Source organism: Cygnus atratus, chromosome 14 (assembly GCF_013377495.2).
Source record: "Cygnus atratus isolate AKBS03 ecotype Queensland, Australia chromosome 14, CAtr_DNAZoo_HiC_assembly, whole genome shotgun sequence".
Classification (NCBI taxonomy): Eukaryota; Metazoa; Chordata; class Aves; order Anseriformes; family Anatidae; genus Cygnus; species Cygnus atratus.
In genome coordinates, this window is record NC_066375.1 from 2,404,710 (window position 1) to 2,693,067 (window position 288,358).

Genomic DNA, 288,358 nt, shown 5'->3' on the forward strand with positions numbered 1-288,358 from the left:
TGATTTCAGTGCAGCCGAGTGCCAGCTTTCATTGTACGAGCAGGAGGACCATGGCCCTGGGGCCAGCTGCATGGAGCCGTGCATGGCATCACACACGTGTGGCTGCGGGAGAAACCTTTGCTAATCTGGGAATTTGATTTTCACTTCTGGAAATGCCAGTGCTCTGACCTTTGTGTGTTGGGATGGGCGTCTTGTTTGATTTAGTGCTTGTCTTGTTTACCGGGTGCAGCTGGCTGGCTGCTCGCTGCTGTGCTCACTGCCTTTATCTGACGGCTTTGGACAAGTGTCAAAGGCACCACGGACTGCCAAGGGTGAGATGCTGAAGTGCTTAATTAAACAAGCCTCTAGGCAGTGGCAATTTGCATGGTGGAGGCACTGCAGCAGGGCTTTTTCTTTTTTGAAGTTAATATTGGGAAATGTTTAACAAAAATAATGTTGTTTTTTTTTTTTTTTTTCTGGTCTTGCTTTTTGTCTTGCAACTACAAGCATTTAGAAAATATGACCCATACTCCCCTGCATTTCCCAAACTGTAAGACGTAAGAAGAGAGCTGCAAGAGCCTTGTTTACCTTTGATTTTCGTGCCACTTGCATGAGTTTTCATCCCTTTTCAAGATGCTTCCTTTTTGTTACAATCAAGGACAAATAAAATTACTGAAAAGAAGGAAAATGAAGGAAAGCAGAGCTTCTCTGCAAGCCTGTCATGTCTGTGAGGAATAGCTTCACCCGGGCACATTTCCCCAGCATTTCCATACAAACACGCCACTGCTACAGAGTTCTGGGCAGCAATTTGGCTGGTGCCGCAGCTGGGCTCGTCCTGCTCCAACCATCCTCCCCTGCACAGGCTGTAAGTCCTGTCTACCTGTACTTAGGTGGCCAGGGACTTGGGCAACCAGCGTATTTTGACAAATAAATCAAGCTGCACTGGCCAGCTGTCATTGCATGAGGACTGAGGTATTCAAATAAATAAATAAATAAATAAAAATAATAAAATAAAAAGAGTTGTGGCTCTGTGTTTGTCCCTTAGCGGCACGTGATGCAGCTCTGTCCCAGGCTGCAGCTCAGTCCCACCTCTCTGGCACCAGTCCCGAGTCAGTGCCTTTGCATTTTTGGGGCATCCTGGCTTTTTCCACATGTAAGCAGCAGTGAAATACGTCTGCCTGTCTTTCTGTCTTCTCTTTTCAGGGTCATGTGCAACATCCTTCCTATTTTTTTATTTTCAGAGATCAGTATTAGAAAAGAACCAATCCTCTTGTTGCTGCTGTTTGAAAAAGGTTGGCATTGCAGGTGTCTGGGTCTTCCTCGAGCAATCTGCAGGTCATCATCAGTGCTTGCAGCCCCAGCGTGCTGTGCTTGGCTGGGAGCTCATCCCACGCTCAGCACCAGAGAGAGAGGGTGGGCAGGGGAATGAGCTCCAGGAGCAAGTAGGTAAATATAAATTCGATCTCTGCTGTGTTTTCCATAACCTAACTGCATTGCAATTTTTTTTGGGGTGCATTCAAGAAAAAATGTGCAAAGCAGCGATTCAGGCAAATAAGTGTAGTGTCAGATGTAATGCAGCACAGAAACCAGGTGCTGGCTGCTTGCCTTGCAGCATGCACTTTGTTTGAATGAGCAGGATTTACCCTGGATTTTCTAAGGGACAAATTATCCAAGCGTGAGTTGTAGGATACACAGTAAGACGGGGAAATCCCTGGGGCCAAGTGGTCCAGTCCCAGTCCCAGTCCCAGGGGTTCAACAAAGACCAAGAACAGCTATGAAAGTCCCCCTTTAAATGTTTGCTTAAAATAACGCCCTGAATGGGGGAGAGACCAAAGGGTGCTTAGAAAAAATATGCAGGCATCATGCCATGTCTGCGTTGTTGATTAACAACCAGGTTGTACACTCACATCAACTCTTTAATCTCCCCCAGCCCCAGTTCCTCCTTTTCCATCACTTCATTGACCTGCTGTAAGGTCAGATGGGGAATTAGCTCTTATCTCCTTACAGAGCAGAGAGCTTGGCCTCCTGATCTGTTTCACACAGCACCTAGCACGCTGCAGGGCACTGCAGTAATTAAGACATAATCATGGTATAAATCAAGTAAATAAGTACTTGTCAACAGGTCATCAGGACTCCTGTGTCTCTCGGGCAAAGCTGTGTTCATGGGGGTCAACACAGCCCGACAGCCAAATCCTTTCCATGGGGGGGAAATGTCTTTCGGCAGCCCTAATGGCCAAGTCCCTTTTGGCAGGGGCAGCTGAGCAGTCTGCCACCGATCCCAGGGGTGTGCCTACCTCTGCCTTTAGGAGCCTTTAGGAAATTGTGTTACTTTTGGTAGTGGTTAAAAAAAAATAAGTGATGTATTAATTGATAAGAACAGGTTGTCGCAGATTCCAACGCAAGGCACTTGTGACTTTTCTCTCCAATTAAAAAAAAAAACACACAAGGACAGTTTCAAAATAGTCAAGGGGCTGTATAGTGAGGTTAAGTAAAAACACTCGATTTAGACAATGGAAATATTAAGGGAAATACTAAGAGCAAACACTATTTGCATTACACTGCTATTTAGCCCCAACATTGAATGGAAAACGCATCTGATCTTGGGACCAGTCTTATTGTCAGCCAGGAATTATTTTCTTCTGTGACCCGAGTGTCAGAATACCCAACGGATATGGAATAACTAAATGGTCATTACTTCACTTTAATTTCATTTCAATTAATCACTGTGATTAATTAATCAATTTATTAGGTAGGAATTAATTGTTAATTGGTGGAGAACACCAAGAGAGTGGGAAAGAAACTGCAAATAAGGCAATGCACCCTGCTTTTGACAGAGCTGGAAGGCAAAAATGACTTTTGGTTGACATTTTTTGAGTATATATAAAATCTCCATGTCATAACAAAAAATAAAATCAGAGTAACAAATGTGCAGCACTTTAATGTCAGAATTGACCATCATTGGAACTGTTCACAAGTAGTGTGGACAATCTAAGTTGTACTTCATTTTCTAAGTATGATATATAGCCGTTAGGATAATTTAGAAAACACATCACCAGAACTTGGGCTGAAGGGGAAGAAAGGGAACATCTTTGAAAGGTCCAAGTGGGAGTTTTCAAGTGAACGCTATTCCAATAGTTTGCAACAAACAGGAAGAAGTGAGGTCTGTTACACATCTTTCACAGCCTATATATAAACCAGCCTCAAGAATATTTACCTGAACAGATATTTACATTTTTTTTAAATATTCTTAAAAAAGTAATATTTGATCTATGACACAATGAACGTCTCTACAGGGAAACATAGGCATAATAAAATATTCAAGAAGTCATAAAAGATAACACGAGAGCAGTGTTTGGCCTTAGTAAAACACATTTAGGATGACCGCAATGTATGGATACAGCTTCAATCAAGAAAGGAGTTGTGCATATTTAAAGGTACTTACAAAGCTGGTCTCCTCCTTTTCTTGACATGGGTATGTTTCCTAACCAGATGAGTACAAAATCATGGACACCATGCATTGCTAAAGGAAGGCTATGCCAATCTCTTTTATATGCCTGTGTTGCAATGATGGGATAGTCTCTTCTAACCCCTATGGCTCATAAGTGAAAATACATGTAGGTTTAAGCCTATGGGTGTTGAAGGGCAATTTAAAGGACTCCATGTTTAATGAATTCATAGGATTCATCTCCTGTTCTCGTCTGTCTGAACAGATTTTTATATATTCTCTATAGAACCGAAATGGTTTAAAATACTTCAGGTCTACAGCCATGCTAAAATGCTTCTCTTTTGGTTAAAGTTGAACATTTAAAGCAAAGATTACCACCGCTAATCTGCATCCTTCTCATGTAAAAATCCCTCTGTGTGCATCGTGAAATGGGTGACTTCAAGCATCTGTGTTGGAAAATAATTACTGTGCCACTAAATATCACTGGATGTGTGCAGCACTTGCTTCGTACAAACTCTGGGCAACAAGGTCATTCTCAAAAGGAGCTGGGTCTTTCAAAAGGCCAATGTGTGGCTCTGATGCAACAGATGTTTACCTTCAGAGAGAGCTTTCACCAACATCAAGCCCACATTTTCAAAGCAGCATGTGGGATCCAACTGCTTGCAGACATCTGTTCGCAGTGGCAGTGGTGCTCCCATGGCTTGCACCACTTTGCGAGCCATAGCTGCTCTTGCCCTGATTACTTCATGGTGACGAACACAGAAAGTTACAAAAAAAACAACTAGAAAAGTTTTTATGTCTTTCCAAATGTGCAAAAATGGATCTATACTTTTATGGGAACTGAACTTAAATTTTTCAATGCCAGCTGTTGCATTCTAGGGTAATTCAGCTGGTTTTACAAGAATCTCTTTGCTCATAACTAAAAGATAATTGACTACAAACAAGTGTACTAGAAATGGGGAGAAAAAAATACAAAGAAAAATTGTTTCCCAGAATGCCTGAAAATTAAGGCTACAACTAGAAAGTGAGTGAGTTTCCTATTTAAAATACCCTATGCCATTGTAGCCAGTATTTTGTGAAGAACCCAGTGACTTCAGTACTACTAAATATTCAATGAGAGAAACCAACAGTTTCTAGAAGCGTTGCTGCCTCCTGTGGGAACAACCCTAGCTAATTCTCTGCCCACTGAAGAGCAGATTCTGCATCCTGTGCCCAAGCTGACCGGACTCGCAAGCTACTTAAGGACTAATGCCCCCCTTCTCAATAAATATTTGTATACAAACTCTGACCCCCCAGTGCTTTCTGGCTTTTATCCACTCTAATGGCCTGGATATTTCATGCCAAATTTCTCACATGCAATCATACACATATGCATTAGAAGAGGCAGGACTCATAACATTGCTTTCAGTAGTACCAGGAGCAAAATTAAGCACAGAAGAAAGCGAGCTGACAGTTACTATTTCTGTTATGCCTCCTTCTGAAATCACATCCGTGAACCCTCCCAAAGCCATCCTGCAGAGAAAACTGATCAGTTTTCATTAAATTGCTCTCCTAGGTTTCTGCGGTTTGAAAACTGCTCTCTGATGCTTATTTTCCCTTGTCATCCAAAGGTGAATTTTAACTGCAGTCATCAGGTGGGGCAACCAGCACAGCGAGCGGGCAAGGTGTACGGAAAGAAAACGGATGGCTTGAACATAACATAAAAGCCCCTCAATACGGAAACTCAAAATCTGTTTTGTTCTACAGATTCACTAGGTTTTGTGGCTTATGTGATATCTCAGTGGAGATATTATTTGCTTCCCAGCATTTTTCTCATAACCACAAATCATACCCCTAAATAAAAAATAACCCTTCAAAACCACTTCCTATTAGCAGAGCATACCTTATAAAACTTGCAAGTAGACCAGTGTTGTACCATGAAGCCTATACAGGGGGTTTTTGTTTTTTCTTTTTTTTTTCTTTACCAGTGTAAAAATATACAATGCTACTGCTCATTTGTTGCAGTGTAAAGGTCCAACTGGTACTTGCCTGCCTAAGGCTCTACTGCTATTGCTCTTTCATACTTCTCCAACCCAGACCACTGTGTTACCCCTCCTTATACCTGAAACCTCGCAACGTAACGTATTTTGCTTCCCATTTATAACAAACAATGAATCTTTAGCTGGTGTAATGAGATACTGTCCAAATAATCCACTGTCTTTCATAATTCTGTTGTGGCTGCTCCAGGGCCAGTCTTTGGATGTGATAGGGTCCTTTAAATTCTTCAATACATTCATTTGCCCCGTTGACAGCTCTACAAAAAGCACATCTGTTTGCAAATGTGAAGCAGCATATATATAGTACTGATTGCCTTCAGTGAAAGAGGGCTGAAATGTCAGATCAGATACGTGTATGTTTGTTTGTAAGTCATAAATCAACTTGATTTCCCCCTGGACAGTTACAGCCTGGACTTTGATCCTGCCACTGTCTTCATCCGCGCTGACCAAGTAGCGTCCGTCCGGGGAGACGTGAGGAGTGCCCGACACGTCGCTGTTGGTGCCGATGACAGCGTCGGTAACGCTGTCGATAAGGAGCTGTGGCGAGGCAGCCCTCAGCCTGTTCCTCCTACACTGCACCAAGAAGTAGCCGCCCAGGTGGGTGTAGGCCATGGTCTGCGGCACGCAGCTGTAGTTCCTGAAGCTGATGGTCTTGACGTGGGTCACGGTTTCCAGGTCAATTTTGTGGACTGCAGATTTTGATTTGTTAAAGATGAAGCCAAATCTGAAATAGAAAACAGGACACTGAGAAGACATGACTCCAGAGACTTGATGGTGTGCTTGAAAAACGAGGGGAGTCGTCAGAACTGGGACACTGTCCTCTTAATTTTGTGTGCAATAAGGCTGTGTGGTTTCTGCAAGAAACCTCTGTCGTTTTAGTGCTTCTAACATGCACTAAAAGGAGGAATACATTTCAGTGCAAGTTAGCAACTGATCCTGGAAGCCTGAATAGGTACTTGGGTATTTGATTCCAAGTCTTCTGTTAGGAAGACCAATTTATCATAGGAATATTCAGGCTTTTTTTTTCTTCTTTTTTCGTTTTATTCTTTTCTTTGGCAGGTAAAGCACATTGACCAATTATGTATTTAATCTGTTTCAGTTCTAGATAGAAGTAATTCATTATATACTCGAGACTTCCTGGAAACCTGACAGTGTTCAACAGAGAGCATCTCCCTGTCAGGCTGGGGGCAGAGAGCACCTTTGAACTACGCTTGTAACCGCGGAGAGAACACCAACGTGCCCAAATTAGAGCATCTGAGGGCAGCTCTGACGCGTACTTTGTACCTGCAGTGCCTGGGGACCACTGCAGGAGCTGCGAGGCCAAGGTGTGGAGCAGGCTGTGTCAGGCACCGTCCCGCCAGCCCAGGAAAGGTGGAAAACATTTCTCAGGGCAGATAATGAGCAAGGGTGCGCTGAAGAAAAGTGGTCTTTGTTTTTGTGCTCCAGAGAGGGCAGACAACAGTGAGCAGAGGAATAAATGCTCTCTAAAAGATATATGCTGCAGCACACCTGACCTTTGCTGGAGACAAAAAAGGTCAAGAATAGCCAGGAAAGGTTTCTGCTTAATTTGAGAGGGAGCCCATAGAAGCAGCCTGTTTGTGTTCCCCTGGATTCACAGGTCACTGGCACTGACTTACAAAAACTAATTTTACATCTTTTCATCCATTCAATGCAGAGAGAAGGAAATGAAGTGAGTGCTTAGTTTTGTATTCCTTCCCTGAAAGATGTAAAATTGCTTTTTGGAACATGGAGGACTGTGCTTGTGTGCAGATAATAGATATTTTGCTTAAAACACTGGGTTTATTTTTTTATTCTTAATCCATCTGTCAATGAGACACTCAGCAATGATTTCACTTCTAAAGAACGAGCCAATGTAGTGTATGATTCCATGAAAATCACTGGACTAAGCCTTTCATTTTCCCATTACACTCACATCCATTAGAGACTTCACAAAATATCTGCAGTTGAGATTCGTAGTGCACTGTGTGTGGGGAAATTGGATATGACACTTGTATTTCTCCTGGATGAACGCATTTTAAGTACACTTCAAAACATGCTTTCCTTTACAGCATTTTTTTGAGACTTCCTTAATACTTGACCAAATGCCTGAAGAAGTTAAAAATGGTTCTTATCATAAACTTTAATTTAAAAAAGTGGGTCAGAATGTGTTTTATGTGCACACAGCTGCAGAAGAGGCACAGTGCTTGCATGAAATCTGTGATCTGAAATCTCAACGAGAGCCTTGCACTTAAGAGAGTTTTTAATAGACAGCAATCTACCCTGGGAACTAATAAAAATGGATACATTTCTAGATATCCATCTGAAATAACAGGCAGCTGAAATACATATGCAGGAACATTTGCATACAAATATTTTTTGGCTCTCAGGAGAGATTGCTTAAATATTCACCTTCCTGGGAAATGCTGGAATCACCATTTATTGTTTCTGAGTGGAGAATTTAGAACATGATCCCAGTAAGTCTCATTAGACTGTGAGCAATTATTTTTTTGTGCTGAAGGTGAGAGAGAACTGACAAAGATCTGGCCCTGACCAAATGAAATAGGAAATTAGGCACGGCATTCTCTGCTTTGCACATGGAAAACTATAGGCAGTTGTCTACATTTAATATTTTTCCTGGAAGATCATCTGTATGCAGCTGATTAATCACACTGAAACAAACAAACAAACAAACAAATCCACACGAAAACAAACAAAAAAATTGTTCCATTTTCCTGTCTTCGAACCCAGACTGTACCTCCTCATCCCAATCTTTAACATTCAGCAGTCGTCTACCTCCTGACACTACTCTTACTCATACCATTACTTTGAAAGCAAACTGGAAAAGCGAGGTAGGGAAAAATTAAGAATGAAAACCATGAAGTATGTCTTATTTTGTGCTTCAGGAAGCAAAGTTATTTATTTTGGATCAGATTCAACACATAATAATTTAAGTGTGACCTTACTGTTCCTTGCAGGGAATCTAAGCTTACTGTAAGGAGCTACATTATGATTTTTGGAGTGTTTAAGTTAGTTAAACTATATTGGTGACAGGAGATGATTAAGCAGTTGTTATGTTATAACATGGTAAGAACAGTATAAATTGCTTTGTAGTTACCATCAGTTTTGATAACTTTAATGGGAGTCTTCCTGTTCCTGCTGGGAAGCAGTCAGTATTACTCCAAGTTATTAGTATGTAACTTATGCAATCTCATTAACCACTACATCACATTAACATTCAAAACTGATGGTTTGTAGAGGTGGTTTGTTTTTTTCTTTCTTCTTCTTCTTTCTAATGTGCAGTGCATATCATTTTTCTGCTCAAATCTTACACCTCACACACGGATCTAATAACAGATTTGGAACAGGTAAGTAGCTGGAAACATGTGGAAGGCCCATGCTTTATGCTTCGAGCAGCATAAACTTTTACCACTTCCGGCAATAAATCCTTGATCCAACAAGTGGTTTTGAGACGAGGAAGCCAGCTTTCTGGCCATCAAATTCCCAGCACAAACAAGCCAGGACAGCATGTTGTGCTTTGCTGCACAGAGGCCCGGCTGACCAAGCCGAGGTGTGAATGCCCATGCAAGGGCTAAGGGAAGCTGAGGTTTGTTTCTCACCGTTTCATTGATTTGATGAATAACTGTAAATAATTTGCTCAAGCATTTCTCCATTTCTTGTGTGAAATGGAAACAAGAATATTTAGCTCAATTACAAATTCATTCATTAACATTTGTAAAGTGCTGTAAGATTATTAGACAAATCCTCACTAGAAGTGAGCAGTATGGTCACTGTCAATATTCATTACGAGAATTTCTTACCTGACATGATTAATAATAAGATTTGTAGGTGGTATAAAAAAATCATCCACTCCTTCAAATGGCGTGCGGATAACATGCTGATACTCCCCTGCACTCGCCTCTGGTATTACCTGCAATAAACACACACAAGGTTGTGTGCAAGAAAAGCAGAAAGGTAAATACAGATTACACAGTCATACACGGTGCCGAGTGGCTTTTCCCAAGGATGTAGTAGACTCAAATTGATTAACGACTTCAAAATACTGTTTGGTGTAGCTGCCTTGAAAAAGGTGTGCTAATAAATAGTATTTGAGGCTTGACATTTGTAAGGTAAGTACACAGCTCTACTTTCATAAGACGTTTATATTGCAAGAAAGAGCAGTCATGCAGGAGCTGAAATAGTATGACAACACTAAGACCACAATAATTTATTCCTTGCTGTCTAAAATAAACAGTTATTTCACGGTCATATTTATTAATCTCACTTAGGTGCACAGTGATAATTTACCAGCTCGAAGGCTCAAACACTAACTCACAGCAGTTAATTATCACTTTGAAGGAGAAGACCTGTTCATCCACCTACTGCACCATACAAGACTCATGGGGGAGCAGAGCAAGTCCTTTTTGCTGTTCCCCCCGTGCCATCCCCCAGCACAGCCCACGCCCCTGCTGCCACAGAAACTCTGCTCCCCGACTGCTCCAGACATGGAGAGGCAGAAGTTTTCAGTAATGAAGATGTTAAATACTCAGATTATTTGCTTGGTTCAAGATGACTTTAGTCTATTCACTGGGATACTCTGCTCATGTAATGTGCAACAGTAGTTGCTTTGAGCTTATAGCTACACAATTCATTGCAGGAAATGCTAAAACCCTACAAGGTTCAGTTCAGACGGCCGTTCTGACCATGCCATTTAGATTTCTTCCAATTAAATTGCTCAAGAAAGATGCCTGTTCCTGCACAGTGCTTTCACGAGGCCAGTAATGGCTGAACAACAGCATCCCATTAGTCGGCTGCACGGGCTGTTTGATAAATCTCCGACTTCCACAGAACTAGTGGAAATTTAGATCTACTTGCACAGTAGCATTTTTATTAAAAAAGATATTTTATTGCATGACGGCAGCTAACAACGCCGGGTTTGAAGAACAAACTTCACCAGATTAGTTGCTGCCCACCTTTTGGGAAAAGACGGTTGGAAAAAAAAGAAAAGATCTGCTAATGCTGGTGCTAATCCCACTCTCCACATGTGTAACTGCACTATATAAAGCTAACGGAAAGGACTATCTGAGAGCTGGAGCCTCATAACAAGTTTCCAGCTGTGCAGACGGTGTGTTCTTTTTAATAATCACATGCTTGAGCCATCTCTCCTTTAATTACAGAAACCTCTCACAGCTGGGTGGAGGAAATTGAGCTAGAAAAGGTAAAGAGAGCCCATTTTGTCTCCCTATACCCTGTTCAGGAAACTGTGCTAGTGCCTCGGTGAGGCTAGCTGGTGGCACTGCCTCAGAAAACTTTGTTGCTTTGCCCCCATTCTGTTTCTGCTGAAAATGCCTGTGTTGAACTGCCGGTCGCTTCCTCATTCTAACTGAAAGCCTGCAGGTTGTGGATACGACCTTGCACAGACTGTGCTCGTCCCACACTCATGGGGCATTGCCTCCAGCAAAGCCTTGGGCAGCCCCACGACTGGTGTAGCCTACAGATTTGCAGGTATTCAGGTCAGAAAGCAAAGCCCCTCTTCTCTGCTTCCTCACTCTGTTGGCGAATGCTCTGATGTAGCTCCAGAAGCAAATTTTCCGGTAAAAAGATATTCATGAGTCTTCCATGGGTCCAGAAAGGTTGGGCAGCAGGTGCCAGAAAATACTACAGAGGGGAACGTCTGGATGGATCAAATCAGGTTTGGTGTCCACTTTGTTATATGACATACAGCAGCAGCAAAATGCCCAATTAGATGCCTACACGAGAAAAACTAATTCCCCAGGGCAATCCAGAAAAGGAAGCTCATTTCGATGTCCAAGCCTATGCATGTTCCTGTGCCCCGTCAGCACCGTGCTGGTCGGAGTCGTGCTGAGCATGAGCAGCTGCAGGGAGCTCACTGGCTTTGCTCCAGTGCAGTCACTGACACCCAACAGCAGAACATGTCCCCGAGGTTTTATTTTTGCTGATCATGCTTCTTTCATACCCTTGAGATTATTTTTATCTTTTATTTAAATAATAATACACGGTTTTCAGAAGCACTGAACAAACCCACCACCTCCTCTGTTAAAGATTTGCATTTTACTGTGATAAAAATTCTGCTGCATTATGCTCTATCATCATTGAAAAAGAAAGCTTAAGGCTTGAGAGAAAGAAGTGAAAAAATAGGTAAAGTTTAAGGAAAATAAGTAGCAATTTAGTGCATTGGCAGAAAACCTGGACTTCCACGTGAAAGACAAGAAGAGGTAAATGTCTTTACCAAAGCAGAGAATAGGGTGGTTTTGCTCTAACCTTAATGAGAGCGATAGGCTAGCAATCCCGAAATGAGTTACAAATCTTGAGGCACAGTGCAATGCATTCACCTTTCAATGTTCCTTTTCACACACAATGCACCCAAATTGTTTGCAGACAGAAAAAATTGCAGGTCTTCGTAATGTCTGAGAAGGGTGCACTGCACTTAGTCCTTACCCTATGCTTTCCCTGAATGTGTGTTGCTCAACCTGACTTGCACCTCTGCTGAAATACTACCAATAGGCTAGAGAGTGACAGATTTCTGTACAGAAAGTACACTCTTTCAGGCTTCTTGGTACCCACTGCTTTTAGACCTCAATCAAGCTAAAAAGAAGCTGCACTCATGCTGGCTGCACAAATGACTCGGAGCATCGCATGCTCGTGCTGGTCGCAGTCAGCTGCCAGCCCATGCTGGATGACTTTATGGCACTTGGCTCTGTCATCAGCCTTAAAACAAAATAGACCTTGGCAACAAAGCCATCCTGCTGCCAGCCCATGGCACAGTCATTGCTCAAAAACAAATTAAACAGCAGGAAAAATATGTGAGGATGGACAGAGGAGGGATGAATAAAACACACTAGATATGCAAATGAAAAGGCAGCTTTACATCCAGACCATTAAAGGCTGTTAATTACCTGCAAGCAGCCAGTCAGCAGCTTGCTACTAAGGATGTCAAGCAAAGGAAGGGCAAAGGCTCGGGTGCAGAAGGGCCTACCTGCAGCGTTGGCGAGGATTTCCGCATGTCACCCCAGCTAAGCACCCACACTTGATCGTGGGATTTGTCATAATGCAACTTGGTTGGTAACGGGTCAACGTCCAAGGACTTGGAAAAAAAAAAGAGAGATACATATTTACATAGTGATATGAATTTCATTATGCACACAACACACATTACATTAGTTTACTGTAGACATTCCCAGGTACCACTGTTTATGCTCATGTGTACAGCTTTGTACAATTACCTTCTCATCAGCTGAGAGATCAGCAGAAGTACCAGCAATAGAAAATCTGGCTGCTCATCTCCATTTTCTGGCAAGACATCCCTCCAACTTCTGTCACTTACAGCAGATCAGGATCCATTTTCTGCCTGAACTATACCTGTGTCAGTTCATTCTTCCTAACCTACCTATAACCAACGTCAGGCAGCAGCTCAGTAAGCATATGTCAGAAATGAGTTCTAGCATCATTTTACCACGTTAGCTGCAAGCCCAGCTGCAGACACAGCCCTGAGACAATGATAACCACCCCATAAAGGAACTTCTTCCTGCCAGTGAGGTTTTGGAACAGTGAATGACAGAGTGTGACCACACGGGTGAAAACAACACGGGCCAAACTTTTTAGTGATGTCAGCAGATCCACTGGGCAAAAATCTATGTTTATTTTCCTGTATCAAAGTCTTTTTGAACTTTTGCCATCCTTGAATAAAGATTTCCTCTTGTTAGTACCTGTATGGCTTTCTGAGTCTGGATATCAATTATCATTACTCTGTGCTGCTTAGGCTGTGTCACATAAATATATTTGTCTCTGACGTTGACTGCTGAAGCCCAGAGGCAGGATTGAGTGCCTTCACCTTCCGCTTTAGGACAGATCTCTTCCTGTGGGAAAAAAAAAAAAAAGAAGAAAAGGATTGATTTCTACAAGTTCAGGGTCTGAAGCTGTAAGAAGGTTAGCTTTGAAAGCCACAGAAAACAATTCCATGGGGATTCCATTAGGATGAGGATTTTTTTCTTTTCTTTTCTTTTCCTGGAAAACATGAAGTAATTATTTTATTTGGTACCACACTGCAGCCTGGCCCTACCCAGTGACATCAAACAGCTGGACCTCCTGCAAACTCTGAATTTAAATAACTACATAGTCTATGGATCTACCTTTTGAAGCACACCTTGGTTTAGCAAGACTTGCAGTGCTGTCAGTACTTAACAAAAATAGAAATATCACTGTGTGCTTTGAAAAACAGGGATTTACATTAATTACATTGTCTGAATATCAGCTTTATATTTTTCATACATTCTTCATTTTCAGTTCAGGAGAGCGTGCTCTATGGTGGTTGTGCTCAAGGGAACAGAGCAGAATAGGCAGGGTCCTACCATCTGTTGCTCCAGCATAGAAACTTCCGTTCAAAAGGAACCAAATCCTGATACTTTGGACAAACCTTGTTCTCAACTGCCTTCTGCCATATTTTGTTGCAGATCTTCCACTCACCGAGTCCTGTACAAAACAGGTATTAGCTTCAGTGGGAGCTCACTGTCACCCTAAGTTTGAAGAGTCACACGTGATCTCACGAGAAAGCCTCTGCATGTTGGCTGCTCTACAAAGTCGTGTTGCTTAACGTGAATGGGCATTTATGTTGGACCAGGCTGTGGTGCAGAAAGGAGGATAAACCAAAGTGAACACGTATATATTTCAGTGAGCACAACTGTTGGTTTTAAATCTTGTCAATGCAACAGCTGGGTCACTGTAAATAATGGCACAACCCCCCATGGGGGAAGCAATCAGGGCAGCAGAGCTTATTGAGGGCAAGGGGATGCACAAACAAAAGCAATGCCAGCACCGAGTCTGTATCAGAGCAATGATCAGGGATGAAAAGATTTCACCTCTAAGCAGCAGAGCCCTGCCAGCTCAGTACCTCAATGGAGACCCGTGTAAGGGCTGAAGATACAAGACTCAACAGCTTGGCTGAGTTTTGCTTTCTGGCCCTCCAGCTGGGCTGGAGATTGTTGCTACAGCAAGCTAAAACAAGCTACAAAAGCCAGCCTTGTGCTCCCAGCAGCCATCCACGCAGCTGAGCACCGGACAGGCTCCAGATACACTCCAGACTGCCCTCCTCATCCTCAGCAGCACACCTGGCAGTGGCACAGAGCAGACCCTTGGCCTGGGCTCTGGCAGCACAGCGTCCACCCAAACCAAGGGGAGCAGGGAGGATCACCCACCCTTCAGTTACACTGCTCAGCTACGCCTCTAACAGCAAATAAGGACACTTTTGTTGTAGGAATACCCTGATAAATCATAGGCTGGTATCACTGTCTGCATGGCAAACACTCAGGATGCTAAAAGAGAAAAGGGAGGAAAAAAAGTCAAACCTCCCAATACCACGACAAAGGGCACTATGATATCCACAGGAAACCTTCAGAGGTCTCTCTGAAAGGCAGCCAAATAATAACGATAAAAGTCCCTTTTATGCCCACCACTGTGCTGACATTATTTCTTTAAGGGCCTGCTCTCTGTGCTTTTCAAGCTGTTTCTCCAGAACCACCTCTTCAATATTTACAGCTCTTTGGAAAAGAAACACAAGATGTCTTTCTTTAAGCAGTAACAGCTGAAGTGTGGCTTAATATTATTAAGTACACACCAAGTAAGTTTTGTTAAAGTATTCCAGTAGACAAAAAAACACTATCAACCACATATGTATGAGTTTTAGAAAACAAAGAATACAGACTCACGGAAAGATCACGGCCCATGGTAGTAGTGCCTAACCCAGCCTGCAAGGCTATGATCATGTTCTGTTTACCCTGTAAATCGAACTTTTCATAAAACTAAACGAAGGAGTGATTAACAAAGCATTTCTGGATGTATTTCAGCACCTGTCTTTTAGGCGATGTGATAGCTTCCTGTGTGTGTACATGATGTGTGCTATTGTAGAGGAGTACATGACACAGGTCACAGAAAACATTGGCCTCTCAGAGCCTCCAGGCACACATTATCCCACCTGCCACATTGAGCTCCCGTGTACGAGCCAGTGCTTGAAATTCACTGACATTGCAACAAATTTCCCTTGTAATTTCCTACAGCAAGGATTAGGTAAACTTGGTGCTGGCAGAAAATGTCAGACAGCAAGCAAGGATGGTGTGGGTCTCTGCTTCAGCAGCAGAAGATGCGGAGGACCAGCACGGGACAACAAACCTCACCGCATCCTCACTTACCTCCCAGCTGCGATTCAGTCTGAGAAATGTATCCAAGGTTTATCCCATACGTAGTTCCCTTAATTTTCAAGTGGAGATGATTAACCTCAAGGATGTCAAATGAAGCCCACCAAGTCACAACGTAACTGTCAACCTTTGGTAGTAACAACCTTTGAAGAGATTAAGAGAAAGTTTCCCAGCTGTCAGCTACAGCTGCTGGGTTCAGGACTTACATAACTCGTGAAAATTCTCTCTTCGGGCCTGATGTGCCTGCGGATTTCACATTCATTTGGCTGAAGGACTGTGATCCCGTCATCAGAAAAGACATAGAACATATTCCCAACACTCAGGCCTTGAAGGGGGATAAAGCAAAAGGAGAAGCATTTTTTTTCTGTACGTATCCATAGCTGTTAGGACTATAAGAACTCACCCACTTCCCCCAACAAACAAAATCTGCCTTACATAAAGGTTGGTCATTTGGATGCAGTCAGTGCATTCACAAAATCAAATTTCATGTCACAACGAGGGCTTCAAGGAGTGAAGAGGTACAGACACATTCAAAAATGCATTGCCTTGGTGGCGGCAGTGGTACACCAGTATTGGTGTTCAGGTCTTGTGCTAACGTACAAAGCAGGACTTGAGTTAAATAAGCCTCTGTGTGATTATTATTGTACCTTCTCAGACTATGGCTTTGGTTTGTTATGATTTCATTAAAAATAGTTTGCTAATAATTTGAGAACCGAGCGAGAAGCTTTAGTTTAAATTAATCTCCAAGCTGTCCTATTACAGTAAACTTCACTTCTTGCAACTGTGACGCAAAATGAATGTGCTTAACAGCTGTCCATGAATGAAAATATATCCTCTATTTTCTTTAACTATCTGAATGAACTATAGCCACCAAAACAAATACATTTTTGAAATCTTGCAAACTGTAATTCACAAATGTGGAGTACTTCAGCATTGCAATAGCACTCATTTATCCACAACTGGGGCATTCCGGGAGATTTGGAAAACTAGCTGTCTGTCACTGCTTTGCTGTTAGAGCATATTTTCTCATTTCTGTCATGCAGAAATGCCTTAAAACACTGATAATTTAGTTCCTCAGCTACATGCAGTTGCAGGAATAAGCATCTTTGAGAAATGTTCGGGATCTTTTCAAACACTCCAATTAGAAAGATCCAAGCATCATTTCATTTTTTGTTTTTTGTTTTTGTACCACCACCAGTAAATGTTTGCAATGACTACTGTCACCCCCAGTAATGCTGATGTGTACCCATCTGCCAATGATATGGTGATGTGATAATTTGTAATTTCTTATTAATTATATTTTAACTATGGAGAAATAAGTTCCCAGTTCTACAGATCTGAACAATGTTCAGCATTACAATTCCTTTGGCTGCTCCTGCGGTGGCAGCTTTAAACCCTGCTCATGTCTATAAAGTTTTCACATCTCAACTGTTTGCATGATTGAGGCAAATTATCACAGGAAAACTTCATGATACAAACGTGTAATTTGGATAAATGTATTTTTTTGGAGAATTTAATTGAGTATACAGTTTAGTAAGGTTAGGAGGGTTTTTTGGAGCTAAAAAACCCTCTTCTTGTGCCAAATAAGTGGCTTTGGAGGACAAGTTCTCAGAATCAGGTGCTTGCTGTACTGACAATGTTGAAGTTAAATCTCTCTAAAAAACAGAAATACCCCAGTCAGGGCATCAGGCGGGTACAGGAGCTGGGATCCTTAAATGTGATGCCATGGTAAGGGTTCATGCATGTAGAAAAAAAGCTACTGAACTCCCATTGACAACTAGGTTACCTTTATTGACTACGGGCTATTTATTTTAAGAGTATGTTAAAGCATTTCATTTGGGCGTTTTGGGCCAAAACCTGCGCTCACAGCATGCACACAGCTCCCACCTGCTTCGATGGGATTTGAGTGAATACACAGAGGGCAGAACTTGGCCCTGTCTGGAATGAGTGCACAGTCATGAGGTAAGTAATCCTAACATGTGGAGACAGGCAGGCAACAAACTACAACCATTGTGAAGATGCTTATCATTATTTTCATGCACAATAGTAGTGTGATTTTATCTAAAACTCCAAATACAATGAGTGTGTATTTCAGAATTAAGGCCTTAATTTGTCACAAAAATACTTTTCTAATCATTTCACCTCAGTAGACTTAGAGCAAGTGACTTGGCAAGTCCTACCACTTATTTTATAGTAAAATGATTGCAAGTTTTACTGCTGACTGGTTAAAATATGACACAATTTACTAACAACATTCAGGTACACTGAAGGCATGCTCTTTTCAGAGTTTATGAAATGAAATTAAAATGCTGTTGCAGTCAGTAATCTTCACACTGATTTTTAAACGAAGCAGGTGTTTTACAAGTCAGACTAGGCATTTTACTGTGACTTACAAAGTATTTGCCAGGTCTTGATTGGGGTACATATATAAACAAGCTCAGGGGAATTGGTAAAACAGATTCCAGGCTGGATTGCACTGCTGCCACAGTTTGGTCTGGGGAATTATTTCAATACACAGGCGGGCAATGGAGAACTTTGCTCAGCTGTAAGATTGATACTAGTGAGGCTGGTAATAGATTTAGAGCTAGAGGACTAATGACCAGGGTTGTTGCTGGTTTTTGCCCCCCTTTTTAACTGAAGACAGGTTGGATGACACAACTAGTTCAAAATCTAAAGCCAACATACCTCATCTGTATGACAAAAAACTATTACAACAAAAAGACCAACAAATGGAGAGGGCGTTCTAAATGTAACCCGTCTCATCTGAACCGTTCCAGATGATGCTGGCTCTAACATCCTTATTATTTTTTCATCGGCTGAAGAAATAAAGCATGGACACTTGTTGACTCAAGACTGAAATTCAGGAGGGCAGCAGACGACAAGAGTTTTCTTTATTTGAGGAATATAGTCTCCACTGAGATGTACACCTGCATTGCTCCCCTTGGAGATCAAAGGGCAAATCCGTCACAGGGCAATACTCTTTGAACCAATACGTGAATAATTTTCCTCAGTTTAACCTAAATGTTTGAAAGTATTTAAGAACTTACATAAGGTAACAAAAAGGCTTTCAACTTTTTAAGTGCATGCCTTTATATAACTGATGATTGCCTGCTGGCAAGATATGTTCCCTTTATCCAGGAATAAAGAAAGCAGCACGCACTCTGAAAATGAACACTGGCATGAAAACAAATCTCTACTTTTGGGCTACTCATCATTTTCTCTGTACAAAGACTAAAAACTAGATTGCACGCTGAGTAAATATTGCACATGCTTCCAGTCCTGTGTTTACCTGGCAGGTCATGCTATGTGCATTCATTTCTGGAGGTTTTCCTTATGTGTGGTCTGTGAAAGGTTTTGAGGGAGGACTGGTAGACTAACTTTCAAAATGATCAACTACTTGTGTTAAAACTGTGACTCACAGCAAAAGGTTGTTCTGTGCAATATTCTGAATAAGATCTTACAAATAGCTTTAGTTGACATAGGGCTGGCGAGCACGAGGATGTGATCATTTTAAAGGAGCGCAGTCCAGTTGTTAATATTTCTACTTACACTTAAGTTTTCATTCTAACAGAATTGAGAGTTGATATTAGAATGTAAAAACAAAAACACCATTCCTCTCTACGAGCCTTCTCTGTGCCAAGATTTCACGTGTTAAGGTATGTTCAGTGGATTCTTTGTCTAGAATGAATGTGCTGAACAAATACTACAGAATGTAGACAAGGGAATAAACCTACTCTAAAGATACTGAATTGCTTAGGAACATCAATAGTAAATCTGCTTTTACTGCCTATGCTTTCCCTGTAAATTGCTCATACGTTTATTTAAAATGTGCAAGGTTGATAAGCAGTAAGTCCATATTGTTTAGCAGAATTACAATAAGACTTTCTGCAACCAACTTCTTAGTTGTTCTTTAAGTATTTCTATACATCTGGTAGTGTTATCCAAATACTTTCTTTAAAAAGAAGTGTAAGAGATGCAGTATTAAATCACGTAGCATTATGCAGATGATGCTGGACTGAGAGATTTCATTTCTAAGCAGAAGGGAAATAGCAATTCTTAGTGCCTGTAATGCCATTTACAGGTACATTGGCAGTACAGAGATGCTCTTCAAAGCCATGCACTTGGCACTTGTGGGTGGTGTACAAACTCTGCAGAATTGTCATAGGTGGTCGTGCCACATCTCATGACCTCCAACCGGCTGCCTTTGGTGTGAGTACGTACCTGCAGCCAGCAGCGGGACCTCAGCTATAGACCTAGGCAGCGCCAGTTACTATGGGCTGGCACTTTCCTTCTGCCCCCCAAAATCTTTTAGGCTAAGCCATAGCAAAAGCTCCAAGCCAAGGGCACAAAGCACAACTCTTGTTGTGGGTACCTGGGGGCACGACTTACGAAACAGTCTTTGCACAGAGACCTCCACGAGGTTGGAAGGGCAGCAAAGTCCCAGCTTCCTCACATGCAAGTGGCAGACTCAAGAACTGTCATGCTTGGACTTCTTGGACAATCCAAGAACCTTCTCCCAGTGAATAGGATGCCCTGCTCTGGCAGGCTGAAGTGCCCAAAGGCAGGAGGCTCCCCACTGATGCTTCTGGGCACCGTACTTCAGGTGGCATATGGGTGAGCTGCTTGAGAGCTTCTCACTGTGTGTTTTGGAAACAATTACAGCACCAGTGCATACAAAATCAAATCAATCTTGACTTCAAGTGCCTCCATAATATATTTGAGTCAATTAGCTGTTTAAGGATCCTTTTCTTCTAATTTGGCTTCCAAGATACGCAGATGTTGACCTTGTGCAGGGCATACTATAAATTTGATCAAACTAGAGATCTTAACTGCCAATTAAAACAAGGAGAAATGGGGTAACCTTTACCCTGCATTGATTTAAAGGATAGAGGGAAGTAAAACTTGAGGGTGTTTTTTGCTTAACAGACAAGAACACGATTTTTGTTGCTCACCTAGTAAACATCAATACATGCTACTAAGGAGGAAGAGTTTACATTGCTTGCTTAAAAATGCAGTGTATTGAATTTATGCCTTACATGTTCAATTATGGTAATTTGGGAGCACTTCTGACACTTGTGTAATTGTTAATGTAGCTTGGGAATCTCAGGCTACTTGCATTGGTGGCAGTTCATATAAAATTCCCATTTTTCTGTACTTTATGGTCACTTATTATTCCATCATGGGAAAATGTAAGAAGTTATCAGTAGGATTTATTTCACTGGAGTGACACCTCTCATTTGAATACTTTAGCTTTTAAACTCCTGGTCTGTACTTAATCTGATAACTGCAAAAGTTGACAGAGTTAGTTGCAAGTCAGTGCAGAATGGCCCATCATGAAATTACTAAAGCAGACAAGCACATTATCACTACAACAAAAGAACTTTACTGCAGTACCTTCCTCTCGCCACAGTATGTTTGCAACTGCAGCATCAGAAAATTGGGAAAGCCAGAAAATAATCAAGAAAAGAAAAAAAAAAAACAATGTCAAAATTTTCATTGTAGCAAGTAACCGAATTAACATGCATGTTTAAATGAACTGTTTAACTTGTGAAAACTGTAACATTCATCCTAGTAAAGTAAAAATAAGAACAGATACATATTTCTAAATACATTTACTCCTTTTAGAGACAATTCTGAAGCTATGACATGGGAAAAATCCTCACTGAAATGAGGACAACTTTAGCCTGTGCAAAGATCACAGTCTTACAAAACAGAAGATGCTATCTTCAAATGTAGTTGTAGGTATGGTACAGGCTGTGGCTTTCTGTACAATTTCAACTAGCAAACATGACATCTTTCAGAAGCCTGAGACTGGCAGTTAGAGCGGCTATGCACTTAGCAGATTTTCTTCTTGGAATTTCATGCAAGAACTACATTTTCTTTTAGTATTCAAACCCTCCTGAAAAGTACAGCTATATTTGAATTTCTGTTTAAGATACATCCAATTATTTATCAACACACTGTAATTTTCCTTGCTTAAGTATTCTTGGGGAAAAGACTGATATTAATAAGAGTACATAAATCCATTTAATGAGGAAAAGAATATATTTTTTTCCAAAGAATTGCCATGAGAATGCATATTTATGGCCAACTTCTATATTAACAGCCAGAAAACAGCAAGATCACATTTGCACCTAGACTTTTAGTATCACCGTGAACCCAGGCAATCTCCCAGGTAGTTAAGGCAGAAGGATTAGGAAGGATCAGGCTCTGTGAGCTTTTCCACAGACGAAAATCATTAATTGTGTTTCGGGGACAGTATGGACAAGGTAACACAGCCACATTCCTATGGGAAATACACAACTGAGAGTTCCTGGGAAAACTTTTCTTTGAAGTGGAAGATAATTTCACGCCAAAGGAAACCTATTTTACTAGTCAGCAATGTAATTACAGATAAAATAATTAAATCAGAACATTTTCCAAACATCTAAGTATTTGAGAACTTTGATTCGTAACTGTCTCTAACAAAAAAGCCTTGTACAGAAATCAATGAAATGTTTTTTTCTGAAATCATAAATAATTCAACAAAAAATTAAGTTTTGGATTCTCGGATATCTGAAAAAATTGCAAATTCATTACTTTAGTAAAGGTGTTACCTATACCACACCCCAGCATGATTCTGGCACATGAAAGGCCTCATCATTCTAGATGAACAGGTTTTATCTTCCCCACACAGTTCCAATCCTCTGATCAATGCACAGACAAAGTTGTCATTACCTTATGAGCAAAAGTCCCATATAATGCATGCAATGGCCTAAACTATTAAATTGCATGTATGCCATCTCATTTTAAATATGCTTTAAAGAAACAAATTATGTAAAAAATTCAGCTTACGGGTCTTTCTTGCTGAATCTTCTATGAAAAGTGAAGATATGTCCTCATCCACTCCCACTTCATTTTTAGCAATGCAGGTGTAGGCACCAGTGTCTTCATAGCGAACACTACTGATGTGAAGTTCGCTTCCATTTGCTGCAAGAAAGACATCCACCCGTGAGCGGGGTTCCCCACTGCTGCTAACTGCTCCCCACTGCCATGGCCGCGACGTGGGGGATTCCCACTGCACAGCGCTTCCCTGTACATAAATGGAGGTATTTGGGCAATTCTCATGAGAGCTGATGTTTTGTTTCTTTCCATTAGCACAAACAAACTCTGTGCCAGAAACGAACAAAGAGCAATCCCAAGTGCAAAGAATAAATGAAATTTCATTTATGTCCCCTTGTTAATAAAAAGAATGCTTTGGCTTTAGCAGAGAAAAATTCACATTGATTTTGGAAACAGTTTTTCATCAGATCACAAGAAGCTTGGGAGATGTCTCTCTACAGTTCCTCCTATCATTTTGTTTTCTGAAGTGGGGCTATTGTCTAAAACCTTTGGAAGATTTTGAGACTTTGCACCCAGCCACGCAGGGGTGTCTGTGCTACCAGTGCTGGAGGAGGTCTGCAATGCACCACAGAACGACTGGGATGGTAGTGGGAAGGTTCTTAATATTATTACACAGAAATTTGCAGAGAAATATTGTCGTCTTTCATTGCATGTTACATCCTTATTTGAAACATAAGGACCAACAAGAGTGAAGAGCCCAGTTCCCACTGCAGAGGTGGGTGTGAGAAGACACGGGAACCACAGGCTGATTCCCAGCGGACTTGCAGATTTGCACCCTGTGAAGTCCTTACACCTGAGAACAGATTTAATGCATTTCTCTTCTGATTTGCACAGATGTACACAAGAGGCAAGGCAGTGGAGAATCACAAACACCGTCTTTTACCAGAACACTGTTACCACTTATATCAATCGATACTGTATTACCCGAGAAATTCACTGGAGGAAAAGATAAAAAGGAGGAACAGGGGTTTTCTAACACGATTTTCAACAACCATGGCTTAGTGAAAGTACAAGAACTTCTAGTTTAAAGTACAAAATAATCCTCCTTAATCCCCGTCTACAATACTTTAATTAATCAAAATTCTGTTCTTACCTAGGAGCGTTAGCTGTTTGGATAATTTTGGCATGATATCAACACCGTTCTTTAGCCAGGTAATTCGGGGATTAGGGATGCCTTCGGCGTGACATTTGAGGCTTGCTGACACGCCAGGCTCCTGTGCCTGCGTTTCAGGGTAGACGCGAATCACCGGCGGCACTGCGGGGAACAAGGAATTGGCGACGTTGAGCTCACCTGCCCGCTGCCAGCCCGCGCTGCAGAGAAGGTCTGATCCCAGAGCCGAGGGAATGAGCTGTGGCCTGGTTTTCAGCACAAGCTACAGCGAAGATTTTTCTACAGCCCAACTTCGGGGCAGAAAACAGAAAATAGTAATAGAAAAGAGTAAACTAATATGCCAATGCCAGGGAGCAACCTGGAGATGGGATTTGGTACTTAGACCATTCCTGCTTTCTTTCATTAAGCGACTGATTGAACTTCAGGGAAGATGGATTAAAACTTAAGGAAGACACTCACATACTTAAAAATTAAAGTATAAATTCAACTGAATCTAGTAAGGGAGGAATTGAGTCCTTGCACAGCATTTTCCTATTAGATGTACCACGTTATTCAACATTTTAATCAAATATACATAAGGAAATGGCCTATACATTTATTACCTGTTATTCTAAACAAATAAAATGTGTTTTCGTTTTGTTTTTTTCCTAAGAGGCTTTTAAAATGTGACTTACCTTGTTTCAGAAGATGCCTCTGAACTCTTTAATATACTAAATTGACAGAACAACTAATTATATTACCATTTTAGACAAGTTCATTGATTTTCAATCATGCTGCCTTCATTGCTCAAATCAACCAGACTTAATACTACCCACTAACTATTTCTTAACAATATTCTCACATACTTTAAAGGGGATTTGCAACATTGCTCATGTGGAGGAAAAACACCAGCATCCCTCCTTCCTTTCACCTCAAAGGACTTAATAAAAGGAAATGTGAAGATATGCTTCACATCCAGACCAGCAATCCCATCTTGAAAACGAAGGGACATGTCATCTTCTTATATATGGGTGGGCTTTAGAATGCCTGAATGAGTCAATAACAAACTTCCACTGGAAATCACTGGCTTAAGGTATCTAACTCCCTACTGTGTTTTTATATAGTCCATCACCAGGCTCCAGGACTGGCAAAAGTAAATGCACTCAACAGTTGCTTTCGAATAAAATGAAATCTGTATTTGTAGCTTGCTATATATCTATATATCCATATGGGGATAGTTTGAATAATTACAGTCACTAGCATACACTTTACATCTTTCTATTTCTATTTTTTTATGAGCCTTACCAGAGAGAGATGTATTTTACTTCTGTCTAACCTACCAGCTGTTTAAAAAAACACTGAGTCATCAGCTCTGGTTAATACTTGGAACGAAATCAGCCATGACGGAAAGCCCTCAAGTCTACTTGTTTTTATAGCTTTAAAAGAGAGAGATTGTTCAAGTGTAATCTGAGAGGAAATGCCTAGGGGCAACTGGAAAGCAAAAAAAAAGTGGATGTAAAGGCATGTCTTTAAATTCCACTTCTACACTGGACATGTGAACTTATTTCTTCTTCTTCCACTTCCTTTACTTGTGAAGAAAAGTAAGTGCGTTGTAAGAAGCATGGCAGTGAGTAAAACACCACATAAGAGCTTTTTAATCAGAAGGATACCAAAAAGACAAGGTTTGTTTTATTAAATTGAGTTTGCAATTTCTAAATAAAAGCACTTACTGGTTTTTTATCTTCTCTTCCTGCCATTACTGTCAGGGTTGATGCTCCTCCTGACTTCAGGAGGTGCCAGATCAAGTGGAAGAAGAGCAAAGGAAGCGATCTGCTGTTGAAAGCAGCCAGCAGCTGTCAGAGCCATTCCCTGCATTTAAGAGACAGTGTCCATGCAATTTGGGTGAATAAGACCGTGAGTCAGGAGCTTCTGATTCCTTCTGTACCTTGGAAAATTAATTTCCATTTCTCTGAGTCAGTATCTCCAGGCACAGTAAGGTAAAGGCAGTCATTTTTGTTCACTTTGATAGAATTTTATGAAGGTCCTGCACTCGGTGCTTGTTGCACATAAGATTTGTTTGCTACTAGTAACAGTTTTAAATGAAACAATTTAGGAACTGAGGTCTGTTGAAAGCCTACGTGATTTATTCAGATCCATAGACAAGAGTAAGTAAGTAAGTAAGTGCACAGAAAACAATCTCACAAGACCCAAGCAGGTTAGACGTCCAAACCCTGTGAAGTCAACTGGCAGTGAGTATTCAGTGCTCCTGAGTACTTTTGTAAATCTCCAGAAGGCAAATACCTGCTTCTCCCAGTTCACAAGCAGCACTGAGCTGCTCCGCCTGCCTGGCTCCAGACCAGAGGTGGGTCCCTGGATCAGGATCAGGCCTTTCTCCAGTGCATCGCAAACGGTCAAAGGCACAGAGCAATTCTGCTCCAAGCCCAGCAGTGCCTCCTTACCCAGTGACTCTGAACAAATACAGCCCTTCCCAGGCACCTACCACTTAATGCTCTCAAAATCAGCACTGGTTGATTGGGTTTTCTTAGAACAGTTTGTTGAAGGCTTTCCTGTTTGCACGGACACGCATGGCAGCACTCCCAGTGCCTGCCGCAATGAAGGACCACCCCTCCTAGAAGCACGGTCGTCCTTCACAAAGCAGGTTACATGCATCTCTCAATTTTTTTGCCCAATATCTGCATCTAAGAAATGCACATATTTTTCCTGCAGAGCTGAAAATACAACAGATTGATTATGCAAAAGGTAGCTCACTGCATCAATATTCTGCTTGAAAATTGGCTGAACTTGAAATTACAGCAAGGTGCACATATTTTCAGCAGTAATTAAGGAGGAAACTGTTTATTTTCACCTATAAAAATATGTGTTGCACCTCTGTTCTTGCCCTATTTTCATTTTCCTGGTCCTTCCACTTGAAAACTTTTCATTTCTTCTCCCTTGTCTTACATAATTCATTGCACAGGTAAATTATTGCATGCAAATGCCTTGTGATAACAGCAAACTGCAGAATGCATTTTTATTGTCCTTGCTACAAATTAATACATTCCAAGTAAGCACATTTTACTTTAAACTTGCAAAGATTTTAGCTCCAGACTTTGGAATATATGGATTACCTTTTGCTATTTCCCTTGGTGAATATATATCATTACTAACCATTACTGTGCCTGCAGCCAAAGGCAATATAAAAAGGCTATTATCTTAAGCAAAGTTGAAAAAATAGAGGCATTCAAACAAGTAGGAGATTAGGTAGATTGCCTACTACTGCATACTGAATAGTATCTTACTTGTGAGTAGACCAATTCATTACAGTAAAACAGCTCAGGTGATAAAGCACACGATGCGTACGGATGGCAGTATCAAGCCCTAAAGACATACACTGCTGCTACAGGACCTATATACTCCAGCAGTTATTTGAATTAATACATTAATCATTTACTTCAGATGGTTTAATCTTCCCATTTATGATTTGAAAGGAGTTTGCAGCCTTGTATGTTTTCTCTTGAAATGCCGCATTAACAAAACTTCTGTTTAAAACACCCCTCTGTTACTGGACACCTTGTCCTATCGGACCTTTACCATTAGGATGACGATCAAATAGCTTTGTAAAACTCTTTACAAGAAATACGATATTCTGATTTATGCCGATGTTTTCCAGAGTGCAAGGACCAAGGCAAAGGATGCCCTACATTGAGCAGGCTCTTGATTTGCAAACTATCAGTTTTCATAGTTGATTACAATTTTATGAGATTTTTTATTCTCAGAAATTCTTTTTTCCTCTTGAAAATGATAAATGTCCTTTCTTCCCTACAGTTAGTGCATGCTGTACACATTTCCCAAGCAATATCATACATAGGAGAGAACATAATTTTCCTATTGTTCTTTGCTCCTCTTGATCAAAGACATAGCACAAAACATGAATTTTTCATTCCTAAACTTTGTGCTGCCTTTCAATACGTCCTTTTCTTCCAAAGGCATTAAGGGCCATGTGTATAAATACACTGACTTAAATTTTAATACTGCTGGGAATCATAAGGTTGATCAACCCAACCTAACGATAACACACCATGTCACATGTAGGCAGCATGTCACATTTGTTTTATGCTTCTTGTCCAGAAGACATGTCCCAGTGGTTTGGGGCATTCATGTGGTGGTCTTCACATTTTCTGCCTAACAGCACTCTCATTTCTGCTTGTCAATAAGAGCATCTGGACCCACCCATGTTATCTGTGACACTGGGAAACAGCTGAGCAAGTTCTAGCAAACCCTGATGAACACTGCACGTGTAGGACTTCTTCCTGAAAACCCCTAGAGGTTCACAGAGCCATGTGTTCTAAGGCTGAAGCTCACTCCAGCACTGCAAGTGAAAACACAATTAGCTGATCCGATGAAGTAAAACCCAATCAGGTAACTCAAAAGCAGGTATAGGAAAAATGCATGTTTTAGCTGATTCTGCGTGTGTTGATTTTCACACAAAGGTAAGTGCTACATAGTGTTCAGCAGCTGAGCAGAACAAACCTTTTTTCCCCTTCAACTAAACAAAGGAAAAAAAAATGCAAAGAGGGTGGACATGACCAGGATCAGATCATTTTAAGGAGAAAAAGGCAATAAAATGTTTTGTAAGGTAGACTGAGGGAACTCAGTGGGAGCAATGAGTCAGGCCCCAGATGGCATGAAAAGGAACAGAGAACACTGGAAGACTGACTGCAGCTTCCAAAAGTACTGAATTAACTGAAACCCTTCCCAAAAGTAGGGACATGCCCATACAGACAGAGAGCTTGGGAAGGATCAGGGATAAACCCTACTGCTTCCATCTGGTTCTTTCCCTACTTGTTCCCAATAGAGAGACTTGGGGTCTTCACTATTACAAAGAAAATAATATTCTTGTGTGTGTGTGTAGAATAATAAAAAAAACAAACAAACCAAAACTGTCTTCAATATTAAAAAGAAAAGAAAAAAAATCTACTTTTTTTTTGTAGAATAATAAAATGAAACGAAGCAAAACTGTCTTTTTGATGCTAAAAGCGTATTATCCCCTCCCTGGAGGAGGCAGGCAAGCAGATACATCCCAGTTCTGGCTCACTTATTTCTGTCACATTCCCTTACAGTTTGAGTCTAATACAGAACAGCAACAGCAAAAAGCCCAGGTTGAAGATGGAGTTTTTAGTCTGATTCAGACAGACACAGACAATCCCCAGCACTGAACAGAGCCAATGAACTGTACTTAGGCTCTCTGCATCTCCGCTCAGCTCAGCTCAGCTTCTTCCCTATACTCCTGTCAGGAGAAATTCCTCAATTTGTCCTTTACGGTTCTAAAAAGCAAGAAGGATTTCTGAGACATGCTCTGCCTTTGGAAACCCAGGGTATGTCTGAGGGTAAGCAGCGTTGTCCTGTCATCGCTCTCGTAGCCCCAACATCAGTTGCTGAGGGAAGCAATGACACAGGCAGAACAGGAGAGAATTTAATGATGTGGGCAGCCAGCCACATTAACAATTGCAAAACCCTGGTTTTGCAAAGCCTAATGGCTCATACAGGAACATTAGATGCTGTAAGACAAAGATTTCCAGACCCTACAGTGTTTTCTAGCAAGTCCAGGCTGATATCAGAATGCATGGCATTTTGCCGTATTTAAAGACTATATACCAATTTTAAAAAGACAACATGGTTATATATTTTTTTCTTTTGTATTAATTAGAAATATCACATACAGCTGCGGTATGAAACTTCTATTTAAAATGTGATCTTCTCAAGAAGTTAAAGCTAAGAGGCAGGCACATGTACGCTCCAGCTTTGCAGCTTGAATCCAGCCCTCCCCACACTCCAGCTAGCTTTCGTCTCATTCCAGTTTTAGTTTCAAAGCCTTTGGGCCTTAAATTCTCAGTGATGATACAGTCTACATTGTCGCCTGCCAACTAAACTCCATTCAGCTCTCAGAATATATCACATAATATACACGGTATTAAGTTGTTAGCTTGCTTTTCTTTCAACTGCCGTTCATCAAACAAATGGCACTTTGAGGAAGGAAACCTATTTTCCCAGCTGCAGCATGCACAATCTAGTTATCCATATTGCTGAGACTTTGCAGTTTACTATCTCAAAAGATGACAAATTGTTATGTAGAAACATTAAGTTGGTTTTCATTCAAATCAACTGGATGCTCTGTGCTCTCCCCTGTGCACTCGCTGGGGGTGGGGGGCACTTAGGCACATCCCAGGGACCTGAGCTGCCGTCAAACCTGAGCCCCACGTCCACTGTGGTGCTCCTTAAAGTGCATAATTATCCCTTTTTACTGTTTGTCTACGTGTCAGCCTCTCTCTGTTAGCCTGGGTAGAGCTGTGTGCTCTTACCAGCAGATAAGCTCTCCTTGGCAGAGGTCTGTGCACATCTACAGGGAGAACTAAATAATAATTTTCCTTATAATGCATCTCCAGTAATAAAGTTGTTGAATTTTCTTGTAAAACTCAGTATGTTCAGACCAGAATATTACAATATCTATTCATAAGGGTTACCCTGTCCCCTGTTCCAGAGGTACTGCTGGTCGTGTCAGCACACCGGATTCAAAGGGACCTTCAGCGCAGGGGGATGGGGAGCACAGCTGGTACAGAGGGAATCAGACAGGAAGCAGTATCGATTTGGAAAAGGATTTACATTTTTTTTCAAGTGCCTGAAGTAAAGATAGATTTGGATGTGCCGCGGAGTTGGATTCTCCACGGGCTTGTCCCTCAAGCTCTCGTTCTCACCCCAGCAAAGAGGCGTGAGCTCGCTGCCATTTGGTGTCCGGTTCGCACAGGAGGAATTGACAGTGCCGGATACAAAGTGGGAAAATCAATCATGTCCAGAGGGCTGGGATTATCTGCTCTTTATATGACGTGGGCAACAAGGTGTCTTCCGAGATGCACACGTCTATCTCCTCAGCCCCTCTGATGCTCCTGGCTCAGAGCCCCCAGTGCTCCATATGGCACGGAACGCCAGTTTAAGCTAAGGTCATTTTCAACTAAATCTGACTGACTGAGTTTGAGGTCAAAAGAAAGATAGTGAAGGCCAGAATGTAAGTTCCACCAGGCTCAAATGTGGTCCAGGGACGCAGGTGAATGAGGATGCTGGAATATGGCCCGGGTGATTCTCTCACTCGTAAAACAGTTTGCCCTCATTTTGCAAGCCAGTGGGCCATATCTGCAAGCTGATGTAAATAGCCCTCAGTCGAACCAAGCTGTCTAGAGCCAGGTAATAATCTGGTATATAGCTACAAGTTGGATAGCTAGTTTTGGAAACACAGCGCTGTATTTAAATATCCTGGGCTGTTTCATGCAACAGAAATTATTTTCTGGAAGATGAAATTATTGAAGCAACAATTCTGTTGACAAAAGTAGTCATTAGTTTAAGAGAGGCTCTGAAACACTGCTCGTCACTCTCTGGAAACTGTAAAACAAGCTGTCAGTATCTGCTAAAGCCCAGGTAATTATACATATGGCCCCCCGTGCTACCTATCTTTTTGATCGCCTGTGTGATGGCATGAGTGAGAAACCACTAGCTGCGTTTGCTCTCACACAAAGCCAATTTGGTGCGTAGCTTTTCATGTCTTTGTGCGAATGAGATTAACAGGCAACTTTGCTTACAGGAACATTTTCAGTGGATTGTCATATATGCCATTTACTAACCATTCACCTGAAGGATGTGGGTCTGATACAGCTCTTCATAGCCGTAGGCATGACAGGTGTAATTGCCCATGTGAATAGTCGTTACCTTGGTGATGTAGAGGGAATCGTCTTCTCCAAAATCCTGCATGTAACAAAAGACAGGAAAGGAGCCTTATTATTTAGTAAAAATATTTTAAACACCACATGAAGGGAGGTCACCTGTTCGGTGGTTTTGACAGTATCACAGCTTGGGAACACAGCTTGAATTTTGAACAGCGAGTTTTGAAGTTCATAAATCAACACACAGGAGAAAATGAGCGGCAATTTCAGAGTAAGGCAAAGTAACTCATCTGAGAATACGAACTTTTGTGCTGGTTGTTAACAAGGTGCTCTTTGCACATAAAAAGATGGCAATCTCCAGCTGTTTAATTTACAGGGAAATTTAATATCTACCCATTAACCTCAGATGCCTACAACATTAACTTCTGGGTGGGTTAGTTTCCTTTATCTATGCTGGTTCTTAGAAAACGCACTGTAACCTTGAGACTTGACAAGAAAGAACTGAAACTGTTCGTCAGCTAAGACAATATCCTCGGCAGGAGACAGGAAAGAAGACAAAAAGCTTTCTTTTAAGGAAATTTACTTCAAATCAGCCTGCTTTGATCTGTAACTGGTTGACAAGGATCTTTCTTTTTCCCCCCTTCATTTATTTACCCACATCTGCTCCTGCATTACACTTTCTGATTATAGGCGGGGAGAATATAAGTTGTTAGCGAGGTTTTGGCACTGAATATTTTGCACAACTGCTCTGTTTAGAAATATATTTCAAATTCTAGTTAACAGAAGCACAGCACTGGTGGGTATACAAAGCAGCTTTTCTTGTTACCCCATTAACATTCAGACTTCTGCAGCTCCAAAATGTTTATACTTCTATGCAAACCCAGAAGGATACATTTAAAAAACAGTTAATGAGCTTAAAGTATATTTTTTCCTTAATTAGCTCCATGTGTGAAGCATGTTAAATTAAACTCTTTGCAGAATTTCACTGCAAAAAATATGGTAAAAATCAATTTACAATCAGGGTGGCAGGAAGCCAGTGCAACAGGGTGAGTGTTGGAGATGTAGAAAGGCAAAGTTGTGCTGCTCGTGAAAGCTGAAAACTCCCAGCCAACATCTCCCACTGTGACGTGACCGAACCGATCAGGAAGGACAGCATGAAACAGGAATGCAAACCTACTCTGCTGGCTGGGACACAACACCTTGGGTCCCCATTTCTGTGTGACGGAGAAAGGGAACCTGTGCCCAGGTTTGCAGATTACAAACAAGACTTGTTTGATCATTGGAAAGGTTTTTTTCTAAAACAAAACCGTTTGGGGCTCCTTATACCTCACGCTTTCTGTCTCTTCAGGGTGCACCTGCTTCGCAGTTTGAAGCTCTCCTTTCCAACCAGGACACTTAGGACATTTCTGAGGGAAGCTGTGATCCTGCCGCAGACTTGCAAAGCCAGCTGGCAGCCCCGAAGGAAAAGTACAAAGCGGCCCATCTTTTGCAGGATGGGATTGATCTGGCACTGCTGCTGCTGGCTCTTGAATCTTCTCCAATAACTTGTGTCTGGCACCAGAGGAACCTCTTCATGCCTCTCTTCTCCTTGACAGGCCTGCACTGGCAGGACAACGAGAAGTTTGGGGACTTTCCTATTTTTAGACACGTTACAAGGCAGATTGAGAGTAAGCCCTGAAAAATAGAGTTTACAGGCAGGACAACAGGCTCACTCTTCCCAAAGCACAAACTTTGACCTGAGAGGGACAGAAATAACCACTCTGTATCCGCTATCTGCTACCCTGTCGCTCTGACAGCACGACAAAGCACAAATGTGTGTACAATTACGAACGAGAGTAAATCCATAGATGTTCCTGAAATTCATTATCTGTCATCAAAAGCATCTCAGTGTCAGGCGGACCGGGCATCTAGACTATGGGATGAGTTGGTTAAACTAAACAATCCATTATTACAAATATCTACTCAAAAATTCCCATTCAAGCATTTGCCTTATCTTCTGGTCAGCTAGATCTTTCCTGCTGGAAAGCAAAGATGTGTGAATGACTGCAAATAGCAGAGAGATCCTGTTCAAATGATATTTACATGACATAGAGAAAGCGCTTGCAGTGGAGGGGACTTAATAACAGTTTTTAAAGTTAATCCCAAAGCAACTCAAATTGAGTTTAGATCAATAAAAGCAGGATGGCTACTTTTATGGAATGATTTATAAGGAGATGTGGAAAAACAGGACAATAAAATCTTTTCTGTTTTAAGTGTGTTGCTTCCTTTAAGTTATCTCAGAAAAATATTATGAATGCTTGGTTTGTGCTCTGTAATTGTCTTTTTATGGACAATCTGTTTTTTCCAATGCATACAAATGTATTAATATAAGTAAAGACCCTTGCAAAAACAAACTGATGCAAGATTACAGTATTATTCTCTTCCTCTCCAAATGCATTTTTCTTGTAAAGAGAAGCTTTTATTGGCAAAAGCATGGTTTATGACTTTTAAAAACTATTTTCTGACTTCCAGCACTTAAAAAAAGGTTATCAAATGTGATTTAGGCAACGTTATCATTTACATCAGGCACAGAAGGAAAATATCTGCTCCGTATTAGCACTTGCACACACACAGCAAATTCACATGGAGTACAACATTATTAAGAATCACCAGCATTAGAGGTGGGAAGGAAAAAGTGGTTATTAAATTCAGGTTCAATACTTATCCCTTTGTTGCTACAAAAAGAATACTGAATTCTGTAACAAATTGATGACTCTTCCTGCGTGTTTATTTATTGCAGCTTACAGTTTCTCTTTGTGTTTCCCTGTGGATATAATTAGTGCATTAGGGTTTCACGGCTACATTTTATATATATGCATGCATTCTTATGCACAAACACCTCCCGTATATATCTTATAAAGGCACACCGGGGAGTGTTGTAACACCCCAAGCCCTAAAGCATTAGGACAGGGGAGCCGTCGGTTCCCCAGGAGCCTCCCTCGATCCTTTGGCTCTCACCTCCGGGGGTCCCACAGTGGCCAGGGGCCACCCCACGCGGGCAGTGGGCACCCTGGTGCTCTCTGGGGATATTTGGGTGCATCTCCTGCTGCCGTGCAAGCTTGTGGTGCCAGCTAGCACTGGTAGGGCATCCAGCGGCTGTCTCAGCATGCAGGGAAGAAGTCCTCAACCAGGAGTACCTCAACCAGGAGTAGAGCTGCAGACAATTTTACCAAGCTGAGAAGGAAGAGCAGGTCTGTGAGGACTTTTCTCCCCTCAAAAACACGCACTGTGCGAGTGAGAGCTCTTTGAATAAAAGTTCTCAGAAACTGCTTAGCACAAAAGATTTTTAGAGTCATGTTATGAACTTGCTTCATCCATCCATCCATCCATCCATCCATCCAAACACACTCACGTAAACTTTCCTGGGGAGAACTGGCAGGGAAGAGGATGGGCAGGCTATAGGGAATGGGAAGAATTCATATTAAACAAGGACAATGGAAACATTTCCGTGTGCTTCGACATTTTCAGATGGCTTTTGCTTGCAAAGGCAGGTTTCCAAGTCACTACAAGCCTGAAAACAGTCAAAAGGAATCATGAACATCTATAAAAATGATGTATCACACAATTTTTCTCTCCCTAAAGCTACCACACCTTTCAAGCAGAGTATCTCAGGGCTGCCCAGGAGTCGCAGTGCTATGCACCCTTGGGAGCTGGGACTGCCCTACACCTACCCCCAACAAGCAAAACGATGAACTGTAGAGAGATCTTTATGAATAATACCACGGCAAAGGATTGGGAACCAGGAGAAAGGCAAAAAAGTCACTTCTGGGGCATGTTTTCCCTCCTTTACTGCTGAAGGTGAATTTTCTTGTGAAGGGGAAGAAAAAGAAATGATGAAAATGTATGAACAAGAGGCAGATACCCTTCTACCAGCTACAACCAGCCGAGCCTTGCTTCAAAGCAGCCAGATAAGGATAAGGTGTTCATCACCTCTCTTTTATGAATTTCATTATAAAATAACACTACAAGTTCTGGTAAAAAAAAAAAAATCAAAAAAAAAATCAGCAAGCTGTGCTTATAATTTCTCATAATTGATAAGGTCAACTAGTGACAGATGACAAATTGACTTCTCCAGCAGTTTGTCTCATGTTTTCTCTCCTTTTTTGGAATAAAAAGTTCTCTGCCCTTCATGAGCTTCTTTTATGTCTTGCAGCTACCCTTCAAATAAAGGACTGATTAAGTGATCTCAGGATATGTATGAACTTTTTGAGATTAAAAAAAAACACCACCCTGCATTTTAAATTGATAACCGCTCAGTAATCTAACAAAAAAAAAAGTCGCTACTGCACACACTCAATTTCAAAAAATAACAAAGCAGATCCTAGAAAATGGATATGTACTTTTTTGTATTGCATTTCCTTTCCATCACTACTGATTACCCAAGGCATCGGTCTCTCCAAACACAAGATTTTTCTTATTTATTTATCCCATTCCTCCCTTCTAATGCATTCCCTGGTCATGCAATCTGCTGCAGCTCGGAGACACCGTGCTTAGAAATGTGTAAAACATTGCATATTGCTTGTAAATCTAGTTCCCATTCTGTCTCAAGTGAAATCCAATATGCAACTATAACGCCACAAATCTCCTGCCCTGACACCCGGGGACGCGGCCAGCAAAGAGGGAGCGAACATGGAGCCGGGCCTGCCGAGCCCCGCGGCCGCCTGGGGAGCACGGGTGGTGCTGGAGGGAGCTGCCACTGGCACCTGCATTTTTGCCCTTTTCTGACTCTTTTTCATGAGTCTTTCTAACAGGTCTTGGGGTTGTTCTTACACAGAGGGGAAACTTATATAAAACACTTTAAAATTTTGGCGAAGAGTAACTGTTGTTTTCCAGGAAATCTTAGTTTAAAGAGGAATTGGTATATAGTAGATTCGGGTTTCTTATTTTTTAGGGTAACTTCTGCTTATTTGAGGGAAAAAACCAAACCAAACCAACCAAACAAACAAAAACTTGCCTTACAGCTATACATGGTCAGAAGGACCAAAACCAGACGAGCTCCCCTGCTCTCCAGCTGTCCCCATGCCCTGACACACGGCAGGCTGCAGCATGGCACTACAGGGTGCATATGCCCTGCAGAGCAACCGCTGCCCAGCCCATGGGGTTTTACACATACACAGTGTCCAACCACCCCAAGCACACGCCAAATGCTCCCAATAAATTTGAAACTGGACAGCACCTTACAGACATTGAACACCTTCAACCATTTTCCCCATCGACTCTCCTGGGAGAGTCCCAAAGACGGTTGATATCCCCTCACCACATCGACTTCTAAGTATTTATGTTGGAAATAAAGGCAGAAGAAACAGCTCGCTGACTGATCTATCCTCTTAGGAGAATCCCACCATTTGCTTATTTCTTCTTAAATAATTTGTACTTTTCCGTCACCTTTAAACACCTCTCTCCCAGCACTTTCCACTCAGCCCAAGGAAGCCAGGAGCCTTCCCCGTGCACTTTTGGTGCATACTTCAGCCAAAACCAGTTCCTGGTACTGGGGCACACTGGTGGCACTGGTTTTCCACTAGAGTGAAATCAACGCCGTCACAATTTCATAACAGACAACACAGTGATGAAAATTTGTTAACCAGTTCACATTAAAAAAGCCTGCCTGATCCTCAGAGTCTCGCTCTGACAATGTTTACAGGACTTCAAAACAAAATGTACCCAAGCATTTAATGAGATGATTATTATGCAAAATCTAAAACAATGGCTATCACTTTGAAAGTGATTTCTCCACACTAATCAAACGTCTCTGATCTTTTTTACAATAGATTCATGAGTGATTCATATAAAAATAATAAAAACTAAATTAGTCATAGGCTCTTAAATCACTTTATTTGGTGCTCTTAATAATTCATTTCCAGAGACAAGCTGAGAACTTATGCTTCATTAATATTATTTGTTCTTGGTTTTACACATGCTATCTTATACTTTAGTAATCTACATGGAGAAAAATTCGGCCTTAAGCAAATTCCAGAAAAGTATTGCAAACACAGCCTGATGGGATACTAATTTATCTGTTCTTGTTTTTCTGCTCAAATAATTTAGAACATAAGACTTTGCTGGAGAGCCAAAGAAATTTTTGGCGTGAATATATGGAAATGGTCTTTTAAAATAGTTGTACAATTACAGTACAGATAAAAATGAATGTATTTTATATCCTGAGAAACTCATGAGTCAGTATGATGAGGAAAATCCACAGTAGGTCTTCCTGCTGGAGCTGTTGGTGGAAGGGAGGAACGAGCATCCCAGGGATTCAGTGAAATGTTTCTATTAATTGGATCCACTGGACATTTCAGAGAAAAGCAAAGATTATGACTGAACAGGTAAGTAACAATCTTGGGAGAAAATTATATTCATAAACTCCAACTTTCTCCCTACAGTACCAAGGCAGGGATTCATGGATTTTGGTCAGTGATTCCACCAGTCAGGGCAAGTACTGGGGAGTACAACAGATGCCGAAGAGCCCTAATTCTTCTCATTCTCAAACTTCTTCTAAAGCATGTTTGTAAGCATGCCAGCCTAGTTACCTCAATACTTCACAGCAGATGGTTTTAATAGGTTCAATCCTTTCTTCCTTCTCATTTTTAGAAGATTCACACTGTATTTATAGTTCTCCTTTTCTGTTATAACACCCAGACTGAGTGTATGCAACGCATCTAGAGGAGAATCAGATCTAACATCTCACATTTCTCAAAAATTTCACAGGGTTTGTGACCTACACGCCTGTAAAAAATGCAAGCAAAACAAAACCACCCCAGGCTGTTAAGAGTAATGTCTTCTTCCACAAAAATATGAAGTTTAGGAAGACGAAGCCTTATACTCTACTGGGTATTTAGGACCAGGTGAACAGCCGTATTGTCTCCATTGAAGTATTGATGCATTTGCAGAAATAACCTACAAACTTTGGACTGTGACCCAGAAATAAGCTATTCCACTGAAGGCACCAGGTGCATACAAGTTCTGTGGTCTTTACTATGCAAAAGTGAGAGATTACATATTCCGAAAATACCGTCAGCATTAATTTTCCACTTAACCTCTATTTTAGAGCCTGCAAAGACCTAAGATACTATAAACACTGAGCAATTTCTTAAACTTTGATTTGAAAGAGAAAAACTTGGCTTTAAATATGCAACTTCCTGCAATTTACTCACATCACTGTATTAGTGCAGCATCTAGGATGACACGGGTTTTGATCATTTTAATAGCCTCATTTCTATTAGCAGGAAATTAAATGGGGTTATTCACACGTGATCTTTTTGTGACCTTTTTATTATTTAACAATAGAACTACATTAAAAGCACCAACAGGAATTTAGCTCCTTCATGCAGCCTGTTCTAATGAGAAATCTAATCCAGGTGACTCGTACTTTTAAGGTTGGCCATTTGCCTTGGTCTCCAAATATTACACACAGAAAATGGACGTTAACATGAATATGGAGTTGGACTCAATGATCCTTATGTGTCCCTTCCAACTTGGGATATTCTATGATTCTATGTATGAAAGGTGCATCAAAGCAGCTAGGCACAGATCTTGCATGAGCCATGAGATACACAAGGAGATAAATCTTGCTGGGCATGCAGGTAAACGTGGATTATGAGCAACAAACGATTTAGAGAGGTCTATGCCCCCATGGGTTGACTTGTGCGAGCTCCATATGCTTAGCGCACCATGGACCTGACAGCCCACTGCTGCAGAGGTTTGCAGCAGGGCGATGGAGGCAGGCTAGGATTCAGCCGGGGCAAAGCACGCAGATTTGTATGAGGAGGAGGAGAAGAACCTGTTCTGAAAAGAGACTCACTGCTTTTTCTCCAAGCAGCAACATATGTCTCTGAGCTAAGCCTATGTATCTCAGGTGTCTCTGGGGTCCTGGGTGATGACAGGAACTCCAGCAGCAAAATCCACACTGTTTTCATGCTGCATTAACAGAGGCTGGATGGCTGAAGGTGAGAGCAAAGGTCTCTCTAATATTCTCCACTCATGATCTTCTAGATCCCTGTTATATCCCACATTATCTACCTATTTTTCAGCTGGAGTCCTGCTTTATTTAACCTCTCTCTGTTCAGAGCTGCTTCTGTATCTGCCTCATCTTTGTTCCCCTTCTTTGCTTCTATTATAACCTTGTTGAGATGGGACGACTGGGACTGCACATACTGTTCACCACGAGGCATATCAGGGATATCCTCTGGCATAATAGTGTTGTCTGCTTTGTACTCTGCTACTTTCCTAAAAAGTCCAACCGTTTTATTTGTTAGAGATATTTTATCAGCCAGCACGGTCCTCCCCAGGCTGAGTCATGCCCCCATACCCATGTTTTTTCATAGATGATTAATAAAAATAATAGACTCTGTAATAGAATACTGAATATGCATGAAGTTGATACAAGGGAGGAGCATTCAAGACGTACTCGAGAATTTGGCACAGGGATTTCTTACTGGGCTCTTCTCACTGCACTTCCTGCAAGATGAGCTAACCGAGGCACACAACTGGCAGTAGTACAGTAAATAATAAAGCAAATGATATGCTGCATTTTGTTAGCCCCTGGGAGTATGTTTTTTACGCACAATTACTATTTTTCATCAAACAAAGAGAAAGACAAGCGACAAACTAGCTGCAAAGCACTCTCACTTCCCTACCTTATTCGCTAGTGTGCTTTCCGCAGGGTGGGAGCTGGCTCTGAAGTCTTGCATTTGCTCCTAGATGAGTTTGTAATTTATTTTTTTTTTGGAGAGCAAGAGCATATTATCCTAACTGGCATCCGCAGAAATGAAGAAAACTATACTTTAATGACGTGTAATGAAAAGCGTATTTTTGAATTAACGATCTAATGCAGATTTGAGTTACACTGTACAGATTACTATGAAAGGAATAATGAAAAATACTCATGAATGTATGTTATAGCTACCTGTATTATACTTGGTAATTCACCAAATTCTTATCTACCTAAATTCTGTAACATTTGTTTTTGTATGATAATATTCTCTTCTCTGTTGTTTATGTTTTCATCATGCTTCTGTAGGATAAGCTTTTGTTTACAAATTTTGTTTATAAATCTATGTATTTTTGTCTAAAGATGATGTCAAATCATGTGAAACAATACTCTATAAATACTGTATAAACACATTTGACTCCGTGAAGAGTGTTTTATATTTTCAAATTGAGGAATGCTTTCATAATCACAGATTTGGTTAAACATACTGCTTGTTCCTAGGAGGCAGAAGTATATTATTTTGAAAGATGACATATTTTAACCACTTTGCTACTTGTAGTCAAACATCAGTTTATAGTTACAATTGTAGTACAATCTCACCAGTTTCAGCTACATTGCAGTTATTTTCTTCATGAGAAATGTTGATATGACTTTTTAAAAGTATAGCTCCAAAGGCACTTAAAAGGGATAAATAACCTGGATAGGTAATATATGGATAAAAAATATCTTTATGCTAAAAGCAATCTTAAATGTTTGCAACAAAAATCATTTAATTACATGTAACATTAAGATGGCTCTTTTGTAATAGCTACGTGACAACTCATTAACACATTTCTTCACAGACAAGACATCACAGACAAGACAAATTATTAATATGTTGCTTATGAAAGCTTCTGATTAAAAGAGCAATGGAAAGTTAATAATATTTTGTTGCCAATCAAGATATCTCATAAAATTGATTTAAGTAAAGCACATAAACAACCAGGCTTTATAGTAATCTTCAGCCTCTCAGCTCTGTGTAAATTTAGGATTATCTAGGTTTTTGCTGACTTTGTCACTTCTAGTATTAATTTGGAATACTGTCAACCTTCTCATAGCACTTTTGTCAAGAATCTGGAGAGAATAAAGCCACAAAGGACTTCTCAGTGGTTCCTTTCCTCTGCTGCACTCACACCTTCTTAGAAGAATTCTGGTTTTTTTTTTTTTTCAGAGTTGGGTTTATATTTTCATCTGATTTCCTGAATTAGCATTTAGGAGAGAAGTAGTTTAACTGAAATATAATACAAGGATTTTTCCAAGTGTGTGAATATCCTGTAGGTTTGTATGTGATTACCACTGTGCCAGGAGCAGGGAGGATTTTCTTGAAGTTAAAAAGGTACAATTAATCTCCTGTTGCACTTCCAATTAGCCAAATTGCTAAGCTTATTGTAAAAAGCAGAAATGCAATTGCGTTTCTGCTTGAGGCATACTAAAAGAAAACTGAGGTAATTTAATTAACCAACTTCAAGTATATTAAGGAGCACACTGCCTTTACTTTCCTGCTGTCAGCGCCTTTAAGTAGATTATTGTTTAATGCGAGTTTCTGCACCCACAAGAGGCTGGCACCCACCCTGACCCGTGCCATCGAAGTGTGCATGGCTGCACTTACTTTCACATCACAAACCTCAGAGCAAATGTTGTGGCTCCATCATTGCTGCACACAAGAATCAACCCCGAACAGAGGCGTGTTCCCACTTTGAAGGCTCCTAACAAGTGCTGCAGATGTGCAGGTGCCCCTCCCTGGTAGCCAGAAAGGGGACACACCTGAGCTTGAGTCCTACAGGGAAATAAAGGACCACAATCCCCAAATTGCATCACCTCAAATAACTCGACCAGCATACAGATGGCGGTGATATATAAGGAACATAAAAAGCTTTACAGTTTAATTAAAGATGGAAAAGGTGCTGAGGTGTTTATTAGATAAAAAAAGTGTTGATGTGCAATAGCACCAGGTGTTATATGACAAGGTGAAAGAGATCATAAACTGACACATGAAACATTAAAATTGAGGCATGAATCCCGTTTTTCCTCTTTGTGAGTCTCAAAGTGCTCTTCTGATAAAGTATCAGTGAAACTAGTTCAAACAGACCAAAAAGCGATGGGATACATATATATATATATATTTACTGCTGAGTTTCGTGGGACTGTCCAAGGTGTGAGTAATCATTCAGGATGCAGTTATGTACAAGGACATAACTCTTTCTCTTAACATTTAATAACAAATGCAAAAGAGAATTACTTGTACGTAAACCAGAAAACCACTTGGGCTAGCGCTAAATTAGGGAGGAACTAGGACCTGAGCCCGAAAATCTACCGCTCACAATCCTAACTAAAACAGCTGGAGTTACAAACGAAGCCTCAGAGCCACGTGCTGCCCTTCAGGGATGTGTTTGTGCTCCGATTCCCAGATTGTCATTTTGCGTCCCATTCACATATCGACTTCCAATGCTCCTTTAAGATCAATGTGGTCATAAACAGAATTTCATAAAGATGATACAAATGCGTGAAATTTTCATTACTTTTTTTTGGTTAAAGAATTCTGTGACTGCTCTTTCAGAAAATTTCAGAACAGCTGACTCGCTGCAACTCCAGCCCTAACTTGGACCCAGGGACAAACCTGAGCCTATAAATACGGTGTCTCAGACCGACCTAGTGAAAAACATTGCTGAAAGAAAAGGCTTTTTCTAGACTCTGATCACACAAAGCTGTTGAATTTACTTATTATAGATGAAACTAAGCACGGTGGCAGCATGTGTAATCTTTACTCAGCTTAATCTGTGTCGAAGAATAGATCTGTTTTGAAGAATGCTTGAACAGGACAGTAAGCTGTCAGGTCGCCCATCTGCATGTTTCCCTCTGCCACTCTCCCACTACAGCAGGGAACGCCTGATTTTGCGCATCGTATCTTGGCTGGTTTCCATGTATTTAGAGTGACCTAAAAGTCATTATTCTAACCCTGGCACTGACGGATAGCTATAAGAAATCTGGTCAGGTACACAAGCTGTGGGCTGGTTGGGCAATCCTGTGCATCCTTGTTACTGCTCCTCTATAGACCTGTACCAATTCTGTAGCAGCTCATTTACTGGTTTCATGTTGGATTTCAATGTCATGCTCCAAATGGCAACATAAACTGCATTTGAAAAAGGTAATCCCTGCTCTGATGAAAAAAAAATAATGTTTAGATGGCTACAGTTACTGAATTTGTGTGTACAGTAGTCACCTACACAGAGTGTGCACTATTTTCCTACTAAGGCAGAGTTAAATAATGCACTAAGTTGCAGTGCATATTTCTGTCCTGTATGCTGTAATTTTCATGTATTAATGCAGAAGAGTAAAACATAGACTTTTCACATTTCAGCAATCCTGAATACACAACAATTTAGGGAGCTACAGTATTGACTGTAACAACTCCAAACTGAGTGGTTATCAAATTAACAAGAGCTGAACAAAAATATAAATCAACTCTTTCTGTAGTGTAATTAAAATAAAAACTGATTTACTGTGTACTTTAATGCAAAGAGAAATGAAATACAGACCATATTTTTTACACTACTTTCCACTCTCCCCATAATTAAATGTTATTAAATAAATGAGTAAGTTTATATGATTATTCAGGTATTCTCTTTACTGCAAACTATGACTCATACATCAGACCAGTGCTGCAAATTAAAAAAGAGATTCATCTCCCTTCCCACGAAGGTACCACCACACCCTGCTGAATTATCCCATATTTTAAACTGCTCATCAGAAATACTAGCTGGTAAGTGAGAGATGAGAACAGACTGAAAGGCAAGTGGAAGAGGAGGACAGAGATTTATTTGATTTAGATAGAGGAGAGATTTCATTGCCAGCAGTAAATGTGTTGTTTCATGCTCTTGATGAGCCTGGTTCTTTGTACTAGGAATGAGGCACCTGAGAAGTTAATGGTTTGGAGAGCTCCTTCCCCCAGTTTTCGGGGCTACTGCTTGTGGACTTTTGATTGCACCAAACCGAACAAGCAACAAAGGATGAAGCATCAGTGCTAAGCAAATGCTGGGTTATTGCAGTACTGAGTTTTAATTTCGCAATAACATATTCCAAGCACCCAAGCTCTCAGCTGTTTTGCTTTTATTCCTTCGACATTCACATAAAAACAAAATATCATGCCAGCTTCCAGTTTTCCATAATAATAATAATGAGATAAAACTTGTTCCCTTAAAACTATCATCTGTTAAATGAAGTCGTACTCAAGCCCTAAAACCAGTAATGGAGGACTTACGTTGATATCCTCTAAGTCAAGGAAGTTGAGGATGATGCCGTTGCGTTTCCAGATGATGGGGGGCCGCAGCACCCCACGGATGCCGCACGTCAGAATGGTGCTCAGGCCAACCGTGATGGTGGTAACGCTGACTTTCTGGTCCTCCGGCAGGCTAAGCCGAACCACCTCTGCAAAGGCAACGAAACAGGAATAATACAAAATAGTACCATTTTTATCATTTCAAGTCACAGCTCAGGACGTGATTTTGCCTTAAGAGTTAACAGCTTTGGTGGGAAAATCCTGCACTCTGTGCGGTCTCCACTACGTAAATGCACCGAATAAAAATAAAAACCAACATCCACTTTTGAAAAGATCGCTTTCCATCCTTTTATACGCTCTACTTGAAAAATCGCTTTAACAACTCTTGAGTAGCAATTCTGTTAAATTTGCTCACTAAAATATTTGCTCCCTTTCAGGAGCCTTGGGCAGCCCAGTAGGACTCGCTTCAAGGCACCTATCTATCAAGTGCCTGTGGACACCTCGTGCAAAACTGGCTCGCACAGCAGTACCCAAACAGCTCTGCATCCTTTCTCCTCCAGCTTCCACCCAAGCGAGAAGTTAATGCAATGTGCCACAACCCGTATTCACTTCTGTAGGTCTGAGGCTGACTTCAGGCTGCAAAGATCAATACAACATCGCACGTCATGTCTGCCAGCCGTTAGCTGTTCTCCTACTTAATATTCCCAGCGCTACTTTAGAAACAGCACAAGGTGTTGAAAATAAACGGTCGCTATAGTATTGGAAAACGGTTGATCGAAAATAAGCATGTTCAACCAACTTAGGGCTATTATTTGGGTTGCGGTGGTTCCTTGCATGGAACAAGAAGAGGGCCTGACACAGGCCATCAAATAATTTCTGCCCCTGAAATCTTAAAATCTAAAAGGAGTAATAGAGGAGGACTGGGAAGAGGAGAACATCACCTGCCCAAGAGAGACACCTCATTAAGCATCGCCCCGGGGACCTGCTGGAGGAGGAGGCCCCAGACTGCGGCCAGGGGGGTTATAATGCCCCGCCACCTTCATCCACCTGCCTGCAGCACGTAAAAGCATATAGGTACTAATAACACAGCTATTTCCTGCATAAAAGAAAGCTCCTTTTTTATGAACAAAATATTTGGAGTACACTTGACAGGATAAAAAACTGATAATTACAGTAATATGTAGCATAGAGTAGGGCTAATGAGGACCATCTTTTCTCGAGAAGAAATGAAATAGAGGGTCATTCATTTACGAGAATTGTTTTTTCATCTTACTGCTGTTTTCTTCAATTCCCTGTGCTGTTTCTCACACTGCCTGGCACATGCTGGGCTCCCATCAGCTCCCTCTTCAGCAACTTTTTCGAGTGTTTTGTTACAGGAGAATTTAAGGCTTCCTCCATGCTCCAAATGATAACTAAGAGGCTTTGATTTTTCATTTAAAAAGCACAGTAATGAAAAATGTATTTACTTTTACTTAAGAAGACACCTTGTGTAGTTGCCATTCTTCGATGAACTGCATCAGGACAAGAGGTGACTTTTTAGGCTAAACCATGTATTTAGTATAGATTACTTTAATAAAAACACACTCCTCTCCTGAATATTTCTATGGATTATGTTTGAAGGCATCTTATGACTAGCACATTAACTTCCAAAAGTCTTTCTATTAACAGAGGATTATTTTGTGTTGTTTTAGTCAAAGCTTTACTGCTACACTAGAAAAGATTCATTTACACAACCTACACAAGCCTTGGGATGGAAACAGAGATGCCCTGGGAGGGTAGGAGGGCTGTGCTCTTCTGTTTAAAAACACAAATCTTATTAAAAAATCAGAATCTTGTACTTAAGCTATAGACCTCAAACACACTGATGCTAATTGGACCGTGTGTACAAATTATTCAAGTCACCATAATGATTTTGTGTAGAATCCTCTAGATTACATATTGAGCTGTGCATTTTAGTTTTTAAAAATCTTTACGAGATAAAAGGATTTTTACTACACACATAAAACTGAACAGAACAAATGGGTAATATTCACAAAGCGTGCTCACTTGCAGAACACAGGCTGGAATGGAATTTGCTCCTAAAACTGAGCAATTTCGAGTTCATTTGGATATTCTGCAGGATGATGCATGCACAATACTTTTGTATGTATTCAGTAGATTCAACCAGTATCAGTCCTAGCTTATCATATTTATCAAGTCATGTCACAGCCGGTATTCTTCTTTGGGATTTCAGTTGAAGTAAATTCTCAGCCTAGTCCAATGACAAAGACAAAAGGGGTGTCGCCAACCAATCTGCCACCAACAGGAAAATGGGATGCTATCACTTTTGACTTGATTTTTAACAGTTCGAGACAGCAGTAAAGCCTTTGTAATAATCACCTTTAAGAAGAAACGGATGTAACTGTGTTTCTGTGCATCGGAGGTCCTGACATAATCTTTCATCTGGTATTTTGCAAAATACAGAACTAAATCGAGGTCAACAAAAGGCAGCCAGGACACTGCAAACTCTTTGGTGATGGCAGCAGCCCAGCTCCTGAATGAAACCTGTGTACCTCCAGAGACAAGGCAGTGCCGTTGTCAATCCAGCCTCCCCTGCCCAGGGGGCTGCGTGCCCTGGCTGGGGACAGAAGGCGATGCAGGGGAAGGATCACCCCATCCTGCTTCTCACACCTCGTCTCTCTGCTGTTAAATTCAGCCCCAGAGAGGCCACGAAGCAGCACAGACTTTGGTCTGCCCCAGGTGCTGCTATTCTGATGTTCTTACGTTAAATCTCTTGCAATACCACGTCCCGCAGTGACATATGTAAGATTGTGAAGTCTTACTAATTCCTTTTCTTGTTAAAAATGTCAAGATATTGTCGAACATTTTCTTCTGCTCCTCCTCCTCCTCTCCAATTTTGCTTCTTAAGGTGCTAAGGCAGGAGTTGCACTGCACCTTTGCACGCTCTGCATACTAATGCGAGCAGGTATTACTTGTTGTGCTGTTTTATCATGGAAATCTTTTCTCTGCTGTCATTTGCAGCCCGCCAAAGGCAATCATAATTTCACAATGAAGACATGTATAATTGAGGTCATTATAGGGAGCAACCTGGAATGAGCATCTATGGAGAAAAACTCATTGATTTAGCGTGGCGTAGAGATAATTTACATAGTAAATGTCGGTTGCCTGCCTTTGCTCTTGCTATACTATACAGAAAAAGATTTCTTTTTTTTTTTTAAAGTGCTTCATATCATTAATTAGATCTTTTCACTTAAATCTAAAGAAAATATATTTTTAATACACTGTTACCACCTTTAATCGTTGTTACATTTGTTTACAGATGTCTTGTCCTGCTAAAACAGGATATGGAACAAATGACTTTATTGCTTAGATTTTGCTGAGGGGACAAGGAAATAATTTTTTTAATGCTATAACTAGCTGTTAGGTGGTATACAAAGCACCGAAAAATAGCACTGTTTGAAGCAATGAATGAGAGAACTTACTCCAAAGAAAGGCTCAATCACAGATTCTCACCCCCAGATTTACTCTCCTGAGCAGAGACCTTTTGCTTGTGAACTGAAGCACGGACAGTGCAGCCCTAAACACATCGTGTTTCTCCAGCAGTGGTACAAGTCAGGATTGAATTAATGGCATGCAAACTTTTGCCTCCCCTCAATTCCCCAAGTCCTGCAGCTGTGTTTAGGCATTGCATTGCATTAGTAATTCTGTTTATTGTCTTGTGGCCCAATATTGCAGCACAAAGGTCAATGGTGATTTTAGCATTTGTTTCAATAGGTAGAAGTCTTCTCTGTCTGAATACATTCTCAGGTGAGGAGCTGACTGAATCAAGAAAATCAAAACAATTAATGGATAAGAGGATAAAACACGATAAACCTTTAATAATTATTTTTTCCTCCAACAACTTTGATGAGAAGTGTTTGACTTTGCATAGAGAAGGGAGATCAGTTTTAGACTTTCCTAAAACTGAGCTAATTGCAGCTAATGGATTTTAAAATGTGTTGCATGGGAGATGCATTATAAACACTCAGCTGTACACGAGATTTATCCAGCCAAGAAAGACTCCATCTCGTGGTGATGCTGTTTGGGGTGGGATGTGGTCATCTAATTAGTCACTGCAGAAATTAAGGGCAGTTCACAGTGGGGCTGAATCTGGAAAGCACTGCATAACACACTTATAAATTACTCATATTAGCATTAGTGATTTAGTTTCTACGCCAGTCCATAGACTGAAGAAACGAATTAATAAAACCGTCACCACACAAATCACCCTGGGTTCGCGTGCCTGTGCAAACCCATCACACCGGCTGTTCTCAGGACTAGCTCCAGAAGAAATGTTGCCATGTTAACACAGTTTGCTGGTTATTAAGGTTTGACAAGCCAGTCTTCTCCAGCAGTATTTACGGTCTTCTCACCAGTCCACAGTCAGTGAAGAATTATCCATCACTCAACCCCAGAAGAGAACTCCATTTTCTGAACACCAGCCTTGAATTACAGGAAAGCCAGTCATGCTACTAAAATGTTTATGTTATTAATTAACAACATTAGGGCTGTTAATGAACACGATTAAAGTTGTTCACAATTAATTAACCCAGAGAATTCCTACAGCTCCCACATTAGTTCAGAGCAGGTGATGGGGATGAGTCTTGGCTTTATAACCTGTGGGAAGCAGCCCTGTGAGCTGGCTCTGCCTCTGGTGTGAGCCCTGCTCTGGGATGCTTCAAGAGTTTGGTTTCCCAGGAAAAGAGGTACCACAACGCAGCATTCCTCTAAGGCTTGTAAGCTTAATTAATGTGAATGATAAAATGATTTCCAAAGCTAAGTAGAAATGTTCATACCTCAGCTTTGTTTTGTAAGTGTAATAATTCAAGTTCTTAATGTAATTTATAAATCCTCAGGACCTTGGGCATGCTACTTCAGGAAGTATTTTATTGTACATTCTCCACTAAATTAGTAATGCTGTTTTCTAAGTCATAAAAAGGCATAATTATATTGCTTGCAGTATGAAAGAATTCAGTACTTTGAGCCCTCTTCTGTCATTACTCATGAAGGCCACAGGCTAGGACTCCCTGAGGCAGGTCCCAACCTGGCAGTGAAAGCCTAAAACCTGTCTTGTTACAGAACTCAGCATAAATACATGCAAATCTTCAGCTGCCTCCACCCCTGGTGCTGGAGGACGAGACCCTGTCGCACATCCCTGTCAAGGCTGGACAACTCTTCTAGCCTGTGTGAGTGCGAACCAGTGAAGGGTGAGCTGTGTTCCCAGTTGTTGCAGTCCAGAGATAGCAAGGGTGTTTCTTGCCCAGCCATGTAAGGAGGAATTCAGACCATTCCTTCAAACCACCATGCATATTTAAAAAATAAAAATAAAAGCCCAGTTTTGAGATACGAATTTGTATCAAGCACATTCGCAGAGCTAGTAAGCTTGCAAAAAATCCTTCTTATTGACTTTGAACCAAACACAGTTTCTTCGTGTGCTGTACTCAAAAGATCAAATTCTTTTCTTTCTAAAGAAAAGAAACAACACACTTCCCACTGTAAAATCCCATCCCTGCCCTCCTGTTACTAATCAGAGAACATTCAGTTTGTGCAGGAAGGGATAATTCATTCATTCTTGAAAGTACATGAATAAATATAAGTTGTTCAGTGCTTAATTATCTAATCTCCTGAGGGTGATAAGTGATAGATTCATTATGTAAATAGGCATAAGTAGTCTATTTTAGAGAATAGTTTACATAAATGCATTTGTTTTTATTTTAAATTCCTATTTCCCACAGATTGAGAGCAATGTTGATATGATTAATTTTTGATAAAATATTCCCGTGTTGTGTCAACAATGTCCTGCCTACACTGTAACAGCCGTGCATTTTCCTAGTCAATTTATTAATTTGAAAAGCAAAATTGCTAATGGTCTAATAGGCTCTCATAATTACCTCTGGTAGTCATGGCTGTTAAACACTTGACTCAAAAGATTTGCTTATCTTTTTAAGAAGAGTCAAAAATACACAAGAGTTTCCTGCTCTACCTCTCTCCAAATAACTACTGGGGAGAAGTATTAAAACTTTCCACTGAACGCACAGGAAAAAAGAGCATTATGGTTCGGGGACGGGGAGGAGTTTCAGCTGCTCTCTGCAGTTTTGCACTCTCTACTCTACCTTTCTGGAATTGAAAGAAATAATTACTAGCATCAGTGGTTTCACCACCATGGAAGCAATAGCTGTTTTTTTATTTTTTCTTTTAAAGTATCAGCATTTTTAGGAGCTTAAAAGTTTTCTTCCAGTTCTTGATAGATTTCTTAGACTCAAAATGGGGAATTTTTTAAAATGGGCATGTTCTTTCAAACCAATGAAGCTTTTTAGAGCAGCCACTATCTGTATTTAAAGTATAGTGTTAAAGAGGACCAAAAACATATGAAACTACTAAACTTTCTTTTTTTGAACTTCTATAAGTTACGGTAGCTGAACTGATTTATACCTGATTTAAGGCAGAAAAAGATAGCTTCTGGTAGAGGATATGGCATGCCAAGTTTCTCCCTGGAGTGAATTTTTATGGCTGCTCTATAAACCCCCAGGGTTTATCATGGAAATGCTGTCAGACCATTAAGTACAGCATGACTTGTGGGAACCACTGTAATGTGTACGTAAATTACTTTGAAAATAGAGACGAGTCAGGCCACAGGGTATTTGGGGTTCAAGAAGCATTCACATGTAGTTTAAAACCACCAAGACATCAGAAATGGCTGCAGTGAGCAGCTCCAATCTTGTACTCTCCATTCATTTCACTTTGAGTTTGGGGCCAGCAATATGCAATGAATGTGATAAACTGAAAAATGCATGAACCAGGAAACAAGGAGCCCAGAAAAAAGGCTCATACTTCTTCTAAGCCCTAGATTAAGGGTTTCTAAAAAAAATCCCAAGCATTTAAAATGAGGTGTATTTATTTCTTTCATATTCCCATATTTACTGCGTTCATAAACAACCAAATCAGCGATACCACACATCTCAAGTTGTAAATAAGCATTAGTAATATTTTTCATGGTGCTTTCATTGCTCTTTGTATGGATAACTGCAAATTTAGCTGTGGTGATTATATGGATTTTGTATCTTTTCTGACTGCAGCTACGCTCAGGATACTTAAGAAATGCAAGGACTCTGCTCTTCCAGGCTCACGCCATCCCAACTTGAGCTATTTCATCCCTCTTCAGCTTCCACCCCAGCCATTGCCCTTTTGGGTTCTGCCTCATTAAAGTCAGAGTTCAGTCTCTCCCCAGGGCTTCTGGTGATTTTCCTCGCAAACATCTTCCTGGCTCCCAGGCCAGCAGTATAAAACCTGAGCACATTTCATTCCTAAATTAGGGTTACATAAGTAGGGGGAAAACAACGCAATCAAAAGTGAGTGATGAGAAGGCAGAGCCAGCTATTTCTGCCACGCGCTCCAGGTGGACGAGGGACTTGCCTCATGATATATGGAAATGCCACCTCCCAGGCTGCAGAGCAGAATCAGTGACATGGAGACTCAGCTGCTCCGGGTCTGAGCTGAATGTGGGTCTTGAGGAAGCATTTCTCCATGTTGCAGTGTTGGTGTTGCCAGTCCCAACTTGGAGGGTGAGGCTCCAGACTGATTTGATGTGTACTGCAGCGATATATAGCTCTGGAGCTGGCAGGAATGGTGCAAATGTGGCTGTGAGGATCTTCCACCATCTCCCTGCCCATCTTTCCAGGGACATGGTAATTCCCCCTGGGGCTCGGGTGTTTTCACCAGAACCCTTGCTGAGCCTTCGCGCACAAAACCAGCTTCTGCCTTCCTCCTGCATCCTGCACTCTCCTTCGGCCCTGCAGAAAGCTGCTTGGCGGCCACGAAAGCAGCCGGCAGCGCTGTGTAGAAAGGCAGGCTGGGGGAACGGGGCCCTTCCAGTTCTGAATATCTACTTTGGCTGAGCTAGTTCCTTATTTCTGTGTTAAGGAGGTATTTTCCTTACGTGCTAAATGCGATTGGGGAGCTCCTTGCTGCTGCAAGGCTCCTTGTTGGCTCTGCAGCTCTGGTAAAATGGTTGCAGAGCACTGGGAGGGCTCAGCCTGGCCAAGCAAGGGTACGGCAAGGTTGTGCTGCAGCAGCGCTCACCCAGATAGCATCTTGTGTTTTAAAAATACATCAGTTGATAAAAACTTCTGCATCAGCGCTCTCATAAATGTCCTTCCCATATTACAAACACAAAGTTTAGGAGAAAGTCAGAAATGTGAAGACAGAACAGCAGTAATTTGGAAAGAAGCAGGTAATTAAATAACATTCCCTTCTGGTGAGGAGGGTGAATGAAACCAAAGAGCAAAGACCAGCACCTGAAGAAAATCCCCTGATTCATGTTATCAGTACATCTTCTGTTGTGGGCAGGTTTTCTCTCGGTTAAGCCTTTCCAAGCCAAATCCCCTGCAGTTCAGAGGCTTTTAACAACCGTGTGGAAAACGCTGGGCCATTCACCAGCACACTCCTGCATGAGGCCCGGCGGGCAGCGGGGACTTTCTACACAATTTTGAATCAGTATTTCAAAGCTCGGCGTTTCGGTGGGTTTAGTCTCCACAGGGAATTGCAGGACGGACAACAAAAGGCCGAGAAGGGACCAGCAGGGAAGTGGTAAGTACAGGCTTCCCGCGGCTTCTGTGGCTGAGTGGAAACCTCTGCAGAGAGCTTCAGAGATGGGGACGAGAGCGGAAAAGCAGAGTCCTTGCCCAGAAAGAGAGTGGCCCCTGCTCTGCCTCAGTTTCCCCCATGGAACAACCCTCTCCAGGCCACCCTACAACTAACCCGTTTGAAAAGGCTTCTCCATGACGACAGAAGCCATACAAACACCCGCAAGCATGTCGTGTCTGTGGATTTCTCATTAAAAATCCTCAGAGGTTCACGGATAAAATCCACACATTAGACTGAAATTTAATTACACAAAAGTACTTTGAAGCGGAGATTTGCAGCAACTGCTGTGAGAAACTTAAATTCCAGTAACACAAGAATGATAAACGCTGTATCATTGAAAGTAACAGGAAAAACAAATCATCTAAGCTATCATATTAAAAGGCATATTGAAAAGCAAGATATGCGCGCAAAACCCAGTGTGGCCAGTCATTCTTTGCGTACCGACCAACATTAGCATCTCAAAACTTTTAAATCTTCAAAGCAAGATGATTTATGGCAGCTGTTCCTTATCACTCAGGCTTGTAAGTGCTGTGGCACCAGAGCAGCCGGGCTGCAAGGGGAACGTGGACGGGCGGCATCGCTGGGGCTGCGCCGTAGGGCCGGGCCCTTCTCAGCCCTGTCAGCGCACGCTGTTTTAGAGCGGATGGGGCTTATTTAGAAAACAGCTATTCAATATTTTGTTATCTTATATCCCCTACCTTATTTTCAACTGTTCATCCTTTGCTCTGACAGCTGAAACGATTCGTTTCTCCATGGATTTTTCCATAACACCCTTCACTGTCAAATCTGCTTCAGAAACGCTCGTGAGCACCTCTGGTGTGTTTGCTTCCAGTGGGCTGTGGTCTCAGAGGGGGCTCACTTGGCACTAGCTGCTCCTCAGCCCCACTGCCCCTGAGCTCCACCTGCTCCCAGCTCCTGTCCGGGCCTCCTGGTGGTGCCCCCAGCGAGCCACCAGGCCTGCTCCTGTCCCCTTCCCCACTTTTCATGCCAGCAGTTTTAATAAATGCAGTTTTAATAATCTGTTCCAGACCAACGGTATATAAAAGAATGGACACGTTTCCATTCCTCCTTCCTATTTTTGAGTTGTTCCCTTCTCAGCTTCTACCGTGTCTCACGGTCTCTGCACATGCTGTGAAGTGGCTCTGTGCTACCAAATGCCTCCTCCCTGTGCAGGTGGGACCACCACACAGAGGCTTCCCTTGTAGTCACTGAATACCATCTTGGATATCACCATTTTGGTGCCAGTTGTTAAATACTGACCTTTTAGGCTGCTTGCAGCAGGTACGTGCCTTCTTTACATATAATGGTCACAAACTTGAATCGGCTTGATAAACATTTGAGGAATGCACGTTGCATTATATATAATGAATTACTTCTAGTTAAGTCTCTAACATAAATACAAACACAATCATTAAAAATATATATCATTTACAGCAGCTCAGAAGAAACTGAGTGGACCAAGTGAAAGCTTGTTTAATGCTAAATTATTTGCCAGCGTAGCAGCCATATGCCAAGTGCCACAAATAACAATATTCATCACATCAAGTGTCTGGGGATACTTTCTTTTAAGATCTTTAGCACAGCGCTCATCACGAATATTATCAACCAGATGCTCTGTTTTTCCAAGACACAATTCACTCCTAATGAGAACAAAAAACAAAACCGCTTGGAGTGTGTTTTGTCCCTGAAAGATGGCAGCACAACTGCGACGGGCTCAGCCAGTGCCCGTTGCTTGAAAGGCTAGGTTGTACTCATTTCTAGGGAACAAATCTTACCAACGTAGTGACTTGAACTATTAATACGGAGTTACTGACTGAATTGGGATGGTTTGTTTGCACTTGGCCTGTCCGGGAAGGACTCATCCTGACACTCAGATTGCAAACCCATGTGCTGCTGCTTACAAAACATATAAACACCATCTTTTCCATCACACTGTGCACACAGGTACACACAGAGCTTGACCTCTCTGCACAGTGGCTAGGTTGCCATGTTAGAGCCTTGAAGTAAGCAACAGAAAACCCTTAGAGGGAATGAGGTCTTGGCCTGGCAGTGGGGAAACGCAATCACAGAAGTGGGTAAAGCAGCGTCCTTCTTTTAGTTGTTTTTTCCCTGAGCAGTAGCCTGCCTTGCCAGTTCTAGCCAGAGCTTTCTGCCCCCCTATTTTATGTAGCTATGCAGAGACACGGAAACAACATGTGAAATACGTTCATTCACTCACCAAAGACCAGATACAAATAAGTACATCATAAAAATCCACTATCTCGTGCAGAACATCAGCACTGATTGCTCAATTGCTTTTGCTAGTATCTTATCTAAATAATAGTTCCTTAATAGGAAAATCTCAGAATACAATGTTTAAGTGTAGCTATTGCTCACGATGGTAAAGTAAAAATTAAAAATTTCCAACATAAAACTTGCAGCCAGTATGAGTATTAACAAGCTCTGTGGTTGGTTTGTACATGTCAGTATATATTATCTGTTGTGTACACTATGGCTTTGATAATGAAATGATTTTCACAAACATAACATGACATTCATTCACTAAGATATAACACATACCTGCAGGGCATTTGGTGAAAAGCTTTCTGCAGTACTTTAATTGATGTATAGTCCTTTGTGGCTTATATTCATTCAAAGCCATCTCAATCCTACATTGTTAATTGGCTCTTCTATGTTATTATTAGTTTGGGTAAACAATTAATGTTAATTTACAGAGCTATCAGTCAGTTAGTCCTAATGCTTTTGCAGCAGTAGACTTGATGTCTGACACGGTTTGGTTTGGATTTGACACATACTAGTGAGACACAGCATACCGAAAGGGCCTAGCCACGATCAGGAATTCCTGGTGCAAAGCTTTGTTCAAACATAAACTAAAAACAGCTTATGCCCTGGAGAGCTGCAATGGAAATAAGCAATAATGACAGGAGACAGCACGGGAAACCAAGGCATGGTTAAACAAAATGACTCGTGTCAAGCACTGCCAGACATGTCTCCACACTTGTGGGCAATACTGCCCAAACCCCCCAAAACATCGTAAATTACTGATGTGAAGGATTGTTTCTCTCTTATCCCTGAATTCTGGTGTCTGACGCTTGCACTATGGTGCCTAACTCCACTACAAGCACTTGGGATTTCTCTGGCTCTGGCAAGTCCCCAGCTCCATGAGTGAGTGTTTCCGGCAGTCATTAATCCTAGGTGGAAGGGATTTAACAAGCATTAGCTAAATTATCCTATTTGAGCCAGGTGACATGAATGCTCTTTCATTTGTCTTACAGTTATGCTTTGGTCTTTTGCCAAACCTCTAATTTCTGTCTTTTCTACAATTTTTCCTTTCCCTTCACTAAGGCTACATCAAGCAATGCAGCAAAATGCCAACACTGGTGGAACTGTGAGGATTGGCACTGATACTATAAAAAGGGCATCCCGCAACTGAAAATCAGGGCATCATAGAATGATGTGTTGGAAGGGACCGTTAAAGATTATCTAGTCCAATACCCCTGACATGGGCGGGGACATCTTTCACTAGATCAGGTTGCTCAAAATGCCTCCAGCTAGTGCCAAAGCCAGAAGATGCTCTTCTTTTAGTCCAGGTCAGATGAAGGAGGACAGCAATTGTCCACCCCCTTTTTAAGATGCCACAAGCAAGGCAAACCTCATCTCTCAGCACCGTCAACATGAACTTTTCAGTAAAACCTCTTCAGACCCTGTGCAGAGCAGTGGTTGGTCGTCCCACTGCGAGGGCTGTGGGCAATACTGGATGAACCAGGCTGGATAGGTGGGAGCAGAGGTACAGGTCAGGCCCTCTGAAATGATCCCTGCTCTTCTGCCTTTGGCTGTCCTCCTGCTGCAAGCCTCTAACTGTCCCAGGGTGCGAACCAAGGACTGACTTGCACAAGCACCCTCGTTCTTTGCCCCAAATTAAAGCGCGTCTATGCCTGTAATTTTAACCCACACCCTCCGAAGCCATAGCAATTTCATTATACTTCATGCACTGCAAATCATTAACGCTCAGTATAAATCAAGAACCATGCTTATTTAAGAAACGTCAAGGATGAAGTACTGAAGTCAGGGACATATTGTGAAAAAAGGCTCTTAATGATTCAGAGTAATATATTTCAGATGTTAGAGCAAACAAAGCATTCATAAACCACTGCAGAACTGCTCCTTTCAAACTGAATGGAGCCTTTATTCCCAAGCTACAGATAATAGTGATTGAAGGAAGGAGAAAAGCCAAGGACATTAAACCAGGTAAATCAGTGCTCCCCAATATTTCCAAGCAAGGCAGCACAGAAATATTTCATGTTGATCTCCTCTAATACATTCCACTGCCTACTGCAGTGTGGAAACTTGCTTAAACTATTTTTTTCTAGCTTCTTCACTTAGCAGTACCTGAGGGTAGGAAGTGCTCATCAAAATTTATACCACACATTTAAGGAAAAGGCATGCATATCTCCTGTAGGGTTACAAAGGTTGGGAGGTAAAAGTCGTGAGATCCCTTCTTCCTAGTGTCCCATTAATATAGGGCTCACGGGCTCCGCACAGCAGCCGTGTACGTCCTTGTCTTTGCATGTCCCTGAACACCACCCCGGGGAGGACCTCGGCTCTCACTCCTGCCAGAGCACTGCTAGTGCACCAGAGGAACATCTGGCATGGGATGGTCTCTTGTGAGCACAGTCTCAGGAAGATTTTAGGTCTGAAGTGTCCTCCCACCAGGACTACGAGGACCATATTACCGAGGCTTACAGTTTGCTGCAGCTTGCGGTGGGAGATCCAAACCTGCACTTATTCTTGAGGCATGAAATGGAGCAAACGTCCGAGATCTCAAAAGGGTATTAACGACTGAAGAGGATGTGAGCGGTTTATGTAGGATGACTAATACAGAATGGGAGACATCGGCATTTGTCCAGGGAGTCAAGGTTGACAACAACCCTTCTATTACAAAAAAAAATGTTATGGGTGAATCTGAAATGACTACAGATGGTCAGGTGTTGATTTTGCATGTCCTTTGAAAGACAGTACTGTCAGCAAAACAGTGCCTTCTAACCAAATTTTGAAGTGCAATACTCTGTCAGCAGGAAGAGTGTTGGCTCTTTAACTGACTCATCAAAACAATGTTCTTTTAGTTTCCTCTAGTGACTTTCCATTCAAGTACTGCTCTGCTGCTGGTTCTCCAGGACAAGAATATCTGCACAATTCAAGATCTTTTTTTTTTTTTGCTTTTTTTTTTCTCCCCAACAATATTCCTCTACGGAAAGAATGTAAAAAAAAATCTTTGCCTTACAGATGGTGAGCTGAAGCAGAGGTTATTTAGCTGCAGTTACACAGCCTATCTGAACCAGAACCAGACACACGCCTTATTTCCCAAGGTTACTCCTCCAGCCTCTCCGAGATTACTTTATAATCCCATTATGGGTGGAATTGCTACGTACACACAGCTCCCTTCTTGGAGTGCTCTTCTTAAAATGTGAGCAAGGTTTGAGTCTGCAGTGGATGTTATGTCCTGTTTTAACCTTGGCTTATGCAAAAGTTTTCAGAAGGGCGGAAGGGGGACAGTTGCCATCGCACCTGAAGAAACAGCCTCAGAGGCAACTGGGGGCTGGACTTAAATATGTGACCACTGAACTAATAGCCTGGCACCACAAGAAATGTCCTCAAAAGACTTTCTGCGTCCTCATGCTGTTATTTCGCACTGTAAGTCAGCATTGCTGGAGTATTTTGATCTTTGCTTGGCCTTCACATGTGCTCTGAAGTCCCATGCCACCTACCTTCCCAAGAGCAAGGCAGGGTGTGCTACCCCGTGGCAATGGGGAAAAGAACTCTCCTCCTCAGCTCTGCTGGCACCTTCCTTGCCTATCTTATCCTCTTCAGCCAAAGCTTTTCTTCACCCCCCGTTTGTGATGGAGATGACACAGGGCCCTACAGGCCAGGCGTTTCCTGCTCCGCTCCTCCCAGGCTCCCCCAGCCTCATCAGCCCGATGTCACTGTCACATTTATCCCGGGGAGACACACGCAAACAGAAAACACAATGGGCTAACTCATTTATTTCCACTTGTTATTGATAACCTTTCATGACTTTCATAACTCTGCCTCGCTCCAGCACTCATGAGTTATGAGGTCATCTGTAACTCAGGGAAATAAATGAAGTTTCCCATCAGTCTATTGTATATGCCCATTTATTACCTTTTTATTACCAACCTTTAAAGTTTTATCCCCTAGTATCTTGTTTTACAGTGGCATAACATTCAGATGCAGGCATGTATATGAATCAGGCCAAAACAGTTCACTTCGGCTGGGTTTCACCAGAGGTAGAGTTATGCTGATCCACAGGCACCAGCACCGTTTTTTTCTGAGCCATCAGACCCTGTTCGAGCCTCCACAACCAAACTGCGCCCGTGCTCAGGATCATCTGTTTGTATTAACCGAGGCTCAGTGTTTTCTTCTGCCTAATTCATGCTAAGATTATTTCTGGAACGAGGTTTGCCATAGAGATGAGAAGACATATCACACAAATCGTTAGTTTGAAGGTTTAGAGAAGGTGTTTGAGGGCTAGCTGCTGAAGGATAGGATGGCTGCACAGAGCTGCGTGCAACAGGCTGAATAACGGTCCTTTAAAAAGCTCCAGCATTTCTGTGTGAGCGCAGAGCTTCTTAACAGAATCATTTTTGTCTTTGACCTGTCAGTAAAATGCCAGAAGAATAAGTCAGACGGTACAGTAATCCTCAAGGTAATGCCTAGTTTCTTTGGCCGTATTTGCCTCAGGAGCTCCTGCGCACCCGATGCTTTAATGACCGCTTTTGCAGGACACAGCAGCCTATTCGTACGCCTTCACGGCCACGTCACGACTCCCCTGGGGTCCTCGGCTTCACAAACCACGAAACGAACCACAGCCAGTGCTGGCTGTCACACCCCCTCCTCGGGAGCAGGAGGGAGGAAGGAGGGGAATGCATTTGCCAGCTAAGGGCAAGCTCCTTTGAAAATTCTGGGCTACAAATTCCCGAATGGGAGTATTTTGAAGTCGGGGCAAGCGCAGGAAATCCCTTCTTTGTGCAACAGAAAATCACTAAGGTCAAGCTTCCCTAAGTCTAGTAGCAAAGTAAACCACGAGGAAGGTTAGAGCTGTTTTCCAGAAGTTTTGCATGACACAAGAGATCACAGTTGCAGAAATCAGCTGCTGATCAGTGTAGACAAACACGAAATAATTAGCCCATGAACACAGCACCTACCGAGGGAGCAGCTGCTAATTGCTACAGTCATGTGCAACGCTTAATGGGACATCAACATTGATTTACTAATTTATTTATTTTGACCTGAAACTTTTGAGGCCGTCATTTTCAGTAAGAAAATCAAAGCAAAGCTATTACTGCATGAGAAAACAAACCAAGTGTTGTGACTTCTCTTCTTCCTTACTGTTCCTAGGTGGCTTTTACGAGGAGCAAAGTGTCAGTGCCCTCTGAGACTGATTCTGCAGCCCCAGAACTGGCCCAAGACCTGAGATGTTCAGGGTAGGGCCTAAATAAAGTCCTCACTAACGTAAGAGTGACAATATCAGGATCACCCATGGAAGCTTTCATGATGTCAAAGGACTGGAGACCTGATAACACTGATATATTGCCGTACTTATAAAGAGTAAGAGAGTGCTATAATAAGGAAATATGGGCAGACTGGAGAACTCGGAGCAACTTCATAATAGAAAACGAAGAGATCTTCCAAAATGTTTTTTCAGGCACTTAAGTGAAGTCAAGAATATGGAGGGAGCACTGGCTGGTTGCTGAAGAGAAAGCTAGAAAATAAATTGAACGGACATGGAAATTGTTTTCTCTGTGGGAATCTGGGCTGAATTCCACAGCTCATGGCACCATTTCCATTGACTTTGTAGAAAGTTAGTTTGCTCTAAAAATACAAATGTTAATGTCCTTCTCTGGAACCAGAGGAAGGTTCCCCCTCCCTGGATGGCAGGGAGGTCCAGGAACAGCAGTTAATGCTGACGGACTCCTTACATGCAGCTCAGGAGAGGGGACTGGGGACTGTCGGGTCTGGAGATGTGAAGTACATTCAGAATTCAAACCTGGAGGATTTTGTGCTAAACAAGCCACTGCAACAAAGTTATGCTTCACCAACTCATCCGTATGTAATAAATAAAAAATGCACTTATATGGTGCATCTGAAAGAATGCTATATGTTACCTGTAAGACTCCGTGCAGTTCATTCCCTGTTGAACAGATTAGATAAATTAAGGGAAACGCAGCGCTTGTGCCAACCTTGACCCAAGGCTGGGAGCAGATCCTAGAAAAAGAGCAGCAGACCCACACGCCCCTTCCTGAGAGGATGCTCAAGCTCCCCTAAATCCGTCCTGGAGAAGGGATACCATGTGCTTAAATACCCACTGCCCCTGGAGCAGAAATGAGGAATGTGACCCTCTGCTCTTCACGTAACATTTTCCCATTGAAAACTGGGCTTGGTTTTATTTGTAACAGGAAAAGCCTTTACTTAAGTATCCTTTTTTTTCCGTAATTCTGCCTTGTTTTGTGAACCAGTTTTGCAACCCTTCTCCAGTAACATTTCCCTGCAAGCCCTGCTAAGAAGCTGGGTCTACGGCAGCTGAGCTGCAGAGTGTACAGCCTGCAGAAGACTTTATTGGCAGGAGGGTAGAAGACTTTTACAATCCTTTACAGGTGAATGGGGAAAACTCAATAATGTTCACTACCGTTATTGAGTATAGTTATTAGCTTTGAACATTTCCTAAAATAAGCCTGTCATTAAGACAAACGTCTTGTTAATGGTAGGAATTTCCCAGCTGAAGCATTAAAAAAACTGCAGTGCCTGCATCATTAGCTGCCTCAGAAAACTTCTCGGCTGTCTTCTGCTCCACGTCACAACGGCCAGTGCCACCTTCTGCTCCTCCTTCTGAGCCACCTCCACCCCGGAGCCTTTCACACAGCGCTTCCTGCTCTCTGCAAAGCCCCTCGGGGCTCCGTCAGGCGCTGGTCCGTCCTTTCTGCATTGCAGAGGAAGGGAGCAGCTACACTAACTTGGAGTGGAGAAGAGTGTGACAAGGCCAGAGGAAAGGCAACCGCGTCATATTCTACAGCATGTGGCATAGAGGACGGCTACCCACTGTGACATACTTGCATCACCTTTCTGAAACTAAAAGCATGTTTTCCGTTACAAAATGCAATGAAAGAAAATAAATATTGTATAAGCCTAAGGGATCCTGACAGTTTTTTTCTCTCCCTCAGTAGAATGAAAGCAGCTTTAGCTCCGTTTCAGAAGTTAATATTGTCAGTATGAGTACACACTGTCCACAGACCCGGTTTCATACCAAGTGGTTCCCAGTACCACTTGTACTGTGGGAACAGTCAATTTTAGGGATAGACTACAATGATTTTAGTATTTAACATTTTATGTTCATAAGTCCTGATTCCTGTCTTCCAAGGTCTGATTTTTAACCTTACCTCGATAATCAAGCTTTTGATCATAACAGAGGTGTCTCTGAGACTCTGCGCTGTTAATAGCATCTGACACCAGCAAAAATCATCTTGCACTTGAACTGACCTTGGCAAAGGGACTTCTATTGACATAAGTGAGTTTCCAAGGTTCTTCTCAAAATAATAGAAATACATCTTCCGTAATGTAATTTGAGAACTAGCTACTGGGCTGAGGGCAGTTTTGATTTTATTGATATTAGTTTAGTGAACACTGTATATTGTAAAACTGATAGAGTGGGAAAATGGCTTCAGTAGATATCAAATTTGATGGAGCTGGTAGCTGACTGCAAATGTAAGTATGGGAACTATCACCTAAGGAGGTACTCAGTATTTCATTGGGGATATTTTAATGTTTCATATTCAGAATAACCTAAAACAGTGGCCCTGAAGACAATAAAATATGCTTGTATAAAACTGCCATTTATGTGCAGTTACACTTCATTATCCCTGTAATCTAACATGGTGGCTCAAAAAGGAGAACATGAGCATTTTCTGAGTGATTTAGCAGGATGCTTTAATGATGTATTGAAAATGAACATTGACCCTATGTAATAGGTGCTAAACTGACACTCTTAAAGCACTCCATCCATTTCACTTAGACTGACTATCCTTCTTAAATCATCAGTGTGTCATTTTTATGATGCAGATCCATCTATTGAGACTATAGGACTGTGAAATGTCATAAAAAAAAGCAATAAGAAAAAAAAAAATTAAGTTGCAGGTGGCGAGTATTAGCATTTCAAAAATGTTCTGTTGCATTACCCTATTATTCCATCTCTGTCAAGGGGCAACAAGATTCGATTCTCACCTTAAAGAGTCGGTGCTGCTGAATGCATTAGCTCAGTGTGCGAGGAAGGCTTGTGCCAGCTGAAGGGCATTTCACAATAACAGCAAAATATATTTAGGACTAAATTTGATAGGACACGAGGGTCAGCCTCCTCCTCAGATGACAAAGCCATGATTGCTTCTTTTCTTCTCTGTTGCGTTCCTTGGCTCCCAGGCTTTTCACAAATTAAAGTGTTGAAACTTTCTGCCCACCAGAGAAGCTGAAATAAAAAGGACGGTGGCAAGGGAGTTAATTGTAACCCTAAAAGGTCAGGGTCTCTGCTTCTCTGCTTGGCAGGGTTCATCTGAATGTTTATGCAATGCAGGCTGAGGACGTTTTGTTATGGAAAGCAGCACCAAAGTGGTTCCCTTCAGCTTATTTCCAACCCTTGAGCTTTACACTGAAGTGAAATTATAAACCAAGTTAAAACCCCTGAAATCACCGCAGGGCAGAGAAACTTCCTGTGCATGATGTCAAGGATTTTTAGTACTGTTTAAGGGCGTATGTGAGGCTCTAAGTGGAGCTATAATTAAAAATTGTAATTATTCATAATGATTTCCTAGAGAGGAGCAGGCTGGCACTTCAATGGTACGATGCCATCAGATGTTCAGATTTTTGGGGCCTCAAGGATTCATCCTGGCTCCCACTGAAACCTGCTGCCACCAATGGATTTTTCTACTAAAACATACTTTGGGAGACCAAAGGGACTGATTTGATTATGTAGTGAAATAGCTCAGGAAATCTGAACCTGTAGCATCCATTTCTTAGACCCTGGGAAGAAGAGGGAAGACGATCTTAGCAGCAAGCCTAACCTGCCTGGGTCTGTAGAGGAACAGAAATTCCCCCACAGGACCCCAAAGCCTGATTAAACCACAATATTATTGTTTTAGGGAGTGCAACGACCCAAACGTTTTTAAAGACCCCTAACAGATTTTGATTCTCAGCTCCTAGAGAAAATAAAAACTAAATCTTTTGAACTCTTTGCAGGTGGTGTAGAAATAATCTCTATGCAGTTTTAAATCCCAGCATGGGACATGGACACATGGACACGACAATGGACATATTTCGAATCTTGTTACTGAAAGCACCTGAGCAATTCTAACCACAGTTTCCAGAAAGCAAATAAAATGGGCCAACTCATTTCAGCAGCTCCTGGCATGGAGCATCGCAGCTCCAATGGTTCAGTTTGGCAAAGGCAGAGGAAGTGGACACAAAATCTCTCTCGGCGCCTGAGACCCGCTGCTGTCCCCACAGCACAACCAGCCTCCTGCTGCCCCTTCCAGCTTGGCCCCGCAGTTTAAACACCAGCAGCCTGTCTTCAGGGATTTAAATGTAGGGTTCAAAGCCTGCTGGAGATCAGGGGGTTGTTATTACTGCTTGCAAGGCAATTTATTTTAATTCTTCCTAACTGGTATATGATGATTTTCAAGTTCTCAAATTGGCAGCCTCTGCAGTAGTCTTTCAGATGTCCAAGCGTATGAATGTGTGAACTCGTGTATACACAGATGCACACACAGTTATACATCCCCAAAGCACACTTCAGTATATGCACTTCTACAGACATCCTCCCAAACCCATTTCATTTCCAAATGGAAATGCATAGGAAATACTTTTTCTTTGACAAGCCTGATATTTGTGCGGCAAGTGAATTGGGAATGATTCACCCCTACGGTAAGGAATTTGCAAAACATATTCTAACTGCTTACTATAGCAAACAGGTTAAATTACGGCTGCATTTTATCTTTCCGTTCACAGAAAGCTGGCTTTTTCTTCAGAGGCATTCATCGAACGGGATTCTGTCTGTACCATTTTCCCCTGTGACTGGTAGCAGGAGCCTTCAGTCAGCACTTTCCTTCCTGGAATAGGTTTTTATTTCAGTGGCTTCTAGAGTGTGTTACTCAGTAATAAATAAGCACTAACCAAGCTGGGATGATTAAAGATCAATTAAGGCATAATAAATTTTATAACAGATAGTGGCAATAGAAGGTGGTTGTGCTGCTCAGCCTGGGGCTGCACCTCTTGGCACTGGCAAAAGCTGAAAGATGGACAATTCCACTGGTTTTCCTGGGTCACTCGGCAGAGGCTGATCTGTTCAGATACAGGGTGGAAGGAAAAAGGAAAGGAGGAAGGTGTAGCCTGGGAAGGGGCTGCGATTCATGGTGCTGTGTTAACGGCAGGGTGCTGGTCATGAGTTTCCAAAGGGATGCAGTTGTGCTCTGTATTCCTGTTGAAGCCAGGCAGGAAGGTCCATTTAAGGACTGAGATATAAAACATCATATATTTTACATTCATTTGACTTTGCAGACTGTTGCACTTCTGCTAACAAACAACCTGCCGAGTTACCTAAGCCAACCCAGGCGCTGCGGGCTGGGCTGCTGCTTTTCCTACCTGTAGCTCTCGCAGCAAGTGCTTCGCCTGCCAGCAATTAACGTGATGGGTGATGGAGCTGTGCGAGTTAGACGGAAGCGTAGGATGGGTCTAATTAAGTGATTCATCAAATCTCCAGGGCAAACAAAAGACATTTCCATCATACTGTTCTAGCATGAGCAGTATTTTGAGTCAAGCCACTCCCTGTCTACGCGTCCTGCGCTGGTCTTCCCGGCGCTTCGGCAGCACGCTGAGGACACGTCATATTGAGTACAAACTAACAGGCTGAACGAAGCCACCAGCACCAGCAGAAAGCCCCTCACTTGCTCCAATACCAAGTACCCAGTCCCATCCCGGAGGAAATGGGGAATGAACGAAGGTTTTTCCACTCAATCATTACCTATATATTCTGCTGAATGTATGCAAAGTATTTTAGAGCTTATGCTTGCACTTAAGGTAGCCCCCGCCGCTGCTGTTGTGGAAAAAAAACATTTAAAGCTGACACAAACAGCCTTCAAGCACACATCAGAGAGGAACTTTATGGCACCGCAGAGCCAAACAACATCGAATTACCTGCCCCTTTTTGAGAATCAATGAGACACATATACATTATTTGCCTTTTACCCAGCACTTAGCATTTCCATTGGCTCAGGTTTTAAATATCTTTTAATCATCCTAATATTCTTATTATTGTAATATATTACTGGGATATTAGATTGCGATTCAATTAAAAAATGTCATCTGCAGGTAATTTATTCCATGCTCATTATTAATGGAATACTGTAGCCTGGTTGGCATTTTCATATAGTAATACAACTCACTGTACTCCAGAAAAATATAAATTATATTTTATCCCTTATCAGCCATTGGAAGGCCTGCTTTTGCAAAGACCTCACTTTGCATTTTCTCGATCCCCTGCTGGGGGGAGAACTAAACATCCTTTTTTTGTCTGTTCTTGTGAAATGCCCATCGGCATTGCTGCGTTGGGTGATGTTCCCCGGCCTCCATCAGTGCGGAAGCAGCGTGACTTGTGGGTGATCCCTCCTTGGTCCACTTGCGTCCGTAAAGACCCCAGAGAATGGCAGCGTGTGTAGGCGATAAGAAGAATATTAGGATGATTAAAAGGTATTTAAATATTAAATGCTTAAAACTAGTGCTGGATAGAAGGCCTTCAGCAAGTTATTCCAAGATTTTCAAAAGCATTCTGGGGACACGCTGAGCTCAGGGGCAAAGTCTAAACTGAAGATTGGTGCTTGCTAGGGCAAGTCTGCTGATCTGGCCCTGCAATGACAAGCTGCACCAGCAAATCTGCCGTGTCCACATGCCATTTATAGGGGTGTAAAATGAGCTTTGCTGCTACAGCTTATACCAGCCCTCGCTGAAATACCTATCCCGGCAAAACACTGATTTGCTGAGCCCAACGCATCTGCAGCAGGGTTATTCCAGGTAAAAACCATGTCAGAAAGCCTTCGCCCCCCGCCCCGACTGACATCGCTCTGGTAACGTTTGCAGGGCAGCAGGGCTGGGCAGTGCCCGCAGCGGCTCTGCTCTTCAGGGCTGCAAACCAAAGCCCAGCGAGCGCCCATCCCATCGGGGAAGCTGTAAACCTGGTGCTGTGCCCAGGCACGCATCGCAAGTCCAGGTGCCCCCGAGCAAGGTAGGAGGCTCTCGAGGGGGTGAGGAAAGCGGTGTTTGCAGGCCTGTTTTTGGTGGCGTGTCCCAAACCATGCCACCCCCGGCACAGGATGCCTGGCGGAGCGATGCCCTGCCTCTCCTCCATCAGCGAGGGGCACCGAGACAAAGCGCAGGCCTGGCTCCCCGCCCGCCCCACCGATCACTTCAGCGCAGCCGAGGTTCAATTCGTTAAAGCACGGTCTCGGCTATTTTGTTTGCCTCTGGTTATTTAGGCTGAAATAAATCAACAAACAAATCAAACTCTGCTCCATAAATCTCTGGAAATATTTAAACCGTACTTGCTCCTGTGACTCTTTCCCAGCTGAGCATCACTCAAGTGCTCTGCTCCCTCCCGCGTTCTCCCTCTGGATCCAGAGAGAGACGCAGGGGTGCCACGTCGCGAGGCTGCCTTCTGATCCCAGGTAAATGCTCAGCCGGGTGCTGAACACGGAAGGATTTAAAGCATGCATTTTAATGTCCTTCTGAATTGAGGCCAGAAGCTTTTTCCCTGGGTTGTCCCCAAAATAAACGGCTGATCAAACTCCTGCTTTGAACTTACACGCGGCTCCCCGACAGCACTGCTGCTCTTTTGAGAAGAGAAAGCTGCGTGCTTCCTTCTGTGCAGGGGCAGCACGGCGAGACACGGCACGGCACAGCACGGCGAGCCTCGCTGCGTGCACGCAGACACAGAGGGACACCACGGGGCACACCCGCGATGACACGCGGCACGGGGCTGCAGCGAGGCGCACGCCCTTGCTGGTGCTCTCACTCACCAGAACAAAAAATAATGAAGCACAGTTCCTGTGCCCAAATAACGGCACGACCGCCTTGTGCATGGAGGCAACGCACTGGTCCCGGACTGTCCCTCACCCCCGTGGGGACGCACGGCTCCGTCCCACGCTCTCCGGGCAGGGGGGTGCCGCTCGCACAGCCTGAGCGACGAGAGGCACGCGCTTACCATTTTGAACTGCTGAAGCACACTTCATGGCAATTTGCATCAGAAATTAAAAAATGCATTTTAATGAGTTTCTTTTAGCTGGCATCTTGCAGGTGTCAAGAGAGAGCCACATGGATTGATCACAAAAGCACTACTTCTGCTGGTGGGGTTTAGATGCGAGGTTAACTAGCTCCCCCCCCATTGCTGTGGGGACTGAGGGCTGATAGATTTCTCTGCTCTTTCCTAATTAGAGGCAGATAATCACTGTGACAGTGATAAATGTCATTGCGCACAGTAAGTTTAATATTACAAATATTATTGTGTGGTTTTTACTGCTGTGTCAAAGCCCTTTGAAACAAATTCAAGACTTAGATTACGAAGGAAGGTTTTAAAAAAATTTCTTGTAAAAACCTATACAAAACCCAGACAAGGTCACTTCAAGGCTCAGAGATCTAATTAGCAGACTGCTGCTCAAGCAGAGCATTTCTCTAACTTTCTGGTTACGGCTCCTGCATAGTGTTTAAATCCCAGCAATATATGTAAAGCAGCAATTCAGCATTAACGCCCTGCTGGATATTACAGCTTTGTTTTCATTGAGTTTTGCACAAGTGCTGAGAAACCCCAAATCCAGGAATGAATGTTTCAAATTACTTGGTAGGTAAATGAAAGATTTTGGACTTCTTTCTAATTGCACAGCCTAGAAGAAAACGGTACTATAATAAAAAGGGACCCAAGATCCTATAGCATGTGAGAATAACGCCGACGCTGCACCACTGTGCTGGCATTTCACGCCTCAGGGGAAGGATGCGGACACCTCCAGACCCTCAACTGACATCAGAGAAAGAAAAACCCTCTCTATATATACCCTAGGGCACAAAAAGCCAGTCGTAGACTTGTGCAGCCCAAGAAAGACCGGCCAATGTGCAAACCAGGGCAAAACGGAGCAAACTCCAAACTAACAGCAAGGGAATTATCACCCAGGTGAGGCACAGAGTGGATGGGAAAGGTCGCTGCAGGCAACCCATGATGGTCAAGTAAAGACGACATCTCAAAATCCTTTCTAGCACATGGAAGACACAGCAGAAAGCGTGGATATTCTACAGCAGTAAGCTGGGTCCCTACAAGCACACACCCAAACTGACATGGCAGTGACCTGTAACATTTGTTAACTATCCAGCACTAGAACCCCCAAATTATTAAAATTAAGGTTTGCCTCTAAATTTGGGCAATGTCACTCCTGCAGGAGTACAAAACCTCTCACCGTTTGATGTTCCCAGGTCAGACACTCACACTTAATTGTCCTAAGCGTTCACTTTTCTAGCAAAATCATTAAATAACAGCCGAGTACCAAGGATTTACCTCTCCCTGCAATCTAGTGCCATGCCTTAGACCACTGGGAACAGAGAGGGAAGCTTGCTCAGAATCTCCTCAGACTTTGCAAATGCTAAACGCGATTTTGATTTCATAGACCTCGAACAGCTCATTTCCTGTGCCCGCGACGTCCTCCTGTGTCAGCAGGAGATCCTTGAAGACATCTAATGAAGGATCAATAGGAAAACCACATAAAATCTTAATGCTAATTTCCTTTCTCACTGTAGTTACATTATTAGTGTCACACTTTTCGGAAATGACCATACATGATGCTCGAATGGACAAGCAATATGGTAATGAAAATAAATTAACAGCTTCGTGTGTGGCTCTAATAGATTAGAACAGCCTCATTTGGGGTTATGACAACTTCATCTAGATAACAACCAAGCAGTCTTGTGTAAGTGCAGACCATGCACTAGGCCAAGGCAAGGACCACGTCTATCTTTCTTAGGGCTCTTCTCTTTTCAGTTGTGGTGCATCATCGTTCCCCACCGCTAGGTTTCCACCCCAGCTTGCCAGAGGACACACGTGATTATTAGAGTTACAGTTTGCATTTAAAGGTCTAACGAATTTCCCAGATAAATTTTGCACATATAAAACCTACCAAAACGTACGGTTCCACTTTTGGAATGGCTGACAGCACTGCAAACAAATCTGCACATCTTTAACTCAGGCATACATTTGCAGGGTAATTACGTGGCAGGAACTCTAATGTAATTAAAAATAATGCAATATAAATTGTTGTGGAAATTTAATGCAGGCCTTATTCCTTACTCCACTGGAAGTGGGATTATTTTGATTCAGATCGAGGTGGCAGGAGGTTTGCAAATAAGCCCAAATACTCAGCACTGGAATTTCACTAAATAGCATGATACAGAAATACTACTTTGGGACTATTAATAGTGTTGAAACAATCACGTTAATGTTGGTATTGCGTTAAAATTTTCTCGATTACATCAACAACTTCAAGGTTGTCTGTGGGTTTATCTTACTTCTTTTTTTTTTTTTTTTAGATCTACAGCTGTCACAAGGCAGACAACACACATGTGACTCTGCTACATCAATGCCAAGCGCAGAAAAACGCTGCAAAGGTCATCTCGGATTGAGCTTCCCTGCAAAAGCAGCAGGATGGCACAGGACCAGCCTGAGCCTGCTCTGGACTTCTCAGCGTGGGGGGTGATTTTCTGTCCAGTCACCTATACTGGCAAAAGCTGTCTCACGCTTACACCATCCATACTGGTTTAAAGATGATTGATACTGCTCCAGCTTGCTTCTTCTCAAACTTTGCTAACTCGCATCAACATGATTCTTCTATCCCTGTGTAACTCCATCATTCATTTCAAATATGCCCGTACACACGAAGCAGCAAAACCTTCTAGCACACACAGACAACGTACAAAGTCTATCAGTTCTGTCTGTAGGCAAAATTCAAAATCTTATTATTTATTTCCTTTCTGTTCAGAAGTACGAAAATGAGTCCTTTGTGCGCATTCCCCTCCAGTGACCTGACAGGTCATCCTGTCTGTCTCTGGAATAATTTGACGATGTCCTTCAGACACACGTGTCCCTCCCAGCCTGATGTCTGTGAATGAAATTCCAGTTGGAAGTGCGACTGCTGTATTTCAAGAATTTCCCCCTTGTTTTGTTATGTTGGAGGCATTTATAGTGTCTCCCATTCCGCCTAATGAAAATGCCGAAAAGCTTGCCTGATCCCATCCTGGGTTAATGACAAATTTCAACAAATGTCTCCTGTTCTATTACACTACCATCAAACATTTCACGCTTATGCCCTAAACACTACTGGTACTAAGAAGTAGTATTAGTGAAGGTCTAGAGAAAGCTTTCCAGGGAAACTGCAAGGCTTCCAGAGACTTCCTCCCAGTGGTCCCCCCAGAGACGCTCACCACAGACAGCAGAAGGAGCACGGCCGGACAGACCAGGCTATGAATTACCAACACGACTTCCATCACAAAGACGCATCGGGGCACGGCGTAAATAGCAAGAGAAAAAATAACATGCCAAGATGTAATTTGAAAAAGTTCAGCTGCCGTGAGCCCTATTTTACCAATGACCCAAGGGAGGGGACTGGAAGAGCTTTTACGAACTTCACGGAGGGACCTCATCGGGCTGGAAGAGTGGGCTGGCAGGAACCCTGTGAAGTCTGACAAAGAGAAATGCCCACGATGGGCAAAAAGATGTTCGTTCCTGCAGGATGGCAAGCTCCAACTTCCTCAGACCACGGTCCATGCTATCTTTTGATAGCCTCAGGAAAGTATGGCTCAGGTACAGAGTCCGGGCAGCTGCTGGCCGGCTCCAAGACCTCACACTGCCCGTCCCACAAGCATCCCGCCTGTGCCACCACTTCATCCAAAGAGCTGTGCTTTTGTCTGAACTTCTAGCGAGCTGATTTGGCAAAAAACGAGAGGATGTCTATCTGACTGTCTGCATGCGTTTCAGATGCGCATTAAATTTCCCATCAGTGACTCCATCCATCTTTCACTCGCTGTGGAGCTGTGTGGATTGTTTACAGATAAACGAGAATGAAATGTAAACTCCCTTCAGATGAGTAAGATATACAGGCCGTGTCACTGGGGCTCCACAACACACATTTATATAAAACAATAGCCCATGCATGCATGGAAGAGTAGCTATTTCTATTTTGTGGTGACACTTATTCCTGCCTGATATAGAAGTATCATTACAGCAGGCCCCAGCTGGAATTGTTCATAAAGTGCAGGATTTTATTTCAAGTGCACCAGCCTAATTTCAGAGATGTACACACGAGTATATGAATTTCTGCAGAGATACAACGTTAGTCTGATGATAGTGTATTTTATTAAAGAGAGCCTCTAAAATAGCAATTTCATTATTTCCATTTCTGCAGGAGCGGTAACAAATTTTATCCATTTGGCTCGAATCCGCCAGTTGATCTGGAGGTTTCTGCCAGCTGAAGAACCGGGGGAAAAATGAAGATGTGCATCGTGGCCTCACCTGCTGCCCTGCGAGCTCTGCACCTGCCCCAGCCCCGTGCACAGGGGCGCGGGCAGCTGTGGGCGCTCTGGGTTTCGGGGTTTAGTGCCGGGAACTCCTAAAAACTGGCAGAGCCCAGGCTAGGGGAGGTGCACGCTAACTTTCCTGCACGGGGATTGCCAGAGATACAACCTCTACGCTGGCAAATGGTCTCTTCTTCTTCTGGTGGGGAAAGCTGGGGATGTCAATTTTTTTTCCTCCTACACTTCTCAGATAAAATGATTCCGTTCAGCAAAACAGGTATGAGCAGCAAAAGTGGGGCTTTTCCAGCACATTTTCTCTGGTCACAGAGAATAAATAATAAAATTTAACGATGAGGCACTGCTTTACAGGCCCACTCGATGTGCCCAAGTCCTGTCCTTTGCCTTTCCTGCTGTCGCAAAGCTTTGGCCAGTGCTGCCGCTCCCTTCAGGTAAGAAGATTTTTAGGCTTCCCGGTAAAGGTCAATGCACCGAGCACAGCCGAAATCATCAGCAGCCACGTTCTTCTCAGAACTTCAGAAGAAAGATAGGCAGGGTGCTAAATAACCAAACTGCCGTCTTTCCGCTCTCACTGTTGCAAATTGAGAGCTTTCCAAAGACAGCCCCATTATTAATGCCATAAATCTGTTACACTTTTTATTCAAACATGCAGACAGGGATCCACGACCCCTGTGACAGGTAATTTACTATAAGGGACTTGCAGAAGAAACCTTGTAAATCAGTTTGTCATTTTTTAGAAGGTAAAACTCTCAGCTCGAGATGAAATAATTTAAATTATCTTTCTTTCTATGTATCTGAGACTGGGAAGGAACCATGGGTTTAAAAAGCGCATTAAGATTTTATTAGTACCTGAAAAACTGGGAGAGTCAGCTGCTGGGTCTTACTCGACTGCTTCCTGTGCTTTGTGAAAAAGATCTCTGAAATAATTTATCACCTGTAAAGCTTCCACCAAGCATTTGTTCTCATTGATCCTTTCCATGCACAAATGAAAAACAAAGATGTGAAAGCATTTTTCTGACACACGCATTTTTTCTTTGTGATCACTGAACAAAGAACTCTAATTTCTCTTTTCAGTCTGCAGAACAAAACCTCCAAATGCCTGGATTTCACGTTCAAAGGCAGCACTGCCCCTTATTATGTACCGGGACCAGCTGCATCACCTCTGCCAGTCTCCAGGTTTGTACTCCCAGGACGTACATATGATTTGCAAATTCAGTCAGAGAATGGCATTGGTACACGCACATCTTTCGGGTCTGTCTGCAAGTGTAATGCAGCAGCAGATCGGTGTATTAAGTCACGGAGCCTCTACCTGCACGGGAGACGTGTAATCGGGCTGCCTTGAAAAAATTAAAAAAAAGCTCACGTGCTTCCATTCAGAATTTTAAACCAGCCTGGTCTAATCTTGCTTTTGTTCTAGATTTGGTTATTTATTCTCTGACTGTCTTTTTTGAGCATGGATTTTTAAAGATTTGGACAAACACCTCAAAGAGACCCCAAAATTAAACTCAGACTTCCTGGAAAGTGAGAGTAGAGGGCACAGCTGGTCAGGAACAGTACAACGGGTATTTTTGTCCAGAGCAGAAACATACCCAGGATGCAGTAACTCTTGGTAATCTTTGGTAATGCTTTTCCTTTAACTGAATTGTCTAGCACAAGCAGCAGTGCTGAGCCTAATTTGAGTAGAAAAGTAACAATATAAGCTAATTTGTGAAAGACTTGTTTCTAATACCACAGGTTTAACATATGTACTACGATACAAACTGTCAGAGTCCATAAACTGCCTTGGGCTTTGTGGAGTCTCCATATGCTCCATCAGTAATTATTTCCATCCTAAAATATTCATTGTGCCAGACTCTTACACTGGCCGAACAACAGAAAGCATCAGCTAGCAGGAGCCAAATTCTCGGCCTGCCGCTCTGCTCGGGGCTCCCCTTGACGGTGGAAGCTGTCCCCAGGCCACTTGTGCCCGGCGGCTGGCAGGGGGCTGCAGCCCGGCCCCTCGCCTCCCACCCCGCTTGGAGCATGCCAACGGCTCGTGGCAGCGAAATGCCGAGCTGCACGCACAGCAGATGCCTTTTACAAAGAGGTTTATTAAAGCAGATTTTGCAAAAGGTGAGAACAGACTCGAATACAGATGGGAAATCTCCGGTCTGCACTAAGCATGCAGGAGGGAGCCGGGGAGGTGAGCGAAATTATGCCAAGGAAGGTCATAACAGATCAGACTTTCTCCCTTTCGGTTGACTTACATGAAAACTATACTGCAGATTGCACTGTAGAAGCCACCAAAGTGCTCAACAGCTAGAAATCCACCTTTTCCACCTTTACGCAACCCTGCCTCAGGCCTCCAACACCAAATAGCCCACAGGAGTGGAGACCCATCGCCGACCACCAGACAGAGATGCCTGGACTGGTGATGAATGTTTAATGATAGCGAGGACGAGGGCTCAGCACTTCCCTGACATTCAGATGCTAAAGCTGGAAAGAAAAACTTCCCCGTGGCTACCACGAGAGGGGATGCCAAAGGAACAGGCACCAGAGGAAGGCGGCCGCGCGCCCGCCCTCTCGCAGCACACCCCAGGTAGGTGCAGGGGGCAGAGGTCCCAGCTCAGCACCACCTGCGTGGCAGGGGGCAGCTCTAACACACAGAGCACGCCGGATACCTGCAGTGACTACACAGTTCCCCAAATGGGGATGCAACACGCTATGTTCCTCAGCAGCTCCCAAGCACACCACCGGCCGTTGCCCAAGTTCAGTGCAAAGCCTCTTGGAAAAGGTCGTGACGGACCATCATTTTTTTTGTGGTACACCTGGACCTTACCCAGAGAAACGCACGGCACCTCACAGTAAACAAGAACAACTTTCTTTTCATTAATTAATTTTTGCATGTTCAAATTCAAAACGCAGAAGTGAAACTTCTCCTAACTCGGCGCATGCCAGCTACCGACTTTGCTCTCTGCAGTGTCATTTCGCATTCATGAAATAAATGAAATATGTAATTGGAAAACTTGAAATGAATTTTAAGCCCATTAGCAACAGAATAATATTTACCCCAAATGGCAATGTTTCTCATGAGATAAGAAAAATACACAGAGTCCTACAGCAGTCGTACTGGCCTAGAATGAATTAGGAGTGAGAAAACAGCTGTGGGTTACGTCGCAGCATCTCAGCATCAGGGCTTGCATGAGAAGGAGAAAAGAGCTTGCAATCCATATCGAACACATAATTCTTACCAAGTAAAACAATTTTTGCTACAATTTTTACAGCAGTGAATTTACGAAATGATAATGCGACGGGGCAGCCAGGGAGCAGTTCAGAGCAGCAGTTTCACTTGCACGGCTCCTGCTCCTACACCACCACGCGTTTTTAGTGGAGTGCATGTTCTATAGACACTGCAAAGTAAACACGCCCCCGTTTGTGTGGAAGGTTTCAACACAACATCTTGGAATAACATGGAAAATCACTGTATTAATGTTATGAATGCTTCAAAAACGCAACTATACATTATACGTGCGTATACATGTGTGAGGCGTAGATACTTATTTGCTGCAGCTGGCTGTAAAGAATCCTAGGTGTTAACTCAGGCCCCCAGGAACCCACCACTCACCACTTCTGTTGCTGAGCACTCAGCACAATGCCGTGAATCTGTTTGCTGATTCAACGGAAAAGAGCCTTAAACCATTTTTTTTCCCATCCCAGGAATTTAACCTAATCTCTTTGGGATTATATTTTCCTCATCCCTTGCTCAGCACTGCACCAGATATTACTGTATAATACGACAAAAAAAAAACAAAACACTGACATTTACACAAACGGATGAAATACAGCCCTATGATCATTCACCAATTATAGGCCGCTCTCAGCACCGTGTACAAAATCTGGTGATGTTTCTCCCCAGAGCGGAGGATCTCTGCATGCTACCTATTACAGGATGTCAGGCAACACCTCTTCTAAGACCTCAGTCCTGTGTTCAATCTCCTACTGAAAGCCACAGGCTGCAGTTCTCCGAAAGCAACCGAAGTGCCACTGTATAAATATCCTCATTTGCCAACAAAGAAGTCTTCTACAAATGTACTGTAAAGCACTACGTGGCTCCCTTTGCAGGTCCCAGCGACACGCGCAGATGTACTGCTGAGTCCTTTAATTGGTGCACAGAGCATCCCACTTTGCTCCTTCCCCTCGTCCTCGTAAATCCCTCTTCAATTTGTGAAGAATATGTTCCTGCTGGGACCTCCGCTAACCACCTTTTCTTATTCTTACAAGATTTCTCATGCTATGGAAGCTACTGCCACAGCATTTATCTTTCACAATCATTAAAGAGTAAAAAAGGATTGTGTCATGTTGAATGAGCTCGGATTTGAATCTTTATCTGATTTTCAGGCCTGATGTATGAATCCTTCTAAGTTTCCTTTCCTGTAGCTTCACAGTCAGGTTCTTTCATGTAAAATATTTGCAAAAGAACCCCACATGTTGCTCACAAAATATTATCTTCCACTGAATCAAGGCATTATAATAAGCTTAGCAGCGTGTATTGTGCAGTAGATGTGATCACCCAACTCTGAAATAGTTTCCATTGATGTCGTACTCAGCGGGACCTAACAATCCCACTGCAAATCAGGTAATTTGTTTTAAAATATTACCAGTTAAGTACTGAGATGTTTTCTTTAATGGTCCAGAGTCTGACCTAAGCTGGGAAGAGAGTGAATATCTTTGCACTTACCGGGAAAACCGGCACCATCTGACTTGCGCTGGGAGTAAAGCAGGGCACGTTTTTAGCGTCTGCCTGCTGATCTGCCTGTGAGCATATCCCTACTCACACAGCGAAGGGGACAGTCCTTGCACAAGTATCTAAAACTTACGTGGAAGGGTAAGTCAGATGCAGCAAATTCAAATAAATGTGAATTATGCTGCAGATCCAAGCGACACGAGCTCCTCCGAGGGATGCTCAGCATCTCAGAAGTAGCCCCGCAGTACCGCAAACAGCACCCACGCACGGAGCCGACGGGGACCCTTCCCTCTGCCCAGGAGAATTAATGGGGGGACTTGATACCCACATACAAACTTGTCCTGTATACATTAAGTCTCATCTAACTCTACCGTTGGCTTTCCAGATTGACAAGAAGTTTGCTTGTTTGGGATGAGGCATACAAATGAGGAGACGTGAATTATGTTTGGATTAAGAGGAATGGGTAGCAGGAGAGAAAAAGGCAAAGATTAATGCAAGACATTCATAAAAAGAAAGGGTTCCTTTTAATTAAAAATATATTTTCAACTTTTAAATTACGTCTACGTTTTATGGGTGATAGGCAATGATGTGTGCTCATCTTAATACACTTTCTGCAATAAAATGGAAGGGAGGAACACACACGCTCTAGGACTGTATCTGGATTTCCAAAATTTGAGACTGAGTTATATGATTAGAGCAATCAGCTCTTTCCTGGAGGGACAGAAGCGTTTTGGTAAACTACAGCTGACACGTATAATGAACAATTCAATTTTGTGAAGATTCAATAAACGATAATCTGAAGGGCAAAGTTCCCTGTTGCTGACAGCTGCCAGGTGAGGAAGGGGATTTGTTTTTATTAAAGACAGAGAAAGAACCAAGAGGTTTGTATTCACAGGGATCTAAGCAAATACATGCTGACAAATTCAACATTCCGGGTGGTTTTTGATAATCTCTGAGTATAATTTCGGCCATTTTTTTCCTGAAAGTTTATAAAACAACTCTGCTGTTGACAGCAATGAGTTGCTGTGCACAACAGATCTCATGGCTTTGGGTATGGAGGATGGCTTGGACCAGTTGTATTTAGCGACGTCCTAAAATGAAACTGTTGGCATTTCCACACTGGTAATTCCATTCCTAGCCTACCAGATCTTAAGGATGACTTTTAAACAACCAGGAAATACGTGCTCGCAGTGGTCATCCCTCCACTGCCTTGATGCAGTCCTCCTGTCCTCTCCTTACAACCCCAGAGCACCCAAAGGCGCCGAGCGCACACCTGCAGCGGGGAGCCACGGACCTCCGAGCTCTGCTGCTGCCAATCCGCAGCAACAAAGTAAAATACCGTGTGATGGGCAACTCTGAACTGTATTATGCCGTTATTCATGCAAGTCTGTGACAGATCTGTTAACTCCAGCAAAGATCCATCAATAACTTGCTGCGCCATGCTGTAAGCACAGAGCATGCTCCAAATACCTACCTTGTCTGCTAATTTATACTCCTGTATAACAGATTTGCTTTGTTTCAGTGTTAAGTCCACAGCTAGAATGATTTAAAACTGCATTAGAAAATACACTGACTTCTTCCTGTTTAAAAACTCTTAAAAAATATAGGAGTTATTCTAACAGTTCTCCAGCAAATATTGCTTTTGCACCAAACATAAAGTAAGCAAAACAAACAAACAAACGAAAAACACACACAAAAAAACCATCGCTTTGAAACTAATAACGTATAATGCTTGGAAACTGGCACTTTACCCTTTTACTCAAAATATTGCTGGACACCTGGAAGTTATTAGATACAGTAATCATTTCTACTTTGCCTCCAGTCTACGTTTTTCCTCTGGGTCACTCATGAAACATTTTTAATCCTATAAAAAAAAGAAATCTAATTCAAAAAGTATTGATTCCAGTTATCTTTTTATCTTTCTGACTTCAAACTCCCTCTTGGCTGGCTTCGTTGCCTGCATTACTCCAGTGTACGTGCAGGTGCACAGCATGATCTCATATGCACAAAACTTTGCCATTACCTTTTTTTATTTTTACAACCATAAGAAATAAACCTGGCTGAAACGTCACCCCCTCAGACAAACGTGTAGGTGACATTTCACAGCCACAGCAACGTTTGAAAGAAGGTGGGAGGCGCAATGAAGTCCTAGGTCACTTCTACCACGTCAACAAAGACCACGAGCGATGACGTTGACCTGGCGTCAGCCGTGGCTGCCCTCAGAGGTGTTGATTCAGGTTTCTCCCACTGACACCAGTTTTTCTTTAATGGTGACAATGTTCCTAGTCCATACGATTGAATGCAAGGCGAGGCAATAGATTGTCTTCGGGATGAATGGAAAGTTCAGGTAGTTCCTGACCGACTGCAAATATTACAAGTCTCATACATCTCTTCACAGTCCAGGTATAAATTATGGCTACTTGGCCACATTCCAGCTTAGTTAATTACAATCTTACATAAAATAATATCCTGTCTAATTTAATTGGAGGATGACATAATAGGGGATTTATATTAATCAGAAAATTCCTGAATAACAATTCATTTAAGAAGCAATTTCATTATGGATTTCTATGTATTAGTGGAAATTTTCATTAGAAATATAAGCTATAACCCTCACCTCATTATATTTTTGCAGTGATCTGTCTAAGGGTTTTATATGATTGGCATCACTGTGGTATCTGAGTATCTTCTATGTGAAATCAATAGCAATATCAAAGCCCATAACTTGATAATGAAGTTTCCAAAATGAGAATAGAGCTGAAATCCCTTCTCTTACACCTTTATTCTCTTATGTTTTCATTTTAATTTCAGGGTTTTGCTTGTGTAGAGGTTTGGTGGTTTTTTTGTTGCCGTTGGCCTTTACAACCATGCAAACACTTGCAGAAGAACTTGCAGAATCTGAGGCCAGATCTGACACCTGGAATGAGGCAGGACTTCGGTCACAGAAGTTTTTTACAAGCAGATCAAATCCTTCAACAGCACCCAAATCACTGCCAGAAGCACCAAGCCCGAAGGAGGAGGACAAGTATTGATGACACAACGCTGAGAAATAGTTCAGAGCAGCAAAGAATAAATCCTGGAACAGGCTGCATGGCCTCACTGCCTGCAACAGCTGCTTGGTGGCTGTGGGTGCTTTCCCTTTTTTATTTATTTTTTATTTTAAAGGAAACTCAGGGCACTGCAGCCCTACACATCAGAAGAGTCCCACTGACGTTACTCCTAGTTTACAGGGATCTACTCAGGGGCCCCATGATTTCAGGGACAATAAACGCACTCCCCTTCCCCACGTCACTTCGCATTTAAACACCTCGAAGGTAGCACTGCCAGGTGAAAGCCAATGCCCTTTGCTCTCGAGGGGGCAGGGATGGATGTCAGCCTCCCACCTGAGGGGGACGTGGGCCAGGACATCAGGGCTGAGCCCTGACCTCGCTCCTCTGGGAGGCTGCAGCCTCCACCGCCTCCTCCCAGCACGGCAGTAACTGGTGCCAGCACCCGAGCTCTTGCCTTCCACCCTGCTGCTGGACTGCGTTTACTGCATTTCATGCTTTTAACACCCAAAACCAAGCTACAATCTTAATGTCCTTGAGGGCATTGTAATTCAACACTGCAGGTTAAGAGGCACCCGGCGGTCCGGGGCAGTTCGGTTCCCTGCTGTGCCTGGCACTGCGTGTGGCGTCCAGCCTGAACTGTGTGCGAGCCGCAAGCTGGGCAATAAAACCCCAGGATTTGTGCGGCTCATATAAATAAATACAACCCAGAAGAAGTTGCTGCCCCAGACAGTAACGTAACCGCTATGAAAAGTTTACAGCTGGAGCGAAAGCTGGGTGACAGCGGTAGCAAGGCAGAGCGTGCTGGGAGTGGCACGTCTCCCAGCCCGGACACACGTCCTCCCTTTTTATTTAATGCGGGGAAAATAAATTTCATTGTAGCAAGAAGCTTGGATAATTTCCTCACTGAGGTTAGATGCTTCTTTGACTACGCTGACTGCTACTTCCAGCAATAATGCCTTAAATCTCCCTGGGCAGGGTTTGATGGCACAGCAATAAAAGTGTCTGCGCCCTGTTTATACCCCAGCTTCTGCTCCTGCGGCGGTGATGAACACCGCGGCTGATCCTCCTAGCACGGAAACACCCTTGCTGTCATCGCTGCCGGCTGGCGGTTTCTCGCCTCCTGCTTATTACTCTCGCTTGTTGGAAAATCAGACTCTGGGTCCGGCTGCCGTCCTCCTGAGGGTGCACAGCCGCTAACAGCACTGCAGTCACTGGTGCTCCTCTGCCGTGGATCTGCCATGGAAGCGATGGCCGAGGTCCTCCTCGCCCACCCTGCTGCTCACCTCCCTTCCTCCCGGCCTCCATCCAGCTTGGAGCAAACCTCGCTGCAACGCGGCGGCTCCAATCGTGATGGCAACTCCCACTGCTGGCTCTGGCTTTTTTTACCCGCCTTGAAGGGAGCAATTTTGTCACCTGCTCAATATTCACATCATCAAGAACCATTTGTCCCGCTGTGCGCACAACGGGTGCACTCAGCCTCTAAGTGGAAAGCCAGCCTAGGGGACAGCTGTTGTGAAGAGGAAATTTTGAACGTGAATTTATTTTTGGGTTCCTTTTAAGCCTCAATAATGCTGGGAAAGTCAGAATTTCAGGGTTCAAACTGCCATGGGTGCCTCGGTGCCAGACTTTGTGGAAGCTGAGGACCAGAGGCGAGGAGGATGAAGAAGGATGCTCTAACACTGAAGGATGCTCCTCCCTTTCCACAGAGTGCTTTTCCAAAAGGTCAAAGCCATTGGAAAACTTGTTTGAGTGATTGGCATGAAACAACATTTCCCCTTGCACTGATCGCAATAAATACGGAGATGAGAGATCTGCTGCCAAGGACCTGGGACTAGTAGCTAAACCTCAACATCCAGGCAATGCTGTAAAACAACAAAGAGTAGGATGAAAAAGGCAAAATCACTGCTGATCCCTGCTTAATCATCCCTAATCACTGCTTAGTCTAGGATGAGGCCATATATCCTAGCTGCTGCTCTCAGACAACCCCATCAGATGAACCATCCCAGCACAGAGGGAAAGGTGTTGGGTGCTGCGGGAGGTCTGGGGTTGCGTTTGCTTTCAGCCTGTGTGTGCAGTGCACGCTTTGCATTTAAAACACGTGCAAGAGAGCGGGACACAACAGCCCCCCTGAAACCAGGCAGCGTGTCCCCGAGGGTCACGGGTTTTGCACTGAGCAGCCCATGCACCCCCAGGGGCATTCAGACCACGGCTCTCCAGCAAAGACTCCCGAACATCGTTTCCCCATCTTGATTACACAGCTCAAATGCACATCTCATTTACGTCGAGTGAGATAAGGGGATTCTGGCCCACAGGGAGTGCAGAGCCCTAATTTCATTTCATTTAGCCCCCAGGCACAAGACTTCTCTTTCTGTTGAATTATTACTGGATAGCATTAAGATGTATGGCCTGCCAAATATGTTTAAATGACTTTTTGGTCTCCATCATCACCATGAGAAAGCTAACAAGACTAACAAGATCTGTCCAATCTATCTGAATAGAGACGGGAAGGAGGTGGGAGGCGATGGCAGTAGTTAATGAAGCAGTAAAGAACCAAGCCTTTTAAAAGAGAGGAGAGATACTAAATAAGTAAATAAAAAACGGTAACAATGGTGTCACTGCCTAACCATATTTTCAGAGTATACATGTTCAAAACAGCTCCATGCATTTCTTCTCCATGCTTTCCGGGCAGGGGGAGCAACCTCTAGTGGAGCAGTGCGCTGAAGCACCAGCAAAAACTAATTCCAAGAAATAAAAATCCCCCAAGAAAACTGCGCAGACCCATAGGTTCATTTCGGACATGTGACGGATAGCCTGGCAAAACAAATCCTGCCTCAGGACACAGCGTGTCCACAACACACCCGAGAGGCTTTCATCACCGTGTTGGCTCCTTAATGCAGGCCGCCCAAGCACAACCAACAGGTGTATGTTTTACTGCTGATAAAATTTATTTCTTACGTAATGAGTAAGTACCACAAGTTCTAGATGGGAAAGCTGCTACATTTTTAAAAGTGATAATGGGCAAAGGCAAACAAGTGAGAGGAAAGATAAATTTCTTAAAATCTACTATTGCTGGAAGTCCTGCAAGTAATATAATTAAGTAATAGAGAAATCACTGTCTTATTTCAGCATGGGACTGAGTTTCAGGCACTTTACACACCCACTGTGTGCAATCTTTGCCAAAGCACTGGCAGAGACCCAATCTTTAGAAAAGTAAGCATATGTAAAACACACATAAAAGTGGAAAACCACAGAGAGGTGTTGTACCCGGAACGATGGGGGATGGTGGTGGGGAATACCTGACTTCAAGCTGCCGAAATACCCCCCACACTCTAACCAAAGTGTCATATTAAGCTAGAAACAGGAAACATGAACTGTATTATCACCATTTCAATTACTTATGGCAGCCAGAATAAATCTGAACGGTTCAGGGAACCACCCAGATCTCCAACTTCCCTTTCTTTTCTGCTTGAGAAAACGCAGACAATGCGAGAATTGTGACTGCATTGTTGCACAGCGGTAGCAGCGAACAAACTGAAATTACTCAAAACTTTGTTAGCTTTCAAGAATACATGAGAGTATCTAATTGCAATGTATATTGTTTCTTAAAACAGCAAGTCAACTTTTTTTCCCAGGTCCAAGTATTGTGCATCTGCATGAACTTACCAGGACACAGTCCTTGCCCGCAGCAGCAAGAACTACGGTGGGACAGACCTCGCCATGTTATGAGGGGCACCAGTGTGACATAACTCTGTTTTGATTACTCTCCTGCTATCTTTGAGGGGAGGAAAAATATGGAAAACATCTCTGGAAAAAGAAAATAGTCTGAATTACATTTTTATGCAAATGAAGTGAAGATAAATTCTGCGTCTCCTCAATATATTTCTACTTGCCCATAGATGCAAGAAAAAGAAGCCTATTGAAAGCTTTTCATCCCTCCGAGAAAGAAAGAGTCTACAAGAAAAATGAGTACTCCGCACAAATCTAAGCAGTCAATTTGTTAAGCAACCATGGTAGCTCCCTCCACTTGGAGCACCGGAGCAATACCACCAAGAGCTGCGTACTGCTGCGTGAGCTGCATTAGGATTAATTGTTTTGTGTTGTGATGTCTGGATGGAAGGACGGCAAACAAATGGAATGGCAGTTTCTCCGGTGTTGGCCAGCAAGGAAGCTGCTTAGGCTATTGGCTTCTGCAAGCGAGCAGGCAGCTTAAAGGCAGATCGGTCGAGCTGCCTGTCGTCGTGCCATGCGCTGATTTAACCTCTTTGAACCCGAATGCTCAAAGATTAGCAAGGCAGAGACGAAAGGTTTGGAACGGCCATGGTGAGACATGTTTACACCGGCCGGGTGAATTGCTCGAACTGTTATTTTTTAAAATCTTTCATGAAATGAAAACCGACGAGCAGTAGATGTTCTCTGATTAACCAGTCTGTCCTACCAGGGCAAGTAAAACACCATTCACGGCTCTGTCACTGCTGTTACTGGGATTTATTACAAATGAACATAATAAGGCAGTAACTTTTTACCAGGCACCAGCCGAAGAAGTGTTGATTGACTTCAGTGTCTAAGGTGACATGAGGAGCTCCCAAGGATGCTCACTACCTGTGGGAAGCTTAGCAGGGCCTTTCTCCCTTGTGCTCCCCTATGGCTCCAGGCAGTGAGCTCGTTCTCCAGTCCTTCCCTCAGCTGAGACACAAAGAGGGTTTTATTATTATTTTTTATTTTATTTTTAAAATAAAATCTGGTATATCTAAAACTTTTGCCTCTCATCAACGAGTAGATACATCCAACAATTCTGGGGGAGGTGGGAAGGGGAGATACGCAAACAGATACCTGCCAGGTGCATACAAACGATTAAAATTGAAATATTGCCATCAGATCCCAGACTGAATCCTTCCAGACAGCCTGGCGAGTTCGAGATGTGGGCTCCTCCCTGCCCTCCTGGAGGACAGCTTGCTCACAAAAACATCTTTTCATATACTCTTATTTACTGTTTTCAGCCCGGTAATATGATGGGAGAAGACCCGTTGTTTTTACTGCTGTGACAAGGTTAGTGATTTAAAGGAACATCACTGCTTTTAAAAAAATCCCCTACAAGGGAACTGACAGGTGGTTCACTTCTATAAATTCAGGTTCACTGATTTAAGGACATAGCCTCGGAGCACAGATGGCACTGCATTCCCTTTCTTATTGTTTCCTGCGAGACACGTTATTTTTCTGGGAGGCAGGCAGGCTGGACATCCCATGCTCCGCAGGGCAGAGTTACAGAGTGCAGCCACAGAGATTGGTTTTTTAAAGAATCTTTTCTTGCCAATTTCTTCATCTTCTCCTGCCACCATTAGAGCAGATTTAGCTACAGAAGAGCCTAATACAAATGTTTCCACACAGACACAAATATTACTTTGCAACGGCCTGGGGGGAACCAGTTCACTTTTCAATGGCTTCAGCCAAGCAGCAGAAGAGCTCAGACCAGGTCCCTGCAGCAGAGCGCTGAACAGTTCAGCTCTGGCCCGAGCTGGTCCTGCCCAGCGGTGGAAACCAGGATCTGCCCCTTTGCTGCCCCCCATGTGGCCCTTCCCTCGCCTCTCCCATCCCTTCCCTCGCCTCTCCCATCCCTTCCCGTGTGCCCAAACACTCCTCTTCCTGCACGCTCAGGAAGATGACAATTAACTGCACCTCTCCGACACAGCACCAGGGCCTCCTGCATGCTCAGTGTATGGTGAACGGCTTACCCACCCTTTTTTTTTTCTATAGCAATGAAATTACACCTTCTTTTGGCAAAACTTTTCATGGTCCAGGGTACACAAGCCTCTAAATTTTATTGCCACAGTTAGGTTATGTTTAAATATTACAGTTAGGTTATGTTTAAATATTGCCATGAAGTGATGGCATTTAAACCATAGCAAAATTTGGCACCTTGGTGCTATGGTTCCTTTCTCCTTCTGGCAAAAGGGGGGCTGCGAGAGACACCGCTTACAGCTACACATCGGTTTTAAAAATCCACAGCGTGATCCTGTACCCTCCCTGTAAATCACCCCTCGCTATCACAGTCATCTCAGCTTTCATCTTACCACGCTCCCTGTGTGCGATGCAGCAGGGTGACCGTCCCAGGCTGCGCTCCTTACACTGCAGACAAAGATAAATAGCGGCTGGTGACAGCGAGCCCCCTGCAGCCCCGGCTCAAACAGGCACCGCATCAGGTGGTGACAAGAGAGCAGCAACGGCAAGGTCACACTCTGGGGAAAAGTCACTCGGAGGTATGCTGAAAATGAAGGAAAGTTTTCTTCAAAAGTTTCCGTTTGAACTAGAAGGCACTTGGGCTTTTTTTAAGAGGAAAAAAAAGGAGTGTACAGCACGGAGACCTTTGCAGCAGCAAGAAATGGTGTTATTGTAACAGAATTTGTGCATTTCCAAGGGCTGTGGTTGGCACTGAGGATCTGTCATCGTGGAAGGAGCACCCGGACCAAGGCAGGCTCCGTGCACAGCTATCGGAGCCCTTCGGGCACCAGCTGATGGGTGAGACCTCACCAGCCAATTTTCAAAACCAATGTGTGTGCTGTAGGTGGCTTCTCTCAATGTAATTGCCAAGAGCCAAGCACCTTTGCAGGGTGGAAAAAAGAAAACAAAAATAAAAGGAAAAAAAAAGCCAAACCATATTAGAAAACAAAACAAAACCAACTTCCATTAGGCCTACACACCACGCAGAACCCTTTCCTCCAAACAGTACCTGATATGCAATGCAAAACAAAACAAGAAAGGCAGAGGCAAAGCCAGAGGAAGACCCAAATTCCAGTTAATTTGCTCTCACTCTGCAGAATCTAGCTATTCATTTCTATTTGATCCATAATTTTATCAATAATTCTTTGTTGCATTGCATTTCTTAGAGCTATATAGCAGAAACAGTTTCTTCACCTGTAATTGACTAAACAAGTGAAATGAAAACCTGTTCAAATTACAGCCACTTGGACGTTTTAAATATTCACGTCACAGACAACATACCAAGACCCAGGAAGACCCAAAACCTCAGGAATTTGCCTGTTTCCCCACATGCCTGGGGACTGGCAACACTGGCAGCAAACCAGAGGGGTCTGCACCCATTCCTGAGTCCCGCTCATGGGGTATCACAAATGCAACACAAGAGAAGCAGGACTTGAGAGTCATCAGCAATGTCCCCACCAAAAGAAACTCCATCTACTCACAATTTAAGGCAACCATTTTTTACTCCCGTGAAACGCAAACCTCCTGTAAGGAGCTATGACAGAGAGGTCATCAGGCCTTTGGCTGCGTGTTGTAAAAAACATGTTGGAAAAGTGTAAACAGAAGGACGAAGACCAACAATTTTCTTGGGCAGTGCAATAAAAAATTCCCAGTCATAATTTGCAGGCAATTTTAAAAATTAAGTCTTAATAACTGAAAGAAATTGCTGGAAAGCTACTATGTATGTCTTACTACTTCCAGCACTTCTTTAAACTCATTTTGATGTGTTTGCTCTACAAACTCAGACTCTAACCAATTTCTTCAGATGGCAGATAAAATCCAAGGAAATTTCCTGTCATTTTGATTTAACTAAAGCCCTGTGATCTGACGAGACTGTGATGTTGACACAGTAGCACTGTTTGAGCATACGAAATTGTGAATACGTTTTCTAAAATACGGATGAATCTCCCCGTCGCCTCGTAGAGGCCTGTGCCAGGAGACGCCTCTCCTGCAGTGGCTGTCCCCCTGGGAGACGGCTCGGCCGTTTTATGGAGAGGGCAGGAGAAATGGATCAATAGGAGGCTTTTCAGCACCTGAGACTGTGAATATTTATAGATGGGTGTGCTCTAACACACCAGCAATTCAATTTCTTTAAAGAAATGATTAAAGTTACAGGTGTGTGCTAGGGGAATTAGATAGCCAGAGGTCATGCCAGCTTAAACCCAGAATAGACAAAGTGCGTTCATGTGTGTAGAATTTGCATTTCAGATATAAACTTGGTATAACAAATAACAGATTCACAAGAAATAACATACTTTAAAGTCCACCACTGCTGGGCGTGCAAGAGACCGAGCTGAGTGCTCGGGGCGTCAGCTGGAGGGAGCGGCGCAGACTTCGGGTAACCGGGGGCTCACCTGGGCTCCCAACCCTGCCGACTAATTAAATAACACTTCATCATGGCCAAACCATCTCCCTTCCTTTGCCTGGCTATTAGGTAATACTTCACAAGGTAGTTTTAAGAGAAACTACTATCTGGCTACTTGCAGAGCCCAGCACCAGCTATCTCCACCGCGCTGAACCAAATCTGTTGTTTCAAGAGACTTAGCACTGTTATCATCTGACAGCTGCTGAACCAACGTGAAATTGGCTGGGCCTCTCAATCCAGTTCCTATGGGGCATCACCCACAAAAACTAATAACAACAGTAGTAATAACAGAAGGAAACCCAAAGTCCTGACAAGAAGCATGACTGCTTCATCAGATATTTCAACCTCTTCTATGAGTAACTTGTATTTAGCCCTCGAAGTAAATTATACAGTGCACTGACAGACACATAATGAAATTGCTTTGCCAGCAGCCCTTTCGGTTGCTTCAAAGTTTCTTTTATTATAGGAAATTAGTGGATCAATTAACACTTATTGACGCACTTATTATTTCATATTTCATCTGATGCAAGATCTGCAACTTAGCTACCACCTGGGAGGATTAAAGCAATAGTTCGGTACGATGCAGTGCCAAGTCCCTCAGCTCTCCCGCCGCCCTTCCCTATTGCTTTCTCCTTAAAGGAAATTACAGCTGCCAAGTCTTCCCTTGCCTGATGTTTAACGAAAGGAAAGTTGATCAACGATCGCTTGGAGCCGCCCGTCTTCTCCCATGAGTCAAAAGAAGGAAGCTAACCTGCCACTCTTTCTTATTTTTTAAAGCTCTTGTATGCATGATGCCTATTGCAGGGAAAATCTTTTATTCCCCAATGTCCTCTGTTAAAGACCTCTTACAGAAAAGGAATCCAACAGTTCATTACTTCTATCTGCTCAACATACTTTTGACATAATTGTATTAGTGCCTAGTTGCAGAGCTTGAAAAGTGAAATCTGAAAAGCGGCTTTTTGCCATCGGTTTATTTATTTGCGGAAGCCCTGTTCGTGCAGTAGAATACAAACCATGTTATTTGCAGTTCATATAATTTGTTTAATGCACGATGTTCAAGAGGCCACCCGTGCTAATGCATCAAAGGAATAAGCGAGTTACTCTCTCCCTGCATTTAAGGAGAAAACTACTGTCTGAGCCAAATCCCTCCTGTCCATGCGCTTGGCTTTCACCTAACTCAAGTCAGCGAGGGGGCACGGAAAGGGAAATGCTGGAGGGGAGAGGCTGGGGGCTGCGAGGGGCCCCCCAGTAAAGTTGCTCTGCTGATGCCGACTGCATTTCTATTCTCACCAAAAGCTATTTGGCTTGGTAGGTGTCCATGCATCACTGCAAGATGAATGCGTGTTATGTCCATTATAAGTCGCTTTCATCTTCCGTTCAGCTGCAGTAGTTGGACGTCAATGCATTAAATACAATCCACGGGGCCTGTTCATCACATTACACTGAAGTATTCAATAAATACAAATTAACATACTGGAGCCTTTCCATGAACATATCTTGCCTGACTTGGAGTGAATGGATTCATAAAAATACATCTTAAAGCATAATAAGGAGGAAAATAGCAATTCTGTAACAAATTTAGACTAATATACATCTTATATTTTAGCAGATGATTGGTTAGTAAATTGCGTTAAAAGCAAAACAACTCTATTAGCCGTGCCAGAAGATGCATTACACATCCCAGCAGGCTCCAAACTGTTCCACCTAGGAGAGACACACGTGTGTTTGGTAGTTTATATTGCACTGTCAGACTAACGGTGAAACAAAACCAATAATAATTAGTGCTAAAGTGGAGATGTGCTCTCTAAAACAGTCACATGCCCATTTTATATCTTCTTAAGCCCATAAATTACCACGTGGGCTTATCTCTGAGGCTGGAGATGATTTAGGTGGCTACCACAGTGTTACACGAATTAAAGGCGTACAGTGCAGACTTCTACTACAGGAGAATCCGGCACAGAGCTCTTTCTTGCTAAAATAAAGTACAACAGCCTCTGACACCAGTAATGACCAAACGCAACCAGGTACCATCACAGCTTCTGAAACAATTTTGCCTTCAGGGCCTAGAGGAGTATAAATCCAACCTAGCGATGCCCACAGATCAGCTACAGGTGTCAGGATTGCCATGTTCTCGTTCGGGGCTTTAGGGCAGGAAAAGCACTTTTCACCTTTTGGGTGGGACGGGAAGGTCCACGCACCCCACCCCAATCAAGGGGTCTTCAGCATGCAACCCCAATCTTTCTGTGCAGGGCTCGCAAGCTAAAGAAAAACACGTTAGCCTTCCCTAGGACAGTACAGAAATGAGATGTGTTATTTTTGATGCAGCAGGACCTCCTGGTGTAAGTTAGGAGAGGATGAAAAAGTTGGCAGACATCGGCCTGGGAAGGCTGCCTCCTGTCCTACTAACCAGGCCCTGCGGGTGGCTCATTTTCAACCTAATTGCTATGAACAGCAGGAAATGATAATTTTACACGTGGACTGACACCCACAAACAAGTCGATCCATCCTCAAGAGGAACCCTCCCCGGGCATGTAAAACAGCAGCTTCTGGGGACACAGCATGGCGTTCACCAGTCTCATCATACAAGCACTAGCAAATGTTTTTCCTTCGGCCACTGATTTTATTAAGAGCATTCGAGAGGTCTGTGCTAATGGAGATAGATTAGATAACCGGAGCAATATTAAGACTGGACAGGCAGTAGCAGTGCCGGTTTTCCTCTCATCAGATTGCTACAGGCTCAGTACACAGCTCCTGAATTTTCATGGCAGAAATGATTTTTTTTTTTCCCACCAGGCACAGGGCGCCTCAGATCAATGGCCTTAGGGAGGTGAGTGGAATATAAAAGGGAGACATTCGTGCAGCAATATTTTTAGGATTCTAACTGCAAGAGCTATCAAATAATAGCCGCCTGACTGTATATTCCAAATATGCACATGACACCTTTTGCTGTAAAATGAAACACTGCAGTGGCATTGCCTGAACTCAGCCAATGCTATGTCAGGACTAGTAATGACTCCTGGGTTTTCACAGACCAGGGTCAAACTAATATGCCCTTTTTTTTTTTTTTTTTAAATGGTTGCATGAAGAGCAGTAAGGCAAGCAGGCTGCATGCACAGTTTCAGCCAAGGGGGGTTTGATGGACGACTCCGCAGTAGCATCAAACACTGTGCAAATATGTATTTTCTCCACAATTAAAATGAAGCATGAATGACATGGAGAATCAGGTCACAGAGCCAGACAGGAGAACAAAAACACAGGAACAGACACTTTGGGCAGCGTCTTGCAGGAAAACTTCAAAATCAGCCTCTACCTGAGAGCAATTCCAGCAGCAGCTCTATCAGACTGGAGCCCTGCACTCAAACTACAGAAAATCAGGCTGTGGGAAAACCTTGTGAAATACAGTTCATGTTAAAATACATCCTGAAAGTGTATTTAGAAAGTTACCTCAGTCTTTCAAGCTCTCCTGTGTTCCATTTAATTTCATATTTAAAAAGTACCTATAGATTTTGTAATCACAGGGTGAGGATATTTTTACTCTCCCTTTTCACCCTGCTCCTTTTCTGGTGCTTTGCTTTGAAATTAATGTCATTCCCACTCCCGTATGTGCTCCCTTCTGTCCCCCTCCATACTCCATCACAACTCCAGCAGTTTGCTGGGGCTGTGATAAACAGCACTGCAAAACTGATGCTGTGTGTTTCTGGTCACAGAGCAGGCAATTGCTCCAAATGCCCTTCAGTGTGCAGTGGGGTATCTGTGACCTTTTTCTAACACTTGAGTCAGGTTTTATGATGAACAGAATGACAAATACAAAGAAATAAGCCACAGACTGGCATATACTTAGCACATTTTTTTTTTTCTTGGTAGATCACAGCCACGGATTCCTTCCACAAGCAGCAAGTTTCTAATAATACAGCTGGGATGCCTGTGCTCTGGTGAAGGATGCACAATCCGAGTGTGGCTCAAAGCATGAGTTCAGTGGGGCTGTACTTACTGGTCTGCAGAAACGGAAACAAAAACGCTGCAGATGTACCTTGTACACTGCAGAGGGGAAAATCTTAGGGCAGAGCGGTGCTTTGGGGGCCTGAGCTCCATCGTTTATTTCTACTGATAACTCCTGATGTTCTTCCTGAAGTTGTGACCATCCAAAAACTTGAGAATGAGCTTTTTATGATGGTGCTAAAGACAGACGTTGGCAACAGCTGAGCCTCACCTCAAATCTTGATGTCACTGAAGCATCTTCAAAGCTTTTTTACTTTTTTCTATAGGTTAGTGCCTTTAGAAAAAAAGAAAAAAGAAAGAAAGAAAAAGAAAACACCTCTTTTTGGAAGTATTAAAGCAGAACCATCCTTTGAGTTCAGCTCATTCAATTTCCTACTGCTATTTTTTTTCAGTTTCTATCTGGACATCCTGGATTTGTCAAGGAGATTTTCTCCTGTGAAGAACATGAAATAAAAACATCTCAGCTGTGGCTCCAGATAAATTGTATCATTGCACCAGGGATATGTACTGCACTTGGTAATTTTCTGATGGCTGCTCTGGCATTTTGATTAAAAAATTAGCACTGTAGCTCTGTAGTGCTATACAGTGTCAATAAAGTATGTGCTAAATGAACTAGGAACTGGCTGATGGACGATCTCAAAAAGCAGTTCTCACTGGGGAGCTCTCTAACAGGGCTGCTTCTAGCGGCACTGCACGGGGAGTCGTCCACAGCCCAAATCTGTCCAACGTCTCCGTGAGGTCTGGAATGAGCACAGGCATCCCAGCTGACATTACGGACACCACGCACTGATAAGAGAGGCCAGCAGAAGACAGGACTGATGCACTGGGCTTCCAGGGTTCGCTGGCAAGCTGGGCCCATGCACAATAATTAAAACCACATATACAGTTATATGACCACAGGTCCAAGAGCAAGGAATGCAGGACACAACTGTAACGTGAAAACCAGATGATATAACTAACCCCTTAGCAGGGAGAAGTGCAAGAAAGTGACACACAACAGTGGCCAAGGACCAGCGTGATCCCTGCCTGGACAGGAGATGTCACCCTCAGCATCGACGTCGGTGGTACTCAACCTAAACGCACCACGAGCTGCCTGAAACAAATACGTGAGCCAAGGTGTGGCAGTTGCAGCCTACACATCTGAGGCAGATGGCAGATACACTTCTTCTGATATATTGAGGACCATTTTTGGGCTTCAAAGCTATGAATCTGATAAACAAGTTGGGGAAGAGAAGATGAAGAGCGTGTAGATGGAGAAGCAATTCAAAGCATCCATGAGATGCCTGGAAGGGAAAACAGAACATACGCAGTAGTGTTTCTTAGATGAAGGAAGATTTCAGAAGATAAATATAGCTTTAGCAATTACTGATTACAATTTCCCTCATATTTAGTTAAAAAAACAAACAAAAAAAACAACAGATTTTTGCTTCATGACTTTGCTTCATTTGCTTCCCAAATTCCTTGGAAAGACATTTACTGAAAAAAAATAAATAAAAGGAACTACAATGCAGAAAGTTTAGGTCTGATTTTCAGAAATCAGCTCTGCTTTTGCCAGAACAGAACAAAGCCATAGGAAAGCCTGCAATTCTACACTCTCTGCTAATTGAAAATGCAAATTATAATTTATAGATCCCTACCCACGTGATCTGAAGGTGCGTATGTCAGTCTGAAGGACTGCCAGTCATTTTATGATCTCACCGACATTTCTATTTGCTGTTCACTGACGTAGTTTTGTGTCTGCAAGCAACTGAGAACACTATTATTTGTGTATGTGAGATTGCTTCAGTGAACATTGCTGGTATGGATCAAATAATTTTTTGAGAAATGGTATTTGCCTGCTTTTATGCACCAGTGAGTCACTCATAAATACTTATAAATATTTAGATATTCTGCTCCTGCAAGAGTGTGTGCAGACATTTGATATGGTTTGTACTACATCACCTCAGAAGCACTACTCCACATTGCAAAGTCTTGCATTTGGAACCAAGATTAACAAATCAATGCACCCTGAAGAGCATGTTAGAATCACCATTGTATTCCAGTGTTTTCTTTGCAATTCGTAGAGAATAGGTTTCCAATAACAACTTGTAATTAGTTCATTTTCTCTTATTCAGTCGTTATATATCAAGCCCATTGACATTTTCCAGATGGTATCTTTCAGAATAACAGGTATTTGAAAAACTACTAGAGTTCGGCAATTCACATTTGAGTGCACTGCTACCTGTGTGCAACCGAGACATACGTCTGCGCAGAAGGAAACAGCAAAACAGGCATCAGATCTCTCTGCATTTTCATGAAAGAAACTGGATAGCAATTCTTGACCAACAAACACAAAATCATTTCAACCACCTATCTTTGCCATTAATCCTATCAAAATTTTAACTCGGGACACTCTGTTAACTCAAATCCTAAAGTAAAAATACATGGACTAAGCAGACTACAAAACTGAACAGCAAACACATTTGGATGAATTAATCTGTGGTCTCGGCATGGAAACGTTCCCCTTCTTGGACCAGAGGCAAAACCATGTCCCTCTTTCCAATGGTAAACATGCATCCACGTGGAACGGATTTTTTCTTGATCTGAGCGCTCTTAGTGTTTTTCCCCAGGACCGTATTTTAGCTAAGGAAGCATTCTTGCTTAGACTAACTTTGTCTTTATTTTTAACACATTATTTTTTTTTCCTTTGAGGTAAGCCTTTTACTTGGTTTAAAATGAAGCAAAAGCATTGAGAACACACAAAATGCTACAGAAAGACCCAACTCTTAGAGCTGTTTTTGGAACCACAATCACTGCAGGACACTGTGCTGGAGCCCAGTGATATATTTTAGACTTGGAGCTCAGAGCTGAAGGCTTTCACAACGGGGAGAGCTTTAAAAAGAAAAAGAAATGACCTTTTTTTTTTTTCCTGAATGTTTCTGATATCAAGGAAAACAACAGGACTGAAAATCAAAGCAAAAAAGGTTTCTTCATTCAAAAATTACCTTCCCGCTAAAATCGAGTGAGGATGAACTCAGAGTCCCGAGCTGAGAGTCCCAGCAGTCAAAATATCATTTCCAGGTGCAACAGGACCGTGTCTATCGCTAAAGTCAGGCATCTCACACTCCGCTTAGGAGCAAGGCAAGGAGTTTGGTGCTTCTGAAGAAGATCTAAAAGTCCACGAAGACCCCTGAGAGCTCAAGCGCTTGCCCGCAGCTTAGCCCTGGGCTGGAACACTGGCGTCGGAGCACACACAGCCCCCAGTGCTGATTCCCATAGGTCCACGTTATGAAGTGGCTGCGTCTCCCTACAACCCAATGCTGCCGGTTCGGTCCTAATAAAGCCTAAAAAACCAGTGCAGGATCCCAGCTCGGCTGCAGAAACACAGTTACTAAATGATGCTGCAGTGACTTTAATGCCTGCTGGTGTTTCCCATCATCTCTGCTCAGCCACTCTGCATCTGCTACAGAAATCTAGCTAAACAGTTTGGAATTTCTGCTTTTTGCTTGATTTTTAACTTTTAGTTTAGTTTTTGCTATAAGAATGCGCTATTGAATTCATTATTCCAGAAAACACCCAAAAAGTTGCCTTTATGCGCAGCAACACAGCTGCACGTGACTCCCCAAGGCAGGCTGGAACCGCTTGCTTTGGCCAGCTGAAGGAAACCTCATTTCTTTCCCGAGCACTTCACATCACCTCTAACATTGCCTCAAACCGAAAGCAGAGGCCAGCGCTCCCCTGCCTGCTGAGGCGTGTTTGAAGTTTGGGTATCACATAGCTCACAGGAGAAACAAATCAATGCCGGTAAGCTAATGAATTATTTCCAACTTTGTACCAATATCTGCAGCAACATGAAAGAAAAATTACATAGCAAGGAGATTCCAGCTGGAGAGGCTGAGCATGGTGCACAGACTGTCAATATTTCAGGAGTGTGATTTGATCCTGTAGATAACTGTTGCTACAACATTGCTAAAGAGAAGACCTCAAGCAAAACATTTTATCTCACAATATAGTTGTCCGATATAATTAACGAAGCTTGACCAATCTGGCTGGAAGGTAGCAGCAACAAAAGCCCAACCCTACGTGCCGCACCAACGGGGAGACCACGTCTGTAAAACACGCAAGTAAATGTTTCATCTGGAAATGGAATTTACGGATGCAATTTCAGCCGAACACCTGGGTTTCCAGTCGTACGTGGAATACATATATTATGGACATTTTTCCAAATGTGTGCATTCTTTTTCCTCAAATGCAATTTATTTATATCTTTCCTTAAGATGAGATTTCTATCACGAATAGCAACGCTCCTGAATGTTTCCTTTGTGACTCCACCAGCTCCCTCGCCCCCGTGCCCCAGCAGCCCCCGGTTAGGCCCTGCTGCCCTTCCCCGTGGCAGAGCTCTGCAAGCATCGATCTCGGTGCTTGGGTGACGATTACAAAGCTCGATCGACGAGTAGTTTCCAGCGAAACGGAAATATCAGAAATATAGCCCGCAAAAATAAATCTGCTTTATACTCTGCACTTCTGACGAGGCTCGGGAGGATGCCTGGAGGAGTCGGGAGCGAACGGCTCCTCTCACCGCGCAGTCTTATTGCCTGACGGGGAATAGAGCTATGGGAGGTTTTAGGATCTACGGGAGGTTTTAGGATCTACGGGAGGTTTTAGGACCTGCGGGAGGTTTTAGGACCACTGCGCTAAGTCTGGAGCCAGGCTCACTGCTGCTTCTCTGCAGCACCGGCAATGATTTATCCAACAACCATGCCCAGCCCAGGCTCCCAACTCATTTCTTTGTTCAAATTCACCCATAGTGCATTTTTTGATAAATTTCAAGGACAGTTAAAAAAGGAAAACCTGAACTAAATGAGAATCAGGGAAGAACACAAACTTCTTGTAAAGAGTTTAACAGCACGATAATGGTCAACATGAGAAAATTTAAGAGTGAGAAGAGCACATAGCTCCTGCAACCTCTTCTGCATTCCTTCCTGCACAAAATTCTCCTCTTCTAAACTCCGTTTGTGTTTGTTAGATAACGACATATCCCATCGATAACAACATATCCCCCCTTCTTAGAGAAACATCAGTTTTCTCTCTACACATGACGGATGTGCATAACTGGTTGGAAAATATCACAGGACTGAAAAATAGTGATTTAGTATTTTTCTTTCAAACTGTCTTTTTTTTTTTTTTGGTCCAGACAGGACATCTAAGATCTCAAAATGTCACTGCAGAGCCACTGGAAAGTGTGTGATGCAGCACAAGAACTGCACTCTGAAAATGTGCAAGGCGACCTCAGCAAACTGTGACTGCTTGGGGATATGGGAATTATCTTCTGTTATAATTTCTAGTCTGACCCAGTGAAATACCCCTGATCTTCTACACAACCTCAGTCAAAAACCTTTCTAAACCCAGCATGACCTACTGGAAACAGCTGCCACACGGTACGGCAAGGGTGCTTGCAAAAGGCCTTTTTTTATGCTTTCTGAAGTACGGTGAATTGTAAAGGCAGGCTGTCAGAAGTGGATGTTGGTCAGGAGAGTGCTCTAATTGGCAATGAGCTAGAATTTAAGGGGATTTTATCATAGGCTTAATAACTTATTAGCTAAACAATGTTGACAAGATAAAGCCATTTTGATGGAATGCATGCTTTCCCTCTCTTCGACATATTTGTGTTACAAATGGACCTGTCCACATCGATGATAATATAGATCGAGAAGATTACACTGATTTTATTTTTTTTTTCAGCTAGGCTTTCATATCTGCCAACCTGCTACTTTCCCATTAGGGAAGACAACAGGAAAGCCAAAAGTGACATGCCTAATTCTAATGACCTCCAGTCAGATACGGTTCCAGAAGTTATATCTAAAAATCACTCATCTGAGCATATTTAAAACAGGACTCAGCTGGGTGATGTGCTTGCCAATTTACTCGACTATCTCCATGCTGATTAATTAGATGCATACTCTGCGTTAGTACTTAGGAAAACTAAGCTGCTTATTTATTATTCATTTATTGAATCTTTTTTGACAATATAAAGGAAAGACAACAGACAAGTACACTTACTAGTACTCTCTCTGGTTTTGAAAATCTTGACATCATCATCGTAAAAATTAATTACTTTTCATTATGGCCCTAAGTCTTCTTATCTAATAAAATTTACTAATGAAAAATTAGAAGACACCTAAAGTTTGTTCTTTCCAGAGCTGCCAGGAGAATATTTGAACTGTCTCAGATGTTACTCATGCGTGATTAATATGATTTGAAAAGCGATACTTTAATCCTGGGCTAATAGATATTTCTATTCATCCCCATACACAAAAGCAAATTCCTAAATATTGTATTCTTGGGATTCGTGGATAAAAGAACTTTCAGAAAAAAACAAAAGAAAGACGATGCATTAGATAGGGTTTGGAGGAGGGCCACTACTTCTGGCCATAATCTGAAGCTGTGCATTAAGATGCATATACAATTGGCTAGCATGATTAGAAATTATAATTAAAAATAGCATCTATTAGAAGTAGTACTTGTAATGGTGAAACCAGGTATTGAAAAAAGTAAGAGACTGGATTTTTCTCATCCGCACGGTTTTCATGCCCTTACAGCTGATTAACAAGGCTGGGGATCCAACTCACCCTTTGGACCTGCTCGGATAGAGGATGTGTTGAAAGAAAGCAACAGAGAGACACGGAGTGAGAAATTACAATTTTGTGGCTCTTTAAGTTACAGAAAGGCCATGAGTCTCTTTAAAATGAAATGCAACGTCCAAAGTATCACAAGAATGACAAATTGGAAAGCTCTTTACATTATCAAGGTCATCTTCAAACCTTTCAAACGCTGCAACGCTACACCGGAGCATGGTATGCTGAAACACGTAACAGAGTTTTCGAGAGGATAAATTAGATTGAGACTTTCTAATGTCACTGAATTCTTGTAGTTAGGTTCCTCGGCTTGCTGAGCAGCAATCCCCACAGCCTGCTGCTGGCGTGCAAAAATGAGTGACTTGGGTGACTTTCAAGCAACAAAAGGATGACCCTAACGGGCAACAAATATGAAAAATGTGTGGTATATTGTACTTCTAAACTACTGTCGCAAGCTAAAGTCTGGCTTATAACGAAGCACAAAGTTAATACACATATTTTAAAGATGTTTTTCCTAGATAGTGTAATCAAGTAAAAGAAAAAAATACACTTTTATCAGACATAGAAGTTCACTTACAGAGTCTGCAAAGTTTCTAAAGTTACAAGCAATGCACTTTGCTTTTAAATTAAGAGCTGATGACCATTAACTGCTCTGGGTAAAAACATGGATTCTAGGAACTGAAAATGAAGTCCAATTTTCAGCTTCTTTTTATATACAAAATCCGTTTGGTAGACATTCATTCCACCTTTTTTTGTTACAATATTTTTGCAGTTTATTGATCGCTGTCTCTGTTCATTGGCTAATATTTTGCACCTGTCTTATTTTCATTGCCTACTTAAAATTCACTGAACCAAAAACACATACAGATGACTACTCCTGGAGTTTAGTTACGAGTTGCTGTGACTTTGAGAACCCATTGATCCAAATATGCTCCAAAATAACTGCATGTCAGGCCTTCATAGTTGGGTTAATTCACTTCATAGCCTTCTTAATGTATGAGGTTTTATGTTTTACTGTATATCTGCTGGTTTGAGTATGCCGTGTTGAATTAAATGCATATGCGGTTCAAACAGGTCCAAGGTGACAACTGGGGCTAATTTTAAAGCACTTTACACATTATTATCCAAAGTTTTTTTTTTTTTCTTAATGAAAAGCCAGAAGCCAAGAAAACAGAAACCATTCTCTTTAGAAAAGAGGATATTCGGCAAAAACAGAGGTTGTGCATTAGCATCACAGCTTGCCAAAAAGCACCAACGAGGAACGTGCTGGTGTGGTGCACGTGGGATTCCTGCACACACTGAGCTGCCTCCACTGAGCATGAACCAGTGCAGGGTGCTCTGGTTTAGAAAATGAAATTAAGAGGTACTGAAATTAATTTGTCTTTAAAACGTCATACACAGAGTTTTGAGAACCCAACTTAAATGGTAATGAGCTTACTATCAGCCTTTTGCCCACACTGAACAGTTCAATGGTTGAATCCTGTTTCCATTTAAAGAGCATTAATAATACCTTTGATAAACCATGCACAAGTACTCTGTAGCTCACTAGTCTGATTGGCGCAAAACAAACAAAAACTACATGTTTTTTTCCTTCTTTTTAGTATTTCAAAGTGAAAAATGTCAATAAAATTTCACCTGTCATCCAGGTGAAGGAGACAATGGGGGACTTTTCCAGGGAAGAGGGAAGGACTTCAAGGAATGAGTAATTTAAAGCACGAATGTAATGTTATGAAGATAAATGGGATAACACAAGCACTTATTGTTTAACACTGTTTAAGTAGCTCAGTGATCTAGGGATGTTTGCAAACGGTGCTGAGATATCTACTGAGATCGCACACGGTCCTTCACTTACTAACATGGAAACAAAACACAGAAAGATAATATTCAGTTAAATACCTTCCCCACAGCAAACTAACACACTACCACAAGACATTTGCAAGGTTTCAAGAAGAGAAAGAAGAAAGTAATTTCCCGTGTGTATTCTTTCCTCAGGATTAATTCGGAACCACATATTCAGGTCTACAGACCTAGCCTCTTCGCTGACATCCCTCCGTTGCCACTGACAGGAAGCCAACACCAGGAAGCACAACAAAAACCACAAGATAAAAGTAAGTCCCACACACTTTTACCAACCTCCTAGTTCATGCACGTCCTTTGGAGCACAATAACCTTTAGAAACAAGCCTTCCAAAGTAATTTCCATGTCATTAAATACAAAAAGGGACTATTTTTGCTGACCACATCTGGGCAGACAACACTGCCACCACAGATATTCACATGCTTTCAATACCAAGGACAGACAAAAGCGTCAGGACTTACGGAAGGCTGTATAGAGCTCCTGCAGGGTTAAGCGCCCGTCATTGTTATAATCATCAAACCGGAGGAGGTCTTCTAGCGTACAATCCAATAAATCATCGTCCAGATCCTCCTTCTCCATGAGCTGTGGCAAAGAAAACATGAAATCTTCATGTGAAGTAAAGCTGCAGAGTGGGGGCCTGGCTCACCCAGCAGATTTTGCATTAAATGACCCATGGATACGTATCTCCCCTCAGAGGGAGGCTGAGACCTGCTCTTTCTTAGAGGATGGTAATAACTTGGGTCCCAACACCATAAAACCCTCCAACTTGGAGCTCGGACTTGGCACAAACTTGGCTTTGGCCGCCAGCTGCTGGCACTGGCTCACGAGTCCTCTGAAGGCCTCTAAGCATCAGAGGCTTTGGAAACCAGCCCTGTTCATAAGCCATCAGATTAGGACAAGGTTTATAGGGCAAAGAGAAAAAAGAAACTTAACAAGTGCTATTGAATATTCATACTGTCACCTCCCAACACAGTAATAACAGGCAACCAGTGGAAAGAAGTTACGTATTTGCTTTGTGTCAGGATACACCTGCTAAGAGCCTCGTCCTGCAGCAGCACAGGAACACGTTTCCACTTTGCCAATGCACTGGAACATGAATATTTAACAGGGAAAAATCTGTATCTGATCTTCCTCTCTCCTCTGTAGGTAAGGACAACATTGTACTCCTTGCCTTTAGGACTAGGACAGGCAAGAGTTGATGATATATTCAAAATAATGCGTTTTTTCAGCCCCTGACAGTTTGTTTCTTGTGCATTCTAAACATTTCATACATTCCACGTGAAAAATGAAGAGAGCTTTAAAAGTCATACATCCGAGTTAGCAAATTGCTAAACTCAGACCTAAGCATAATGAAAATGACGGCTTCTCTGAATTTATGGTGGAACATGAAGAAAACACCTGAAATATTGCATCTTCCATGCAGGAAGGCTTTTGCTGTAGTCCAGAGACTCTTTTATTTACTATTCTAGTCTTGGCCTATTATATTGAAGCAATTTAAAGTAATAATGCTAAAAAAATGACCCTTCACCTAGGCAGTAAAAATGTTCAATGAAAGTGAGATCAACCATAACTTCCAAGATCAATCTTCTAAAGATGAAAATTTCCCTTTGTCTACCTTTGTATTGAAAATTGATTAACTTTTCATAAGACTGACAAGTTTTTTTACTAGTCCTTTTGATTTAACATCGATGGACAAAAAAAAAACAAGACACTTCAGCTGCAACATATTCATTAGATTTTATGAATCTGACTTTAAAAGGCATTAAAAGTTTTAAATGGAAATAACATTCCCATTACCACCGCTGTTAATAGCCCTGCATACCAACGGCTGCAGGACTACGTGGGCATTTCACACTGCTGGGTCCTGAGGGAAATGGCTCAATAGGGTCTGCTGGCAGAAAGGAGGCAAATCAGGCTCTAAATAGAAGGAACGGACCATCTGCTGTCACCTTTTTGCTCAAAGAAATTATGTCATGGAAAATAAACAAATGGGCAAAGATCCTCACCATGTCTTGGTGCTAGAGGCTGCCCTGGTACCAGACTGTCCTTGCCGCGGGGGCTCTGCCTCCAGTTTCTCCCCTGGGACAAATCCCTCTGCACTGAGCCGCCTAAAGATCCCCTTTCAGGCTTTAAAAATGACTCAATTTTTTTTTCTGCAGCAGTGCAGGTTACCTGCCTCAGGTTTTTCCTTGCAGACAAGGTTATGGTGCTCAAGAGACTATTTTTCTTTTAAATAAAACAAAGAAAATGCACGGCAGCAGCTCATCCAGCAGCCAGGGAAAATGAGATCACAGTGGCTCCCTCTGCACCACGTCCATTTTACCTGCCTCTATCCATGGGCAATAAAAACCCCATCCTTGGAGGAACTTCAAAGTCGCAGAGAGGCTCAGATTAAAAGAGCCAACACAAATCACTCACAAATCTACCTGACAAGGCAAGACATTTTCTGTTGAGATGGTAACATGGAAAATTAAAAATCGCTCATTACCCAAAAAAATCTCTTGGAAACTGAGTGAATAAACTGGTCAGGTAAGAGCACATGGAAATCATCTTGACATTAGAGGTAACGAGAAGAAACACAGAATGACATGCTGCATGCAAACTGTGAATATCGCCGGCACAAGGGCTCCAGAGCTGCCCGCAGACGAGTCCTGAGCCTGCTCTGGACCTGGCCACGCTCCAGCAGAAGGGCTCGAGATCAGTGCAGCTCAGCTCGGGATTAAGAGCTTCCACGGCTTGTCTGTGCTTTGCATTGCCTGGCATTATTTTGGCTTTTGAGAGGTGATTACACAGGCGTGAGCCATTGTGTACACACGGAAGACGTGCGGCTGAGAGGGCTCCTAGCTGAGGGCTGGACTTGGTTTAGTCCATTAAATTGCAGCAGGCTACAGAGGTGCAAACACATTTACTGATTCTGATGACATAGTTAGAAGAGAGGAATAAAAAGAAAAAAAGAAAAGTAGCCAAGGCCTACACTTGCTCTTTTGAGAGGGACCTGGGCTCCAAGCACATCTGCAAGTGAAACCCGCAATAACTTTGCGGTAGACCTTGAATCGCTGAATTCTCCTCCTTTAAAATGCAGGTCATTCTTTCTTCCTAATGGCAACGGCTTGCAGGCTGCCAAACCTCTATTTCCATGCAAGCTGAGTTTAATATCCTGACAGAATAAGTTTCTTGTAAAAAGGGGAAAAAATTGGAGAGTAGAACAGACACTTAGATGTAGCTATGCAAAAGCTGGCTTTGAATTCAGATAGAAGTGTTTTCTTACACCTACCATGTCTTTATAAAAAATCACTGAATACAGATGAAGTATTGTATATATTCATAGCTCAGATCTAAGGGAATTTACGCTGACACTTTGCATTGTGCAGACAGGATTGTGCATCATGTCAACAGCATCAGGATTAAAATTCAGTGCAAACTGTTCTCGGAGAGAAGCGGGCTTACTTCTGCCCTGCTTGCTCACAGCTCGCATCTGCATGCTGGAGCTGCAGCGCACTTCACGTTTGCTGCGAGGAGCAGGTGCAGGTGGGATGCTCCTGCAGAGGGTGAAGGGCTGCCCTGCGACCTGGAGCAGGTCCTTGTTTCCAAATGACTCTGGAAAGGTGCTTGCTTCTCATGGAAGACAATTAAGTGGTAAATACATTCAGGTAATAACATTCTCATTGGGGATTTTTTTTCCTGATTTTGAGGTTGGTGGTTTTTAACTGAGCCAAGCTGATGGACTTCCCAAGGCCCACAGAACTGCCATTCATCAACCCTGATCTTCCCATGGCTCCTCCAAGTTTTGTCATGTCCAGTGCTACCAAGACTGACCCAACAACCTGCAGGCGACCACACGCAGCTTCACACCCGTTGCTTCTCCTCAAGAAAACATTCACGTGGGGTGCATTGGAGCACTCAGGTGGGCAGTGAACACAAGCTCACGCCGTGTCCCGCTGCCCTGGCTGCCCATGCCCGCAGTTTGCACGAGAGCTGTGCGCTCAGGCCAAGCTCACAGTGTGGTCTGAAGAAGCTGAAGCCAGGGGACAGGACAGGTCCTGCGCTGCTGCCTTATGTGTTGAGGCATAGAAGCAGTGAGAAACCAACAGAACGCAGAACCAAGATGCCAATATGCGTATTTTCCCACTTCTGGCATTGTGCTTTTTCTCTTATTTATAGGACTCTTTTCTCATGTTTTCGCATGAAAAAAAAGTAAAGTTGAGGACACACAGTGATCGGTTCAAGTGCTTGTGCTGGTTCACTAACAGTTAGATGAATTCCAACAGCACAGCAGGCCCATGATTAGAAATAACAGTCTCTTCAAGCTCTCACCTTTTCAAATGTTATTAGGATCAGCTAATCGACATTTCAGTGTCTGCCTTGGCATCCTGGGAAAATAAACCTGTTAAAAACATTCTGAAGACACTGTCGTGTTACTACATGCTAATACACAGCCCAGAAGGCAAGAAGAAGAAGGAAGGGATTTCTTCCTAACTTACATCCAAAAATCCAAATTAATTCTTGCCAAGCCAGCTACCTGGAAATACTTCAGAAGATGACTGTTAGCAGTGAGGATTATTATCTATTTTCAGGAGCCAGGATGGGGCTGGAAAGCTGCCATGTTTTTGTTTGTAGAGGAGCTTTAAGTGTTTGAGACACCACCATCTCCCCAGAGATGTGCAAAGACTCGCAGGCTGCAGCAGGTTTTCCTCCCCTACCTGCTGCTGGACAGACAGATACAAATGACCGCTCTCACAAGAGCTCCTCTGCGCTACGCTCAATTCACATTTTGAATGAAAAACACAATCCGCTTCATAACTCTGTTTTCATCGAACAACAAACCCACCTGAGCCAGCTCGGAGCTGCTGAGATGCCTGTCACCGTTTACATCCAAGTGCTTGAACAGATCTTCAACTAAGAAGCGCTTCTGGGCTGCTCTGTCCGCGGCCAGGCTGCTCGGGGGGCTCCGGCGACGAGCCTGCAGGTCGAGGAGGATGCTTTTGAGCCGGCTGTAGTTCGCCATTGTACACGTGTCACCTAAAAGATAAGACTGCGTTATAGGACCGCGTACATTCACCTTCATCTTTTTAAAGAACTGAACTTCTAAAGGGAAAAATAAGACACGGTCAAAGACAGGCTGTCTGCATATATGGCACCGCTCAGATGTGTGATTTAGCAGCTCCTGTAGTCATCACCTTTTGTAATAGCTGACAGTTTTTCTAAATCCTGCTGTCAGAGAAGCTCTCCAGCATGTTACCTTCCAGGTTATAAGGCTTTGGTTACAGACGTCCATATTTGGCTTTGAAATTCCCACCCATATTACATCTGCTCTGCATTTTTCTAAAGATTAATTAAATTAATCTATTCTGTGATTAAAAAGTAAATAAAATAAAAATACAAAATTCTGAGAAGCAAATGGCACACAAGTGTAACCCCATGCAAAATACGGGACCAACCTATGAAAACCAGGATATGGGGTTAATGAGGCACAAAACCCATAGCGACACTAAATACTTCATCTCACTCTCAAGGTTTAAGAAGAGGAATTCTCAAACCCAGCACAAGGTGGTAAGCTGGCCGGAGGGAGGGCAGCAAGGAGTGCAGAGCTGCAGGGAGCCCCAGCAGCTGGGCTGTCACCGCTGCCTGCAGCACCACAAAGCGCACACGCTGCCCCGCTGCAGGCTGACATAAATGCCTTCCTCGGCCTCTGACCATGGAAAATATCATTATCGGTGAAAAGCCCTCAAGTCACTCACTCTGAAGCGACACCAGCTTGGCTGGAGGAATCAGACTGAACCTTTGTGACCCTGAAAGCCGCTCCTGCTGTGCTTGCAGCCGCCAGCTCTTCGGTGGCTCTTATCTGGGGAATGCCTCACTCTGATTTACAGGCCTCCTCCTAGAGAAGAAACATATCCACGTGCCTGACGTGGTGTAAGATGTGGCTGCCCTTTTCTGCTCAACTGCTGTCTAGCAAAGCTCAGCAGAAGGAAGCACGGGCACTTTCTGGTGCAATTGTTTTAGTGTAAACCACACCAGCTAGTGCCTGGCAGGATCCTGGCGGACTCTGGGACCTGGGAGCAGCACCCCCATGGTCCAGCTGCCCCCGTGCTGTGCTGGCAACAGCTATCACCCACCAGCAGTGCCCACACATCCACTGCTCCCGCTAGATGCCCTTTTCTCCGGGCGCTTACCCTCTGCAGTGGTGCTTTCGAAACAACTTTTACATTTAAACTCCCATCTCTGACCCTGTTGGATTAAATCTGAGGGATCTCTCCTCAGTTTAAGGGACAATGCTCTTGAAGATCAGTTCCCCAAAGACTTCAAACGTTATTCCTCTGAAAAATAACAGCAGACCGTGACACTAATTGCTAGTTTTCCTGTCCTTTCATTGCTGGGCTGCATCATTTTTGGTCCTCTGGTCCCGCTCCAACTGAAACCCAATTAAAATTCCAGGTGGGAGGCATTTCTCTGACCGCAAACCCATCCAGTGTCAAGATTTTTTGCGCCTTTCCTATTTTGTGCTCACGACTTCAAAACCACCGTGACTGGAGAAGGTGAGGGAGGTCACAGGGGCTGGGCACGCATGCCCCGCTCGGGTCAGTGCCCCACTGCTACGAGCAGCGGCTGAGACCAGGCTCATTTTCCATCCTGAGCTCAGGCCCTTCTAGCGCAGAGAGCTCCTCGCTGCTCAGGGATATGAGCAGCCCCAATTCTTTTCCTTCTCTCTTAAACAACCTCTGAGGAGCTTTTGGTTCCAGGAACGTGGGACCAGTCTCACCTCATGGAAAAAAGTGAGGTTACTCGGCTACCCAGCTGCTATTAGTCTTGTTTATTACTTCTGTTCCCTCCCCGCCCCCAACATCAGGCCATTTGATGGCTACTCTGAAAGTAGCACGAAGAAATTTCGTTCTTCCAATCACGTTTTATTTAAGAGAAAAATTGATTGCTTCTTCCCGTGTAATGATGCAATTTTGCAATCCTGTCATAAATACAGATTTAGCTACTTCAGTAAGAGAGGCTTTTTTCTGAGATGGAGTTTTCCTTTCTCTCTAGTCAAATCTTAATCCCAGAGATGTATGTAAGGCTAATGAAGACAGGGAAATCATTCAATTTGCCTCCCCCTCTGTTTCTGCTTTGCGATTTCCCTCCGTGAGCGCAGGCACAGCTACAGGCAGCCCCCCGGTGACACCCGGGCACGCTGACCCATGGCCTTCGTCCCCCCTCAGCGCAGGCATCGCAGCTGCCAGAGCCACCCGGCCCTGACACCTCCCTTTGCATTTCTCGTTTCTTCTTCCTAACAAATTTTGCCAGTAGCATATGACAAAGCAGTTCTTCCTTTCTTTATAGCCTTCAGACCTTTGATTTTCTGCATATTTTTTTTTTCCCCTAACCGTGGCCTGGGCAGCACTTGCCCATCCAGACAGCCTTTCTCCCCTGCTGGCCTCCCGACTCACCTCCACCCTGACCCTCTTTCTGACCACAAAAGGCAGAACTGGGAGAGGACCCAAGTACTTCTGAAGCCCCTTCATCTCTTCTAACACCCCTTCTTCTCACCTTATTAAGTTTATACTTGGAAACTCCCCAGCTAACCGCAGCAGACGCGGAATCTGCAAGGAGCAGAACACAAACTCCGCAGCTCCCAGCACGTGTGGGGCCTGACCAGAGCCCACCAGTAGTATGACGGATGCACACCGTGGTGTGAGCCGGGAGACAGCGATCTCCTTCGCCTCCTTACAACCCTCCATAGTTTTCCATGCTCTGAAAACAAAGCCACCACAGAACTGTTCCCCTCAGGAACGCATGGGCTCGGCTCCCCTGGCTGCAGGACAGCCCAAGGCAGGCGTGCCCAGCTGGGGACTTCCAGGCCGCTCCGCAGCCTCCAGGAGAATAAGATGCGAAAAGTGAGATAAGGGAAACTGGTGGAGGAGGACAGAGCTGCACAGAGGACAGGAGGACAGAGCAGCACATCCCAAATCCTGCTCTACGCTCACTCAAAAGACTTTTTTACCTACTACCCCCACGTCCACTGTCATGGCCCAGCCACCCAGCGCAGCCCCATCCCAAGGGGCAGGGTAACGCCACACCACCGCATACACAGCAAGGGAAACCAGCAGTAAAACAAATATGATTTTTTTTCTATTTAAAAAATCAGTTCAGTTTCCCATTTTGTTAGCACAGGCCACAGTCGGGAGGTCAGAAGATGTGTGCCGCCCCTGTTCAGGCTGCTCCGAAACCTCATTACCTCCCCTTTCCTCTGGAGAAAACGACTCTCCTCAGCTCCGCTGGAAGCAGGTCCCTCGGCATCTCTTAACAGCACGAACGTGACAGACTCAACGGGTCTCACACCTCTGACAATTTTCCCCTGACACCCGTGACATCTGAGGCTTGCAGTGACGCACAAGCAGCCGCTCCAGAACAAGGCAGGCACGGCCACTCGGCAATGGGCAAATAATGAGAAACAGCAACAGAGGTCTGGCCTAGAGGTGTGAGAGCAATAACTGGCGCTTGTTTGGGGAACTAAAAGATTGATAAGAAAACGCACTCAAATTGTTATATTAAAGTGCGTGTGCATATAAATATATATGTATAATTTATATATTTAATCTCATTGCAGTAAAAAAACACAGTGGGGAAAAACGCTCCTGGAGGCAGGAAAAGACTTGAAGAGTCTTGAAAGACTTGAAAAACTTTGCCTGCCCCTCCTCTCCACCAGGGAAGGGAGGAGAGGCATTTAGGCAACTCGAACCATTTGGCAAGCCAATGCCAAGGCCGGCTAGGCCCTCCTGTTGTGTCCTTCCCCTCCTTTACTAGACATTATTCTTTCATCTTTTAACCTAGCTACCTTCCCTATGGAGACTGCTTCCAGCCCTTTGCAGCTGGGTGCACAGGTCCTGCACAGGATGGCTCTGTGTTTTCACTCCTTCCCACCCTCCATCTCCTGCTGTCAGTGACACTTGTAGTCTTCTTACACTGTGCCTGGGATTCACCAGCTTTATCAACTAAATACTCTCTCTCTAGGTTTCTGGCAGCACTGCTGTCTCTCGTATGTTTGCTGTTCTTTCAGGTATTATAGCCACAGCTGTTAAACAAAAAAATCACAGAAAAATCATCTTTATGCCCTCTCACTTATTCCCATTCTTGTATCCGCTTCGCTAAGTGCCCCCAGCAGTTTCCCTTACAACATGAGCTCATCATTAGCAGTTTATCTCATCTCAGACTGCCCTCATTGCTAGGTGTTGTTGACGGATGCCTCTCGGTGAGGTTTCCTTGTTAGCGCATCCCAGGGACTCGGGTTCTGCTCGCAGCTGTAGCCACACAGACGCCAGACAAGCGAGCTTTGTGCTTCCAGAGCTGGCTTGGTCGGAGCTGGGACTCTTGGACTGCACACCGCTCTTCTGAGAAGGGTTTCCAAGGGCTTCGTCCCTGCTCGATTTCTGAGCACTGGAGATGCTGCTGTGTGCGTTTCAAGCACCCGTGTTGTACCACTGCCAGCTGCAGCCTTGTCCAAGCTGACTTGCACCACCTCCACCTCCCAGCTGGGAACCAAGGCACAGAGAGCCAAAAACTCAGATTTGGGACAGGCTGAGAAATGCCCTTCTGTACTTCATGTCCTACACAAGGTCTCTACGTACTTGGTCATATTTCTCCACTACTTTATATCAGGACTGGTTAGAAAAAGAAGTCACACGTTGCTTGTCTGTGTTAGCCACGACCCCACTATGATTTATTCTGCTGACTCCAGGAGAAGAGGAGAGCTAAGGGCATACTGCAGACACTTGACATCAAAATTAAAAAGCTGATCTGCTAGCACAGGTTTATATATTTTTTTAATTAACTTTTTTAACAGCATGTAATACCAGTGTCTTTGCATTCCAGCTTATTAATTTATTTTAAATTAAAAGAATAAAAAGGCCACCTTCCCCATTCCAAGAGATTCTGTATCACTTCTATCACTGGCTACTCCACTTTTTGAACAAGAACCTAATTTGACAGCAACGCTTTGTACAACGCACATAAGCCTTCCCCAGGAAAAGCTGCATGCCTTTCGTCCAGAGGTACGATGCCCTGGGCAGGGATGCCTTTGTTCCCAGCACACTGCTGGAGGTCAGCCCGTATCCCTCCTGTGAGCCTGACATCCTGCTTTGTAGCCCTGAAAAGAAAACGCTGGTGACTTTCAAACAAACCTCACGCAAGGTGCAGCTCCCTCCTGTGCTCTTGGGATGAAACTTCAACATACTTGCCAAGCTCAAAGGACGAGGGTTTCTGGCAAATTTTTATAGAAATAGACCATTAAATACATCGTCCAGAAGCAGTCCACAGTGGCTCTCCATCCCCTGAGAGGGAGCCGAAAGTGAGGGACCGCAGGGCAATGCCTGTGGGCAGGGAAGTCAGCGATTCCCCCATCCATGCCTGGGAGCCCTCTGAAGAAACAAGTGCTTTTTATCTGTTTACAGCACTTTCAAAACCAGTGAAGCCTGGCACTGTTTGTACTGAAAAAGGAAGGAATGACAGGCAAAGAAAAACAGTACAACGGAAGAAAAGTAAAAGAAAAATCCAGTGCATTAGGGTCTGATTGCTAAAGTGTGGCCAATAACTGTCACATTTACATGCTCTGCTCACTCTGAGCAATTCTGTGTCTTGCTCTGTTTTGCAGCAGCTACGTAATTCATCCTGTTTAGCACTTCTGCATGCTTTGGCAGATAAAATATTGATCAGCCTGCCAAGAAACACCGAGTGCCATTCTGTTTTCATGTCAGAACTTGGTAATGAACTACATTTATCAAGACCATCCTCTCTGTGAAAGGTCAGTGGTGAATGTGGCTAAACTGTGATGACAGATCATTAATCCAGCTCCCTCAATAATTGCCCTCTTTAAGAATTTTACTCCTGGTTTCTGTGAATTGCAGCAGGTTTTACAGTAGGATCCCTGACCAATCTTCAATCCGCTCCTGAGCCAAGGCAGATAACAGAGAAGCAGCAAGGCTGGGGATTAACCATCCTTTGAAAGAACGCAGTTAAAATAAAAATGAAACTCAGGTAAGGAAACGCAGAGCTTTCTCCGATGGGTAAACTCCTCTTGCTGTAAAATAGTATTTCGCAAGGTGCCTTACAATGCAATGATTGCAAGAAGCATCGATGCTTCTTTAAATATCAAAAATGAAACGGTAACACCTTATGGAGCACCAACCTCGTAGTCCCTGGTACGCAGCTAACCTAACAGCAGGGGTGAACCTAAACGCCTACAGTAGTCTTTGGAGGATTTGAGCCCCACAGGTAAGTGGAGCTGGTTTTGAGGACAACCACAAACAGCAGCTGGGACCTGCAGCTTTCCATAAAACCCAAGACAGAAGCGGAGCAGCTGATCCAGGCTAAGCACAGAAGCATGTGGCTACCCACACAAAAAGCTATACCTGGCGATTCAGACTTCTGTCCCTCCGAAGCCCCCAAGGGACGTTCCCTCCAGGCCTGGGCAGGAGCAGCCCAGGGAGTACAACAATAACCCAGTAGAAAATCCCAGCACCCAAAGTGACCTCCAGCGGCACTAATTTTCAAGGCAACCCTTTGCCAGCACCAATGCGGTAATAAAGAGCAGCTTGGAGCAGGCCGAAGAGTGTCATTTCTAAGGCAGGAGGCACCGGGGGTGTCATTTTATTTGACAGTTCCTCTTCGACCGTGCTAGCTATTTTCAGCTGTTCCTATGGCACTTTGCTAGCACTAAGAAGAAATTCAGCGCGGGATACAGGAGCACCAAGCTTTGTTTTCTCAGCTGTTTCCATGGGGCAAAAGAGATATGGTTACCAAAAATAACATTCCTGGGCAAAATTAAAGGAATTTGAGAAAGGTTTTTGTTGTTGTCATTGTTTTTTTTCTCCAAACAGCCCGTCCTTTTGTATGCTTTATTCAGGCTTTATGTGGCATTGTTAGAAGCATCAGAGAAGGACTGAACCAAAGTGCTGTGGGATACAAATTTATTTATGAGCATAGCTCCTTAATTCTTGTGCCGTTTACAGCTAAATTGCCTATCAGCAACGGCCCATTTTCATGCATACAAAATGAAAGCGTTTGCATGCCTAAACTGAGAAAATGTGGTCCCAAAACCTCAGGCTGGCAAATCTGAGGAAGATGATTACGTGAACTCTCTACACCCCTAATCCGCAGCCTTGTGGCATGTCTGACCTGACAGAGCAGATACATACAGGGACAGGAAAATTAAAGATGACTTCAGTTCTTCAGGGGTCTCCTTACAAATCCCCACTCCTCCATGCAAATTTTCTGTCTGTCTCTTTCTATCCATCTTCCTCTTCCTTTAATTGCTCTTTTTTTTTTTTTGCACAGGCATGGTGATACTGGATGGACTTCCCTCCTGCTTTTCGTGCATGGTTAGAAAGAAGGAAAAAACTTTGCTCTTCTCACCAAGGCACACGGACAGATCCCCCTTCTGAGTGCTCTGCCTGCAAGCACAGCAGCTCCCTGTGGTTAAGGAGCACATCAGGAAAGCTCTGTGAAATTCAGAGACTGCCTGCAATGTAGAGACATCTGCGAGCTCTGAACCCTCCCCTGCTCTGACTTCCATAGGCTGGAAGTCCTAGGTTTGAGTACTGCAATTTAGGATGAATAAAAATTAACCCGAATTTTAATCTCTCAGAAGTCCTATCACCCATTTGACTTTCCATCATTCAGAGAACGCTTTCCATAAAGCACCAGGCAGGGCCCTGCAGCCATTAGACCGCAGGTGACTACACGGCGACATTCCTGTGACATCTGATGACACCCAACGAGCATCCTGCTGCCTCCAGACAGTGCCAGCGACCACGACCTGTACTATCACCACGCACAGAGCTAGCTGAATGCCGTGGATGTGACTTTTTGGCAGAGCTGGTGAATCGCACCGTGCTCCTGTCGCAGTGCTACCTGCCCGTCTGCTCTACACACTCCTGAACCCTCCAAGCCTGCGTACCTGTTTTACTCCTGACTTGAATTTACAAGTTAAGTGAAACTCTACTAAAGTTCCCACGAAGAGGAGCAGATGTTCAACATCATGCAAATTCATGAACATTAGCAATCCTTCAGCTGCTACTGCTGAAAAAATTCAATTAACAATAAAAGCCCAAGCTAACTTGCTTATCTTAGGGATATGTTTCAGTTAATAAGATGTACATTTATCAGATATCCATATACAATTTAGCAGCAACCGGGAGCTCATTGAATATATCACAGAAATGGAATGGGATATATACTACAAAGTAGATACTGTTAAAAAGCAGACATTTACAACCTGGAAGAGTTAAAACTTGCCTCTGCATATATTTATTTCAATATTTCATTTTACAACAAGAAAAAGCACCCATCTATTTCTCCGTGAGCTTTTAAACCATATTAAAAACTTCCAGCATCAGGACATAAACTCGCTATAACCAAAATAAACAACAACTCAGCTCCTACCTGAAACCATTACCTTCCACACCGCGTAAGCCGAAACGAGCACACACCCCACTCCCAGACACAAGAAGAGATGGACGGATTTGCAGCCTTCTTGGGAAGTCCAAGAGTCATGGCCTGGTGTACCAGGCCCAAAGGCACGTCCCCGATTTGTGGGCAAACTTATTTTATTTTTAATTTGTTAGCTTCGATTTCCACCCGCTGCATTTCGCTGTGCATTTATCTGGTAGATCAAACCAAAAGTCTTCGGTCTTACACATCACCATTCCGGTACCAGTGCGTGGCTCTGCTCACACCTTGCCCAAGGCACCCTTTATATTTCTCTTCACCAGGACGTCACTCCCGAAGACGCACTCAGACAGCAATCCCAAAGCCTCCCTTAGCACACAGATGTAACTAACAGCGATGCCCGGACTGGGAAAGTTTTCTATGTGCCACCACAAAACAAGCAAGGCTACTCCTACTGCCGTTCATTAGTCACCTCCTGCTGAGCATTGACTGTTATTTTCTTGTTAAAAAATTAAAGATGTTTGTCAAACCACACGGAAGGAACGATGCTGTGAGTATCAAAGCACACGAACCGGGAACGCAGTCAAGGCAAACAGCTCGCAAGTAACCCCAGTGCTGCTCATCCAAACTATTTGGTGAACACAAACACAGAAACAGGAATCAGGAGTGCATTATACATGATTCACAAACAGAAAACAGGCTTTGTCCAATGATTAATTCATCCACAACGCAGCCTGCTCTGCTATAAATCCATCACTGCACAGAGACGTGATCTTACCCACACGCACCCAGCCCTGGGTTTGCTGAGCTCTCTCTCCAAATCACGATGCCTCCAGACTCTGTAGTTTTCCTTTATGAAAACTATTAAGCTAAATTAGACATGCTGCATCCTAAGCTGCAGGTGGGGCGGGGGGGGTGGGAGAGGCAGAGATGCCACACACAGCTGTTTTACACAGGAAAATGAGCTGAAAGAATGCCTCCTTAAGATCCCAACCGAAACAAACTCACGGCGTAATGAATTGATGCAATTATTGAGAAGCGCTGTATTGAAGTAGCCTGGGAAGGCAGCAAGTTTTTTGTAAAGGCTGAGGGAAAAAAACGAAGAACATAAGTCAGGAGAGGTGCCTGGGCTGATGCCACGCAGGTGCTGGGGCTGGCACCCCAGGCACTATGAGGGAGCTGCATCTCCCCCCTGGGGGCCCGGGACTCTCGTGGTCTGACAAACGAGAGATCTGTCCCGTTATCACACTTCACAATACGAAAACCCAAACCCGAACAGCCTACAGTAACAACAAATGTCCTCGTGCTTTTGCTGTAAGCATGGCTGGGCCGAAAAGAGGTTTCTTCCCATGGGACAAACCCTTCTGCGAAGGCTCCCATCAGCATTTCTGCCCCGTCCCGTCTGTCCAGAGGCTGAGATAAGGCTCTCGCCAAGCATTCAGAGGGCTCCTGGAACACTGCGAGAGCCTCCAAGTGCTACCGAAACACAAACTATGCAAATAAACGTGGCCAAACAGATCTGCTGGGGCCCTGCTAACTACAGACGCAGCAACATCAGATGTTGTTGTCAGCAGAGGATTACGGCTTCAAGCACAGAAGAAAGCAAAGCGGGAGCTGGACAAAAAGAGCTATCATCCTTGGTTTGATGAACATGGTCTGGAAACAAGAAACGAGGGAAAAAAACAACAGCAGGGAAAGAAGAGGAAGACTTGTTTTAAAGCCAACAAAATCTTTTGCAATGCATCTGCTTGTAAACACCGGCGTACACCTGCTGCTGTGCTTCGGCTTCAATTCTTGCACCTGAAAATGCTGGGTTTTAAATGAAGGGAATTGACCTGGTCAAACGGTAATAATTGGGGAGAAGTACTTTATTTATGTGGAAGCACTATGAAAAAATAAAAATAAAGATAAAAAAAAATTCTCCAGCCATTTGAAGCACCTGAAGACAAAAATCTACAAGACATCCACTTGCCACGTTGAGCTAGACCAGGTTAATTTTCGTACAGCCGTGATCAGGACGGTTAGCTACGGTCACTCTGCACTTCAGTGGAGTTCCACAAGGAAGAACTTGGTCCATGGGCCTGAGTGAGCAGAAAGCCGTGGCCACCTTCTTACTGCAGCCAGCGAGCAATCCTGAATTTCCATAAGGAAAATCTCCACACAACTGTACCCCAGACACCCTGTAACTCCTACTAACCAAACCAAACAGGCTTTTGTTAAATAAATGTTACGTCTGCTCTGCGTCTCTTCTTCGGCTGATGATGCTACACAACCTGCCGCTTGACATTTTCCAGCCCTCTGCCTTACTCCTATTAGAGGAAGCAAAATCGGCTGGATCCCTCTGGGATGTAACCAATGCTCACTTTTTTATGGCTGACTGACACATCTATCAAATTCTTCAAGACAGAAAAGGTATTATTTGGAAGCTTTAATAAACCTTAAAACCCTCTGGCACTAATGTAAATTTTACTGATGCTGTTGTGCTATGAAACATTTACCTTTCTAAACAATTCACTGGCTTCCACTGTCAGAAGGAGCACTTCCCCATCACTCTGCATTAGGGATCCCACGGATCTGTCACCCTGGCTACGGTATTTTGCTTCCTACAGCCTGGTTTCTTATCTGTACCACGATGTGTGCATGGAAAAGTGGCCAGAGATGAAGGCTACTGCAGGCCACGTTTTATGGAGTCAGGAACTTGGGAAGATTTATTAATTTTTTTTCTTGGATATTTGTTCCCCCCATCCCTTCTAGGGGAGACTCTTGTTTCTGTCATGAGACTGCAGGATCTGACCGCTCATCCTCCATCACACCGACTTTTTGACCAATTCTGAACCGGTCACTGCCTGTGGTTACCTCGTTTCTCTCACCGATGTCCGCACGTAGACATCGAGTGCTGCCCCTGCAGGCAGGGAGAGCAGAGGGTATGCACACATGCTGGCAACCAGCTCTCACGGCACCCTCAGTTTGAGTGCAATAAAGAAACACCGTAACCGTCCCCAGAATGTGTGTCCCTGCAGAGTCTCATAACCAAGAGCATTCAGAGAAACCTGCCACAAAACCGCTGCTCATCTTATGCGTTTCCCCACCTTGCACTTCCCCACATGAACTGCAAAGTCTCTGAGATCCTCTCGCTAAGCACTGAAGGACATTACGATTACAGGAAGCACAACTATTTATTATTGTTACAAATGTGTGCAATGGGCTGATAATAACTTGCCGTGACTGTTGTTCAGCATGTCATTAGGAGACCTCCAAGGCATCTCATTAGTAGATCGTAACGTACATCCTAAAGGGCATTATGGCAATTATAAAATGTTAACTTCTGAAGAGGAAAACATGCACAAGGAGGGAAAAAGTATTTCTAATGGAAAAAATAAAAATAAAAAAGAGTAAGAAATTTCACATAAAACTCTTAAATTGGCCCAGCAACAACAGATTAAAGGGTAACCATTACAGTACATATATGTATGCGTGAGAGCCCGCTTCCTCCTTCAGAATTTTATGAGGTCAAAACTACGCCACTGCAGTAGTTATAAGGGTTTCCAAAATCAAGTTGGATTCCAAAAGCTGGATTTTTGTTATCATAACCATGCTGCTCCCTACATGCCACCCCAGAAATCAAGAATGCAATAGAGCCTCCTGCGATGGATAGTCAGAATTTTACACTCAATTATGGAAGTTCCTGAATCGGTAAAGTGTTAAATCGGATCCTTTCTGTGTGACAAAGGGTGCAAACGAGGAGTCCGCTAGCACACCAATTTGGCCAACTGACCAGAATGATCAGCCCAGCTCCACACAAGCACGCCGGGACCTGCCCATACCAAGGCAGCCCTACAGCTCTCGCTAACCGTGTATTAACTTACCGTAACGACACGGCACCACGCTGCTCCTCCTGCCCTCTTCTCCCACTGGAGCCCAGACAACAGAAACAATTTAATTTTTATTTCTAGTTTAAATTTGGGCACGAGGAGTAAATAGATCAAGAAACAGAATGAATAAGTAAAAGTTCACAAATGCACCGAGCTGAATTTTGGGGATAAATTTTCTCCTGTTTCTATGTGGGACTTCTTTTTTCCTCCTCTTAAGCACTATAATGATGGATGATGAATGGGACAGTCGTTTAAGCACTGGAAGTGCTTTGCTGCTGACAAGGCAAATAACCCTTCTATGGTTCAGGGTAACAATTCTGGAGTAGATCTGCTGGAGGCCTGTCAAGATAACGACATCCCTACACCGAACGGTCGGCAGTGGGATTTTTCATTACGTATGTCGCTAAAGTACAGAGGGAAGCTTCTTACGGTAAAAATAAGGGGATGAAAACATGTTTTTCCTGAAGATTTTCAGCCTCAAGAGTGACAGCTATTCCAGGGTAAAGCATGAATGACAAATCGCTAAGTTGTGATCTGCAAAAGCACTGCACCGAGCCTCTGCTGGGAGGGAATTAACACGACTTAAGGGCTGGGACGCCAGGAGCGATGGCCCCGAGGGAGCTGCCTGCAGCAGTTTCATGCTGGTGTTTCTGTCCCCATCCCGCAAAGCTTCAGCTTGTGCTCTGCCTAAACAGGCTCTTCAGCCCCAAAGAAAGGGGCTCCCCAAGTTTCCCTATGGAATTTGGACGAGGATTTCTGCCAGGTCTGCCTCAGCTGCAGCTGGAACCCCAGATTACGGCCATGCTGCAGAGGATGGAGGCACCAAGGCCCTGCCCTCGGTGCCTGCTGCGTCCCGACAGCCACCGGGAAAGGGAGGAAAGCACGTCACCAGGCTCTGCCAAAAGAGGTCAGGCCATTTACAGGATAGTCTTCCAAATGTAATTGCTTCCAAATAGATCGCCTTCCTAACACCTCCCTGCCCAAAGGGCACTACAGCCAATACATCTGGCTATGGCGGTGAACTTGTTTCATACACCAAGAAACTTTTTAATTTCAATCTCTGTTCCCTATTTATAGCTCTCAGTATTTATTTCAAGTGCTTTAAATAGAACACGAGTGACAGGTACAAGTGACATACCCCTTAGCTCCCCGGGGAGCTGCTGTCTGACGGACTGACACACCTACAGGTCCTTACGCACGGCAACTGCACAGCACCACGGGGGCTTGGGTTTATTCCCAGACAGCCTTCATTCCCACAGAGATCTACATCCCACCTCGCTGTGTCCAGACAGCACAGGTCACAAATGAACTTCAAACCCCTGAAAAGGTTAAAACTGTGAGGTTTCGTACAGTGGGGTGAATAAAATTCAATATCGCAGTGGAGAAGGATGCTACAACGTCATACATATTTAGTGGCAGTAAGATCCCAGCTCAAGTTTCTCCAAGCAAGTAAAATGTCCTCGAGCTTTGATCTTTTTTTCCTCTTTTTTTTTTTTTAATGTAATAGCAGCCAAACATCTGAAAACTTTTAGAACTAATATTCTAAATTTTTATGCTTCGCATGCTAGGATTTGTGATAGTCACAAAATGTTTTGAGTTGCAGTCAGTCAAGCAGAAAATATGTCGACGGCTGTCAAATAAATTTACTTTGAGCTGTGGGGAAAAAAAAGAAAAAGATATTGCTATCTAATGTAAGGTAGCATCCTGCCATCCCACAGATACCAGCCAGAAGTCCACTGGCCTAACCTCAGCGATCTAGCAAGTTGAACCATATAGAAAATGCGACAGTTGCATTCATGAGTAGATTTGTAGCAACAATATAACCCTGACACACTTCTAAAAAAAAATGAAATCTAAAAAGATTGCATATCTGGATCTCTGTTAAAGGGGACTGAAGGGCAGCAGCCACTCAGCCTGTGCAGCCTGAAATGTCTGTATTGCACAGGCATATAGAGAAACTAAGGAAATGAGTTTTAACACAGTTGTTTCTTTGGAAATCACTGTGCCCAGCATTTCTAATCTCCTACATCTTCACGAAAAACACAATGTATGACCAGACCCTGAACAAAGCAGCAAACATCAGCAGAGCAACACTTTTTATGGTACTCATTAAATTTTGATCAACCTGTCCTACCACACACGAAGACTCTTCTCTGGCTAACTTCACCACTCCCTAGGTCACCATTTTTTCATGTTTTTAAGATCTGTTATTTAGTGCCTTTGTCTTCCAGTTCATTCACTGCAACTTATGTGCAAGTAATCACAATTAGAAATCACAGCCAAACAGTTCGAGTTCATCCAGACACCATCATTTAATTGCAACCATTTACGTAAAGAAGAATGATTCACCCCACTACAGAGAAAAATTCTGTGGTCCATACTGAACAGAAGGTCAAGTACGACAGCCATGGGTGGCCATTTCAGCCTCGCAAACCATGAGATTATGGACGCGTGTAAAATACAACAGGAGAGTGGGGCTGGCCCCAGAGCTGTCTGTGCTCATGGGGCACCCCAATGCTCCTTGCTTGGGTCTCACCAGGTAAGAGGAGGCGGCCCAGACAGCAGGACGAGTGGCTTGCTGAAGGTACCTCCCTCAGTCCTGCGGGATAGAGAAAGCCCAGACAGCTTGTAGGGATTAGACCTCTAGCTTCAACACTTATCACCAGGCAAAATGAATCTTATCCTTTAGATCAGAGCAGGTCTGTTCTGCACTCAAGTCAGGGAGGAACCATTAGGCAATGCTGGTCCCCACGGCTGCTTTATGAAAAATGTTAATGACCTCGTTGATGCAGGTCCACAAGAACCTTTTCCTTAACCCCATGTTCCTTCCAGCAGACTCTTTTCCCCTTCCCTCCATACATTCAGATTGTAGGAAGCCGTTATAGGAAGCCTCGAGCCGTTGACACCAGCCCAGGTTTATGAAACGTGCCTTTGCCCAGGAAAGCAGCACACAGCCCGGTGCTGCTACGCACAGCCTCTCTGCAACGCGTTGCCAGCACCTGCTGCCTTGGGAGCCTTGTGGCATCCTGTCATAACTGCTTTCTTAGAGGCATTCAAATGTCAAAACAGTTCCTCTGCTTCTATTCATGAAGTTTTACCAAAAAATTAAATTTTCATGTCAGGTAGATCTCTATGGTCTTTTAGGTTAAAAGACATTTTAAGAAAGCTAAGGGTGAACTTTACAGGAACAGTACTAGAAGCCAAAGAGGCTCTGAAATCATTTAATTTTCTCGGGTTTAATTTATTAACTCCTCAAAGGACCTTGACAAAAGCCTTGTCAGAGAGGGGCATGCTCCCAAAGCATGTATTTTCCATGGATACATATTTGGGAAGTGAAGAAAGAAAAACATTAATAAGAGGCCATTTGGCTAATGCCATATTCCCAGGTAATTTACTTCCCATATGCTCACCTCGCCGTTACGCTGCGAGGAAAGGATGCCATGAAGACCAGGGAGGAACCCTAGACAAGAGCAGAGCAGCTCAAGGTGATGGCAACAGCGTGTTTAAAACCACACCTGGCAGAACTATTTGCAGATGGGACAGCTTTAAGTCATAAAAGGAATGACTGCAGCTATAGTATTTCCTTCAAAGGCTGAAATGCTGAAAACCTACAGCTACAGAAGCCTCGGAGATAAGAATGGTGACAGATTACAGCCACTGCTAAGGAAGGATGACACCAGCACCCTCCTCCATCATCCTGCCTTGATGGCACTGCTGTAACAGTGCCAAAGCTTGCAGAGATTGCACTAAAATACAAAATGGGAACTGTTCACAACATCACGGCCAAATTCCTAACACTACTGTCCTTTTCGTGTTTATGTTGATATTATCATGAGATGTTATTAATGAAGCCAATGTCTGCGCTTCAACTTCAGCAGCTATTGCGTATCTCCACCCCAGCTTTTCTAACAGCCACTGACCACCTCTGAGCTTGGAAATATCTAAAATTCACACCAAGGGCTTTTGGGAGGCGGAAGGGGGAGGAGGGGCTGGGGCCAACTTTTAATTGCGCTTTTTACAAGCTGCTGCTAAAATCTCTTCCTAATTACACGATCATGGCCATGAATATCACTACTCAAAAACCCCACTGCCTGCATCTGTAGGAGAGGAAAGTCACTCCTCCCCTGGGGAGCAGACGTTACCAGCACGTCCTCATCTGCATACAAAATCCTCAAATGGCCTCAAATTACGCAGATTGGAAAACGCTAAGAACTGCCTTTACGAGACTTTAGTTAAAGGTTTTGATGACTACTAAACGTATGAAAATGAAATGAAGAGCTGCATCTGTTGTGAACCTGGAAACAGACTGATCTGTATAGGTGGGATTGCTTTTACTCCTTACAACTTCAGGCGTGGAGATTACTTAAAAGGTACTCAAACACATACTGTGGTTAAGGCTATGAGGACATTAGGTCACAGAATTCTTCCTGCCCATTAAGGGCCAGAAGTAGTTTAGGGAGCATCAATTTGTGACCTACAAACTTGGAAACGGTTTAGTCTAAACTCTCCTGAACATGGTGGCAGCATCTCTCAAAACTCAGCCAGCTCAGCAGGGCACGCGTATCGTGTTAATACGTTTATACCACCAAACACACACAAGGCTATGGTGCAGCACCAATGTGCGCCAGCCTCTCAGTGGGCCTGAGATATGAGGGCACAGAGGAGCTGTTTGGTGGCTAATTCAGTGCTGGCATCCTCATCGCCGTAAATTGTGCTCTAAACTGCACTAGCTGGCTGCTGTGTCCCTACCAGGTCTGAAGCTCTGGATGTACATCTGCTGCTGCAGTGAACGTCCCCTGCATGTGGAACTTTAAACTCTCAGAAAAATAAATTTTGAAGTAAAAGAAATAAAAATCCTAGGAATGGAGCTGCAGCGCAAGTTGTTTAGTTTGTCCTCCCTTAATTATACAATCACAGAATGGTTTGGGTTGGAAAGGACCTTAAAGATCACCTAATTCCAACTGCCCTGCCATGGGCACAGACACCTCCCACTAGACCAGTTAAATCAAAGCCCCACCCTACCCAGCTTTGCTATTTTGTCAGTCTGCAAAGGAAATATTAGTATTTGCTGTAGCAAAAAAAAGAGGCACTTAAGGAGTCAAAGACATCAGCTTTCAAATCATCCCTTGCACCTGTGTTGGACTTGCTTCTTTTCCTTTCCCTGCGATCTATAGATGGTGCTCTTCCATGGGGACCCGTCCCTTCTCAGCTCACCCACGCAGGTAGCTGCAGTCAGGCCATGGAGAGCTGGTCCAGCCCCACCCTGCTGCCCTTGAAGCCATCGTAACACGAGTGCCTGCAACACCTGGCTGCGACTGCACCTTGGCACAAGGACCGTTTACACGTGACCCTCGTTATACTAACGCAGAGCAGAAAGAACTTTCCTTTCATTAAAATATGTAATTAGGCGTTCTTTCTAAACTTCGGAAAAAATCCTATCTTCTTTCAGATGGAGAGTTTTGGTTTCCTTGACTTGGATCATAAATTATCTCTTCTGGCAACTTCCCATGACATTCATACACCAGTTTTTAAAAATACCTTGAAAAACACAAAATGAAATGAATCACATCTGGAACCAATTTGGACATGCATTTGTTTTCTAAACAGTATTAAATTCAAACCTGGATCTTGAATGATAATATAAGCACATTAAATTTGACAGAAATAATGAGAAGTGGTCTTATTCATACCATGCGTACTGCCTATGTATTCTTACCAAAACAATCGTGATTAGAACTCCTAAATAACTTAATGGAACTAACATCACAAACTCAAACCTAAACTAAAACCACACAAAAAGGCAAAGTACTCCACTGACTAGCTACCCAGCCTGCCAGACAGCAATGCCAGGAGGCGTCCTTCAGTACCCACCCAAGTGATGGTTACTTGGGCCAGACAGGCAACGTACTGCATTTCTGTAAAATCTAGAGGTTATTGATTCTGCTTTAGTGCAATTATTCAGACATAAACACTCTGGCCTGTAAAATCTACCCAATGCTTGCCGTTCATAAGCTGTACCTGTTATCGAAGCCTATGCTCTATTTATGTCGTCCTCAAGCTTCACAAGTGAAATACTCATTTATTTCATCCTGAGGGCAACACAAAGGTTCTAGCCCAGGGGAGCGACCCCTGTCAGCTTTACCATTCCCTTTTCTGATGCTCAAGTGAGCAAGAACTCCGTAACAGCCTAACTCTCCCTCACCACCCTACCCAGCACCGCACAAACCAGGCTCAGGCACTGCAGAGGACAACGCGACCGGTACCATGATGTGGCACTGGGACCCACCACCACCTTCACGCCTGGGTCACAGCCACTGCTGCCCTCCTCTTCAGCCTCTGGGTACCTCCGATTTACCAGGATCTTCTCAGGAAGCCACCTGTGGGTTCAGGTGATCTAAACATGATTTTCTGGGGTGCCAAAGGATGCCACTCATCAGCTGAGCCAACCCTCGTTGCTCAGGAGAAAGGCACGATGTTGTTAGATGTTTTTTTCAGGTACTGGAGATGTGGGAAGCCTAAAACAAGTCAAAGTACCACCCACATAAAAACAAAACAAAACAAACAAGAAAAACGAACACCACCACCAACTGAAAAACACGCCACGAGCTCTCTGTGGCTCTCAACAACAGCTTCAAAGCCAAGCTGGGTGCCAACCACCTACAGGTCCAGCCTTCTCCATCCTCCTCCCCTGACTGCACTGGGCTGAATGAGAGGTAAATCAAAGTGACTCAGAAATTTGCAATTTCGTCTGCAAAAAAACAACAAGCATAGATAAATCAACAATATCCTCCAGAAAGGTACGTTGCAGATGAGACAACAAGGTTTTGGGAAAGTTGGTAAAAATCACGGTGAGTTGGTGAAGTTTTCTGTACGACCCCATACCTCGAATACCCACGGAGGCAGCCCAAACACAGCCTGGTTACAGCTGAACTGCAAACCTGGGCACCTCTGAATGAAATCACCGGGACTGCTCATCTGCCAGCGGAGGTCTGCACCTCACACAGCACAGGAGTGGCAGACTAAAATGTAAAACAATCCCACAAACACGACAAAGCGGCAATGAAACACACCAGAAGACACCGCTGCGCTCTGCACAAAGTGCCCTGTGAAGCCGCGTGTAGCCTAACGTGCTTCCAGAAGCAAACACACGGCTTTCTGCACTAATGAGCCCAAGTAACGAGTGATTAGGCATTTCCTATTAATGCCAGCCGGCTCTTTCTGTCACTTCATGATACGCCTGGCTTCCCAGTGTGACTGCAGCTCCACGCATCCACTCCGAGTGGTTCATTTTGGGCTGAGACTAAGGGAAGAAACACGACAGAAGTAGCTGATGTCAGCAGCACTCTGAGTCGGCTGGACACCACCCTCAGAGCTTTATCCCATTGCTCACAAATAAAAAACTAAATTATTTTCTAAATAAATAACTAAAATGGGATGAAATAAACATTTCTCTGGGGCTCACGCTTTTCAAACCTGATGATATCTTCGATAAGGGCAAATGATTTTTTCATTAAAAAGAAAGCGAAGATAACATCTTCATTTCCAGAGACAGTGACATCCTCAATGTCATTAATAACCAGAAATTAAAACCAAGGTAACTCAGGTACTTGTAGCGCTGTGCTGAATAAAGGACAGACATGCTATTTCAAGTGCCTGTGCATTTTATAGAACGATTTTAAGAACATTGCCTTCGTCTCTCCCTCCTCCTTCCCCCCATGTTTTGGGAGCAGTCTCCTCACACCCTGGTTCTCGCTGCTCTTTGGCATTTTCCCATGACACGGAGGGCAATTTTTGGAAATCTGTTACCACCAGCCGTGGTCAGCCTGGCCACTGGTGAGCACTGGTGGTTTCCCCTTGGCCGAGTTTTCTGATCCTGCAGAATTCATCAGGGCACCTGCAGGGACGGGCACTGGCTCCAGCAGGGCTTTGAGGCTGTGGCAGGGAAGAGGAAGACCTGCTGGTAAGAATAATCCCCTAAAACATGGCAAGATTCCAAAGCGACAGGGGAAATCATGTAGCTGGAAGAGAGGCCACATGCGATTACCCACATTAATAACTGCTGACAATCTGTCTCGCTAAATTTCAGCGGTGAAACCAAGTTTTCCATGCTACAGGAACAGCAACAAACTCTTCTTCTGGCAACATAGTTAATTGGAGAATGAATAATATTAACAAGTAGTAAAAATAATGGGTCTGCCTTCCTGGCTGAATGAAAACAGTGCCTCGTTGAAGCCCATGCTCGCTCTGAAATGCATTTCTGGGGTGACAGCTCGTGTCGAGACGGGACATGAGACCCATCCGTTCCCAAGCCATTCCAATCCCCGAAGGCCAGCAGTGGCTGATAAAAAGTGTTGCCAAGGAAAGGCAGCAGAGAATTAGATAGGATCAGAAATTTCAGAACAAATGTCTGAAGGCCTGCAACAACAGACAAGGCAGAGAAGATAATGCTCTGCAGGGTCTGGTCCAGCAGCAGAATGCCAAGAAACCCAACCCAACCAAGCCACTTTGGAGGAGCACCTAGAGGGAAAATGGGAACTGGGGACAGCATATCCTGAATGGTGCCCTTCCCTGGGGACTTAAAGAGAAGCAGAGCCCCTCCATCCCTGTCTTTCTGAGCCCTGGCACAAAAGCAGGGTGGCTCCTCCTGTACAACTGCAAAGGCAAGAGGTTGTTCCTGGGGCACTGGGAGGTACTGAGCTCATTTCCAAGTGTTTTTGCACATAATGGCTCCCTCTTGTGTCAATTCTTCGGTGTCTCTCACCACGTTACACCGCAGCCTTGGCCTCCTGTGGACACCTGCTACAAGTTCTTGAATTTCATGAAAAAAGCTGTAGCTATGGTGTCTGCACCTCCACTGTTAAATTTGGCTACAATCGGTCATAAAAATGTGTTGCAGAGGACAGGCAACTACCACAGAGCACCCTACATCAGGGTCCAGTTTTTGCAAGCCAGGTTTAAATGTCCTGCAGTATTAGGAAGATGTTTAGAACTACCCTAACCTCTGACCATTGAGAAACCAGCCCGAGGTCACAGCAGTCCCCGTCCCACCTAAGCCAACACGGAGGCTCTACTGCTGCAAGGCTGTGGATTGAGCTGGTATCGCCCCTGGCAAACCAGCGAGATGAGAAACCCGCTTGTATTTAGTTTCTGTACTGGTGTGCGCATTACCCTGTGTCTGCAAGGAGCCAGCTATTGCTTTGTTTTTCATTTAATCCAGAGATACCATCAACAGCCTCATCTATTCGTGGCACCAGAAGGCAGCGGAGGGTCGGCCAGGGCCAGCGCCGAGCCTTTTTCATTGATTATCTATTCATGGGATTTGAAAGAGGAAGTCACGCAGGTGGAAAAGAAAACACGCGCCTGTGGCTTCGGTTAGAAAGCTGCTGGTTTCAAAATGGCCACAAACCCAAGAGGCAAGAGCGAATCTCGCTTGATCAAAGAAGCAAGCAGCGGAGCAGCTCCCCGTGCAGCTGGGAAAGCAACCTCCACGGACAGCTCGTGCTCAGAGCCCGCTGCGTGCTGAAACGCAAGAAAAGCCTCACTTTGCAGAGGCGAACTGGGTTGTTTTAAGTGGTACCCCCGGGCCAGCATACCTTCAAGCATGTGGAGCCTCCAGAAAGCTGCCGGCTCCCCCGGCTCGGAAGCGCACACAACGCTGCGGGCGAAGCTGCCTTAAATCTGTGCTCCTCAGAAGAGGCATCGCATGCCTCTAATTTTGCTCAACTTCAGCACTCGCATTCAAGGAATTGAAGAGCCCAAGTCTCTTCAATAAAACTAGCTTAGTGCAAAACGGGCGATATTTACTTGAGGGGTATTTCCCCTTTTTCTGAATGCTAATTTTTGGGTTGTTTGTTTAAAGATGTCAGGCAGCTCTAAGGCAGAGCGCAGCCAGAGATAAGGAGGCATTCGGAGCACACTCTGAATTTTCAATGTAGTCTTGTAATTAATCCATGAATAGTAATTCTGTTCAAAGTTTTAAAAACTAAAACGATAGCTTTTTATTAACAACATTATTACGTTCTTTTTTCCTCTTGATAGTGAAAGGCACCTCCGAGTTACCTTTCTGTCTGGATTCACATAACCAACCACAGCCAGCCCATCTTCCCCAGGTACAGGTCCACCCCTAAGAGGCACAAACACTTCTGGGCCCCCTTGATCCTTCAACCCGAAATACTGTGAGACTCACAAACATACTGAGATATATCTTAGCAGGATTCTTTTTGGAGGCAATGAATAAAAGCCATGTCTTAAATCCAGCTAAATAAAATCAAGGATGTTAAAAAAAAAAGCGCGATAACAGTCTGGATGTTGTTAAAAAGACCACAACGGAGACAGATGATGGTGATGATCCTGCTCAGAAAGGCAGAATCCTCTGCTGCCAGCCCAGCCCCACACACGGTAGCTGCTTTGAGTGTGGCTGGGGAGAGGCACAAAGCAGAGCTGCCCGAAGCAGGGAGGTGCCCCTCCAACCTGCCCAACCTGGAACCAACACGCTGCAGGCACTGCGAGCTGCCTCTCCAATCCTGTCACTTCTGGGTTACCATACTTTAAAGACAGATGACAAAACTAAAATGGCCTGCATGCACTGCCCACAAATATAACTGCCTTTAACTTAAAGACGTGGTTTGTATCGATTCCGCAGCAACTTTCTCCCTGACATTAACAGGAGCTCTGTATGCCCATCTCGCAGGGACCAGAGGATCATCTGTGCCCTTTTCATTTGGATAGGTCTTTATTCAATTAGACCTACGAGCCTGGGAACAACCTTTTTCATTTGGTAATACGCCGAAAACAGAATATTTGATCTGACGTAGATTTTGAACGTTCTTCTAAGCAGAGCAGCAGGCAGGAATTACGTCTTAATTGCAGCATCTCTTAGATGCGCTGCAAGACAAATCTTTGTTACTAAAAGGTTTATTTTCGCTGGCTGTCTTGAGAGGACTCATTACAAGTGATCACCAGATGTCACCAATTCTACATAAACATGCAACAGAAAAAAAATGTTTTTCCAGCAAAAAAACAACCTACAACCATCAGCCGTAATGCAGCAAGAGATGTAAATACACCATTCCTGAGGCTTTTCAGTTGCAGTAGAGCTTCCCTGTCTCTGTTTATCTAAAACAACACCCACTGAAATATGAATGTTGTATTCTAACCGTGTCAGCACTAATGACAAGGACTTACGAATAGAAACCATATTTCAGCCCAGCCTCCGCGAAGACCAACGGCTGTACAGCACAAAACAGAGCCGGCTGCCAGCACACGGCTCAAGCCCCCGGCAGCCAAAGCCGAGCCTCCGTCCGCTGCACCAACACGGTCCAAGTCAGCCAGGCAGGATGGCAGCTGGAACGGGGCCACACGCCTTCAGCCCTCTTTAAAGAAAACGTCTAAGAGTAGGGTCAAAAAACGACGGCAAACAAGCTTGTCACACAGAGCTGTGCGTTTAACCAGGGGATTCCCTGGGATGAAGGTATGTCGTGCTGGTGCAAGCTACAGGCAATGTTTTCTGCCCTGCAAACTCTCCCGCGTGTGCTCAGCTCTGCAGCCCCAGCGAAATCTGCGGCTCTCACATCACCGGACGCTGGACTCCTCTCTGCCAGGCTGAAGACCGGGGGGTATTTGCTATTGCCAATTTTCACAGAGAAATTCAATCAAGGAGACTTCCTAAGGTAAACGATACACTAAAGTTGCCATAACGCTTTCCACGTTTTCAGTAGAATCTCTCTCAAATCATATTTGGTCACTTTGTTTTCATTATTAACCCGCAAAAGCGTTTGAATGACTGCCATCCAGAACGTATCGGGACGCATCTCACCCATCCTTCGCACGCAGGGACGCTGCGGGGATGCAATCTGGTGCTCCGAGCATCTGATCTGCTTCCACCTCTGGGCTGCTTTGGAAGAAAAATATTCTGCGCACAACCTGTGCATTGCTGCTTGCAGATCTGTCAGTTATATTTATTTTGCAAGCAGTTTAGGCCGTGAACTGAATCGTTGGGAAGATTTTACTACAAGCGATCTTACAGTGCTGTAAGAAGCGCACAGCACCTTTGCCTTCCTCGCCGTCCCCGATCAGGCTGCCAGTGCCCACGGTGAGAACCCCAATCACCACTGGGATCCTGAAGCGTGCTGTTCCAACACGTGGCACCTTTTCCCTCGGGCATGCCTGCACTGCCCATTGGAAGGGTAAAAGATACGCCAGTCTGAGCTGAGAAAGCATTAATGCATCTGCAAGTGTTTGGGAACTGCCATTAGGACCATTGGTGTATTTGAAAACTGCCCCGTGACCAACCTCCTCCCAGATAATTACATTTTAACAGAGGCTGACTTGGGGTAAGCCTATATAGCCAACTGGCAAAGTGTTGTTACCCCGAGGCTTACAGGGATATCAGGAGTTACCACCGCTCCACCTGAGCTCGCGATGCGAACGATGCCGAGCACGCCGCAGGTGCCGTGCCGCAGCCCCAGCATCACTGCCAGCCTCAGCAGCTCTGCTCCTATCCCGACACAGGGAAACACACGGCAAATTGTTTTAGCTTAGCCTATGACCCACGGACAATATTTTTTGGTAACAACTGGTTCTCAGAAGAATGAGGAAAAAAATGCTTTCAGCTGGGGGATATGAGCAATTAAAGCGGAATCCATTAAAATGACAAGGCGTTAGATGGAGTGCACGACCTCGTAAAGTCGCTTTGTATTAAGAATGTATTTGGCTATTTCTACACGGGATCCCGGTCTGAAGATAAAGATTTATCTATTTAATATTAAGGGATTTCTGCAGACACAATGGTTAAAAGCAGCTACTTAAAAATGTAAATTTGAGTACAAGATCCAAACATGCTCTACACAAATGCACATATTTGCATTTCACTCTCTACGTTATATTTACATCCACTCTTTCATGTACTTATTGCAGTGCAATTTGTGAAAGCCTCGACAATTAAGGCTTAATCCAACCATAATAAAATGCAATAGCATTTATATAAAAAGCAAAAATTAAATCCCGACTTCAACAGAAGTCGTACTAGGCCCCCAAAGCCTAAGCACAATGAAAAATCTGCACCATTACAGTACATAAAAACATATTTATTCACATCGCCTCACTCCCCTCTTACTCCATGGTACATTTAAAATTCGCGATCACAACCAGCACCTGTGATTCCTACAAGGGTTATATATAAAATTTGGGGTGCTATCCGTTTATGCGAGCAATAGATGATAGGCAAAGACAAGCCAGCTCTGCTCCGCACAGCACCGCTCCAACGAATTTTGCTGCAGTGAGCCTGGCAAGGAGCTTTGCTTCCAGCCAAGAAGTCTTCAGCTATTCTTTAAATCACAGATTGGATTTCCTTTTGGCTCAGGAGTCTACCCAGGTCTATTGTTAAGCTTCCTCAGAAGAAGCAAAAAAAAAGCACACACCAAAACACTAGCGTCTTGAGTTGAAGAAAAAAGAAAGGAAAAAAAAAACCATCTTAACTTCCCCAAAGCATCCTGCTGGCTGCACGCTGTGCTTTCTAAAGACTCACCAGAGGTATATCAGACAGCCTCTGCCCCTCCAAAGCCACTCCACAGGCACCTTCCTGTCCGCTGAGCTGTGTACACAAGAGACAGGCACTCACTCTGCCCTTCGCCTCCTCTGCAAGCTCCTACAACAAAAATGAGCCCCTCGTGCACTAATGAAGCTGCTTGAGGCCGTGCTAATTATAACCGGGTGGGACCATTTCTTTTGGGATGGCAGCTTCCCTGGCAAATGCCCGCGATAAAGTGGCAACAACGCTCCGCATCAGCTGCTCCTTCTGGCAGATGAAGTGTTGCCTGTGTAATGTTTCTGAAAATCATCGGGATGTGCAAGCAGGCCCTGCAGGACCAACGTGCTCACACTGAGACACTCGTGCACGCTCCCAGGGGCTCTCTGGCCAAGCTGCCCGTGGGTTTCACCAACTGCAAGTTCTCAGGAAGGAGCTGCACGTAACGCACCTTGCACGCCTTGTCTGCACTGCCACGCTTTCCGACCTGAAAAGTTTGTGAGAGTGGGTGCAAGGCTACTGTGCTTAAGGATGTCCCCAGCAGATGGTGGAAATTTGGGAAAACTGCCAGGATTTTGTTTTCGAAAGCTGGAGGCTAAAGCTTCAGAAGATAGCTATTAGCATCTTAATTTGCAACTGTTGCGTAAAGGAATTACACAAAAGGTACATGAAAGGCGGCTATTCAAGCGAGCAAGCTTTTTAACTCATGAAGCAAGGTGTTTGCTCTTTGAAATAATAAAGAAGACGTTTTGAGCAGCAAGTTTTGCAGGGTTAAGTTGCAGCGAGCACTGCTGCCTTGAGAAGTTTCTCCATTGGCATAAAAGGAGCTTGCCCACCTCTCCCCCTCCCCTGGCCCACCAAACAGGGAAATTTCACATTTTGCCCCAAGCACAGCCTCAATGCCAGAGGTGCCCTGAAGCTCCCCCTCAGCTGGGGACGTCAGAGCTCCTCCAGCAACGAACAAGACGCCGAGAGCTGACCAGTGGCAAGACAGGCAGAAAAAGGTGGGGATGGGGAAAAGCGGGCGAGGAGGGAGCAGGAAAAGCGCGAGTTTTGCATAGTGAGCAGCACTCGCAGCATCCCACCTGCCTGCCAAGCTGCTCAATACTTGCCACCTGTCCACTTATGCAAAGCTCTTCCAGGTTCACAACAGCTTGAGAACGAGGATGGAATGCCCAGCTCTAAATCAGCGCTTCGCACCGCCACACCATATGCTGGCCTGCACTGAGGTAGTCACCAGAAGTGTTAACAGATTATTTAAAAATGATTACACTTTATTCATGCTGAGAATCCCTTTTTGCACCAAGACTCAAAACACCTATGCAAAGATTTTTTTTTATAAACTGCATTTTCCCACAAATTCTCATTTTTCTGTTACGCTCCTTAAATATTTTAATTTTTATTTTGTTTTAAAATGACAGACTTGATTACTGAGGTATTAATTTACAGTGATGTTTTGAGGGGGAAATTACTTCAGGAAAATAAAATTAGAAGGCATGAGTTACTCTCCTTCATAAAATTTTTCATTTTTTTATAGCTTGAAAGGGATTTAATACTTTATTGAAATTCTGAACATCAGTACTTCACCTGAACAGTCTCCCAGCAGTAAATTCCCCTAAATGTTCCCCATTTAGTTAAGGATTAAAACCTTCTCTTGCAGCAATAAGTAACTACAGCGTGCCGATGAAGACCCTGTATCAGCTCTTATCGATCTGTGCTGGACTACTTTAATAATTCGTATGCTAATGCACAACACTCAAAGAGTTCAGCATTTTCATTAAAAAAATATTAAAAAGTGAGGAAGACAATCTGGAAAGATAGACTGAGCAGCTCCAAAAAAAGCCAAGATGCAATCCCCAGCAGTAAAAGGAGGCAGGGGAGACTTACGGAGGTGGCCAGGGACCTGGGACGAGGACGATGCCCCAGGCGGGGACCATCTCCTTCCAGACTGCCCCAGGACATGCAGCAGGGAGATGCGGGAGGAAATCAGAGCTGGAGCTCTGGGCACATCAACAGAGACAGCACCACCTTCTTGGAGAGAATTTCGTCACATGCGTGCAGAAGAGTCTGCCAAACACAACGACAAGCAGCGCTCACAGAGGTCTCCAGCAAGGAGCAGCTTTCCCTGGGGTAAAGAGGGACAGGGACACATTCCTGCCGTGCACAGCGGGACCTCACCTGGTTCATCCTTGTGCCCTGCACTGTAGGGCAACAGCAACGCAGGGGACAGTATGTGAAAGTGTTAGAGGGAAGCTAAAGCTTTTTGTTGTTGTTGTTATTACTGCAGATTTAATCACATATTGCTGAACTTTGTAATATCTGAAGCCATAAAACTTATTGAAGAGAGTTCAGCTGAAGGACTATAAATACCTAAATTAATTTTTCATACTCAGAAGATATCCAGACAAGCTTCATAATCCTAGAACTCCCTATTCGAGAGCTCTCTGTAGACTTTTTTCCTACCCCCTGCACGGTAATATTAACACCCAGATGCGTGCAGTTAACTGACTTTGCCCCGTGGGAGGCTGCAGGTGCAACCACAGCTGCTCCCGGCACGCCACCGGGGGGGCTGCCACTCTCTGCCCCCCTCTCTTCCCTCCAGCCCCACGCTGGACATCCCTGCCTGGCTCAGCATCAGCTGCTGGGCTGGGACACTGCCTGGGCTGAGGAGGCCACAGGACAAGGTGTGGTGACACCACGCTGCTGGGACCACACCGTTCGGTGGCAGTTTGCTCAAAGACCTCAGGCTCACGAGCCACCCCTGCGACAACCCTCATGCCAGCCTCCAAAAATCCTCGACTCACCATCCCCTGTTTCACACAGACTTTCTGTGGGATCAGCAAAACTCCCGTGGGGGGTTCAAGGCCTTTCTAAAACCCAGAATAGCTCTGAAGGCTGACTCTGTGCTGGGATGGAAACCTCTCTCCCCTGCAGACCACAAAGCCTGCAGAAAGATCCTTTTGCAGAAGAAGACTCCTGAGTCTGATGGGAAAGAGGACTACTGGGAGCCCACGAGGAGCCATGGGTTTTGCCCATGCAGGGGCTGCTGAGAAGAGCCCTTACCGCATGAACAGAAGAACATAAATCACCCTTTAAGGGAAGAAAAAAAAAAAGCATGTCAATTCTCCTCCCTGTTTAACACCAACAAAATCTATTTTTCCATTTATCCGCACCTTTTGTTGTATTGATCAGCAGCACAAAGTGAAGACGGTGGCAAAGTGTCTCTTTATAGAGCGCGGGTGCAGGGAGGTACAACGTGGTGTCACCGCGTTGGCAAAAGCCTGTGCAGGTCCCCTGTCACTCTCACCACTCCCCAGTGCTGTTAGATTTAGGGAGACTTCGTGTTACTATCAAAGACGAAAAGGGATTTCAGGTTCTACTGGTTACAGCTGCTACATTCCCAGGTACAGTTTCTCACGTTGATTATAAACAATTTTCATTATTGAACTCGTGCTTTCCTGATCAAAGATAACTGCAAGCTGTCAGCAGAAATATAACTGCAATAAACCACTGGCTAATATCTTACTTAGGTGCTTTTTGTTATGGAGCATTCAGGTTTTTTTTACCCCTACTGTAACAAACATTAAACCAAATGCAATAATAAAAGCAAAATTAAGACCAGCATTTTCTGAAGTACTCAGGTGTTTCTTCTCTCCGTATTATTTACCATCGATCTCGGAGTAGAAGATCTGTGTCAATGTTAAGCGCTTTTTAAAACCTTTAAACATCAAAGATTAATGCAGGTGCTAACAGGTACCTTAGAAATACGCATAACTTCATATGGCAAGTCCTGCCTTTATATGCTATAAAAGCTATTTCATATAAAACTCTTTCTTGCTTGCCTGATATTTCAAGTATCTCAGTAGGGATAAAGCTCATGTTGGCTCTGCTTTAGACAATACCTACTCACTCAGCATCTAATTCAGCCTAAGTCAGAACATTATTTCTACAACAGTTTAAAGTATTTTCTTTGACACACTAAGCTAGATGTTTTTTGCCTTCCTCAGAGCAATATTTTTTTTTAGATTTTCCAACTCTATCATTCAGAAGTCACAGCAGTCTACAAACATTACCCAAAAAAAAACATACAAGTATATATTAAAAAAAAAAATTTTATGCTCCCAGATCAAAACATTTCTTGAAGCACTTTGGCAGGTGCAGCTTTAGGCTGCTTTGTGATCAAATGAACATTATGAGATGAAGTTAACAAAATGTCAGTAAATAGGTTAAAGATCTATCTAGAGATACAGTAATTCCACCTGATTACTTTGAAATGTCAGAGGTCTTCCCGCTCCTTGTGAGGGATGATGGCTTTTTCTGGAGTCATTCTTAGGAGTACGGAGACAAGACTTGAGGGTTCGAGGCAGCTGGGTTTCCTCTGGGACATGCACTTTTGGGACAACTGTTAGTATTTTATGTATGTTATTGTCAGGAAAAATAAGTTATTCTACTCCATTCCTAGAGCTTAGGTTACCAAAGATAAGACAGCACAGATCAGATGCCATTACAAACCCACTCCACTCTCATGACCCTACCAGCTTCAAACAGGGTAAGGAGCATTTCTTAAACACTTCTTCAATTCTTGATCTGTTTTGAAGCCTCCAAAACAGCAAGACTGAAAGGAAAAAAAATCTGAGCTGTGTACCTGTTTGTGTAACATGAGGAAAAACACCTTTGCCCAATGCAAAAAAAATTGCTGTCAATCTAAGAAAGTGCCAAAAGCTAATGGGAGCTGCCCAAACTCCCACCAGGGCAGAAGGGGGCTGTAGAAGTGTTGCCCCTGCGAACAGAAAGGAAGCTGTTCAGTTTGGCTTTAACAGAGCCCAAGGAATTGGCTGTAACTGATGAGCCCCAAGCTGCAACCTGTCCACCTTCCTTAAGTGATCTCAAAGAACCTGTGCTCCGATTTGCGCCGACTCATTATGTAAAATAAAACCTAGCTGAAAGCCAGCGTGGGGCCACAAAATGCCTGCAATTATCTCTCAGTTCTGTTCCAGCACGAGTGCAGCAAAATCTCATGGGTTCGGAGGAGCTGGGATTTTTGTCTTAATAGTGCTTTACTTCCTCGACACTGCACTGCTTCAGCAAGATTTTCTGCAGGTCTGTTCGGCTCTAACAAGCTCTTTTACCATTAAAACAAAACCAAATGTGTCTGGGAGTACTAAACATGTTCCACGAGGCCCTGTTTTACTGTGACGCCAAGAATGACAATGCCACATTACGAGCCCAAGACAGATGTGTCCAGATGTGTGGGGCATCTCACACACACGCTGGGCACGGCGCTCCGGCCCGGCGCTACCTGAGGGGTCCCTGCTGCGCTTAGGTAGCCTGGTCCCCAGAGTTTCCACTTCTGGGAAACCATTCTTACGAATAATTTCCTCGGGAAAACAGCCACATCTCCCACAGGCAGGGTGAAGGATGAATTCTGATGAAAACCACAGTGTGGAACAAATGGGAAAGTAACGGGAAGTCGGGGACGGAGAGGTGCCGGGCTGTGACCGCAGGCCCAGCTGAGCTGTATCTCCATGCAAGGCTCCAGCTCCCTGCAGCGCGTCAGAAACCCACAGATGATCAATGGCTTCAGCACCCTGATGCTTTGGTAGCCTCCACTGCCGTATTCTTGGGAATCAGGGACAGCTGGACAGGCATTCATGGCACGGGTTTCGCCCCTCAAGTACAAATACTTCAACATTGGCCACATTAAAACAGCGCCGTGGCAGCTTTCTTTTAGACCGTTCTACGGCTCTGGACAGAGGAACGCAGCAGAAGACAGAGCCCAGCAAAACCCACCACACGGCAAGGGACACCCAAAACAAAGATATTTTACTTCTGAATCTTTCCCCCACTAGATCCCCAGCACAGCTCTGATCCAAACCAGGCAAACTATCCGAGGTTCCTGCGGGCCCACAGGTGACTTGGCTTGTGCAGCCAGTTCCCCTGCAAGGCACCCAGGTGCTGTGCTGAGGGACCACTACGGGCAGCTGGTGCTGCTGTCTGTCAGTCTTTAGTAAAGTTTACTCATGGGCAGGCTCTGAGAATCACATTTCCTAATGAGTCTTGCTTTAATTGGCTATGCTGGTCCTCCCAGAGGAGCACCAAGACAGGGCTTCTGCAGCAAGGAACCGCACAAACCAAGTTAAACCCCACTTTGTACAAATAGGCAGGAACATTTGCTTACTGCCAACACTCCTGTTAGTAAACCAATTTGCTAGAATATTCATGAATAGCAAACTAAAGGGCCACAGATAGAGCCAAAGTACCTACATACAAAAATAAAATATTCGCAGCAAATGTTTTTGTGGTATTTACTCTACATTTACTAGGGGAAATCAACAAAACCGTAAAAATGCCAAAAACCTCTGTGGAGGGAGCTGCTGTGCCAGGCCGGTAAAGAGGCAATGATGCTGCTAAGCCAAAGTGTTGTCCCAGCTCTAATGGCAAAGCAAAAGCTCTGTGTATGTTTTGGATGCGCTCAGGTTCCTTCCCTTGAGCCTTTCTGAGCAGGATAAATAAATAAAGTCCCGCTAACACCTCAGTTAGTCCTCTGAAATCATTTCAAAAATAAAATTCCTCGCGTTATTCCTGGACGACAGCTGCATTCGCTAAATTCTCCTCAGCTGAACTGCCAGTGGGGCAGAAGCAAAGCATGTAGGAAACAGGACCCGGAAACAAGACTGCAGTCAGTATGGGAAGAGAGAAGACACCATGCGTTTTACAGGCTGAACCTCTTGCAGGTGAACCTTTGTTTAGCCCACCAGGCTATTCGGAGTGAAAACAACCCGCACTCGAAAACACAGATCTTCCTTTCGTTTGGACTCTCCATGCCAACAGGCTTTCTACTATGAAGGTTACATTTAAACACAAGTGTGAGCGAGCAAGTTTCTCGCTCCACATTGTACAGTTCTTCCCACCTCTGAATTTTTACCTGAAAGAGGAAAAAAACAATGAGCTGTGTTTTTCTCCATCTCACACTTTTACGATGGCAAGGATTTTTTTGTTCAGCAAGAGTGTTACAAGACGAGGATGTTGCAAGTGCTTTTGCAAAACTGCAGTATTCCCTTTCGTGTCCCACACCCCAACACGGAGCAACATTTCATGCAAGTACAGCAGCTTAAAACTTGGGTTTAAACCTGCCGCTCTGAGCACCATGGACAGTGCAACTCCATGCTTACAGACATCGTGGACCACAGCCACATCTCTGCTGACCGGTGCTCGTTGCATCCCTGCTCGGGCACAGCAATTCGGTAGCCCCCGACAGCCCGTGCCTCTCCTTCACCCCTGCAAACCTATAGGAAAAAACTGCACACACCTTGGGATTTTTAAGGGATTCTTGGAGAGATTGGGATGATTTAACAAGAGCTCTGATAGCCGCTTCTATGACCTTGAGGAAGTTACTGGTTGGTCCTCTTCTGGACTGCATTTTCTCCTCTATAACACGAGGATTACTATTTTCCTGGCACGAGAGACTGTTGCAAGTTCTGATTCACTAATCTTTGTCAAGCATTCTCTTCCCGCCCCCCCCCCCCCCCCCCCAAAAATAGGAGAAAAAAGTTTCTTCTCAAAGAGTCGCTAGCAGAGTCCGAATCTGCAGACCATTAGCTCAGCACGTCGAGTCTTAGCATCCATGGGAACAGGTCCTTCTCACAACAAGGAGGGAAGGCAGATAACCTTGCCACAAGCACCTTGTGTGCCTCCTACTCGAAGACAGTCCCTCTACAATATGCAAAAAAGCAACCCGAGAATTACAAAGGGCTTTATTAGTGCCTCCTGCTGAGCAGCTCCGGCAGGGTGCTCATTTGAAGTAGCATTGCTCTGACTTCACGACACCTCCTGTAGGATTCCTCCCTCTTGAGCATATTAGCAAAAAGTGTTTGTTAAATCATGGAGCTGAGGCAGGAAGGGGAGCAAACTCCGACAGAAGCTGTATGGGTTTTTTCCTTGCAGTCACTTATTGAATCCACGGCATTGGGTCTGTCAGGATCCCCCAGCATTCGAAATTCCAATTTGTTCCAAAGATTTTTATATTGAGCACCCAGTAAAAATTTGCATTTGTGCTGAATACCTTTTAATCAACTATTCTGAAATGCCAGTCCTTTTTCTCTTTAAAGCACTTCTACATCTCCTCTCCTGAGTCTCCCCTAATTCTAAAATTCATTTTACATATTCATTTTCCTTGAGTCAGTTTCCAGCAGCCTTTATTGCAACCTAATCGTCTTAAGTTTTAACGCTCGTCTCTACCTTTCAACCTTTTCAGATTTCTTTTCAAAGCGATCTCTTGGTCTCTCTCTCTCTTTCTATTAAGGCTTCACCTGGCCTCCGTTTCAGCACAGAGCCTGGCCCAGAAGTGCACCAGCAGTGGCCTGGCCACTTCCACCACACTCCTCGGGGGGAACTTCAGCAAGAGGAGTAACAAAATGAGCCAGAGCAACGACCAGGGCCCAGCAGAGGTTTATAGAATAAAAGTCCATTCCAGGGAGGACTCACACACACACGTCAGCCTTGCACTCCAATGATGCTCTGCGGAAACGCGACCTTTGTCAGGAATCGCTGCTCATTGCAACTCTGCCTCCGGATTAACATCAGTTTTCCACACAATGAACATGATCATTTACATGATCAATTTGTGTTAAGAAGCATCTTAACACAAAAGCCAGCAGCAGTCATCCTAGACCTCTTCCAACGAAGCAGGACAACCGCCCGGCTGGCTGTGAGCATCCCTCAGGCTGTTCATTGTTGCTCTGTCAGCAGCAGTGAACTCTACATGGCGTGTTCACCATCGTTAACTGATTTTACTTGTTTCAGTAAGAGGAATAATTTAAAATTCACCTGCCACCGCTTCGCTGAAAATTAATAGGTGCTTGTCACAACAACAGGTACACGAAGAAATCTCAGCAAGCTGTTTGATCAGAAATTCAAGTGAATAAAACTTCAATCTAAATATCCCTTAATCTAAATATCCCTTCCTTAGGAGAGGACTTGAATAGGACTCCAGATGCAAAACTGAGTGGCCACGGAGCACCCAGAATTAGGTTGGATCCACACCCGCAGTGCCACCCCAGTGACGGGCAGCCCTCCCTGCCAGCACCCCTTGGGAAACGACACTCTGAAGTTTGCAGCTAGACACAGCTCTATTTTCTTAGCATTTGACACGTGAGCAATTCTACAAATTACCGAGGAAGCAACATGGGAGTCAAAACTAGAACTATAAAGGGAGAAAAAATGCTATTGCTGTAGAAGGATTGGTGCAACCGTGATGGTCTAAGAGCTAAAATGTGCACAGGGTTTACAGGGAAAGGCAGTATCTTTTAACAGATGAACTTAACATTTGGCACAAAAGGCAGGTGAAATTTTGAGTGTACAACTTCTTTTCAGGAGTACAGGAGATTCAGCAATCCAGAGGCTCAGTAAACGCATCACTTTTTAATCCTTTCTTCATCCTACCATGCCCCGCTTTTCCAGCGTTCCTCCATTTTCTCACTCCCCAGAAACGAGCAGTTTGGAAAATCGCCAATAGAATGGTGAGAGCTAATGGTAAAGTCCAACAAAAGTAAGAAAGCAAAGATTTTCTCTAATGTTTCCTACATAGGGCTCTTTAATATTTAATTATGCTTTAAGCTCCCGAATTCACGGAAAACAGGTTAACATTAACCTGGTTTGTAGAGAAGAAAACTGAGGTGGACGCAGTCCAGAATGCCGTCGCATCACCAGAAGCGTGCGTCAGACAGTCCTGTGTCCGCAGGACTCCAACGGGTAAGTGCAAGCCACATCCCTGGGTCTCCTCCCACATCCTTTACTTCGATTCTCCATCCTCTTCCTCCCCCCTCTGCTTTCAGTTCCCATCTGAGCTGCTAAGGCTATGCACTGATCAAGCATCTTTTAAAGTGAAAACGTATGGAAAATAATCTTAAAAAAACTTAGATATCTTCCTACGAGATTACTCTTACCAAAGCCAGGAGCAAACTGCCTCATATTCGCATCCTCACATCAATCAATAGAACTTCCACGAGTTACCCCAAAGATGGATGCGGTCTGTTTGTAAGGAATTAAGCTGTCAGTCACATTTAGAAGGATTCAACCTGACAAGCCAGGTAAAATTGATCATTCCTCAAAAGTCTCGGTGGAGAGAGCTGAAAAACCAGCATGGGAATAACAAGAAATCCTTTTGGTGTAGGGAATTCTGAAGTATTCAGTCAGAACTGTATCAGCTCTAGTGAGAGCAAACACCTCTATGATATATAGCACTTATCTTTCTTTACAACGCTTGAAACCCCAAATATGTTTGCATTGGACGCTGAAAAGCTCATCGCAGGCCGGTCCTGCACGTTGGAGACCCCAGCCTCCCGCCACAGGCATCAATTTTACACCTCCCGATAGCTCTGCATCAACCTCGCTGCCACCAAAGCAGCCTGTCAGCAGTGCTGCAGGTTTAAATCGGCAAATATTAATTGTCAGCTGGGAAATCTGCCATTAGTTCCCACAGACTTTTCCAGCTGGAAAGCCACAGAGCGCTAAATGGAGCGGACTTCTCTGCAGCCTGCAGTCCTGCCTGCAATCCTGTTTGCCTGCTTTACGACCGCTAAATGAGAAAAACCTTCAACACCTTCTCCGAGATGTTTTGAAATGCTATTTTCTCAAACAAATTACTTCGGCAAGTAACAAAGCACAGAACAAACACATGGACAATAAATAAAGCACCAAAGAAATGAACCACCACCACCCGAGGCTGCATTCATAACTGCTCGAGATCGCTGCGCTGATACTTTGCATGAGGTATCAGCCTGGGTTTTTTTTCCCCCTCCAAGTTTGTCATTACCTGTTTTTAAAAAAACATCTAAGCATTGAAAGTTTCCTGTCAACGTGCAGAAGATGATCATTTTCTGTAATTGGAAAAACTTGTTGAGAATTGGACGAAAGACATATGAGGAGATGAAAGTGGAAGATGCCACGTGCACAACGTAATCGTACGACCGTGGGATGGTCCACGCTGGAAGGGGCCTCGCCACCGAGCCCCTCAGGGTCACCTCCTGCTCAGTCAGGCTCCGACGGAGGTCGCACAGCCTCCTGGGGCCACCCATCCCTCTGGCTTCGGGGAAAAACCCTCTCCACACACCCAGACTGAACGTCCCCTTTCAGCTGGTCCCCTGGATTCGCGTCCACTCTCCGTGCACGCCTGCACACAGCCTGGCTCTGCCCTCTCTGCTACACGTGCACAAATGTCAGGGGAGAACGATGTACTTGCAGTGAGTATGCACACCTGCACACGCGTGCACAAATGTGCAGACGTAGGCACACACGCTTTGGAAGAATATGTACAGGCTTTGGGGTATGAAACGTTCCCGTGAGCAGCCACAGAAAGCTCACAGCCAGCAGCGTGACTGCACGCTAACGGAGGGAAGGCAGGCAGCTGGTTTTCCACGCCGATTTCTTTCCATTTTCCACCCCAAACCTGTACAAAAATATGATATATTATGGGGCATAAACTGACATGGTGTGAGAAGGAAAATTACAAATGTTTGCCTAAAGAAAAAAGGTATGTATTTTAAATAATAGGACACCAGATTATTGAAAAAATTACTACTGACATTCTGGGAGAGCTAGGAGGAAGAAAGAACAGGACTAGAATACCAGAGCACGGTCGTGGTTTTATAATGCCGCATCTTTCCACATAAATCTCTCTCAGGTCTCATAAAATTTGAGATTTAGTAGAAGTTGGACTGAATAAAAAAATAAATAAAATGAATAAGGTAATCAGCACAGGTACAGGGCATTTCCATGATGTAAAGTTCAAGAATTTGGTCAACTGCTCTGCGCAGAATTCACGCCAGAGCTCCAACTAAATCTGAGCAGCTGCAGTACAAAGCCACTCGAAATCCCAGCCAGCAAAGCAGAGCCTTTTATAAAAAACACAAAACACCTGGATAAAGAGAGTTTGTCAGAACCGGAGAAAATAAGGAATGGGCTTGGGCAATAATGCAGCTGCCCTTCCTCTAACGGGGGCTCGACTGACAGCAAGGCACATCAGGACTGCTGATCTAGAAGACAGGGAGGAGGGAAAAAGAGAGAGAGAGGGGAGAAAAATACTACTAAATCCTGAAAATGGAAAAACATAGCACTAAACAGAGGTTTTGTTTTTTTTCCAGTGTATTTACGCTGCTAGAGAAGTAAATTGTTCCTGCATTTCTGGAGAAAGAGAAGAGGGAAGGGAAGAAAATCTGTACTGAGTGGTGTGTGTGCAGCTTTCGCTGGCCAAAAATAATGAGAGAAATGAGTGAAGAGACTGAGCGGGTGTAAAAAGTCAAAAGGAGAGAAAAATGAATAGAAGTGGAAATAATGGAACTGCTGCTATAGAAAAGCGAAGCGTAGTCCAAATCACTGCGCTAAAATGATATAGCAGCATTATGCAAGGCATTTATTCAAATAGGAACATATCCAGGCCAACTGCTCATTTTGGACATCTGTGGGACAATTGTCATCATGAGCACAGATATCCTTCTGGCTTTCAGTTACTGGAGTGCTCTTGGGGAAGAGGAACTTCTTTCTTCTCCTCTTCGGCAAAGAGCAAAAGATTTTTATCCTTCTGCATTTTGCTACCCGGTCGAAACCTCCAAGCACTTAAACCAACCACAGAAACTCCAGACTACAGAAACTCCAAAAACAGTAAAAACAAACAAACACGAACATATCACAACAACAAGTGTGAAGTAGAGAAGTCTCAAACAGAACCTTTTCCTACAGGAAAACCAAGCTATGTTTCATCCTGGTGAAGCCGACCAGGTCAAGGAGGGTTTCACCAGCTCTGTGTAGGAGTGACATTTCTCCTGAGACCTCTGGATGCAGGATTTCTGCTTTCCAATATTTTCCTTTGGGCTCCAGACTCCTAAGGAAGTTTTTCTACCTATTTATCAGTTGCTTTGTTGACTGAGAAAAAGGGAGAACATTTGTATTTTCATTTTTAACTACCGGGCAGCACCAGGCAACTGTGCTGCACTGGAGGGTGCAGGATGAGGCCCGTGGAGATGGGGCCGGCTGGGACCATCCCAGCTGCCCCAGGCTTCCACATGTCTTTGCCACCGTGCCCATCTGTCTGCCCAGCCTCACCCGGCAGGACCAGCTCCAGGTCTGCAAACTGAGCACTGCTGCCCTCCGAGAACCCTGGCAAGGACCGGGGCGATCTGCCCCCGTCTGCTAACGCCAATGGTGCCCACACACGGTCCACGCTCACCGAGCAGGAGAGCGCTTTTCCAGGTTGCTCTCAAAACCACACGTATTTATGCCAGATAATGCTACGGACGCATCTGATGAACATGCACTTCACATATGATGAATATGTTGAAAGACCCACACAATCCTTTCCCAAATTACCCATCACAAACAAAACCAAGCTCTTTGCTGTTCCCTTCGTTATCAGCTTACTGTGGATAGACCTCGCTCGGTCACAAGAAGGGAATCGGGGTCACTTCATCTCTGCTGTACTTGAAGGCCATCCACTTTGTCACCGATAACTGGGCAAACTGGCAGAGCACACAGACGCTATCTGCAGTGTCACTCGGATACTTCTAGGCTTTAAATCTTAACGGAAGAAGGTGACTGGGACAATAAAACAGGAGGGAGTCCACTCATCAGCCTAATTACGCTCAAATAATTAAACTGTCTACTTGACTAAAAACATTTACAAAACACGTGCCTACTGATATACACCCAATCGCTAGGTGAAACAATACTTTTTGCACCTTTAAGATTTTTCTCCAGTTGCAAAGTCTTACACCTTACGTTATATTCACAGTGCTACTGTATAAATCTCTAGATTAATAGCTTAATATAAATTTCTGTATAAAACAAACAAACATTTTAATTCTTGATTTACAAACAGGAGACTGAGGTACAGTGAAATGAGAGGACACACAGAAGGTTACCTGGGAACCACGTCAGAAACCAGAGCTGAAGCCAAATATTCCTCAGTCCCACTCTGTCTGATTATTCCCCCCTTAAACTCTTTTTTTTTCCCCTACATTTTATCTCTAGAGACAGTGGTGAAAAGTACTTTACTTGCTCATGCAGGAAGAGAAGAGAGTTCGCTTCTTTCTTCCCTTCCATAAAGCTTTTATTTTGCTGAAAAGCAGATTTAGGCAGTGCCCCATTGCAAGAGTTTAAGGGTTACTTTAAAGTGGGACACGAAACCACTGCTTTCTGACATCATTTCATGGTGTGTTCAGGAAAGTATTCAAGCGTGACATTGTATCATTAGGCATAATACAGCCATTCCAGAGGCACTGATTACTGCAATGAGAACTCATTTTCTTTAACGGTGTATGTGATAAGGAATGAATAAAAACGCAGGCCAGAAACATCCCTGTAAAAAGGTAGGCTACGTACAAGAATGAAAAAACTGTCTGTGGCCCCTTTTTGGGAGGCAGGGAAAGGAAACCTGTGGCACCACGTGGGATCTGGGGGGGCTGGTGAGCAGCTGTGAGGTTAAGATCTGAATTTCCCCTCCCCAACCTCTCCAGGACATTTCCCGTGCTGCAGCCCCACCTGCCTCCTACTCAGGGACGGAGGCAGCTCCCAGCCAGATCCGTGCCCGGATCCGACTCCATACCCAGAGGCAGAAATGCCAGCAGCAGGAGCAAGGAACACGCAACCTTTGTAGATGCTCCTTTTTAAAGCAAACCCTACAACAAAACCCAAACTCTTCACCTGGACCTGCTCACATTCTGTCCCTGCAAACATGCCTTTAAGTGATCCATTTCCACGATTAACATCGTACCGGGTCTTCAAGGCCCAAGACCAGTAACGCGCTCCTAGCTACAAAGGGTATCACGAGGGTATGTTTAAAAGACTCTCTAAAAGGACCCCTCTGTCTTAAACAGGCTCCTCTAGCACCATGCACTTGCAAGCGTTAGTAAATGAGTGCCTGTGATGGATAGCTGTGCATACAGCCTAACTCCTCAGGGGCTGAAGTGCCCATTGAGCTGGAGATAAAGGAATTATTTTCATATTTGATCACGTAAATGTCACTGAAGATATTTGCAACAACCCGCTCTAATCTTCCTGTAGGTATATGGGGTTATATTTGACAATGGGTTTTCAAGATATGCTCTAGTGAAGCCTTTGTAAGACCTCTCATTAGAAATAAAATAATTTAACGACTTCTTCCACTCCCTGGCATTCTATCGCATGCTCCTGTTACTGCAGCCCCACCTGATTAGTGACAGGATGGTACACAGCCTACAAGATCTGAATGGAAAAGACACAGGACTCTGTCCCAACAGTGATTTGGTGCAATGATGATAATGAAATTTACTGTTGTACCCATCACGCAGCTGACGATGTGTGCATCCTACTGGTAACCAGAACTGCCTTTAACATCGTCACAGCTGAGCCACCACCACACCTGAGTGCCCATCAGACTCGGGCCTCACTGCACAAGAGGAGAAGCAATACAGGAATATGAGGCTTCCCCTGCCCCAAGAAGCCCAAGTCCATCCCCTCCTGCACGTGGCCTCCACGCACACTAACAACCACACTGCTTCCCACGATGGGCATAACAGAACCAGCAAATCCAAAGCACGGTTTGAAGTTTGAGATAGAAACACCCAATTTATTCTTCGCAGGAGCCCATATTGCTGTGAGCTAAATCTCAGCAGGAAGCCAATGCATTTGGCAGAGTAAAGGAATACCTATTTTTACCTATACATTGCATACACATTTATGTGGCTATAAAGTTTATCCGAAGATTGCAGAAGTTCTTCTGGAAAAGATGTTGCCAAAATAACAAGCATTTTGGAACAGCTGCATGATAAGCGTTGTTCAGAGCACTGCTCCCTTCTGTGCAAGAACCCAGCCTCAGAATGGCATTTCATGCGTGTCACTTCTGGACACAGGCATTTTTGCAATGAACTGACTCGCTCCTTATTTTCTGCAGTAATACTTCTCCAGCACCCTTATCATTTCTTTGCCTCTCGCTGTTCTTCTGTTCTGATCGCACACTTTCCAGTCATCTTTGTCTCAACAGCTTTTTTCCTTTGCCTGTGTCATTTGCCTAAGCAGGCCGAAATGCAATTATCAGCTGTGGTGCCTTTTAGGAAATGCTGACCCCATGGAGCTGATGGCTCCCGAAACGTCCCCAGCATGTCCACCTACCAAATCTGTTGCGAACCCCACTACCAGAGCTCGTAAAGCAGCTGGTGAACCGCACTGCTGAACTAACTGAGACCGAGCTTCCACATTCAGTTTTAGGAGAGAATTATGATTTTTTTTCTCATTTGCGCAACAAACTTTTTAAATACCACGTACTTTTTTCATAATGTCTTGGTCTTGTTCAGAGCCTTACCAAATGAATCAACTCGTAAAAAGTTATTACACTGGAAGCTGTAAGTACTGAACAGCATAACTACAGCGCACACAATACATACAGTGCTGTTAATTATTTACCGGATTGCAGTTCAACTACATTTTGGGTGATGACACCCAGGGACTTAAGAGCTGCATAAAACATTGTTATGTTCTACAGAGTCCCAGAATAAACCATCCTTTAAAAATTAATCTCTTAGAAATAAAGCATATTATTCAGCCATTTATCAGGATTACAATAAGATGAGTGATGGAAGTTCTGCAGAAGTACTCATTTTTAATGACGCCCTACCTTTGAAGAAACAGTCCTTGCTGTGGATAATGTAGATTTTCTTCCTCTGCAGACACGAGGCTCGATGCAGTTGACAGTGATTTTCATAAAACTTGCCATCAGATCCACACACGGGCATGTAGCTGGACTTGCAGTCTTCCACGCACCTGCACTCGGGCTGATTGGTGTCCTTGTTCACAACGCACTTGCTCCCCCGGCCGCAGTACTTCTTCTCGCATGACGCATGCAGGCCATCCTCACCGTAAAGCACTGGCAAGAACACAAAAAGTCGGTGTTAGCAGTATTTACCTAACAGACCAGGTTCGTCTGCTGTAGTGAGTGGCACAGCAATTCCAAGAGCAGGAGCTAAAAGGTTTCCAAGGCTAAAAGCACATCTCTCTGAACAGCAGCACAACGGCAATCTGGAGAGTGTCTTCACATCTCCCAGCCCTGAGTCATGGAAGTATCAACCACGTGCTGAAAGTGCTTTCCTGACAAGTGGTGGGCACGGGGCCACTTGTTCTTTCAGGCTTCTGCAAAACCAGACCCTAGAATAAAACCCGAAGAGGGTATTTCAGTGCCCAACGTTTGGGCATGACTTGCATCCAGAAAGCAATGCTGAAGTCAACATTCTGGCAGACTCAAAACCCACGAGGAGCTTCTTTCCACGCAGCAAGTGCCCCAAGTCCTAGCACTCCAGCTTCTGTAGACATAGCTGTACTGGGAGTCTAAGTACCAAATGGTGAGCCAGGAGCAGAACGTCCCTGAGGCCAAAATTCGCAGGGATTTCAGTGTTAGTTAAGACAGACAGTTATGGAGAAACAAACCCCAAGAAGCAAGGAAAGCAAAAGAGCCCCCCAGGAAAGAATGTCACCGAAGTGAAGGGAATATTACAGGAAAACACTTCTCAATGTAAAAGTGACCATAAATATTTATCCCTACACTCTGAAAACTGACATATAAAGAGATAACATTTTAAAAATGCATTGGATAAAACATTGAGTATTCCTGTACTATCTGTTTTTTGATACTATTGAAAGGCTGACGGAAGTGCCCTGGCACTCCAACAATTTCTGCTTCTGAAGTTTCCTCACTTACTGGCTTACAACAGAGCATCACCATAACTCATACAGGACAGAGTACTTCCAGACAAGCCACTGCTCAGAGAGATGATTAGCATTATACTCAATGAAGAGAGTTTCAGGAAATTAGATTATTCTATGCTAACTGGAGTACACAAAGTTGAGAATTACAAAGGGATGCTGCAGAAGGCGTAATTAAAGCAGGAATAAACATTCAGCTGCGCACAGTGCGCTGCCAGCTTCGCGCAGCCTGCCCCCAGCAGCAGCCTCCGGCTGTGCCCACACCAGTGGCTCGGTCCGGACCAGCAAGGCAGTTGTGAAGCAAACCCATCGCCTGTATTTACCACTTGCAGCCTTGGCTATCGGGGACATTTTATTGTGTGCTGTGTGTCCTGTGTTTCACAGGAAGCTCAGGTGGGAGCAGTGCTCCAGACGTGCTGCAGCGGCCAACGGGACAAGTCCTGCAGAGATCACAGCACCACAGCATCCTCCAAAACACACCCAGTGCTCTTCCCTTCAAACGTTTTCCAAGGAGCAGAACTGTTCAGCCTAGGAGAACAGACCAAATCTGACCCAGACCTCCCCGTTACACGTAACAGATGTGAGGAGCACCAGCACTAGCTACTTCACCCTACTGGCCCATTTTCATTGTGCTAAATTCCTTGCTAACAGCCACGTAGTCCCTGTTTGCCCACCACTTCCACTTCATGCCACTATGAAATGTCCCAGCGTTGAATCCGCTTTTCACCTACTAGCAACCAAGGGGTTAAAGCGTGTTCACAAAGACGAGCAAAAGTCTCTACAAAACCCCATTTGTCTCGGTTCCCCTTAAGCCCGTGTTTTTATCACTGTAAATCTGAAAGGGGAAAAAAAATCTGGTGTTGGAGGATTAACTATTTGACTCAATAACTCATTAAAATTCCTCCAACCTTGGCAAGCAAAGAAATATTGACTTTTCCTGACTCATAATAAACTAGAAGGTCAAAGCATCTCTGACAAGTGTAAAAAGTACAGTCCCTGGAAGGAGTATCTGAATATTCTTTATTTAATTTACTTACTTTTCCAGAATTTCTGAAAAACATCCTGAAGAATACAAATTTTGTGACTTCTGGGAGACCTCACTGCCAAGGTCAGCTGCACTCACAGCCTCTGCTGTAGATGGGAGCAGCACAAGGGACTGGGGCTCGAGGAAGCCCCGGCCGAGCATCCTGCTCCTCTGGGTGGTGGGACCTGCACCTACAGGTGCTTGGCTCGTCCGCCACACAACGTGCTTTGACACTGCTCTTGATGATACTTACAATCAAGATTTAGGAGGTATTATTGCCTCTAGAAATGTAATTCAGATAAAACTGTAGTAAAGCCCTTCCTATGCTGTCCCGATCACTAAAAATTGATCTCACGGACCTAGCACCAGCTGAGGACTGCATCAAGCATCTCACCAAAGGTTTTCTCCCTCCTCGGTCACGGTGGCTGCATCCTGCCCAAGCAGCTACCCCAGGCACCAGCAGCAGCAAAATCTTCCTGCAGCCTCGAGTACTTTCTGTATTTTGATTTTTAATACAAACTTAGCATTACTGAAAACAAGCGCTACTCCTACTGCAATGGAAATTTAATTTTTTTTTTTTTAATGATACATTAAAGATTTGTTTAACCACCGGCTTCTAAAGCAGACAAAATACTCTGGCTTTTCTATTACCGCCCTGGTTACTATGGAGAAGCCACAAAAAGCCTGCTTGCTTTTATGCCTCACTCGTTTTCTTCACAGTTTGGTTTCTTCTGCGTTCCCAGGTGGAGAACTCCTGTCTGAGCACCCGCAAGTTGGTGAGGGGAGCGAGGAGGAAACCCTGCAAAGAGCTGCAACTGAAAGACTCGCACATTCAGTAATCCTGATGCCCAAGCCCTCTGAAATCGAAGCGTGCCGCCCCTCGCTGGTTTTCTGCCACGTTATTAGAAGTGACTGCCTTCCCCGCTCTTACAAGGATTATTAAAGCCAGAAATGGGAAAGGTAATCAAGTGAAACTACCAGCTAAGTGCTCGCGGAATTTATGAGCCCCACTGTATGGCACAAGAAAAATATAATTTATTTAATTTATTAGTTGCAAAGAAAGTCATTTACTTAGGTTAAAAATTGATCATCTTGCAAAACAAGCCACTTTTCAACACTAATTAAGTTTACCCAACACGGCTAGTGACTGAATTGTTACATTACATTAACGTCAGCTTGATGGAGAGAGGAAGCCCATTTGCGCACATCCACAAACACATTTTGTGCCTCAAATTGGTTTCTGGCTGCCGCCGAGAAATTTGGAATTCTGGTTGAAAACCAACAAAATCTTGGCACAGGCAGTAGAATAACCGAGTTTGGGAATTTCACAAAGCTGGTTCATCTAAAAGCAAGACTTGAATAAGAAAATGAAGATGTTATTGCGATGCTTAGACACTGGAGAACACGCACCCACGCTGCTCATTAATTCATAAAGACTGAGACCTTGTCTGCCTTTTACATGCCACTAAATATGTCACAGATCAGACAATTTTTTTTGCTCCCAAATACAACCCTGCTCCTTACTTCAGCAAAACTCCCAGAGTACCAGGAGAGCTGGGTCAGTGACAGGCGCTGACTGCAGTTCAGACCAAAGAGCCAAACCCATCACACGCACAGCGAAACCAAAACCCAAGCAGCTCTATCATATGGCTACTCGTAAAAAGTTCCTTAGACACTACAGAAATGTAAATTACTACGTTTACGTTAAAAAAGTCAGTTTGCCTTCAAGTGCCAGTGAGCTCCTGCAGGCAGCCGGACATCCAATTTTCTTGCTGAAGGAAAAATTTGAGACTTTACATCGGGACCGGAGCCAGAGATGGAATAACTAAAACTGGAAGCTTCTGCTCCATATCCTACAAAGGCAATACTGCACCTTACAAACGTCGTAAAACAATAAAATAAAACCCTCCACAACATCACAAAAATATCCAGTCTCCAAACTTTTTTGTTTCCACGAAGGAAAGCAGTGAGGCAATGGGTAAGGAGCTATTTCCTCCTCCCACATCCCAACCTCAAGCGTTCCAACATTTCCCCTTCCTACATTAAATAATCTCCTGTGGTCTAAAATGTCACACCTGTAAGCACTATTTACTGCTGAAAAATGTACATTGCTGGTACACGCAGGTGTGTATACATAAATTGCACACATACCCAGGTGGATTTGCTTGTGTATTACACACGCCTATTTACGCACACACAACGCTGCCTAGACACTTCCCATACACTTGACTTGCCACAGCTTCGCTTTTGCTGATAACGCGAAGTCAGATGCTGCAGCACGAGGCTTTAAACCTTCCCTTCCCAGCACGTATTTAACATACACCTTGAATAACTCACGGCTTCAAGTAACAGAAGTTCAGCTGCGTGACTATTGCACCTGGCTTCTGTTCTGGTAGCAAACGCGTGCGCTGTGCATATTGTTAGGAGAGCAATAAAATAAGAAAAGAAACATAAAGCAAGAATTTCATAACAATCTGCTCTACGTGTTTCTTGGTTTTCCACTGCATGCCTGTTGTGAAAATGTAGCAGCAGAGAAGCCACAGGGAGTCACCTGGTGTGGGGGCATGGCCACGGCGCAGTCATTACCTCTGCCACCAGCCTTTGGTGCTATAACTTATTTATTTCTACAAAGCACAACCAGCGGTTTATCCTGGAGGAAAATTCAGAAAACGAGACGTGCTTCAAGCATACGTTTTGCTCAGGATGCAAACTATTCCCTTCCAAGGTTCAGTAGGTAACAAGGGGAGGCACCTGTAAGCAGGACAAGAGGGATGCGTCAGGCTCTGCAGGTGACGACAGAACATCCATCACGCTCACACCGGTTTTAGTGTTCCGCACGAAGCGAAAGGCAGGATGACACGAACACCTGAACAAAACCAGCAAAGCCTCCCAAACGGCCACATGATTTCAGATTTTCCAGGGAGGGCTCTTGCAGAGTTTAAGACCAACACAGACACCTAAAGGAAAGGCACGCTCTGAACAGGAGCACTGCGACAAGGAGTCACCGTGCTGACACCACCACCAAGGGAACTGCTTAATCTGAGTCTGCAGTTTAATATCAAGCGAAGTTCAGTAACAACAAGCAGGTAGTCTGCAAAATAACACAAGGAAGCACTCAAAATCATATAAGTTTCTTTATTAACATATATGTCTGAAAACTGGGATTAGCATCACTTTATCTGTCAGACCTACAAAGTCAATTAGAGGTGATACCATGGAAAAGCACTTGAAAATTTCCAGTAATTACATTATTCCTAGTCTAATTAGGTGATTTTTTGCCCTATGTCAAATCCATTTAACCATGATGAGATCATGGTTAAACAATATTTTTGGATGGTATCATGATATACGAAGCCTATTAACATGAAAAAAGAGGCAAGACACATGTAAAAATCAAAAGATCTCACCTACGTAAAGCATATACACAGATTTCCAAGGAAGAAATAGCAGCTGACGTGAGACCACATATATTTATATCCTTGCCATGAAACTCAACCACGCACAATTTGCTCGATTGTCCTCATCCTGGAAGAGCTGCTAAAGAGGCGATTCATAAAATTGTTCTTTATCAAGATTTTTATCTAAAGTCATCTATTATGGGTACTTCATACTGAAGGCACTGCGATTCCGTTATCCCTGCGCAGGAGGTACAGAGGCGTCCCCAGGTCTCCAGGACTGCTGTGCTGCTGCCGGCAGGTTTCCACAGCCTCGATGTTCCCTTGCGCACCGGTACGTTAAGTGCTGTGAACAGCCCAGTGAATTTGGGTAGCATGTACTAACGTGCACACATATGCATTTTGCTTGATCACACATTTAATTGCCTCAGTGCTGCACGGTGCAAAGAGTGCAGAAACTTTCCCGTATCAGATGTGGAGGGAACAGATCACATTAATACTTTGGTTTCTTTGGCAAAATTCTGTATCAGAAGACACTCTTCTGATGGAAGGCAATGAAATTCCCATAGGTCACCGCTCAAAATCACTCCTGTTGCCTTTAATCTCTCTCATCAATCTGTTGCCTGCCCCATTCCTTCACTCTAGCTCTCAGGACCCGCCTCGCTCTTCTTGTTTTCAGCTGCCTTTTACCCTCTAACCAGCACAGCAAGCCCCCACACTCCATGGGCTACTATAGAAGATACGAAAAATCAATAACAGTGTCGTGCATCCTTCTGCTATTCCTCCAATGAAGTTCTTGTGGCAGAAACTGCGAGAAGGTTTGAATCCAATAATGAAATAACTACAGGTGACTCGCGTGTTTTCCTGGCGATCTCCCGAATTATATTACCAACGGAGTAGCCAGAGGCAAGCTGAACAAACAAGATGCTTCCAGATGTCTGTGTTATTAAGCTTTAAATCCATCCACGCACATTACCTTCTGTTTATTCCCATTTCCCTCTCCTTACACACCACCCAACGCTTCCCCGAGGGCTACCTGCCCTGCACTGCTCACCTCTCCCATGGCCCTTCTGCCTTCGGGAGTCACAACCTGGGGGAGCCACAGGTCCTCCCACAGCTCATTGCAAGGCAGCAGTCTCTCACTTCCACCTTTTCCAACATTTTATTCCAAAACTTTAAAAATTTGACCCTCACTTCATCCACTTCTACTGGGAGGAAGGTAAAATTCATAAGCCAAGCAGATCAGCCACGCTGCAGCGTAAGGGGCATGGATACATGCTTGGCCATCGCCCACCACACCAATTTTAAAAAAAAATAAAAAAATCACTGAACGCCTTGTTCTTGACCCATCGATCGTATTATAAAAATGCCAAGTTTCCCTCTAAGGGGTATCCTAGTCTCACAGAAATCTGTTTTTTTTTTTTTTTCTTTTTTGACTCACTACCTCCCAATAAGACCATTCACTGGAAAAGTATCGTTTTGTTTATTGTATGCTTATTTTTGCCTTACATGTGCACAAACCAAATGTTATTTCACATTGGATAGAAAGATTTCTTTTTCCAGTTTCCTGACTACTTGTATTCTCAGTCAGTGCACCAATTTCTCAGGCTCACTGAGAAAAAAGAAGAACAAAAACAAGAAGCCAGCTCATTGTGTTTGCCTCAAAAAAGAACGTTTCTCTATTATTTTATTTTTGGTTGGAAGAGGAATAGACAAAGGGCTTTTGCAATTAATACTCATTGAGCTTATTCCATTTAATACTCATTGAGCTTATTCCATTTTTTCTTGAATTCTGCTCTTAGTAAAAATCATAAGGCTTGCACCAAAGCATACAACCGCCACTGCACGAGGTTTCAATGTGATGGATTACAGGGACATCACAGTGTCATCGGAGCAGTACCTGTGTCAGCGCCTCCGTTAACATTCCCTTTCCTTTAAGGTATATTTTGTGCATTTGAACCTCACAAATGAAGTTTGTTTCTTGAAAAAGATTTTGCAAGCTGTATGGAAACACGGCCCAATAATGTAAAAGAAAACAACCAGACTTTCACCTGCTCCACTCGCTGCCAGGCGGCTGGCACTGGTACAACCTAGAATGCCACGACTATTGCTGGGTCTTCCCGTAACTTCCATATCCCACCCTGTTATCACTGTTACTTGCAGGTACTTTGTGCCTTAGAGGAAGGGGCTGTATTCCACTCCACCAGGAGAAGCGTTTAACTCTGCAAATATCACAGGGCAAACACGCAAAACGTGAATCCTGGCAGAGCCACCCCAAGCCCGTCACACCACACACGGGGGCCAGAAATAACCTTCTCAAACCAGTCTCCTGCCTCTACCACAGGGAAGTTCTTGCCCTCGGAAGGAAGCGAGCGTGAGCCTGCAAATCCACTTCCAGGGACAACTCAGTTTGAGGCAATAAATCCATGGGCTCCGTTAACAGGGACTGGGAGAGGAGGGACGGTAATTTTCAGGGAAAGAGGTTTCTAGAGGGAGACTATCAATAGCTGTGCACACATCCCCGTTACCTGTCATCTAGTACAATGCACCATGGAAAGGAGACAGCCGCAGGGAAGTTAGGGGCTGGATTCCTGAAACATTTTGAGAGCGCCTATTTCTGAGCATTGGCAGAGTTCTGTAAGACTTGCCACTTGCTTGAAAGATATGGAGAGGAAAGGAAAAGAGTATTAAAGCTATTTAGCTGTAATGGAGTTTGTGTTAGTGCAGGTGTTTCGTATTCTTTTATTTTATTTTTAATTCTCCACGAGGTGCAACGCGTGCTTGACTCATGGCTACTTCACTTGATTGAGGCGGCAGCACCGGCAATGGGACGGGCGGCATTCCTCTCTCCCACCTACATCAGCATAAGCGTCCTGCTGGAAACTGTTGAGGTTGCATGGTGCCTTTTCACATTCCGCCCCCCCCCCCCCAAGACATTTCATTTATATTTTCCTGGCTAGATGTCTTAGCCTCACACACTACGAGCATTAAGAGCGTTCCCACACAGCACAAGTGTGAGGCCGGAGCCAAAGGGGTCCATTAGGGCAGAATTAGAACCACACCGCTGCTGCGTTGCGCTGGGACGCTGGGGGATGGACACGGTTATAAATCGGTTCTGGGCCACTCTTCACAAAGGGAAATAACTGGTGGAGGGACCCTCTTACAGGCTCCACGCGAGTCAGTTGTTTGCCTGTCCGCACGCGCCCCCTTTCCATGGGGAATTCCAGGCAGTGAGAGAACTGCAGCACGCAAATGAGCGCAGGAGGCAAAAGCGCCAGGAGGAGCCTGCAGCGATGGTTCGGCAGCATCCCAGCTGCCACCCTCCCTCCGACTCCTTCCTCTCCACTGCTCGTTCAGCTCTCCAATGAAAACACGAGGAAAAAGTGAAGCCCTGGGGAATATCAGCTCGAAGTGGCTGGCCAGTGCAGCGTAACAGAGCCCAGCTTCGTCTACAACCCCACTGTGGTCTCCAAGGGCACCGCAGACGGCCTGCAGATGATCCGTAGGACTCAGCAGAGTATTTGCGCCTTTTCCAAGTAAGGCTTTCCCCAAAGTTTTACCTGTGTGCGTGCTGGAACACTTGATGGGGTGAGTGATTTCCTTCTAGGTAAGGGGAGGATGCGGTGTACCACACGCAGGGTGATCCCTGTCCTCAGGGAAACCTCTTCTGCTGGAATGGCTTCAGAGGGATTCCAGAGAAGTCAGTGGGACAGTTCGGAGAAATCAGCAAGCGTTTTCCACTCACCAGCTGTGCTGGCACAAGACAGGCGAGCAGGGCAGCAGGAAGGGACTCCTGCCACAAGCCCCCATGCTCTGGCACTGACTTGGCCGTGTTCCAGTTCAAGCTTCCTTGAAGCTGCTGAAACAATCTCACGGAAGCATTTTAAAAAGAAATCTGTATGTGTACACATAGATACATTTCACAGTGATAGATACAGACAGATAATAGATAGATATAGATAGATAATATAGATATATTTCACAGTGAATAACTGCTGCAGGAAAGGACCCAACCATGTCCAGCTATGAATCAAATCCTCTCTGAACACAGGAATTGGTGCTCCAGCAGACGGACCCCCAGCAGCTGGACCCACACGCTGCTTGACCTTGCCTCCACCAGCTCTGGCTCGTGCACAGCTGAAATGGTTTTCTCAGCTGCTCTAAAACCAGACAAACTCAAACACCCAAGAGCACAGACCCACCGTCGTCCACACATCCTCCAAGCCAGCAGTGAGATCTTTCCGCTTCACCCTCTGTGCCAGGAGCCTCGCTGCCAAAACCCTGCACCGAACAAAATTAAATTTGCCACACAAATGGGATCCGCGGGAGCGCTGCCCGACTGCCTGCACCAAGCAGGGATGCTCAGAGGACAAGGGCATCGCAGGCCTGGTGCACATCGCTGCCAGCGTGGGCGGGATGCAGCCCGCTCGGGAGCAGGAGGCGCAGGCTGCGAGCCAGGGCTGCACGGAGCCAGCAGCCAGCCAGCTCCTGCCAAACGCCTCATTGCTTGAAAACCCTCCCAGCTTTCCGAGCCCAAAGGGAAGCTTTCTAAACTAGCCAGTTGCCAGAAAGAGGGGCAAACTGAAAAAAAATCAGGACCGCCTTTACAATTAGTAAGAACAAGGGATGTCTTTTTTTTTTTTTATGACTTATTGAACATTTCTCAGATAAGGTTGATAAAAGTTACCAGGAACAAACCACACGATTTCAATTGATAACAAATCAAACCCAAAACGACATTTGCCAGCAGGACAGCCACAAAAGACAAACACAGGCGTTTCATTGAGATTGCAAATAAAGCTTAGATGAACACGTCACTGCCCAGCGCCGGGGATGTGCTTCGCAGCTCACCGGCTGCACAAGTCCTGCTGGCAGCGGGCTGAGGACGTTCCCGGGGGAAATTCAGACGTGGTGTCCAGATGCAGGCACTGCCAGGCAGAGCCAGCCAGCTTCGATGGGGATGTCACCAAAACACACACACACAGACCAGGACACGGTCCCCAGCCTCCCCAGCTATAGACGTTGCTCTGGCAACTCCCTGTCCTCAAGTAGAGGAGCCAGCAGTGCCTTCAAGCCTTAATTCGGGGCTGGTCAGCATGAGTGAGCAGCAAAGCTCCTTGAGCTTGAAGCCAGCCTGAAACATTGCCACAGCACAGCACGAATCGATAGCCATTCGCATTCCCCTTTCCCATTCTGTTATCTTTAATGAAGCCCTTTTCCAAGGCCAAGAAATAAGGAGAGAAACTCTTTTCTAAGCAACACCACCCGGTTGTTCTGCACCTAATGCTAATTCTTGCAGCTCTCTACTGGTTTAATTCCCTGTTTATGTCTGTGCTGTTGTTATATTCCAGCACTCCTGTATTTTGTGCACAGACCTTTTTATTTCACTGCGTGCTCCATTTGGGGCCAGTGTTAATTCACAGAAACCATCTCTTTTGGGACAAAACCTTGACATTTTGGCCACTCTCATTAAACGCTTCTCAGACCAAACAGCTTGCAGTTAATAAGAAGTCTTCCAAGGCTTCGTCCCTGAGGCACGGCCGTTACTCGGCCCTCCTTCCAAGGGATTTTACTTTCTCATTGATACAGGAAATTACCCCAAGACTGTACTTGAGGATTTCTCTCTTTCTTGAGATAGTTTGATGCCCACAGAGCGCTAACAATTGTGCTACTGAATACCAGATCTCCTCTCCCTGTCCCCGAGGTAAACGTGCCCATTACCCTTGTCAGTGCTGCCACGTCACCCGCTCCCAGCATCCCTGTCTCAGGACACGGGCTGTTACTTGCCCCATTTCTCTACAAATTCAAAATAACTTGAAGTTTCTGGAAAATTTTCTCATAAGTCCTCACCCTATTCCAGCCCTGCCTGATACTCCTTTGTCTGTCAGCCATCCGTAACTTCAAACTTGTTCTGACAGATTAGATATTAAAAAAAAAACCTGTACAAAGTGGATAGAAGTATATGCATCAAAATCTTAAGCTCCTAACTTGAGACATCTTTTTTAACCCCATTTAGCCTCCAGCAGTTACTCCCCCATCTGCTCCTCCTACAGAGAAGGATGGAAGAATTAATGCCATTTCTGATGGACCGCAGGCCTTTTACTCCCCTCACATTCGCTTCCTTGCCAAAGGAAGCCACGTAGCAAGCATCTACCTGATGGAGCAGTTACAGCCTATTGAAAGGATAACAATAAAATAAAACCTACTAAAACGCTATTTTGAAAGTGAAAAGCCTTTAAGCTCCACGTACTGTTAAAACGGACTCAGAGGGTATCCGCACAGAAATGGAACGTTACCACCGAAACGCCACCATTAGCTACTTCATTTTTTTATTCTGAGGACTAGGAAAAAAATCCCTCATTTCTCAGGTTGAGTCACAACACGGAATAATCTGGAAAAGGTGAAGATATATAAAAACGCCAGTAACAAATTAAGGGTTTCTGCAGTGAGCGTTTCTTGTTTCAAATATCTTGAATTTAATCTGAATTTTGTTGATTTGCACAGCTGGCGATCTGGTCTGGTAAACATTACAACTAGCAAAGCGCTGGACTCACAGTGATGCGAGATGTGACCATCTTCCTAAGCCTCCGTCCGTCCTGTTTGCAAACAGCAGCAATGCCAATAACAGCAAAAAGCGAGGCCCCTCAGCCGTCTGACCCCCGTGGGGGTCCCTGCGAGGCATCGCCCCGCAGCCCAGGGGGCAGAGCACGGCCCCCCCATGAGCTGTGCCCCACGCACAGCACCAGGGAACTCACCAGGGCCTGCCCAGTGGCACAGGAGCAATGCTCATTCGTTCATTCACCTGGCGAAAGCGTGCAGAGAGCTGAATCTGCCGTGGTTTACATAAGATAAGAGTACGCGTATTCACCGCACTCCCTTTGGAAGTGCTCTGCACAAAGAATAAGAACAACCACAACTGATAAAATCAACAAAACATTGCTTCTCCTCCAAAGCAAAGGCACCGGATGGAAGCAGGGTCACATTTAATAGTGGAAGAGGAAAAGCTTGGGATAAAAGGCAGAAATAAGCCACAATCATCAGTTATCAACATCAGAGTATACTGGGCTAAAGCAGCATTAGCAGACTTCTTGTTCTTTTAAGACGGGTAATGGAATAAAATCTGTTTCAGTGCAGGGCACATCTCCCCTGTTAAGCTGATCCACGCCAATACAACACAGGCCTGACCATACAAATTGGGAAGAACAAGGTGTGCTGAGATGCCCGCGAGGCCAGGCTACGCGCACATCTGCACGTTGCTCAGATCAGGGCCACGAAGCCCACAGAAACCCAGTGCTGCCAGATTAAAGCTGAGCCACCAGGTGGAGAATGCCCAGCATGGAGCAGACAGTGCAAAAGGACAGGCCTCGCATTCAAATCCAAGGCTGGAATTAGGCTTTTCCATCAGTTTACAGTTCAAATTAATCCCCTGGTGCCTTAGGAAAAAAAAAAACACAGTAAATTATTCATTTTCAAATTGAGGGACAAAGCAAGCAGCTCCCTAGCCTGCCTTCCCTGTCCCTGCCATTGCAGCTTGCTCCTTTGGACGAGCACGAGCAGCTCCCAGGCAGCTTTGGAGGCAAGACACAGCGATGAATCGGATCAAAAGAAAGGCAAGAAGAGAAGCAACATTTTGCACAGTACCTTGGGAGTACTGACCAGAAAGGAAAATAGAAACGAGAGTCATTACTTTGGGCTCCACAGTGAGAACAAGCACACAGGAACACCAGCTTTTACCAATCTACCTGAAGTTACAGCCATCTCTAGCACTACCTTTAACAATGTCAGTAGGAAAACGGTCTTGCCAGTTTATCCGTGAGAGGGAAAAAGCCTGAGAATCTAAAGTAATCTCAAAAAAATACAATTTTCAAAGGGGCTTTATATCAGCAATCACAAGAGGAGCAGAGCTAAACGAACGCTGACCACCCCGTGCTGAAGACGGCCCTTTTCCCTGCAGCGACAGGGCTCAAACGATGACTGGATCGGGCAACTCCAAAGGCCTGGGGATAAGTTCACTTTAAAAAACATTTGCTTTAGAGAGAAAAATCGTGCTTATTCACCACCAGCGCGGCTCCTCACATCGTGTCCATTGCTCCCGGACAGGCGGGGCTGGCCTCAGCTCGCCTCCCGCCCCCCTGCGCTGCCCCACGAGGAGGAGAGGAATTGCTTCAACCCATCCTGAGGGGCCAGCACCCCCAGAAGGCAACATCCAGCTGCTATCGTGCGCTCGTGGCAAACAGGATTACTGGCAGCGCTGAAAAGCGAAGTCCTCTGCTCAACACCACACTGGGGACGGCAGCTGCTTTCCAGCCCCGCGCTGCAAATGCCATCTCGCCGCAGCTTTCTACACTAACGGGGCCTATTTTCTCTATAGGGAAGAAAAAGGCAGGGAGATAATTCAATTTTTAGGCTTCCGAGTTCCCTGTCGATGCACATGTGTTCCACCGCCCCGCTCCCATTAACACCCAGCATGGGTAGCTCCGAACAACTTCACAGTTGCTACAAGCTGGGATCATCCAACAGACAGAGCAAGCGTTAAAAAAAAAAAAGTTTTATTTCATTTGAAGGTTTTCTGCACTAAATAATACGGCACAGATTTGACTTAAAAACCCGTATTTCAACAGCAATATTTGTTGCCAGCTGAAGCACAGAGCAGAGCCCCCGTCGCCACTCGTAATCCTCCCCGACACCACCGGGAGCTGCATGTGCAGAGCAGGTCCCTGCGGGGGTCCTGGGGGCGATTTACTGACTCCAGCACGACTGAGACTAAATGGCTGCCTCCAGGTCAGTCAGGTGGAAGAACAAGCAGTGCTCATTCCGGGGGAAAAAAGGTCTGAAACAGTCAATGAAAAGAAATCCCTCCAGGTTCCGCCATGAAATGGAGTGAATGAGCAGCCTGTAGAGAGGGGAAAGGGAAAAGTCTCGCAGAAAATGGGAGAGAAACAAACTGTTCTCCGTGTGTAATGGCAGGAGGAACCCCGAACTGAAATCGAGCTTCCCAGAAGTTCACAGTAAAGTCATAACTGTCTCAACAGCACCCACCCCAGTGGATAAAATGCACAAAAACTAAAAGCCACAAGCTCTCTTCCTGCATAAATGCCCTTACATTAGGAGCAGAGCCCAGTTTTCCAGCAACAGAGTTTGTAGGGGTGGACAAGAGACCATTTCTCTTGCTTTGCACCATGAAAATCCGAGGCAGGTCCCCAGTCAGAAGCTCGATGGCCCCAAGCTGGCGCGGGCAGGTTTGTGGGGTGCTGCAGAGGGGGCTCCGTGGGTCTGTGGGGCCGCAGAAGCTGCCTGAGCTGTGCTCTCCCACTGCATTTGTTGTGCACATCTCTGCTGGCAATTTAAATTGATTTTATACGGAAATATTGCTGTGGGATTAGCTAGCATCACGTGGGGCGCAGATGTATTTAACACAACTGGTAGCAAATACATAATTATTAAACAGGAGGACGGGAGGATGAAAGGCTCCTAAATCAATACTCGTGCTTACAGCAAATAGAATATTTTGAAAGGACAAGGACAGATCTAGTTCCTCCTTCTTCCCATCTTGCCCAGCACAAGTGCTTCATGCACTCAAACCAAGTAACAAACACCTGACTGTCTTTGAAGACATAAATTGGGATACGGCAAAGAAAGCCGCTAACACCGAGCTTTGTACTGCATGGTCCAAAGGGAGTCCACGGCGGGGACAAGGCAGAATGCATTAAATCTCAATTAGATCATAGTACACAACAAAGCACAGAACATTATCATCATATTTGCTCACCCAAGGATTAAGTGGTTTCCTTCAGAGAGGTCTGCGCCTGCAAAGCGGCTGCAGGACCGAGCGGCTCCGCGGCGGCGAGCAGCCACTGCTCTGCTGCTTTTTAATGAGTTGCACCCATTAAATGCATCTCAAAACACGGTATTTTACACGTGTGTGTGGCAGACTGCGAAGAGATGTAACTCAATACTTTGGAATTGCTGAGTGTTTTTAGCCTACATATCTTACTGGTGCCCGTCTAGATATGCCCGAAAGTCCAAAAAAAAAAAAGCAATGTAGAAAAAAAGAAAAAATAAAGCTTTGGAAGCATAGCTGGGAAAAAACCAACAACTAATAAGGTAATGGCCTAGTCATTTTAGAGTGCAGTGATTTAGGCAACACTATGACAGTAAGGGACGTGGTTCAGCGACGGGACTCGGTAGGTCATGGTGATGGTTGGACTCAATGATCCTAAAGGTCTCTTCCACCCTCCGTAATTCTGTGATTCCACTATTATGGAGTCATTATTTGCAGACGTGTTTGTTATACAATACTTAGTATTGATAAGGCCTGGTAATTACACACGCAAACAGCTTATCCCTGGCATCACAAACACAACGGCTGAAGCACACGCGACAGCAGGCGCGCAGCCAGGGGCAGGCAGCAGCACCCAGACTGAGCACCTGGGGTCCCATCCTGACCCAGGACATCCCTCCTGCTGGAACAGGACCGGCAGCAGGATTTATCTGGCCACCTGGAAGTGTTTTCATGCCATCCCCGTCTCCTCTGAGCCACAGGTTCACTTGGATACAACTGCACAGCCCAAACTTTTCTATTAGCTGCTGTTTTGTTCCTTCAGCAACACTTGCCACAATACCCGACCTTCCGAATTTCCTCCCCCGAGTCATTTCCAGAGCCCTTACCTCTGCTGCCTCCACTCTAAGCACAACTTTTGTCTAAGATCTTCCAGCGCTGGGCATTTGCTATGCTATCAGCAGGAGCAGACTTCACCCAGCCAGCCCATTGTGCATAGTTTGCACTTCGCTCCCAAAGAACAGTTAATGAAGTGCAAAACTTCAGGGCTGTTTGATTAAAGGGCTAATGCTTGTGAAATCAATATGCTACAGAGAGGCTGGCTTCACGCGGGAGCGCTAACGAAGTACACAGAATCCCCCCGGCCGGGTGGCTGCTTCAAAGCTGTTCACAGAAACCTTTACATCCAAGCCCAGGGTGCTCCGCAGCTCACAGATACGAACATCACAGGCAGCGCCAACTCCCGACAGCCACAGACACGGGGAAAAGAAACAGCCCTAAATTTTATACAGAATTCAAATGCAACAGGAGTGCAGGCACTTCTGCTGCGTGTCTGTAGCTGCTTTATGCAATTTACCAACACCTGCTGTTGATACACCTTAAAACACACATTATTCAATAAATGCTGCAGAAATTATCTGAGAAGTGGCAGCACCTCGACTCGTTTCTGCAACAACGCTGTGATACCCGCACACTGCATTAGTGTCCTTTAAAGATTTTACTCCCCCTCGGAGGAACAGCATTAGTAGCCAACATTGTGGCAAGACCAGCACCTTCAGTAGGGTCCCCAGTAGCTTCTGCGCGTACCTTTTTAATTTGCACCAAAAAGGGAAGCAGACAGGTGCCATACACCACAGCCAGGAGTTGTGAGATATTTACACAACTGATTTCAATACATTTTTGGCCCGCAGAGGCGATACAACTTACTTCGGCTCAGTGTTAGTAACAGGGCTGCAGCCAGCTCCAAGGCCCCTGGAGCGGAGCTCACCAAGGTGGATGCCCCGCACCACAAGAGTCCTCTCCTGCATTTCCCCACCGTGCCCGGGGGTCCCCACGGCCGCTTCCCAGGCCCCAGGACAGCCCCGTGTCCCAGAACGACGCTGACACCACCCTGGCAGGGTACGGCAAAGGGAAGCGAGCTGCTCGCACACAGCTGGATATTGGGTTAGTGGTGTCGTCCCCCAAACCCGTTACCTCCCGACACGAGAGCACAATTGGCACAATTCCCCAGCTGCGTGCATGGCTTGAGGAACTCACTCCACCGCCACGCACACGGGCTTGAAAACTTGAAAGAAAGCCAATCACAACATTTTCGTTAAAAACCTAAGCTATATCACCCCAGAACGAGGCCTGAAAGACAGCCTCTGATCTCCACAACAGAGGGCTCTCTTGAAAAAGGACATCGGGCCGGCTTCTGCTTTCAGAAACGCATCTGGGACACGCAGCCCACAGCTACGAGCCCCTCCAGCCTGGAGGTTTTTTGCCCAGACGTGGCAACAAAGCGTTCCCTGCCCCAAGGAAACCAGCACCTGGCCCCGAAATAACTCGAGTTGTCAGTGTTCAGACTCCCTTAATGGTTAGGATACAAGCTGTATGGTCACAGCCCTAATTATATTATGCATCCCCTGACTGCGCACACCGAGATTATGACTGCTCAGTGCACTCAGCATACAGATGCTCACAGGGGAACACTAAAAGCAAATCCTGGCCCTGTCTATCATCCATAATTCAAGAGAAATCAGGGTTAAAAAAAGTGCATGAGCAATTGACATAATTTATATGCTGCAAGTGGGAGAGTTGGCAGTCTCTCGCATCATAAAGTTTAAATAACGGTAGTTTAACACCAGATGTACCCGCAGCTGTCCTGAGCGTAACGCTGGTAGCTCCGTGACAGCGTGAAGCAATCCCTTCCTGAGATCAGCACCCCAGCCTTGCACCAACAGCCCGCTTAAGGGAGATTTCTCCAGGAGCCTCAGGAACAATTGGTCACGCACACGTCGCACAGCACTGCCAGCCTGAAAAAACTACAAAGAACTGGAAAAGTTTTGTGATGCTATCGATTAGGCAAGGTGCTACCTTTAAAATTAAAGGAGCAGAGAACGGGAGAAAAATATTGGCATCTCCTCTGAAAACGCAGCCAGTCTTCCGGCAACGGCACGAAGTTTTGTAGATGCTGCTCTGAATTTTGATCAATATGGTGACATTTACCTTTGGAGAACACGCTGTCTTCCTGTTGTGTACCAACAGAAAATATTCTCCTTTTCACTGACTTTCACACACGGGATTATCAAATTAATGCAGCGTGTGTGCGCGCTGAGGGTTATTAATTGATCGTTCAATCTACACCAGCTTTTAGTCAATGCTTCTTACCGAAGCCTCACAGGAGCACGAGAAACCTGGAACAGCGACTGCATCCTCCACCCAGCCTCAGGTTCACCCACGGCGTGTATTTTCAGGAGGAAACCACAACTCCCCAGTCCTGAAGCACCACACAAACCCAACAGCAGGGCCAGGTGCAGCGAATGGGACTACCAGAAGCTGCACCTGTAAATTAGCCTTCTCTACTGATTTGTTCTCTGCCTCCTCACTCCCACTGCAATTTGTCACAGACTGACTCTGAGGAGGCACAACATAAACTGCTACCATCCACAATTACTAAATTAGATTTGATGAGTGCCAAACCCAGAAAGCTGAAGCAGAGCCTGCGGTCTGGCCACGGCTCCTGCTCTTCAGCCCAAGTCTTTTTGCAAGAGGCCACGGATTCTGCAGAAAGCACAACAACAACTTGAGGGCAGAGCTCCCTCGAGAGAGGGAGTTAATGAAAATCACCATCATCCTCTTGGTTTCACGACACCCTGCGCACATCGGGGTGCCATCACTCATCACCAGGCCAAGTACCACTTCTCTGCAGTTAGCACTAACACCAGATTGACAGGGTTTGTGCTTCCTTCATTTGCGCTCAGCAGGAAGCATAGCTAGGCTGTGTTTAACGAAGAGAAAGAGTCAGCATCAGCACAGAGCACGAACCTTTGGTCAAAAAGCCCCTTTTCTACCTCCCGTGTGCAGATTCAGCACCTCCGTGGCATAACAATGGTGAGATGCTTCCCGACTTGCTCTTTAAACACAAAACCAGGCGAGCGCACAGCAGCAGGAAAGGTGGGATTCGTTTGGTTTTGCTGATCCAGCTAACAAGATCCAAGCAGGAGCAGTATGACAGCAAGTGGTGGTAACACAAAGTTGCTGCTCCCTTCACTTTCATAGCATATGAACCTCAATTTCCCACCCTGTTGCTCCCGATGTGAGCAGCACCGGCATTTTTCAATTTCACTGCTTCCAGGGAGCTGGGCCTCCACCCAGGTGTGCTGAGCAACGTGGCCCACACTATCCGAAGGAAGAAAGGGCCCGAGTTGCTTTGTGGGCTGTTTCCACTCTTTCTTTTCCTTAGGTCCTGATTCCTGCGGAGCGCATTGCCTAGACAAACTGCTCCCTCTCCCTCTCCCTCTCCCCCCCAGGTGCACCCAGGAGCGCACTTGTGCGTGGAAAATAAAAGGCACGTGTTTGAAACACGGCAGCGAGTGTCCCGTTTAACGCCGCCACAGGAACTGTCAGCGCAGAGCGCTTCACGTGGGATTTACAGCACAAATCTTTCTACCAGAGGAGGTGGGGAGAGAGCTCTGCAAACAAGGCAGAACAGAATTTAAGTTTGTTTATGATATATCTGCCTTTTTTTTTTTTCCAGTAGCCGGAGTAGAATTTAAATCAGGCATTTCCAGCACTTCCCCACACACTTGAAACTCCGCACACCCGTGAAGCTCAGCGAAACCTCAGGACTGTGCGTCTCCTTGGCTCACAATACATGGCATCCCTGCTGTCACCTTACGCTGACAGAGTTAGAATTACTGGCACATCTGGAACCAACGAGCATTTTGAGCAAGTTAATAAGATGAGCAACTTGATAAAATCTCTCCCTCCAGGCTAGATACCCTACAGCTTTCTGAACAGCGAAAGCACTGAGAAAACAAAACCAAACACCCCCACGTACTCCAGCCTGAACAACTGAATGCAGGACTTCCACGGCTGCCTTTCTGCACCAAAGGGCATCTCTGCATGAAGTCTTTTAAATATTCCTCAGCTCGTTCTCTGCTGAAGGGTCCCTCCTGCAGGGACCAGCGGCGCTTTTACCCAACTCATCTCACAGCCCCACGAACGAGCAAGGCGAAGGATGCCCCACAACAAACAACAGACCTCAGAAAAACTTGTTATTAGGAAAGTTTGATGTCAGGGTCAGCGTAAGCAGTGGGGGCAGCAGGGAAAGCCCAGCACAGGGCTGATACTAGCTGCCTGTGGGACCCTTGCAGCAGGGATGGCTCAGAGCTATCCCACATCGCATTCAGGAGAACACAAAGCGTCCCTGCTGCAGGACCATTTCTTTACTGACCACACCAAGCCAGAAGTACTCCTTGAAGCATTCTGGTCACACTAGGATGTGCCCCACCACGGCTGGGCTCAGCCTCTCTCGGCTGAGGAGAGCAGAGGAGCACAGCCCTGGGCACCCAGCTGCTGCCCAACAGGGCTGCTGGAAGCCTCCAGCCCCCAGTGTCAACTGGCCCGAGGCTTACTTGTGTTCCCATTCGAGGGGGAGCAAGAGGGATACCTTCCAGCACCGACATCCCACTTCCATCTTCCTGCCGTGCCATAAGGAGCCTGGGGTTCAGTCCATACCCCAGGCACCGCACCGACGGGCAGCAGCCGGCGCAGGAAGGACGGCACCGCCAGGCGAGCATCGGCCTGCTCGGCCTGCTCACCACGCTGCTCCGTGCCTGCGGAGCCCAGCACCCACCCCACAGCACCCGGCCCGCCAAGCCTCCCCCTCCAGAGAGGGAACCAGGCAGCGTCCTCCCTGTAGGACACACCTCCTCTCGTGGGGTCCTGCCAGGCCCCACACCGTACGAATGGTCGGGCCACCACAACGCTCCTCCGCTTGCTCACCTGGGGCGTCTGCCTTCTTGTTGCTGGTCTGCCTCCTGCTCCTTCTTCCCAATCCTCTTCCAAACTGACTCTGTATAGCCACGCTGAGGAGCAGCAAACCCAAACCGATCAGAACTGAAGGGGCTCCCCTCCCCTACCCCCAATTAGCACCACCAGATGCGGTGCATTAACGAGACTTCACCTTGCTCCGCCCGCTCCCACCCACACCTGAGTCCCATCATGTGCACCCGGAGATCTGCCTCCCCAGGAGCAAGGGGGTAGCCAGGTTATGGGGCAGAAATGAATTTCTCACTTCAAATGAAGCCCCGAGCCCACAAAATATGAAACTTCGGAAGTGTCAAGCTTACAGCTTTTAATTCCAAAACATTTTAAGGACAGAGATTGTACTTGTGAGACCGCTCCTACTCACGTGCCGCCTGCAGAACCACGCAGTAAAAGTTTTCCCTTGCAGCAATTTTTGCATTTAAAGCACCTCAAAGTGCTAGAAGTGCTGCTTCACGTGTGCTTCACGTGTGCCCAGCAAGCCCTGGCACAGCCCCTGCCCCACGGCCTGGGGACGTCAGCAGCAGAAAGGAGCAAAGCTCACGGAGGCAAAATTTTACAGCGTGACAAAGCACAGGAAAATCATCCAGACTCAACCAGAGGAAACGTTACTTCCAATAACCAGAGCCATGATTGCTTAGGACCACGTTTAATACCTCTGCTCATCCGTAGCAGCATTTTGCCCCACAGACAGCGTTGCTGGATTTAATGAGCAGAGTCAGAGCACTGCTTGGTGTGCACGTGGATGGAGGCGCTGCGTTTCACAGCTAATGGTGAAAGATAAACTAAAAATCCCCTTTATTTTTCTGGAAGCATCATCAGGGTCCCACCCTGAATCCCCTGAAAGCAGCAGGAGCTTTGCTATTAGTGTCTGTGAGAAAAAGAACTCCAAGCTGTGTTTATTCCCTCCAATCTACCAAGCTATATTTAAATCCCTTTCCTCAATAGGAAGGAACTTAACCAACCTGGAAAACAACAAATCAAGGCTACTTGCACTGTTTTTCATGTCTGACTACACCATTAATGCTGTGTCAGACACCATCAGCGTCAAGAGAGGCATCAGCCTTTGCTGAAACTGTACCATTTTCTGAATGAAAAAGGAACAGAGATGAGAGGGATGAGAAAAATTATTACTTTCCCGGGACGTTTTCACGCAGAACCTGCCCATGCCGGCAGCACAGTGCTCGCCCTGGCTCTAGGGTGAGACTTGTTTGCAACATTGAGAAAAACACAACTGCACTTACTGGCGAGCTCCCCAAACACACAGGTTTTTATGCAGATCTGCATTTTCCGTATGCATTTAGTTGCATTTTAAGCTGCTTTTAATTCCAGATGCTGCACGGTTACGTGCTGGCTGCTGCTGGGCTCCCTGGGAACCCTGCAAGCCAAAGGCACACGGCAGTGCCACAGCCAAGTGCTCAGCAGAGAGCACACCACAGAAGCCAGGTGAGCGGAAAGATTTAATTCATTGCTGCCGAATACAAAATGGATATAGAAAAGGAGAAAACATATATAGATATACGCAAAGAGAGTTGAGTCAGGGAAAGACTCCAAAACCAGTGCTTTTGGTTAGCAAACCTTATCCCACTGAATTCAGAGAAGCCTTCCCGTGTTTTCATATGCAGACACAACTAACCCTGTCATTTGAGAGGGGTAGTCTTGTCAGGCTAGCCCTGTAATCCCTCCCCATAATACTGCTTGAAAGCAAAATCAATGTTTCATGACAAAATGGGGACAAATGCTCCAAAATGCTCTTCTGATCCAGGAGCTCATCCTGCCCCACCGTATGATTTCAGATGGCAGAGCATTATCCTTAATACCATGTTGCTGAAATAGGCACTCTCAGAACAATATTTTTCTGTGACCTCGTGACGCTGCCCTTCAACACTTCCTCGGATTTGCTGTGTCTCTCTAAGTCATTTTGACCCTTTCCATAGCACCGTGCCGTTGCGCCCACACGCACGGGCTGCAGAACAGCAGCACCGCTAAGGCTGCTGGAGGAAATAACATGCGAGCCAAGGCAGTCCCACATGGGACCAAACCCCAGCCCCAGTCCACGTCCACCTCCCGAGACGTGCCCCGCCCCAGCCACCAGCCCCTGGGGTGACCAGCCGACAAGGAGTGCCTCGAGCACACCAAGCCTTAAACATACAGCTTGTGTTGTAACCATCCTCACATACAGAAAACACAACGTTCTCGAGTGTTATGGGTGCACGTAGCAATTCACTGCTTTTGCTTCCCCAGACGAAGCTCAGGCACTAGACTTTAAATATTTCTACTCTTACCAAAAATCGTTCAAGTAAATAGTACCTGTAGATGATGCACTAACTGCATTTTGGTTTTGGAGCGAGAAGGGGCCTCCCTACCTTTAAATACAACAGAAGCATTTGCTCAAGGACAGGAGAGCTCCTGGCTCTTCCTTGCACAGTGTGGACTTTAAAGAAGCTGCTGTTTAACAAGCCAACAACGAATACAATAAATTCTCTGAAGAAACCCGAAGGGTCTTCAGGAACCCAGTCATAAATAGAAGCCCTGGGAGATTTCAGTTTGTGTCCTCGCACAGGAGCAGCCCCCATTCACTCTGCGTCACTTTGGCTGCATGCTAATGGGAGCCCCCCAGCCGAAACGTGCTGTCCCTTGCCCAGGTGGGACAGGGAAAAAGTGCGGATGGGGACCCTGCAGGACCCGCAGCGGGTGGTGCTGAGCCACACAGCGTGGCTCCGACTGCGCCATGGCCGGGAGACGCGCGTTGTTTGGCTTGGAGCGCGGCCGCGCTGGCAGCAACGCTTGCATTCACGCGGCCTCGCACGCTGCCAATGCCCAGCTCGTGCAGGCAACTGGGAACGCGTTTCAGACTGGTTAACTTTTAATCAATTCGTCCTCTGAAGCTCTGCAGCACAGTTGCATTACAATCAGTTTACAGAATATCAAAGCTCTCCATCTGAGCTGGATTATTGCAGGACTGAGACCAGGCATTTCAGTAATTAATTTAGTTTGGGTGGCATTGTTTACTTCTGCAAATTTGAGATGCTGTTTTTCCCATCAGCTATGGTTTTGGAGCTAGGAAACACAGCTTGAGTGTATTAAAGCATTCTTCACCTCTGTTCACATGCAGTACCAAAATTCTTTGAAATATTCAAAGTTTAAGAAATTGATTTTGCTTCTGGCAAGTCTCAGCTGTGGGCAGCTTTGCTGAGAGTGTAGCCTTGCACTCTGAAGTAACTGCTTCTTATCTACCTGATTTATTTACAGAAGAACGAACAAACTTCCATTAATATAGATCTAAAGTCTAGAAGACAGAGCAGTCAGTACAGGGTAGAGAAAGAGGAGTAAAGAGCGAGAAACTTTTGTGATGGAGAATCCCAACTTGCACTGCTTTGCTTTGCACTGTGGCAGGAACACGAAGGACAGACGACAGAAGGACAGGGGATGCAAAATGCTGATACCCATCTCCTTGTCTTACTTGTGGTCTGTTTCTTGCATGTCTTTGGATTTCGTATCGGGTTCATCTATGGCAAATCATAAAGGAATTTATCACCGTACTCCTTCAAAATGCCCCTGAAATACTAGCTGTCCTTACAAACGCAAGCGCTGTGCAACAGGCTTTATGAACGTTATCCTTCATGCAGAGAAGTTTCTTAAAGCAGCCCAAGTGAGCAAATCCTTCTAAACCCTTCACGTTTTCCCGTCACATCTCCCAAAGTGTTGTATGGGATTGGTGTATGCTGTAAAGAAGCGGAGGGGAAAGAAGCTGACGCCAGCAAGGAGCGATGGCGTTTCGAGGAAGCAGATTTACCTGCTGGCTTTGTGCACAAATCCCCCACCAAAATGCAATGCTTAATAGCGAGCAGCGCAGCGATGAGGTTAGAAATTCCAACCAGAAGCATTACACACGGATTACTTCTGCCCATCACAAACTATTTTTAACACAGACTTTGTGCACTTTTCTGTGCTGAAACAAGAAAAACAGCAGAGACCATAAGCAAACTGAAACGCTGTGCTGGCCAGCTGAGGGCGAGATCACCATCCGTCGTTTTCCATTAAAGCCGTAAGACTCAGCTCTCTCCAAAGATGTTTTCCTGCTTTCCAATTCCTCTGCCCAGTGCTGGTAGATGTCACGTAGCTGACACTGCTGGATCCTGATACTGCAGGGTGAGGCAGAAGAATGAAACCTTTGGCCAAAGGCAGGCACAGCAGCGGGGGCTGCCCAGGCAGCGCCCTGTGCCCTGCCCGTGGTGCAGAGCTCCTGCAGCACGGCGCCATCGGTCTCATCCTGCCAGCAGCCTCGGGGCACAGCAAGCACGCCGGGCTGCAGAGGCTCTGACCATGCTGCCGACCATGGAAATGTTCAGAATAGGAGACATAGGAAAAAAATCACAGATGTATTAACAATTTTTAGACAGGCCTTTAGAAGCAAAAATGGTAATTGCGCTTTTTCTTTTACTTAACAATACTGTTCCAGGAAATAAGAGACAGCAATGTTCATATTTATGACACCTTAAACAGAACCCAGAGGTTTCCTGCCTGTCTCTTATGGCTTCGGTTTAACTCAGCTTCTTATAACCTATTAGCATGAAAATGACAGTCAAGTCAACATCAGCTTAGGTGCCTTTTCAGGGGACGATTTCCTTTCAGGTTGCAGAGATACCATTCACATCAAGTCAAGCTATGAAAAAAAAAAACAAGTCACCAGTAGAAGTGGTGACTCCTAGAACTTATCAAAACACTTGCGTGCTTTTCAAAGTGCACTTTGAATGCAAGTAACACTCCTCTCTTTCAATGAGACACATCGAAGTATACACCGAAGAATAAAAAGAAAAACCCTTGGCCTGACGCTGCTGCTCTCCACGAGACAGGAGTTTGCACGTGCCAGGAGCTGCCCACAAGCAAAAATGTTATTCACGGAGCCATTGCGAGGTTCGGGGCAGCAGTAATTTTTATATCTCCTGAAAGGGCTTTAAATCAGGATAGTCCTCAAATGTTGATGGGTGTGAATGTTCCTCGTTGCTGGCACAGACTGGTTCTACAACAGGGGCTGAACTTACAGGATGAGAATTTAATCTGGTCCTGAATCAACTCCAGCAGTGGGAGCATCAGATAACATGCCAATAACATCTGTTTCTTTGGGAATCCGCAACTTCAGGAAATAATGCATTCACCCCACTTCCCCAGATCCCCTTCTTCTCAGTTGAACTGAAGTGACAAATTACATCCAAAAAGGGAACTTTAATGAACAGAAGTGAACTTCTAATGAAGGCAGTATCGATAAAACGTCAAGCACAGGGGCTCTGCTCCCAACTCATTTAAATAGACGAGGAGGGAGACGCACGAGTAGTTGTGCTTACCTGCTGCCCAGGGGCTCGGTCTGCACGTCCCCCTCCCCAGGCCTGGGGGAAAGGCAGACAGAAACCGCTGGGCACCAGCTCTGGGCTGCGGAGCACACAAAGCTGCGTGGGGCAACCCCACGTGCCTGCACAGGTACGGTGCAACGCTGCCATCTTCCTGGCAGGGATGCCTGCCTGGCAGGGTCCTGCAGGCCTTATGTCCAAAAAAATAGGGAGAACAGAAAGGATGAGTCCAGTTCCCACAGAACACAAAACAGAAATAACAGAACAAGCATGGTGAAACCCTGCAAATGCAGCAGTGCTGCTCTGTGTCATTCAAAGCTCCATTTATGCTGTTACGCACAGGGACCTGCAGTGAAGGATTTTCGTGTACTTTTATCACAAAGCACACTTAAGAGTGGCCTCTGGTTTCATCTGCCTGTGCAGTGTACTTGGTGTTCTAACCTCCACTCCTCTGCACCTCGCTGTGTGGAGAACGTCCTCCAAAAGCACAAAGCCGGCACTCACCAACGTGCTAAGTTCAGGGCTCTGACATCTATGAATGCTAACTCCTACTACCTGTTCAGTATGCGGTAAGAAATTTTGGGTTTTGATGGTGTGAACATGACTCTGCTGACTGGACACAGACTTCTCATAAATTAAGTACTGGTCTGGTTCAAAAAGCAGCAGAGAAGCCTCAAGGTGCTGTTGTTTGTGTTGTGACAGACAGGTGTGTTCAGAGCTGGACTCGGCAGTGTGTCCTGAGCAGCTCCCCCATGATGACGCCACGAGCAACAGGGTACCAACTGCCTGTCCGATGGAAAACTGGAATCTAAGCATGATCGACTAGATTGCCCTTGAAAAATAATTAAAAAAAAAAAAAAAGGATACAGAAAGGGTGAGGGAATCTAAATGGGGCAACAGAACAGCAGTTTCATCTGGTGCAGACGAGAAATACACTCTCTACTGCAGCACAGCAGGACGCAGCCTTCAGTAAAATTCAGCCACTGGGCTGGTTTTATTGACTATTCAAAATCTTGTCTCCGGCAGGCATTGCATCCTAGACAAGGTCTCGTCCCCATGATGAAGGCAGAATCGTCCCCCTTTTCTGGATCTAGCAATGTCGACATAGAACAGGAGACTGGAATAGAACAATAGCAGCAGATCAATTAAAATGTATTTTGACATTTTTACTGAAAATACCAAGAAGAGAAAAGAAACAATCCACAGAAAAGGATTCACTACTACCAAGATCAGAACAGTTTGACATCTGTGACAATGCACTCATCAATCCCTCAGATACAAACTGCGTTCTCATTTCATGGAGTTGGGGGGATTAGCCAGCTTTCTCGTTAGGGTACACACTCTTTTCTTGCTGAAAGTAAGGACAACAGCCCTGACTGAGAGGCTGGGCAAGATGTTGTGGCACTTGGATGTCCTTGAATCAATTTGAAAGCATTCACAGAGGTACTGCAACATTTATCAAAAGGACACCGTCATAGATGCATTTTAGAGTCTTAACTATTTGGTCTGCCAACACATTAATTTTCTGTTTTCGTTGGCAATGTTGTGATGTTTACAACACTTCTTCATTCAGTTTAATTAAATGTCTCCCATCATATTTACTCCAATCACACCTTATTTAGAGATCAGAGAATAAATAGTTGAGTTTTGTTATTTATGATGATGTTTAGTTTTACTATAACCTCACCATATGATGTATTTTACAGCCTTCTGTCTTACAAATGATTGAACGTAACTGCTGCAGTATTATAGATCAAGTAAAATTAATATCCCCTTTTATTTCGGGTCCTTTTTATTAACCATCATGTTTTAAAGTTATAATCAAGCCGCCAGACAAATGCAAAACTTAACCTGACTTTAATCACCTGTTCTGTGCTTAAGGAAAAAAAAAAAAAAAGCTGGTCTTTATCAAGAGAAGCATACCTAGGCATCTAAATGAGAACTCTGTTTGTATGCACAGCATTGTCAGGCTGAGTTTCAAGAAGGATATTACGAGTGTAAATCTGCCTCCAGCCTGCATGTGTTCGGCTCTGATGGGAACGAGGATGGAGGAGCTGCCCCTGGGCAGCACGAGGACTGCCCGCTGTCCTCCGGGCACCACGGCCGTGCCCTCCCTGCCACGTCAGGGCAGCGCCCTGCTTCCCTCTGCTGTCATACACAGACCATGAAACTCGTATTTGAATCCCTTGAGAAAAGGAATGAGAAAAATGCCTGCAGAAGAGGTCCAAAAAGCCTGGAAAACACTACCCAGAACACGGCACTGCTCTGCTCTTTCCCCTTCCCTCCGTCTCCTCCGCTGACCCTCGCCCTGCGTGGTGTCACTGAGGGCACTCGCTCTCTCGCAAGGTCTGTCCTAACGTCTGCTTCTCCTCTGATGCAGCACAGAGACTGCACTGACTGGCTGATGTGCTCACTTGATGTTGCTATTGGTTTCCAAAGTCATTACTTAAATTTCCAGCAACACCCTCGCTCCTTCCACGAGGCGTTCAGATGCTCGGAGGAGCTGAAGTCATTGATTTCAAATGCTCTTGATGGAAATCAAGAGCAAAGAGAGAGGCATAACAGGAGTTCCTCTGTTTCAAGTAGTGTTATCATGGAATCACTTCACACAGTGTATGCACTCCTACATTTCTAACTTTGAAATGATTTGAAAGGGTTTCTGGACAAGTGAATGGGCTCCATGTGGAGCCGCAGAGCTGGGCGCTGCGTGGGGAGGAACCCCCGGCCCACGGGGCTCTGCCAGGAGAGGTGACACGGGGACATCGCTGCCAGCAACTGCTCAGGGCTGGATGCCCAGCTCCATATGGCATAAGGGAAGAGGTCCCCTGAAGGAGGGATCACAACACAATCAGGCTGAGCAACCGTGCCAGCCCATTAAAAATCAAAGCGCATCTCAAACCCTTCTCTAGCATGGACACCAGGGCACTCCAACTAAAAGCAGAGACTTGGCATTTGGAATCGCAGTGCTCGAGTTCTGCTCTTACAGAAGAAAGCTTCTTCAAGGCTGAACAAAGTCAGGGATGCTTTAGAAGACTGCAAAATAGCATTAATTATTGGTGGTTAAACATCTGAGGAGAGAGAATGTGTTAGCTGGTTCAGCTGCAGGTGTCAATGAATTCTATTAATTAAGTTTCCCCTAGCAAAATAATTAAGTTTTACAAGTCTACAAAAAAGGCTCTATTTTGCCAATATCTTGCTCGTGGGAGGATCATTAAAACTTTAGATACCAAGATCATAGGTTGGTTGAGACCTTGCTGTAAATTCAGCAAGTCTTGCAGTATCTTTCCAAAGTGTGCAAACGCCTATGAGATGTCATCTGCGCATGGTGCTCAAATTCTGTGCGAGTTTCTCCTTCTCTGTCACTACTCCAGTTTGCAGTGCTGTAACATTTCTGCCCCAAAAAAAAGACAATAAATCCAAGTGAAAATTCCCCTTCACATCATCCTTTCAAAGGGTAAGAGGGAACTCCTAGAAGACAGACTTACAGCTGCTTTCCATGATGCTTGCACCAGGGAAAACATTTTCCAATCTTGTTAAAAAACCCTTTGGCTCCTGATGCCGTACAGAGAGGGATGCAGGTTTCCATAAACCTTGAGCTTCTCGATTGCCACCAAGATACATTTCTGCCCTTGGCAGGCAGCCACAGTGCTTCTTCCCTGCCCAGCAAGAACAAGGAGAAGTTTCCCATTTGGCTTGTATCTTTTTAAGACTCTCTGGAGTATCCTTATTCCCAAGCAAGTCTGTTCTGCCCACTCCTCCGTCAGTATCTCCTGTCTCAGACTCTGGAAACAGGAAAGCAATATCACAAGAAAAAACGTGTAATAGTCTTTAAACATCCTACAAAAGAATGTGATTTAAGAGCCTTATGAACAGATCTAATTTAAACACACTTGGCAGGCCAGAATTGGATCACTTTTGCACGAAATGATAAATGCACCACGATCCTTCCTCAACAGGAACCTGAGCATTTTTCAGCACAAGCCACTTCCACCACTTTCACCCTTGCCTGGTCTCACTCCCAGAAAGCTGCCACCCAGCTATGGCCACATCAGCTCCATACCCCATCTCCAGCCCAGCCAAGTCCAGGATCTGCACCTCTCCCAGCCTCCCCATTCCATTTTTCAAACCCTTTCCTCCCTTTCCATTTTCATACCATTTAACTCTTCCCCTTCTCGTTTCCATTAAATTCCTGGAATTCTGGAGTGATAACCGGGTGGGTAAATAGAGGGTAAGGCATCCGACATCCCTGCTAGTCCCCGACAGAGCTCCTGGATGTAAAGAGAAACCATGGAACAGGAGGAGGAACAAAGCGGCATCTCTGGAAAGAGCTATCATTCAAATGGGAAATCCGATGGTATCTTTATAACTTTACCAACTCTAATCTGACCAGGATCGAGACCATCATTAGAAACACCTAGTGATGGTCTTTATTCATGAGAAAGAGGTGCCTTACAATTGAATTCTCTATCACAAACGCTGAATAGAGCAAATTCCACTGATTACTTGAGCAACAACAGGATGAGGATGCCAAAGATGTTCCAGCAACTCATCACTGCACCTAACTCAGAAAGAAAAGAAACTTTCGGTTTGTCTGAAGTTATCCACTGCTATCACACAAGAACTGCATTAAGGTGTATTAAGACATGAAAAGGATGGATTAATTCTGGACTCTTAATGTCCTTTGAGTTTTGTAAAGATCAAAATGCTGGGAGAACAGAGCTCAAAGCAATAAATCTCCACCACTCTACCTGTCTTCTCCATTAGAGATCTCTTACCAGGAGCCCCAGAGCATCCTGATTAAACAGGGACACCCCAGCAGTGCCATCTCCAAGCACCTACGCTAAATCCTACCTGCACCTGAAACAAGCCTCTTTTTCCATGCATTGCTTTCCTTCCCAAGCTTTTCCTTCCCCTTCCCTGCCACTCCACCTTCTGCAAAGCACCTGGCTTCACTCACCAGGACTTCTAGTTGCTACAGCGCCAAAAGTCTGTGAACAGAGAGCAAAAACCCTGCCTCAAAAGCCCAGTGCTGCCATACATTGGGCAGTAGCATGGCAAATATACCCACGTTTCTTAAGCAACATGCTTATAAGCACCACACTAACACCCTTCTGCCTTTTCCTTATGTCCATTTGCCTTGGTTCTTTATCAAGGACTGGACTTTAAACGTCTGTGACAACGTCCCCAGGCCACAGCAACTAACATTTCCCCCAGCACTGCCAGAACAGGGAACCTTCTCAATAAAAGTTAGGATTAGGAAGACGGAGAGATGCAATCAAGTACTTACTTAGTAATTTCAAATGTAGATGTCTTGGTTTTGCCTTTACTGGGTTTTATTCTAAGAGAAAAGTTTAGATTGGCTGTTGTCACCGAACACATCATGCCAACAGCTCTTTACTTTGAAAACCCAGACTGGGATGAGCTGTTCTTATCAGGTAAAAACACACTCTGATAGCAACTTTTGACTGTTCCACTTATCTTAAAATCCTTACTGAGAAAGCATATCCTTCATGAAGCAAAATACTTCAGTCAGCAGGACCGGAGACCTCTTTTTACACCTCACCCCTGTGACCGAGCAGTCAGAGCTGCTGCTGGACAGCGTGGCCTACTGTCAGGGGCTTCAAAGGGAATTTGGACAATTTTTAGATGAAAATAGGGCAGTGTGTGTTTACTATTGCATTTCATGCTGGAAATATTCATGCAAATCATTTTGTCGGGTGATTTTCTCAGTCTGGTTATTCACGAATTGATTGTGCTAGCAAGTACACTGCTGCGTCAGTACACTCCTGCACAGAGTCAGAGCATTTTTCAAACTGACCATGGGAAAAGCCTGTTCCTATTTTCCTTGCCATTTGAAAGGGACCATCCCAGCGCAGCGCCGGGGAACACGATGCAACCTCCCCCCAAAAGGATGCAGAATAAATTAGAGACGAGCATAATTATGCAAACATTCGCAGGAATACACAACAGCAAACAGCAGTAAGTAATCCCATAAAATCCTCTGAGAGAATGGGAAGATTTTTCACTCTCTGAAATGTGATAATGAAAAAACAATTCCCAGATGCTCCGCCAGATGAAATCACCTTGTTTGAAAGTTTATAACTATATATGTTAAATGCACCGGTCCACTTTCAAGATTAGTGATAATGATCTTATATTTTTAATAAAGCCCCTTCGTCCCTGGAGATCCAACGTGTGCTTACGCAGGCACTCCAGGCTTGCTGCGGCTACCTCTGGCTGGAGCCACGGCAGCTGTTTCATACGGCTGCATGTGCTGAGAGCACCACACCGTAGGACGGAGTAAATGGAGGATGCTCATCCAGAGAAAGGGGGATTACAGAAGAAGCTCCCTCAGCCCTTCGCTTTTCCACACAAGAGCTCAAGGGCAGAAAAAGATGGGATGGCCGTGCACCTCCAGGAGGAGGGAGCCGCACGGGGGCCTAGGGTACTTCATACCCACGTGCTGTGGCTGTGGTGACCACCCAACGGAGTCCCCCCACCCCTTCTGGCTACAGGGACTGTCTTCACTTCCACAGGCAGCTGCGGTCACCGGCCTGAACGTCTTCAAGATGGTTGTATCAATACTCGATCAACGCGCAGTAACCAGGGAAAAGATCAAAGGGCCCTGTCCACGGGGTGTCATCGGTTAAATAAAAGCATTTCTGTTATCCCACGGCGACCTGAGAGGCATGAAGACCTGGCAGCGGGGGCTCTACAACAGGGCCCTGCGGCCCACACGCTGCCCACGAGCCACACGCTGCGCACCTGCCCCAAGCGCCGTCAGCACCAGCGCTCTCCCAGCGCCCACCGGCGCTCTCCCAGCGCCCACCGGTGCTCTCCCAGCGCCCACTGCTTGGTCAGACACCGCCAGGGCCCGTGTCCCTGGTAGCCTGTGCAGCCCCCTAAGTACAGGCCCATTTCCTCGTCCTTTGGGCACAGCTCACCAAAACCAGAGTTACGTTTATGGCAGCAGTGCTAACTGCAAGCCACACCACTTTGTTATGAAGACAAAAGCTCCAGTCCCTCGAGAAACACTCTTCGAACTGCCCTTGAACTAATTTACAAACAAGACCTTCATTTTCTGCTTTCAAGTGCAGCCCTTGAGCCTTTCTCGCAGGTAACCAGAGACGCTAGGAGAGAAGGTATTTAACCTCCTGGATATGAGCACGGAGTTCCTGAGGCTTTTAAATCATAAAGAGTCAGCAGAATATAACGATACAGAGAAAGGCTCACAAGTCATTACTGGAGATACGGCATGAAATGAGTACAAGCGAAAGAGGAAACCTTCCTATGGTTTTAATGGGTTTGGAATTAAGCTCTTCAAAATGGAGAGCAGAGCTTAAGAGACACAGCCTAGCAGGGCTGGATTCACCACCACAGATGTTACCATCAGTCACGAAAAAACCTCTGCAGCAAACGTCTCATTGCTGTGACTGATGTACAAAAGTGGGAGGAGGTAGTGCGATTTTTTACTACTGCATCCTTTACTTTATTCCTCCCTATAAAGACAAGCTCGAGCCACAGAAATTGTTGAGGGGCTTTGACCATCCTTAAGCATCAGCGAGTCTTCATACACTTCCCAGAGTATCCCAACCATTCCCAGAAAACTACGGATTAACTTGCTGCTAACACTGTGGTCTCAAGGCTCCGCATGGCAGCCACTCGTTCCTCATCACACAGTTTGAGGCCAAACTAATCAATAACGGGTTGTTAATGCCAATGAATTCAAACCAGCAGTTTGTTTTCAAAATGAAAAGTTACTGAAACAGAACTAAATATTGCCTGAATCAAATTAGCTGCAGAAGCAATAAATAATTAAAGCAATAAAGTAGTTCATAAATAGAGAACAATTTAATTAATTTTACCACCAGGTATAGAAATATCAATACTGCCATGAGAGAAGGGGCGTACGGGCAGGCAGAGAGGTAAGGTGCTCTTGCCTCTGCAGCCACACACAACCAGCACAATAGCAAAATGATTGTGTGTATATAAAAATCAAATCCTAGCAGTAATAGAGTACTTTGAAAGAAGAAGTAGCTGTTGAGAGCCAGGTAACTGGCTCAAGCAGAGAGACACTGTGTACGTGAAATACATTTTGCAAAGCTGAGGGAGAGATAGGAAGGACAGAGCAGGATGAGTTATTTGAGGCAGAATCTTCGCAAGCTCTAGATAAGGAGCTGTACTCGTGATCTACTCGTGCCCATGCCTCTCCATGCCCTTTCCAGTGTTCACCGTGACCGTGGACAAATCTGTAAAGGCTTCAGTCTTCTCCCAGCTCCTGCAGGTGGGCAGCCAGCAGCTCACATACACACATTCGTCCTTCCTGACTTGGTATTACAGCTACACACATCTCTTCTCTCAGCCTAAACCAAAACCTTTAGTGATGAGAAAGATCAGTTGAAATGAAATACAAAACTGAAGAGATTTTGCAGATATCAGCTGCAGAGTATTGCCTCAGCGCTATGGTATTCACGAACCTCCCTATCTTTAAAAAAAAGTCGCTACAGAATATCAGGGTAACGGTTACTTTGGGCTGTTGAAATGTTTTTTACTGGTTTTTAGGGAAGATAAGTGCAGACCTTGCAATCTCATCTCCCGCTCAGCGTACAGCACAGCCTTCCCCAGAGAGAGCTGAAAGAAGCCATTTCGCAGAGCGGTGCATCACGGCGAGGCACAGAGCAAAGTCTTCTGAGGCTGGTCCACAGCACAGAAACATCCATCAGAAATAATTCCGCACAGCTAAACGGAAAAGTCGGACTGATTCTGACAGCCGAGTTCTCCTCTGAAGACAGTCCACCTCCAGCACGTTTGGTGCTATGCATTACACGTGGGGGATGCCGCTGGGAGGGTGCAAGGTGATACATAACAATAGGCTACAGGTGCTGGCCCCAGAGACACGGGCTGAGATGCTGAATTTCATCACTTTTTCCTTTAAAATTGCCCTTGACCCAGCAGAGGCTCCGTAGCACCATCACCATGCAGGCTGCCTCTCGAACTTGGCTCAAGCAGTAACACAAGCCAGGCACTTCATAATTATTCATGGCACACCACCACGTCCCGCTGTATGTTCCGCATGACCTCTCCAGCCGTCAGCAGAACGGGAGACCAAGCAGCTAAAGGCCGAATTTGCAAACCCAGCCAGGCACACAACTCTCACCGGTGCCACGGCAGCCGGCACTACAGGCTGGGGAGCACAGGCGGCTCCGCCAGCGGGTCTGGCCCATGGCGATGCTGCGGGTGATGGAAAGGGGGCCACACTTCCCAGGGGACTTTGGGTCAGGACAGGTTCCCCGTGCTGAAGTGAGAGTGGCAGCACCCCGAGGACAGGAGCACGCTGCTGTCCTTCAGCGTTAAATGGACGCCAGCACCCGCTGCGACGTGCTGATGCTAAAATGCCCCGGCCTTCCCTTTACATTCGCTCTGATGAGCGCACCTGAGGATGTCAAGCTTTACTCTAACAATATTCAGGGTTCTTCAACAGGAAAACCACCTGCTCCAAAAGCACACGGAGGAGGAACAGTGGCAAGCACCAATAAGCACCAGTAAATAACTTTTCCAGAAAGCAAATCCAGCTCTTAGGTTCCGGCGTCCTACAGCCACAGCCTCACCTCCATGAATGACTAATTCAAGCAAGATTTAGATCAGTACGACAGATTAGACCCAGGGCTTTTCCTTCCAAAGCATTTGGGTCTTTTCTTCTTTTTATTTTATTTTTTTGAAACAACCCTCTCTCTCACGCTAATTGCCACAGGACAGGACTTACATCTTCCTGACCCTCCTGTGCCTCCTGTCAGCTTTTCCTTCCCAGCATCAAGCAGGCTCTCTGGCAGCCTTCTCATTCTGCTGCTTCTCCTCTTTCAAAAGGGCTCCAGTTCAGCTTGCCCTTAGCCAATAAATTTTTTTTTCCAGACAAGAAAGCCTGAAAGCTCTTTCTAAAAAGACTGGCAGTCGCTTTCTCTGCCCGCCTGCACGTGATGCAATATTGCAGCGTCAGCCCGGCAGGACCAGCACTTTTGAAGGGCTGGGATCTGCAGGAAGCAAAGCACAGCCAAGGGCGGCCTGACCAGCAGCCTGGGTCAGACCCAACCTCCTCCAGCATCGCTGACGTGTACCAGGACAGACAACACAAGGCCAGAAATAAACAGCTTCGTTTTTAATTTTCATTAGGTTCCCCAAAACCTAATGTCTCCATATGGTTAACGCTGAATATCGGACAATATCGGGCGTGCTTCAGTCTGTGAAAGGAGGAACCACATGAGGAAGAGGAGCTCTGCTGGGTGAGGGACAGAGGAGCACGGCAGACAGCTGCCCTTGCCCAGTGCCCTGAGCCCAGGTCCCCACCCTGTGAATATTTTTAGCAGCTCGCTGTGATCTGTCACTGACTCAGTGTCATCTCCTGAACTTAGTCAGAAAGCTGCCGCCTGCCAGCGCAGAGTATATTGCTGGCACACATGCACACAGTTTCTCTAACGGCTTTATTTTAAAGATACCAAAATACTTTCCCCACCCCACGCAATGTTTCTAAGTTTACTGAGTGTTATCGCCACTTCGCACATGAGAAAGGTTACTTGCTGTGATAAAGATAATACAGTGGCTTTTAGGATAAAAAGGCCATATTCAAAATAAACTCAACACGAAACTCTGAAATTCATCCAAGAACATATACACAGTCAACATAAAGATACACGAAATTCCTGTTCATTCCTGTTATTTTCAGAATTGTGTAAATAGGAGATGAATTATTTTTGAATCCCAGAGATTCAGCTAGAGGTATAAGGCTCTGAACAGTCAAGCTGCATTTCAGGGTCTCCGACCTGAAGACTAAGGATAGGGTTTAGTTATTGGTTACAGCCCGACCTGCTGATGTAACTTACTGATTAAATAAATAACGCAAATCCAGTAAATCCACATCCTGCTAATACAGGACAAAGAGTCAGAGTTATGTGTAACGGAGGCACCAGCATCTCCAAAGCGGTGCCTGGATTTCCACTTACAACTTGTATTACATCAATGGATATTACTTTCCCTTTAAACTTGCCTCCCTGAAATCATGACAAAGGCACAAAATAGCAACCAAATGAGGTTTGCACACAGAGAAAGTAAAGCGTACCAAATCACTCAGGCTAATATAGCTCCAGGAATCAATAGGAGTATTTTTAGCCACCCTCATAAATCTCTGCTTTGCTTCTGCTCCTGGAAGCACCAGAACAGATGAAGTCTCTCAGGCACCGACAGAGTCGGCACTTTGGTTTGCTTCTGCAAAAGCCTTAGAAAGAGCCACCATGATGCTGACAGACACAGCGTGCCAGGGACAGGGGCACGGCTCACATCCTTCAGAGCACCAACTATTTTTCTGGGCTCTTAATCTTAAAAACAAAATACAAACACCGGGGAAAAAAAAATCACAGAAGTGCCAATTACAGGGAAAACAAAAAGCTACACTGCAGCTTTGGAGGGTAATCTGCTACTTAAGTGTCTTGCCTTTTTTCTTCTCTAATATACGCACGCTGTTTTAATTACTTGGAGCTCATCAGAGCCATTCGGGCTGGATTGGGAAGGCTGACTGAGTGCCCCAGCAGGCAGCTGAACCCTAACTGGGACCTGAAGGATTCCCCACTGCTCTGCAGGGACAGGCACGACGGGCTTACATGGGACTGACATTTGTGCCAGCATTCTGAAGTTAAATATTGTGATAAGTAGCTTTCAGTAGATTTTATCTTGAAAATTGTCTCAGCTTTGGTGATGTTAGCATTGCAGTGAGGCGTGTTTTTACATGCTTTTTCCTATCGGTGGATGCAGAAGAAAATCTTAACGGAAAAAAATACCTAAGAACACGACTGAAGAAGTGATTATTACTTTTTAACTTCTTCTACCAGAATTAATTCTGATTAAATCCTGAGTGAGGTCCCGGGAGGAGGTGCGAGCAGAGAATTGTGGCTACCACCCCGGTGCCAGCTGGCAGCGCTGCCCAGCCTGGCCGCGCGCCCTGCGCCTGCGGGCACGGAGCTGCATCCGCAAACATGGCATCACCCGCGGCCAAATGCATCGCCGTCTGAAGATCTGCTCCCTGAATTTTCATTTTAACAGCCTCTCAGATAAGAGCCAGCTCCAGGCGGAATATTACCCCAGCCTGCTGACGCAGACCCCGTGCTACACCCCGGTCACCCAGCTGCAGCCCCCCGCCAGCATCCATGCACAGGGCAGCCCCACTTTGAGCAGAAGCACTTTGTGCTCCTCACCCACAGACGGGACCCCAGCCCCAAGCCCTAGAAGACAGCAGGATCTTGCCACTCAACCCTAGAGGACAGCCACCGATCCCCACACCACCAGCAAAAAGAAAATCCAAAATATCACACCGAAATTCGACAGCATAAGGTAAATGAAGCACCGAGTAGAAATCTGCTGCGGTCCCAGTTCCGGTGACGTCCCACCATCACAGTGCTCCCCCGAAGCCTTGGCTGCCAGATCTGAGTATTTTCGGAAGTCCTACAGTTAAACACTCCTCATCAAAACTGTCTTTTTTTTTTTTTTCACCCAAAAAGGAAAGATTAAAAATAACAGACAAGGGAGATAAGGAAGGGAGACTTGAAAGTCATTTTTATCATAATAGCTGGCAAACACACATAATTAGATTTTGATAGCGAGGAAAGAAAGCAGACTGTGTTTACAGCAACTTTAAATCAGCAAGTTCTGTTCAAGAATAAAGAGCTGGAATCCGCTCTCTGACGATTGCCGTTAATGTTCTAGACCTGACAAACTGCTCCCGTGCTCAACCATTTCCCCGGTTTCCTCCTATCTCAGTTGGCCTAACAGAAGTTATCACTTCTCCCTGCAAGCCTTGGCTTTCGTATCCTAGTATCCGATACATAATGGGCAGAGAGAACACTCTGAGATTAACACTCTGAAATTAAGATTTCTATCTTAATTTTAAAAGGAAAATTTGAGTGTCCTCCCCAAGGACTAACTGAATCCTACTAAAAGAAACTCAACCTTTTGCTTTTAGAGAGCTTTCCCAGTCGCTCCTCGGCACGTTCATGGAAACCTCAGATCCTTCTGCCACATAGGATGCCTTAAGGGAAAATGATGGTGTCAGTGGTGGCACCAGAAATCTTTCCAGTAACTAAAAAGAAATAGTAGCATAGGTGATAAGTAATTAAAAAAATACCAGCATAGGTAATATTTATGGAAAATAACTAATTTATCTTTACAGCAGCATTTGTAGCAACTGCTGATGAGGAATTTGCTTTGCTACAGGTATAAACAATGTCAAGCTTCATCTTCATACATAAAAAATACAGAATCCAAACTCATCCTTTCTCATTGGAAATTAATTAAAAAGTTGGACTTTGTTGTATTTGTCAGCACGGGTCCCAGCTTTAAAAGCTATTAGTTCTACTCATTTCATCTTATTCTTGCTTATAAGGAATTTAGCTACAGCTAGGGGATGGCTTTACAAATTACACATTGCTGATGAGATTTTGCAAGGGTGAGATAATTTTTTTTTCCCTCTCTTTTTCTTTCCCCCATAGCTGCAAACACAACAGAGCAGTTCTGACAGCTACCTTCAAATCCACAGATACCTGGCGCCCTTGGAGCCACCAGGAGCATGGTCTCTGCGTCTCACCCCGGAGGCAGCTGGCCACCAAGGGGTCACCTGGCTTCAGGACAGCCAGAGGGCCCCATGGCCAGAGGGACCCATCGCTTCACCCCGGGAGCCCTGCCCGACTCAGGGGTCTGCAGAGAAAAGCTCTCCTTCCAAAGCTGCAGAGGAAATGCCAGCAAAGGAGCGCTTGCTTGTGGGAAGAAAAAAGATTTAATGTCTAGATTAAGTGCAGCATGCCTTGTTCCCACTGACAGAATGGCTGGACGTTAGTGGCTGTCCCTCTCAAGCTGCCTCTCCCCAGAGAGCCGCTGCCGTCGGCGGCAGCGATGGGGACACACGAGCACAGCCCCGCTCCCCTCCGCTCTCTCCTGTTCTGAGTCAGCTTCCCGAAAGCAACAACGCCGCTGCTTTGACAGAAGTCCTGCTGTCCCACGGGAATACGCTGAAAGAATGAACGATAGGCTTGGTTTAAGGAAGGTCGAAAATTTATTGCTGCAAAACCACGCAAGTGAAATGGGAACTTTGAAAAGGGGAGGGCACTGCCTGAGTGCTGAGACAGTATTAGGTTGTCCGTGCAAAGGAAAATTAGTCGGGTACTTTTATTGCTTTTCAACGGGTTCCTGTTGTTAAATGAATACAACAAAGTGTTGTTTGCTATGTCATTCATTCTGCTAATTGCCATACCTGCAGCTGAAAACAATGCTCCAGGTCTTCCAAATAAACAGAACCAAAACCGTGGCAAAGTCGCTGCTCAAGCACACACCCTGAGCAGGGGCAGCAAGCACAGCCGGTCTCACGAGACCAGACTCTCAGCCTCCGGTGAGCAAAATCATCTTGCGAAATAATCACATAGCTCCTACCTGCTGGAAAGGGGGTGGGGTGAGAGAAGAGACAGAGGGCTGTGATGATTACTTCTGTTTTAAAATACTGGAGGTGCTCAGGTAAAGAGGCCTGGAAGACGATGGGCTCATCTAACCAGATGCAACGCAGCTGTGATAAACAGGCCCTGACGAACAAACACACTTCCTTTGAAGGCCGAATCACAATCCTGATACACAGATCAGCAAGGATTTGTTCTGATGATGCTATTTATGTTGTGCGAACATTAAAAGGTGGCAAAGAGTCATTTTTGGCATTGCCTCACATTCAAACAGAAATCTTTTTGAAGTTCGCTCAAAGCCTGGTTACTTCCCCAGCATTTCCACACTTTCCAGAGATGCATTAGGATGTCCCAGTGGCAATTACAAACTCCTGGACTTAATGAAATGATCCCTTAGCAATGCCTCTAACCCAGCTGACCTGTTTGAATACATTTCGAGATGTCATCCAAATGCAAACCCCCGAGCTTTGTGGGAGGCATTTATTTTATTTCCAAAAGGAAAAGAGAGGACTTTCTGCTGTCTCTGCCCCTTTACTGCTACCTTCATGTGAGATTTTCCTCTAATTAAGACGCTGCTTAGTATTGAGAGCACTCAGGGCTTCGGGGATAATTTACCGTACCTGTATGTGCTTTGACTTATGCCCCACGCTGGGACTCACAGCAAGGAGCTGCTCCTCACTGGTTTCAGACTGACAGACCACAGTAAGCTGCCACAGCTCTACACCCATTCAACTTTTTGCAGCCCAGGATGGCCAGCTTACCCTGCCACAGCGGCAGAAACAGCGTTGTTTTTATAACAATGGCATAAGCCTTCTCCCAGCCTTTTCCGTGATTCTGGACGCTGTGCACCACTGAAGCTCCCAGCCTCAGGAACCCAGCACACTTCTACAGCCACCCTGAGCAGCATTCGGTGGAGCAGAGAGACAGTGAGCTCTCCCACTGGACAGACCCACCCGTGGGCTCATCCAGAATTTAGCCCAATTATCAGCTGCTGCTGCTGAGGTTCACTGTTTGAAGCATTATTGCTTATATATCCTACAGCATTAGGATAATACATTCCATTCATGAGGGTTTTCTATGTGCCATACAGTTATTTTATCGCTGAACGCTTCCCCCGCTGTAGAGACACTGCCCAAATCCTGACTCCTGCACGCTGGATACGTCCCATCGGCACCCTCCCCGGCCCAGGGTGCAGAAACACCCACCTCACGCCCAGCAGCACCTCTCTTCTCCTTGCAGCAAGCCTCTGTGTTCACAAACTGCTGTTTCGCCGTACAAACGTCTCTGGCAACGGATCATCCCTCATTGACGCGGGTGCCAACAGAGGCAGACGTGCTGATAACGGCTGAGAGGCTGCACAGGGCTGCTTCCAATTTCTGGCCTCGCTGACTCTATTCCCAGGGAGTAAAGTTTGCCACAATGTTGATTCTGCTAAATGTGCTTGATGAACTTACGTACTTAATGGGCAATAAGGAAGAGCTAAAACTAATTAGGACTTCTATATAATTTAAGAAAAACTAACAATTTTAGGAAAATAAATAGGGGGAAAGAAGAATGAATACTAAAGAAAAAAAAAGAAAACTTAGAAAGAATAGTAAAAAAATCTAACAAGTAATTCTCAGAAAAAAATTGTTGTTTAAAACATTCGAATATGAAAAGCAAAGAAAAAACGTTATAGGCAGTTCACATCAAAGAATTTCAACGGCAGAAGCAAAACAAATAGATGAAGGGTCATTGCATACTATTGTCACCTGCTTTGTAGTTGCAATGGGAAGCTAAATTGAAATCTTGTAAGAAGTGACATTTTTAAAGACTTCCAATACTGCAGATGGAAAGCGTGACACTTTTTTCCCTTGTACTTTTTATTTTCCAAGCAAGAGCATAACTTTATGCTATTATATAAAGGTGGATATAATCTATGGCCTTTTCACCAACTATTTCACACAACAAACCACACGAACGGAAGCTTACTGACAACCCAGCAGAGCTGGGCCAACGTGCTGAACAAACTTAAAAGCCAGGCTCCAGCTTACCCTTTTGAAGGAAGAGGCTTTGAAATTCATAGGCCCTATAGGTCCAGAATCACTTTTCACACATATTAATTTCATTCTGGTAAAATATGGAACTTGACGAATTCCACAGTAAGTGCCCGACAGTTTTATATTTGATTAGGAAGTGCAGCTGGGCAGGGATTCAGCCCTACCGAATGGCACATCTTTGGGGCCACTTTAGCACGCAGAGGGTGGAAGTTCAGCAGAAGGAAGGCACATTTTAACCTCACAAAACTGAAAGATTGGGAGTGACAATAAGACATACCACTTGGAAAGGGGGAGGAGAAGAGGACAGGATACAAGGACCACACTCTTGCTACTTTCTAAATGCACTTGATGCCTCTCCCTTCTACCCCATCCCACAAGGAAAGCAACTAGCAATGGTTATGCTGCCTTACAGCTATATGCAAAACAATGAACTGCCCTAATATTCTCCTAAAGATCTCATCAAACAATAAACAAGCAGCATTGCATGGATAAATAACTACTGCCTTGTGACAAACAAGGAAATATTTATGGAAGGCTATTAAACTTGGATTACTTATCTCAGACTGGAGCAGTTTCAGAATCGCCAATCAGCTCTGCTGACTAAATACATATTTACAAATGCTTTAACTGTTTTGTTTACCCAACGGATCAAAATGGCTTATTCATTCTATTCTGGTTCTATTTTGGTCTACCAAGTACAGTAAATGTGCTGTTAGGTGCATAATAAAACCCCTTCAGAAAAGTAATTGCATTACCTTACACACACTAGATTTTTCTTTCCCAAACACCGAGAACAACTGGACCATTTTACAGACTCATAACTTCCTATTAAAAATATACTGACACTAATCACTGAGCTGAAATCTCGCTTAGAAATGTAATGTCTGAAAGGAACATTTACCACTTGTAGCAGAACCCTCTCAAAAACCACTTATTTAAGCACTGCATTTGCTACAGCAGCACCCAGGGTCTAGGCTATGGCACCAACCGCCCTGGCACAAGTCACTCTCCACACTCCCACCCGTGTGGGCTTTGGTGACGATTTGATGTGGTGGAAGAAGACGACGGACCCACAGGTATGTACTGCAAAACCCACCAGTGCTTTCCTCTGCCACTGCTCTGACAAAGTTAGGCAGCCCCAGGAGAAAATACGAGGGCAGTACTATAGCACCTTCCCTGCTGAAAACCCCACTGCTTCAGCTCCCATCACCCAGGCCGATGCTCAACATCCGTCACAGGTGAAGGCCACAGGCACCTGGCTACAAGTGCCTGAACTAAGAGAGCATGAAGAGGGCAATTTCTGTCTTAGTTTATCTCATACTTGGGCAGTATGTTAAAGCTCTAAAAGTATTAACTTAATTGTTCTGCCTTATGGTAAAAGCTCAGTTTGGGAAGAAACGGCATATTGAAACCTAGTAAGTCTGTAATTGAAAACATACCATGTCCTTACACATTAAGCAGCCCAGCAGCACATTTAAAATCGTGACTCAAAAACCTGATTAAGCTCAAGCGATGCTGGACTTTGGGCTTTCTAGCTGGAAGTCCGTAGTTGCTTCTTTTGATAATTTCTGAGACATGCTGGAGAAACTGACTTGTTGAAGAGTATTTACATACTACACTCTACTGCCTTTATCAGAAACATCTGCTGTCAGTTTTTATTTAACCCTTACAATAGAGGGGTTTTTTTTACTGCTGCTCTGGAGTATCAAGGTTTCCAACAGATTTGCACCTTTCAATGTTATGTGCAAGCAGCGTACGCCCTCTCATTATGGGAGAGACTTCCATACCCTGCAATACCCTGTGTATTAACAGCATTTGACTTTCAATAATTTACCAGCAGTTCTGGGCAGCTGCGGGGGGTCTCAGCTGTCTGGGGGTCAGCCAACATGACTCCCATCCACCACAAGGGCAGGAAGGAGGATCCAGGGAATTACAGGCCTGTCATTCTGACCTCAGTACCCGAGGAGGTTGTGGAGCAGATCATTTTGAGTGTCAGCACACAGAGGACAAGTGGGTGATCAGATGCAGCCAGCATCGGTCCATGAAGGGCAGGCCCCGCCTGACTAATGTGATCACCTTCTATGACAATACGGCCTACTTAGTATGTGAGGGAGATGCTGTGGTTGTCGGAGACCTGGATTTTAGTAAGGAATTTGGTGTTATTTCTACACTATTCTCCTGGAGAAACTGTCTGCTTGTGCCTTAGCCAGGTGCCCAGGTCACAGGGTGACGAACTGGCTGGCAGGGCCCAAATAATCCCAATGACCAGGCCTAGGGCCAGCCGGCCTCCAGCAGCACTCCTCGGGGCTCAGGACTGGGCCAGTTTTGTTTCACATTTCTGTCAGCGAGCTGGATGAGGGGATCAAGTGCACCCGCACAAAGTTTGTGGATGATACCAAGCTAGGCAGGACTGCTGAGCCTTGTTAGGGCAGGAAGGTGCTGCAGAGGGACCCGGATAGGCAAAAATCAATGGTCTGAGTTCAAACGCATGACACTGAACAAGGCTAAGCACAGGGTATCTGAGACACGTGGACGCAGCCCTACAGGGCATGGTTTAATGACAGAACTCAGGAGGTCATTTTGATGGTTACACTTGATCTTTAAGGTCATTCACAACCCGCATGATTCCACATTTTCAGCATAATTATGTGAAACATTTCTCTATTTCTCACATGAATAGCAACAACCACCTAGAACAACAGCCAACATACATGGAAAATCTCACTTTGAATTTCAACCTGGCTGCTGCTAGAGATGTTTAAGTCAACACAGATTGTTTATCTGAAAATCTATCCCTCTCTTAAGGTCAAGTTGTCTTAAAAGATCAGTGCAAGCCTGCCATGCTCTGTGGGTCAGGCTGAGAAGAAAAGTGCTTCCAGAGGGGGGAAGATGCAGCCAAGACAAGGTGTGTAATTCATAGTGGTATCTTCTGAAGGAGTGATCAGTGTAACTGGACGAAACAGAGAGGCAAGCAGAGTTGGAGTCAAGGGATGCTAGGGAAGTGAAAAATGTTTAGTTAGTTATCTCTTGGGGAAAGGCAGGCAATTTAGAGGCTATGGAGCACAGAGATTATCAGGTGAGAAAAAAAGAGGGAGAGACAGACCCATGAAATAAAACTAATCTATTAAGTCTTCATCCAAATTGAGGGTTGAAGGTGACCAGGAGGCCAATCCATCTCAGGCAGGAAGGAGCAAGCAACACCACCAGCACAGCCCCATAACCCGTCCAGACAGCTCTTCTTCTGGGGAGCACAAAGGGTGCCCCTACACGCCGTGCTGGGGGCAGTGGGCAGACTCTGCAGAAGTGCCCCAAAAGGAGTGGCACTTGGCATTTTCCATGGGGAAAAAATAAAAAAAAAAAAAGACCATCCTCCTTTTAGCTCCAGGAAACATGCTCATTTTTCTTGTGAGGTTTCCAAATAGCATCCAACCTGGAAAGCAAACGCCTCCTGCTCATCAATTCACGTTGTGTTTCCTGCTGCTTCCCGACCACGGAGGTATCTTTTTTGCATGCTTTTGACTTAAAATTCTTACGTAGCCTGAAGCTAGAAGTTTGTTCAAGTAAATTCTGCCTTGATGTTAACTGTTCCGAGAAGCTTGGTTGATCTGCATCTTTTCCTCCTCCTTTTTCTAGGAAATTTCCTCTGCATGCCCAGAGATCAAACTCGACTGATACCCCAGCTGTTCCCCACATCGCCACATCAGGAACTAGGATGTCTTCAATGGTGTGACAGGGCTGAGCAGGGCTGCAATGGGCAGCAAGGTGTGGCTACCAGGCCTGGCAGCACAGTAGCCACTAGCACAACAAGCTCATCCTGCTGCCAAACCAGCACTGTTCGTTCTACGTTCAGATGGAAAAAATAGATGCCTTCAGGCACATCCAGCCTCAAAACTCTACATGGGGATTATTTATGAAGAATAGTAGTATGGAATACATATACGTATGATTTTTGCATCTCCCTCTAAATCCTCACAAATTAGTTTTCTGGCTTACCTCCATTTTCTGCTTCTCCCCATCCAAGGAGCTGAAGCCTGGCCACTACCTAAGCTTGCCCACAAGCTCCTTCTCCTGTCTTGCTGCTGGTAACAGCTGCCTGGTTTCCTGCTGTTCAAGTTTTTGCTGCATCTCCTCTGGGTCCATCAATCTGCAGCTCTAGCAAAGCCAAATACTGTATTTACTTACCCAACGTTCATGCCCACTCTGCTATGAACAGAATTTATTCCTTTTGCCCCAAAGTACTTAAAAATAGAAACTGATGTATTAATTTACAACAGCTTTAAGCCTGCAAAGCTCTTCTGCTTCCAGCAGTAAGACAGCTGGGCGTGCAGTGGGTTTCCTACATCTACTGGCAAAGTTAGGCTAAACCATAGCTGCAATCACATTTTCAGAAGTAATCCACGTGAATGAAAAAACAGCACTTTGGAAGCAAAACATGACCAGCAGGATCAGCACTGTTTAGCTGAGAAAACTCGAGCTCCCTGGCTGAACTGCAATTCCCCACTCGTTGTGCTAGCAGCCACGCATCCTTGTCCAGAGCCCCATGTGTGTGCACAGTACCAACTGCATGGTGAGACTGCCTAGGAGCATCTCTATTACTGTTTAATTTACTGTGCCTAACATCAACAAATGAGTTGATTATCGTGGGTTCTTCCCTATCTGCATGGTTTCACTCCCTCTGTTAATTTTTGTCACCTAGAACAACAAAATATATCAAATTATAATTAAACACCATTGCTGATAGATAGGCGGGAGTGAACAACTTTGCCCACCCTCCACCCCTAATTTGGATTAGCCTGCCTCTACAATAAAATCCAAGCTGAAAAATATTTTGAGCAGTTCCTTGGAAAGATTTTTACCCTCATTTCTACCTATTCCCCTGCCGACGTTGTACGTGAAGAACGATGAGGTTGGATTCAATGTTACAAAATGTACAAAAATGCTGAGAGACTGCAGTTTAAGCTTAGAAAAACAGGAGCTTAACATTAATATGCTGACCTAAATTTCCCTATCCAGTCAGATTTCCATTCATTGAAAACATTCTCTCGATTTTTCAGGGCATATAAAAATTTCTATGAAAATTAAAAGAACAGATGGATAAAGACATGAATCTTTGCTTAAAGCAAAGAGTAATTTTAAAAATCAGTACAATAAACCAGGAAATTATTCCTACTTGTGATCCTACAAAACAGGTATTTTTAACATAGCCTTTCCTCTGAACATCTGAAGCACGTCCCAAAGATAAAGCTGGCATGTTTCTGAACATGCCAATTTTATATGCATATAGCATACACATACAAACGTGCATATTTGTGTAGTGTCATGTAATCTGGATGTCATTTGGATAGCACAACAGCCACAACCACAGGAGCACAGCTGTTTCTAAAGAGCAGTGCAGTACAGTCAGTTACTGATTTGCAGAGGGGGGTGGGGGGATTTTAAGGTACAAAAACAAGTTTATTGGACTCTAGCAATAGGAAAAGAACAGTGGCATAGAAAATTAATAGGTGATTTACTACAAAAGTAATTACAGCTGATCACTTCACTGTGTTCCTGAAGGGTCTGAGGAGAGAAACTTGCCATTCCTGCCAAGTTTTGAGAGCCTTTCATCTTCCATGGAGGGGAGGAAATTTGAAATGTGCAGAAGTAAAGGACAAAGTCAATAGAATTTCTAAAGGGCATCACCGTTTTATAACCATGAGTTGGTTTTTCATCTAGGGCATAAGAAACAACGTCAAGTGGCAAGCAATGAAATATTTCTTAAGCTGTTAGCTGGATCTTCCACCACTGCTAATTGATGCAGCTCCAGAGCTTTCATAAAAACCACAGCAACTTGGGTGTGCTCATTCTCTTGCTCTTCACTGTGATTAGTAAACTCACTACAATGATGAGGATCGTGTGTCATTAATAAACACAAAAATACAAATAGGACTTCCACAATACAGAGCTTGTGAACACTTCAAAGAAAAGGCTTTATCACTTCAATGCTAAACAGAGTTTGTATTTTTATGGTAGTTTGATGTCATCTATCTGAATAAATTCGGAGTTGCAACTCATTTAAGATTATATGGACAAACAGAGTGGAAGCAATCTGCTTGAACATTTCTTGGCTGAATGGTTTAAAAAGCAACTTTTGACACTAATTTGTTGAATGGATGATTGTGAGCAACAAAAACAAATTAAAAGTTAAATGTTCCGGCTAGATCCTCAGCTAATAAAAAGCACTGGCGGTCCATTAAATGGTGTGGCTTTGCTCATTTGTGTCTGCTGAATATCTGCCTCTATACTTAATGCGACTATCCATACACTTAGCTATACAGTTATACTCTGCCTACATTTTATTCTTAGTACTGAGCATCTTTTATTCCTGCACTTCCAACAGCAGCAGGAGCATTTGTCAGCTCCAGAAGTTGCAGAATTAGTCCTTATGTACTTGAAAGAGTCGGGACAGCCACCAGAGACCCCTTCTGCTAGATGTGTAGAATTTGATAGATATGAACGTACACTGCTTTTACATACATAAATTCTGTGGTCCTTAATTTACAGGAACAGATGAGCATCATATGTTCATCTATACTCATTACATAGTAACTCACCCCTCTTTGAAATAAAGTCCTGCCACTGTCAAGCCAAATGCTCACAGGCTTTCCCTTTGGAGCTTGGTCTAGCACTTCTGCATTGCTGTAAGCCTTTTAGCCTGCCTGTTTTCTGCTGCATGCTGTTCCCTTCCCTTTCCACTAAATACATGTTGCGTCCACCCAGTCAGCACAAATTGCGGCATTTCCTGACTCCCTGTTCCTGTTTTGCTGAGTCCAACCTGTTCTCTTGCACCTCTGCACTGTCCTATCCTGGACAGCTGATGTGAAAACACAGGTTAACATTTTTATTTCATTTCCCCTTCCTGTGTGTTAAATGCAGGTTGCATATAGGAACCAGCAATAATGCTTACACCTGAAACCAGAGAGCTGAACACCCGGACACACCCAGCCAAGTCAAATCCCACTCATCTCCAATACAGGGAGCTCATCTGCTCAACATACACTCACCAGGGTGCCAGCAGATATTAAGGGAGACAAAAACAATCTAGAAAACGAGCATTACACAAGCCAATACTGCACCCTCACTGCAAGAACTGCATGGGGTGTGGTTATATAAACATATGGAGTAAATAATGGAAAAGTATTTAGATAGAAATAGAGTAAGAAAAAAATGGTTAGTTGGAAAAAAAAGGTCTGCCTCCTCTAACTTACCCCCTGATTTGAGTTCAGAAGAGTAATAAAAAATGGTGTTCAAATCCTGTGCTTATTTACCACATGCTGTTTTCTTGTTTTTCTTTTTAAACCCAGCATCACAAAATCTGGTGCCTCATAACATGTTCTGTTTTCCATTACATGAGTATAATACAGATGTAAACTGCAGTGGGTTATGTTTGAAAGCAAAATTTTGACTTAATGGGATTAAACTGAATATAGGAAAGTATTGTTGCAGCTTCTAATCAACTACCAGAATGAGTTTTTTTGTTTTGTTTTCAGTTCACAGAGCATCTTTAGTCTAAAAGGATAATATTCAAACACCAGCTAGGCAGCCCAGGAACAAAACAGCTCTGCAGCCATTGCCACTTAAATTCAGAAAGAAATCAGTCTTCATACATCACAGTGGAAGATGGCTGCCAGCTGCAGTCAGGGAGGCATCTCCCCTCTGTACCACAGCAATTAAAAGATCATGTAATTACTGTTCATCTAGCGCCCACGGAAGTCAAAGGAAACCATTCATCGACTGTAATGGGCTTTGGAGCAGCTTCAAAATTTCTCCAGCATTTGCAGTCCTGACGCTGGAAACCAAATGCATCCCAGTTTAACTAGGCTCATCCACAGCTAAGAGTGTTTTCACATCTTTCTTTCATCTAATATAAGCACAACCCTGTAAGCCCAGGCACAACTGACCATCAGTGTCAATTAAATGGACTATTTGTTGAAGGAAATAAGTACAGCGAGTCAGTGTTTACACATGGACCATTCAATAATCTAGGCTTTATTTCCTTTGAAAGAAACAAGCTTCAATCTAACGAAATCAAAGCTTTTGTCCAAAAGAGAAAAAAAATCTGGAGACTGTAAGCCAGGATTGCCCCTCGCTTCAGCAAAAAATTTTAATTACTCTTGCTCATCCATGACCACAGGATAAAAGAGAGCAAAGCATGCTTGCTACATGTTCTCTTGTGTTAGTTTGTTAGATATTTTTAAGTTTCATTTTTTCAACTTTTTCCAAAGTCAAATCTTCCACCAGGGACAGGGAACAATATTCTTCCTCCTCTTCAAAAAAAAAAAACTCTCCACCCTTCAACCTCTTCCAGTCCTCTCTGGTTTCTTCAGGAAAAAAAACATTATCCATAAAAAAGTTACCATTCTATAGAAAAAACAGAAAAAAATCAGATCATGCCATGTAACAATTTAAATCCTTTTGTGCGCATAAACATTTTTACTCACCTGATATTTTGTTCTCGCCGTGATATCTGCTCTGCAAACGTTTTAATACTCATCAGGTTTGTGAAGGAGGGTTTTGTTGAATTATTTCATAGGAACTACTGAGGACAAGCTCCATAGAGGGAGATCCTTAGTCTTTGACAAACGTGCCCAGACAGCTTAGCAAATCCACAGGTTTTAGTGACCAAAATGTATTTACCATGTTTTGTTAACATTTTCTTCTTGACTTCCAAGTAGTCTCCAGTCCTTCAAACATCTGATTTTTCCGACTGCATTGCAGGCTGTCGACCCAGTTTATCTATAAGCTAAGTCTTGACTTCTTGGCTACTGTCACCTTCTCTCCACTTCATCCCTGGATCTAAGCCTCCTGACCGAAATTCATTATATTAAATGCATTTTTGCAAAAGGAGGTTGGTTTCACCCAAGTGTTTTCCGTTTGGAAAATGTTACAGTAAATTCTCCAAATGGAAGTCAAGTCTTACCCATTCTGTGAAGAAAACGAGAAATCAACCTAATTGGGCCTGGAAATTCAGCATCAGAAATTCAGCCACAGAGCTCAAAATCTAGTCACAGCTCTGAAGTAACATTTTCAACGCACCTTCATAAACCATAAACTCAGTCTTACTTTCAAAAATTGCTATTTGAATTCTTAGAAATTCTGGTTACCTTCATTCGGAAGTAAGCTATGGAGATCCAAATCACATCTGAAGTTAAACTTGGAGTACTGTTACAAAGCTTTCTTCATTAAACCCGTTTGCACCAGCACAAGACTGGACTCAATCTCTATGTCAGTAATGAATTGCACCACACACTGCACAGCTAGAACAATGTCTTGACACCTGTGAAGAAGAAATGCTTCTCTGCATCTCAGAGCCACTTTAACAACCCATGATCCCTCCTCAGTCTAAGACTGATGGAATTCTGATAAAATGGGATTTCTTCATTAGAAGAAATGGAAGTTGAGACAAACACGTGCATGCTGGAAATCTAAGCTAACCAGATTTTGCATTTGCAACAGCTATATATTTGAATTGTTCAAGTCCTCCTGCTGTCTCACCCTCACCGGGCTGAGGAGCTCCTGCCTGGAGACCTGTGTTCACAGCCAAAAAACAGAAAAACCAAGGGATTACTTGCCCAGAGGACAAGTGGACCTGACCTTTCTGTTTACACAATAAAACAATGGTTAATTAAAACCTCTTTACGTTATACTGAGACAGATGAGGCAAACAACTGCATGATCTGGAAAACATCTGCTAAACAAAATCAAAATTAATGATAACCAGAATGAGCTCTTTGATGGCCGATACTCACCCAGCTGCCAGGAACCATCAGTGAGCTGCTCATAATAGCAATTAGTTACTAATGCAAAAGTTTGCAGGGGCAGGACCTGTGCTCAGAGCACCTGCACAACTTGTGTTCAACACTGCTATACCTTGGAGTGGATTTGCAGCACACTGATGCATGGAAAGACTTCAGCCTTTTTCTCCCCAAAATGCTCCAGGGTCAGAGTTTAGATCCCACCAGCACACAAACTTTGACTTGCATGCCCAATGCTGTAATGCCATTCTGCTCTGAAAAAGCAACTTTTCATTGAAATAAATCTACAAGTTGCTACACAAAGACCTGTCAGGTGAGTGTTAGGAGGCAGTCTTTGAAACCTGGCAGCAGTATACTTTTTCAAGCCTGTAAACTCATGTTTGTTTTAAGAAGTCACTGTAAGAATACTCAACACCAACAAGCACATTGAAAGAAAAATTTCTCCTACCTTTTCTTCTTGTGACTTCAAACCTTCTGGATTCCTATAACGAAAAAGAGAATTTGTGTTTTTGTTTTTTTTTTGAAAAAAATACAATTGTTCAAAGGCAGCATGAACAGAAACCCCTAAAAGCATTAGTCATTGTCACAGAGATGCATCTATGAAGCTCTGCACAATAACCGAGTAATTACAAGTATACATTTCAGTTTGTCCATAAATATTTAATGGATTAATATATCACCTGAAGTGATTCATCATTCCACAACAGGTTACATGGTAGACCGTAATATCTTACTTTAAATGGATTTTTTTCTATTGTTAAATGGAAACAGCTATAAGGGGTTTTATTATTAATATAGCAAGGATTTGGGATTGAGGGAGAAGGAGCAATTATGGGTCTTTTTAGCAGAGACTGTCGCAAATACCCGAATAATTTCAGAATAATCAGACTACTCATGCTCTAAGGGTTCATTTCAATATTTGCACAACCACATTATCTGCCCTGTTTCTCCCAAAGCATCACTACCACCTCCAATCACAAAACTTTAAAAAACACATTGCTTAGAGTCTCAAAGGGTATTGCATTCCCAGACAACACTATCTACTTACACTAAGGGTGAGACTCCAAAGGAATAAATATTTAATTCCAAGCAGGAAAGTTATTTATGGATTAATTACAAACGCTTATAATTTCTACCATTCCAGTTATTTCTTGCAACCAGTATTGAAGATAGAGGAATCTCAGAGGACTCTAGAGGACCATCCCCGCATACCACTGGCCCTGAGTCACACTGACCTGGACACTGCCCACTCATGCAGTATTAACCCCACTGAGCACAAACCTGGAGCTGGAAGACCCCAAAGACATCCTGGCAGACACCGGCACAGTCTCTGCTGCCAAAGGAGCTGGGGATGCCCATGAGATGGCAGAGAGTGCCAGCAGCTGCTTCCCACCCAGCTCCACGCTGGGCCCCAGGACCATCCTTGCTGCTTTTGATATACCTCAGAAACAGCTTGGCTCTTATTTGGTAATCTGCTCCCAGATTTTAAAAGCTACTTTTTCCCCCAATGGTCTCCCCTACAGCAGGGACACAGGAAAGAGGAGCAAGCTCTCCAGCTCCCTGCCAAACACTTGTTATGCAGATTTTTACTCCTGTGGATATGACTTGTTTAACTTCATTTCATTCCCTTAGTGCTCACTGTTCTCAGATGTTTATTTACCTGAGAATGAAATAAAAATAATTTTCCCTGCTTTTGATAGGAAAAAAATGGCCTTCCTAGACATCTGAGCTTTATCCCACTTGATGCTTATTATGGTTTTATTTGTGCTCTGTTTTCACTTAAACTAATTCCCTGCAGACCACACTTAGACAAAGGGAAGTAAAACAAAGTGCTGTGCATCTCATGAAGTCTACCCACACCCCTTTCTGCATTAGTGCCTTGCCATGGGGTAACAGACACCAGAAATCTGCTACTGGAGCATGTGATAAAAATAGAGCTTTTCAAAGTGGCAGAAGATAGAAATAAACCAAGGAAAAACAGCTCATGGAAGTAACGGTGGCACCTGCTCGGCTAACAACTGCTGACCTCACTTCCCCAAAACTTCATCACTTCAACCAAAACAAGCCATTTCACTACAGGATGCAGTATTTCTCACAGAACACACACCACATGACTGTAGCTATTCATTTAGTAGCTGCAGAAATGCTCCTTGTCTTGTCACTCCAGAACCCCAGCAAGGTCCCAGCTCACGGCCTGGCCACCACAGGCAGGCACAGCCCAGCCGAGGCCTGCAAGGCCTGCACCAGCCCTGGGCCAAATCCCACCACACATCTCCTGGGCCTGCTCTGCTCCGTCCTGGTGACAATTTTATATTTTGTCACCATTTGTGCATACACAGAAGAGGCAGCTTCTCTTCTCCTGTCTTGAAAACAAGTTGTTTTCTCATAAAAAAAGAAGTAGTAGGATCAGGAAGGCAGAAAGAGGTTCCTTGCCATCCTCCAAGCCAACCAAGGGGGATAAACAAAAAAGAGTTGGTATTTATAAAAACAGGAAGTTATTATTCCACATAGGATTCTACCTCAGTGATCTCAAGAAATATGGGAAATGGCAGTCAGGATTAGTACAGACTTCAAAGCATTTATCCTCTTTAGGCAGCAAAGCTCTGAGCTGTGTAGACAGTTACACTCCAGGGACCTCTCAAAGCTTTTCAAAATATTAGTTTAAGAGGTGGGGCACAGACTAAAAAAAATCCAGATACAGCCTGATATCATTAAGCCCGTGTACATGTAATATATGCAAAAGGGAAGAGTACTTTTAAAGTTCCCTTGGAGCCCCTCACTTTAACAAGCTTCTTGAATACTCTGCAGTTCAAAGGCTTAGAAACACTAAAACTAATTACAACTATTACATTGATCAAAAGAAAAAAAGACAATCACACACTAAAAAAAAAAAAATCAAGTGTCAGCTCACTTGTATTAAATACCCTTTTGGTATTTCCATGAAAGAACTGCATAGACACTGAGGAAAAACAAAGGTTGGTCTTCAAAATTCCCCTTCTTTTACTCCGTTTCTCTTTATAACGGTAAGCTCTAATGAATACAAACTACCCAAAAACCAGATGCAAGATTCAGAGGAAAAATCTTGATGGCAATACAATGGGAGAATACGAGGTCAGGCTGCAAGCAACCACTTCATTACCACGGAGAATGTCAGCGCTTGGTACACCCCCAAAACATCCCCTTTCATGAAGAAAAGGCCAAAGGCATTGAGAACACTCAGTATTTCAGAAGCATACACAAAAACCTGGGAAAGGAGAAAAACACCTGGCAACCATGGCAGAATTTAAGTGGCCACAAAAAGGAACGAGCTCCAGGTAGAAACAACTCTGAGGCCTCTGTCCCTCCAAGTGAAACTACAGCAAGAACTCAGTATTTTCTTAGTTTGCCTCCACCTAATCTTTTTTTTTGTAACACAAAAGAAACTATGCTAATTCTCCTCCTTGAGGGCATGCTAAACTTAAGACCTTTCTATTAATGATCTAATATACCACTAAGACACACTGCTGGTACGTCTGGCCACAGGCACAGCACCATGACGCATGCTGTGACAGTGGCAATCTCCACAAAAAGGAGCAGTCACCCTTTCTTTGAAGTGTAAGATACTGCTCTCAAGTAAAAAAAAAAATCAGAGGTTTTAATAACATTAGTAGAGAACCAAACCATTTTGATAAAAATGACATTAAAAGTTCTCAGATGCATTGCCTGAGGAATACTTCTCTGCAGAAGCCATAAAGCAGATGGTTATAAATGAGACTTATTTCATGGCCGCCATTTAGTGATTGCAAATTCCTTTAACTAAAAATCTAATTTTATCAAAGCATAGATCATATGTTTTTAAGTGAAAAAAATTGTCTCAGATTTCTCATTCCTTCTGTAAAGCTTCATGAAAACTGTAACACAATGTAATACAGCAGTTTTGTTTGTCAAGGCTCAGTTTCAGTACCTATTTCCTATTTTCCTCCTTTTTAAAGTTAGTTAATTGAAGGCAGAACAAAGGGCCCCTCTGTTCTGTATCTGAGGTGCCTAATCATTGCTTATGTGGAAATCAATGTAGTATGTTTGCTCCAGTACTGCTGTTCACAAGGCATCTATCTACCGACAAAACATCTCTGAACAACTAACCAAACCTGTGTCTGCACATGAGAGCAGATGCAGTGGTAACAAGTACAGTTATTAATCGTAGATGGGTTAGATGGAACAAAAAAAAATCAGAAACAGTTCCCTGCCCACTATCACACACTTCATTCCCCCCCAGATGCTGCGTGAAAGCATTGCACAAACACCTGCACGAACCTCACGCAATTCAACAACTTCCTTGCACAAATCCCTTTCCTGCCTTTTTAAAAGGGAACACCAGCCTTCCAGAAGACAGCATCAAGATGTCCTGCCAAGACATAATAGCCAGTTTGCGTTATAGGCTCCTGATTAATGCTGAATCATGGGTGCACAGACAGTACTTCTAGAATTAAGAATCAAATTTCATTCAGAACAAACACTGGGGGAGAGTGGAAGGGTATTTTTGGGCAGAGTTAAATGCAACTACACATAGGGAATACACAATACACCAAGCAGGACACTGCTTGGTGACCAAGGAGCTACAAGTGGATTTACTGACAGTCATTAGTGGCAGATCCAAGCAGCAAAACCACTTATCTGTCTGTTTGGTATCACGGTAGATAAATTCTTTGAATACCTCTGTATAAAAATGCATCAATATTAGTGTTATATCCCCACAACACATTGCTGTACAACACAGCAATGCTCTCCTTGCAAATCCTTGTTGCAGGCAGACCAGGCCATGTGAGATTCTGCTCTTCCTGCTGAAGCAGGAGGCTCCTCATTTCCTGACCCCCCTGGAAAAGGTGTGCATCACATTATTTCCAAGGAGCACACAGCACCTCTCATACTCAGGCAAAATTCTACCAAAACACTTTATGGTCAAAGGTTTCCTTTCTGTTATACTTTACTGCAGCCTCCACTGAATTTTTTTTTCCATTTTTGTATAATGGAAGACCCACCACAACACTAAGTACAATTACACACCAGTATTTACAGATATTTATGTATGGCTGTGCATTTGCTGTTCTCATTAGCAGCCTCTGACCACATGAACGTGATGTCTGACTTGTACCAAGTCTGGTACCAAACATGTACCAACTGCCCTTAAGTACAGCAATTCAGGAGATAATCTTGCAGTGTTTTCAGTCCTGTCCTTTAATACTGATTGTGATTTAGTCACAAGGAGTAATTCGTTTTTTTAATAACCATATGCAAAGGTTGGTGTAGCAGTCCTTGCCAGAGCCAATTACCACAGTAAATGGAAGAGATGCAAGACACAGAAGAATAGCTAACATTTCGGATCAGCAAGTGATCTCTCATTATTGGACTCTAGCAGCCCTCTTACCAGGTACTTTCGGGAGTGCTCACACAGGATAAAGCCAATTCAGCACATGCAGCTGGGCTCACGCTGGGTCTATCACAAAATTAGACATTACCTCTGCACACAGCAAGTCTCCAGAGAGCTGCTCTCTGGATCAGCCTAACTGCTGTACAATTTCTAAATATATAGCCCTAACTCATATAGCAAATTAATAAAGAAGTGGCTGTTCCTACTAATAGAGAATTATCCCATGGATTTTTCCCCCCCTTCAGAGCATGCTCTTATCTCAAGTGAGGGGTCAAGACAATTACACTGACATCCAGCACTGGGCCAGGTGGAGCACTCTGCATGCGGATTGCAGCAAATGCAGTAGTTGTGGCTAATATGTAGCTTGGTTTAACAATCAGGATTTCTCTGTTTACAGCCACGAACACAATATATTCCCAAAAAAAGATGCTAATGAGGCAGAGAACTTTTTTTTTTTTTTTAAATCAGGCATGAGGAAGAAAATAAGTCATACACTACAGTTTAAAGAAAGCTTGGTATCAGGACAGAAGCTGGCAATTTAGATTTGTCCTGTCTAGTATAAACTGAGAAAATCTGATGTCTCACATCACACAGTATCATCTGCTCAAACATACGGTAGCTAATTGAGATAATTGCTGCTTCTCTGATTTTATTCACTATTTCAGGACTTCAGATTAGAAGCTCAGGTACAGCTCCATAAATTTCCACACTGTCATCTGGAAGCTCATGGGAAGCCTGTTTTAAAAAATTCCAAATATGCAGCTGTATCCTTCCTAACCTAAAAAGGTAAGAAATACCCAGCCTGATGATAGAAAGGATTCTCAAGTAGAACTGCCTTCCTTTAAAAGCCACTGCTATACCCTTTTTTGAAAGGAGGATACACTACATTTGGAAAAAAATTGGTCAATATTTAGTCTTTTAAGGTTAATTAGCTTCTGAACAGGTTGTCAGAAAATGTAACCATCCACATCATCACAGCAGAGTTAAAATTGCCTTTTTTTTTTTTAATTTGCAAGATAAGTTTTACTCTGATCTAATTCTCTGCTTCAGGAATATATCAGCATTTCCCCACCTAGATATGATTTTTCACAGTTGCTCAACTGTGACATGAGAAAAACTCACAGAAAATTTGATTCCTGATAGTCAGTTTGTGCCACAGCTCAGCTGAGCCAAGCACCCTGAGCCTCACAGTCCCTCCACTCCTCAGGGAACAGCACCCAACCCTGGCAACCTCCAGCACCAAAATTCAAGGTCATTAGCACCTGAGAAACCACCTACAGTTGTGGTCAGCTGCTGGCTGTGGCTACTATTAGTTGAGAGGTGATAGCCCCCACTGGGCTGGGCAATGTAAGACAACTAAGATGTATCACACCACATGCTACCAGAAGTTTTAAAAAATAAAGGAAGCAGGATTTCAGTTCTCTAAGGGATTGCATGCAAGAAGTTACCTTTAAATTGTACCTACACAACTTGTGCATCTTGAACTACATTTACACTGATAACCAGCACCTACAGCATCTCTAAAGGGATAATATACTAGTTAAAATTTAGAATGCAATTCTAAAACAAGCAGCAATTACAACTTTTAAGAGATACCACAAATGCAGGTAACAAGGAGTGAATCATCAGTATTTCCCAAAAAGTTATACAAAAATAAATATAAGCCTTGTCTCCCCTTCCCTTCATTAAGGTTTAAAGCAGGAGCAGGCTGTAGCCCAGTACAGATTTTAATTCAAATCTGATTCTTTCCTTCCTTTCTCCAAACTGACTTACAAGCAGGAAGAGCACACACACAACAGAATACATTACTACTAATAATTCTTAAAATAAATACCAGGATATTAGATCTTCAACTGCATATAAAATTGATACACTGTGCCTGTCTTATTCCAAGCTCACGCTCTGAAATTATGCCTCTACTTGAATTATAAGCAAAAGCTTTTATCAAAAGCCTTTGCAGTTTTGTAGCTTGCCTCCCAAAGCAGTGCCTTCGTAGTCAGATCAGGAAATACAACTTTGCCAGGGGAAGCAGCACAAAACCATCCCCATTGCTCCCCTGCTGCTTGGAATCATCAACTGTGGTCTTCAGCTGCGGCATTAAGTGAAACAACATTGAAGAATCTGCAGATAATTAGAAATTTCAGGAATAATTGATACTCCTAGAGAAGCACAGTTCAGGCTGTGAGTGGACTCCAGAGGGATGGTTTATCCTGTGTAGGATGGCACAGAAGGGCTGGTGCAACACAGCTGTTTGCAGTCATGCTGAAGGTGAAGGTGACATTTATTACTTGGAGATTTTAAGCAGCTCGGGTGCTACGCAAGTAATAACTAATGAACAAGTCAAACGATAGATAATCTACACAGCTGAAAGCTTCCAGATGCCAATAAGAAAGTTATGGCACCTTAAAAAGAACATGTTTGCTACATAGATTAGCATAAAAACAAGACTTGGCATAGCTGCATATGATACTTTGAGGTTGGTGGTACAATTTAAGGCAAAAGCAAGATAAGGCGACAGACAAATATTGGTGAAAAATGTATCTCCTTCACCAGCCCAGCACAAACCACTCCATTCGAATCTCCTGACCAAGTGCTCCCTCAGATTCGATATGCAGAACTCCAAGGTTAGTTCAGGTTGGGCCTTTTCTCCTGTGCTTGTACTGGAGACTCCCCACAGCTACCAACAGTGGCAAAAACTCAGACTACATTTTTAAGAATTCCTTTCCATTTCAGAAAGGAGACGTGACCCCAGAGTGTACCATCTGTTGCCTCAAAAGCAAACCAAAGGCCTTCTAAGATAACAAAGCTGTCCATGAAACATGGTCGCCTATAATGCCCAACCTAACATGAAACCCGCCATGCTGAATGGAGGGGCAAAGCCTTTTCTGTAACTATCACCTCAGAGCACACGAGCTCTATGTATTTGAGGTTTTGAATATACTCCACTCAGTAGAACTTAATTCCACGATGGTTCAACCCTAGAAAGCTGCACACCCTAGCTCCACGGTGCTCCATGTGCAGCACCCAGAAGCTTCAAGAACTTTTCAGCACCCGCCTGAACCAGCCTGAGAAGTTTCACAACGTGAAATGACAGCAACATTCTCCAAAATTAATATGGACCAAGCAAGTTGCAGCTTTTCTGTTTAGTACCAACATTGTCCTTTTTAATTAGGTTTTCCATTTCAATTCGTTATATACCCATGGAACTCCAGACTGCACGCACGTTTATTACTGTTCTAATCAAGACTAAAAATACTTCACAAAACAAACCTCTTCTCAGGAACACCCCATAAAATTGAGAAGTGGAAGGCTGAGCATCAGGAAAACAGACACCACTGCTGTGCTAGAAAGTTACTTCCTCATGCAGAAAGGCTGTGTACTGCAGTCTGTGGCCTCAAGACTTATTTTTCCCTTTATAAATGCAAAGCACAACTGCAATAATTCTACCACAGACCATGAAGAAATCGATTTAGCAATCTGAACATAAATTAAGCAATGTTTTTGATTCAGTAAACTTGTTCCTATGTAGATCAGAACAAGTATTAGTGAAGGTCAGTGACCCATAGCCAAGTATTTACTTTGAAGTTTGTAGGAATCTTAGATCAGGGCATACTTCAAATTATTTGACCTGTAAATTAACCCTTTACATATTTTTAAAGCAATTTCAGCGAATTGCTACAAGCTTTCTATTTGTGATTCAATGATCTAAATGCATGTTAATGGAATTACATATTAATCAGGAGCCATGTATTTGGTAACTAACAAACATTACTAATGAATAAAGAGCAGCATCTGAGGCCCTGGCTGGCACAGGCTCCAAACCCACAACTCCATAAACGAAGAACAGCCACAATTACATTGCACAGGAGATGAACTCCCAGTTGAACAAAGCCAAATATCACTAGAAAAGATTTTTTTTTCTTATGAAAACGTATTAAGGTTAAATTATTTTCTGAAAGATAACAAACGCATTTTGAGAAAACAGCGGTTACCTCAATTTAGCTGTCCTACCTGACAGCTGCATTCAGGATCTCCAGGTTTATTTTGGTCTTTGGTGTTATACATATAAACACTTTCTTGGGGAACAAGCTTTCTGTACAGTTACTTTATTAAAAATCTGCATTACAACTTACAGCCCTGGAAGCTATTTTAACTGCGTTTTGTACATTAAAAGTTTTAATATTTCACACCGGTTATAAATTCTGTACAAATCTGAACAAATGCATTTCTAGCTTAGATCCTTTCACCTCAAGCAAGATCAAGTAATTGGTGCAATAACTTCATGGTTTTTAGAGCAAGATCAAATGAATGAATGCCTTTCATGTAGTGTAATAGTTCTACAGCTTATATTAAAATAAATCATTTGAGTAATGAATTTAATTCTTCAGAATAACTTTTTCAAAAATCATAACTAATATGCATTAGTGAAGAATTATTTTTTTTAAAATACAAAACCATGCCAAATATTTAATTATTTTTAAAAAGCTAAAATGATCCAAGGCAATACAAAAACATTTAATATTAGAGTGCCTGTATACTGTGTGTTGACTACACAGCAACAAAGCGCAAGAGGAGGTGAGGGTGACTGTGTTTCTTCACTTTTACAGAATGGAGAAGGGATACCTCAAGGTAAAAGTACTCATGAGGCAGAACTCAGAACATCAGAATCTCGAAATCTCCACTAAAATAATTACCAAGTCCTGCTGAACAGGAGCCACATGTTTGACAGCGTTGGCTTTCCTGCCACCACAAGTAAAGCCAATGCTGTCACCTTCAGCACTGAGAACAGGCTCAGTTGCTTTACACCTGCCACAAGCCCAGAGCATGAAAGGTGACAGGCGCCACCACCCTGCACTAAGGCAGGAGTCCCACCTCCCCGTCAGGCTGTGTCCTCTCTGGCCGGATCAGGACCACTGTCACCCAAAGGCCACCACGTGCCCTCAGAAGCCAACATGGGCTCTAAGTTTGTTGGTCCTCCCAGAACGACCTATGGCTCAGGTATGCTTAGCAAATGGCCTGTTTCAGGCTTCACCTGAAGATCCAGTGACCCAAGTGAAGAGCCAGGACGGGGTTTGCTTATTGAATTTAGCTTAATGGGTCCCAGTGGCCTTAAGACAGAGCATACCATAAAGTCTTTGGGGGACAAAGACCGCATCTCCACAACAACCAGATGCACAATTTTCCTCTCGGAACTACAGCGATATGCTCAGGAAGTGTAAGAGCTTGTGCTTCATGGTCCTTTCACAATCATTGCTTCTTCACTGACCTCCTCAGCAGGTATTTAGTACAAATACATAAGTAAATATGCCCCCACTTGTTTTCACAGTACAGAAAGCCTGAACACAGCACAAAAATAGAGACAAGAGTTGCAGCTGCAGCAGCAGCAGATCTACAGTACCTCTTGGTGCAACCTCCCTCCATCCGAAAACAGCCTTCTGCTCCCGGCCGAGTCCATCCATCCCCTCGTGACAGACGAGAAAACCCCAAGCAGTACGAGAGATAACCAAAAGCTTCTTGACTTCATCATTTCACGTCTGTTGAAAACAAGAGAACAGTCATAAAACAATCTCAAAACAAAACCCAGCTCAAATTCAGTAACATGCAGAAGCTTACTGTAACAGCTTGGTGAAATATTTACCCCTAAGTTATCCTCCAACAGGCATGCTGTTCCCAGCCTGCCCCTGCCAAGCTGGACCACTGGGATTTCCAAGTTTAACTGCTGTGGCCGGGAGCAAGCCGCCCCACACACAAGGTTATGGTTCTGTGGAAACCCAGAGGTGTCTTCACCCCTCCTCAGGCAGCCAAGCAGCGCTGGGTTATTCACAGCCACTTCATGCATTTTTACCCTCAGCAAATCGTCACAAAAGCCTCACCAGACACTGCTGTTCATTTCTTTGATCACCGGAGGCTTACAGCAGTGTGCCAGATGTTGTTGTTATTCCTCTCAGACTCGGAGGATGACACCTGCCTCGAGCACATTCAGCCACTGCGCTGCCGGAGGCTGAGCTCACAGCCTCGCAGGGGCCAGCAGCGAGCCCGGGGTGTCACAGCGACACCCGGAACACGGGGCCTGTCACTCCTGGTCACACGAGAGACCTGCCCAGATGGCCGCTGAACCCAATACAACCCACAAGACCTGAAGCAAACTCTGTACCCAAGAGGTCTGAAGCATTTCTCCAGCCATGATCTAGGTGAGCCTCTCCTGGGGCTGTGCTTTCTCCACTAATTTGCCTCTGCCCCAGCCAGGCCATTTCTAAGCCCCCTCAGGCTCATCCTGCTCACCAGCACCATCTCCCTGCCCTGGCTCTGCAGCAGCAGGAAACCGGGGAGATAAAAGCAAGGATTTCCACCACGGTAGCATTCCCTTTGAGAGATGTTCTTGTCTCTTTTTTTAAAATGAAGTTGGAAATACTACAAGTACAAGCTACTCCAAGTGTTGTCAGGTGGAACTGCTGCATGTTGTGTGTACGTGCATAACCCTGAGCTAACGCCCTGAAGATCAGCCAAGAGCATTTTAAGGGACATTGGGCTCCAAAAGTACAGCTGAACCTGAGAGCTCTGTACTTCATCTGCCCTTTTTGGGGACAGGACACCAGATTGTGCTGTTACTTCTCATAATGAAGATACCAGAGGGGTCTTCAAGCCTGGCTCCATTTCCACAGCAGCTGAGAGAAGTTTTTAGCCTTTCACAGCAGCTGCAGAAGGTGCTAAGGCAGACTCACAATAAAGCATAATGACCACTTAACGAAGCAAGAGATGGCATTGCTACAACATGCAAGTGACAGGCTGCTGCTTGGTTTGAGCAATACACATTAACAAGACATGTTACCCACTAATAGCAAAATTAAGCCCCTATGACAAACCTTGTCTTGACAGGACTCATTTTAGCGTTTTCATACCGTGTATTTGCTGCAGGGTGTATCCAAGGCTTAGTGCATCACTATTAATTTGGGACCATAACTATTCACACCAGCACTGCTTTGGTCTCAACTATTTTGTCTGCCCAGAGACATACTGTCAATAAAACGACACAGCAGACAGTCACCGCACACCGCTCGCCCGTGGAATTAAGGCATTGCTTTTTCTCAGCACTAATGTAAACACCCTGAACTGAGAGCACTCAGGATGAAATCAAAATTTATTAGGCTCTCTAAATTCCAATTAGAAACCTCAGATGTAATGTTACTGGGGCTACAAATAAATGTTTAATAAACCAAAGTCACTATATCAATAAGCGACAAGTACATTGTTACATTATGAATTGCTCTCGCAGAGCAATACTATTTCTCACATTTTATAGAGGTATTTTGTATGCTCTGTTGATACCACCACAGCAAATACTGTTTCACTTTGCAGTTCTAGAGACCTCTCATTCATACGCTGCTTGAAATCACAATCCTAGACCCAAAGAGGGGACCAGCCAGTTTCATGTACATTTAGTAGATAAACACTAGAAAACATGATGGTGTTTGGATTAAGATGCATATAACACTGATGAAACTGAAAGGGCACCATCTGCATGCTAGAAACTGCTTGTTTTATAAATGGAACTGGTAGAACATCCTTCTCTCAGTTTAGGAATTACTTATTTTTATTGCACGCTGACTGACAGTACGTTAATTGGTCTCACTCATAAGAGGAGAAGGACACAGTAATACACATTATGATCTGAATAGCCTAAGCCAAGCAACAAATGCACGCTATAAATATCAAGCAAGAGTTAACTCTGAAATCACGGAGCATGTCCATGCTGCTTGGTGTCCCAAACCGTACCCCAGCATCCCCTCGCCCCGACTGAGCCGCAGCACATCTGCCTGAGCTAAGCAGAAGAGTCCTGGCAAGATCAGGTCTGCAGCTGCACCATGCAACACAGCTACTGGTTTGCAGTGCAAAGTTCCCCAAAGTCAACCAAAACATTCAAATTGATTGAATGGATCACGATAAACTCAGCCAAGTTCACCACCAATTTCCTGTCCTCACTTGAGCAAAGCACAATATGCAGGACATGAGCCTGTATGGACATCACTGCCCAGATAAATCACAGTTGCATATGGACATCCTGCATAAAACAAGCCATTGTACACACACACACACGGACAATGTTTGCAGCTAAACATTAGAAGCCCCCTAAGAACTGAGGGTGGAGAGGGGAGTCTGTCACCCACCTGCTCATAGCAACATGGGAACAAACAGATTTTAACCCCCCATGCAAAGCACAAGCTAGTAATCGTAATGCAGGCACTCCAATTAAACCTGTTTCAAACACAGTAAACAAAGTTAAGCATCACAGCCATTTGTGATACCTCCTTTGGTTTCAGGGGAATTACTTCCAAAACCATCCTGGTTCTTATGTTACAGGAGATACTATACAAAGGCTGGAGGTAAACCTGCAGCTTGTGGCTTGTTCCTCCAAACCAGAGGAGAACTGCAGCATTCCCTGCAGCTGGCACTGCTTTGCCAAGAAACACTGGCGCAAGCGGAGCAGCACCATGCTACGCGCTGTTACTTGGCCAAGCCCCGCAGGTGCTGTTGTAACACTGGCAATTACAGAATGCCTCCATCCTGCACTCGGATGGGTTTGTGTACACAAATATACAGGGGGAGCCTCAACTCACATAAAAATTGGGGCTACACATCTGAATGAAGAGAAACAGCAAGCAGATGTAAGCCAGAAGTATCAGCACAGGCTTTAGGATGCAGGTTTTAGAGCTGCTCAAGCACAAAGGGTCACCTTGGAAAAGGCAGGCACTGATCACGTTGGCCATTTGCGGGGAGAACACCACAAGTTGTTTAAAGCACTTCAGTGACACACAGCACAAGTAGGCAGGCAGACAGATTGCTGCCGGCAGCCCACAACTTTTTCCTCCACAACACAGCAGCTTTTAGAATTCAATTAGGGTGACTGTAATAATATTAAGCAATTTGCCAAAACCAGTTATTGGTTTTGTTTTCAGGGCTACTTAAATTGCAGCTTAAATTTTAGTGCCGAAAAATTAATAGTTCACAATAGCTTTTAATAATTTCCAACAAGCTCCACATTAGAAAGAAAGGTTCAACTTAATTACCTGAAGTTATGGCTGTTGCTATAAGAAAAAAAAAAAAAGAGGCATTTGGACCACACCATTACCTCTATAAATTGGCTCCGTTAGCGCAAGATAAGGATCTGGTCCTCAGTTCCTCAGCCACTGCCTGTTCCAATTGCTTCAGCCTCACCTAAACAGTATTTCTGCGGCCTGCGAAATAATTTTCATGTTCGTAACTTCTTGTCAAGTGCTATAAAGACTACAAATTTAGGAAAAAAAAAAACATTCCAAGATGACCTTTCAGCACGACATAATTAAGGCAAACAACGCTTTCCATCAGCTATCTGCAGCATCTCAGCTACGTAAAGTTTTGATGCGTTAGGAACTCGCTGGAATCAGCGGCAATGTTTAGCTACAAACCAGGCGTTTCCTTTGCATAAAAGCACGCTTCAGAATATCTCAAAGAATATTTCACTTTAAATTCAAGACACTTCGATGTTCCCAGAAGAAATAAATAAATAAATAAATAAATAAATAGAGAACATCGGTCCAGTTGGAATGAAGGGCCTTAAATCTGGCAGATTTTAACCCTTGCTTGCCAGGCTGCCTCCGTCATACTTCGGTGCGTTTCAGCTGCAGCTTGGCTCATGCTCAGGGAAGCTCCGCGCCACCCCTGCGGAGCACCCGGCGCTCCCCACCACCCCCCAGCCGCTCGGTCCCACCGCTCAGAAACACCCCAGACAGCTCAAGCCGGCCGGGCGGCCCCGGATTACCACAAATAAACAAACCCCAATCGCTCTCCGCCGCCAGCAGAGCCCACGGAGGCACCGGGGCCGCCTGCTCCCCGCACGGCTGCGGGGCCCCCAGCGCCCCCCGAGCCCCCGGAGCACCCCAGGGCTCGGGCCCCGTCGGGGCGCTCCGGGGGCTGCCGCCGGCCCCACGGCGCCACCCAGGGGCCGCGGGGGGAAGCGCCGGCCCCACTCGCGACCGCGGCGGGACGCAGGGGCCGGCCCCGAGCCCCCCCGACGGCAGCAGGAGCAGGAGCATCACCTGCCTCGGCTCGGCTGGGGGGGGGGGGGGGCGTGCAGCCCCAGCGCAGCCCGCCCTGCTGGGAGGGAGCCGTTCTCATCTCTTCGTCCCCAAGCTGGGGAAGTCGGGGCGAGAAGGAAAAAGGGGGGGGCAGTGGGGCGACCCCCTCGGAGGGTGCCCACCTGTTCCTACGCCCTTCCCGCGGGCTCGGCGTGGACCGGCAGCACCGCCGGAGCATCCCCGCGGAGCCGGCAGCGGGAAGGCTCCCACGGCGGGGCGTCCCCTCCCCCCCGAACCCCCTTGCAGCGCTCCGCCAGGCGGGTCTTCCCCCCCCAAAAAAAACAAAAAACAAAACACCCCCTTCCCCCGACAGCTCTCCGCCAGGTACCCGCGGGGAGCTCCGGGCGCGGCCCCGCGGCGCGCACTCACCTGGGGCGCGGCGCCGGGCGGGACGGAGCGGCCGAAGGGGTGCGGCGGGGCCGGGGGCTGCGGGACGGCTCGGGCCGGGACGGGAGCGGCGGCGGCCGTGGAGGCGGGGGGGGGCCGCGCCGGCCCTATTTCTGCTCTCCGGGCCGGAGCCGCCTGACGTCACGGCCGCATTTGCATATTCCACCCAATCGCCGGCACCTGTGCGGGGCGCCGGGACCGCCCCCTCGGGGCAGCGGGGCGGGGGGCGGCCGGGGGGGGGGGTGGGGCCGCGCCGTCGGGGCTCGGAGCCCTGAGGAGGGGAAGCGGAGCCCTCACGGCGTGGCTTAGGGGCTGGGGGGGGCGTTGGGAAGGGGGCGGCAGGGCCGCCCCCTCGGGGCACCGGGGTGGGAGAGGGGCGGGGGGGGGGGTGGGTTGCGCCCCCCCAAATTTCCACGCTACCCCCAGGCGCCCCCGTGTCGCGCCCTCCCGTCGTGGGCAGCCAGCCCCGGGGGGACGGGGGAGAAGGCCCCCGGGGGCACCAGGGCAGCCGGGGCCCGCCTCCGGCAAACCTCGAGGGGACGGGGGGGGGGATCCCTTTGGGGCCCCCCAGCCCCGCGTTGGGACACCGGGACCACCAGCAGCTGGCGGTGGGGCACGCGGCGCGGCCAGGGGCTGCTTCTAGTGCCGGGTAGCGGTGGCCATGCGGGAAGGCAAAAACATTAACATTCATTCTCTTCGCCTTCGCATCTGTTAAAAAAAAAAAAAAAAAAGAAAGAAAAAGGATCAATATAATCATTGCTCATTTATTTTTTAGAAGGTGTTGAGTGTTTACGGGGGAGGAGTGGGGCTGTAAAGGGGGTTTGGGGTGCTGGGTTTCAAAGGGGAATTAGGCACAAGCTGGATCCATCGCGAAGCAGCAGGTGCCCACAATTACTAACAGAAGTCTAAAAGACCTCTTTAAACGTGTCAGTCTCAGTGTTCCTTCTGACACAGAGCCCTACAGCTGGATCCTAGTGAATTAAATTGCATTTGTCATTGGCTTCAGCGTGAGAGGGACAGGATCCCCCTGCTCAGCTGTTTAAGAAGACATGGGCAGCTCCCAGAAACCAGCTCTAGGCTGGAAGACAATCTGCTTATTATCACATCAGTTCACAAAATTAGCCATGAGCTTGTGGGAAGAGGCTCTTCCATGAGAGTAGGCTTGTTCGCTATTAGTAGTATTGTTCTTCGCAGGAGATACCAAGCAAGGTCAGCTTTCTGGGATTTTTCACACTTCTAGTTCTGGCCAGTTAAACGTTGCACCTCCAAAATATCTTCAGCATTTACCAAAAAAAAAAAAAAAGACTTTATTTAATGACTTGATGACTTGTAGGGACTCTTGTTTGCTCTGATTTCCTTCTTCCTAACAAGAATGATCTGAAATTGCTGATTTATGATTTGGATTAAAATAAAATAAATCACAAATGCGATTGGGAGCATCCACAGTGAATTGTGCACGGGCACTATAAAGTGGGTCCTTGTAGAGTGTTCTACAGGAACCAGTGAGTGCATATTTCATACCTGGCCTATAGGCTTAAGAGGTCTGGGGTTTAAAAAAAATAAAACTGAAATCTAATCAGAGAAAAAACGGTATCTTCAGTGAGATCTTTTTCTCTTTCCTGCGGGAGAGGGAAAAAAAATCAGCAAACAGAAATAATATCAGTGGAGACAACTCCTTCCCATTTCCTGAAGGAAAGAAAGAAAAGTCTAACCACTTACCCACATCATTTATTCTGTGAAAGTATCTTTCAGACTGTCTGTGTTGTCAGTTTGAAGTATTTAGTCATTTCTCTGTTTCTCTTAAAGTCGGACATAAACATGAGATGTATCAGGAGACATGTGAAGCATCCACGCAGCCCCTGTTTATTTATATCCACACGCGCCTGAGGATGCGGGGTGGGGAGGAAGTCAGGTCTCCTCACCCCAGACAGCTTGCTGGGGTGACGCTGGCTGCGACACACTTGTAGCAGTTGGCACGTTTTGCTCATTTTACATAATTCTGGTGCAGTTTTAAATGCACAGCCCGTGCCTGCTGCGTCTCCACATGGCCCCTGGGGCTGAGATGAACGAGAGCGCGGCGAGGCAGCGCCGAGTCCCCAGACCCCCAGGCCCCTGCCTGTGCCACCCCGTTTTTTTTCCCACCCACCCCCCCCCCAAAGCTGAAGCATCCAGAATGAAATTCAGCTACGCAAGCTGAATTTGGGGCAGAAAGGTATTCCCTGGGAATTATTGGGGAATTGCAATATCAAGCTCGTTTTTTCCCCCCAGAGGTGGTCCCCCTCCTCCTTCCACACAGCTCGGCTTCTCGAGGAGCAGGGGGCTGGAGAAAGCCACCCTAAACCAGGCCAAGCACACCCCACCTGGCCCCGAGCATGGGCACTACCTGGGTCCTGCATCACGTACCCAGCTCTCCCCCGTCCTGCCCTGGGGAAAGCCAGTCCTTCCTATTTCAGCCCCATGTCCAAACCCAAGCCCCTTGCTTTAGACAGCTCAACGAGGAGCGGATTTGCCCTGGGCAGGTGATGGATTGGGCAATCCGGCTCACGCAAAGTGCCTGTCTGCTCCTCTATCAATTACGGGTGACCGTGTCCCTAGCCCAGCTCCCCCAGGAGCCCAGACTCCCCTCCCTGACATTACAGGTGCACAGTCAGGCACCAAAACCCATTTTTGATGACTTCTCTTACACGCTGGGCTCCTTCCCAATTCTCTGACATTCTGGTTCCAAATCTTTCCAGTTTCTCCCACCGCCTGAAACCATTTATAAACCCAAGCACCCTGCCTCACACCCCCGTCCTCCAGCCAGCTCCATCCCTTTCCTTTTCAAACGCCTGCAATTCGAAGCTAGTTAAGCTGCAGGAGGCAATCCTCGGGTGAGGAAGATGTGCTTGTCCTCACAGATGGCACCTTTTAAAAGCCCCTGGGATGTCTCTGTGCATCCCCAGAGCGGTGGGAGCTTTGCTGAGGGGGTGTCTGCTGTCCGCCTGGCTGCAAAGCCTGGGCAAAGCCAGCAGCTCTGCTACAGAGCAGGGCAAAGCTGATAAATTCTTCATCTTCAGGGCTGGATGAGTTTGAAGCAAAATAATTGTTGCTTTCCTTTGAACTGGGAATTGGAGAGGCCCAAAAACCAGTGACTGGAGCTAGAAGGATAAGAAAAAATAGATGGTTTTAAAGACAGACTTAGGAGGGGAAGATTCCTATTCAGAGAAAGGAGTTGGCAATTATTTTTTCATAAAAAGACAGGACAGCCCACTGGAATGAGAATTAAGCGCTCTCCCCCACCGCCACGTAGGTTAAAAAATATAAGAACCAGACAACGATAAAGCAAGTGAAAGCACTCTGCAAGTGTAGGGGAGTTGAAGCTGCAAGTGGCGATATATTTAATAGGACTTGGGCAAAAACAGGGACTGTGAAATGGAGGCACCTGGGCCAGTCTTGGTCTCGTGTATCTCAGTGAGAGGAGCTGGAAATGTGCAAACTGTTGTCAGCTCTGACTGATGCGGCTTCAAGAATCTGATGAGAAATTCTGAACAGCAGATTGGCAGCACAGAGCCCCGTGCCACTGACGATTCGATAGCGTGCAGGAATGACCACTGCAGTTAGCTTAAGGGAAAGAGTTTTGAAGAACAGATGGTCCTCTCTTATTGGGCTTAAAAAAAATAAAAATCAAACAACAACAACAACAAAAAGGCAAAAAGAAACAGAGCAATGAGCATAGCCGAGGCTCCCTGATTTTACTAGCAAAGGAATTAACTGGTATCCATCTGAAGTACTTCCAAAATCCAGCAAGTGATCTGCAGAAAGGAAGATGCAATTTTCTCCTTGAAAATTCAAACTTTGAACAACTCCCCACCTCTGTGTCCGATCCTGCTGTTTAAATGCAGTAATTAAACATGAGTTTTTAAAAGAACATTGTATTCATTGGGAACAAGAAGCTGAGGGAGTAATAGGACAACAAGATTCATGCTCATCACTTTTTGTTATTTGAACCAAAAGCCTAAATCAGACCTGATTAAACTAGGAACTCAAAACCAGATTCAACCCAAACTAGGGATATTAGACAAATACAAATGTGACAAGAGTCATGATTCAATTATTACGAGTCCATCTTTTAATTGCTCATTAAGATGGCAGTGTGTATCTTTGCCTACATACATTTAGCAAAGCCTTTTCACTTTGACAGCACATAAAATTCTCCATGCCAACTGTATATCTCTTACTTTTTATATCAACTTCAGAGTTGCCAGTTTTTCATTATCTTCTTGGTCATAAATTAGTAAGGAGGAACAAATTTAATAGCAGCCTCAAACCTTTAGAGATTATGTCAGCCTTGTGTATCCATGCCAGTTAAATTACCATTTATTTCTGCTTAAATTTAATGTGGTCATCTTCATACAAACACGCACATATTTAAAGCCTGCTCTCACGGTACAGCGTTAGCGCACCGAGAGGCTGCTCTGAAAAGCTGACATGGAGCTCGGACTTCAACCTTTCTAACCACGCAAGATGGAGCAGATGGAGAGGACCAAGGTCAAGAGCTGAAACTGGGCAGGATTTTGTGGGCGCCGTTCTCCTGGTGTGCTACAACCAGGACAGCCATGGAGGAGCCTGCACACCAGAGGCATGTCCTTCAGGTGGTCGAAGTGGGTCAAGGCTCAGATCTAGAGAGGTGCTGCCCTTGGTGACCCAGTCTTCTCTGCCTCAATCATGTTTTAGCAAATTATTGCTCTGTTGGGTAAATGCCTCTGGATGCTGGCACAGCAGTGACCCACCTGGCCCCAGTGGTACGCGCAGTGCTTGGTCCCTGCCTCTGTAGCTGTCAGCCCAGGATAATAAAAAAATAAATCGTAAAAGATGTTTTATACCAAAGGAAATACTAAATGTAGAAACAGTGCTTTGATTCATTTCACAGCTGTAGTCTTTTTTGATTTGTTCGTAATTTTCTACACTACTGCTTCCAATTTGATACTGTCTGGGTCCGGGATGACAATGCGAATGGGATAACAGATGATGAGCTCAAAATACTGAACACAATCATACTCGCCCTACGTGTACCCACAATCAATATGTCACTTGGAGGAAGGAACCATCAGCTACTGGGCAAAGTTTGGAATATAAAATGTCACAGGGACTCCAGGCACGTTTCTGAACTCCTAGGAGCTGTCAGTGCAGCAGGCTGGCTGCTCTGTATGGGACACACGAATGGGTCGAGTAAATAACCTCAGATACCTGAGCTGAAGTAGTGGCAGCTTCCAGCATCCCCCTCCATTTCCAGCCCCGTGAAGTAGAGCGCAGAAGGCTGGGGGCTGTGATTCCCACAGGGCCCAGGGGAGCAGGACCCCCAGCTAGCGACCCAGCTTGGGGCTTCGGTACGGCACCTGTATTCCTCTGCTTTCCCATCTCTCAATATTTTGTTGCTGTCCTCACCCAGATGCACTGGAGACAGCATCAAAGCCAGTGGACGGTGTTTATCTGAAGACAAGAAAGCACTTTGATCCACGGGCATGGTGGATAACAAGGCATTTAGCTTTTTTTTCCAAGCTCCTTGGTTATTTGTAAGTGCAGTCATGTCACAGCGAAGTCATGGTGTGTATTCTGAAGCATATGGCGATCTTTTTTTTCAACTTGTTTTTAAGAGTAACGGTAAAACGATGAGCTTTAGTGGGCTGAGAGGGCTCGGGCTTGCAGCAGGTGAGTGGGCGGCCGGGCAGAGGGAGGGGGCCGCTCATCCTCCTCGCCAAAACGCCCCGGGTCCGACGGGCAGGGGCAGAGGAATGAAGCGCGTGGAGATGAAAGAAAGCGCACCAAAGCTGAAGAAAAACCAGAGAGAAATGCGAGTCTGCCTCATTTGAAACATTTGAAGTCTTCTGAAGCACCTTTGTGTTTTATCTCATCACTTAATAGGTTTCGCTTTATGCCAGCACATATCTGTGCGGTACGTGGAGTTCAAGAAATACACGGGAGCAAGGGGGACTTGGCGACAGGTTCCTTAAATCCCCTCTGCAGACAGATGGCCAGGAAGCAGGCTGGGAGGGAGAGTGCAAGCAAGGAGGATGACGTTCTTCAAGAAAAATTAAGAAATGTAAATGGCACCGTCGCTGCTAGGAAAGACAAACTCTTGCAAAGCATTAGCCGGGCTCAGTTCAAAAAGCAAGGAAATGATTTAGAAGAGGACTGTGATCATTTACAATTTTTAAAGGTGAAAGGTGTGATTTTGGTAATACCTTAAAATTAAAAGGCCAGCCACTCTATCTTTAAAATGATGGTTTCTCTCCTGGAAGACTTATCTCATTGTCAGTCCATTAGCAGCCAACCAGAACCCATCCATACAAAAATAATTGGCTATTGATATACGGTAATACTGAAAAGTTATTCTTATTTTTGTTCATTGCTACAGAAAGATGTCCTCTCTAGCTACACATTCAATCATTATAAATGCTGCTGCAAAAAAACTAAAAACACTTCTCAGAGATGGATTAAGATCTACTTCACAAATAAATACATTTTATCACTGAGAGAAGAGGCAAATGTCACTGGTACTGTTTTATACCCAGTGGAGACCACTTGCAGAGGAATTTTCCCCTCCAGGTCAATGAATGTCACTGGCTGTGCACAGCCCCCCCGCATCAGCCGGCTCCAGCGCAGGTCTGTACCTGCTGGGCACGCATCAGGGGCTGCTCTGAACCGCAGCTGCGGCCCCTCCTTTTTGACTGCAGGGAGCTAAAAGGGGCAAAAAAAAGACGTTTTACTCTAAAAGCACAGCGCCGCGTGGCTCTTGGCATGCTGTGCTGGCCACCAGCAGTGGCTGCCGCTCTCCGCAGGGACCAAGGTCCCATCTGCAAGGGTCGCATCCTGCAAACCCCGAGTGCTTCCAGCAGGACCCGCTCCTGGAGGGGACAGGAGCAGGGGACAGCAGGACCTGCCACCGCCACCACTGTGCCCCGTAAGAGGTTATTTGTGCAGCGGTGGGGAGGTTTGTGCTCAGGCTGTTAGAGCCGTGCCGAGGCAGTGCCAGATGCTGCACTTGCCAGCTAAGCACCCCTCAAGAACAGCTAATAAAACTGGAGGACGTTAGGCTTTGTAATGCTGTATTTTAAAGATAAAAGAGTCTCTGGTTGGACTAGCGCTAAGATTTTTACTTCCTTGCAGACAGCTATTTGGCTGCACTGTAACCCAATCTCGAGCCGAACCCAAACAACTAGTTATAAAACTCTAGCTAGAACGATGTGCAGGCAGATGGAAAAGGCAGAGGGGAGAAAGTGGGGAAATAATCTAGCTTGACAGAGAATTTTTGGGACCGTGGTTTTTGCCCATAGAAGAAATTTCTCACAGTTAAGGCTCAAACACACACCAGCAAGAAACCAATGTGTTGAATGGCTTCAACAAATCTGTCTTGGGGCCATGGGTAGACATTGATTTTGGGCTGTTTTACCTTGTTTATGGCCATTCACTTGTAGCACTGCTTGATAAAATACTTTAAGTAAGAAAAAAAAAAAAATCTTACATTTGTTTTAGCTGCTTGTGGAATTATATTTCTGTAAGTATTTTACTTGTTTGGCCAAATTTCTACTACCAACAGTTTTCTGTTGCTTTGGAACTGCTGTTAGAAGCCTATCGCTCTTCATCATCACTCTGCTGAGTCTCTGTTACCCTTTTAGCAACAGTCTCTCCCACAGTAAAAGAAAACGCATTTTTTTTCTTGTATCTTATTGTCCAGAATAACTCTTGGATATTACAGTCATCAATGTTTAGTACTAAATCATTTCCCTGCCAATTCCTTGTAATCAAATCTTCCACCAAGTCGATAGCAATAACATTTTTATAAGGCATTGTCTCTCTCAACCTATTAGGTGCTTTCTGATCTTTGAATTTTCCATTCTGAAAGTAATAGATAGTTACCTGGAAGAAAGCATAAAGCCTGTTCATGTCGCCCAGCTTTGAGCAGCCATGTTATTGCTCACACCAACCACGCCTTTGAGTTGGAGCTCTGACTGCTTCCGACAGGTTACTTAATCACAGGAATGACTTTCAGTTTCTGTAGAAAAAAAATGCAAAATAAATAAAGGAGCTACCAGGCCCACTAGAACCAACAGCGATATTTCTACTGCATTTAATGGCACCAGATGTTGGCTTTGCAGAATTATATGTGGTGGTACACTTGGTACGTCTGTGCCGCAATGCATATATGCCACCACAGCTCACGGGGAGATACTTAGCTGGTTTAAAGGCAGCACTGCCAGCCGCAGCACTGCAGAGCCCAGCAGAGGGCTGCAAAATGCACCCCAGCCCTGAACTTTTATGTGAGCCATGAACTTGTGCGCAGCTGTGTGCAGGCACAGCCACGGTGCCATTAGCACCCGCGGCATCGATTCGGTGGCAGTGCAGGACGCTTGGGTGAGCTCTGCCTGAGGTTACTTGACCTGGCTTTAAATCTGCCTAGTGCTGCTGTTGATTTCCGGACTCCACCTCCACCACCACTTAATGGCACCTTCCCACTATACACACCCCTCTGCTGTGATTTTAATGATACCAGAGGATCTCCCATAGCCACGAGGCAGTTGCCCATTGACTGACTTGGTTCTTTCACTCATTCATTCACGATTTCACTACTGAACCTGCAGTCAGTAAACCATCTTTATCTGGTAGCTTACGACTAAAGAACTGAGCCACCTTGAAGCCGAGGAGTACTGGGTACAACACAGGCAGCGATGTATTTATGCTTTCTCAGTTTTATTTGGGCTTTGGGAGAGCTGTTGAAATGGGAAGAAAAGGAAGTTTTCTTCATTAGTTCATCTTCGTGTACTAACCTCAATATCACTCAGATATTGATGTCACGGCTCTCAATTTGTATTTTGTTTCCATACCCACGAGCAAAACCAATGGTGATTTTTAAGATACTTTAATTTATCTAACACCAAGGTAGTATGAAGAAATAGCGATGGTCCAAAAGTGACCATATGCTGATGAGAGGGTTTCTCCCTAAGGAGGTCTGCATGCCCTTACCCATTCAAAATACCAAGTATGTAGGTAATTGTCAGGCACTTACCATGTGCCAGTGTGGGTGACAGAGCTACATCTGTGTAAGCCATAGTCAGGAGTTTCATTGATTCTGATGGGTAATTTATTTCTGACTCCACAAGGCAACCCCTCAGAGACCAGCAGTCGATACCGGTAGAGGTGGATTAGCACAATAACACATCAGTTGGGTCAGTGGGCAGGCGGGGTAGTTATTATTCCTATTAGCTCAGATACAAATGGAAAAGAAAGGAAAAAGTTAGCGTCAACAGCAGGCAGTATATATCTTGTTTCTCCTTTTTCTTTGACAGGGTTACAAAACATGCTGCTATTTATTTATTTTTAATATTAATGCATTTGAAACAGGGAGAAATAGAGATGGGGACAACATATCTAGTCCCTATTCTCATCTCACCCTCCTTGTGTATTGCATAATTCCCTCATGTCTGGAAAACTGTTCAAAACTCCTCACTGTGTCAGCGTTTTCAGATCTCAGGGGATGAGACCCACAGCTAATATTCAAGACAATGTATTCCTCCTGTCTGTGAATAATATGGAGAGCTGAATCCTTTTTATTCTTTACGTTTTTTGCCTCTCACATGGCCTTAATGAAGATTTTGCAATCCTGTCTCCCTCGGGGCACACAGGTACAATCAAACATCTGCATTTAAATATACTCTCCCTGCCTCAAACCTCAAAATGAAAACAAAAAAACAGGAAATAATTCTTTCCTTCCAGGCTTCCTCAGCAACATACAAACAAGTCTCCTTAAGTAAGAGCAGCTTTAAGCCAAAAGCGTGCCACAGCACAGAGAAGAGATGTGCTCAAGCTTAGAGGCCTCCACCCATTCAGCTGGCCTTGAAATATTTTGAAAATCCACCAACTTCTGTGCTCTAAAGACTACCTCAATCTGGTTTTGAGCATTCTGCTGGAATGCACAGGGTGGCTGTTTTATCAGGGCAGTTTCTCCACACCCCTGCTGTGAGAAAGGACACAAGTGTTCTTCCTCTAGCAAACAGAAACTTCCATGTCACTGTGTGTTTTCTTGAGAATAACGACGACTTATACTTCAAGCAGATATTGACAGATCATTTCGATCTCAGTAGCCCCAGACTTCATCCCTAACCTGCATTTTTGCTTTGCTAGTTAATAGGTTTGAGTCCTGCATTCTTATTCACATAAAGCCCCCAAGTGATGTGGGGTGAAAATGAACAACTAGACCACGATTTGGTCCCCAGTGGGACTGGTTTATCTGGAGTAGTTTTTATGTCATTCAGTTTTGTGAAGCTTGCCAACAGAGCTGGTCTGGAGAATGGGCAAGAGGTACACAGATATTCATGAATAAGTAGATCAACCCTTTTCTTGTGGTGTTTGGAAGGTCTTAAATATTCAGAGTTTCACAAATGTTAGATCATTGAGAAGCTCAGACTGGCCAGATGCTAAACATTACTCTCCTATTGGAAAAGTTACAGGCGTTCAGGCAGAAATGATGCTCTGTGACCCCCGGGACCAGTCACCGATCCTAGCAGACATCCAGGAAGTAATCAAACTGGGAAGACTATAAAAGACTAACCTGCTGGCTGGGAATTATTTGTCTAAGCTAGTTGGTGAATACTTATAAACAAGAAATACAATAGCACAGACTGGAGTAGGCTCAAAATTTATCCACAATTAATAAATTGACCTATCCTACACACTGTGTTATTTTCTCTGACATTTTCACAAGCTACAAATCTGATAGTACAATTAAATGACAAGTTCAATCACTTCTTTATTTCATGTATATGTATACTATAATATTTTATAGCTGTATTACGGAAAAGACTGTTTACTCATGTTGTATCTTCCCTACCATAATTCAGAGCTTTGCTTGCCTAAGAAATTACTTGTCTGCATTTTGATTAAAAAAGCAAAACCTCATTGTTCCTGTGGCAAATGAATTCAGTCTTTAAATGAAACTCATTGTCACATCCTTTTCTATGCAGCAAAAGCATTCAGCTCCTGGAATGGTTTTAACCTCTAACACAGCACTTTTGTGTCTGTATCTGATCCAGCAATGATTCATTTTTCTTCCAAAGCTTCGTCAGTGTTTGGGCTCTGTACTTAGTTCTCAATGAACTGGCTATAACGCAGTAGTTACAGCTCCCTGGAAAATGACACACAGTAACTCTGTCAAGTTTTTTATTAGCTTGGATAGGTCTTTTATTTTAGCAAGGTCTTTTATTACCTTGGATAGCTTTGAACTAGGTTCTGAAGTGGATGAGTGAAGACCTGGAGATCCAATTTTATATCAAGAGCCATTAATTTTTTTAACCATAACACCTTGATTATTGATAGGCTTCTGTTCTTTACTGTCATTACACAACACATTGTTTGAAGTGAATCAGAGTGCACAAACTTCCACAATTACTCACCAGAGCTTGGATGGGTCGTGGCAACCAGCTGGCAGACGTCCTCTGACTTTCAGGATGCAAAAAGAAACACTCCAATGTTTCCCCCCCATCACCGTCCCTCCAGGTGCATTCAGCCCTAAAAATGACAGTTTTTTCTTCCACGCGTGCGAAGATCTGCTGTTTTGCAACACCCCTTGCATGTTCTAACAACCTCCTGGATCAATTAGCAGTGGGTGAATTCCAGATGACTTAGTGCAGATCAATACGCGGGCGCCTGAGGCTACGAAGTGCTGACTGGGGGTCTCTCAGCTGCGATGTCTGACTTGATGCATCTTTCAGCTTCTCGCTTTTCAGAAATGTCAAACTCTCTCTTCTAGCTGCAGATTTCACTTTCAGTTGAGCCAAATTAAATTGCTAGTCGTGTTTTCATATGTGCTGCTCTAGCCTGGGAGATAATCAGATCCTTCCTGTTCCGTGGTATTTGTCAGAAAACATCGTTAAGGATGTTATGGAGAAAGGAGGTGTCTGGAAATCTCAGATGATGGTTATTCTTTTGTCCATTAATCCACATATATACACAAAAGCGCTTAATTTAGGGTAGCTTATTGTTCCACCTAAATAACTACATAGATCAGAATGGACTCCACCAAAATAAATGAGCATGGATGAGCCAATAGGACCAGAATCAAGCTGCAGAAGTGCAGATACATGGGGGTGGGGGTGAGAGGGGACACACGACACTAATAAATAGAACTTCATTGATGTCAAGGTCTCAAAAATGGTATAAGGTCTTTCTTCAGCAGCATACAATTCACTTCAAGACCATTTCCCTCTAGTCTAGTAGCCACTCTCTTCATTTGTATTCTTTCAGTCACATTTTTTATGGCTTCAAACTTAAAAGGAAGTTGTATTTAAAGCTTGAATGAATTCAGACTTCCAGGTAACTGAAGTCAGCCTATGACTACAACTTGACAAAGCTTAATGCTTCTATTTGAATCAGTCTTATTTACAAATCAAACAAACTCATATCAAACTGACTGCTTTCATATTTAGGCTCTTTTGCCTTAGATTTATTCCTGCATGGGGCTGTGACATGACATTTTGCTATGTTGTTCCTTGGATTATTTACACCATGGAGGCATCCAGAGACCTATGTCACACAACAAATGCCCACAGTATTGGTAATATAACAATCAGTTACGATGATCCCCAGACGCATTTGAGCTGTTGGATAAATGGAAATCCATGTAGCCACAAGGAGCTGCTTGGCAAAAATCCAGCCGTAGACTTGGCACAAAAGAAAAATAAACCATGTTTTCTCTGTAACGTTACAGACCCTTCTTGGACCTCGTATCCGTACTGCAGCCATGGCCAAGCACCAGGGCTGGGAGCTGGCATGGCACCTGCAGAAGGTGAGCGAGGAGCTGGGTGAGGGGAAATGATGGGAGGTGGCTGGATGATGGTGTTTTCCTTTCTGGGGAGCCAAAGTCAGCGCGTTTTGGCAGGATCTCGCCCTCTCTGCACAGTACCGATGGCCACAGCATGTCCTTGTGGGTTCTCATTTACATTGCGAGTCTGAGAAGTTCCCATTTTCCTTCTGGACCACATTGTCAAGATGTCACGGACAGATTACATTGTCCTGCTAAAAAATTCATTCCGTAGGGATCAGTTCAAGTTAAATCTAAGAGGAATAGTACATTACCCGGGGATTAGGCTCATATTTCAAACAGACTGTTAGCTGAATAAGCGTAAGGTGTGCACAAAGACAGCAGAACAGGCCCAAAGCTCCTGGGCCTAGGCTGGGCTGGAGCAGTGACAAGGAGCAGCTCGGGAGCCACCTCTCTGTTCATAAAACGGGAAGGGTTTGCAGGTGCTGGGTGTGATGGGGCCGGGCTGCCCCAGGAGCAGCTCCTCCTCTCCTCCAGCTACAGGGGAGAGTGTTGACTGCTTGGGAAACAGCACTGAGTTCAACAAAATACCCCTTAGAAAAAGTCTGAAATAAAATTATAAAATGAATCCCCTTGCCGCTTATCAGGTGGGCAGGGGTCCGTTTGTCATGTTGTCAGCACGTGATAAGAAGTCAGCAGCTGGGTCCTGACCGAGCAGGCACCCGTGTTGAGTGATGCTCACATGTCCCCGCTAGTCACCGTCTATCACCCAAATGTCCTAACACACGCACGCTTGGCCATGTGGAGAAGACATCCTTTCCCATAAAAATACAGCACCTGATCACTGGCGCTTTGGGCGGTCTGTTTCTAACCAGCATTGACCAGCCCAGATCACTGTAGTATGCATTAGCTTCCTAGCTTGAAGGAAATAAAAAGGTTGTTTTCTGGAAAAATATACAGTGGAAATCACTGCTTGCATTCACTTGTTACACAGCCAGCCACAAGACCCTTAATTTCATTTTTAAGAAATTATGTTTACAAATCACAGTCAGTGTCTGACAGATTAAGAATTTCTGTATACATCTCTCCTTTTTTGTTTTGGTAAAAACAAAAAATGTTCTGTAGATGTTGGTGTCAGTTTACTTTTTTCACTCCCTCATACATTTGCCATCTGGAAACACCTAAATGCCAGCAGGCTTTGGCCTCAGGTTCGAAAGTGTTTGCAATTTATTTCTCAGAATTGCTAACAGCTTTCCCTGCCAAAAAAAGGAACAAACAATGATTCAGCAAAGCCTTTGAAGATCAAAAAGAAATATAATTAATTTGTTAAAGTGGAAAAATACCCCAAATCCCTGTTAACAAAATTGTATTTGACCTTCTGCATTTTTCTGCTGAGAAGACTGACTTTTTACTTTATGCCAGCAGGATCCTCTGGGCTGAGAGAAGAGGAAACCCACCACCACCAAGGTTATGAGGCCGTATTTCACAGCACTATGTGAGATAACGCACATATACCTGTGCTTGCCCCTGCCACTTACTCACCAAATCTCATTTAATGGCAAAGGAACTAACTGCCATCATAAATACACTCACAGCAGCAATAAGGCAGAGGACGGTGTTGCTCAATGTGCTGGGTACATGAGACTGTTCAAGGATGGAAGGATCAGGAGGGTGAAGGTACCGGCTATCTGTGGTGCAAAGATAGCCATCATCTGCCCCCAGCACTGGAAAAACAACCAAAAAACAAAAAACAAAAACCAACCAACCAACCAACAAACAAAAACACCAACAAAATAAATAAATAAATAAATAAATAAATAAAACATGAGCAAATTCTGCTGTTGAAAGCTCTGGGGAAATCCAAATAAAAGGAATGGCTGATGCTGGCTGGTCCTAAGCAGTCACACCCTAATTCAACAACAACAAAAAAAATGATTTTCAGCGTTTTACGCATTCATGAAATGTCTGGGCTGGTTTAATCAAACTACAGTGTCAGATCCCATGACAAACACGTTAAAATTCCCGCGATTTCCCTTCCCACTCAGCATGCTCTCCACCACTGAAAATGCGTGCCGAGCTGCCCTGCTATGGAACTCCCTGATTGGAACAAAGTAATAACACACTACGTGAATTAAATTTTTTTAGTGGCCACAACCTTGTTTAACATGTGATTTAATCCTTTGCAAAGGGAATAATAACATGAAAAAAAAAATCAAGTGATCACAAATTTTGCAAGTAATGAAGACCACTGAAATCTCGATGGCTACATTATGTTGGCAATACTTACTTAAAACAACAAAAAAATTAAAACAGCTTGTGTTAATGGTAGGAGGTAATATTATATTTTAGATACGACCACTGGATGAATTCCATTTCATCAACAATCATGTAAAAACATCAGCTAAAAATGGATTATGTTTGTTTTTAGGGAATTAACTGTGCAAATAAACACAATTTAATTCCTGCATTAGTGGGAGAACCTCAAAGTCAGACTCACGGTTTTTCTGTAGCTTGGTAACAGTGATATTAGCAAACAGATGCTCTGAAACTAGTTTAATATTGCTAAATTATTCTTTTTGTTGGAGCACTCGTGTTAATCCAAACAGAACTAAAAGCAAGGCAGACCGACTCAGAAGTGAGATGCGATATTGTAAAGAGACCTGGAGATACACACTGCTTCCAGGACTGTGAGTCCGCACAAATGAAGCAGCAAGTTTTATGAGACCTGAAGCAAAGGGCAAAGTGATGAGCAGGCTTTTCTGTCCCAGAAGTCCACTTGCTAATTTCATTTTCACTGTGACCTTAAAGAGCAAAAAGTCGTTCCAAACCTCCAGTGTTAGGCTTCGAGCAGCTTTGTCTTCCCGAGAGGCATTGGGGCACCTGAATTTGGGTGTGAATTTGGGGCTGGAGCTTGTGTTCACTCCATGTCAGTGTAACAGCCACCACTTCCGTGACTAGGGCCAGACCCGTTGGGAGCAGAGGCAATGGTGCTGCAGGGTGGTGGTGCAGGGGGCACCCAGCCAGGGCGATCTCATCTCATCAGGGACCCATCGTATCATCCAGCCTGGCAAGAGGCTGCTATGTGCAATGGCTCGACCATGAGAATAATTCCCAAGTCTGTGTCATCATTTCACATCAAAACCTACTATTCATTCCCAAGAGCTGACCCCTCTTCCTAGTAAAATTTCCTTCATTTTTCTTCAAGACTCACAAGTTTGAAAACTTCATCCCATAACCTGCAATGTCACCAACAGGAACTGGCACTCTTTTTTGAAGACAAATTCCTTAAGTGGTCGGTGCTGAAAGACAGGGTAGGTGGCATTAACTTGGCTAATTGTTTACTTGCTTAGCTAATCTAACATAATCTGCATTGATTAGCTTTTGATTTCATGCTGGATGAGTACACTGCTTCTGTGTGCCTTTCAGTTCATTTGTGGGTCATACCTAATAGTCATTTTTATAACTCTCCAAAGCTAGACGAGAACAGCAGCAAGAGAGAAGCAGCCCCATTGTACTGGTACTAAAAGGGTCATTAAACTCAGCATTAGGTAAAGGGTTTGGTGTGGGTTGCATTCACTTTGCTTGATTAAAAATGAAGTGTAAGCAAAAGGTGTGTGGGAGAAATGTTTGAATACAAAGTATGCTGTACAGTCTCACATACATATAGTGCTTACGGGCACTCATCATCTCTTAGTCAGGCTCCTTCCTTCTTTAAAGCCTCAGTTCATGGGCTCAGTATGCCAAGAGTGAATATTTTATAATGAGCATAACAAGAGTGTCATTTGCTTGATAAACCTTAAACATTTGCATGAGAAGAACATGGATAATTTTGAGCCTAATGAAATGTTATAAATAAAATAAAAAAAACATATATTTTTTTAATTGCTTTTGGGTTTTACTGCTATGGGGCCTGAAACTTTCCTCAGAAGAAGAGAGAGGGTCAGAATTTGACCCGAAGAAATTAAATCTCAAATGGAGATAGTTTCCTGAAATGCAGGATTTATTGTGTTTAATGCTACGAGGTTATAGCACATAAACAATACTTTCTGCAGCAGAGGAATACAGAAATACTGATCTAGCTAAAAATGAAAAAGCTTGGATGGCTTCACGGGCCTGTAATAGGTAGCAAAGTTCACAGCCTTCACCTTCAAGTCTCCAGTTGAAATTTAGATTGATTGTGACTAAAAGTAATTTCTGTCTGACAGCTCAGGTGAAGAGAGTTACTTCATTTCATAACAAATGTGTGGCCAACAGCCTAAAATTATTATCACAATTTAACAAGTCCATTGGCAGTCCCAGAGGCACCGCGAACTGCTAGAAGTCAATCCTGCCTGCCTGGGATCGAGGGAAGCCAAGGTGGGGAGGGAAAGGAACAGAAGCAAATCTATGAGTGTTATAACTCTTCTGGGGAAGAGCTCACGAATTTAATTGCCTGAGCCTCTCTGCAGGAGCAAAATTTACCTACTTCCTCACACAACGCTGCCGGCTGGCTAATGTGTTATTTTTATTCCACAGAGCTGAGCTTTCCAGTTGGAAATGGAAAATGTTATAGTTTCACGGGGTTGATTGTAAAATAAATAAATAAATAGAAGTTTTTGGCCAGCAGTGTGGAAGGCCATTCACATAGAGATAAAAAGCCTAACCAACCCCAACTGAAGAACAAAGGCAAAAGTACGCAGGATGCAGACAGGCAGGTTGCTCAGCCTCAGCCAGCAGGCGCCTCCCAGGAGTTTGAGCATTTCAGGTCATGACTGCTTAGGAAGGAGATGATTTCCTTGATTTTCTTCAGACTATAATGTGTCCTTTTCTATGCTGGGAGGGAGACGCATCACAGAGCAGTTCTGGCAACTGCCAAAAGTCAGGTTGAGTTGCGTGCCTCAGTTAACACCCCAAATTAGGTGGGATGAGCCAGGCCACGTTAACTCATCACAAAACTCTTCTGCATCTGCTGCAAAACAAAGACTTTCCAGTAGAGCTTCTATTACCTAATTCAATATATATTTTTCTATTTCAAATAAAACCGAATAAGCAATGAAGCAAAGCAATAAGCCTATATTCATTCAAATTTAAAATTATTTTTGCTCATATCTGAGAAAAGTTCACTGCCTTTCCCAGAGTAATTGATGTGTTTGCAGAAAAAAGAATTTAAAGGACTCGGAAAAGCATGTTCATGAAACGTTGAATTTCAACTCTTCCTAAATAAAAGTGCTAGGCAAAATATTTGCAAACATTCCTATTCAGGAACCTGAAATGCAAAGTGGTTTCTCTGACCAACCACAGCTAAAAGTACTCATATCATTAAGCAGTAATAATATGGTATTAAACTTAAATAATAATTAAGAAGTAGTGATTGTCTATTAGTGACAATCCTAGGAAGAGAAAGTGAGGGTGAATTAAAGCTACTGGCAAAGCACATATTCAGCTTTACTGTTTCAGTTAATCTCATGTTGGCACTGCCTCATGCATCTTTGCTACGCATACAGAACATGGGAGCAAATCCAATGAAGCCACTCTTGAAAACCTGTATTTTACAGCTTGGGATATGGTGTATCATGCAGTACAAAGAACCCATCAAGATAACCATTCATCAACAAAAAGCAAATCTTGATAAATCAAAGTAAATCATCACCATGGCATGAGGTTTTATACCCATGTATTTATCCATCCTATACACACGCATATATGATAAGAGTCTACAGATTGATTTTTACAAAAAACTGGGGAGGTAGTTTTATGTTAAGGAAAAACTGAGTATAATTGAGGAATGAATTATTTATTATGACCTGGGGCAGCTTTAAATTATGAACTTTTCCACATTTGATTTTTATGGCTCAGGATATCAGCTTTTTTCTCTCTGTGCAAGTTCCATATTTTGTCAGCTGAGTTTTTCCACATGGTGCATGGGACAAATTCTGTCTTCAGGTGAGCAAAATGGCATTAGATTTCAGTCAGTGAGTGATATATGTGTACAACCAAGGACTATGGTTTGTTCTGTATGAAGCAACCACTCTCACTGATTTATACCCTATATTTTCAAAAGTGCAATAACCATGTTGCATCATTTAAACAAGAAATATTTACATCATCCAAAAAGCTGAGGTATGCAATTCATGCAGGAGAGCAGAAGAACATCTGTAGGTCAAGAAAAGTGATTACTGCTATGGCTACCAGCAACACTTAAAATGCCATAATAGCCTCTGATAATACAAGTTGTTAGGTTTGCAAAGAAAAGTGTATACGTACTTTGTGATGAAACCATTAACTGAAAAAAAAAAAAAAAAAGAAAAGGTTTCAAAGTACAGCTGAAGCATGGAACAAAATACAGAGAGCTCTTTAGCATCTCCAAGAATGGTACTTAGTCATCCATATCTTCCATAGTGAAAGCAATACAAATGTCTCAATAAAATCTATTAATTCCCATATTCTTCCTGGTTACCAACTCTAAAAAGTTGTTGGTAAAAAAAAAGAATTATTGGATCTCCAATTCCTCTTTTTGTGGATCCTATCATTTTTTTGCACGTTTACTGCAGAACTTCCATATTCTCAACATAATGCTAAGAAAATCAAACCACCTTCATTGGTGACACTGTACTGGTTCCCATTTGTCACTACTGTGAAACTGTTCCATTGAGGCCTTGTCAAAACAAGGGATGCCTGAAACTGACACTGGAAAAAATGATAACTGATCTTCATAATGAATAATGTAAAGCATGAGCTCATTTGCACTACTCTAGATGATGATTAATTTTGAATCTTTTTCCCCTCCCAAGGCTAAAAGTGATCTAACTTAGGTAACATGCATTTTTTTTTTAATATTTTATATTATTGAACATAACTTCAGTTTGTTACACGAGCGTAGCATTTTGACAGGTTGTTTGGTTTTGCTGGTCTCATTCTTATTGTGCTTATAGAGAAGTAAACTTCCAGAATTACCACTGGTCTTCAGCTGTTGTGGTGAGAAATGCTCAGAAATGCCTCAGCTTGAGCAGGACTGCATCAAGAACAAGGTCAGATGTAAGCTTGTCTGAAATCCATCTGCAATTAGTCCCTAGCTAAGTCCCTGCTGAAATCTTGGTCAAGGCAGATAACACCTAAAAAATACTGCAATAAGAGTATACACCTTCTGCAACCATAAATACTGGGAATGTTTCATGAAAGGGCCAGTCAGTTGTGGCAGTACTTTATGACGTGATTTGCATGAATTTTTAGAAACTAGCAGTTTCTCACGTTAGCAGCTGCAGCTATCTGAGCACCAACGGCTGCGGTATTCAGCCTTGGAAGCTTAGAGAAGGTGAGTTGTTTTGTTCCTTGGCTGGGCTGCGTGTTCACTGCATCTCTGATCTATTTTTGTCAAGAAAATAGAGTTTCAGGGATCACATTTTGGAGACTAAGAATATATTAAGTCGTACAGGGAATCATAACATTTGAAGATTGTGTTCCATCACTCTTAAAAAAAATCCATAGGTTGATGTGAGATTATTGAAAAACACAGTCACACTTCTCACTCCAGCCCAAGGCTGTCTTGTCTCTTTATATAGCGAGCTCATCAGAGCATAGAACATCTACTATTTGGAATTTATGTAGTTCTTGGTATAACATGGCCCAGGTTTTGGTAGTTTCTCAAGTTTTACCATAAAGAAAATAATGAATAACTAGGGAGAGTTTTGTCTCTGAGGGATGGACACTACAGCGAACTCTTCTAAGCTATTTACTCGTTGGAAGGGTCAGCTGCAGGCAACATCTCTGACTAACTCCTACGTAAGGATAAGCTTAAACATTCCAGTTTCTCTAGACCAAATTTCACACCACCAAGTGGCTTTCCAGACATGTTAAAAAAAGAGTAATTTTCATTATTGTGGAACAAAAGCACTAAAGCTTCTTCTGATTGTAATAAAGAGAAAAGATGTTATTGAGTGATGCATCCATCTCCCAGGTCTGGGACAGATATACAACGTGCTCTGACTTACCTCGTGTTCACTGCAGGCATTCAACCTAAACAATCATTTTGGAGTTTAACAGAAGACAATACAAAATACCATGCAATCATTGACAACAGCCTGTGATGACAAAGAGCAAACAGACAGGGAATCCTTTGAGTTTAACAATGTAGATAAAAGGACATTTTTATATTTCCAAATGATACTCAAGGCTCAGGTGTTGCAGACAATACAAAAATAATGCAATATTGCTTCTCTCCAATGCACTTTTACTTCTGGAGTCGAAGTTAGTTCACCTATATTGATTCACCGATGGTGTTTTTTCTCTACCATCTTCACACCCTTTTTTGTATGGGGTCAGTGCACATATAGAAATAATACTAAACCTAGGAGAAAAAAATAAGGGTATTTATGAGACTAGACTTGAAAATTGCCTCCTTGCTCCATTAGTCCTTTAAGAACAAGAAAGCAGAATTCTTTCATGCTTCCATTGTCTGTCATATTTGTGGACATTTTTTTTCCACAGCAACTAAAGAAAACACACCTGTTAACTCGAAATCCTAACAGAGTATTTGCATACTGGCTGGGGAAGAGGAGAAAATGGAGAGGAGGAGAAAAATAAGCACCGGTATACCCGGTCCTCCAATGTAATAGGCAACAATGGTTTCCACCATTTTTATTTATATACAATTTTTAATGCCTTCAGAGGAAGTTCTCTTGAAGCATAAATTCTGGTACCTAAGATTCAGAAAGTTTAGAAGAGCAAAGGTGTCTCTTCTGGGCAACACACGCTGCCTCATGTGAAGTTAGGAAGGAAGGTTAACGTGCCACCAGAGCACAAGGAGACTGCACCCGTCTGATTTTACTCCAGTCTTTCATAGCTCCAACACTACCCCTCCTGTTAGACAAACCATTACCTTCACCTCCAATGGAACAGAACAAAAACAGACCTTAAATTTGCTTTCAGCTGGGCACAGATAGAGTTTTGTCCAAATATCTGCATATAGACAACAGAAGAAAAGTATTGCAGTGCTGTTCCTCCAGTTTTCCTGTCTCTTTTTCCTCTAAATGCCAACATTTTATAGTATTTTTCCCCCTTTCTTATTCCTCACGAAAACACTTTCAGTACAGCATAATTTTCCAGGCAAATTGCACACTTGTCAGATCACCTGATTAAGAGCCCCGTATTCATCACTATAAAAACCAACATGCTCGCTGAATCATTAAAAAGCAGATTGGTCAGTAACAATAATCAGTTTTCTGCTAATAAATACAGCTTGGCATGCCTAATTCTGTGTCCTACTCAAATACCAACGATGAGGAATTTAACTTTTAAAAAGTACATTACTGCATGTAATATTAGTACATTGGTCTTCGTAAGGAGCATTACTACTGTCTTTAAAGGGCAGTCAGTTCATGTATTAATTATTTCACTCGGAGAGTGCATTGATTTCTTCAAAAGCTTTTCATGCACAAAAGCAATTTGAATATTATATATGGTTAAACCCTCTCAATCAACTTGAATACAAAGAAAGACCAAAGATGTACTTGAATTCAAGAGCTAACATCAGAAATGCAAGCGCCGTTAAACGAGCTCAGTGCATTACCCATTACTCTATGTCCGTGTGCTAAACACCCGCAGGCACACACCTTCTGACCTCCTCTCTGCTGGCCAGGAGGAAACAGCTAAAATGGACGAAGCGTGGGTAGAAGAACCAGGCTGCAGACAAATATTATGTGGCAGAAGGATATATCTTTAGGACTTCATTAAAAAAAATGGAGAAATATTCACAGGGAGACTTTGGACAGCACCATATGGATCCTAAGCTGCAAAAAACACATAAGGTTGCTGCTCTCAGCAGTGTGGGACTGGGCTTTGTAACTTGCTACTCCTCCTGCACCAGTGTGCATAAGGAAAATGTTTAATGTCTGCTGTTGGTGCATGTCTAACCCTTGAATTTTGCTGTCTTGAAAATATGGGACCACTGTGATTTGCAACTTCAACGGTTTTTAATAAACCATTTTGTAACTTTAAAAATAGCAAAATCCAAAAAGATACTGAATTCTTGAGATACAGAATTTAATCAGGGCACAAACACTGACAAAAATCCTCCTGCCATTAACCAACACAGCACAACTTTATGTAGTTCTGATGTTGAATAGTTTCCACAAACATTCATAAACAAGTTATATCAACGAATTAAGTTCCAACTACATGATTGGTATTAAGCAGTGAATACGTAAGAATATTTGCATTGCGTAGCAAATCTCAGGTTAAAATTCAGTACATATTTAGACTGTTGTCAGCTTTTGGTTGCATCTTAAATAAGATCTAGGTTTGATTTTGTGACTGAATGAGAAATATTGGACATTATTACTTCTTTCTATTGTTTTTAACCTCTGTGGTTTACTTGGAAGATAATTTTAGCCCCTAGGCACAATCATACAAGGGAACCTCCAAGTTCCATAAAGATGTCTCCAATGAAAGAACTTTATCATCTTCTCTTGTCTTTCTGATAAACTTCTATTTAAACAACAATATTTACAAAGAAATCCTTATACAATAATTTCTGGCAGCACTCAAGAAGGGTCAAGAGAATTTCATGTTCTGGAAATAAATATATTCACACTGTTAGAAATTCAACCGATAGTACCTGAAGTTCAGGAGTGCTACCAACAATTATTCTGTAGAACCAGCGTGCTCAGTGAAAATCCCGGTGAAGAGGAAAAAGGTCAGGAAATCTGTCATTTTAGAAGGATGATCTTAGTGGTATGTAAAGGAGTTCTCAAAAATGTGCACTCGTGTCTTCTGAACAAGGCAACAGGATTATGATTATTGAAATGCTACCAATTTGTTATAATTGCTCATCATTGCTATAATGCAGATTATTTCTTCTAAATAAAAGTTCTCATTCTGATTTGAAAGATTTAAAGTGGTTTGCTCCCTTCACGTTATCATGAGCACTTAACTCACAGGCTAAAGAAATTTAAATTCAGAACAAAGAAAACAGAGTATATGGGCGCACATTGCTGAGTATACTAAAATATGGAGTCGCTGTGCTAGCTCTCAGAGAGGTTGTTCAAAATAGTAATATGGAATTGTACATGGGCTTGTAAGCTAAGTAAAACACAGATAAAAAATTAAAACAAACAATGCCTCACAACAAACACACACCACTGAAAGCAAATCCTTTGATGAGAAATTAAACACTTGCAACAGTGATTTGTTGGTCCCAGCCCAATTCACTAGATATGAGAAAGTCCACAGTTAAGAATATAAATTTCAAGAGTGCTTTTGGTTGCTGATAGGTGCTGCCTAATGGCAGGAAGTCATTTTCCTGCTCAGAAGAAGCTCCTGGTTTCCACGTGATTTAAAACGCCACCAGAAATAAAGGAATTATCAAGGCTTGGCCTTGATATACGAGCCTATTTAAATCCCTGGGGTGAGAAGCAGAGCTAAGGACTACTCTTCCAAAACAGCCTGAACAGGATCATTAAGCAGTGCAGTAATAGCTTGGAATTGGTTCCTGCGGTACGAGGATGAAGCTGCAGTGGGTGTGCTGGAAAGAGCTGCTCGATTACAGATGGCTGACTGGAGAGGCTAAACAGGGCACGGGGCACAGCAAACATCTCGGGCTGCTGAAAGGCTGCAGGTGGAGCTGAGCATGCACCGAACACTCCTTACTTGTTAAGGTCAGATGGAAGCTCAGATTCTTTACATGTACTGAAGGAATTTGGCTTCCCAAAGGTATCCTTTGGGGAGAAGTAGTCCTCCAATGGCTGATAGCCCGAAGTGGCATGCCAAAAGCTAGGGACAGTGGTCCCTAACTGTTCTGTACCTCTGAAAAGGAGACCACCTGCACCTTTGGAAGTCAGGAAAAAATGTTTTTCCTTTTTTTTTTTTTAACCTGCACAGAAATTGTTCAATAGGTGTGGAAAATTTAATACTATACATAAAAAGTTCTTTGTCGTCTGGAAGAGCTGCTTGCTGCTGGGTGCTGGCGTGTACAGGAGCTGAGCAGGAACTGAGCAGTGGTGACTGGGAAAATGGTTCCAAGACAATCTGATCCCTAACTATTTCAAGACAGTGTTTTGCCACTTATTTTGCCCAATTCTAGGGATTTCTGGTAGAATTCGCAGCATAAGCCACAGTGAACTCAGCTCTGTTCTACATCACCAGAAGTGTGGTGATTTCCTTTCAATGGTGTTTCCTCAGACTTGGCCCTATGAGGTTGGTTTGCCACTCACCGATTTCTCTCACTGTACTGAAATCCAGGGCCCCTATCCTATAAACATACACATGGACCTGTTCTTTTATAATAAGCAAAGCCTTACTGAGGTGACGTGCCTGCTCAGGCAAAAAGAGGTGAGAATGTAGGTAGGGTTTTGCAGAGCCTAGCCTTGAATTCAAGCAAGCACACAACATTTTGAGAGAAAAATCTGACGGGTAAGACAGCCACAGCTGGCCACCTGAATGCAATCACAGTTTGACAGATTGTTGCTTTCCCTGTGCCTGGTCTCAGAAGTGTCCTCATATTCTCTCTGCTCCCTCAGCAGATAGCTGAGCCCTTTTAATAAAAGCTTGATGAATGGCCAATAGTAAATATTGTGTTTCTGCTTTGCATTCTTGGCTCATTTGTGCTCCTACTGATAAAGCACATGGGAAATTGTCCAAGACCTTGTGAAAACTCTCCGTCCAGCCCCAGCAAAGACAACAGAGGACTCGGGATGGTGTTCAGCCATCCCCTCCATTTTGTCTCCTGATACACAAGACCCACCAAGTACTTCTAAGACATCACAGGATGCCTCCTCTGATAGGCCTTTCTCTTCTTGAACAATTACCATGTAATAAACTATTTTATTGGTTTTGCTTACATACTGTATTTCTGAAAACAAAACAATAAATGGCTGTAAAACCAATAAAATGTACTAGGCTAGTGTTTTATTACAAACAAGCCAATACCATACACTGCAGCATATTTTTCAGCTCAATGCACCAGGCTTCTTATTGTCCAGGTGAATGTTCCTGGCTGTAAATTGCAGCACTATAGCTCTTTTCCGGCGTACTCTAAAACTTCTTTAGGTTGATGTGCCTTAAAACACTCCTAGTCCTTGGGCAAATTTATGGGGAGGATAAAGCCCAGCAGTTTTATGCCAAAGCATTTTTAACTTTGCTAGCCACCCTGGAAGTGCACTCAGATGCTGCGCTGGGAGTGCAGACTGCATGGTTCAGCCGTCACCAGCCCTTTGCCCTCCCAGTCCTTGCAGACACAGCCCTGGGCTGCCCACAGCACGCTGGAGTGGGCATCATTCGGGCATTGATCCAGCCAGGGGACTCTTTCCCAACTTTCAGTGATGGTTCCCAAAGCAGGAACCCTGCATGTCTCTGGCAATTATCATGCTGACAGCAGCTATGAATAAGACCAATATTGAATAAAGAAAACCTTCAGTAAGATTCTTCAGCGTGGTTCCACTAACTTTTCCTGTTCATTTTCTTCACTCGTCTCTCATTGTCCCAGAAACTCAACAATTTAGCAAGAACCTATTAGAGCAGCTACCTGGCATACCCAGTTGGAGTGCATCTACCATGGCTCTGTATCACAGTGCAGAGCTACAACCATCCACACAAGCCAAGTTGTCAAAACCAAGTTCTTCACAGGGGAGAGGTCAGCTACGGCTGGTGGTGAGCCTGACGCTCATCCACGTTCAGTTCTGCCCATGTGAGAGCCTGCAGCACAAGCCAAAGTGCGAGCATACAGCTGAAGATGGGCTTTCTTAAGACGCCTTTTTGTGAACTCAACGTCTGCATCTGTGAAATGACTACAATAATAACATGCACAGATGCAAAAAATATGTTCCAATTACTGCAATTCCCATTCTTCACTACTGAATAAAGAGGTATTATTATTATTTTACACAGTATTAATACAGGTGTTATTTTTCCTGCAGCAGTCTCCAGTTCTCTGCAGTGCACATGAAGCGGCAGTAGATTACTGGAATACATTTGCCTGGTGGCTGTCGGAATAACTTCATGCCCAGGAGAAAGCAGTTTTCTTAACACACCTTCAATCTTGTCAGCAGCACTTTGAGCCAGCAAGACTTTGCTGTCAGTCTCCGACAAGTGCAGTAGGACAAGGAAAAGTTTAAAATAATCCTTTCCAGAACGCTATGTCACAATTTATCATGTTATGACAAACATCAGTTGCTTTCCCTTGGCTGTTTCCTACAAAAGCTGATCATCTTTAAAGAGGGCATTCTGCATATTTTTTCCTCACAACTGTCACGTAAAATAACCAGCAACTAAACCCAACATTGACAACAGAAACCAAACGTACTTCAGGACTGGAGGTGACGTCTGAGACCAGATCCTAATATGACTGAAATCAATATCATAATCCATGCAGGAGGCATATTTCTTCCTTTTGCACCCTGCCAAAAATCACTTCCCTACACATCACTGCTGCTTTGCTTAGCACATGGCCAACCCAACCCCTGAAGTCCTTGGTGTTCATTTCTTGCACCCACAGTGTCAAATAAATGCATGGGTAGACTCTAGGAAATGGGTCACACATTTATAGGAAGAAAGTTCTGTTAAGAGAAAATACCTCCTGGTATTAGATTTAGGCAATAAGTTTTATGCTCTTTTCTGAATCTTGCCTTTCATTTCGGCTTCCCGTTGAAAAAGGCTTAAGATCAAATAAAACTTGATCCTATTACACGGAAATCCATCATAGCCTTGCAAGTGATCTAAAGGGAGTGCAATTAGGAAGATAGAAATATGATAATGAAGTTGTTACATCACATCCTTCTAGTTTGATACTGTATGAACTTATCCTTGACATCTATTTATATGCTTTGATGCATATGTCAATGTAGGAAGATGTATATACTGCTTGCCTTGGCTGATACAGCACCAATAGCTCTCCTGCCTTTCTGCATGTTCCCATCCAGCCACCCTGTGAGTAACCTCTACAAACACCACATGAGCCAGCACATCCTGAAAGCCAACAAAATTTTGGACAGAAATCCGTTTCAGAGCTAAACATCCTCCCTTGTTTATACCATTGCCTTAATCTGGAAAATCAGGCAGGCACCCCCTTGCACGAACTGCGGTGTCGGTGCGAGATGATGGCACCAGCTCACAGATGCGGCAGTCCCTGGCCATCTGAGGTCTCTGCAGATTGACACAGGGACCTTGGGTCCAAGGAACTGGCCAGCAGAGAACTGGCGCAGGTCTCAGGGCATTCGTGACACTTGCTGGCCCTGGGAAAGCCCCATTTGACCGCCTCCTGTGGCTGATGGAAACGCAGCCCCGCAGTGGGAAGATCCTCCCTGCACGGCTCTTTGCAAAACTTGAAGTGCACAGAGCTCTGCAAAGGAGCAGAGAAATCCTCAAGGGCAAAAGTGTCGCCAGAGTCAATCACAGGAGTGATAACTCCACTGGGAGAACAGCAGACATCAGTCGTCAGTGTGCCTGCTTAATATCCCCTGTTTTGGAATATTTCTGCTGTCAGTCATCCTGCTCATCTGCTGGGCAGCCAGGAAGATGAGCAGATATTACTCTTGGCAGGGTAAAGCTACGGACCATTGGAAATAGTGTCTAACAAGAATACTTAACAAGCACTCGAGACTGATGATTCATCATTTTCCCCTCTTTTTATTGATACCTGGTTAAAGGTACCAGATTAACAGCCCTGGAATTTAAAATCCTTCATTCTTCTCAGAGGCACGGCACGCAGAGGGCAGATGTGCGCAGCAGCCGCAGCTTGCTGCTCTCCTCGCACTGACAAGAGACATACTGAGCATCCAGCCCCCTGGATGATGTGTCTTTTTTTCATCATTGGCTATAGCTACTGGAAAAGCTTTTCATAGGTGCAACAAATAGAACTAAACTTTTATTGCACACTTATGAAATATGTAACGAGTATGTTATAAAGGGAGGTCATACCATGACTGCCTTTTTTAAGCAGGGGAAAATGAGTCGGGGAGCAATAAAAAGGCTTGTTCACTGTTTAAAATAAGTTGCAATGTCAGAAATAAACCCCAAATCTCCTGAGCTCAAGCCGTTGTGTTCAAGGCTAACTGTTTGGGTTAGTTCTTGATAAAAGTCTGGAAGGTTTTCCACTGTTATCTGCACCACAGCCGTATCTTCCTTCAATCTCCTAAAATACTGACCCTAAAATCACCTTAGCTCATCGCTCTTTGCAAAGCAAAACTCTTCCAATGAAACTCTTCTTGAAACTCTTCCAATGTTACCTGTTTCAAAGCTACATGGAATAGCACATTCTTATCTTTAAATATGAAACTGCTCACAGCTTAGTCTTCAGCAGAGCCAGCTGATGTAGCATCCTGCCGTGACTCCAATGCCACACTGATCCATGTGTCAGCTTTTGTCTCCCACATCACTGGTGTTCTCAATAAATCTCAATAAAATCCCAGCAACTTCTGCTTGATCTTCCACTAAAATTTGATCTGCTATAGCGTATGGAAAATCTAGTCTTGATCCTAGGTTCGCAAGTGACAAACTCTGCTTTAGTCCCATTAAATACAAACAAAAGCACTATATTTTTTATCTACCTGCACTTCTTCCTAAAACGAAACAAAATAAAACCATATCGGACATATTCTACTCAAACGTTGGCCAAACCAAGCGGTTCCTGAACAAATTTGAAAGTGAAACAGCTGTGAAGTTTGGAGCGGTTAGTCTGAGTCTTGGAAATAAGTGCAGTGATTGCTTTTTTGATGAAACACAACAAGAAAACTGACATTTTTTCTTGGTCCACAGTCAAGCACACAACACAGCCGTGGCCCAAGCAACACTGCCTGTGCTCATTCAGAGCACCCCTCTGAGTGCTGCACAGTCCTGAGTTCAGAAGCTCAATGGCTGCAGACCACCAGGTTGTAACACCCTGATAAGTATCTGTTACAAAAGGAGGAAAAAGCCCTACACGCTCCTGAATTAATATTGATTTCATGTCAATTGCTTTATATTCCCACTTACACAGGATGAAGGTCATTGATGGAGAGGATACTTAGAAAGCAAAATTAAAACAAACTGTCATCCAGCAGCAGTGAAAATGAAAGTTTTCCTAACAAGCAATGATGATTTAGAAGACTGCAGTATCTCTAGTTCTCTATAGCGTGGTAGAAATATAACTCTGCTTCTCTTTCTTTCAGCAGCTCATAAATCTAGCAGGGGCTACACTTAACTTGAGATCAAACAATCAGCAGATACTGGTAAACACTGAAACATCTTCAAAGTTCATCGTGAAAAAACAACCGGGGGTAAGAGGGTAAGAGTGGCTCTTCTTCCTGGCAAGAACTGATGTTTGAAGTATGATAGATCTCCAGATTAGGTGGCTCTCAATCTTCTTAGCCCTACTTTTCTTATATCCTGTTATTAGCTGACAATTGCTCTCGGATTACAGCTTCTTCTCTCTTGCATAAACAACATCCAAGTGAGGCATAACCTAGGAGAGCACCAAACCCAGAGCACCAGAATTGCATTCAGCTATGCCTTTGTATACCCAAGCAAATGGATTTATCCGGTGGAGTCACTCTGCAATCTGCACTGAACAAACTGATTTCACAACATAGTACTCTGAGGTCTCTTTCCTTTATAGACATGCTTGTGTTCTCAGTCATCTCTTGGTCTTCCGTTCTTCTCATCCTGTATTGCCCTCTTGTTTTTCTTTTTTTTTTTCCTACCCTTCTATTTTCTCTTTGCTTTATCCCTGATTACCGTTACCCAGCGAGAGTGAGCACTGCCTGTCTTGGCGCAACTCAGATGTGATCTCCTGCCGTGGCTAGAACTCAGATCAAAGGCACGTGTTACATCTTACTTCACCTTCTTTATTTTCAAATTCTCCAAGCACTTTCAGCTGCATTTAACTTCTGGTTCTTTTCTCTACACCTGAACTCGTGATTTTCTCCTCCTCACTGCACTCTTGAGCTAATAGGAGAGTAATGAGAAGGCACTTAACTGCATTTGAGTTCTACATCAGAATTTCCTAAGGAATAACCTAAAACAAGCCCAATATCCAAAATCAAAACTGGGACTCATCTGTCGAAGTCCCTTTGAATACTTGATCTCAGTTGCTGCTTTTTGAGCAGCAGCTCACACCATCAGAAATATGACTTCATGCGGAACACATACCAGAATATGGGTAAAGTGTCCAGTTAAATGAGTCACAGCATTTGAATGCGATTAACACAGTCCAACTCTGATAAAACGTTTGATGTTAAAATTCAGAGTACAGTATTGGAGGAGCCATCCTGTGTGTACAGAGGATAAAAGCACCTGAGATGCCTCAGTCAATCTTTTCGAGTGATAAGTCCCCTGACTTTTCCCAAGCTGGACTTAGAAATCAAATCTAAATTTCAATGTAGGCTGAAAGCCCAGGCCACCACATAATGCAGACATGTCTTAATGCCGTATTAGAGCTGGAGGAAAGAGATGAGCTGGCTATCATGTTTGCAGCCTTCTCCTTTGCCCTCATTAATGTTTTATTAATATTTCATATTACATGAAAGCAAATTTTCCTTTGTGTCTGGCATTAAATGCTGATCAATATTAATGTTTGATTCATATCTCTGCGAAAGGGACAGCAAGAGAGTACAGGAGTGAAATCGGAGATATGATTTACATGAACTTCAATAAGGCTGTTAAAACAGCAAGGCTAGTGAAATAATCAATTGGACAAGGAATTGGCTAACAAATGAGGCCCGGGCTGTGACAGCAGCTGGTTAAAATTCAATTAGGGCTGTGGGAAGGAGGAGCTGCGAGCTTGTATGAACTGTTTCACAGTCTGCAAACAGACTGCACAGTGAGGTAGGGAAACGTGCAGGTGACAAATAGGGCTGCACCCACAAGAAGGGGTCAGGAGACATTTTCCTGCTGCAGCAGCAGAGAGGTTGCCTGCAGAGGAGGGACGAAGAAGAGGCATTGCAAGGAAGGAAACATCTTGGTTATACACGGTCTGGAGGGATTCAGGCTGTGACCAAAGGCCTAGAGGAAGACTTTTGCATTGCAGGGCTGGGGAGGCTTAGGCAGAAAGACAAACCCCAGTTAGAGTTTTTGAGGGAATTAACAGAAGAGAGCTTTGGACAGATGGAGGTCAAAGTGAAGCAGCTGGGGGGACACAAGACGTCCTCAAGTGCTAAGCTGGGGGCATGGCTGGAATAATGTAGTGGGGTGCCGGGATCCAAGGACAGGCTTGAGGTCTGCTGCTGCCTTGTGAAAGTGAGCCCGCAGCAAGACTTGTAGGGTGAGGCAATGCACAGGCACACCAAGAGGTGGGACTGAGTCAAAGGGGACAGTCTGGAAAAGCAAAGGAAGTCTGTGCCCTGAGGGTGGGTGCAGACAGCTCAGGGGAGGGCGGACACCATGCAGCACCAGACAAAAAGTCTGACAAATAGATGGGAGAGAGGTCACGGAGGTGCCATGTTTTTAACTGCTTGATAAAAGAACTTGGATTTCCACACTGCAGAAGAAACATGGAGCAAAAACTTTCTGCCAGCCTCCCAAACAAAAACTGGACCTGGCTGGAGAGAGGAGACATCCAGAGAATTTATGCTGTGAAGTTACTCTCGGTGTGCTCCTTCGTTTCTGAATGGCAGTTACCAAAGGAAGAGCTGTTCATGTAACTGATATTTCTGGTAAGTACCAATAGACTTCTCTAACTGTTGCCAAAACCAAGGGTTACAAAAGCCCTCCTGCTTAAGGTCAGCATATTCTGTACAGCAAAGGGAAATGGGAAAACAAGAGGGAGAGCTAACATGCTCGTGCAATGATTTATTGGTCTGATGCTACGCCTACAGCATTTTGCGGACAGCCTGGGCAGTTCCCTGGGTCACGCTGATGCCTTAATGCCTTTCCTGCCCTGCCATACCCATGTTCAGTCCCCAAGACCCCCCCGGAGGCCCATTTAAGGCAATGGGCACAGCAGGATTAAAAGGTTTCTAAGTTGGTGGCTCTACCCCAGTGACAACAGATTGGCACTAACTGACAAATGATTAGAGCTAAACTGTCATGCAAAATGCAAATATGCCTTAGCAGAAATGGAAAATTAACATAAAATCTTTAGGACTGCAGGAAACTTCAAAGCTAATTTGTGTGTTCACCTAAAACTCCAGCCTTCCTGTTAGCAGTGCTACAGCGCTCCGTTAGATATCCTTCTAATTAGAACAGCGTAGATGGCTGCACACCACAGACTATAGCTCAGATAACAAAATTATACAGGTTAGGAAGCTGTTGCCTAATTCATCCTTGGCAACTTTCATTTAGACTCTTCCATTTCTGGACCTCTCCCGTACCAGTAGAAGACTTATCTACTCCATACCTGGTTATTTTCTGCGTATTTACGAGTTAGAGCCAATGGGTATGATCATTTCTGCTGTGTGACTATAACTGCAGTTCCACTATTCTCACTTTCAGGTATTAAAGTTCAAGAGTAAAGCATTTTACTCTTCACGTAGACATTAACACATGCATTAGCAGAACTTAAATCCTAAAATCAGTGGAAAAAGGTTACAGTATTTTAGCTGCTTTCTTCTCACGACTTCAATGTAGCGAACCACTTCACTTTCAAGGTAAGATTTGTAAGTCATTTCAGAATAATTTAAAGCTGGGGCAAATACAACCTCTCCTGTGCAGACGAAGAAAACTCCCTTGTTGCAGAGTAACATGCTTTTCTCATTCTGGGATGGGTTGAAGAAAATGCATCAAGGAAGAGATTCTTAGGAGAGAAATTCTGGGATCATTCTTGGTATGCCACATTTCAGCAATTAGAAAAAAATGAAGTGAGACTTTAACATTTAGTGACTGTTAGTGCAAGCTATCACTCACACAGCACATTGTAGTGCACTACTCAATCCTTAGCACTTCGGTAAATGTTGGTCTATCCAAAGGATGCATTTTTTTAAGTAAATACTTTCGCAAATTTGCTCTTTGGAGACACGGCTATTCAGGAGTACTTCCTAAAGTTATGGAAATCACTGCTCGGTTGACTGGAACCGATCTAGTTCATCCAAGCTGAGATCCAGCCCCAAATCTCCAGACCAGTAAAATGGAGTCTGTCCTGTTTGTCATGGTGGGTCTTCCCCGACAAAGAAGAGCTTCGTAAACGACCACAGAGGAATGCCATTCAAGTGAGGTCCTTGCTTTTCTTTAAAACCCAGACTCTCGTAAGAATTTTCTGAACCATTGGCTTAGGCAACTAGCAGTTGCCACTAATACTCCTCCTGGTATCCCCTAGGAAAAGCAGTGGCCACCAAACCACAGAGCCATCCCAGAGGCTTCCCTGGCAGAGAATCCCAGCCCAGGGCAATCCCAGCCCTGCGGTGAGCGAGGCCAGTTTTGGCCATCACGATTCCCCAGGCACCAATGGGGGGATCGAGCAGCATTTATCTGCACCTACATTTACATTGATTTCCAATATCCTTACAGGCAATTTTATGGCCCTCTGTATCCTCTTTGTGCTGCCTTACTGTCCTATAGCTCCAAACACCTTCAAACAGAAGCAGCTCACCCCCAAAAGAGTTAGCTCTCTGCTAGCAGGCTCCCAACTGACCGCTAATAGCACCAAAGGCTCCGAATCTGCATTTTCAATTCCTTACATACCTCAGTCATTTCAGCTCATCACATAATCCTCTCTGCTCATTACATCTGCTGCGCGCAAGGAAAAAAATCACATAAAATTGCTGCCTTATAATCAGCCAAGAGAGCTATGAAACAGACAAGCTGGAGTTACAGAGAGCATTGTCAGAGCTTTATATTCAAACTAGAAAGTAGTAAAATATTATACAAGTTGTTTGCTTGCAGTTCGTGTCAAAGCAAGAGGGCCCGGGCTAACCTTTGGAGAGGCGAAAAGAGAGAATAAATAGATCATCAGCTCCTGCAGAAAATGTCCTGCCAGTGATCGGGGATTTATGAATTCACACAGAAGCACATCTCCACACAGGGCTGAATTGTCTAGCCATTGTAAAGATAAATATTGCAGATGGGTGAATAATTCACTCATACAAATGTTCACTGAAAACAAATTAACTAGCTTGTGTGTACAGGGGATGTGAAATTGTAACGGTTATTTCACAGAACGTTTGAGAAGACAATCTCTAATATTCATCCAGCCTACCTCAGCAAGCGGCTAAGCTACCAAAATCTCCAAAAACCGGTTTTGGAGACTCATCCGATGTTAACTTCCAGGTACCAAAAGGGATGTTAATTTGATCATCGCTGTGCACATGCAGAAGCCTGCAGCTATGACAGCTGGCGCTGATCTTTCCAGGAGAAAACACGCGGCTGTATTTCAGACTGAAATGTCAATACCAACACCTCCTTAAAGTCAGGTTGGAACAGAGGGGATTTTAAAACACAGACTGGGGAGGCAGGGGGGGAGGTCTCAGCTTGCCAAAAGTTGCTCGCACTGTGTGCCCACCACCAAGGGGAAGATGCTTCCCTCACACTGCAGGCATTTATCACCAGCCAGATTAAGTCTATAAAAAGGGGATTACGGGCAGTCCATTTGCAGCACAACACAGACATAAAACTGTAATAAGTTACTGAGATAATGAGGCAGCAGGCCATAAAAACTCCTGCCTACAAAGAGAAGTCCCTGTTTCCAGAACCAACAACCTGTTTTAAAGCACACCTTCCCTGAGAGCACTGGGAGCAGCTCTTCGTAACCACTCTCGCCATTTGCTCTGGTCCAGTCAAGAAGGATCCCCAAAGGTTGGCAGCTAAAACTATGACTGTTCTCTATGCTGTCTGGATGGTTTTCCTCTGAAATCCTATTGCATTCCCCACTGCAACCCCAGCTCAGGACTTGGAGGGCAAACACATCTCTCAAAACTCAACTCAACCAAACAAACCGTTGTTTGGAGACTGTTGATTTTACTAATGACCTGAAGGGGACACAGACCTCTGCAAATCTATAAATATTAATTTGTCCCTCTTAACTCAGCTTGAAAAAGTAGCAAAACACTTAGGTGAAGGAAAGCCTTGCCCAACGGATGTTTGTTCCTGAAGTTTGTCTACTATAAATAATACTTTAGCACAACGTTGCTTATAATATTCTGCATAACACAGCACAAATTCAATCAAAAGTAAATGGTTCGTGATAAAAATCACACAAGGTGTGTAAGAAATCCCCCTCCACAACGGAGTTGCATCCTTCTTACCTTGACCAATATCCGCAGCTCCCCACTGGCCGGGCTGTACTGGAAACATCCTGCTTTATTTTTCCAGCCTCCTTTGCTCTTTGACTTCACCTTCGTCCTGATTCAAAAAGGAAAGCTCTTAATCAAACTTAGCATTCACAAAAGGAGCATTTCCAAGACAGACCTGTGTAAACACATAGTATCTCAATTACCCTCCAATAGCTGTAACATTTTTTGTTTGAAATGTTGCTCTCCCATGGCCTCCACCGTCCTATTCATCACAGTGACCCTTCGAAGGCTTGTACTGTGCTAATAACAGGAGAGGCATTTCTGGAGCACAGCGGAGCTGCCCATGATATACGCCAAATGCCGAACGAAAATATTTTATTTTTGCACCAGCCAATATATGAGATGCAACTACAGGGATTTAAATACGATACTCAGGCTCATTAGCAAAGCAAGCATAGATAACAAGGATTTACTGAACGTTACTGTCTGACTTGGCCAGCTTTCCCAAAGGCATCATTAAGATGGTAAGCGAGTATTTTGTCTGTATATTTGGGGGAATTAAGTCTGCACTCATGAGTTCCTGCGACCTCAGCAAAAAAGCCCAACCCTCCTATATTTGACTTTTGCATGTTGAAAGCTCAGAGGAGTACAACTGTAGCAATTGCATGCAAAGGACTCTTTAAAACGGCTTGGCCTGCCAGGTGCTTGGTGCGTTGCAGTCAGCTCTGGCATGGCTGAATCCTGCAGCCTGCCTGCGGCGCTGTCCCCAGCCAGCATCTGCCAAGCTTCGGGCCTTAGCTTGCTCTGAAAACCAGCTGCAGTCACAAATGCATGCCCTGTAAGGAGGTCTGCGTAGTTTCCTTGCAAATATATATATTTATATATATATACGTATATATTCGTATATAAAAACCAACACATTTCAACACACACTATTTGCTGACCGCCACCACATTGCTGTGCTGCTTATTTTGTTGTGTGTTGATTCCCACCTTGCACTTATTTTTACACAAAAATAATCCCTGGAAGTTGCATCACGTGAATTTTGACAGCTAACTGGTGAGATATAAGATTACCTTAGGGTACAATTTATTTATTTATTTATTTATCCAGCACATAAACCCAGATCCTCTCCATCACTCTTAGCCCACATTCAGAGAGCTTTGCAAGGTCCTTTTGGATATTTTCCTCTTGATCCTTCTTTTTTACCCGTATTAGTATAATGTCCAAATGATAGGGCACAGGCCACAAAAGTCACTTGTGATAATTCATTAATGGGTCTGCAACAAATGAAAGGTCCAAATTTATTTATTTTTTCCCCAAGTCCTGGACTGGCAATGAGGCTTTTATACGCTTGAACTGCAATATGCATCTCATTGCCTTTAATCTCCATTTGCAGGTCGGTTCAGGAAAGGTTGGTATTATAGAAATGTTCAGCTTAATTCATAAATGTTTGTGAATTGCTGTCAAAATACAGTGCTGTATGTTTAGTGAGGGTGACATGAATATTATTGTGGCTTCAAATAATACATAAATAACAATGAGACCAAGTGCCATCCAATAACGATCATGTGGACTCTACTGCATCTACTTAGAGCTAATTTTTGCCCTTTGATTATGTTACAGAGCTTTGTTTGCCTGCGTATAAGTAAAACATGATCCACCTCAGCTCTATATATCAACTCCAGGGTGCCTAATATTAACAGGTTTTCAAGTTTTTAAGGTCAACATCAAGTCCTTTTGGACACAGGAGTTCAATTCATGGCACAGGCAGTGAGGTTTGCATGGAGAGCCACAATCTTTTATCAACCCAGTGAATGTAGTTGAAGAACAAAAAGCTTTCAGGCACACGAGCTCTTCTTTAGCTCAGAAACTTTGCATTGTGAAGAGCCATTCAGCCTCACTACAGCTGCATCACCACTGCATTTGTACGGCGGTAAACCTTTAGCAGAAACCATTTTATTTTTGAAAAGTGGCCATTTTCCCCCAGAATTGCATTAAACAGAGCAGATTTCTTTATCACTCCGTTAGGTCAGCGAGGGCACATCTTCGCAGCACCATGGAGGACACTACAGAGACGTTGGAAATAGCATTGACCCAAGGTGGTACAGAGAGCTCGGGACTGTGCAAATACCAGCATGGGTCCCAAATTACATGCCTGTATTGGTTCACTGGTATAATCAGCTTTTTATGTGGTTCTCCTGCTCCTGGTTTTAAAATGACCTTGTCCTTTTGGAAGGACAGACATGCCCTAAATTTGATAGCTGGTGAGAATGGCGCAGTATCAGTAAGCTTTGCTCAACGCTGGGACAGATGCGGAGGGCCTGTCCATCCCTGCTCTGCATTGTAGCCCTAGCTGTAGGTCTAAAAATTGTTGCCCTCCTAGAACACACATCTTCATTTTGGGGTTTCTTTCCTCGCTTTAAACATTTGAAGATGCAGCTAGCCAGTTGTTTATCGGTTAAAGGGATAACCAAAAACACACACTCCTTATAATTCCCATTTCAAACCAAACTGATCTTCTGTTACAGCCAGTTGGGGAAAAATCAGTTTTCTGCTTAATCAAGCCTTCCCATCAATCAGGTTAATAGGAGGGTTAGCACATCTCCTAATTATAACTACTAACATTTGTAGGCTTCCTATTGATGAAAGCTCATCCCACCCCATCACGTTAAATCACCTCTGGGCTGTCTGACGAGTGACGCAATGTTAGCAGTGTGCACAGGGCTCCTGGTCCTCAGGCTGGTACCCTACAGATGTAATGCTTATAGGTGAAGAGGCAGTGCCCCCAGGTGTGTCACTCCCACACAGGGCTCTTTCCTCACTTCATTTAATAACCTGACTCTGGAGCCAGGGCAGCCCCCTGTCAGGCTTTTCCACCCTCGGGCTACAGCGATGAGCCCACAGCGAGAGCAGTGAAGAGAGGTCAGGCTGCAAAGGAAGAGCACACGCTAGCTTCGAGGCCAACAAGGAAATATCACAGAGCCCTAGGCCTCTAGTCTATAAACAAAAAACCTGGTACCACAAGTACTGAAAAGTGATGTGATTAATCGCAGTCATTCAGCTCCAACTGAACACTCAGGTGTATAAAAAAACATAACATGGTCGTAAGCCCTCATAGACCGTACAAGCACGGGCAAATATACCCTAGCAGACTCCCAGTGTGAATATATAATGCTCTCCGGGGGAAAGAAATACAATTATTTCACTTCTCAGATTTATTTCAGCATTTGCTTAACCTAATAGACAAGTGGCATGGCCATCCCTTTGTATGTACTGCTGTGCTGCCCTGTGTTCTCAAAGTGTCCATCTGATAAATTCGGTTGTCAGTTATTTTCAGAGTTGGCAATAATTTTCCAACAAAGTGCATAATCACCGCATATGCCTTTTAGGTACATATTCTCATGCCTTTCTATAGAATTCGCCCACTTCTCTCTCATTAATACAAACCGAGCTATGTGATTAAAATTAATGTTTCAGTTCCAAACTGTCCCCTATCCATTAATCTCATAATAGGCGAGAGTGTCTTGAAGAATACCTATGCTGCAAATCTTGAGTTGAGTTTTTAAAAGTACTATTAATAGCATATACTTATCAAAAAGTAACTAGCTGGCACTTACACTTGCACCTTCTTAAAGTTTAATAACTTCAATAATGTTGTTTCAATTTAGCTTTCAAAGCATCGGAGGAGCCTCCCTTGTTTGAACCCTTGCCTGAGGCATCGCACCAGGGAGGAGTTGGCCAAGACGGCGAATGCCATCAACAACAAAGACACACAAACAGCTGAACAGGACGCTCCCTGCTCCCATAAGGTCCTCAAACTTGGATTAGTTTCACAAAGCAGATGCAACTTCTCGGCATACCTCACTATAGCAACTGGCTCATACTGAACATCCTCCAAAGACAGGCATGGTTCTCATGTTGCGGGGCCCTGGATCCAGCCACAGACCCTAAGCAAAATGAACCCCTTGTCTATACCAGCAAGGCCCCAAGCCAGGGGGTGCCAGTAGGGCAAACCAGCTGCTCTGGTGGCTACCAAAAGCAGGCAGGCAGGGCCGGCTATTTCTGCTATTTGGGTTCAGGTGCTGGAGGTCTCAGCTGAGACATTGCCAAGCACTGGGAGGTGCCCAGGCAAATAAGACTTGGTGACGGCACCAAGGGTGCTTTTGTGCTTTATTTCTAAACATAGCTTGCAGGAAGGTGGAATTTAAATAACTGCTTAGCATTGACCTAACTGTACTTCCTCAGGAGTCAATTTATTTTCATTACCTAGACCAGTGACACCAATGCTGAGTCCTTTGAAATAGCCCAGTCCAGGTGTTTAGAGAAGCCAGAGCAGGCTTTAAAGTGAGTATTTACACAACCAATGAAACTTCTTCTGCCAAACCTGACTCCTGAAAGTCTAATAAATATTACGGTCAGGGTCTAATCACTGCAGCCTGCCTCTGTCCTCCTGCAGGCTACAGGAGGCTCAGTCGAGGCTGATAAAGGCATGTGATTGTGGGAAGGATGCAATAACTCTCACGTGGTTTTTTTTGAGATATAATTACATGAGACAAAATTTGTTCATGGCATCTGTGGGCATATTCTTGAAACAAATAATAGATCACAAAACACGGTAAGAGTGCTTGAGCTACCTGCAAATAGGAGGGGAAAAAGACAGTATCCAAAACAAACCACCTGAAAGGCTCCATCTAGCTAGGTTATTTTCCTCAGTATCTCCCTACATCAAATGCCCGTTCCCCACATTCACCCACTGGCGATACTCACACTGAAAGAAGGACCTTTCATTCCCGAGATCCCCTCTTGCTTATTCCTCAATTCAAGTCAGTCCAATTTGCTTCAGAAGTTGTTCTGTTGTATCACGTGGAATGATCATTTCAGGAGCAGATGGAGCAGGGAGCTGGAAATAAGCAGGAAGATCAGATAAACTCTTAAGAAACAAAGATTGTTTTCATGCAAATTCCCTTTAATAAGAAAGGTGGAGAAGAGATCTGAACAGAAACTACTGTGCATGAAGAGCTGCTCAGAACATAATTGCTTCTAGATGTAATACTTCTGAGTCTTTTCTAGCAACTGTAAACATTTCCTTAAACATCCCCCCCCTTCTTTCAGAGTATTTTCCACTGACTTTAATAAAGTGCTGTGTAACCATCTGAGTTTGGGAAGCATTTGCACAACAAACAGAAGTCACTGGGAGGAAAAAAAAAAGTTGTTCATTGCTGGCAGGTGTTTCTAGGCAGCTTTTACAGAGTTTAATTTGGTAGTTTTCCAAGCTGACTCACATTCGTGTGTAATACAGATATCTCTGATGCTGTTCTTAGTGGTGTACACATTCAAATGTGCATGTGTAAGGGGGAGTGTGGAACCTCAATACTGCATTTTGCTTCTCAGAAGAGAAAAGCTTTTGAATTAGTGAAAGGAAGTCACATTTGTATTAAACATCTGAGGCTGCTCCATTTTTCTGTTTTCTCAGACATACCAAAATAATAAACTGAAACATTAATTGGGAGGGGGCTGGAAATCACCGTATACCTTTTGGTCTTGGGAAGCTAAGAACTAAATTACTGTAATTGGCAGTTTATTAACAGGAAAATTATGCTAAACAGCTTCATGTTGCTGTCAGGAATTATATTCAGTAAGCTATGAAGATGGGGCCCTTGGTGTAACATTTGCATTTTCTCATTTAGAAAGAACAATGCTAATAGATGAGTGAAGCATGTACAAATTATATACCAAAGAACATTTGCATAGCTGTAAAAAGGCTATCCTGATACCAGAGTGATTACGCCTGTTATTCATTAAGATACAGTATAGACTAAGGGGGAAGGGGAAGTAGGGAACACATTAACTTTCTTTAGAGGCATATATAAAATGAACCCCAGTCCAAACCACTTGAATTTCAAGCAGAAATAGACTATAATAGGTTCTGATTATATTGTGTTTATTAGGCAGTACTAGTATCAGGGTTTTTTCCTGTCTTGGAGAAGGTCTGAAGATGCGATGATGACAACCACTGCTGTTACTCACATCTTTATTTCAGCTGCCACCTCTCTGTACCATTTGCCTCTTCAGAAGCCCTTTTTGCATGCTTTTCTCTATTAGCAATTTCCACTACCTGTCCTGTCACCTTAGCAGCTGACATTTCCTGAAGGAGAATGACTTTAAACATCACCAATACCTGTAAGCTGGAAGGAGGACAACAGCAAAGCAGGAGAAAACTGGGTCATTTGAATGCCCTGATGAAACCACCAGGGACAGCGCACTAAGTGACATGGGCTGCCTCTGTGAAACCAGGACACGGTGTCCTGCTCTCCACTTGTACATGGCCGTCTTCTCTACCAGGAAGCTCTGAAGCACAGAGGGTTCAAATAAGTTATTCAGTAACTCCAAAATTTGACCGAGGAGAAATTATTTGGCTGAAATGAAATGTCATTAAGATTTGAAAAATCCTGTGTAAAACGCCTTTTGCAGAATTACTCATTCTGTTTCTCAACCTGAGAGCAAGGCCCATACAAAAATGCCTGTAAATCATTGCTATTTATTTATGAAGATGACTTAGGAGAAATTTAGTTAAGGCCACGTGGCTTTGAAGGGGAGGACAGGTAAAGCCTGAGAGCAGGAGCTGCAGCAGCAGGGCTGTCAGGCTGTCACTGGGCTGTAGGCCCGGATCCTCATCTAACCTTGTTTTGAACACTAGGAAGATGCTGCTTCCAAGAACGTTCCCGCTGTGCCTCAGCGTAGGATATTTCGTATGTTTTTACAACAGAAGCAGCATTACCAGAATATAAGTAACTTTTGGAGGCCGGTTGCTAGCTGGGGCACCTTTCAAAGCATTTCAGTGCTCTGCTGGGTTTTCAGCTCTGGAACCGGCACCGGTGCGAGGCAGAGGCTGGCCTTGCTCTGAGGCTGCTGCAGAGTGCCTGCGCAGCACAACTGGAGCAGAATGAATTATTTACAACGAATAAGGCACTTGACAAATTCGGCCTCATTCTTTGCTGGCAGAATACCTTCCAGCAGACCACCATTTCGTCCAAAATAAGTCATTATTCAATTAGCTGTTACAACTCTGCCTCAGCCCCTCTGCTCCTCCCTGCTCCGTTCAGGCCGGGTGGTATTAGTCCGACCTCACACAACGCTCACGGTGTGTGCCACGGCTCCTTCCCCTGCACGAATCAGCGTGCGTTATCCTGCACGCAGCCACTTACAAATAATGATGCAGGGCTCACTTTTCCCACATAATCAGTTCAGAATCCGATACCAACATCTTAATTAGGCCCGACTCCTGGAGTATTTGACTTAACATCATTTGCCAGCTCCGAAATATGGTTACATCCACAGTGAAAATAACTCCCCTCCCAGCAGCTGTAGTCTCTGTATTTGACTAATTTCAATGTTGTTCTCTTATAATGCAGCCAGTGTAGACTGGGATCCTCCTGCAGCTCCAGGTCCCTGACCATAGCTCCCTGCCTGCCCCCTGCTTGCATCTCTACCTCAGGTATGCCTACATCAGGGCCAAAGCTGTGCTTACACTCACTTAAGATAACCTAATTAGTTAAATTAGGCTGAAAGCCACTGCATGCAGCTCACTCTGGAAAAGCCACCTAATTATATTCCCAGCAGACTTTCTAGGGAAGCTTTCCCAGTCTGTGCTGAGCTCCCTGCGCTCACTACCAAATATATTATAGCTGGGATGGATCCATCTGCATGGGCTTCAGTCACACCTTTATCTCTAGGAAAGACACCAAAAGCAAAAGCAGGGGAACAGTCAAGATCATAGGCCGAGTGTGGACCACATAAACCATCACTAAATTTAGACATGAAACACTTCATCAGGGGGCGACAGATCTGGTTTGTGGACAGGACAGTATCACTGAGCGGCAGGCAGAGGCTGCTCCCTGAAGCACAGTGCAATTTTACTCCAAAGAAAGCATCACATACATTATGTAAATAATTTACTGTGTTGGTTTTTTTTTGTTGTTGTTGGTTTTTTTGAAATACTGCATGACAGGAAGAATGAAACACATGTCAGATGTTAGGCATGACACTTAAAGCACTGCTGGAAGGAATGCAGATAATACAGCAAGTAAAGTGATATAGAAGAAGAGCAGACTAGCACCAGTATTTTCCAGTTCAAGCTTTTGAAGCAGTTTGTTTTATTTTTAAGACCTAAATCCAACCTATAACTATATAATGTAGTATCATTACTTCTGAAGCTAAAACCATTATTTGTCACAAGCACATGAAAAACAAAAACACACAACCAAGCTTAGCATTCAAACAACTTTAGATTGCTTTGGTAAAACGAGCGTTTATACCAAAGCAGAGATGCTGGAAGTAATTGGTTTTCCCTTCTCTGGATGATCACAGCGGTCAGGAACTGGGTCCCAGCCCATGTGCTCCCCACCTGAGGGAGGGATCGACTCATTCTGCTGTTTCGTCTCACCCTGAAGCTTATCTTCTTCCCCCAAATTCCTCCATATAACTGGGCTTGTAACAAACTAACCTCACAGTAACCTTCCCTGAACCAGCAGTGGTGAAATAGCTGCAGCTGAATTATGGGCAGCCTGTCACACCATCTGAGACTGTGGGAGCCCTGCCATTAGTTTTAACATGTATTTAGTTGCTGTTCACTCCCACAGAAATTCCTCTATTTCCTTAATACACTGAATTACCTGGGAACGTAGGGGCTGTGATTTGTTTTTTATCTGATGTCCTCTCTTGACCCTGTAATGCGATGCTTTGTAGCAAAGGCTACGCTGTCCTAGGGGAGTTCAGTAACTGCCTTTAACAGGGAAGAGCACTCCTACACTTGGCAAAGAAGAGGGCACAGATGAAGTAGAGCCAAATAGCCACAGAGACCATCTCGAAAGCCAAAAAGTAGCCCTGCTTTCATATGTGGGGGGCAAAAGGACTGAAACTTTCCCAACCGCCAGATTAAACATGGAAAGGAAAATGGTGTTAGTCACATTATTAAAAAGACTGAAGTTCTTCCCGAGATTTAGCCAAATGCTATTGCTTTATTAGGTAGCATTTCAGTTATTACAAGGCTCCACGTTGAATTCTGTTTGTAGCCCAGGCTTTAAACATGTGTGCACACACATAAGTACAATTTTAGTCACTATGGTATTATTTTTAAACATTTATTGCAGATTTTCTAATGCACAAATCACATTTTAATTAACTTTATATTAAAACTTGATTATGCAAAGATCCTGGAAGTGGTTTATGAAGTCTGTCAGCCTCCAACATGGGACATCAGAAACTTGTGCAATGCTTATCTTTTCCAAAAGACTACTGACCTTGCCACAGTACAATGCGGGATTGACCCTCAAGAGCACATGAGGACTCTGCCCAGCCCCAGTTTGCACCAGTTTATACCAGCAACATCCTGAGTTCCACCAGACAGAGAAGAGAGTAACCCCTGCCACTTCTCCTGTTTTGCCCATGACCTGCTTGTGGCTTTCAGAGATGACACTGGGTTAGAGCAAACAGCAATAGCAGGCACGATCTACTGCACTGAAAGGCAAAACTCCTGTTGACTCAAGGGAGAGGAGGATTAGGACTTGTGATTTTTCATTTTATTTTGAATGTTTGCAGAGGTCTCTTGCCATAGTCACATTATTTGTACATGCATTAGCACTGAGACTGGCTATGTAATTAGTTTCTGTCATTAATAGTTGCTGACGAACACATTCAAATCCACACTGCATTGGTCTTAGTATTTCATATACACACAAACACAAAATATTGTCACCCAAGCAGGAAAAAAAAGTTGGCTTACTCAGGCAATCTTCAATTATAGCCAGCCACACACCTCCACGGATTCCCAGCTAGGATTTATGCAGACTTATAAAACAAAAGGAGAAACAATAAAAATAGATGAAAACGCTTATACAGTATTTCAGTCCTACTCATTAAAGCTGATCATTGCATTACCTTTGCATGGGGAACCTTCAAAGCTCTGCAGTGGCTTTGCCAGCAGACTGCAGCAACTTGCCATGACCTTAAAGCCAACTAGCCACAACACCTCACGTTTGATTTGTGATGACAAACATTCAAGGTTATAGAAATGCTAAATTTTAGAAACAGTCTAAAACAATAAAGAATTTAACCGCGTCCTTAATTTTACACAGTGTCAGCACAGGAGATTTAAAAAGCAATAAACAAACTTGTTACTGCAATAGAATTGAAGAGGAATCATAAACTCACTATAGTTACAGAGCTAAAATATGGTGTGGGGAACGGACAATGGCAACATTTATTCAATAAAACTCATTTGTATGTAAAAGATTGAATAAAAATATATAGTACTATGCAGCCACAACAAATTACGCATGTGAAAAAAATGGTCTACAGGCAAGATGTTTTATATTATGCATGCAAACACCATAGCTGTACAGGCAAAGGTGTTAACCACATCTGCAATCCAGCTCTAAACTGCTGGAGAAGTGATGGGAATCATGGCACTAGCCATACGAAGAATGACGTTTTAATAGTTTTCTCTAACAAGCCAACTGCTAGAGCTGCCGCTATTTACTATTTGTCTCCTTCTGTTGAGATATAAAACCAGACCTCTATCCGCTTATGAAATCTAAATATCCAAAGGCATTTTCTCCAAGAATGATGGTGTATTAGTTCTGATGGCTAGGTCAAATTTCAGCCTGGGTAATTGCTTTTTGCTAAGACGTAGTTAAACCTACTATTTTAATTTAAAGATGCTCCTCTGCAGTCTCTTGCCTGTGCTATACGCAGTTACCATAGGCTTTCAAACAATCCTCACTGTAGGGATCAGTATTTTAACACGTTATTTGTATCCTGCTAGGATTTACCTGAGCTACTAAAATTACAAAGGCCTTATCTATCAGGAAACGTCACCTTCATTTCCCCTGCCATGAATTTGGCCTTCACGTTTGCAATATCTAAAATCATTTCTGGATCCATTATACTGACTCAGACCAACAGGTAAGAGAGATGCTACAGGTTTTTCTATTCAAATATGTCCCCAGTGTTAATTCAGGATTTGTCTCAGGGTAACAGCACTGCAATAAACATTTGGGGAGCGCCCAGCCAGGTTTGCAGTCATGTTAACTAGCTACCTTGTGGCAATCAGTCAATTAACTCAAGGTGAAGAAACAGTGAAGACAAATCCACAGATAAAAGTAAACAATCTGTGCTGGAATCATGGAGGAGAAAGTGAAATTCCATTTCCAGGGCTGTCAGAGAGGTTTAAGCAATCACTCAGGAGACGAGTTTTCTTTTTTCCCTTTGTTTTTCTTTATTTTCTCCAGGCTAAGGGTTTCCATAGATCTTCTCATTGATCTGAAGTGGCCAGGGGCAGAAAAAGCCAATTTTGGCTGCATTATCCTATCTCTCTTCCACTATAGCTTAACACAAAGAGAAATGCCACACACACCCCGGAACGAATCCGTGCCAAAGGCTTGCTGCAGAAAGGAAGATTCGAGGCTGGTGCTTCGAACGTGAACATCAAACGCTGCCGTGCTGTTGGGGCTGAGCTGGCGCCTCTGCTCCCCACGCAGCTCCTGAAACTGGCTGAGGGAGAGACCTCAAAAAAAACATTTATTTCCCCTCGCCACCTAGACTTCTTTTCCATTGTCTGATAGAGAATTTAGAAGTATTTCCTACATTAACCAAGGCACTGGGGTGGGCAGCCCTGCCAGTGAGCCAGTGGCTCTGCTTGTGCTGGTAGACCTTGCACAAATTCATTCGTGGAACTGAATTTACTTTTATGAGATGAGTGCAAACATTTTGTGGCTGAGGAGCAATCATCTGCTGCCTTCCATCTCCCACCAAATCCTCCTGGCAGAGACAATAATCTGGGGGCAGAGGATCCCAAACCCCTGCTGCTGACAGATGGCACCCAGTCCCCCCATGGAAAGAGGGCTTCAGGACCACTTCCTTCTGCACCACATATTCAGTGGAAGCTGGTACAGGAAGTTATTTTCATGTATAAATCTCTCCTTGCTTGCACCCTATTCAGAGGATATCTGGTGAGCCTTTCTGTAGCTCTTCCCGGGCTCTGGCTCTGCACACAAGTACCCCAGGTACATCTGGGCAGCCACACAGTGTCGTTTTTGTAATTAAAGCCCCTGACCTAGACTTTCCCATTTAACTTGCTGCAGTAGAACTAGTTTCTGTTCTCCCTTTAATGTGGCTGCTGGTCTTTCAAAGATCTTGGTTTTGTCTCAAAAGCCAGCTGGGGGTGGACTCTTCAAATAGAGGCAAAGGAAAAATTGTCATGGGGAAAGTTAGCTAAACTTTAACTCAAAGACAAGTTTCTGCTTCAGTTTGGAACAAATATTGAGACCTGCTTTATTACAAAGTGACTCTGCCATATTGCCTAGGGCTTATTTCTGGCTTAACACATACATAGTTAATTTCTTGGCTGAAGAACTGAATCCTGGGAAGAGAAAAAAAAATTATCATGTGTCATATTAAATGAGAAGATTATAAGTTGCAAGGTAGAAGATTGGATTTTTTTCCGTCTTTATTTAATCACAGTAACTGCATTCATGCTGTAGACTGCAATACGATGGGGCCGTCCACATTTGGAAAGGAATGACTATAAAAATACCAGACCAACCAGATCAAGAGACACTTCAGTAGAAAAATAAATTCAGATGGAACAAAACCTACAGCGTGCTTTGCCCACTGAGCATTCACATGTGCAGAAACTGACTTTCAGACTCAGCCATACCTAAATGACACTGCACAATGGATCCTTGCAATTTGTAACTGAATTCTACTAAAAACATATTCTTTTGCTGGTATATTCACAGACACTGACATGACAGTTCGGCCCAGTTAAGTGCTCAGGGCAGGAATCTGTAGAGGAGTTTTGCAGCATGGGAAAGCATGGGGTGCTGGTGTATGGAGGGATCATAGGAGCATCCAACAGGTCTGTCCTCAGTGGGCAGCTCTCTGCTGGAAAAGAACCCTGGTCTGTTCTGGAGTCACATTTAATGGCCTAAGTCTTGAGGATCTTGCTGATCATTGAGAGCAAGGATGCCAGAAATGGGACTACCCAAGAACTGGAAACAAAAGAGGCATCTGATTGCAACGCGGTAAGAAAAGTCTTGAACTTTGGTCTTGCTGATGTAAGCTATACATCACTTGGCTGCATATATTCACATAGCTTGAGACAAGAAATAGGCACTATGAGCTGGTTTTCTCAGCTTTGTTTGCTTTCACATTTAAAGTAGTGAATAAACTCTTGGGCACTAACTCTGGAAACAAGAAACACTCATGAGATTATGTGCAGCTCAACAGTCACGAGACAGGAGAAATAAAAGGATTCACATTACGGATTTTATAATGACTTACCGTTCACTTATCTGAAAAATAGTTGGAGTCATAATTAGCCAGCTTTTCAGTGCTTTAAGGTGCAGAGATTTCTATCTGCTGCACACCTTAAAATTTGCATTTTAATGGGCTAAAGATATATATCAGTAGCAGCACCAACGGATGTTCTCATCACTGGTAGTAATGCAACATACAGCTTAGGAGACTAACCTATCCACTGTACAGCAGGTTTGATCAATAAAGAGCAAAAAACTACCAAAGCAAGTCAAATCTAAATGTCACCGTACTGACATGCCTCTAAATAACAAAACCCAGGCAGCAGGTTAAGGTCAAAGCATATTAATGCTACGAACACACGAATGGCTCAACTAATTGTGGTGGATATGGGGTTCATATTCACTTGTGGAATTGTAGGAGAAAAAATTCAATACAAATGTAGGCTACTTATGGGTGGAGAACAGGTTTTGCATCCACCCAAAGTCTCCCCAAATTCCTAAATAACATATTATGGTGTTGTTGTTTTTTAAGAAACAAAAAGCCTTGGCTGTAAGACCACATTATCCTGATTTCTGTTTACTTTTAATTCTAGACCTACAATAAAACTACTTACTGTTCGGAAGTTTTTTTTTCCTTCAGCTTTTAGGAGAAAACCTAACCTCTCATGACGTGAGAGCAACATTACTCCTCTCTCAGTATAATTTGCACAACCACAGCAGCAAAGGGAAGGAAAAATAATACAAATCTGTCAGAAGAACGAGCTACTGGTGAACAACCTTAACATCGTTTCCATAAGACCATTTTGTGGCTTGCCTAGGAGCACTATGGATAGCCCACAACTGTTGGCCCATGCAGCACATAAACCACAGCAAACCAGAGTTTTGGTGGTGTGTTAACTACCACCATTTCCATACTATACTTTCTCCATACCATACCAAAGTACTATGGAGAGAGGTCCAAAAGAAAAGGCAACAACAGAAAAAACACAATGGAAAGAGTAAAACAAAGACAGTTGAATTGTCCTTTCAAGAAGGAAACATGAATATTTTCAACTCTAAGTATGTATCATCGTTGTTTGTGTCTACAGATAGCGTCCAGATCCTAATTCCCTATAAGCGTACTGGAAATAGAAACGATTTTCAGGAGGTGAGTTGCCTTCTTTAGACAGGGAAATACAATTGGCACTCATGACATTATAAACCGTTAATTTCCTTAAGTTTCCTTAAGCAAACATCAGTATTTTAGAAATATAATTATTCAGAGTTTTACAAGTGTCAGTTTCACCACAGAAGTGGTACTGCAGGCAGTTTGGCACTGACATGAGAAAAAGAGCAAGGAAGCGGCCACAGAAAAAGATGTGAAATACTACAATAATAGTAGGATGGAGACCTTCTGACACAGAAAAGGCTTCACCTCCAGATGATTCCTCTAACGAAAAGAATTAGACAAAATGACATATTTTCCTCTTTAAACATCAAAAGAAATATTTAGCTTGGGAAGATAGGATTAAACACGGATTAAGTTCACTCTTGAAGTTGTCACTCAATGACTGGAAGGGACCAGGGAGCCAAGCTTCCTCCTCCTGCTGTGTTTTCTGACAAGAAACTTCTCAGACATATCTTCCAGTTTTAGCTGTGCTTAATTGCAGTCCCACCACTTCCATCTGCAAAGGGGAGCCGGAGCTGCCCTCTCTCTTTGTAAGCCTGGGAAAATCAGGTGTAAGCAGTCAACACATTTGAATAACAGCAGGTAAGGAGTGCACTTCAGAGCTATCCTACAGCATGAAACTTCAAGTATTCCTAGCAAGCAAAGTCTCCAAAGAAAATCTGAACATTTCATGGTTTTTGTGAGGCTCTGTAGTAAATGCTTGTAAATCAAGGGCAAATAATTCAACAGCAGGAGAACACAATAAAACCGCTAAAGCCTTTCAAATGATCTGGTATTCCTGGAAGTGTAAAGAACATCTGAAACCCCCAGCACTTTGAGGACGCTTCAATGGCAGAAAGTTGCCTTAGAGACTAGAATCAGCCCCAAACAAAACAGATGCACAACTTTATTTAGGGTTTTGATTAAGGCTGGCCAGAAAACAAAACTTCACTTCATAAAATTATTTCATGGTCTCACAATTGTTTTTTAATTGGCATTATAATAAAAACAAGACACTCCAAGAGAAGCAGGAGAAAAAAGACAAAAGGGGGAGAAAAATCCACTGTCAACTAATTACAGCTTCACTACAGTACAGATCTTATTTCAAGCACTGTGATCCACAAAGCATCAACCCCCATCAGCACAGCAAACAGTTGTGCTTACTGTAATGGCAGCAGTGGGACAGAGTCCGAAGGACTCCTATCAAATGGACAATTACTCCATCAGAAGATTACTTTAATCACTTTAATCACAAGTCCTACCACTTCTCATCAACAATTAGTAGCTTCTCCGAATATTCCCCAAAGGAACTCACACGCTTCTTATTGACAAATCCACGACCATATGTTACTGGATGCTAGTCATTAAAACAGATTTCCTTGCAAATACAACTTCCTTGATTTAAAAGCCATTGACATTTTGCAGCAATCTTCCATCTTCTACAGTCAGGACAGTCCTTCAGATCTGGAACTGAGTCATGTTGGCAGCAGTGCGGAGCCACATCAGTTGTGGAAGGCAGTGTCATCACTCTTGATAATGAGTGGGGTTCAGGGCTGCACCGGCCAGATCTCCTCTGTCACTCCGGACTGCTTCTTTACCAACAACACTTGCTAATTACTCTTCTCTCAGTGTCAGGTTAGCACAGCCCCAAAACAAATCAAAGCCCCAAACATGCTGCGAGTACTCAAAGGCAAAGACTTGACTTTCAGTGATGGAATCAATCTCAACACTTAGATTTTTGAGGAGCACAATGGGTCAGGGGAGTGGATTCAGACACTCCACAACAGCTTTTTCTTCAATACAGAAGGTTCCACATTTTTATGAAAACACAGTGAATTTTGCCTAAGTAGCTCTAATGCAACAAGTAAGGAGGTTTCCCTCGTTAGGTCACAGAGCAATAACAAACCCATCTATTAGCTAAAGTAGTAATAATTGTTATATTACTCTGGTGGTCACGCTGCATGAGATCAAGAGTTTCATCTTTATTCTGGTGGGTTTTCACATTGCAAAGCCATTACTGTAAATGGGAAACCTCAGCATCCAGAGGGACAAGACAGTGACTGATCAGACTAAGGCTTTTGTACAAGGCTTCTAATTTTTCTCCAAGATCAATCCAGTGGAGGCTGAATCCAGAAGTCTCTAACAGCATTTTTTTTTTCCCTTAGGTAAGTCTCTTCTTGCCACAGAGGTATTCAACTGATTTACTCAGCCCCTTAAACAACAACAAAATCCTCCTTGGAAAGCCTGAGCAGGTCTGTGCTGCTCTGAGGCAGATTTAATGGACTGCAAAGCCCTGGGCCAGCAGGCTGCAAAAACCTGCTCCAATATCTGCCTTGCAACTACAAGCGAGCACCGATGGGCCCCTGAATTCAAGTTGCTATTATTCCTGCTTCCAAATTAGGTTGAACCTTCAGAGAGTGACAGCTCCATCTTTTTCTTCTTCTGATCGTAATTAAAAAAAGATATCAAAGCATTAAAACCAGGATGTTGAGGCTCCATACAGAAGTCCTGTTCGTGACCAAGCCCAGGCTGTAGGCATCTGGGAACAAACTGGGCATGCTCTCCTAAATGATCACGTCATAAATCATTACAAATGCTCAAGAAATAAAGGACAAACATAAAAGCCTGAATTATCTGCTATAGCAAGAAGCTTTGTATACAAGGCTGATCATGAATTTTAAAGCTATTTCCTAGGCTGTGATTAGTTTTTGAATGCCTCAACTTTCACCACTGAAGATGTACATTCAAAAACTAAAAACAATTTCTTGTTGTCTGGGAAAACTATAGACCACTTGAATTTAATTGCACCACTCTTAAGCGAAGCTTTGACTTGCATATCTCTCACCAAGAAAATTAAATGTTTTCATCATCTAGCCATACTGAATAGTTAAGACTGCCAGTGTTACTCATTAAATACACAGATGCTTTAAAGTTTGATTAGGGAACTGTAACGAACAGCACAAATTTCAGAAGCATATGGAAAATAAGGTAGCAAAGTTGAACATACAAGAAGAGTTACTTAAGGACTAGGAGAATCTCCGAAAAATAACATGAGAGCCTCTTGGAGGAAAAAAATACAAATATTAAACAATGCAGTAGTGTCTTCTAGATACAAGAGATAATTAAACTATTCTAAAATCTTAGCAGGAGCGCTGAGTTTCCATTAGTCTAAGTAGATGACCATGTGTTTTGCCTATTTTCTGGAGCTGAACCATTTGAAGTGGTTAAGTGGTGCCCAGGGAAGGAGATGGGGAACCACGGACCTGTCCCTGCAGTGGGGTCACCCACTGGTATCACACACCTGATAGACGGGATGGACTTTTTGCAGAAGAGATGCTGTTATCACATAGTCCAGTTACTCTGTTCTTCCTGCACTATGGACATTAACAGGGCCAGACCTCAGAGAGTGCCCAGTATATTGGCAGCTGTTAGGGTATTAAATTAAGAATTTAATACTTCTAGCTTCTAACTCATGGTCGTACCAAAGCCCACTGTGAGCAAAGCTTGTCTCAGCATTAAGGAACTTTTCAAATAACTCAGCCTAGCAGAGGCCCAGAGGATGGATCTGAACCCCCACCCATGACAAGTGTTATTGCCCAGGAGAAAATACTGTCTTCGTCTGCCAATACTGACAGCATCAGAAGTGAAAATATTCAGCATCAGCTCTACCTAGCTCATTCTTAAATCAACGGAATGGAACAAAAATTGTAAGTCTGACTTAAGATATTCAGTTCTGGGTTATTTGTCTTTTTGATTCAGAGACATCAGTAAATATTTACTTGTTTTGGAGCTGTTCCCAATGAGGGGGTTGAAAAAAAATCTTCTGAAGATTGTGTGTGTGTGTCTTAAAGTTCTAAAAATTTAACAGCTTGGATTTATGCAAATGTATAAGAATTGAGATAGTCACTCAATATCAACCTGGATGGATCTGTGAAACACTCCTAACAGAGGTGAAGATAACCATGATAGCAGCAGAGAGCCCTCCTAAGTCAATACAATTCTTAAAAGCTTTAGCATTCAATAATTTCTACTTTTCTCCTTCCTGCCACATTATTGATTGTCTTGCACAAATGCTTACTAAAATTTGGATGTGCACACAAAGTAAACCACCAGCAAAAGGAAAGTGAAAAAAAATTAAAGCAGAGAGAGAAGAACAAGCAATATCATTATTTTCCTGTCCAGGGTGTCATTGTAATATTCTTCTTTGCATATGGTGAATTTAAAGGAAAGGAAAACAAACAGCAAGAGGTGACAACTTTTCCATTTTACTAGCTGTAGAAAGTCAACAAAACTGCAGCCCCCTGCACAAATAGCTGAACGGTTTGTATCACCAGCATCTGAGACACTCACTGTTATTGGATTTTGTGCTCTTAATACCACCCCTGACAAATGGAAACATCCATCCTATTTTAGCAAATAGGGAACAGACTGACTGGAATGAGGTAAAGATTTAATCTAGAAATCCTAATGCAAGGCCTTTTCTATCAAATCATCCTTTCATAGGCTCCAGTCACTACATTTGTTTTGTAGGACTCTACATACACTGCAGCCACCGCGTGGACTTCAGTCTTCCCTGGGTATTCCCAAGTATCTTTGAAGTGTGTATAAAAAAAAGTCAATTTAGCCTATTTTGAGATTTGAATGCAAAAATCTTTAACCTAAGGACACATCCTAAACCCTGCATAGAAGACCATTAGAGAAGGAATTTTAATACTTAGAGCTGCAGTTATCTGTTCATCCTTGAGACCTTGATTACAACTGTTCTTCCTATTTTTATCAGGTCTGTTCCTGGCCACAGGAACATCCCGTAAAATTCACAACCTGACTGTCAGATGCTGTGACAGGCCCACCAGGCAGTACCTGTGCTCTCTAGGCCAGCACACTGAGCTACTGCCAAAAGGCCGCAAAACTCATATATGGGGTCCCACTGGGGAGATCCAGCTACTCCTTACTTAGTATTTCACTGTTAGAGATTTAGGTAGGAAAGTAACAGAGTTAGAGGCAGTGAAAATCCCATCTAGCTTTCAAATGTCCATTCATACTTCTCTCTAAAACAGACATCCTTCACTATCCTGGACCATTCAGATGAGGACTTCAAAATATAGAGCCAGATGGAGATAAGTAACTGTTTGATAGTGGTTTAGACAAGCTGTACTTGTCTTTAAAAGTACTGAAGGACGAGTCCTGCTCCTCCCAGCCAACACCATGTGTGTGTAGGAGGGACCTAGAGGCTGTGTCCTCTGGCACCAGAGCCTCCTCAGCCAGGCCCATGCTCCCGGCCACAGGTGGTGGAAAATAACAAATCCCTCTGAAATGAAAGATAACCACTCACCCACTTATATAGGACTCTGGGGAATGCAGAACAAAGTCTGCAGTTCAAGATAACAGCCCCTGGTCTTCCAGTGAAGTAAGTGTGTTGTGCCACATCTGTGGTCAGGCTGGGGTTTCACTCCAAAGCGGTTTTGCCTTGATACATCCCAGCAGCATAAAACAACTCCTCCCTCCACCAATTTTATGAGGGTCTGTAAGTACACACAACATTCAATGCAATCGCATAGAAATACGTGCATATTAAATTTTGCATTTACTGATGTGTCTTAAGGCATGTGATTAACAGCTTCCTTTCACCTGCCCAAAAAACGGGAACAGAAATTCAATATAAAGAGCTGTGCGATCCAACTTTACATTCTGTGGGGACTTTTATGGGCTCAAATCCAAAACAAACTAATGAAAAAATGAACTGGAGAAAATTCTAAAAAACACAATCTGTGCTACTTCAGTTGAACCAGGAGAAATCCAGTGACCAGGGAACTGAGCTGACGCAATTCGGTACCTCTTCACTACGCACATTTTGTTCAATGTTAACTGCTTAAGTGCCCAAGGGACTTTTCAACCCCAGACTTCAGTAGAAGCAATATTTCAGCTTTTAAATCATATTAAAAACATAAATTATACATTATAAATATAGTATTTCTGACAATTTAGAACAAGTCCCAAAGTGGGTGGGGATGACATTGCAGAGGCCGAGCAGAGCAGACTCCTGGGGCCTGCTCTGAATTGCATCCCTGACTGACAGAGTGCCTTTGGAGCAGGCTGCACAGGACTCTTCCTAAAAAAAAAAACAAAAGTTAACCTGACACATCTGAAAGTAAGGTGCACAAACAGCACTGCTCAGGCACCTACACACCAACTGCTTTGCTTTATGCTGTTAAACTTAAAAACCAACAACAACAAAACCCACAAACATACACAAAACAAACGCTGATTTGTACTATGTCATTTGAAGCACTGATCATTTATCTGTAATAGTTATCTCCTCTCCAGATGTTCCAAGTCTTATTAACGTCAGTAAAGAATTTTTATAACAGACAGTTCTGCGGTATTTATTCTCTACCCAAACTATTTACAACTTAAGAGTCTCCATCCTTCTTCCATTACCTTTTTTGACAAATCCCATATTATCCAAACTCTCATCCATCCCCATGAGCCTCATGGCAGGAGGTTAGGATCAGAAATGCCACATTTTTGTGGAAAAAAGGGGGCTGTAAGAGGTCTCTAACTTAGAGGAGGAAGCTATTCTGTGTGGATTCAACTGTCCACAATCCATCTCCAAAACCTCCACCTACTTCACCCCAAACTGCTCGTTACAGAGCAAGGACAGAAAACACAGTTCTTGAACATAGGAGGAACAAGCTTACTGAGGAGGCTCCCTGCTTACTGCTACCATGGCTTTCCACAAAAATACATATGAGATAGACCCACAAAGATGCATGCAAGATACAGCCACAAAAGTGCCCTCAGCACACAGCTCCCGCCACCACTGAGGTGAGGTGAGCTAGCACAGCATCATCTGCTCTTCAGATAACCCACAAAGCATTTTATTTTCCAGCTGCAGCCCCAGCCCTCACTTTCTGGATCCCTAACTGCTTGTCTGTTTTTCATTCACACATACTTGGTGTTTAGCAGCTCTCAGGCTCATTGGATTAGCGCAGCTGCTCACTATACAGAAAACCCCAGGACTCACCTGAACTCTTCTGCCACCAGAGATCACTCCCCTACTCTGTGTCTCCAACATCCCAGCATGGCTTGCCATAGCTCTCTGACAAACCGCTCCAGCCTGGGACAAAATCACGCCCAACCTTCCTAGACTCCCTTAGCAAATTCTGCAACGGATTTCAGTTCCAGCAAGAGGCCCCTATTTGCCATCTCCCCTTTATGGAGGAGGATGAGCAGCCTCACCCGTTCCACCCCGCAGCACCTTCAGCGCAGCAGCAGCCCCAGGTCCACCAAGCCAGAGCAGGAGCTATCAGAGGGAGCCAGCTGTGAGTAAGAATCTGAAAAGCATGGCTCCAATTAGGCATGTAAAAAAGGGAAAACTTGTTAGAACTTTTCTAGCTGGTTTGAGTAAACTTTGCAAGGCGAGTTGGGTTCTGTAAGACTCCCAGATCTCACCGAGTAAATACACATGCAGCAGTTTCAAAGTTCAGGACTGGTTGATGTTGAGCCTCTGCTTGATTCGTTTATTCAACCTAAAATAAAATAAAATAAAATAAAATAAAATAAAATAAAATAAAGGAATATAAAGTTCAAAATATCGATTAAAAAAAAGAGTATTTCTAGCAGAAACTATGAGTTTTGCAGCTTTTGGAAGTCATCTGCACCAATCATCTTACTGGCTAAGAAACCCTTCAGCAAGAGTTATTTTCCAAAGAAACAGCAAAAGTCTGTCTTTGCATTGGATTTATTTGTAGCTGGTACTGTGGAAGCTTGTTAGGGTTCCCTAGATTTAACTAAGAGAGACTGGAAGAGTCTTGCAGAATCATTGTGTTATTAACACGTGGAAATAAATCATTTAAAGCTAACAGCATAACATCTGCGTTACTATATCAGGGAAATGTGAGCTCTAGTGAAAATCAGTACTTGAATTGTTCAAGTATCTGAAATGCATCTCGTGAATTTGATACATTCCACACAAAATACAGTTGATTTTTATCTGAAAATAAGATTTAGAGATGGAAACAACTTGCTGGTAGATTCTGTCAGTAAAGATCCTAGATAAAAATGTCGGATGAGATTCTCCTGTTTAACCTTGCCATCGCCTCCCCAGGAGAGAAATTTATTCAGTAACAGAGGAAATCTCTGAGGTCTGTTTTGCTTTCTGTTTTTTGTAATTAGACATCAATACATGATGCAAACTATGAAAAGTAGATTTGAAAATTAAAATTAAGCATTCCTGAAATTATTCAGACCGCTGGCCTTTGGGAAGTACCAACACAGAGCCTGTGACCCAGCTGGAAACCTTTCAACCTCACTTTGCCTACTGAGTCTCACCACTGCAATGAGGAAAAAGAAAAGAAAAAACCGTGCTTTTTTTCCAGCCCTAAATCCTCATCAATTTGTTTCCTTTAATTACTTTCTCATAGCACTCCACTGGGTCAAGGACACCGGCACACTGCAGCATCTGGGATTCACGCTGAGTTTTCTGAAGAGAAAGAGTAAATGGAAGTAGGTGTTGACATTGCATAAGAAACATGGTATTTCTCAGCAAACCTAATGGGTTATTACACGGGAACAAATGAAAGGTAAACTTTGTTGTGTGAAAGCCTCCTGCCAGAAATAGGTACGGACAACGGAAATGGTTTAATTTTAAAAAAATACTGTCTTGATACAAATTATAAAATCAAATAATGGACAAAATTGACTGAGGATGTAACCTGATACAATTTCAGCAGTCATGGAGATGCATAGCAGAGGTGAATTTTGTCTAACATATTTTCTGTTAATGAAAACCCACCCCCTGAACTCTCCCGTGAGCTGGCGAGTGCACTCCAAAATGCAGTGGCCCACCAGGAGGAGTTCAGCTTTCAGCATCATGAGCTCTAAAAGTCATCAGTCATCAAGAGATGATGGGGATATAATTAATTTAGCCCTGGGTGACGGTGACATTCTGCAGCCAGTGCAGAGGGGAGGTTCCTGGTAACAGTATGTTGGCAAACTCCAACTTTCCAGCCTTTGGAAGCTATTTTATATTAGGAAATTGCCATCTTTTGGCAGTTAAAACCACAAACTGGTGTGCATTGATATCACCTGTTATTAGGACTGGTTTTGAAAGGGGGGGTGTTTTATTTTAGTGCTAAGGACCCATGTAGGGCCTTGGTGAAACAACACATCCATCCCACCCATGAGTTTTGAGTTTTACAATTTATTGCACACAGAAATAAGACTATTAGATGACCTGATGGACAACCTATTAAAACAAAAAAGACGATTGTACTTTTCACTCTTCCCCTTCTTCACCTCCCAGTCCCCATTTTATTTTTTAGGCTAGCTTTCCTTTATCGTCTTCCCAAAAGACCTTTCCTTTACTGAAAGCCGTAGAGCAACACAGTGAAGAAAAACTGTCCTTGTCATTGTCACCTGCCCATGGTGTGTCTTTAATACAGCTCAGAGGACTTTCTGTCATTGACATATAGGAATTCATTTCATTCTCTGCTCTAAATGCTAGCAGGGCCACAGCCAGAGGGGGGATTTGTTTGCCACTTTCTGTACAGCTGCCTTTGAGGAAGGGGGGCTTTGCCACCCCCCCACTGCAAAGCAGGCACAGAGTAAAGTGAACACCTGGGTAAGGGAATAGAAGAAATGCCAGTAGCTCCAGCTCACACTTATTTCAATACTCAAGCAGGTTTATGTCTATTTTCTTGGATGCTCATATTGTTCTCCCCCTATTCCTTCCTCCTTCCACGTGAAACAGAGAGGAAATGTTAAAAATGCCCAGTGAAACAATTTTCTTGTGCCTGTTCACGTCTGGAAGCACATATAACCCCAGGGGCGTGCTTGACCTTGCCACATCTGCAGCCCAGTCACCTGAGAAACCAGACTGGGATGAGCACAAAAGATTTCGGGTGATGTCCCAGCCCTCGCCTGAGCGTGGTCCCAAAATGGGGCCCCTTCCCCTTTCATTCAGAAGAAGGTAACCCTGATCTTTGCTTTGTGTCCAGGCCACACCTACAGTCATTAGCAAACTTAGCAAAGTGGCACTGATTTTGCAGTTGCAAGCATACTTAACATTTTATCTTAGCCCTTTTTTATCCTGTCCCTTCCAATAGTCATTAAATTTATTAAGTGGCTTCTACAAGTGACTCCTCTCACTTCTAAAAACGACCAGATCATCAGCACAGGACATATATCTAGGTTCAGTCCCTCTTTTCTTATCTTTTCTGACAAACCACTCTCCTTCACAGTTTTATCTATGTAATTGATGAACCACACATGACATAATTTACAGCCCTGTCTAGCAACCTTCTCCACCGCACACCAGTCACTCCCGATTGTTCTCTCTCAGCTCTGCAGTTCCAGCTAGCCCCTACAAGCTATTCCTTTTCTTTTTGTCTATACAAAATTGCAGTGGAATACTCAAGAACGGAGGTTTAACTAAGATTTCAAACTGAGGAGGAATGTGCCAAACGGTTAAAAAAATAAATTAATAATAATAATAATAAAAAAGCTCCTGTTACCAGAAATATCTGCATTCATCGTTTGTGCACACAAAGGCACAGGTCAGCCCTTTGCATTCACGTAGGCGAAGGGAACTCAGGACTAGTAGAAACACATAGGGCGTGCAGGAAGATGATGCTGTTTCTGTGCTCTCCTCCTTTTCTCTTACTGCAGGGAAGATCTTGCATCTATTGCTCTGTTATTCAGAAAGCAGGAGCCATGCCTCAAAAAGGAAGCCCTTCCTTCACATTCCCTAATAGCGGCGTGCGACAGCCAAATGAACAATATCAATTCTTCCACAAAGGGTAGAATACAACAGCGGATAGAAAGTAGCTCCTGCATAACAGAAGGCATCATTATGGGAACAGCAAGCATGAAAGAGGGTCTTTATGTGGGCTGAGATAGATTACAAGATATCTACGAGCTGAGGGAAAATAGTACGAGAGAAAGCCTGTCCCAACAATTACAAGAAAAATACAAGGGCACGCATACATGCAGAGAGAGAAAAAACACAGAGTGTCCTGCACGATGAAAAGGCTGGATCCGGCCCCTAATTCAGGTTGCTTTATGAAACCATTTTAATGCAGAGCTTCAACCCGAGCTTCTGATGTTCAGGCCAGTGAAGCTCACTTTCACCCAGGAAAAATGGCAGTGCCTGCCTCTGAGGAGCAAAGCAGAGCGCATAAAGCTTTCCCTTTCCTTCCCATTTCGTTTAGATCATTTCAGCAGGAATGTTTTTCTGCCAGGGTAGGCAGGATCCTGGGAAGGGGAGATAAATCCTTTTAATTACCGCGCACCCCGTAGCTCCGCAGTGCGGTGGGGCAGCACCGCAGCCCGCAGGCTCCAAGGCTTCTACCCAGCGCTGCCGGGGGGGCGGCGGAGGAGCCCCCTGCCATTTCCTGCAGCTCCGAGACACAAAAGCTCAGCACAGCCTAGTGAAGAAAGCCTCGTCTCATAGGGGAGGCCACCGCTTTGCTCCTGAAAAATGGGAAAGCAGGTCCCTTTATCTTTATTTTCCAAGGCTCTGCTGTGTCCTTCAAGCTGATGTCATAGGACTTGCAACACCCGTTGTTCCCTTCAGGCTACCCCCAACACCCTAACACATCGCTGCAAGAATGCAACAAGCTGACAATCAGTTTTTCCTTTTTCTTTCCTTTTTTTTTTTCCTTTTTTTTTTTTTTCCAGTAGATATTGCTTAGGAAAATTAGCCTGCAGTCAAAGGAGCATGACAGCTCAAAATAGCAGTCATCTGATTTATTTCTGACTTACACTGGAAAACGTATTGTTCTTAGATAAAACAGTCCTTTTATTTTTAGAACTGATGTATCAAATATGTATGGATGAGCACATGGCTTTTCCATTGAGCGATTCCAAGCCCAGGGTTTGCCTCAGACATCACCACCCTCCTCATTAGACCTTGAGACAAGCTTTGAAATGAGGGGAGACGCTCCGCATGAGGAGCTGAGGAAAGCTCAGGAGGAAAAGCAGCAGTTGCTAGGAGGGTGTCACCTACTATAAGTGGTCGGGCGGGGTAACAATCGGAGAGAAATTAATTGTCATGAACTTCCTTCTCCCCCTGCATAAGAGTCCTATTTGGGGAACATTTTCCTGACCACACCGTGAAGCCTCTGGCGAACGAGCTCATTATCTGAGTGCCACACTGGGACGAGATTTGCCACGTATTACTTTTTAATAGGCAAGTGCTGACTATTTGCAAACAAGTAGTTAGCTGTAAGAATAAAGCTGGCTAGCCACAGTTATTTATTTATTTGTTTGTTTACTTCTAACTGAGAAGGATGAACTGCTGTTCCTTGCTTCTCTGCAGCACCCAGGTTCCCAAACCTCATGCCTCCTCCCCACTCACTCCTTTCTGTACGTGTCACTTCATGGTGTGTCTTCCTAGTGCTCCCCACCGGCTGCAGTTCATCCCCACATGTCACTGCCTTCAAGCAGGGAGACACAGAGGGGAACAGGCCTGACTTCTGCTCAAGCCTCGTGCAGTCACCTACCCACCCTGCTCCACCACATCTGGCCAAGCATAGGCTAAAGCCAAAGGAAAATGTCTTTTGGTCATCTCAGGGTGTTAGCTGGGCATTTTAGGAGAGGAGAATCTTTTACTGTTCAATTTGATGATATACTTAGAGCAAGTGCCTAAGCAGTTGCCTGATGGTTTAAAAGCAGGGACTTGGTTTCCTCGCCATTTCTTAATCTATCTGCTTAACTAGTTTATCATCTGAATTCTGGATTGCCCTTTCAAGCCCTGCAGCAAAATGTGCATAATTGTGATGGATTTTTGCCTTTCCCTTCCCTTTGTCAACAAATGCATAATCAAGTCCAGCGAACTAAAAACAAACAAACAAACAACAACAACAAACACACCAGAAATAAGCTAACAAGTTCTTCCAGCTATTTATCTAATTTGTATTGACGAGAAAACTCATGAATTCAGTTTAAAAGAATAAGTAAGAGTCAGGAGCATGGCATTTACATTTGTGTGTCTTTCTTGTTGAACATCAAAACAAGACCCCTGCAGCGCTGGTCACATGAAAAAGCCATTAAAGGATTTGGTACTGAAGTGGCAAATTTCAACTCAGTCATGATAAATGCGTTCAAGTTCCTTTGAACAAGGTGAAGCAGAAGAGACCAAACTGATACGATAAGAGTGGTTTTCCTGATGTTTAAATGTTTACAGCACTGCATGCTTGGGACACTGATATTTATCTAAGGAGATTAAATATTATCCTGCACTCCTTAGCTCATCTTTGAAGTACTCAGATTAATAGCACACTAACTTCAACTATGCATTTTGTAAATGCACAGACCAACAGAGATGCTTCTTTCACATCAACACATAGGAAATGGATGAGTGCATGGATATTAAATCTACTGCGGTTTGATTTCTGCCACTTAGGACTACAAATGAAGTCTGCAGACACTGTCAATGCTTGGCAGCACCGAAGATCACGGCACTTTTTAAAATGTGCTCCTTCTGACTGTGATGCTGAGCAAACTGGCTGACTTTTCCATGCCCTGGTTTACCCATGTGTAAAATCTGCATGATAAAACAGAGGTGTTTGGAAATTAATTGATGCCGATAAAGCCCTGAGTATCTTGAGCGAAAAGGGCTTCAAGAAATGTGTAATAGGATCATCAAGCAAAATGCCAGCAGAGATATTAAAAGCAGGGTCAAGTTTTTTTGGGCTATGAGGAAATGCAGAGGAGGCAGAGCAGAGAGACGGAGACCCCAGACGAGGATGGAAGCGGAGGAGAGGCCCTGAAGTGATCTGTCAGACAGCAGGAACAGAGACGGAACAAAGGTCTGCATGATTAAAGCTAATTAACAACTCAATAAAGAGACAAGTCTTTAAAAATGAAAGGATTATACTATATTAGGAATGAATTGGGCTGACATTGGTCATCTGAGGAGAAAACAAACTGTAGGAGAGACGCTGCACAGCAGCTTGCCATGGAGCCGGTGCTGGGGCTGGAGCAGGCAGGGATGGCCGTGGAGCAGAGCCAGTGAGCCCCAGGAGTCACGTTCCTGGTCCGTTTGTTTTCCCTTGAGACCTTTTCCTTCCTGAGCAAACCAAGATCGCGCTCAAAAATTTCCATTGGTTTTACTCTTACAGATATGCCAGCAGCCTGGAAACCACGAGATCAAGATCCTTTCAATCTCCATTGCTCTGGAAGAATGCGAAATGAGAGGAGCGGGAAGGAAATGCTTCTGTGTACACTTACTGTCACCATCTTATCAGGTTCTGTAATCTCTGGGAACAGATCTAGAGAGTTTTCTGCAGGACTGTGCTTAGAGCTGCCTCAGGAGCTTTCTTTACATATTTCAGTGAATTGTGACATTAGAGATACTGTTTTGATTCCATCCATTTACTCAAAAAAAAAAAAGGAAGAAAAAAAAAAGAGAAACAAGAAGTCATATTGAATCTTTATCATGCCTATTCCAGCATTAAAAAGACAAAACTAGTGGTATAGAAGATCACCAGCTGCTTCAAAATGACAGGAGGAAAGCGAGCACACAAAGCACACTGCAAAGATCCTAAACTGAGTTTCGGTGTTAAACCATGGGAGAAAAGAGGAAAATGAGAACAAACTCCACTGTGGCAATACCAGATGAAAAGCAGAAAACAAAGATGATATCTTGTCCTACTCTGCAGGATGTATCTTGAAAGTCTTGTTCTTTCGTTTCTTATGCAGCGGGGGTCCATACACGCACACACGCGGGGAAATGAGGACACTTCATTGCACACCTAGCAGTAGGGGCTCTCATGGCCACAGTGCCTGAATCAGGCACTCGGACATCAAAGAGAGACGATGGAGCCCCTCAGCTCCCTCCCTCTCCTTCTACAAATCTCCATAGGATTTTCCTGGCCATGTAATTCCACTGGTTTGATAATTGCCCTCACAAGAGATACCACTGCAAAACTTCAATTGCTAAATAGGATAAATAGAATATTTGTAAAGAAAGAAATCAATAGATCTTTGCTTTCCTTCAGTAACCTTCTTGATGCTTAGCAATTTTTAATGGCCTTTTTGTCAATATCTGTACAGAGAGAACATATTACCCTAAATAACATTAAGGGCATTTGTCACTACATTTTCTCCAGTGGGGGCTTGACAATCCTTACCCAGTTCCCTGAAAAGCCCAACGGATGGGAAGCATTCAGCTGCTGGTAATACTGCCTCCTAGGGCAACATGGGCAAAACCACTGCAAAATATTGTGCCCAGTCTCTGGATCCACATTTCAGGATGAATGTGGAAATATTGGGAAGAAATCACAAGAAGGACACAGTGACTGACAAATAAAACCCACCTTATTTATGTGTAGGGTTCACGGAGATGAGCTCACTGAGTTGGCCTAAGGACAAACACACATTAATAGCTAGCACACTCGCAGATGGGGACGTTTGATATCACGGAAAAGGTGACATTAAGGAAAAGGTATAGTGACAATTAGTGGATGGGAGCTGGACAAACTCAGCTTCAAAAGAAGCACAGCTTCCTGGCACTGACCAAAGTCTGTAACCCAAGGCAGCTGTCTCACCTCTGGCCACCCAGAGTTTTTAAGCTATGAGAAGATTTTTCCCCTCCTCGCTGCATGATTTTGTGGGGTTGCTCTTCCTGCCCAGCACTAGCCAGCCTGCCTGAGGAGGGAGTTCTGCACCCGGCCGACAACGATCCTGACAGTACAGAGAATATACGTGCGTACTTGGCTTTTTGTCCTTGGGAAGCTGGGGAGAGTTGAAGTTACTTGTTCCGTTTTTTGAGAACTAAAATAATTGGGTCACTGAAGTATTGAAACTGGTTATTCATGGAAATACACCAAGGCTGCATGGGCTTAGGTTTCAAGTAGATGATCTAATGGCTCCCCCAGAAAACAATTAGAAGTAATTTCTCTCTCAGTTTTATGCAGAAATTGATCTGTTCCCATGCAGCAGCCAACCACGCCAAGCTTGACTGGCAGGTAAGTAGAAAATGATTTACGATGGGAAAACATGACACTAATTCTAAGCAAAACCTTGTCTATCATGATTTAAAGTTCTTACAGCTACATCTGAACACGGCACTGATAGCTTTCTTGAGGAGTTCAACTAGCTGCACTCGTGCCACTGCTGACTTGATATCAATGCTGTGTTCAGATGTTGACATCATCATTATATTTCTAATAACAGCATAAATCTCTCCTGGCTGTGAATATCAGAGTCCCGTGGCCAGTTGGCTGTGCCCAGTGCTTGTCCACTGGTTTTAGAACTTACAACTCAGAAATATGTGTTTAAAATTCTTGTTTGCCTTCAAATTAGAGGTGTTAACTTTCAGATAGAAAATTACATGTCTGAGTTTGTAGCTTTTCTTGAAAAAAAAATCATGAAATTCTTGAAATCCTATGGGAGAAGGGGCTTTCACAGACTGAAAAAAGAAAGTTTACGACACGTTTGAATATGGGAGAAAGAACCCCGTGAAGCAGGAAGTTTATGTTCTTACAGATGTACAAGAATATAAATAATTTATTAAAAAAATTAGTTGTTGTGGATTACTTGGCTTACAAATGCCTTTGTTTGGGACTCATGACTTCTATTAGTATTAATTACTTTTGCTGGGAACTTTAAATGTATAGCGGCCTTAAAGCAAGGGCAATACCTATTAAGTTTAATTACTTTCTCCTTCAGCCTAAGCAATAAAGAAGCATGGCAGAGATCTGGTTATTAACTGAGCGTGGCATCCAAATGAAGACACAGTGCACAATAATTGTATTTGTTGGGCTACAAGCTGGTGTTTCTCATTAGTCTCTCCTATTCCAGAAATGAGACAGGATGTAGGCAGACAATAAAGATTTTCTTCCCTTGACCTACTTTGGACAAAATCGCATCCTCAGTCACATTTAAGGCCTCATCACTTTCAGCAAAAAAGCAGATCGACCGTCACAAGCCAAGACTATTCTAAGGACCTTTTTTCTGTGTTTTTGGCTGGTTGGTGAATTTTAAACAAAAGAGGTATCTGCCTAGATACCAGCATGTTTCATATTTTTCAGAAGAATAATGATGTTTTTGCTTGCTTTAACAATTTCTACCAGCATTTTTATAAAGCTACTGAAACTCACTCTGAGGATGTGCTTTAGCAGAGAAAAAAAATGATGTTTATGTATTTTTGTTTCTGTGTGTATTTATAGCTTTGAAACTTGTTCAAGTTTCTCATAAACTTTGGAATTCTCTGGAGCTAAGTCATCTTGATAATGCAAAATCAAAATATGACAGAAAAAAAAAAAAAGCTTGCTATAAAGGACAAAATATTAAGTGACAGGGGCAAAAGATGTACCAAAAGCACATTGACTTCCACAGCACCAGGATATCCAGCACAGTCCCCCTTCCTTTTATTTTTTAAACTCTTCTGCACATATTTCTATGTCATTCCAGTCATGATTTCCAAAGTGGCACTCTCAGCCATAACAAGCAGTTATCAGATGCATTTCTCCATTGCTCACTTCTCATTCCAGAAAAAATACATTCTGTGGATCTTTTAGGAGAGGATCCCATAGAGTTTCCCATTCAGATCAGCCTGTATCTCTGCCTAACAGTGATCCTAGGTCAACTCTGAGTTATTTTCTGAGTGATGTACCAAAATGTTACTTCCTGAAATAATCAAAAAAAGGATGAAAGGGGGTTCAAATTACACAGTTCTCTCAATAGGAATATTCTCTATTTATTAAAAAAAAAAAAATCAGGCACATACCCCAGCATATAAAAACACAGCTGCTACTATTTTAGTAGCACTTTAGACACTAAGATTAGTGTTTAATCTTCCCACACAGGTTTAAGAATTTGCATGAAATTAGTAGACCAGTGTGTGCTAATAAGCATCAAAATGTCTGACTACCCATTTGCATTCACAGACGTCCAGAATAATCAAGGAACTACAAGTACAAGCTTAAAATAGGAAGGAAATTCCAATTTGATTTTTTCTTAGTGGTTTTTGACCATTTGAAGTATCAGTCAGGTGCTGAGTTCACAAAATGAGATAAGATGCTGGACTCCATTTTATAGCCAGTGAATAGACAAATGTGGGTACTACTTATAAGTGTTCGTTTACATCGATAAAAAATCGCTCAAAAAAGGAATCTATACCATTGACCCTGGAAAAAAAGACTATAACAACCTGCCTAAATCTCAAGTTAATGGGAAAAGAAACAACGCTGCAGCATAGCCACCCAGAGGACAGACTCCACAACTGCCTCCTGCTGCGCTGGAGCAGAGGGGCAAGAAACCAAAGTGCTGAACAGCGTCCTGGCACCATGGACATTATGTGGAATGGGAAAAACTTACCCAAAGAACAGCAGTAACTCATCCCCACGTAGATTCCAGGGCTGAAGCAAATGTTAGCGAAGTGCAGCACATAAAAATCATTTTTGTCTGCAGGGATGTTGCAGCAGCGGGCGTCCTGTTGGGACCGGCCTCCCCTGCATCGGGCTGTGCGGAACCTGCTGCCTCTCCTCTGTAGTCCTGGAGAAGATCAGACACATCCTGTGAGCCACAAGTACAGAGGTAAAGAAAATAGAGTGAATGCAAGAAAAAGAACGTGAACAGGCAGAAGATGATATCCAAAAAATGAGACTAAAGCACTGTTACGAATAGGGGACAACTACCTATGGCGTATACCAACACTGTGGATATAGAATGAGCCAAATATTATTTGCAGGAGAGTCTTCACAGACCAAAACCTAGGACAACACGTGCAGACAAGAGTGTGCACACAACCCCCCCACACACCTTGCTATCAGCACCGTTGGCCATGGAGGAAGCTTCTCCAGAAAGGTGCAGGGTGGAGAGGAAATCTTTTGGAGCTGGCAAAATAGCACTTAAAGGTAGGATGTAAGAAAACAACTGTGTGGCTGTTAAACAAGCAAAAGTGAACCCAGAGAGGCAGGAAAGAAACAAACAACTGGAAAAAGGCTTTAACTGCCAAACTGCCAAATTATCGTGATCTGACAGATTGTAACAATCACTGCGGTTCAGGCTTACCGTCACCGTCAGACAAAACGTGGTAAGAGGATAATTTTATCGCAGAGGAAATCAGAGACACACAGCAGCTAAAGGAAAAACAAGATGGTTTCAGAGAATTGTGCGCCCATCATCATTAACTTTATTGACTTTGAAAAAGTCTCTGACAGTCTCAACAAAAACACCTCCAGAAGATAAAGGCTAAATGTGGATTATCGCAGGAGATAGTGAGAAGAGCAAATCCTTATGGAGACCCTGACGGGCGTACGGGACTCACAATAGTGACTGCAGCCAAGCAAAGCTTTTCTGGTGACACTGCATTTGTTCATTAGAAAATCATTGGAAGAAGGAAACCAATAACCCAGGGTTTTGCAAACAACAAGGCAGTCTCCTTACTTTCTGTGTACAACAGGAAGGCAGACACCAAACATTGATGGTATGGGGAGCACTGAAGAGAGGTGAAAGAAAAAATTTCCTGTAAAGAGTACAGGATACATACAACTGTAAGAATGAGAAATAAACCTAAATGTTATTCAGAAGTCAGGGGAAAATTCTGAAAAGTTTAATTCCCCTTCTGGTCCAGCAGCAGAAGAATTAAAAACAGGAATATCGGGGACAGGCAGAGACATGAGCCAGCTGGGTAGAGAGTGGACTAACGAACTACATGTCATTAACAGTCAGCTGTTGGTCCCTTCTTTTTCATAACATGCTAAAAAAATGTGGATATTTTTGCAGGGCACAAAAATTAATAATGTTAGAAATCCAGAGTGAAACACACATCAGGAACATCTGCGACCAAGGTGCACAGCACTTTTTCACTTAAGACAGAAGAATACCTTTGGCTTTAGGCATGACAGTCACCGAAATAATCACTGGGGGAAGAGATAAAATCATGCTGCAAGATGACATATTAGAAAAAGCACAGGTTATCAGAGGAGGATGAGGGCAAGCTTGTACAGGTTATTTTCTGCTCTCCTTTGTGCCTGTGCTGCCCTCCTCTTCCTTGGAAAAAGCAGACACCTTTCTACATTTTTTTTCTGGCACATTTGTCATTCACATGCAACATATAATTTGTTTTTCTTCAGCCTTCCTGATAGCATCATCTTCCCACGCCTCTTTCCCAGCAGTGAGCAACAATCAATGTTGATCCCCTCCTGCTATTTGTAAATCTCTACCTGAGAATATCTCAAATTACCATGATAATTTACTATTCTCAATTAAAATTATGGTATACTGAGACTGAGAGAGAAACAAAATGCTGCAGTAGCCCATCAGGGTACCAAAAAACAACCCCAAATGTAGATTTGTGTGTGCAAGTGAATAGCTCATATGTTAACAACAGTTTTCACACTGTTCTAAAGATGTTTGGGGGAGTATTTGCCTAAATGTGACGTTATAAAATATCATATCCCTCTGTAAAGATGACTTATAAGTTTATATAAAGTGTGTGGCAGAAGTCATTAATATGACATAAAAAGTTCTTTGGAAGAAATCAATATTTTTAAAGCACAATTTTAAAATTATGTCCTTCTGAGGAGCGTATCACAGCCCTCCACATACAAGCACAACAAGAGGTTGTAAAACCTCATATTAATTTTCCAGTTCATAGACCTAAAAAGCCTGATGTGAGCTCCTGATAAGGAAAGGTGAGCCTTCCCAGTTTACCTTGGCTTGTCATCATCAACGGCATCATTAACTGAAGCAATACAGGGGCTAATTTATTTATATCAAGCCTCATCCATC

General features: G+C 43.9%; 1 protein-coding gene across 2 annotated transcripts; it reads right to left on the bottom strand.

Moving 5' to 3' along the window:
• Positions 1-5,481: 5,481 nt before the first annotated feature.
• On the bottom strand, positions 5,482-212,280 carry FSTL4 (follistatin like 4). 2 transcript variants are annotated; one of them, XM_035560768.1, is made up of 15 exons: positions 212,152-212,280; positions 201,795-201,828; positions 148,593-148,841; positions 105,951-106,141; positions 101,584-101,704; positions 44,390-44,556; positions 31,308-31,428; positions 23,641-23,802; positions 22,500-22,634; positions 21,060-21,086; positions 15,872-15,990; positions 13,185-13,334; positions 12,455-12,562; positions 9,279-9,388; positions 5,482-6,184 (listed from the first exon to the last, which is right to left on the bottom strand). In XM_035560768.1, exons 1-15 carry the CDS (start codon positions 212,278-212,280, stop codon positions 5,482-5,484), a joined length of 2,526 nt encoding a protein of 841 aa, XP_035416661.1. The 2 variants fall into 2 exon arrangements, with proteins under 2 accessions (XP_035416661.1, XP_035416662.1); XM_035560769.1 differs by lacking the exon at positions 21,060-21,086.
• Between the last annotated feature and the right edge of the window lie 76,078 nt (positions 212,281-288,358).

Coding starts and splice junctions, on each gene's coding strand:
- FSTL4 (XM_035560768.1), bottom strand. CDS start 212,280: ATGATGAAGTCAAGAAGCTTTTGGTTATCTCTCGTACTGCTTGGGGTT. Junction 44,557..101,583: donor GGAGCTCTATACAGCCTTCC/GTAAGTCCTGAC, acceptor TTGCCTTTGCAG/AGGTGGTTCGGCTTAGCCTG. Junction 23,803..31,307: donor CCACATCCTTCAGGTGAATG/GTTAGTAAATGG, acceptor TGTTCCCCGCAG/TGCCGCCGGTGATTCGCGTC.